The 281,741-nt window shown below is 36.5% G+C and overlaps 8 protein-coding genes and 1 long non-coding RNA gene across 23 annotated transcripts; 6 read left to right on the top strand and 3 right to left on the bottom strand.

Moving 5' to 3' along the window:
* The first annotated feature begins 11,910 nt into the window (after positions 1 to 11,910).
* poc1a (POC1 centriolar protein A) lies at positions 11,911 to 40,432 on the top strand. The gene is made up of 11 exons (XM_044122228.1): positions 11,911 to 12,332; positions 16,581 to 16,665; positions 16,761 to 16,932; positions 17,140 to 17,319; positions 17,459 to 17,566; positions 17,719 to 17,834; positions 19,447 to 19,580; positions 23,386 to 23,454; positions 23,598 to 23,750; positions 33,487 to 33,759; positions 39,289 to 40,432. The coding sequence occupies exons 1-11, from the start codon at positions 12,318 to 12,320 to the stop codon at positions 39,421 to 39,423; spliced, it is 1,440 nt and encodes a 479-aa protein (XP_043978163.1). The 5' UTR covers positions 11,911 to 12,317; the 3' UTR covers positions 39,424 to 40,432.
* On the bottom strand, positions 14,228 to 15,044 carry b9d2 (B9 domain containing 2). The gene has a single exon (XM_044122229.1). It carries the CDS (start codon positions 14,904 to 14,906, stop codon positions 14,379 to 14,381), a length of 528 nt encoding a protein of 175 aa, XP_043978164.1. The 5' UTR covers positions 14,907 to 15,044; the 3' UTR covers positions 14,228 to 14,378.
* An 11,493-nt stretch (positions 40,433 to 51,925) lies between the features above and the next one.
* dusp7 (dual specificity phosphatase 7) lies at positions 51,926 to 64,239 on the top strand. The gene is made up of 3 exons (XM_044122163.1): positions 51,926 to 52,886; positions 55,714 to 56,142; positions 59,827 to 64,239. Exons 1-3 carry the CDS (start codon positions 52,478 to 52,480, stop codon positions 60,141 to 60,143), a joined length of 1,155 nt encoding a protein of 384 aa, XP_043978098.1. The 5' UTR covers positions 51,926 to 52,477; the 3' UTR covers positions 60,144 to 64,239.
* Positions 64,240 to 82,584: 18,345 nt separating this feature from the next.
* LOC122834507 lies at positions 82,585 to 85,149 on the bottom strand. The gene is made up of 3 exons (XR_006371214.1): positions 84,091 to 85,149; positions 83,476 to 83,902; positions 82,585 to 82,752 (listed from the first exon to the last, which is right to left on the bottom strand). It is a non-coding gene; the product is annotated as an uncharacterized LOC122834507 (long non-coding RNA).
* A 2,120-nt stretch (positions 85,150 to 87,269) lies between these two features.
* Positions 87,270 to 88,204, bottom strand: pacrg (PARK2 co-regulated). The gene has a single exon (XM_044123009.1). The coding sequence runs from the start codon at positions 88,056 to 88,058 to the stop codon at positions 87,384 to 87,386; it is 675 nt and encodes a 224-aa protein (XP_043978944.1). The 5' UTR covers positions 88,059 to 88,204; the 3' UTR covers positions 87,270 to 87,383.
* A 13,584-nt stretch (positions 88,205 to 101,788) lies between these two features.
* Positions 101,789 to 104,022, top strand: rpl29 (ribosomal protein L29). The gene is made up of 4 exons (XM_044121169.1): positions 101,789 to 101,885; positions 102,321 to 102,373; positions 102,465 to 102,529; positions 103,852 to 104,022. The coding sequence occupies exons 2-4, from the start codon at positions 102,337 to 102,339 to the stop codon at positions 103,942 to 103,944; spliced, it is 195 nt and encodes a 64-aa protein (XP_043977104.1). The 5' UTR covers positions 101,789 to 101,885; positions 102,321 to 102,336; the 3' UTR covers positions 103,945 to 104,022.
* Positions 104,023 to 105,692: 1,670 nt separating this feature from the next.
* Positions 105,693 to 152,049, top strand: iars1 (isoleucyl-tRNA synthetase 1). The gene is made up of 34 exons (XM_044122410.1): positions 105,693 to 105,769; positions 106,784 to 106,907; positions 107,212 to 107,368; positions 107,458 to 107,577; positions 107,669 to 107,751; positions 108,591 to 108,708; positions 109,594 to 109,741; positions 113,181 to 113,268; positions 113,515 to 113,575; positions 114,587 to 114,682; positions 115,796 to 115,918; positions 122,868 to 122,959; positions 123,629 to 123,727; positions 127,049 to 127,175; positions 128,892 to 128,965; positions 129,586 to 129,780; positions 129,934 to 130,020; positions 130,981 to 131,064; positions 132,173 to 132,317; positions 133,905 to 134,025; positions 134,153 to 134,244; positions 134,520 to 134,597; positions 135,121 to 135,242; positions 138,100 to 138,202; positions 138,512 to 138,595; positions 140,863 to 141,037; positions 143,239 to 143,351; positions 145,281 to 145,376; positions 146,761 to 146,937; positions 147,208 to 147,328; positions 147,492 to 147,617; positions 148,696 to 148,842; positions 149,620 to 149,772; positions 151,013 to 152,049. Exons 2-34 carry the CDS (start codon positions 106,789 to 106,791, stop codon positions 151,093 to 151,095), a joined length of 3,807 nt encoding a protein of 1,268 aa, XP_043978345.1. The 5' UTR covers positions 105,693 to 105,769; positions 106,784 to 106,788; the 3' UTR covers positions 151,096 to 152,049.
* Positions 118,813 to 120,662, top strand: LOC122834211 (desmin-like). The gene has a single exon (XM_044122411.1). The coding sequence runs from the start codon at positions 118,848 to 118,850 to the stop codon at positions 119,982 to 119,984; it is 1,137 nt and encodes a 378-aa protein (XP_043978346.1). The 5' UTR covers positions 118,813 to 118,847; the 3' UTR covers positions 119,985 to 120,662.
* Positions 152,050 to 155,120: 3,071 nt separating the features above from the next.
* atp2b2 (ATPase plasma membrane Ca2+ transporting 2) lies at positions 155,121 to 274,148 on the top strand. Of its 15 annotated transcripts, none has more exons than XR_006370985.1 (27): positions 155,121 to 155,497; positions 155,818 to 156,006; positions 201,510 to 202,225; positions 228,181 to 228,381; positions 230,232 to 230,489; positions 230,792 to 230,917; positions 235,079 to 235,204; positions 235,560 to 235,592; positions 237,055 to 237,147; positions 240,699 to 240,740; positions 245,926 to 246,090; positions 249,069 to 249,283; positions 249,711 to 249,953; positions 257,339 to 257,580; positions 258,382 to 258,616; positions 262,601 to 262,780; positions 262,904 to 262,991; positions 263,173 to 263,279; positions 264,416 to 264,607; positions 264,862 to 265,075; positions 265,149 to 265,360; positions 265,487 to 265,594; positions 265,700 to 265,882; positions 267,386 to 267,478; positions 267,869 to 267,918; positions 270,208 to 270,358; positions 270,801 to 270,886. XR_006370985.1 is itself a non-coding variant. In XM_044120903.1 (26 exons), exons 3-25 carry the CDS (start codon positions 202,027 to 202,029, stop codon positions 267,908 to 267,910), a joined length of 3,597 nt encoding a protein of 1,198 aa, XP_043976838.1. In that variant the 5' UTR covers positions 155,121 to 155,497; positions 155,818 to 156,006; positions 201,510 to 202,026; the 3' UTR covers positions 267,911 to 267,918; positions 270,801 to 270,936. The 15 variants fall into 15 exon arrangements, 13 of the variants coding, with proteins under 13 accessions (XP_043976838.1, XP_043976839.1, XP_043976835.1 ...); XR_006370986.1 differs by having other exon boundaries at positions 267,869 to 267,921; XM_044120903.1 differs by lacking the exon at positions 270,208 to 270,358 and having other exon boundaries at positions 270,801 to 270,936.
* The last annotated feature ends 7,593 nt before the right edge of the window (positions 274,149 to 281,741 follow it).

The raw sequence follows: 281,741 nt of genomic DNA, 5'->3' as shown, positions 1-281,741 counted from the left end.
CTGATAAATGCAACACTCTTTCAAGAAGAATGATCTGTTCTAACTAATTTTTATTATGTAAACATATATGATCTATGACCTTGTGTGCTGTGCAAGCAGTTATCAATCTTGCAGCACACATAAGTTTCAAACTTGTTCTGGAATAACAATGGTGTAACCCCAAATGTACCCTGGGGGATGGATAAATTGATGTGAATGTATTTTTGAAATGCATCACCAAGATACAAGCAAAAGTATACTAACTGGAAGAATAATCTTATTAAAAGTCCAGATATTTATTGAGAATAAAACATATCTGTTTATGCTTTTGTCAAAACGTTGTACACTTAAGTACAATGGTAAAACACTAGAATACATCAAACTAAAAACTACAGTTTATTTCATGTTTTGTTTTTGAAACAATAGTTTAAAAGAACAAAAATGACAAGCTTTAAACTACACATCCTAATGCAGTAGTACCCAAACTTGGGGTGGGAGCCCCATTTAGGATGATAGAAATTAACCTAAATACTGAAACTGACTAAGGGAAAGCATGTGTATTTTAGAAATGTAAAACTATAGAAAAAACTTGGTCTTGGACAAAAAGCTGCATTAGCTTTATAATAAATGACTTGATAAAATATGCATAGCTATCAGTCAGGGTTGTGACCCTCCTACTTTTTCATTTTTTAGTTCGGAAATTGGAAAGTCACCGTCCAAACAGTGGTGTGTGGTAAAATATTTTTGATTAAATAACAACTTATCTTTATTATTTATGCTAAACAATAACACTATGTAGTAGTGGGATCAAACATAACAGTTTTGTCAGAGTGACATTTAACTGTGACTCTGCAAGGACTTTATTTTTCACTTGATGTGGCCCAACAGAGTGAATCCGATGCTTAGGGACAGTATCACTCTCATGTTTCAAGTTGGTGTGACTGAATTGTGATACGCATCACTGTTAGGAGCTGAATGTTTCGCCACACCTTGCTTCCTGAAGATTGCTAACAGGAAACAAAAGGCAACATCAGCATATGGTAATGTCAGGGTAGATTCAGACTCTTCTAACAGCACAGTACTCAACCTTTAATAATCTCCTCTTGACTCTTTCGACGCTGAAACAACAGCTAGATCCATTGCAGACCATTTGTCATGATCTTCCTACTGCTGTAGTATTCAAAATAGTAGTTGTTTTTTCTGTTTTTCATTTAATTCCTACATACATACAGTACTTTTTATTCTTGATTAAACGTTTAGTATTTATGATATCATCTTGTGTGTGTTCACATGCTAAACATGGTCTACATGGCTCAAATGGATGCCAGCTGTGGACAACAGTTTGTCTTATTCTAGTAGAGACACATTGTCTTGTCTTGAACTTATTGCATGCAAAAATGCTCTAATACCATTCCAGCTAATGAGATGGTACTTGGGGGTGTGTCAAACTGCACTACACATAAATTATGTGGAAAAAGTTAAAACTGAAAGAAAAAGAAACAGGTTTGACTGTGAAATGAGCCTCATTAAGGAGGTGTGTGAGCTTTAAGAGTTGAACTCCTTTTGCTGTTGATTTGTGGGACTTGAACCCTTGCATGACACACAGGGAGTGGTGGTCTGTTTTTACTATGTGGCATATTTACGGATTTTGGAGTTTGAAGCTTCTTAAGACAGTAAACTCTTCAGAATCACATCAGGGATCATCCCCATGACTTCAACCACACAGCCTAACTGATTGGAAGCTGTGATCTGATCGTATCTCCCAGTAGTTCACTTCTCCATTACTCAGGAAAGCACTGCAGTAAGCAAGACAGCTGGTTAAACAGGCTGCAGCACACCACAGATGTTCCTACAGATGGCCTTGTAACCAACACACGCACACGCACACACACATGCACTGATGTAACCTCATAATATTAAACAAAGTTTCTTATTAAATTTCTGTCAACATCCATGTCATCGTGTGTCTCTGTGGATGTCGGCCACAAAATGAATCTGGCTCAAACGGCATCAAGTTTCCAGATTTTGAACATTCCAGTCAGTTTTCAGGGAATGTCCAGAATTGCACCTGAGTTTTGAAAACAATACATCTCTTATGAGACGCTTTCTTTGAAATGTAATATGAGATCATTTTATGGAGATATTTTCTATCCTTGCTTGACAGAACTAAAAGAGAAAGATATTCAACACATTTCACATATTTCCAATTAGGCTGCTGAAAAACACAGTGAAAGTTCATTAAAAAAAAGAAAGCAACAACTTAAATGAAAGCATCTCTTAATTAGAGTTTATTATGATACTAATTTCTCCTTAACTTTGTGAAAACGGCTGTTGAATCCAGTCCTTTCTTGTTTATCCTTGACACCAACCCCTTTATCTATCTCACTGCTGTTGTCAGGGTCTTGATAACAGCTGGTCCTTGGGGCTTTCATGCATGTCTCAATCTGACTGCTTCACAGAGTCAGTAGAGGCCACCGCCTTCACGCATTGTCAGATTATACTCATAAAGCAAGATCTCTACATTATGCATCTACTGGCAGCTTCACACCCCTGTTAGATTCAAGCTACTAGATGGGGGGAAAATTACTTGCTGATGTTGAAACTAATCAGAAGTAAGAAGAAAGGAGATTTGTGTGCAGCAGCAACAAGCTTATTTGTTGGTACTGGCCTCTTTGAACAATATTCATCTGGCTCTATCAGAGCTCTTACAGCATCACACAGTTTGTCAAAAGTTCAGTTTGTCATTTGGAAACGTTGAACCATTGGAACCTGTCTTGTAGTATCACTGTCTGCTTTTCATGAGGTTTGATGGATGTCCTCTCTCTGGGAGTCAGCCAACTGTCTTCCTTCTTTCAGTTTAGGGTTGGAGCAGATCTGATCATAAGCCAGTTTGTGAAATGCAAACTCTGTAAGTGTTTCAGATCAGGACTCCTTCTAACATATGCTGCTTTCACAGAGTCCTCTTGCATATGTCAGGTGGTAATTTTTCAAATGTTTGCAATTTTTTATTGGCTTTTAATAGCTGTGTGTAATCTTGTCTCAGATCCCACAGAATCCATTTATCCCATTATTGACCTCAGATGATATTACCCTCTGCAGTAAGGTAACAGTCTGTAATAATCCTTCTAATTTACACAATGCATCCAACACAAAATGGTCAAAATGAAAACCAAAAAGGGTATAAAAGAGAAATAATTGAAATGTGGAATTTAAAATAAACAAGAAAATGGAAAAAGAATCTTGTCTCTCAACAACTGTAAATCAATTGTAAATATAGTTTAATTCACAACAACATCCTATTACCCCTACAGCATTAAGAAAGTATTCTTGAAATACATTTTAATTTAATTTAATTAGCATTAGGTATAAAAACATAGGAAAGAGTGCATCCTTCCTGTCTTCTGTCAATGGCTCAGACTGGTTGCAATTCAGTGGGAAGCTATTTTACAACCACCAATGAAGCATTCCAGTATTCTTAAGTATTGTTTCTGACCAGGTCCATTGTTTGGTGACCACGGTGCATTACTTCCAGCAGCACATAGCACAGTACCACAATGTTCTAATCTTTTTGTAACTTGATCATGGCAATGAGTTCACTGTACTCACTGTCCTCCATTGTCACCAGATCTCAATCCATCAGAGCACCTTGTTCTGATGGATTTTAATGGTTTGAGATGAAATGGGAGATTTACATCATGGAAGTGAACAAATCTGTAACAACTGCAGGGTGCTATCATGTCATTACAAACCACAATCTCAGAGAAATCTTTCTGATATATTTTAAAAACTATATAACAAATATTTATATAGCTTAATTGGTCCATATAGTGAAGACCAAATATGGTCCAACCCAGTCCCAGAAAAGGTGAGTGAATCTATATGTTTGATGTTAAACATTCGTTTGTTTTTGTTGTTCACCAGCCATTAAAATGTCAGGTAGGTCAATGTGTCATATCTTTCTAACAAAGGCATTGTGAGATCACAAATCCTTAATTATTTCATGCTGAGCCATGTTCATGGCAATGTGAAAATGAACAAAATAAAATTAATGCCCACTGGAAAGAGCGCAAGTCACCCTGTCATTTGATCTATTTATTTGGTCACTTACAGTAGTTTTATTTCTCTTTGATTTGTTTTTCTGTGTCATAATGCAATTCATGTGTAATATTTTCTAATGACCGATCCCAGTGACCAACTGGTGAGTAAAGAAGGAAAAACATGAACAAACTCATTCTTTAGAAATTTAAACATGATTGCACTCAATTTTACCAATGAATCACTGGACCAGGATGTTCGTAGTTGAGATACTGTGACTTATCAACATCTCACTGTTGGTGTTCTTGGACGAAAATAATGGTTGAGTGATGAATATCATCAGAAGAAAGTCATTGACGGAACTACATTTTTTTTTTTTGCATTTCCACGAAAATTGGGCATGGCAATGAAAAAAATTCTTGCATTGTTTTTGTTCCCAAAACATCTCATTCTTATAGAAATGTTTAAATGGCTTCAGATACTAATGGTTTTTACTGTGCCAAACTAATAGACATTTTAGGTCCCAGCTGTTGTGTTAAATATAGCATTTTATCTCAGTGTCGTTCAAAATGACTGACAATTAAAAATGCTTACTTGAGTTGCCTGAATTAGGACTCAGCTCTGAGAGACACCAAAGCCACAACATCTCAGCACAAACACCTGATACTAACCATAAATCTTGGTGGTGGGGGAGTGCTGTAGTTGCAGAAACAAGGACAGAGCTGACTGTTAACTACTCTGCGTATTCATGGACAGTCACACTAAAAATCCTGTTATTCAAAGTTCACTTGTGCAACAAAGCAGAGATACCAAACAGAAAGTCTAAAACTGAATGACTGACACACACACACACACACACATATATATATATATATATATATATATATATATATATATATATGAACATCAAGAGAACTGCACTGTAACTATATGGGCAAAGCTCACTTGAAAGTAAAAAAAAAGACAAGACAGAACAAGAGTTATTTTTCTGATACTGCTACAACCTGCTGAATCATGGGGTGTGTTATGTTTGCAGCACACTTTATGAGTTTGATTTTATTTGTCTGAAGCATCTAATATCTTGTATGTTGTTATTGTTGATTTGGACTCTTTTTATGGAATCTTTTTAAAACCTGAAAAGATTTTTTTCTTACATCTTGATAGACAATTTTTACATTAAAGGAGGTGTATTTTAGGATAATTGTATGCAATAGTATAGTCATTGCTTGGTAACTTTTTGAAGCCACTGCCTTTAAGCCTTTTTACAGGACCTGTACTCACCTTTGCTGCTTTGTGTTGACTAATTACCTGCTGGCCTGCCCATACTATTAATAGTTGACTGGAAACCACACAGACAGGGTTTGTTTATCCACTTCAACTTCTTTGAAAATATTGCCACCATTTCCTCTTATGCTTACTGGAATGTTAAAGCATATGATTGAAACTACAATCAGTGCAAAACACTAACTACAAAGCCTGCATAGCTCAAGGAAGGAGAGACAGTCATATCAACCTTTGGCTTTCTACACAACTTGGAGCATGGATAATTAGCTAAATGTAAGGATATTCTTACAATAATTAGAATACATTGATACACCCATTGAACTTTTTCACATTTTTTTCAAATTTAAACAACAGACTTTATGCTGCTTTATTCAGATTTTACCATATTGTTGGGAATTCACCACCCCGCCTGTAACAGAAGGTGATAGCAGCATCATTCTTTAAAATTGTGTTTCTTTAGCATTGACAGGGAAGCTGGTCGGAGTAAATAGAGCAAAACACATGTGAATGGGGTGAAGGACCAGCCATCAGCAGCAGCAATGAGGCAAAAGATAAAGCCAGAGTTTCAGATCCGAAATTCAACTGAGCAGCTATTGAAGACCTGACTTCCCTTGTTAAGTTTGAATGAATTTTAAGTATCTCAAATGTGCATCAATACATTATCTAAACAGATGAAAGGTCTAGTAATAAGAAAAAAATTATAAAATGTTGGTGGCAGCATCATGGTGTGGGGACTCTTTCCTTCAGCAGAAAGAAAGCTGGCCAGAACTGATGGGAATTTTGTTGGAAATAAATTAAATTCAATTTTGAAAGAAAATACATTGGACACTACTAATGATTTGAGACTGGGGTGAAGGATGTTTATATTTCCTAACAAGACAACACCCATAAATGTAAAACCTAAGCTGCAATTGTATGAGTTCCTACAAAAGCAAATTCATGTCATTGTCTAGATGTGTAAAGTTGGTGGAGATATAACCTAAAATACTGAAGATGATATAAGTTAAAATCTACAAAATATTAAATCAAGCAATTGACACAAAAAGTGCTTATAATGTGAAATTGTGATTCAATGCTTCATCTTGCAGGTTGGACTTTTATGCTTGCTTGACTATTATTTTCACATTCACTGTGCATCTCCTGGTTTCCCTTTGTCCTGAACTGAACTAAGAGTCTGATTTAATCCTATAAAGTAATTAGGGACTTATCAGGATGTCACTGAAAAATAAATGTAATTAGGTTTCAGTTAGACAGCCAAGAACCTTAGAAGTCTGATGGATGAAGATTGGGAGGATGAACAACAGACAAGAAACTTAATATTTGATGATGGACACAAACTAGCCCATATTCCCGGCTCCCCAGCTGGACATTCCTGCTCCTCCTTTGCCTTTCATGTCTCTTGTCTTCAGTTGAAAAAGATTTTGGGTGGAGAAAGCCACAATGTGCTACTATTATTATTATTATTTATTTATTTATTTATTTATTTATTTATTTATTTTTAAGGTTTTTTGATAGGGAAGGACATACATTAACATAGACAAACTGAATAAAACTGTTAGTATTTTTGGTGCTTTTCCTTGGAAAGGAGTTTTCTTAACTTCCACAGTTATTTGCAGTTGTTGCAATGTCTCACTCTCCAGCATGTGACTCAGAGTTTAATGTCATCTCAATAAGTCAGACGAGGAACAAGGATGTCTAAAAGAAACATGCCATAAAGGACATTCCTTCCTGAAGAGACTTTTGTTATCTTGGCAGCCGTTACTGTAATTTCCCTTACCATGTTGCAATGTCTTTATTTCCAAACTTGTTTATTTGTTGAGCCAAAATGGTAGCAACACCTTTTTTCATCTTTTTTCACATTTAGAGCTGAAAAGTTTCCCCGCTTTGTGTTTTAGGGACAAACAGAGCTCTGTTATATTCTCAGTACATACTGTATGTTTGTGTGCGTGACACCAAACTCTGATGAGCAGATAAGAGCTACTCTCTGGCCATCCAGGCGTTCCTTTTCCTCTCTTCAGGCCAACAGAAACAATCTTTTTCCTTTGAGATTGTAGACCTTCAGATTAAAAAACACTGCAACCAAAGACATCCTGCTAAAACCATTATATTGCACTTTATAAGTCATTTGTTAAGTTTGCAGGTGGTGAGACAATATAAATGAATAATATCATGACTTCACTTTGTTTCTGTCACTGTGCTGTTGTTCTTCTTGGAGATAAAAGGCTTTCCAGTAAACAATAGAAAGCCACAAAACCTTCAACCGAATGTTCCGGCGGTAAACATAAATGGGGCGGCCCCTGTTTATGGCTGTCTTCATTTTACTGGAATGAACTGCATATATGTCACTGAATAAATGATTCAGAAATTGGTTATCTGTGCTAGCAGTAATTTGAGTACTTTATGAGGCAAAGTGGTCACTCAGACAGTTCCCGAATGCATTTCCTGCACCTCTTTAAAGATGTGTTCACTGGGACAATTAAATTCTTCACTGAACTATTATTAAAAAAGGTTTAGCTTTTATAGCATGTGGCAAACTTCCAAAAACATGTCAAGATAGAGCCACATAGAGAGCAATAGAAAATGAACTATTTTCCTGTGATCACAGAGAGACATAAACCTCCACAAAAAAAAAAAATACATTAAAGTTAGCAATCACATATGAAGAACTACTATTTGGGTAGTTTCTCCAACCCAAATCTCAGTCAAATGTGATTGAACCAACCCTAGGTTGCTTTAACACAAGATGACTTGTGGGTTTGACTGCATACTGGATATATAAGATTTATTCCTACAGTGACACATTTCTGATTTAATCCTACAAAAATGTTTTGATGTCTGATCTAGTTGGTGTAGAAGAGAAAGAGCTAAGAAATTTTATGAAGTCACTTCTTCAACCTAAAAAACTTACAATTTCTGATATGCAAATATGATAATTTTGCACCAATATACATTTCAATAAATAAATATTTTTTCATGCACAGTTGTTTTTCTATGTAGATAAAGTTAGTGACCTAAATCTGATCTAGAAATAGCAAGCGTTTGAAACGCGTGGCATAAATAGTGGGGTTGAGAAAGAAAAGAGATTAAAGTGATGTTCTCTTTGAGGACTATTGGAACGCCCTTAGCTCCATGGAACCATCTTTGTCAGAAGAAATTGTACTTCAACTTTTTTAAGATGTTTTTGAAATTGATAAGGATGGGTTATGTGAAAATATGCTCTTTTTCTTTGGCTTTTGTAAGAACTCTGTGTCACATCAGTTGTAGCACTGGTGCAGTTTACTAACAAAAAACCAATGCACTCACCAACACGTTAAAAAATGTGATCTAATTTCAAGATGAGATGATATTTTTGTAAATTTGCTAATATTACACAGGGCAAAACTGAATAAACATTTTTCTTGCTTCCTGTAGTCTCTGATCACTTTCTGTTGATTAGATGTGGGAAAATCAACCTCCTTAATTTCAGACAAAACAGAAATTAACTCAGCAGAATACCAGTATGATTTTAGCTTGCATAGAGGAGAAGTTAAACAACCATATAGGACTGGACTACTTAGAAACCCCCTGTTCCGCTTGATGTTAACCAGCTGCAGCTAATTGGGTTTAATGGATTTGGAGTCTGTTTTTATGGTAGCTGGCTGTGGTTGCTTCTCTATACAGAGAAGCATTTTAGGTTGTAAAATGTGGCAATGAGTTAGCAGTTTTTTGTATTCTCCTTTCAGATCTCCAAAGACTGATCTGTTTGTGCAAACCAGCCAATCATAGCTGTGAATTTCAAGGGCACATGGAAAATATTCTAACAGCAGATTTCAACACAAAATGAATGTTTCTGGCATATTACAGCAAAACTCAATACAAACTGCACACATGGATTAATAATACTACCATAAGTTTGTTGACCTCGTCAAGACTAGTGGACAAAATCATAAGGGAAACATACACTTGTACACACAAGCACAGTCAGGAAAGTAAACCTTTCATTGTTCCCTGCTGTGAACTCTGACATTACATAAGAGTGTGACTGAGGGCACTCATGTCATAGGTGAGCGAGGAACAGGAGCCTTTGGCATTAAGCCCAATACACCAACCTGATCTCTGCTGAGTAGACACTTTGGACCTAAAATAAAGCTCATTATAGAAACCCACATTTATTTATTTTATAAAATATCCATCAATTTGCTACAGTTACTCAGTCAATAGAGGGACATGGGGGGACTGGTTTCTCTATTAATCATTAGGTAAGAGCCAGAATGCACTCTGTACAGGCAAACAGAGGCAAAAGACCACACAATCATAACTAAGGCCAATTTTGAGTGGCAAGTTTCCTTTACATGTCTTTGGATGGTGGGAGAAAACCCACACAGGCACAGAGTTAACATACCAAAGTTCACACAGAAAGGCTGCAGCTGGGATTTGAACCCAGGACCCAACTTGGAGGCAACCATCCTCACACATGACTCTTTGTTTGACTCGTCAATTAAATACCCTGAGCTTCAAGTAAAATTAAACCTCTGAAAATGTAGTTTTGACAGTCTTTATTTTTCAAGTATGTTGGTTCTTTCCAGTTAATGATAGAAAAGAAAACCACAAAGCAGTGCAGCAGATCATGTTCACAACCCTCTCCAGCTGAGCTCAGAGGTATTTGTAGTTCCTCATTCATGAAACGCATTGCTGTAACTAAATATAAACCACTGCTGCGATCCAGCATTGTTTTAACTGTAGGATTCAGGTCCTAAAACTGTGAAACAATGAAGCGTTTGAAGGCTTTTTGAAGATTGTACAGTTCAAACATGCATTTAAAAAACCCAGGAAAAAGGATATGGAAAGTTTTCCTCCTGTAACCAATGATAGAAAATAACAGCCCTTACTTTCAGCTAAAACGTTTATGTATGCTAACAGTTTTTGCATACTATAAATGTTCATTTTGCAGTAGGCTATAGAAAACAAAACAGCAATGCAGTGATGATTAAAATCATAGAGGCCCCAGAGAAAGTGAACTGGGAAGACAAGATTGGAGGTTTTTGGAAGCAGCAGCAATAAATGAGTCAAGAACATCTACTGATAAAACTTCCTGGAAATCCTCCCCTGCCTCAAACGGAAATGTGTTCATGAACACAGGCCAAAATAAGGATAGAGACAAACACTTCTTTACGGCTACTATGTGAGGAAGGATTCCAGTTCATTCGCTTCCAACTTCCTTCTCAGCAAAGTTTTATGTTAAGCATTCCAGAGATCTGATGGAAACTACTTAGCTGCAAAAGATTAACCTATAGGTGTGTCTCATACAGATTATCTGGAGCCTATCCACTTTGCTGTAATTGAACTAACATGACGTCGATTGTTGTATTAATATCTATGTTAATGTTAGAGGCATACATTTAGAGGGGTTTAGTAATCAAGAAATTTAATCACTGACCACATGTGATGTGGTCTGTAGGTGGAGTGGAAATAAGTAAGAGACTATGATGATCAATATTACAAAAATACCTTATTTCTGAGCAACTGCAATTATAAAAAATGTGTTTGAGTAAAATAATGTGTCATGTACCTTGCATGCAAGCTAATAATGGCCTGATGTTATGAGTTTGTAAAAATTATTTTGGGTAAAATAGCTCCTGGGTTAGCAGAAGGTATGTTGGTATTTTTGAGATGAGATTCTAAAAATAATAAATAAGGCAAAACCAACCTAATTACAGTCAGTAAATCCACATAAACACAGTTTAAAAAGTGTGACTTCTGAAAGTATTTGTGGCAAGTCTTATTTGCTATGTGACGAATCAACCTTATGGCTTTAAAAGACCACAAGAGGATCTAGGTAAAGTATATGTCGCAGTGAAAAATCCCATTTGACCTATCCACTGCGAGACATAACATCATACAGTTATATACTTTACATACTTTTTTGAAAAACTTCTTCCCAAATTAAAAATATTGTCTCAAATCTTTTGCAGCCTTTAACTGATTTTTTAAATTATTTTTCTGTCTTAGAAAAATATGAAAGTTACAAAACCTTTACACTTCCAAGTAACTTCACATATATTGACTAGTGTTACTAATGTGATTGCTTTGTGGCTTGTTGTTGTTATGGTTTCAGTTATATAAATATATATGTTATATTTGAAATTTGTAGGTGTGCAACACAATATATTTCTTTTAAGTAGAATAAGTCCACCACCTGAAGATTAAAAAAGTGTGTTTACTGTGATGTAAAAAGGTATATCCTTTATTTCATCTTCCAGTACCTCTGCTACCTAGTTTAACCTCACATTTATAAAACGTAAAAAAAAAAAAAAAACTGACTTGAATGATATGACAATTGTACATTTGCAAGTAGGATGTATCGTTATCAGTCTCCATTAAAAAGAACTCAAATAAATCTGAATTTCTTTTTTATTGAATAATACTGTTCAACTTTTTTTTTATGAAGTTGAACTGAGTTGCATATTTTCAAATGTGTCAATATTATGTTTTTGTTCTTCATTTTACAATACACAATCCATCCCACGTCTTCCTGCATGAAAACTGAATTGTGATCTCGGTCAAAGAAATGTCAAAATAAAATAAGTACATCAAGCTTCACAATAAGGGCCCAATTTCTTAAGAAACTTTTATGAGCTACTGATGACACCTGGTGGTCAGAAGTTGCTAGATGTTTCGGTGATAAAACTTACATTTATTATCTGGTTAAAGCTGTTTCAAATGGTGCGAAAATGTTTTATATTTTAATCTAATTTACGTTATTCTGCTTATTGATCACATTTTTGGACGTAAAAGTACCTCACTATAGGGCGTCTCCTTTAAGAGCACTGACCAACGGTCTCAGCGCCCAATCGCGGCGCGTAAACTGAAAGTGTTGTTGTTAGCAACTAGCGGCTAGCTTTCAGCTAATGTTAGCAAACTGAAGAGCTAACGGTGCGAGACATTTGATTATCTCAAGCGAATTAAAGTTGAGTTAACCTTTAGTCATTTAAGTAACAGGAACAAGTCTAATCCAGTTTGTGCCTTCAACAAAATCAAAAATGACTTCTGCGCTGGTGAGTTTGGCTTTTTTGCACTTTTTACTAGAGCAACGGAGGTGAAATGAGCTTCATATTTGTAGTATTATATAGTTTTTCGGGTAAAGTGAAAGGTTGTTTAAAATCGAACCTCTTGTTGAGTACACTTTACGGTATCATATTTAATTAAACATTAGTTGCTATTTTTAAATTGTCAGATTGTTTGTCCTACAATAGGTGTGAATGTCCCACACACTATCTTAAAAATATTCGACAAATATGTAACAATATATGAATATTACTCCTCCAACAAAACTGCATAAACTATGGGTTTTAAGAGTACAACTTACAGGCATGTAAGTCTATATTAATGTTGCACTAAATTGTGCAGTTGAGATACAATTTAGACTGGAAACTATTGCAATGTCTTTAAACGTAACTTAAAACACTTAAGATATATATATATATATATATATATATATATATATATATATATATATATATATCAGTGGTGTTCAAAGTAAGTTTTCAAGTACCCCTTTCTTCTTACCCAGTTCTTTCCTTAGTTCAAAACACCTCAAATGATGGCTCATTAGCAGGTCTGAACATACTAAGGAGGTAGTTGGACCATTTGAATTAAATGGTCCAACTACTTTAAATACATGGAAAACAAACTATAAACGTCACGATGAGCAAACCATCTTTTTGATGTGGTGACCCAAGGAAATTAGTTTGGTCATGTCATAAGAAATTATTTCTGAGTTAAGAATAATGTGCACAAGATGTTTCCAAGTTGTGCATACAGGTTAATATGTTGGTAAGTATGTTTCAGAAATGCTCAGATGATGTTAAATGACCACGTTTAGATCGCATTGCACTTCTGCGTATGCAGCTAACCTGTGGTGTAATCGCAGCAAATCCAACATCAAACAACCCCAGATGGCTTTTCAGGATGCACTTAGAAGCTTAAGCTTCCAAAATGGGCAGGTGAAAGTTAAACGAGCGCTTCCTGTAATGTTGCCACCGTTCATGATTTACTCAGCTAATTTTCTTAAGGAAACTGGACTATAATTTGTATGCAATAGCAGCATCTCTGTCCAATGTAATGTTTGCATCTACTGCCTTTTGGTTACTATGTTTATTTGTACATTTGCTCTGTTTTTACTCTCTGGATCAGTGTCTCTAAAATAGTCCAAATGTATTAACTGGTAGATCTTTATATCCACAGTATCTTTACAAAATCTGACTGAATCTTGGATGGGAAATAAAAAATTCAGGAGTTAAAGTTAAATTGTAAAGTTAAATGTTTGGGGAAAATACATATTGCATACTTTAAGGTCTTTTAAGACAGATTAAACATTTGCAGCTTTTAGATACACAGAATTGTTCCTGATTCCAACTGCAAGGATCAGTGTTGTGTATATATAACATTTTAGCAACAAGGGGATTTATTATTGTTTTTCTGTTCTTGTATAGCTGCATTTATTTACTCATGATAATTATACAGAGAAAAATCTTACACCTGGCCCACCCCTTTTTGACAACACTTCATCAGTTGCGGCTTGCCACTTATGAGTTTCTATTGGTTAATCAGTTCTTCACCTCAGATTAGTAAATGTTTGCATAATCTTATGTTACCTGTTGAATACATCGAAGGGCGTATAGGTATTATAATCCGTTTTATAAACTTCTTTTAATCAGTCAATATTGAAAAATTATTTACCTTGTGATAATTCGGTGTTATGTTAGAGTTAATGGGTGCCTCTCCCCAGGAGATTGTAAGTGCAAGATGCTCAGTAATATAATATTTCAAGAATAGGTTATGAAATACCACTTCAAAATTTGTGTAGAAAGTGGTAAGTAAACAAGAGATCAGTAGAGAAATATACTCTTTAAAAGTAAGTCTATGGACAAGATAACAGTATAAAACCATCTTTATCGACAATAGTTTATTATCGCGTGTAAAAACGTGAAGAGGATTTATGTAAAAAAGTGTACAAACTTCTTTTTGGGGTTTGTTTTATATGGCTCTTGCCTCAACAACATGCACTCTATGATAAATGTTCAGAAGTTTGTTCATGAGTCTCAGCTCTCGACGCCATATTTGTCAAAGTGTCTCATAATAATTCCCAGCTCCAGCTCCACAGTCCCCATTGTTTCGGTGTGCAGCCTGTATCTGTCCGCTCCGCTGTATATCAGGTCGGGGTTCCGGAGTTGGGGACCTCCCCCGACAAACATTTGGGCCAGCTGCTCTTGCCAGGAGCCGAGCGGCCTCCAGGTCACACAGCTTATCCGGTGATGTCCCGGGCTGGAAGGAACGTGGCAGTATCCGTACCCGTACAGCTGGCAGCGGCCGAACGAGTCCTGGTGCCATACCTGCAAATAAATCTTGGGCCAGCCTTGGAGACCTTTGGTCGCGTAGTGCAAATCAATCGGGTGACTCCAGTAGGCCATGTCTCCGGTTTGAGGAATGTCCACTTGAGTCTGTCCCTCCTTTAGCCCGGAGAGAAGACGCCATGCTCCTCCCGTATGAACTCCCCATTTGCAAAATAGACTATTTTGCGGGAAGCCACTGGCCCCAATGATCTGTCCTATAATGTGAAGTTCTGCCATTTTGTAACTGTCCGCTTTAACCAGAACATGCGTCTCTCCAATTCCTCTTTTCACTTATCGAGTAACGGCTAGCCTAACGGTTAGCGGTGGCTCTGGCTATTCGGCTAACCTGGAAGCTAGCGATACGTCTCCTTGGTAACCCGGGCTGCCTCCGTTCGACTATTAGAATTTTGCCCTGAGTAAAGACTGCCAGGCTCTTTAGATCTGAATTAAAGCATTTGTAACGGAATGGACACGTTATCTTTGTCTGGATTAGACAGATAATATTTTGTATTTCAGTAAAAGTGTTCTTAAAGTCATTGCTAAATTGACAGATGATGGCTGGTTGTGATTGCACAAATTAGATATTTCTACCTGACAGATTAAGCTCAGGACTCTTATTTGAAAAGTAAGTGTTTAATTTGGAGGTATATGTAAATAATTATTTATGGATGGTTGGAAAATAAATAATTTAAACATACAAAAACCCTCAAATCATTTTGACAAACATTCAAATTTTATTATTTATTTTTCTCTCTCTGAAATAAAGCTTTGGAAATGGAAGATCAGAGTGAAACAGCGCCACACAGTGGGTTTTGTCTTAGCATCAAATTCACCTAACTGACGATGAAGACAATTTCACTTATTAAACTTACAAGTAAACCATAATAAATTAATAACTATTTATATGACATGATAATAAAGTAATTGCTCACTTGAGAATTTTATTTGCATGTGTCATTTTACTCAGAGTAAAGTACCTTCACTTAAGTACATTTGCCTCCCCACTCATAATATCCATTTACAAAATGAATATCTGGCTTCACTTTTTTTTTTTTTTTTGGAAAGGGCTTTTTTAGAGTGATATGTTAAGTAGGACAGAAACAACAGCCCAGGTTCATGTATATCATTATTTTGATTTTATTTTTAGCTACACCAATATCCTCATTCATCATGCCCACTTTCTCTTTTAGATTATTATTTTAGCTTGTATATTTTCTTTGTGTCCAGGTATTGTTTGAGGTTTTCTTGTTGACAGATGCCGGTCAAATGGTTCTGTGTTTGATGAGGCATGTTCCTCCACTGGTTCTTCTCAAGATTATGTTCTCCTTCCTATATTGTATAATCCTGGACATTAATGATTGCAGGAATCACTATACACTTTTTGAAGTTTATGAATGGCAATTATTATTTTCCTTTCTCAGGAAATGCATAAAGCTATAACATTTTTAATATATTTAGATTAAATACACTAAAAGCTAAAAGCTCTTTTCTTTCTGTTTTTTATTTTCCTTTAAAAAGATCCATGTTCTGACTGTTAGTTTAAATCCTCATAAATTAAAGTTTCAAATGTTTCTGTGCAGTTTTGATATTGGCACTCTGCCTCCAACTAAGGGAAAGCTCTTTATCACTTTAATCAATCCATCAGATTTTGTGATCTGTTTAGAATTTGTTTCTTATGATATCAGAATTTATCTCTTTTCCTGTTATCTCTTAGTGTGTGTTTATAAATAATCATCTTCGTTTTTTTAGTTACAGATTTAATTTTATCAAACTTCTATCAAACTTGATGTCTTTTTCTTATTAGTGTATGTTATAAATAATCATTTTCTTTTTTTACTTTTTTTAGTTACAGATTTAATTTTGGTATTTTATTGTCACTTAATAGGTTTCTGTGTTTCTCTCTCCACATAGTCGGATCCAACCCTTGAGAGACATTTTAAGGGTCATCGGCACACTGTGACCAGTGTGGACTTCAGCTACAACTTGAAACAGATTGGTAACTGCTTTATTCATATTTGAGATCATTTTCATATGTATACTGTTCACTGCTCTCTTGAACAGTTCACTCAAGTGTGCTTCTCCTTCTTCCAGCTACGGGCTCTGTGGACTCTTGTGTGATGATCTGGAACATGAAGCCTCAGATGCGAGCTTATCGCTTTGATGGGCACAAAGAAGCTGTCACTTGTGTGCAGTTTTCTCCATCTGGCCACCTGGTAGCCTCCGCCTCTAGAGACAAAACTGTACGCCTTTGGGTGCCCAGCATGTAAGATTTTATGAAGCATTACTTTCTGTATTCTGCTACTCCTCTTTTTATTTAAATTCAACCTGAAACTGCAACAAAGGACAATGCTGCAGATTAACAAATGCATTTTAATAAAGATGCAATTCTAGTAATTGGGAATCTTCTGCTGTGAACACACGGCCCTGACGCAACCTGACTGCTTTACATTTGAGTGATGTGTGTGTGCAGGAAGGCAGATTCAACAGTTTTCAGGGCTCACACAGCGGGTGTGCGCTGTGTTAATTTCTCTGGTGATGGACAGACTATGCTGACGTCCTCTGATGACAAGACCATCAAACTGTGGACGGTCCACAGGCAGAAGTACCTCTTCTCTTTCAGCCAACACATGAACTGGGTCCGCTGTGCTAAGTATGACACACACATATACAATAGTTGGAGTTAAATATAATTTTCCATACAAAAAGTGTAATGAGTTATTTTTATCTATTTTTTAATCATCCAACTAGTTATCGAGGGACATTTCATAAGTGATTTTTTTTTCTTTCAGGTTTTCTCCAGATGATGGTTTGATTGTATCATGTAGTGACGATAAAACCATAAAACTGTGGGACAAGAAAAATAAAGAATGCATTCATACTTTTACTGAGCATGCTGGGTAAGGGCTTTGAATTAGAATGATGAATGTGTGAAGCTTTGAGAAAACATGTTGATGAACATATTTCTTACTTCTAAGAAGAAACTAAAAGTAGTAACTAAAACATTGTTTTGAACTGATGCTTTAATGTCTGCTTTCCTCTGTCTTTGAAGTTATGCAAGCTATGTAGACTTTCATCCCAGTGGGACATGCATTGCTGCAGCAAGTACTGATGCCTCTGTTAAGATTTGGGACATCAGAACCCACAAAATGCTTCAGCATTATCCAGGTAAAAACAGCCTCAGAACCCATCTTTTGTTTCAATGAAATAACAGTTTGCATTCAGCTGTGACATGTTTCTAACTTTATGAACAGTTTTAAAACATCCTAATATTTATGGAATCATTTTTGTGTTTTTTTTTCTCGCACTTAGTTTTTCATAGCTATTACGTTTGAATAAGTGTTTACATTTTTGTCCATGAAATACGATTTGTGTTTATGACATAAACTGAATTAACATAACAAATAGTTAAGATTAGCTCTGTACAGTAAACACTCCTGCATTCGTGGGGATTAGGAACCACAACCACCCTTGACTACTTGAGACCTCGTATAAAGTGCTTAGTGACTTTCTTTTTGATTTATTGAGTTACTTCTTTAGTTATTGAATTGTAAGTCTTGTTTTCTGTCCTTAAATGAACCTCTTCTTAAGGATACAGCCTCTCTCTCTTTCATTCTCACTTTGCAGCCATTTAATCTCAGCTTTCAGCTTCGTTTTTTTCCAGCTAGAAGTTTCTAAGTCTTAGCAACGTTCATCCAGCAGGGGGACCCAAAGCTTTTAAATGTTTTCTTCTTGCTTTTTGGGAGATGAAGACATTTAAAAAACAAGAGGTGATTTCAATTCAGAAGGATAACTGATTGTTTTCTGATGCAATAGTGTGTTTAAAATTGAGATATCAAGGTTTTCTGTCTAAACTGTAGCTGAAGCAGTGTGATGCGCCGCAGTCATGCACTTCCAAATGACTGATCTGCTGATGTGTGTTTGAGCGAAGTAAAGAAAAACTGTTGCTGTAAAATACCTGATTTTATCTTTAAAGATTGTATCGCTAGTTTAAGTCCACAGATGCACTGCTGCAATATGTAACTAGCACTAAGGACAAACCATACATGGTAATCTTTTGTATCTTTTTATAAAATACGTTTTAATTGGGTAAAGAAAAAAAAATTTATACTTTTCTGATTAGCTGATTTTTTTTAAATGTCTTTAAATGTAAATTATTCTCATTGAGATAGAGGTTTTGAGTGTTGTAATGACCCCCCATATTAATTCATCTCAGTATTTTGTACTTTCAGAAGTCTTGTTGCACTTCACTTATTTAGTCATTTTTGACATCTGTGTTCAGATTTGAACTGCAAATAACTATCCACTTCCTTCCCTTCAGTCATCCAGAACCTCAAAATAATGATGCATAGTTACTGAAAACTGTTCTGCTGGATTATTTGAGAAAATACAATAGATTTTCCTCTTAAAAAATTGTCAGTAAGACTAGTTTGTACACAGCATGAACTTTGTTCTTAAAGGTTTACCCTTCATTCTTGATTTCACACTAAGAAATGACTTTTGGGAGGAAATAAAAGTAGGAATATGCAAACTTCTTTAAACAGTGGAAATTATGGTTAACTTATGTTTTCTTTAAGTTTGAGAAAGTCCTTAAATTTGCACAATGATTTAACTACACATACTGAAGCCTGATAATATTTTAGAGACCATTGGGCTTTTTTATTATAGAAATTCCATAATTTAAAAAGATGAGCACATGCTTTAGGATGTATTTAACACTAAAGAAAATTAGTAAATGTGCATTTCCTGCTGTAAGTTCTGTGTGTTTTGTCTTTTCCAGTCCACGGTGGTGCTGTAAACAGTTTGTCTTTCCATCCTGGTGGTAATTTCCTAATCACTGCATCCAGCGACTCAACAATGAAAATACTGGACCTGGTGGAGGGAAAGCTATTGTATACACTACATGGACATCAGGTACACATGCACACACACACAGAAGCACACACACTCTCCACTGCTATCCTGTAGGCTTAGTTGTTTAGTATACCTTCAGGACAAGTTGAGTTTCTCTTTTTTTTTTTTGTCCTCTAGAGTTTTTGAAAAGAAACGCAGGGAGGGTTATGCTAGTCCGAACCGTTACGTGTGTTTGACATCTCCAATACGCATGTTTATCTCTACTTAGGTCTGTATGCATTTGAGTGTGTGCGTATGATGCCTTTTTTGTATTTGTTGTATTTTAGTACTTGCCTGGCAAGCAGGCAGCCCACTCAGGATGAGTCATCTCATGGTTTTTGGAAGGAAACAGAACTGTTTCTGCCCCCGTTTCTCCAGATCATGTCTTTCCTTCTCCTTCTCTGGTTTTGTTGTGTTGAGTTTTCAACTGGGACAACCCTCTTTCTCTCTTTTCCACCTTCGTAATGACCCTAGTTTTCCTTTTGGACCTTCTGCATCTTTCTGTCCCACATCTGATGCACTCACATTGGCTGCCTGGAGTAGCTGGCTGGGCGGCACGCTGACTGTGTCTGTTTGTTTGAACAGCTGATGGACTGACTTGCTGGCTGGTTGTGGAAATCGGTGGCTTGCCAGTACCACATGTGGTCCATCTGTTTATCTATCCCCTTGCACACTTTGCCAGTCTTTCATTCTACCTTTTTTTCTTGGCCCTTTTCACCTGTATTTCTCTGCAGTCACTTGCCAAGGTTCATCTTTTGTTGGGATGAAGAAGCTTTTTTTTGTTCTCTCTTCCCACCTCCAGATTTGTCATCTCCTGTACCTTGTCTCAGTTTCCGTTGTTCTATTTAACTCTGTGGTGACACCACCAATCTGTTGGTGCCGGGACCACTCAGAGCGCTAATTGTCTCTCCTGCTGCAGATCGAGAGATGGGAGAGAACCCCATCTGTTCTGCGTGGGTGTCTAGGTTGGTGTGTTTGTGTCTGGTTGCATGTGTTTGGCTGCATACATGTTGGCCTATGCTTCATATGAAACCATGCAAGCGATTTGCCGTTGGACCTGATCAACGTGTTGCTTACCCAGGCGCAGGGGGATTCTACCTGGCTGGAGATGAAGTGAGCTATTGAAGGTCTATTTTGTGTGTCTGCTTTAATATAAACCTAAATAACATTTTATAATAATTGTTTTATTTGCTTGTGAATTCATTGCCAATTATTTTTTGAAACATTTTAGTATGACATTCATTTACTTCTTTTGTGATGTAGTTCTGGGTAGGGATTTCAAGTGCCATTATGCTTTGAAAAAAAACAACTACAAGGCCCATAATGCAACGCTGCAAAACGCACTGAAAGATATCAGATATTCTCCTAATTTCCAAGCCCTAATTCTGGCCTTAAAACTTCTTATGATTGTTTCTATATGGAATAAGAATCAAAGTATTCTTGTAAGTTTAATATTGCTGTAGAAAAGGTTTCATTTTAACAAGGGTTGGCTTCAAAATAGGGATTTTATCAGTAGGTAGAAGCCTGCCATCAATAACCATGTTAAAGCTTAGTTTAAAAGGAGTTGAATTTACTTAATCTGGGAGAAGAAGGTCAGATCTAATTTCATAAAGTTATATTTAACTCACGGCTTTAAATATGAGGTTGTGTGCTTTTAAGCAGGACTAAAGAAAATTTTTTATGATGTAGTTGGTTATGCTGAGGTGAAAGTTATTATTATTTTAATATATCCAATACATTGCAACAATCTGATGTAGTTCTGCTAAGGCAACATAATGTATGTATGTATGATTCAGATTTCTAGGGTTTCATCTATTTCTTGGGAACTGGGAGCTTGAATCAGTAAAAACATACAGTTATTCTTTAAAATTGGCATTTCTAAGAGAAAATTCATAACTTTTACGTACTTAAATGAAACGTGAAATACTAGTCCCACTGTAAAGACACGGGTTCTTGGAGGCAGTGTGTGGAATTAATTACAATATGCAACACGCTGTGCTGACGGTTGTGTTACTCAGCATTTGTATCAGGTTTTCAGTTTACGATTAACCTATAGCCTATAGAACTCTGTAACTACCGCAAGCTTTTGAAAAATGACTATATAATATATATTTTTTTTTTATTCAATAAAAATGGAAATGTTTATATGATTTTTAGAGTAATAGAAACTATAAGGTTTTGGTTTTATTGTTTGTGTTTATTCCAGTTGCTTTGGAACATGAAGAGTATGTAATTGTTATGTGCATCATTCCTTTTTAGACGGGACCATATGGGTTCTGTCTGGTTGCTGTAATACTTGCTCTTGTATCACAAGACAAAATGGGCCATTTAGGTTCATTGTTGTGTGTGTGTGTGTCCATGGCAAGTGCCAGCCTGGCAGCACGCATTAGTCAGAGCAGAGACAGAACATGCTGTCTGTCAGACCGTCGCGTTGCCATAGCACTGCTCTCTGCTTCTCTCAGGTGCTTCTGGGAAACTATCCTCAGCCAGAACGACCTGTCTGGGTGCCAGCTGCAGGACATGGCTCCTCCTTTTTTTCCCCGCTAAATAGCCTCCATATTCTTTTCATTTTTCATGTCTTTTTTTCTTTTCTTTGAATACAAAACGGTTTATCAAGTGATGTGGGATGTTTTTTAGTTTTAGGACTGCTTTTTCAGTTTCTTGTAGCAAGCCTAAGTCCTGATATTTGAATGCAATTATTTATTTATACAATTTTTTTATTTGCTTGGACCATTTGTGACCCAATGTTTGCAGGAGTTTTATTAAGAGCTTAGCTGTAAGCCTTCATACTGACCCGTCCTCTAAACACCCACATTCACACATATGTACTCCCACTCTGAAGATTATGTTCTCATCTCTTTCCTTTTTTTGTTTGTTTTTGTTTTGCATGAAATAAAGTCAATTTGTGTTTGAAACAGTTCTTGGGTTTAAATTGGATTCAAGCTGCTCTTTTAATAGAATAGTGAATGAACTGGATGTAATGCGTCAATAAATAAAAAACATGTTGGATCTGTTGTGTTTTCTGTAATAAAGTAGATAGTTTATTGGTATGTTTATTACAGTTTAAACCAGAAGGTTACATACACCAAATAAAAGGCTTTTTATTCCTCACTGGCTGAAGTTAAATCAGTCCAAACTTCTCATGTTTTAGGTCAGTTAGAATTACCAAAATTATTTATATTTGCTAAATGCAACAATAATGAGATATATTTATTTATTAATATCTTAAAATAAGAATAAATTAGGTTTATTAGCTTAATAATTGAAAATGGTTTTATTTTAATAAAGAAAAATAGCTATCCAAACCAAACTGGCCCCATGTGGAAAAACTAATTGGCCCCTGAATGTTTATAGATGCTTTTGCCAGGCTATAATTATTTATTCAGTCCAGCCTTCATCTTGTAAAAGTGCTATAAAAATAGTGACTCAATTAATGACTGCCTTACTGAAGTTTTTATGTTGAGTATTTTTTTATGTTAATGTTAATATTGTACATTTTGTTCCTTGTTTTATTGCCTGGCAATACCGAAATTCCTCAATTATATATGTCAATGCCCAGACCTGCTCATTGTAGGTGGAGGTGTTGCATTGCTGTAGCTGATTCAGATCCCATGTTTTGCTGGAATGATGTCATATTGCTTAGTGATTTTTATCAAATCAATAAAAACATCAATTGTTTGATGTTCAGTTAGACAACCTTTATGTATTTTGTTAGAAACAAGAAAGGTGCTGATGTTAAAAGATCATGATTTTATTGTCTCATTTGTATTTTATTACCATGTTAACTGACTTTTCTGTTTTGTCTTGTGGGTTTTCTCTAATCCAGGGTGCAGTCACATGTGTGGCCTTCTCTAGAGCAGGGGATTACTTTTCATCTGGAGGTTCTGATGAACAGGTGAAGGTTTATTTGTCTGATTTTTAAGACTAGATTTCATACTGTTTGGCTAATAGAAAAAGGCATCAGAAACTATGCTTAACTAAATTCTAAAACTTTATTCTGGTTTATAAATCAATAAACAATAATTTACGTTTTTACAGGTTTTGGTGTGGAAGAGCAACTTTGATGAATGTATTGAAAGCAGTAATGGTGTCAAATCGCAATGTAAAAGTGCAGCGAGTTCAGAGTCTCGGCCAGTCAGTTCAATAGCTCATCTTCATTTTAACTCGCAACCACCTGTCCTCAACAACCAGGTAAGACAAAGAACAGCTTCTCTTCTCGTTTACAGTGTTGGTAGGAGAAAGGACATGTAAAGGTATATTCAGCCGTTAAAACGTCCAGCTTGGAATAAAACCCCAGCCTCTGCTGTAGAGTATGAGTTAGCTCCTTTATGTTTGTTCTTATCACTTGGCTGCTGGTTTTTGCCATCTGAACCCAATTTTATGCTTGTGTTATATTTAAAGCCACATCATCAGTAGCCTCAGCACCCAATGGTGTGGGGAATAAAGTAGTTTATTGCTTTTCAGCGGAGCATATATTAAATCAAGGACAGATCCACTGCTCATTGCTCATCCACTCATTATTTGTGGTGCCTTTAATTAGTCCACTTTGGTGAATGCTATTATAGGTTTAAAAAGCTAATAGTTACATTTAAAATTAAAATTTATCATAACTTAATTAGCTTTTATCCTTAACACAATGAACACATCAGAAACACTAATTTCACATTTCAGTTTTTATTTCTGAACATTTTAAGCAGGTGTGTAGTTGAGCATTTAACATTTAGGTTACTTTTCAAATGTTAGCACAACTTAATGTCTGTAACTTTATGATGGTCTGTTTGAGGTTAACCACATCTCTCTCTCCTAATCTTGATTTTTTTCTTTAATTCCAAGGTTAGGTTTTTACTATATTCATGTGTTTTTTATTATTGTCCATAAATGAGCAGAGATAAACTGCAAGTTCGACCATTTTGTAAGAGTCCTGGACAGCCAGCAACTGCGGGGGGCGCTAATACACTAGCTTGAGCACAAAAAACCAACAAAATTAAGGATAATTACAGCACTTGATTAAAATCTGAATCTGACCAACATGAACATAAAGGTCAGCATGAAGATTGAAATGGAGTTGGACTAAATTGAACGTGTTTGTCCTGTAAGGTAAACCGGTGCAATATAAACAAACTTGAGTTTAACTTAGTCAAATTGAATACTGCTTTGCATTTATGCCTTAGTTTCATAGAAACCTGCAGGTTCACTGCAAATGTTACTTTATCCCTAAAAAGAAGAATTGAACACAGACTCCAGTTTGTCTGAAAACCTCCCTGAAAAGACAGGATAATTTCCCTCATGCTGTTCATGAAGGAAAAATTGCTTTTGAGGCCATGTCATGTGTATCATAGCTTATGACACCTAAATACCCACTTGGACGCCATGTGATGTCTTCTTTCTTGTTCCTTGCCGCCTCTGCCTGTTGGCTGAAGAGTTTTGAAGGGGTGTGGGGCTCTTTAGTAACAGAAAGGCTGCATTATGCTGCTTCTGCCCAGATCTGGTGAAAAAGTGTCATGAAGCAGGCATTTGAAGATGATTTGTAATCAGAATTATGTGTACACTGACCGAAAATGGGCTTTGACAGTCTGAGTGTGAAGCTTTTAATGTCTTCTAAACCCTTTTTCTATCTAATATTTTTCGTGGAACCCTTGAGATACTTCTTGTTCTTCTCTATGGCTCTTTTTTTCGCTCACTGAGCTGTGAAAGCAAGGCTGTAAATGGATTTTAATAGTTCCTCAGGTTGGCAGTTAATATTACTGATGAGTCTGAAAGATAAGAAAATGGCCAGCTGGATCATGTGGATAAGGTGGAGTCACACAATATGTGAAGCATGTTCTTGAGGATTCACGTTCTTGTGCAAAAGAGCTGACCTTTTTTATCTGTGAAATGTTGTTTTCTAAATCCATCTGAAGCATCAGCACTAATGGAAAGGCAAGACTTGCTTCTGCTTTATAACAATAGGACTGATGTTGCTATTTGTTTTGAATTTTTCTTTGTCAGGAGACAAAAAGTAGAAGAAAAACAAATTTAAAACAGCTTCAGTTGTTCTATTGACAGTTTCAGATTTTAAATCTAAAACTGTGAGCTCTTCCCCAAAGGTAGAGGCCGTAATTTGTGGTGATAAAACAGGAGGTTAATGATTTATTGTTCCAACATATCAGCACTTGCTTCTAGAAATCTTTTGAAGGAACTAAGGCAACAGTAGGGACATTTTGTGGATCTGTTTGCAAAGTACATCTACTTTACTGCTGTTAACACAAAACACTTTTGCAGTTACATTTTTTTGTGCAAGTGTGTGATTGTAATGCTTCAGTAACTTTGTATCTTGTTCTGCAACTGCATTATCTTAATCGAGAATGCGTGCATGTCTCTGAGCGCTTGTATTTCACTGTGGTTCTTCTTGTTAGGTCTCACATTGTTTTCATTTGGTTTTGACTGAAATAAGAACCAGATTTTTTGTGGAGTTCTTTGTTTATGTGCTGATATGGAGGCATAAACCATTTACTCCTGCAGTTTGTGGCGTTTCATTTGTAATTGGAAGTTGGAAAGTCAGAGAACAACTGCCAACCGGCCAATTTATTATGGCTCCTGCACATATAAAATGTCCATTGTTGCAGAAATGCACTGCTTATGTATGCTTTTGATTTTTCTGTTGCGTTAAACCAATAGCACAGAATAGAATGGAATGTTTTTTTTTCATTTAAATTTCCATAACAATGAGATTGAAGTGCATCTTTTGACGTGTAAATAGAATAAACTAGAAAAGAAATATCCTTTATTGTCCCAAAATAAAGGATATGGAGAAACTTCTACGCAAAGCAGCAACGTGACAGGCATTTACAGCAAATAGACTCACACAAAGATATAAAAACAGAATAAGGAATAAAAATACTGTACACTAAAGGAAACATTTCCTTTAGACCTTAAACCTAAGAATCATTCAATACAAACAAAAGCTTCTAGTAAATGAGAATGTAAAAGTAGAGAAGAATGCACGCATTTGGACACACTTTCTGCACAATCCCCACTAAAATCAGATTTTTAATACTTATTAATAGAAATAACCACTTTTGTGTTAAAATCTATAATTAAACCTGTTTTTTTTATCTTATGTTTTCTACCTGAACATGTTCTATCACACAGTTCTGTTCAGCCTTTAGTTGTGAACTGGTTCCCTTAGTGTTTTAAGGGAAAAAAAGAGAGAAATATTTTGTTTATATTCTACATACTTGCTTGCACAATTACCAAATGCTACAGATTTTACACCTTCCAACTATGGGCTCCACTCAGCTGTGATGAAACTTCTAGATTTAAATTTCAACTTAAGTGGAAAATTGAGTGCAACATAAGATTCCTATTTATTAACCTGCTTTATGCTTTAATAAAACAGTCTTGTATCAGGACATTGTTTGCGTATCTGTAACCCTAAGTGCAACAGTAAAGTGCAACTACACTTGTCTTTCCTCAGAGGGATTTTTGAAACTTTTTCAGGAATCAAAAAAAAAAAAAGTTCAGTTGATCTTAGGTGCTCATAAACATCTGCGATTACAGAAATATTGATAACTGAAGCTCTAAAGAATGTTTGATGCCAATAAGGTCAGTGATTATACTAGAAGAGATGTTAATAAGGCAAAGGATCATGAAGACAGACTGTATTCTTTAAACTTAAATAGTTTAGAAAAGTGACATTTATTAAATTTTTCTTCATGGATTCAGTGACACCCCTTGGCTGAGTAGTTGTAGTAACAGAGTGAGCTCAGCCTAGAGGCCAAAAGCTGCCTACATTTGTCTTTTATGTATAATTTATTCATTCAGAATTTATCGTTAATGATGCTCCTTTTTCTCGAATATTGCCAGTCATTTCTTGGCTTAGAGGAAGAACAGAAAAGACTTCTATGACTGATGTGTCAACAAGTTTAAACATGAAGAAGAAATCTAGTATAACAAAGTCATGTTTTATAACTTTTTCTAATAAAACATTGTACAGACTGAAGATGTGTACAAGGGGCCTTTATTTTAACAATGGTGTGTGATCATCAGCTTGTAGGAGTATTTCAAACTTAAATTTTATGAAAAAGCTTTATTTCTTTAAATGTTTTAAATGTAAAAATGTAGAATGCAGAAGATTTATTTTAAGTCTTTCAATGAACTTGTAAGCCTCCTCCATTCACTTTTTCAGAAATTATAAATATTGCCAAAATAATTTTTAATACAGAACTGTGATCTTTTAGCAGTGTAAATATACTGTTTCTTCCTGAACAGTATGACTCTTGGACGTTTCCATGGTCTTCATAAAAACATCACTTTGTTTACCAGCATGCTTCTGAGCGTTGTACAAGGATGAACCAGACATGTTGAGGTCCACAGTTCTCTTGATGTCTTGGCTACTTTCTTTAGATTTTTCCATGACGTCACACAAGAGAGCATTAGGTGTAACGTACATCCACAGGTGTCCCTCCAATTAACATTAGTGTTGTGAAATAACCAGTCAGAAACATACAAACTGATTACTTCATCGTCTAGGCTTTCCAAAAATTGTTTAAAGGAATAGTATTTTTGGTGTACGGAAGCTTACTGAATTTCAAGAAAGTAAATAAAACAAATAAATCGAACTCCTCTAACTATTTTTTGGTAATTTGGAAAATTTAAGTTGATTAGTAGTTCTAATTGACCTAAAACAAGAAAATTTAGTCTGAGTTATTGTTAAGCAGTGAGGATGATGTCTTTAAATAATTGTGTACAGTAATTTGTCAAATTTTGTGAGATACTGAAGATTACACAAGACCAATAAAAAAAATCTTTAAATCAGAAATGTGGATATAGTGAAAAATATGTTTATACCTGCTTAAAGGTTATTTCCAAATAGTATTTGTATCTGACAAATGAGCCTCATTGGAACCCATAATCTATTGAACATAACGTCTTATACGACTTATTCATTTATTTTACTTTTTTGTTTGGTTGATACTCTAACTTAATAAAATACTTGTGCATTCAATAACTCATAGATGTTTTTATTCTGCAACTCCAGTGTTATCAGTATAATAAAAATGAAATCCCAGATTTTCCAGGAGTTGACAAATGACACAATAGACTTTTTAGTTCCCAAAAGAAGCTAACTTCATCTTCTGTTCTCTCTAAATGAAATTAAAAGGGTTTTATGTGCTCATACATCACTTTGATTGATGTAACATTGCAGGTACATGTGTAATTTATGGTCACTTTACCAGAAACACAAAAGTCCATTTGTTGAAAACAACAAACCAGATTCAAAACAAAGTCTGTTCAGCTACAGACTGAGAAAGCATTTGGCTGATTCTGGTCATCTTTCTCTCCTCGCTACAGCTGCAGCAAATCTTAATTTGTCTCAGCTTTTTTTCATGAGAACATGCATGCATTGATGTGTGCGAGTGCCAGCCATTGCTGACAGGCAGATCAGCTCCTTCTGATCACATTGGCTCCAGCCCTCCCTTCCTTTTTTCCCCTCCATCTCCAGCTCCACATCTGGGTCTTCCTCTCGCTCACGTGTGCTGACATACGAGCAGTGCTCTCTGAGCAGGCTTCTCTCCACGGCTCAACACACACACACACACATAAGAACCACCACAGCGTTCAGCTTTAGGACCTGGAATAGATAGAGTGGAAATTCGTCCACTTAACCCTTATTTTGTGTAGGGTTATTTTATTTTTTTCCCCTCAAAAGCATTGTGCAGCAGTATAATAGTACAGATATACTGATCAGTTCGGTGCAGTTTTTTTGTGCTGTGTAGCTTCAAGGTGCAGACACAGAAAAGGCAGGTGGTATGATTTTGACAGCAGGAGTCGAATGCATTTGACAGCAGGAGGTAAAGAGAGAGGCAGGATTTGTGATGAGGGACTGTTGAAGACAGGATAACAGTGGAGGTAAAATAATGGTCTGGTGAAGGGAAGGAGCAACAGTGTTGTTCTGGCAGAGGGGGAGTAGAGGTAAGCAGGGGGAGCATGTGAGCAGGTAGGTTTGTGCAACACTTTTTGTGTTGCATGAATAAGTCATGCAACATCATGAGAAACCAGAGCTGGCAATGGTTTATACATGTTAAAGGATGAACAGTCAAAGAGAAATTATAACAAAGAAGGAAGGAAATAACAGCAGGAAGAGTTTAAAGGAACAGGGAGAGAGAGATGTGAGATACTCCATCCCTTATTGAATCTTTTACCATCGTTAGTTCCTGAACCACAAGCAGCTTCATTAAATAAAGAAAGAGCCTCGCTGACAGTCTTTCATAAAATGTTTGCTCAGCTGTAATTAACTGAGTTGAGCAGCTGGTGAAAATGTTTGTCTTCATTCAGGGGTGATATTATGAAGTGCATTTATACTTGCGCACACGCCTACCAGCTTTTCCTGTTTGATCAAAAGAAAAATCTTGTCTAATAGGAGAAGATGGAAACTGACACTTTCCATAGTCATTAAACCAAAAAAAAAAAAAATACTTTATTTGGAACTCAAGTAGAATATAATAATATTCCCCTGGACTTTTAGCATGGATGTACAGTTGAACCCAATTTTTTTACTCCTACAGCATATTAGATTTATTATCAAAATATCTGAAAACATGTTCAGGTGTTTGCAATAGACAGATTGGAAAAGAACAACACTCCCAATGTACACTCCTTTCTGAGTGTACATGTTGAGCTAGGGTGTGTGGCCGGCAGCAGCTTATTTGAATTCAAAGTGACAAGAGGCCTTAAAACAGCTCATTCTGAAATGAGCTCAATATAGGCAGAGCTGACCAGACAAAGATCTCATTATCTAAGAACAAAAATGTAATGAATATGTTTTGCATAGTCTGTACACCTGTCCTAACCTTTTCAAGAAAGCATAAAAGCTCACATTTAAGGAAAAGGATTTTCAGAAATGAATGGTTGCCACTGAAGAGTCAGGTGGTTAAAAACCCTTGATGGACCGCAAAACCTACAGGAAGCTTTGGTGGCAGCTAACACTGAAGTTACAGTTTTCACAGTGAAGCACATACTGCATGCTGAAGGGCTCTGTGCTTGACCTAAAAGAACATTAAAAGTCCACTTCAATTTGTGCACAACTATATAAATAAAGCCAAGAGGTGTATTTATATCGTTTTGAGGGATTCTGTGCTGTGGAGCTATTAATTAACTCTGGAACTTTGTGAGCCTTTGGATCATTGGCAGGTCTTGAGGAGCCAGATTGGAGTGTACTCTGAAAAGAACGCCCTGCCTACAGTGAAGTGTGGTGGTGCCTCAGTGATGCTCTGGGGCTGCTTTGCTCTGTTAGTCACTGGAGACATGTTGAGGGCAAGATGCATTCAATTTACTGTCAGGAGAATGCGATGCTGTCTTTGAGGAAGCTGAATCTCGGGAGCTATTGACAACAAGCATATCTCGATTTCAGAAGACAACCCGACACTAGAGTTGTCACCATAAACGCGAATAAAAGTGTTGGGTAGTATTTGAAAAAAAAAAAAGGTAGTTATGGCACCAAACCCAAGAATATTAAATCCAGAAGCTGGTGTCTAACGCGGAGTAATGCAGGATGTTATTCTGTATCTTTCAATTCAAGAATTTGAAAAAATTTTAATGGTTTCTCTTGAAAAATGATCACATTAAGTAAAATTGTGGTGTTGGTAAGATATTACCTATTTTGATGAATAGCATTTTTTTACTTCCTAATAAACTTATAGGAAGTATATGTTTATAGGAAGTATATACATTTACTCAGTACTAGTTAGTACTAATACTAACTACTAACTAGTATTAGATCTCCAACTGAAAACTAATATTACTGCTGAATTAAATTTATCGAGAACATCCAGAAAGTGTGGTTCAGATTTAAATGATAACATAAATTGATTCATCCTCAAAACTTATCTGGAAAAATGATCACTAACAGCATTATCATTTAAAGAGGCAAAAGAAAGTGTTAAATGTAAATCTAAAAATATTTACAAGTGTAAAGGTTTATAATGTAGTGTTTACATGAAATGCTTTGAAAGTCACAGTTTGGGTCGAAAACTAATCTGCCATCAGTGTGAAGACACTGAGATTGTTATCTACTGCATGTTAGATATTAAGTGCTCAAGGTGTCGTGGAGTCCCACTTCAAATCTGTGATATATCTTTTTGATATAGGTTAGACTTGTGTGTTTGATTGTTAATGAAAGTGGAGGATGCAAAAAGAAGCACTGTAATATTTTATAAAAAAAATGTTTAAATTGACTTTAGGCGGTATTATAGTCCTGTTGAGACAGAAAGTGATGGTGGAAGCAGCTGCTGTTGCAGACAGCGAAGGTTTCGTTTTTACGCTTGGAACGAACAGTTAAGTAATCTACTCTGTGTGAACATGTCTGTGATGACTGGTTTTCTATGGGGTAGCGACAGCTGACTGTGTCAGGGTTTAATTTAGGTCTAAGGAAATGTTCTTTGTTGGTTTTTCCACTTCAAGTGATTCATTAGAAGAGTATTTACTGTTTGTGCATACATGCACAGACAAACAAACAGGCAAACTGTTGTAACATAGTTTCCCTAGAACTTACATTAGTTGGTTTGATTTAACATATCAAACTGGCTGAGTTTAGCTTGAATATGTTCAAATAAAATTAAATCACCCGTCGCTGGAAACAATTTTCTTACAATATATTTTATTATTTGAACTAATCCTTCATAGGAAAGTAAAATGTCTTGTTTTTTTTCCCTTAACGAAGCATTTTTAAGGATTTCATATTAGACTTAAAATTACTATTTATCTTACTGAAATGTGTTTTACAAAATGAAAGTCCAATTAAAAATAATTATTACTCACTTGATGTTTCTTCTCCATTGCATCATTGATTTTGAAACTTTTATAGCCTCTTTTTTCTTTGTTTATGTGATGAATTCTGTGTAACAGTTTATTAAATTTGTTTTATTAGCTATGAAGATATTGCTTCACATGGTAGCAGATTAACAAAAGATTCTTGTTAAGTTCTGCTGATTGTGTGTCTTTTTCAGATAGTATTAATGACACGACATTGAATTTTTATTGATTTGGAGAATTTTAAGGAGTCAGCTCCTGTGAAACAGATAACATGCTATTTCAAGAAAAATGCCTCCCCACTTTTCCTCTGGCAATGAGTATTTTTTCCTGCTAGTGATGAACCGAAAGGCGCCTGGCGGTTCTGTTCATCTGGATTCATTTAGAAGAAGCACAGTTTGACGTCGTGTTTCACTGAGCGAGAATAGGTTTCTTGCTGCGTGGGGATGAGTAACACAATTGTTGTCTCCCTTGCTGATATGTATGAGTGATACCCCAGCAGACAGACACCTACAGAAACAGAGACATATGAAGGAACATATAGATATAGTTTTAGTCGCGTAAACTTTAATCACAACATAGGAAATAAAAATTATTCACAACATAGGAGGACTGACTCTGTGTGTGTGTGTGTGTGTGTGTATATGCTGAAGCAAGAGTCAACAACTTCTGACTTTGGCCTCTATTTGAAATTTTCCATAATTTTATTCATATTTTTTTATACATTTTCTTTTACATCTTAAGTGTTAAAACATTAATACTCAATTAAGAGCACAGCACAATGAAGTCAGGCAAAATTTCTACATGAACAAAGGGGTTGGGACAATTCTGACTGGGTTTTTTCACCACTCTTTCTGGTTCATTTAAACTGGTTGGCAAATTTGTCATTATATACTTTTGTCATTATAACGTTTCATGGTAAAATCACATGTGATTGTAAGGGTTACCTGGCTTTACTAGCACAAATAGATATTTTATTTGTTGTGGATTCACTGACTGATGAGTGAAATTTTTGCTGTCAGAGTCAATTCCTGTCCCCAGCTGACTGTGTGGTAAATTCCCTGTTTATAGTTTTCCTGTCATGATCAAATCCAGTTAGATTTACTGTCCAACTTCTGTCCTGTTGCTTTCTTTCCAGACATTCGAAAGAGTAGAGCACCTTAACAGACCAAACACTCAAACTACGGCTCGCACTCTTAGTTTCGGCCATAGTGACGGCCACAGTCGAGGGACTCACTCCCATGCCCACAGAGACGCCGCCACCAGTTCACCCTCCACCCAGCAGACTCAGGGTTCACAACGACCTGCAGACCAGGATAAAGGCCTGTCTGATACTTCGGATGGAAGGGTTCCCTCCAGTTTAGCCAACACCCTGGAGCACATCATAGGTCAACTGGACGTTCTCACTCAGGTAAGCAGAAGATGTGCTGATCTGTACTGACAAACATGTGGTTGTGCCTCACACCAGCTGTAGCTGCCTTTTGGAAAACTAAGCAAGGAAAAAGAGAAAACAGAAATATACATTTCTACTTTTACTTTTTGCTCCACCCCAAGCTGGCGTTGTTAAGGTTTCTGTAATCGTCCCTTTATAATAGTCCCATAATTGCTAACTCACCTCACTTCACACAGAAATCTTTTTGTTTTTTTTCTGCACTGACTCACTGTGCCAGTGTGTCTAGTTAGCCTCCACTCTCAGTGTGAGCGTCTGGTGAAGGCAAGGCACAGTGTGAAGCCTGAGCCTGCAGCACTAAAAATAGATTATCGAACAAAACAGAAAAGGACAGCAACCACTTTAAGCCCTAAAAGCTCTGCTTCTTATCAATTTGTGTTCTTTTAAGCACCACACAGGTTTTTGTTACACCCATAAGTGGTTTTTAGTGATGTGCGATCACTAAAAACGACAAATAAGAGATGGAGGACATTTTAGACTCTTGCTTCAAACATCGAAGGACACGGCAGATTTTGACTTTTTGTCAACAGAATTTTAAAAAGTAATAGTTGAAGCTGGTTAATCAGATTAATGGTAATAAAGCTCTGCTCTTGCTTTGGCCTCACACCTCTTTGCATGTCCTGATTTTGATTAGATTTTTTCCTGCAGGTTTTTATTATTTTGCACTTCATGGTTCAATAATAACAGCTACCTACTGGCAAGGGACAGGCCTCCCACCAAAGTTAATCCTTAAATATCTTTTATTTAATGCACTCACCAGTGACTTTTCTTTTTCTAGACAGTGAATCCTCTGTATGTGGAGATTTTCCATCATAGGTCTTGGATTTAATTTAGTTCTGCCCTAAATGCGTGTGGTTGTTGATATTTTTCAAAGGAAGCCAATTTATGATGAATTTATCCACTTGGGTCTTTTTTCACAAACTTCTGAAAATACCTTATTTTTGGTTTTTAAAGGTATATTATGTATTTTCCAGTCACATAGTGGCATTTCCAAAAACGCTGTATCAAACATAGCTTAAAAGTGATTTGACTATGTAATTTGATGCCTTAAAATCCCTTCTGTCTCTTTAAGAAGCTCCTTCTCTTTCCAACGCTTTGCTTTCACCACTTCATCACAACAATGTTTCTCATTACGCCGCTGAGAACCAGTCTTAGAAACATTGAATTGGGCTGCCCGTGACTGTCTATTGCTTGAAAAATCAGTTACCTTAATGAGAAATATTGTAATGTTTTGATGTCACAAAACCTTGTACAATAGTTACACCCCTACTGTATACTTAGTAAAAGGTAAGTTAATTAATCTGTGTGTAAAGGCATCAGACCCTCACGTCAGAGCTGAGAAACACCACAATAATTTAACAAATATATTTAAGTTGTTTAAAGAAAAGTCAGTATAAGTTTTTAACAATACCATAATTCCGATTTAAATAATGCACACAGGTCAAAGATTCAACTCTTAACTATTAAAATGGACTTAAGCAGGATTAACAAACCGGTAATGAAGGAGGAAGTGCTCTGAAGTGGTAAACCATCTCAATAACAAAGTCTTAAATTTTACTCGCTGAAACTTTCAGATACTTCCATATCCTTGTCTTGACTTTGTAAACCTTTCTCTGACTCGGCAAATACAAATATAGTTTTCAACAAACTGGCATTTTTCTATTATAATGGGTTTTTTTCTAATTACCAAGCAGTTGCTGAAGTCCTAGTCTAATTTAGTTATGTTCAAGCAATGTTTTGAATTGAAACCTTGATAATTAGGTTTCAGTGGAGTTTGCAAAGAGAAATTAACGATAAAGTTTTTTTTGCTGCTTCATAAACATCACAAACTTCTTTGAGTTGATTGGCTGTGGTCTCTCAGACGGTGACAGATATCTGAGCAAAGTGCATAGAGGAGATCACATGAGAGCAACACACTTGGATCTGCAGCAGCCAATTCACAAATTAGTTTGGAAAACCCAGACTCTTTAGATCAGCAAAACTGCCCACTGACCTCAAAGTTTTGTTATTTTTAACAACTTCTCTAAACTATGTCCACCTAGCAGACTTGTTGACAAACTCATTTGGGGAATCTATGTTGCTGTGTTGTTGATATTAAGCGGCCATCAGGAGTTGAAATTTAGTCTGGTCATCTTAAAAATATAAATAAATAAAAGATTAGAACCCAAATTTGTTACCAAGTAATTACATCCTTGGTAAACCTGCATAACATTGTTTTTTCTTTTTTTATCAGTGAAGTCTTGATGGTCCTAATAGACTTATTTATTTGGATATAGACATGCATGTTTTGCTAATAAATGAACATTTCATAAAAAGGTGAGACACATGATCACTTCTTTTTCTTCAACACCGAGTTCCAGGCCAAAACTACTTAGTTCATTAAGAGCCTTCCTTTTTTCTTTGGTTGACCAGAAACAAAGTTTTTATATTTGTTTCTCGGTTTTGTTCTCTTTAGTTTTTTTGGTTTCTTTATCTCTTTGTTTTGACATGTAATGTTCTCATCTTGCCACACATAGATGAAAGGGTTGCTCTCCCCTCATGTATCACCATTACCAGATTTCTTTACTCTGACTTTCAGACTATTGTAACTTTCGTCATCCCAAAGTTATGCGACTTTCTACCAGAGGGCAGCAATGCTGAGGGCAACAGCTCATTCTATTTTTAGGAGCATAAAGATTTGGTTTCCACTCCAGATGAAAACCATAGGGCTGTATATTGTTGCTGGTGCCTCGGGGACACATGCAGATGCAGAGTCGCAGACACAGACACCAATCCCTGGCTGTGTTGGGGAATGGAGAGCTGCTGCAGGTCGAGCAGATGAACAAGCTGGTATTGATTCTGAAAATGGAGACAGGCAGAGTGACAGAAAGTTTTTTAAAAAAAAGGGTGAAATAACAGGAGATGTTATCTTTTTGAACAAACTGAATGAAAATTTATCTCGCCCACTCAAAGTTGAATCCATCGCTCTGTTGTGGTAATGTTGCATTGTTTGATCATATTTTGGTTTCAACAACATTTTCTGAGATCTTTATTACATGTTAATTCCATCTAGGGCTGCACATTGTATCAGCTTCTTATCACTGCTGTGATTTGCAATATTGCAATTACAAAGGAATGTAAAGATGCAATATTTGAAATATTGATTTCTATGTAAGCCTATGCCATAGACAATCAGTATCTGAACAATGTATTTGTTATTTAATGCAACTTAGTTGTACATTTCAGTAATGTTTCTGTTTTGAAACTTACTTTTGCAGCTAAATATAGAGATTACTGGAAGGTACACAAGACTAACTTGTTTGTAGATTTTTACCCAGACAATCTATAACGTATTTATAAAAACCAATGGATTTCTTGCACCAGAATGATGGAGCACTTTTAAATACTATTTCCAGCTATAATTATAAACACAAATCATTAGCTAATGTTGCTGTTTTCTCTTTTAAAGAGATTAAAATATTTCCTCTCTTGACCTACTCCTGTTTATGTAACTTATAAAAACAGATTGGAGGCTATAGAAAAGGACATTTCATGGTGATGAACTCTTCTTCTGCACTGTTATTTTTGACAGAAAGTTAGAATACAGAGGCCAGATCCCACTTTCACTGAAAGACATGTCTCGAGTTACATAATGACATGATAATGCCCTCTGGTTGTGGAAACAAAACCAATTCCTCACTAACTTTATGAAACCAGTTGAGAACCAGCTCTAACATCTGCTACTGGAATTGGTTTAGTGGAAAACCCCTATGTTGTTGTTTTTTTTTTTCCTGAAACCTACCTATAAATGAGTGTAATTATTATAGAAACCTGGAACGCCATCTCTAAAGAACAGAGAAGGAAAATTAGGCAAATTTAATAGCATGGGATTTAATCCAAAGCCATTAACATCGTGAAAAGGCGAGGATTACTACACTACGTCGTGGCTAAATATTTAGTCATGATACAAGATTTTTGTTGTTGTGTTTCTCCCCACTCGGCTGCTTGGTAATTGCATAGGAAGTGACTCATCTTTGCCGCTTTCCAGAAATGAGGAATGTCTAAATTACTCTTGCTGGCGCAGGAAATAACATATTGAAGATTTTCAGGTCAAGACATGCTGACATACTTGGATGTTTCTGTTGCCCCAAACCTGAACATCTTCATTTGTCTGGTTAAATTTACCACTGTGTTCACCAAAAGGCAACATTAGGTCAGAAAATAAGTTACTGTAGGTCAAAAATGGAAAAAGGATGATTGACACTTGTTTCTTAGAGAGAGTTAAGCTAACTGTATTCCCTTTTTACTACATTTTTATTAAATCGATACTCTAGCCAGTTTGTGTGGTGCACCAGTTCATTTGGCTGTTACCAGAAATAGCTCAGCCAAACAAATGACAGCAACTCAGGTTGATGGTGAAGACAGCTTACTGAAATACACTGGACCAAAATGTCTTGTTGAGTTTAGAGAACAATAGAGTGACTCGTTTGAGATATCAGGACAACAGATCTCAAATGACCTCTTCTTACAACTCAAGTATGCCGAATCCTCTCATAATGCACAACATTCAAACTGTAGTGTCTGAATTTTGCATAAACTAAAACAAAAGCATCCATCCATGGTCAGACTGAATTGACATGACGCCAAGTTAAGATCTCAGACAACTGGAGATTTGTCTGCATATCATAAAATCATGATCTGATTATATTAATTTGTACTGAGGAGCATTCCTCCCCTACGACCCAATCAGCTCCTCCAGACTAGCGACAGCAGCAAGTAGCAAACACCTGATAGAACGATGCCTTTGCTTAGATTATCATATGAACTATTACTCTTAAAGAGACGCAGGGCCAATTTCAAGGCATCAAATTGTGACGTCAAATTTTTTTAATGTCTTGTTTGATATGTACAGCATTTTTATATCAACTGAAGGTAAGATAGCTATTTAATTGAGCTACAAAATGGCGTTACGTGCCTGGAAAATACATAATACTGCCACTTTAAGGCTTTTAAAAACTGAAAAATATAAGTAAATGTTGAAAGGACTTAAAACTAGGACTTTGTTTCACTAGATGCTGTCTTCTCTGGAAATAGGACCTGGTGGTTCCTTTAATAAACATGTTCAGATAGCCCTGTGCTGAAACGCAGAAGCACAAACACACAACAAATGCTGTCAGTGTTGGATGATGCTGAGAAGGAAAAGTATGTTTTACTGTGATCTCACTACCCACACATGTCGGCCCTGGATCGGAAAACAACTTTCTTGTGTCGTCTGTGCGCAAAGCAAGACGAGCTGCATACCGACAACAGAGACTCTTGCATTGCCATCTAAAGCAGCAGATTTAAAAATAAATAAATAAAAAAACAGAAAGCTGATCTAGCAGGCAGAATCTCTGTTTCGAACACGTGTCTGCATTATCATTATAAAGTCATTACCCTCACTCTGATTCTGTGCGACCCCTCTCTAACACCCATCTGTACCCTCTCTGGTCCCCGCCTTTCTCCACCCAGACGGTTTCGATCCTCGAGCAGCGGCTGACACTGACGGAGGACAAGCTCAAGGAGTGTTTGGAGAACCAGATGGAGATTGGACTGCATCTCCAAAATCGAGACGAAGGAAGAAGGTGGCCAAATCAACACTGTTGATGATTACGAAAAAAAAAAAAAAAAGACTTAAGCTAATGCTGCAAAGGCAGCACACAAAAAAACGCCGGCATACAATTGCAGTCAAACAAGCTGCATAACCAAACAAATGCTTTCTGAGCTTTCCTGCTGATGCACAGGTTATTTCACACACAGATATCAGAGGTGAAAGAGTTGAATATTAGAGAAGTTCCCCCACAGCAGTGCTGAGTGTGCAGACTGTTTTCTGCTGACAAAGGCCTTGTCCCCATCTATACGTGCATATAATGCGTGTGTGTGGAGAACGACTGCCTGTAGTCAACCTTTATGATTCTCTTTAGCGTTTGCATTTCAAATTACCTAGCAAAGACTGAGATTAAATGCTCAAACTTCAGTCGCAACATGCATGCATAGAAAGAAATAAGCCATTATCGCAACTTAGTAAATAATTAAACGTAGCAACAATTAAAGAGACAATGCAGTGCCTTTCATTTTTCTGATAATGGTTTAGATTTTTCTTACCGTCGTAAAGAAAAAAACAAACCCACAATTACAAGATATTGGAGGCCTTAATGTATTTTTGGGAAGCTCCTTTAAACTTTTGTTTACATTTTAATTTTCTTAGTTTTGGGCTTAAGCATTACCGATGGGGCCGGAAAAATCCTGGAGAAATTAAAGAATTTGTTTATTTTCTGTTAAGAATTGTTGACGGTAAGAACATTTTCAATTCCTTTATAGTTCGACTTTTCTTCAGAAAATCTAATCTAATTTTGTTTTATTTTCTGTCTTTCTGTGCCTCAACCATTTATTCTCTGAAGTAATTGTTTTTGTTTCCTCTCAAAATAAATGTTTTACATTCTCAACCTAAATTAGGAGGTTCTGGGTCTTGTTTCGTAACAGTGAGGGCTGTTTGTGTGCTGAGTCAAAGAAAATGTGTCTTCTGAACCAGATTAATGAAGTCGGGTTACGTTTTACTGCTGCGGTCCTCTGAGCCGCAACAGTTACTGGACGGAGGTTGACTTTCCTGCTTTAATTGTCCCTAGAAGAGATGTTAAGATCATGAGCTGTGAACTGTGTCATCAGGTGATTCTAGCGAGTAATTTCCAACCCTTGCTTTGCCAGAATCTGTCAAATTATATTTTGCAAAGCACAAAAAGACACTAAAGGTGTTTTTGAATCCAAAAATCCTTATGTTTTAGACCCAGAGCAGTAATTTTATTATTAGAAGCCTCAAATGAGCCAAAGCTACAGTTTTGGTCATGAAGTAAAAGTGTTCTCTGAGTTAAGCTTGAACAATCCATCTTATTTTCATTTATTATTTTTTCAAGAGGTAATAATGTGCAGTTGGTTGGTGAGTCTGGATGACTAGAAGAGAGGCGGGCGGGGAATCAGATGTGAGAGAACGACATGAAGAAAACATTAACAACTGTTCCTTTAAGACCTGACGCTGCCTCTGCACTGATGGAAAAAGAAGAAAATAAAACCGGAATTCTGGAGCTGTGCTGCTGGGCCCACTCTCTTCCTTCCTGTCTGGGGCCCGCGGACTCACACACACATACACACACAAAATGCTCTCCAGCCAGAGAAAACAGCTCCCTTTGCTATGGGCCTCAACCAGACAGCCTGCCAGGAGCTCAAGCTGAAGGGGGCTGAAAGAGAAAGCTCAATAAACGTGTGCGTGGGTGTGTGTGTGTGTGTTTGAGTTCTCTCATATGGATCCCTCTATGAGGACCAGGATTCAGTTTAGATCATGAGAGTGAGGTGTTTATGGGTGAAGTGAGAAATGTTTTTCAAAGGTCGAGTTATTTCAGATCTTGGGACAAACTTTTCTGATTTCTCCTCCTGAGATTTTAGTTTATATTAGTTTTATTTGCTGACACAGAAACTCACGCAAATTATTGGGGCCTTCAGTAGAACTAAGTATTGATTCTTGTTCATTTTAAGCTGTAATGTCATAGTTTTTTCCATAATTAAAGCCAGATTGTCGCTCATTAACATCAACTCTGTGTCTTATTCATCTTCCAACACGCTTCCTTCTAAGATTTTAAACCATATCTGTCTAGTGCTATGAAGAAATTTGGATAATATTTAGTTTTTTAGTATTTAAGTCTCTACAAGATGCATTGTTTGATGTAGCTTTCTCACAAGTACCAATGTACCAACAAGTACCAATGTAGCGGCTTGGTTGTGTCTGTGGGTGAGAGAGAAAAAAATTGTGGGGAAGGCTGCTGCTTTATGTAGCCCATGTGTGGCCACATGCGTGTGTGTGTGTGTGTGTGTAGGAGGGGGTTGGTTATCCTATGAGGAGAACATCTGGATATATTTTCACTGGTGTGCTGTAGCTGAAGCTGCTTCTGGCCTCCTTGTGTGTGTGTTTTAGTGCTTTTCTAGTTCAGTGTGTCAGGTCTTTGCACTCTTTCTCTCCTTTTTATTGTTCTTGCTCGAACATTATGTTATACTCTGACCGTCTTATGCAATAGAGATAACACCCAGACTGCTGCTGGATGATTTATCAACAACCTATCCACATTATTCGGCCAGGGTGTATTCTTAGAATCACAAATAAAACCGGGTTTGGTCTGGGTAAAATAGAAAAGTGTAAATTTTGTAATCATTGTTAATAACAGAAAGGGAAGTTGTGGTTAAATCGATGTATGAAATAAGTGTTTCATGCTCTCTGCCTTCTGACTAATTTCTGAAGAAAGCAAGTGGAATAGGAACGAACAGTCCAGAATTAAAAGAAACAAAGAAATTTTTTTCTCCAGTACTTCAAATATTGAGTAAAAACATACCTGAATACATGTATCACATAAAACTAAATTCCATTTTATTATGAGACAAATAGTGTTGAATATAACATTTAGAAAATAGTTCAAGCTATCTCTTCGTAAAAATATAATGTAATCGTTTTATTAGTAGCTAACACTGAGTGACAGTTTCCTTTGTAGTTTTGTAAATGGACAATGATGCGCTTTAACCTTTATGACATTCTGTTCCATTACAACAACAAATTTTAACACTTTTGTGGGGAACTGAGGTCAAACTCTGACAAGACAAATAAGACAAATAGACATATCTGTGAAGTGAAATCCCAGCTTTATTTCTTCTGATAAAATCTAGCATGGCATGTGTTTGTGTTCAGATAACTTCCCTAAATAAAATCCAATGAATTATTCAAAGTTTCTTGTGATAATTTTTTTCCTGAGATTGGTGAAGTGAAGGTGTCAGAGGTTATTAGAGAAAGAGGAGCAACATGAAGACCAGCGGCCTTCAATTTTAAAACTGGATTATGTTTCCTTCCTATTATGATTAGTAGTAAATGTAACATTTAGACAGATGTTCTCAAATCTCATGGGAGCCCTCCATTCAATGCCTGTTTGACTTTAAAGCAGAACGTCGAGGATGATATTTAAAGAACAGTTTGCTCATGATTTCTTTGTCCTAAAACTGTTTCTTAAACTCTTTCTTTTAGAATTATGCTAACTTTCATAAATGTCAGAATAGTTTCACCTCTTTATGAACTAAACAGATAAGAAATATTATTAGTGGTGTTTTTTTTCTGGGAGGTTAAACATTTAATCCCTTTTTTCCCTCTGACATCTCTCCAGTATCATATTTCCTTGTGGGTGTTTACTCTTGGATCAGTTTAAAGGTTTGAGGGTTTTCGATCAACTTTGTGCAGTCCCACTAATGTCTTGTAGTAAATACTAGTTCCCTCTGTGCAGTGTTTGCCCTACACATTAACTTGTCTTCCAGTTAATGTGGAAGACAAGATGTTGATCTTTTCAAGATCAACATCTTGAAAAGACATGAAAGCAAAGCAGCTGTGTTACTGGTTCATAGTAACTTATAGAAACTGGAGCCTTTGTCCTCCTGTGATGAAACCTCCCCTTATCTTCGTCTCTTTCTCCACCCCTTTTCCTTCTTTTACTACCCCCATGCTTCTCCTACGTTCCCCCTCTCTGAAACCGGGTCCTGCTTGAAAGCTGAGGTTTGGCGCTCTGCTCTTCAAGCCCGAGCTGCAACTTCTGATTCAAAACCGTCTTTTAAGTCCAGCCCTAAAGGGGAAACGTTCTTTTTTTTTTTTTATTCTGCCTCATCTGACTAGAGCCACAGTTTCTAGCTACAATCGTAATAATAAGTAGTATCATGAATGCTCTAAGGTTACGTGTTGCCACTGCCAAAGTAACAAACACGAAAATAGGTTACACACACTTGAAGGTGTGTAAAGGTCTGCTAAGTGTTTAAAATAATGACCTGCTTCACAGCAACCAAGCCCATAAAGCAAACCTGGTGATAAGTCAGAAAGCACCTGCCCTCCTCTTAAAGCCTCGCCTCACCCAAACCTCACCTGGATCTCTAAACTTCCGACACACACCCATAATTTAAGACGACCAACAATGAACCGTGTCTGCAAAGTTCACTGGTTTTTGTGCCATGTGCACAATGAGCTCACTGTCTTATATAAACACAAATCTAACATTATGACTCTGGACATTAATGTTTGAGATACAAGAAAGTCATAAATTCAAAGCCCACTCTAAGGTCAGCCTTAATCAGGACAGAAGTTCACAAATTAACTAGATAAAAGGAAAAGTTTATTACTCATTTTCAGAGTCAGGGAGAGTAGAATGTTACGTGTTTCCAGGTAGAATGTTTTTCTAAAACCATACTCTGTTGATTTATTTTTACTGTCACAAAATAATTCATCTTTTTTGTTTGTACAAGTCGATATTTAAAATATTATACAGTAATAATCTGAACATTTGCTGAGGGAACACAGCAGCATGCAGAAAACTGAGGAATAGCTTGATGACTTTCATGTCAGAGGTTTTTTTATACATTTTGAGAGCTAAAAAGTGTCAATAAAATAAGATACATGTCTTTCTAAATACCTTTTTCTTTCACTACGTTCTTTAAAAGAAACTTTAATAAGAAACATCATCATCTTTACTCACTTAGCCTTGCAGGGTCAGAGAGGGCTGGTGTGTGTTTCCAGCTGTTGAATAAAAATATTTTTAAATCTAAATCTGTCAGCATATAAATAATGTTGGGCTTCTCTGTATGTTTTTCTGTGCTTCAAAATAATTTCAGGTCAGTCTCTGAAGACAGATTCCTTTTGGAATGATCTCTCCATCATTATTGAAAAGGCCTAAATGATGGCAGATGTCACCCACTGTAAATAATAACCAGAGGTGGGTAGTACTCAAAAATAGTATTACTTTAACATATCTTTACTCAAGTGAAATTAAAAATTAGCCTTCCAAGTGAGGAATATATAAATTGTGGACTAACATAAAAAACCTGAACATCTCAACTTGTTCCTTACTTTGTCTCTCTGCACTTTGTGCTTCTCATCCGATGGAGGAATTTCATTTCTCTACGATACTGAGGATGAGACCCCAATCTATCAATCCAATCCCTGATTTCCTGATAACATTCATGAATAAAAACAAAACCCAAAATAACCGAGACCAGTCCGTTTTTTTCTTTCGATTACCTTTATAAACTTGAATAAGTAGAAACACGTGTGCAGAAAATCGTCAAGACATTCAAGTCAAATACTGAAGCAAGAATTTAAATGTTTTTCATGTCTGTTTTAATGTTTTACTTTATAGCTGTGTTGTGTTACAGTTTCATAAATAACGTGAATATATAATAAACAGCGGACCAGAAAACGAAACCCATTAAACATTTGCAAGTTGTTTATTGTTCTTGGATGTATTGACCACTTATTGACGCCGGTTATAAACATCCAGCTCACAACAGCAGCCATGCAGCCCAAATAAACATGTCCATCTTTGAGAGCCAGGACTCTGCACGGCTTCTTTTCCGGCTTCCTTTCACTCCTAATTTTCACATCTTCCTCATCGCTGTTGTCTGGCTGTATTCAAATTTAGATTAAATCAAACTGAAAGTAATAGAAAAACCTTCTTCTTATTTGTTTTCAGCAGTAATGTGTCGATGGGCTGTTCCACCACATTTCTTGGTTGAGCTGAGCTTGGGCATCGGGAAGAAAAGTGAAAGACGGAGGTAGAACAGCTCGTTTAAGTGTGTTTTGGCCACCTTTGACCATCTGTCTTTATGGTCCTGACTTTGAGCTTTCACTGTGATATAATGGGGTGAGGTTTGCAGTTTATTTGCGAGAGTATGAAAGAGAAAGATGGGGAGGTGAAGACTGAGTTAACATACAATGAGTCATCCTCAGTGGGTTTACAACCCTGCCTATGTAGGTACATTGTGTTTGTTCTGCGTGGGGATTAGATACACTAGGCAGGGTTATGGTGTCTTAATACAAAAGACTTAAATGCCCAGTGTAGAGAGTCGTGTTTGTCGTGTTGGTGCTGTGATTGATTAATTACTCTTGCAAGCTGTGAACAAATACTTTAAATGTGTTTTTTGTAGATAGTCCAATCTGAGAGCAGCAGAGGGATTTTTAGGGCATGTTTGGTGAGTCATTTTTATGGTGGATTTCCTCGGTTAATGTTTCTGTTGACAGATTGGTTCATACACCTCATTCAAACCCAGCTTAAAGCCTGTGCTGTTCTTGGCCAATATATTTTATTTCACTGTTGCTGCTCTTTATTTTGATATTCAATTCTCTGTAATATCACTAAGCTTAGAATCTACTAATACGAGTGTACTTTTTTTTTTTACTTTGCAAAGTTTAGGCTTTTACCACAATAATATAGATTTTAAATTCTGTAAAATAGACTTTTTAAAGTTTTTATATCATGTCCCTGATTTGCTGAGAAGACCAGATCAGAGCTGACATTTCCTCCATCCAGGGCTTGTACAAGTTAAGGTTCAAGAATAGGGCAGCTAAAATCAGTGCAGACCCCACACATCCTGGACACAAACTGTTTAGGCTTCTACCTTCAGGTGAGCACTACAGAGACAGTTTGTTCCCCCAGGCTTTCTCTCTGACGAACACAATAAACACGTTACAGCCACAGCAGTCAGCTAGTCTCCTGTTAAACTAAATATTTGTACAACCACAAATTACCTTCTTTTTTTCTTTTTCTTTATTTATAAAACAAATGGATGTAAATACACATGCATGTACATATAGTTCCTTTTATTTATTTAAATATATATATACTAGAAGCTTCTTTAACTTTACTTAATTTAAATAAAATATGTTATTGGATACTGCATTACATTGATTTTTTTTTCAATATTAGGTAGAAATAATGCATTTTGATAAATGTTTAAACTTTGGGAAAGTGAGATATAATTAAAAGAACATTGAAATATATATTTGAAGCTTTTCAGGACACAAAAATGATATAAATGTATTTTAAAAGAATGAATCAAATATGTAGTTTTAGCACATGAAAAATAGATTTGCTTTAAATTTAAGGTAACTTGATTTCTACAGAGAATTAGTCACTAGATTGCATCTTCTGTTAAAGGTTAAGCAGTAATGTTTTTTTTATTATTATTCTGGTGTCAGTGGTTGTTTATGTCCGATTTATTAAAAGTTTAAAATTAAAGAGCAGATATGTGATGTGTTTCTAAGGGTGTTTTATGTGTTGACAACGTGATGTTTGAGGGTAAAGGAAACAGAGGAGGAAATGCCAGCGTTTGTGTGGGAGACCGGTGGCCCCTCGTTCTGTCACTAAGGTGAGTGGGTTTAGACCACAGTCTGCTGCTTTAAAGAGACCACAGACCAAAAGGAAATCTGGTCTGCAGAGAAGGTTAGAAGGAAGATGAATTATTTGATTAACTGCATTGATTTACACAGGATAAAGTCCTGTGAAACTAGGATGAATTACAGCTACATCTGCTGTTTTAATGAACAGGTACTTTTTATGTTCAGGACATAAAACTTAAATCCCTCTGGGCTGTCATGCTGACTTCCCTGAACTCTGACTGTAATTTTCCAGAGATTAGAGCTGCTTTAGAAATTGTCTGTTTAATATTGTTCAAGAGTGAAAAACTCCAGATGGACCAAAAACAATCTGATTAGCTGTACAGCCAGTACAAAGTTTCCTTTTATTGACATTTATTAAAACAGAGAATACAACTTTTATACATTGCACATGTGTTTCTGCTTTAAGAAATAGCGTCAGGTGTAGCAACCTGAGTGGTCTTTCAGGGGGTCTACCCCACCAAAGCAAATTAAGTGTGAGGGACTGATGGTGAGACATTAATTAAAAACATGTGTGGTGTGAAAGCTAAACTTGTCTGAGACAGAACAAGAAAAACAGAGAACCTCAACATAAAGAATAACACAAAATGTAACTGTTTGCTGTAATTAATAACAAACTGATTTATGTGACAGATATATCCACATTTTTAGATTATTTAAGATCATGTTTATGGATTTAAAACCTAATCAGAGGTCAGAAAACCTGGTCATTGTAAAGATCAGGGCTTTCTTAAACACCTCATGAAAAAAAATATTTTATTCGAATGAAATTTCCTGATACAGTATCAAACCATGTTTTTGATTACATTTAATTCAGTTTATGTAGCATTAGTTCACAGTAAATATTGGCTTAAGGCACTGAACAAACCAAAAGGACAAATTAATTAACGTCAAACATAATCCAATCGGGTCAGTTTAAATCAATCCAGTTAAATTAATTAATGATTGAATTATTTATTGCAATGTAAATATATATATTTATATATTTAACAGTTGAATCTGCTTGTAATGCAGTAATGTAAGTTTTAGTTTGAGTTTTCAAAGCCAGTTTGCTTAAAGTTATTTAGATAAAGTTAAAGAATATTTAATATTCCATCTGCCAGTGGATTATTTCACCATATGGTTGGCCGGGCTAGTAAATAATTTTTTAGACATATTTAGGATATTATTGACTTAACACAAAGTTCTTATATCTTGCTGAAAAGCTACTTGTAAATTAGATTTCTCTTATTTCGAGCATACCAAGATATTTGAACCAGAAATTAGACAAAAACACTTGGTTAGATTGAGTTTTGCAGTGTTCAGCTGAAGTAAAAAAGTGTTATTGTAAACCAAACTTTATTTATGAACTAGCTTTAAGTAAACAAAAGTGCTTAAAGCAACGACTGCTTGTGTTCATGTTTAGATGAATATGTATGAATACTGTCACCCACTGGGTTGTTGACATTACAGAACTCTGCTAAGCATTGCTTATTTTTCGCTAAATCAGTGATGATAATTTGGTTAAGTAATGGAGTGAAGTTGTGGAAAAAACAAAAACATGCACACTCTTCCTCAGAAAGCCTGTTATTGTCCAGGAAGGGAGTGGAAACACAAGAGCCCTAAAGTTTAAGCATGTGTCCGAGTGTGTGTTTGTGTTTGTGTGTAAGTCACTGGAGAGGATAAAGAGCCATTGTCTGCAGCTGGTGCATCCCCCTACTCCTCCTCTGTGCAGCTGTGAGGAAATCAAACGCTCTTCTTTTCCTCCTCTCTGCCTCTGTCACAACCTGCTGATGCCTTATTAGGTCATCCATGGTGATGTGTAGTGATGGTTTGTTTAGAGTAGTAGGCAAACCGCCAAGCTGTTACATATGGAGGAATATCCTACATGGCGCCATCGTGACGCCCAGTAAGAATGTGAAATAATATATTTTTCATGAGTAGCGGTGATGACGAGAACTGATGAGAAAGACTGCATTAAAGTAAAAAAAAATATAAACAATTGTTGAGATGATGAATAAATACATTACCGTATATTAGGAGTTTTTACTTAAAATGAACAGCATCACAATGTGAGCTGAAGCATTTGTATGCTGCCTTGGATATATTTTCTTTTTCTTTTGGAAGATACTGTCCAGTATCTTCCAAAAGATACTGGACAGTATCTTTTGGATACTGTCCAGTATCCAAAAGGACACTGCACAGTGTCCTTTTGGATACTAATTTTGATTCTTCTCTTCCAAGCCTTCCTGCGACATGCATTCATTAATATTTATAAGAGGAGAGGCCATGTCATCTTGCTTGTTTAGGAGAGCAGTTACTGTAAAACAGGGTCTTAATATCATTTTAATGAAAGACAAAAGTCATTAGATTTGTCTTATCCGATATTAGCGTGAGTAGCATTAATAAATCTACATTCTTCTTGGGTATAAAATAGATTCTTACTTTAACATTGAGATATTCTGTGACAGGATGAATTAAAAGCTAAAAAGTATAAAGCAGATCAGCTTTTCTGTAACACACTCAGCCTTCCTGTTATCTGCTAGAAACACTCTCTTGCTGTCTGAATGAACCATAGATATTTCTTGGAATAGTTTTTTTTTTTTAAATAGCCCCACATCTGTTTCTCTGGCTTTATTTTAAATCCTCTTCTTCCTCAGTCCCAGTTTTCACCTTGAAGAGCAATAATATTCTAATTAACACAGTATTATTGCTCTCGTACTATCAATACATTTATCTATCTATCTATATATATATATATATATCTATCTATCTATCTATATATATATATATATATATATATATATATATATATATATATATATATATATTTTGATTTTGGAGTTTCCAGTTGGTCTTAGACATCAGCAGGATGTTTTTGTTTGCACAATTTAGTCCAGACATATGGAACTAGAGGGTTTTCCTGATCATAAGGTACATCACACAGAATCTGAAGATATAACTCAAAAAGAGCAGAAAGCCATCATTTGATAATGTGATTTGTTCTGTAATTGTAGAGAATAAAAGCTGTCTCTCAGTGAGAAATGCTTCCAGTAATTTATCTAAGAGTGTAACATGTGGAGGTGTATGCAGTGGGTGGCCTGAGTGAGAGCGTTCAGAACACCAAAGAAAATTGATAATTGTGCTTTAGGAAGCACATTTAGTTTCTCTCTGTGAGATTGAAGAAGAAAACTAAACTCTCTATCGTTGTATATATATCCTACTCAAGTTTTAAATTTGTGAAACTAAACACAAAACATACAAGTATAGAAGTATCTCAGTTATTTTACAGTAAAACTAAACAAACATAAATTTAAATTTGAGGCCAGGGACATGTTTTATTGAAGCTGAATAAGGAGCAAAATTGGACTTACAGATATAAAAGTTCACATAAAGCATTTTCCCAGTGTTAAAGTAAAATATAAGAAACAAGATTAACAATTACAGAAATCAGGGCCAGATTTATGAGGATGTGAGCCCCCGGGCTGGAAGCCGTTTTGGTGCCCGATCCACTAAACAAAAATTATTTTGCTAATGGAGTTGGCAGAGTTTAGTAACTCCATGTCGTTCCCCAAAACATTATCATAATTTTAAAACACTTAAGAGTATATATTTCACCACTCAAGTTTTAAATTTGTGGTGGTGGACAAAGAATGCGCTTAAGGGCCGCAAGAGGAGGTGAAGTTATTTTACAGTAAAACTAAACAAACATAAATTTAAATTTGATGGATGGAGGTCCTTATCAGCTGAATAAGGAGCAAAATTGGACTTACAGATATAAAAGTTCACATAAAGCATTTTCCCAGTGATAAAGTAAAATATAAGAAACAAGATTAACAATTACAGAAATCAGGGCCAGATTTATGAGGATGTGAGCCCCTGGTATAGGTTGATGACTCTTATATCAAATACAATGTCAGCAAAACACGCATTAATTAAAAAAAAAATCTGTAGAGCCTGACACAAAGAATGGAGCCCTGGATTACTGCCTCTGCAAGCCCTTCTAAAGGCTGACCCAGACAGTACAGTAATAATAGTAACAAGACTATATTATAAAATAATATAGTTTTAAAGATTTTATTTCATAATATAGACTATATTATGAAATAAAATCTTTGAAATAGTAATATCAGACTCATAATCCAAGGGATGTGCAACTGAGTCAGATTTTTTTAAATTACATAATGTGTATGATTGAACTTTAAAAATATAGACTATTTTAAATATCAGTGCAGAAAAATAGATGTGCAATAAGAGCAGAAATGTTGAGTAACAACAGAGCAGATGATTGTGCTAATGCCAGTAGAGGCTGGTTGATGTTTAGGAGCTGTGATGGTTATGAAGTCTGACTGCTGCTGGGAGGAAGGATCTGCTGTAACACTCCTTTGGGCATTTAGGATGTAGCAATCTGTCACTGTTTTGGACGATTGCAAAAGATTGCAATAAAATATGTTGAAATGTTTAGTTGAAACATGAAACTGAAAGTTTGTCCTGTGTTTTTGCAGAAAAGTAAAGTTTTTTAAAACTATTCATGAATGCATGTTTGCGTATAAACACCGTGTGTTTAGTAGAAATAGCCACGTCATGTTGTACAGCTCAGTGGAAGTGTACTTCCACTATTACTATTTGGTAATAGTGGAAGTACACTTCATTTCAGCAAAATGTCATGACTAAATTTTCAGTCCTCTTTTCCAGTATTCTGTTCGTTTAAAACATAATATTAGCGTATCTATGTGAATTAGGACCTTCAGAAACATGAATCGGATTATAATTTCTGAGTGTGTTATTCAGAGTTAGACTATGAATGGATGCTGGGTGATTAAAGTCGCTTGAATGTGTGCACCTTTAAATTTCTCAGCTCCTCCCTCTTCTCAGAGACAAGCCCGCAGAGCTTCTTCTTTAATGCATCCAGAGGAAATGACAAACCAGAGGCGCTCTGTGGGCAGGCATGTCAAATATTAAAACTGATCCTGGGCTTTAGCCTCAGCCGTTCAGCCTTAACTCAAATGTGAATGCGCTAAGTGGACATCTGCGGTCCCGCTCGTTACTCTGCGGACGCCCCGGCGGTGAGGGGCTGGAGTGGACTCGCTGAATGGACGTCGATGGACTGGACTGACATCCACTTCAGTCGGACCGAGCGAGGGAGCGAAAGAGAGCTCTGCATGTTCAAGTTTCCTGCTCCAAACAGAGCGGCATCGCGGTGTGCGTGTTGGATGCGTGTGGAAGTGCGTGTTGGGTGCACAGCGCCCGCAGAAGCTGGAGCTGGAGCGGCGGCGGCGGCGGTGGTGGTGCTGGAGGTGGAGCGAAGTTTAACGCCGTGATTTTCTCTCTTATTTTTTTTTTTTGTTTGTTTGTTTGTTTTTTTTATTTTTCGCTCGATTCCCTCCGATTCTGTTGTGTCGCCATAATGTCCCGTAAGTGGACAGGTGGGCTAACGTTTCCCCGATGAAAACGGATCATCTGTGCAGAGGCTCAGTGATCGTGACTGTGATGATGATGTCGAGTAAGAGCGTGGAGTGGCTGCAGGACGAGCTGGAGTCCGGGGCCGGCGCGCTGCTGCTGCTGGACTGTAGACCCCATGAGCTGTACGAGTCGTCGCACATTGAGTCTGCTATCAACCTGGCCATCCCGGGCCTCATGCTGCGGAGGCTGAAGAAGGGCAACCTCCCCATCCGCTCCATCATCCCCAACAACGAGGACAAGGAGAAATTCGTCAAGCGGTGCAAGACGGACGTGGTTCTCCTGTACGACGAGGCGACGTCGGAGCGACATGAGTCCGGGCTGGGGAGCTCCGTGATGGGGCTGCTGCTGCAGAAGCTGCGGGACGACGGTTGCAAGGCTTTCTATCTGGAGGGTAAGAGGTTTATTTACATTTATTCGGTCAGATTTGAGGTTATAACTTGTCACTTTAAACACACATGGTACCAACAGTTCCTGAACCATCATATAACATTTGTTAGGTGTTAATCCGCAAACTAAAGCTATAATTAACTAGAAATGAGCCTGACTTTATGGCTTCTTCTCTTGGTTATTGAATACAGTATAACAAACCTGACCCTTCAACTTGAACTGCCTTCAAACTTTGATCTTCCTCGCGCATTTTATTCCTCTAAAAATACAAAAACTGAGTTTGTTACAAAAACTAAACTACTCGTGAATGCATGTTTGCGTATAAACACCGTGTGTTTAGTAGAAATAGCCCCGCCATGTTGTGCTCCTTCAGGAAAAGGCAACCTTTTTTTCATGAATGGAGAGAGGAACCAGGACGCAGAGGCGTCCTTTAGAGAGATTCCCCCAGCTCTACATGAAAGAAAATGCAGCTTTTAAACCCGACGGGTGTAACAGAGTGGACCTGAGTGTATGTGAGCCGTGGATAATGGATGTGTTTGACGGGGAGTCACAAGCTTGGCTGCCATTCACAAAAAGTCCACTGAGCTGTGAAGTGTTTCTGCCGAGCCTGGCTGTCCTGATTCTCCGCAGCGCTCAGCTTTTCTCAATGGAGCGCGTCGGCCGCCCTGTTTTCATGCTTCTGTTCAAGAAAATGACATGTTGTTACCCTTTATCTGCCTGATCACTGTGAAAGGACAATCTGCTGTTTAAAGGAGATCGAGAAGCACACCTGCGCTGTCAAGAACGTCAAGATATTTGATTCGGATTCACCTGCACACCCATATTATGATCTATGATTTGCTACACAAACTTGAAAAATATGGAAATTTCTTTCCTTGTTCCTGCCTGGATGAATATGACGGAAAAACGTTTATATTTAAATGATATCCTGTATTACAACCTGAATGTTTGTCAAAGACATGCTTTTCCAAGATTTTTCTCTATTTCTAACACACCAAATGTCCTTTAAATAATCTGTGCTTAGTAAAAATGATTACATCTTAAATCTGATAGGTTTCTAAGTGTTAGCTCCTCTGTTATCCAATCCAGTCAGGTCCCACATCAAAACCTAACTTCATAATTGCATTGGTAAGAATCTCAGAATGGTAAATATTTGTTCTTTGTTTTATAAAGGCTGGCAGACATTTTTTTATTATTATTATTCTGTCAGCCCATAAAAGTATTGAATTTGCTTTTATCCTTATTCAGGAATAAAAAAAATGGAAAATGTTTCTATATTCCTTTCTTCTAAAAGTTTTAAAGATAGATACAAGTCTTTGTACCCAAACCCTCACTGTGACATCGTTTATTTTTGTCATGAGCTTGTCTTTCAGGTCTGATCTGCCATTTTCCATTTTGAGAAATGTAATTTCTTTTTGTTCTATAATTTAGAAAAAAAACATTGCATGTTCCTTGATAGTTGTAGAAACTCTCAAAAACAAAATGTCCTTAAGTGTTATCTGATTACTCTTCAATGTACATGCTGGTAGTTGATGTGGGGGGAGTTGATTATCCTGATACATGAGTGAAATTTTAAGAAAGTAAGATTTTTTTTTTTAGTATTTAACCAGCTTACAACTGGGTGTAGGGAAACTGGTTTATTGTGATCTCTGGCCAATTGATTGGTGCATCAGTCTAATTATTCTGAGCGACTGAGATAAATAAATGTTTAGTCATTAAAAGAAAACAGCAGATTCACTGTGCTTTGGTTCTGAGGCCAAACACTGGACTGGTGTTTCTTTAACTGGCTCCAAATAAAACAAAAAGTAATGTAACATTTTTTACAAACAATAGTTATACAGACTATGTCGAAAGAAGCAGTGATTAGTGTTGGTTTATCCAGGTCCAATTTATTGGGTTGTTTTACAGATTTTGAATCCGATCCAGTTAAGAGCAGTTTTTTCCACACTTCCAAATCAGAAGCTAACTACAGTGTTGTGTTGTCTCATAGTGTATGAAGCATATAGATAATAAAATGCACCACAAATGTTTTGGAGTTCAATGCCAAGACTTTATGAGATCTGACAGAATATCAGCAAAAAAAACCATAAAAAAACGTTTCATCATCCAGGGTAACGTAATTAGCATTTATTTATTTTTTAGCTTTCACAATGTAAAAGCAAAAACAACAACAGCGAAAAATGCAATCAAAGGAAAAGGAAAAAACAAGATATAAAGCTGGATATAAAAGAAAATAAACATAAAAAAAACAACAAAGGGTGCTTAAAGCACCAGCATTTCAGCAAATGTATTTAATTTCAACAATTAAAATCATAAAATGAAACTTATCACCCATAATATTTCCATAGAAAAACAATTTCATTAGTTTTTATTGGACGTCCCAAACATGAGTGGTAGATCTAACAAAATAAGAAGTGTGAAGTTGAGAAAATGGTCATTTAAATGAAGGGCTGCTGCATTTTCAATCTTTATTTGGCTGAGATTCATCTGAGCTTTTAGCCTTCAGCAGGTTGAAACAGATCAAGTTAAAATAGATAGATTTAGAGGATGTGAGAGCCAAAAAGGTCAAAGGTTTTTTATAAACAATGAGGTCAAAGATTTCTTGAGGACTTGAAGTTGGCTTCAACGTTTTTAAAATAAACAAAGTTATCATCAAAAAGGATGCAAAATACAGCGGAAGAAAATAAAAAATTTGGGCAGATAAATTTTATTTTCCTCTTCAAGCAGATGTGTCGAACAGAATGATTAGACTGCCTTTGATGGTAGATCACATACAAATTTTTAAAATGACGTCTAAATTACATTTATCGTATTTTCTTAATCATCTTCAGGAGGATTCAACAAATTCCAGTCCGAGTATCCAGAACATTGTGAGACCAATCTGGACTGCTCGTGCCCCAGCAGCTCGCCGCCGACCTCGGTCCTGGGCCTGGGCGGACTCCGCATCAGCTCTGACTGTTCGGACGGAGAGTCCGACCGAGAGCCGAGCAGCGCCACGGAGTCGGAGGGCAGCCCGCTCCCCAACAACCAGCCCGCCTTCCCCGTCCAGATCCTGCCGTACCTTTACCTGGGCTGTGCCAAAGACTCTGCAAACCTGGATGTGCTCAGCAAGTACAACATCAAGTACATCCTGAACGTCACGCCCAACCTGCCCAACATGTTCGAGCACGAGGGAGACTTCAAGTACAAACAGATCCCCATCTCCGATCACTGGAGCCAGAACCTCTCGCAGTTTTTCCCCGAGGCCATTTCATTTATTGGTAAGTGGAGGCAGCATGTCCAAAATAGAGAAAGGTTGAGTTAAAATTGACCAGAGCAATTTCAATTTCTGTGCTTAAAATAGTTAATACTGACATGTGAAGTCACTACCAACTCAAAATGTCAGAACGAAAACAAGCTGTGAGTTTGTTTTTCAGCCTGTTTTGGTGTGACTTTGTCTGATTCAGAAGCCAGTTCTGATTTGCAGACTGTGAACTGCAGTCTGAGCTCAGAGAGGAATAAATCCAGACACCTCATCTTTATTTCTCTCCAGCTCTAATGTTACATCATGCCACTTTCAGGGGACTTTGAAAACAAAAGTCTTATCTCTTTTTTTAGATGCTCGTTTTTGCCTTGCTGCAGAGCAACCAGATACTCCCAATTTAATATTTATTTACTTATTCAGAGGGAAAATGTGGTATTAATGCTATGTTTTTTAAGAACACATTCATCTTCATTGTCCAAAATGAATCCACATAACCAAAAGTTTAAATGTTTCTCTCTGAAAAACATAAATAGAAGAAAAATGTAGCCACCATGGATTCTGAATTTAATTCTCTCAGCTGAAGAATCTACTTTGTGGTCGTTTTGTAAACTGTTAAAAGTATTGACTCGTGACAGTAAATTTTCACATACATGGATTAATACCAACCACTTATTGATGGATTACAGACCATAGAAATGCACTTTGTTGTGCTTAATTGTCCTTGTGGTATTTTGCATAAAGTGTGTCTGAAAATCTTCAACAATCAAATCCTAAAGTAAAAGTTTAGTGATGCAACATCTAACGGCAGCTGCGAAGACAAGTGTTTTACTGCATCACATCTCACTTCATTTGGACCGCATTACATGGAATTACATTTTGACGCATCATAATTTAAAAGGACAGAAAGTTGCTCTAATTCTTTTGCATTATTTGACTGCGTATCAATCGATCAAGCTGATTTGTTTAGCATATTTCAGCAACAAGGCAGTTCAAAGGGCATGTACAGTTTACTGTACACTTGAAGAAAAATAAGTGGAGTGTACAACATTAGAAAAATATGTAATTACTACAGCGTTACTAAACAATGTCATAATGTTATCAGTTATGATTAACCCACTTTTTCCTGGTTCTTTTCTATTTTTTCCCTCATCACAATGTCTCCACAACCTTTGGTCAGCTCAAGCATCTCAGCCTCTAAAATTACACTCCAACTTGCAGAGCTTTGATAAAATATATTACTGACATGCAGAATTTGCTTGCATGCATTTTCCTGAAAGACTATATCCTACAAAATCGTGGATCCAAATAGTGCTTTGCAACTGTGAAACTGCAAACATTGATGTTGCAGTGATAATTAAAATTCAATATATTGTGCAGCTCTAATTTTAAGGAATTTTTGCCAATAAACATTCTAAAATCCTAAGAAGTCTGAAAAAGCCTGGAATTTGATTCAAGCTTTTTCCAGGAAAAGCCTGGAACAAAAACCAATGGAGCATGGATAAATCTTTTTATTTTCACAGTTTGCTCCTAGTTTCTTCAATCTTTTAATTAATACCTTTATCTGGTCTGGTCTGGTCATCCATTTATCTACCCATCGTTCCATCGATTTATTCATCTAAGTCCATGCCTCTATCCCTGTCTACCCATCCATCCAGCCCTCTGTACATCTGTTTTTTTTACATGTTCTGAATTTAAAGCCTAACTTTTGTAAATTAGAGGCAAAATTCTTTATAGCTTGTGGTGTGTGTAGGAAAAAAAAAAGTTTTGTTGTTTTTGTTATCAAATTGCTTTCCATGAAAAGCTTTGACATCCATGAGGTCGTAAACAAAACATTGATTCTTTGAGAACAGAGTCATAATCGTGACTTTTTTGCTCATCTGGTTTGGTTTTCTGCATTTCCCTCCATTTTTTTTTACTTTATTCTCTGGGAATGAATGAATTCCCTCTGCAGACCAGGAGGTTGTGGCAGATTTGGGTCATACCGATGTTCGATGGAGCTGTCCGCCCAGCTGTAATATGCAGAGATTACATCAGAACCTCCTGGTTGTAGTAGGCTAATTAAGGGGACATGGATGTGTCACCAATCTACTGCCGGAAAGTTGAGAATTTGTTGAATAACTAAAACATGTTGTTGGATATTTATGCGACGACGTAGGAAGAGAAAGGAGTTTGTTATTCTGGTAGTTAAGCATCTTGATAAACGGAGGATTTTGGCGTTATGGTTCTAAAGCAGCAGCAATGCAGCTCAGCTCTCAGATCAGTTCCAGGAGATTAGCCACTGGTTATTTATTCCACTTCTGAGCCGTCTGGAGCTTGGATAAATTCTCCTGACAATGATTTTTACACCCATCTCCCTCCTTTTTTTTTTTTTTTTTCGGCGTTGTGGAATGTGAGCATACATCACATATAAATTTAATTTGGCACCAGCGCGGCTGCCTGAGTTCGCGAGCCAACTGACCTCAATCCTCCAACAAGGGAAGCAGTCAGAGAGAGCGAGAAGAGGCTGAAAGAAAGGAAGGAAAGAAGCACTTAACTCTCGCTCTAATGGCCTCTGGATGTGAGTGCAAAGGCTCGAAACTGATAGGTGGATGGGTGCAGCCGCTTAATAATGTAGGACGCTTTTTTATTCACAGTTTGCTTCAGACAGAGAGGTGGAAGAGAACTCGAGTTCTACAGTGTCATTGAGAAAACCAGTTGTGAGCTGTATCATTTAGACGTAACATAATAAATAATAATTATTATCCAAATTTTAAAAATGACATATTTTTGTTCTCAGTGCTTCCTCTAATGCGTCCAAAACAAAGACGTTTTTTATAAGGAGACGTGACAGTCGTACATTTACCCCAAAACCAAATATTTACCAAAAGTCCACAAATTGTGGACAGAAAAACATTACAAAGTCAGTCTGTAGTAAAATGTATTTGATCTAATGAATGCTGATAAAGAGGACGTTTTAAAGTAACAAAATAATCATTTTAAAGTCAAAAGTCATTTATAGGATAGCCAAAATAAATAAGGAGTAGAATGGATAATCATGTTGTTTATATTTATGAATACTTGTCATTATTGATTGATGAATTAACCTTTTGGTTTATTTAAGCTCATTTTAGAACTACCTCCAGATTATTAAGTAAGTCACCCAACTTTATAGAAATGATTAATGTCACAATCAAAATTAGCTTCCTGAAAGCAGATTCTACAAATATTTTAATTTAATCACTTAAGCCTTCTTATACAATGTAAAAAAATACATTAAAATATGCAAATAAATGTATTTTTATTAGAAAATAAACATCTTATTGTCTAAAAATCAAAAACAGCATCCTATGATTGTGCTCTTTGTCACATCTGCAGAAAAAAAAAAAAGTTAAAAATGTGAAACCTCGTCAATACAGTGTAGGCCTAATCTGTTGATTAACTGAATGATTGGATATCAAAAAGTGCTTAGTAGGAAATTCTTGTTTTCAGAATTTGAACAAAGGGAAGCTAAAACCTTTTCAAGTTTTTATATTAGTCATACTTTTTATTGCTCTTAAAATGTCATTTTAGTCAGTATACTCCAGTTATCGATTAATCATGATTAATTTGATTAATCATTCCGCCCTAATTGTTTGCATTTTAATGTATCAAAGTAAATCCCGAGTTTCAAGTTAATCTTATAATTTCTTTCTATTCTCCTTTATTCTCTCGCCCTCCCCAGACGAGGCTCGTTCCAAAAAGTGCGGCATCCTGGTCCACTGCTTGGCCGGGATTAGCCGTTCGGTCACCGTTACTGTGGCCTACCTGATGCAGAAGCTCAACCTGTCACTCAACGACGCCTACGACTTCGTCAAGCGGAAAAAGTCCAACATTTCCCCCAACTTCAACTTCATGGGCCAGCTCCTGGACTTTGAGCGGACGCTGGGCCTCAACAGCCCCTGCGACAACCGCGCCACTTCCCCGCAGCACGACCAGCTCTTCTTCACCACCCCGACCAATCACAACGTGTTTCAGCTGGACACACTGGAGTCCACTTGAGAGTATGACTTGAGACTGTCCCAACCCCCTCTCTTTTTTTAAGAGGTAGGAGGTAACGAGCGGCTGCAGTGGGAGGAGAGCAGCCGGTTTTATTGAAAGTTTTCGCCTCCTGAGGCTCCTGCTCCGAGAGCCTGGCCACAGAGCTGCTCTGGAGCGACCGGAGGGGTCACTGAAGCCAAGTTTAAGAAGATGTGAGAGGAGTTTCTTTAACCCAGAGCAGTGGACTGTGGGTTTACACCTGAGCTGTCAAGGCTCGACTAAGTTGACTGAACGACCACAGCAGAACTGACAGCTTAATACAAAGAAAGGAACATGGAGGATCCACAGAGACGACGGCATTGCCAGTGTCATGCTGAGCTTGTTGGCGTCTTGTGGAGAATCTGGGATTTACTTGCTCTACTAAATGTAGAGTTTTTTTAAAACCAAGGAATTAACACACACACACCCATACACGCACACTTAAAAAAGTATGTAAGTTTGTACTGTATGTAACGTACATAGCAGACCATGTATGAGAAGTCCTTAACAAATTCAATATGTCAATATGCATTTTTGTATATTTTTATGTACATTTACGCACAGATCTGTATGTTTATATAATTATATACTCTTTATCTTTGTCCAAAAACAAAGTGATTCAATCTGAAAATGGCTTAAGAGATTGTAAAACTAAAGAAAGGGAAGAGTTGTTGGAGTTTGTTCCCCCCCCCCAGACTCATTTTGAATTTTTTGCGACACAATGCAGTTTGCACAGTGGTGTAGCCGACGTAGACGTGCTGGCACTTGATAAAGAGACATTCAGAGAGGAGGAAGAGCAGACAGAGGAGAGGCCAGTCCCAGGCTGCGACGAGTCCGGACAGCTGCGCAGTTCAGTGGGGAGGGAACGGGGACCTGGAGTCCTAGACTGAGGTCGGGGGTCTGAGTGAAGGTTGGAAGTTGGCTTTGCCTCCTTCCCTCCCCATATCACTGCTCATTCGGCTGCCGGTGAGGAGCCACGGGGTTGTGTCCACCAGCTTAGTCGTTTCAGCGAGAAACCAAACTCTTTTGAACTTATTTCCGTTATTGCATCACAAGCTTGTTTTGCCAAAACTGGTCTCTGCCCGCTCAGACTCTCGTGTTTTTCTTTTTGGAAACTTCCCTGAGAGCAAAAGGAGGAAGTGATTAACGGTTCAGAGCAACTTTTTTGGGCACCTTATCTGAGCGGTCTCACTTTTGCCAAAAAGGACACCAAGAAGAGGGACAGCGGGGGCGTAATCTGGTGTTTGTGTTGTGGACTGGGACCGGCCTCAGAGACAGACTGCACTAACTGTCCCTTCACTGCATTAAGGGGCATCCAAGGAGAATAGTTCTTAGTAAGGATCACCCATTTCATTAAAGATAGTTTTAAGCTTTGGCTGTATCACCAGAGAGATATATTAATAGTGAAAAGGGAATTTATATATTACAGGTATTAAACAAATGGATCTTATTTTGTATACCTGAGCATGCTGTGGTGCTGTGTGCTCTCTAATAGTCTTTGTAACAAAGGGTTGGATGTTGCTTTAAAATGTGGAAGGACTTTTTGTTTTCAGAGTATAAATGGCTTTCTGGGACAACATGCACATCTGCTACGCTTAGAGGAAGTGCTAAAGTAAAAAAAAAACAACAACAACAACAACAACTGAGAATTAAGACAAATTCCCAACAAATGGCTCTATTCTGCTTGCAAATTATTTCCTTCATTCTTTGAGTCAATTTGGACACAGGATAACATCTTAGCATACACCATGCCATTCAACATAAGGTTCTAATCATCTTATCTTAAGATTTAGACCAAAAGAAGTGAAATAAAGCAGCTATTTCTGCTTTAGCTTTTAATCTACCAAATGCCACACAGCTAGGTTTATTTGACCAAGGGAAAAATAGTCTGTGTAATCATGGAGTCATTTTTAATCGCACGCAAAGCTGAAAGCCAAATAATCAGAGCTAAAACAAGGCAGTCATCAGATTTTAAAAGCTAAAAGTAGACAGGAAATGTTTAATTAACTAATCCTTCCTTTATTTCTGGAGATCCACCAATCACGTTTTTCTGACTTCTTTAAGGTCAAACTTCAGTGCCAATTGTGACCAATGAAGATTTTTTTTCTTTCTTTCTTGTTTCATCCCCACAGCATGATTCTCCCACCACCGGGTTTCACAAAATGCAAACATTTTCATACCAAATAATATACTATATTTTCTCTGACTAATTTATAGTCTAGCTTACAGATTCAAAGTCTTGTAAAACCACATGACCATTTAGAGTTGACATTTTCATTTTAGCTGTCTTGTAACTTCAGAGCTTGCAACTGAATGCAACATTTAGAAAATGATAACAGGTTGTATTATGTGGACACATTTAAAAAACAAAAACAGTACTCTATTGGCCATAATTCTTCAGTTTTTTTTTCTTTACTCTTTCCTTTCTTTCATCTGGGCTTTTATATTCCTTTGCGGAAAATGAATCACAACCAAAAATGAGGTTTCAAATTTCTGAGCAGAGCCATTCAAAGTAAAATTTACCCTCTTCAACTCTGGCCTGACCAATTGGTGCATCTCTTTTCACTTAGCTGATGATTTAAAGCAAATTTTCATAAAATAAAGTACAGGATGTTTAAATCCAAAGTGATTCTCTCATTTTTCCATGAAGCCCAGCGTCTATCAGTACCTGATTGTCAAAGAGCAGATGTGGACGGGGTCTCTGTGGGAAGCAGCATTTGGATCTCCTCGTTGGTTTAAAGCTGGCCTTATATAACCTTTCTAACGCTGACTGTTCAATACTCTTGTAATCGCACTTATTAAAAAACATTTCTCTGTTATTTTAATTTTTTTTATAGGAATACGGTAATGGTAGAGAGGCACGCTGCCTTCTTACCGTAACGGGTCACACGAGGTCCTCTTTGTTACTCTGCAGTATATCAGAACACCTTGTTTTTGCAGGATTTTGTACATCTACGACCTCAGTGTTTTTAAATTCCTCTCCTTTTGTACGATACCTGCTCTGTGTAACTGTTCAGGATCCAGCGGGGTCATGAGCTTTTGAACTGAAGCACCATTTCACCTGGTGCAAATGTGTCCATCATCAGAGGCCATTGCAAACACACACACACACACACACGCCTGCATACACACCCAAAGCTTTGCACAGCCAGAGCTGTGCTTCAGCATGCCAGTATTTGTCTCAACACCCAGCTTAAATAATTACAAATGTTTTCTTTTTCCTCATATTTTGATATAACATGCTATTCCGGTGGCCTTTCAATATGAATATACTGTATAATCTCAGTATATGTATACATTTTGAATTTATATGCAAAGTTGATCTCATATTACGAATACAATACGATCGAGGTTCCTTGTTTGGATTCGTATCCCATTTACTATAAAACGGTGAGCAGCAAGAACTTGATCATTTGCACCCGAGGACAGGAATATTTCAAGGCGCAGCTTTTCTATTTAAAGAGAACACGGTTTATTTCGAGCTGCTTTCTTCTGGATAGTGTTTGTGTGTGCGTGTGGGTGTGTGTGTGTGTGTGTGTGTCTTTCTAACATCAAAAGAGAAATAGAGTCATTTTCTCTGTTTCTAAATTTCCCAGATCATGGGAACGGACGTTTCTGTGTCCTTAAACTTGTAGCTACAGTACATGCGCTTGAGAGAGGAAGGTTGTGTAAAAAAATCGAGAGCGGATAGAGGAGCGGGAGGAGGCAGTGCCACGATAAAACAAAATGAAAGGAGGAGTGAATGACTTGATAAATGTTACCTCAGTGAGGAATTCTTCAGGGATATTGTTTTTTTGTTTTCTTTTTGGACAATGCATCTTGCATCGTGTTACAGCTTAAAAGTCACGTTGAATAGCTGTTTTATTTTGTGCTGTAAGCGTTTTTTTTTTTTAAATAAGGATTAAAAAAAAAGATGCAATCTGTCTCTGTATAAAAAGGACGGGCATGTTAACCAGGGCAGTTTCACCTTTCTGTCTACTGAGAGAAAAGTGATTGACCCTACGTATTGTACAGTGTATGGAAGCAACTCAAGACATGTTTATACAGCAAATAAATCTTGAAATATTTTTTTCTTTAACGCTTGTTCCTGTTATTTCTGACCACCATATTTCTGACCATATTTATGTTAAAATATTTAATCACTCATAAGTTTTTATATGGCCTTCCAAACTCTAGAAGAACACATAAAGAGAGCCTGTACAATAACAATTTTGTGCTTAAATATTATTTTAACAGTCAAAGCAGTTTTTATCTGCATGCTGCCAAATGAGATCAATATGAAAAGAGATTCAGTATAATTCAATATTAAAAAGTATTCATCAAATGCAGTGAGAGCTATTTATTCATATCTTAGCGGTGGGTTAATGGGTTTTTATCAATACATTTGGGCACAAATGGCCATTTAAGGACATTCATAATCTTGATATGGCCCAAAATAAAAATTAGTTTGACACCCTGGGTGTATGTGAACAGTAAATGATGGCAGTGAGGAAGAAAAGAGGAAAAAGAGCTTCCAGAGACGCCATCGTGAGATGAGCTGACTATAAATATCTCTGCTCTTCCCTCCTCGTCTCTTCCAGCGATGCCCTCTCGCTTCTTCTTCCCACTACAATTGCTCGGCTTCGCCTTGGCAAAGACTTCAGCTGTTGCACAACCAAGTGAGCCGTTTAATTCATAGTAAATGAGAGCGGATATTACGCTGACAGCGGAGGTGATATAAAGGAAATTAAAACTCCACCCTGTTTGAACAGAAATGACACTAAAAGCTGAAGGATCAGGCCTCCTGGTAGCATGATGTGAGGGTTTCCCATACGCTTATCGGCGTTGCGTAATCTGAAATAGTTTGAGTGCTGTTTCCTATGATACTATTTTCATAGTAACAATAAATCTGATGGCTCATAAACAGATTTCAGGCTGGCTGACGAAGAAAGACGCATGATTTACGATGGATTTCCTGCTCTACAAAGTAATCTAGTTGTGGATAATTGCAAAACACTTCAGATGCAACTCAGGTCGGTATGTAGTCGATTTAAAGAGTGTAATTATCCAACTTCTACACAAAAAGACGGCATGTCAAGACCTGTTGAGCTTAAAGGGCCTTATTATGAAAATAATTGGATCTAATCACCGGAGAGCACCTTTAGAGACTTGTGGGGACAATCTGTTTATAAGTGAAACATTAAAGGTTGTAGATAACTGGGAGTGCGTAAAGTTAAAACCAAATATTAACAAATACTGTATAAAAAAAGCACATACTCTTTTTCTAACTGTGTCAGAAAACACAATAAACTTCTGATGTTTATGATGACCAAAATGATTTTGTTTGCTACAGGTCAAGACAATAAATAAAATTATGTTTCAGACTTTTTGTTTTTATCAAGATATTTGCATACATTTCCCTTGTGTAGTAGAATTGCCTTTTAATCTATATAATTTTGATCAAATGTTTTGGGTTTTCTTCCACATCTTTTCACAGTTGTGACAAAACTGATGAAACTGAGTCGGGTTTATAATAACTTGCCTCAATCTCTTTAAACTTTTCCCTCTGACCACTTTGTGATGGTCACTCCCCATTTACAATCTACCAACACGTTTCTTTCTGAAATTGTCTCCCAAATTTTTCTCCGGCGAACCTTGGTATTTACTGATGATGAGGAGTGTGTGAAGCTCTTAGCTAGGTCCACTTAGAACTGAATCTCATGATATACATCTCCGAAAAAAGATTAAGAGCCCACTGCAGTGAACCCCATTGAAAACCTCCTAATTATTCCGCCAAATATTGATTCCTGAACTCTTCCGTAGTTAAAAAATTAATATTGTTGTTTTGAAATGAGTATCAACTACTTTTCCTTGTATTATTTGTGGTCTGAAACCACTGCATCCTTTTTGTTATTTTGACCATTTCTCATTTTCTGCAAATAAATACAAAATATTTGCTTGAAATTTCATTCTGACATTCTGTCAATAGTTCATAGAATATAAGAACAAAGTTCATTTTACTCAGACATATACCTATAAAACGTAAAATCAGAGAAAGTGATCATTTTAAGTGGCCTCTTAATTTCTTCCAGAGCTGCACTCGAGTGACATATTGTGCACCGTTTCATTTTGGATGTGCAAGAATGACTCACTTTAAGAGCCGCTGACATTTATTTGCAGCTGAAACTTGTTTTTTAGTTTGTGCTAATTAGATAGAGAAATGCACCAGCTGTTGTGTTAATGTTAAGACTGATGTGAAAGATGCACCAGAAAAAAAAGAAAAAAAAACTGAATAAGTTCATTTTTAATACCTTTTCTTAGTCCTGCCATTGCAAAAAAAAAAAAAAAAAAAAGTTTGATAAATTTGATAAAAAGTTTGATAAGTTTGAAAAAGTTCAAAGATATCATTTAAAGTTATTTTATTTTTTTATAAATATACTTTGGAGAGAAAAAAAACATCCAGTTTTGAAATACTGATTGTACAAAATATTAAAACTTATCTAATAAAGATTTAAAACACCGTCCCATTAATAGGACTGATGAGTGATACTCCTCTAGTTTTAACACCATGTCTGTGCATGTTTGCAATGACTGGAAATATTTCCAAACTGACATTTTCTCTGTGCTGTAACCATGGGAAAAGAGTAGCCGTCTTCCTCCAGCCAGTTACTGACGAGCAGGGTTAAGCAACACGTGGGGGAGGGTGTAGCTCACTGTTCTGGGATCCGTGAGAAAACTCCAGACAATGTCTCTAGAACTTCTCTATAAAATCTTTAAACCAGAACAGTCTTAACAATTTATTTTTTGCTATTTTTAACTTCTAAAAACCTCAGTTTAAGTCTTTTAAAGTAATATTTTATGTAAAGGAATGTTACTAATAGGGGAAATAAGCTAAGATACCAGATTTATTAAGCTTGAAAGCTTGATGGCACTTCTTAAGCTGTTTTTTCGAGACTCAAATGTCTCTGTTTGAAGCAGCTGTGAAGAGCAAACCTTGTTTCGTGCTACCTGTCAGCTGCTGAGCCACAGTGAGTTGTCTAGAAAGAAATGTTGAGGAAAAGAAATCACTGACATCTCATTGGCACGCAGCACCAGCTGCTGGAACATTAAAAGTGCCATGAAATCTCATTTCAGGAGTAAATGCATGTCTTGGTTGTGCAGAGCAGCTTTTCTGAGGTTAGACATAATCAAATTGGAAGGAAGATCAGTTTTCTTTCAGACTATGATCTCAGCTGCTAATGTGTACTGAAGGGTGTGTCTGACTGTGGGCACTGGATGTCTTTATATACGCAAGAGCAGCCATGTGAGAGTTTTTTTTACTTTGACCTTGTTCTTGAACAGCAAACAAATTCAGGTTTTCTATTTTTTTGTCCCATAAATCAGCAGAGGCCAGTGAGAATTTTTTTTTTGCTGTTTTTCTTGTTAATAAATTTAGACAAATGATCCTAATGCTAGAATTCAGGTGTCTAACAAGGCAAGATGATTTTAAATATATTAGTTTTCTTCATCCACTCTCTCAGCTTTAATCTTTCTAAACCGTCTCTGAAACCTCCTCCGTTTTCTTTAATTCATTTCTGCTTTGATGTCTCTTTCACTTAATCCTGATATTACCTCTTCCTCTCCTTCCTCTTCCTCCTTGCTGCTGTAAGCTGAGTTGGACAGGGCGAGGGTCAGGTGCTTACCGGCCCAAGAAAGTGCGTCACACATCCGCTCAGAAGTTAAAGGTTAACAGCAGCAACTGATTACCGCACTACGTGACCATCGACTCGCAAACATGCGGGTATGTCTCTGCGGAGTGATAATAAAGTCCAATAAATTTTGAGAGAAATTATAACATTTTGGTAAAAACACTCCAGAAAGTGACACTATTTAATCTTGAAAAAAATAGAAATAAACAGAACTGTACCTTTTTTAGCAATAAGGAAGAGATGATACAATCAAAACATGATATTATACCCTGTCTTCTTTTTAGAATAAGGGAAAAGAAAACCCATAGATATAGAATAAGAATAAGATAATATTTCATTATATGACTATTTAGTCAACTTATAGCACTTCTACCACAGAGCTCTGATCACCCCTTGCAAACTGATCAATCAAGGTCATTCAGGCTTTTAGTTGGCAAATGTGCCTAATTGATGTCACAAAGAGTTGAGTTTAAAAGTCCTTTTGCTTTCAAAAAGATCAGAGTGACGTCAATTAAAAGTATCAAAATCCTTGACAAGGCCTGAAGAAACTTTAACTATGGAAACTGCAAAACAACAACAAAGGAAAAACAAAACAACTAAATAGCTATAAATCAGCTTTAACATGCTTTAGTTCTAGAATGGCATTTGCATTTTGTTTGAGTTGAGGAAAGAAGTTAATAAGGGAAAGTGGAGTTATATGAGAATTTACTTCTATTTGCTCCGTTTTAGTCAGTGAACTGATAAATAACAGGCAGAGGAGATTGAAGATTTATTATTTTTTTTGTTATTTATTTTGCAGATTCTGCTTTGTTGTCTGAAATCAACCTAATCTAATTTGTTGTTTTTTTTAAATCACTGAATGAATTTAGCTCTTTGGGCGACTTATTTTTTAAACAGATATTGCAACATGGCTTGGCTTTAGTAAGTAAAATCTAAACTCAAGACCCCAGAGAGGTTTTTCATGATGCATGTTTGATGAAAACCAAATTGGATTTGTCATTTAATTTCCCTTTGGGATCAATACAGTTTTTTTTTATTAAGAATGGATGTGGAAGATAGTATTTAGGTCACAGATGTCAAACTCCGGTCCTCGAGGGCCGCTGTCCTGCAGTTTTTAGATGTGCCACAGGTACAAAACACTGGAATGAAATGGCTTAATTACCTCCTCCTTGTGTAGATCAGTTCTCCAGAGCCTTGGTAATCATCTAATTATTCTATTCAGGTGTGATGCAGCAGAGGCAGATCTAAAAGTTGCAGGGTAGTGGCCCTTAAAGACTGGAGTTTGATTCAGGTTAATTTTAGTTACCACAGATCAGTGATGTCCAAAGTCATGTCTCAAGATCAGATGTCCTTCATGTTTTAGATGTTGCCCTGATTCATCACACCTGAAGGAAATGATGGGTGATAAATAGACCTTGAAAGAGATAAGTTCCACCGCTGAAACTTGTCTAAATCAATGCCAATAAAACTAATTTCAGAACCTGTGCTACCAAATCAAACTTCAGACCTCATCCTAACTGATTCAGAATTAAAATAAGATTTATTACTGTTGTTTTTTCACAAATGAGTTGAAAAAAATCATTTTAGGAGGAGTAGATTAAAAGCTTGGAATTGCATGCTTTTTGTGCTCCTCAGTTTAACTTTATAAATGTCTCACATCTCCTTAAATGCATTTTTAACATTTTCCAGCTACACTATTCAGAGAAATAGAAATTGTCATCTATGAATCACACTTTAAGTCTGTCTGCGTAAAGATCCATCCATCTGCCCCCATAAGAAGCAGCTATTAGACTCATTCTCCTATCTGCTATTAATGGCTGATGAATGAAACATCTGGTTTGTCCCCTAGAGTCAGATTTGCAGCCTATTAGCACATAGACTCCTTTGAACTGCCCCATTCTGTCAAGGCCAGAGCATCTAAGTCCTCATATTTCACCTCTGCTGCCCCTTGGAGACAAATTGAAGTAGAAACGACTGCCAGATGTGAGACAGTCACCACGCAGTCACACACAACTCTACATCTGGATAATCTTGAAACTTGAACAGCACTGAGACGCAGCCTTTTAATCCTCAACATTAAAGAGTCAGAAACAACTGCACCGCAGTTTGAAGGAGAAATGATTGTTGATTTTTCTATAATGTGTGTTTATTGGATGTCTTTAACAAAAAGTTGTTTCTGAAAATGTTCCCGGTGTTTTCAATCTCATATAGTCATCATAACATAAATACTTTTCCAGGCCTTTTGCATTTTTATAGAGAATGTGTCAAATATATTTATTTTGAAGAGGTTAAGGTTTCAAAAATTGTTTACATCAATGATTATATGCTTAGCAATACATGCTCCTTCAGGAAAACAACTAAAACCTCTTTTCAGTATCAATTTGATAAATGTTAGGGATCTTGGTAACAGCAGTGTGTGTAAAATTAAAGGAAATATTATTGTTCTCTCTGGTCTGAATCCCAGCCTGTCATAGTTCTAGAGAACCTGACAGACAGAGGTAACGTTTGAATCTGCCTACCTTTTTACAGAAAAAAAACAACTCTGCACCACTTTAGCTCTCCTGTCCTGCACCTGACCTAGAAAACGCTGTGCAGGAGGTTCGCATGCATCGCTTTTTCTGCATGCGGGTCTGAATCGAAATGAGATGCAGAGTCGTCCTGACGTGGTGAAGAATCGTCTTTACCACAATATACATTTACACATATTTTTTGTTCTAATTAACCAAATGTTAAATTCAGATCAATTCAAAAATGGTTTTGATCCTCCAGGACATGTTCTTTGCAGAACTTGTGGTAAATGTTCTTCCTTTAGCTCTTTCTTGTAGAATGAACCGTAGGATTACTCATTAGTGAAGCAACTGAAGAGCGAAGCCATTCATCTAAATAAATGTTCTGTGCTCACTTCCTTCGCATACGCACTCTCTGTTACAGTCACCACTTTTCCACTGTGTTCATTTCTATCTGTTCTCGCAGATGAAGGCCCGAATGGACACTCAAACGTTTTTTGCGAGTAACAATCCACCGATTGTCCTTTTTCATTCCTTTATTTTCAGCTCCTCTCACACTCTTGAAAAACTTGCCGCACAAGCTGTAGCGTGAAACCCACGAGGACACTCAGTCCTCTGGCTGTGTGAGGCATAGAAATGAGGAAGTGGAGATAAAAATAATTTTTGCAGGCTGATCCGTCTGATGATAACAGAGTTCTCTCTGGCTGTTGCCATGGTAACTGGGAACCAAAAAAAAAAAAAGGGGAAGTTGAACTGTTGCAGAACTGAGCGGGCCCAACATTACCAGGATCACTGCCTTCAGGGGGCAAATTTGTGCATGTGGACCTGTTAAAGGAATAGTTCAAAATGTTTTTCAGCAGGGTTCAGTCAAGATTCTGTCTACTACATATTACCTGTAGTAGACAGAATCTGAAGTAAACAGTTTGGAAATAAAGGGAGAAATGGTAGCAGGTATTCAGTATAATACCTGCAAAAAGGTTTATTTTAAACCATTTTGCACAAGACTTTTCAAACCCACGTTGCCAATTTTCTCAAACAACCATGTGACCATTGCATCATAATAAAGAGATAAAGGCTCTCACCTTTTATAAAATCTGATTTGATTGATATTCAGAATAACAACTTGAGAAAAGCTAGTAAAAATTAGCTGTAGAAATATTTTTGGTTGATTCAAAGAAACTCCTTTTTAGGATATGAAGGTAAATATGTTTATGACTTCAAGTGACTCAATGCTTATGACATTAAACTGGACTATTAATGGTTGAAATATGTTAATAAAAGCCCAGAATTGTGACAACGTTCATGTTAAGGATGACAGTAGAGAAAGCCAAGCAGTCATGGCTTCTACTAGAACCTGGTAATTCTGTTTCTGACTTGTTTGCCAGATCTCTTCTTCCTTTCATCCATTGTTCTGCACATTTACACAAAGATGTCCCAATATGTTTTAGGCTGCAGCCAGAGAGTAAATCATTCACTCTAATTGTGCCCAGTATGCTGTGGGATGAAGGTTTAATCTTCTCAGCCCTCATATGTACCAGATTTTAGCATGTTGATCTCCTGTCTCTTCATGAAACTGAGAAATGATAATGATGATGATGTTTCATCTTCCTGAAGAAGTATTAACCACCAGGGATAGGCATGAGGGAAAACACTTAGATATGACTTGTGTGTTTCTAGGTTTGGTTCACTGAGCTCTGGACTCTAGCCAGAATCCTATCTGACCCCATTAGATTATTTGTATGCTTGCACAATCAAACCCTGCAAACTGCCACTGACCAGAACTGTAGTGAACTGAACCCGGATCAAATGAAGAGAGGCACAGCAGACCAGACTGTGCCTTGATTATTAAAGTAGCCAGCATGAGGGAGAACGAGTAATTCAGCCCTCTGTGCAGATAAATAATCCCTGCTGGATTCAGCGAGAAAATGACCATCCACTTGTTCCTTTGGTGAAGCAAATCAGGATCTCATGCTGTACTTTGACCTGACTTTGCACTGGACTAAAGAATCAATATTTTGATAACTGTATCACCAGAAAAAAAAAAAAGGTTTTCCAAAGTAAAAGTAGCAAAATTATGATGATAATCACACAATAAGTGGTTAATTTCTTAATTATTTAAAAGCAAACAAAACTTGCCCAAACTGCCCATGCAAGTGGTGTGATTTAAACTTGATGTTTGAGAAAAACCGTCATAAATAATTAAAAGTCCTCTTTTTTTACACTTCACAATAACACCAATACAAGACAAAGGGGCAGATTTCTCACAGGACTTCAATAGCTGTGAGGTTATTGTGAAAAATTTTCACCGGCAAACATAAAACAATTAAACTTGAGGTTTTTAGAGGAAAATGTATATCCCTTCATCCTCTACGAGATTGGGTAAAGGAGGAAAACCCAAATATCCTTCACTTTGACTGCATTGTCCAGCATGTTTTATAGGCCTGAATAAAACTTCAATGAATGTGTATTTCACTGATAAGCCCTTCTTTCTGGTGCTGCTAAAGCTTTTCCTGGCCTACATTTCAGAAAGCTTGTTCAGCACAGTGAATGCGGCCCTGTGTTACGTTGAGTTTCTTTAAAAATGCAGTAGGATTCCCTCTGAAGTATATTTAAGATACAGGAGGACATCATCGGCTACACATAATTTACAATTTCCATGTCTTTCATTTCTCTCTTCCTTAAATGCAGTACTAAAGGTGGCCTATTGTACTTCGTTGAAGACATTAGGATAGATCAATGGGCTTTCCAAAAGATGTTCATTACATTTTTAGCACAAAATAATTCTTAGATAACATTTTAGTATGCTCAGTTTTACCTATTTTTAGCCACTTTTCAGAATCAACTATTTTAGGCCTTTTGTCACCTTAAATCTAAATAAAATGCTGCTGGCCACGCCCCCTTTCTCAAGTTCACACTTACACATCAAAATGGTTGCAAAAACATGTGCAATTATGCAACAGTATGTTTTTGAAGAGCAGAACAAGAGTCTCCAGCAACAACCAACAAGAATGATGCAAGTGGTTTGGTTTCTAAATAGTATCACCTGCCTTTATACAGCGCATGCAGCGGTAAAACTACTTAACTTGCTTGGGCAGCGATTCTTGAATTGGCTGTGGTTGCTAAGTAACGACATAATCACAACAATCAAGAGGTTTTTGAAACAGCACAACCAAAAGACATTAACTTATTGCCAAAAAATAAGATTTTTACATTATGTTAAGTTTTTAGAAGTAGTTGACATCCAAATGGAAATATAAATTTTGCATAAAAGATCCCCTTTAACGTCCTCTGGGAATTTATTGATAGGATTTTACATAAAGCACACTGCGACACTGCCTTTGTGTGAGTGGCCATCTAACCTGAATAATTACTAATGTAAGTCAGATCAACATACAATTTTTCAGCTCAGTTGAATTGTTTTGCCTTTACCACTATGTATAAACTACCTCAGCTCTTTATATCATGGGAAAGTGGGTATTTGTTTAATCTGAGCAGAAACTGAAACCAAAAAACCCATTAAAGCGAACATACCCCCTCCAGTATAAGCTAATATGATCCAAACATCAGTGTAAACAATTTGCATCATAGTGCACCAAGGCCAGAGTTTAGAAACCTTTGGTCCTGAAGACATTTGTACTCTTTCTGCTCAGTTATTCAGTTATTCACTTGTTCAGCGTGAACAAGTTGTAGAGCGGATAGATATCATTTTAAATTCCTTTTCTGTCTTGTCAGGCCAGGCGGCGCTAACATGTGCAGGCTGCATGTCAAGTGCTTTATTATTGAGGAGTACACACGATTTAGGAATCAAAGCTCTCTGGCGGATTCAAAATAATCATAAATGTTCTTTCCACATTCTAATCTCATTACGGACTCACAGGGTGTTCTGGTTTTATTCAAACTATCTGTAGCTAACGCTTCCTGCTGCATTCTGCCTCCCTCCACTCATCCATTAAACCCCTGTCTCAACTCTGAAACCCCATGCATGTGTGTCTCAGCTAATTAGTGTCAGTTATCTGTGGGGAGAGCTGTAGATGCGGCGTTGAGAATGAGGATGTCAACAAGTCATTTCCTGCGGGAGGTACGAGACACTGTGTGTGTAAGTGTTGTGTGGAGGGAAATAATGAGCTACAAATGCCCTGGTCATGTTGTGGTCCAGGCTTCATGTCAGAGCTGCTTATTGGTGAATGCGAGCTTTACGACGCGGAAGCTGAGACATCTGCTACTGTGCGAATGAGAATGCTGGCTCGCACAGATTAGTTTCTATCATTCTGAGAGGAATCCCTTCAAGTGGGGGAGAGATTCCTGCAGTGCCAGTAAAAAAGTGCTAAATGTAGTCTGTTAAGAGAAGAGCCCCATAATGAGGTCTGATTTTTATATAGTTGAGATGTTATTAAAAACATAAGTGCCTTCAACACTTACTGGCACACTTGTTAAAGATGTGTTAATAAGTACAAATTTAAATAAATTCCTCTTTTAGTGCAGTACTGTGGAAAAAGAAACTGAGAAATCCATCCTTTAATTTGAGAAAATTTTTGTTTGACCTCCAAGTTATAATAATAATAATAATAATTACTATAACTTGTAATTGAAAATTAAATGTTACTTTTTTTAATTAACCAGGATTTAAAAACATTTAAATTAATAAACCCACATGTCCTTATTCTCTAGTATATAAATGTGTCATAAAGGTAAAAATGAAAAAGCAAACTATCTTACTAAAGGCCAATCCACTAATTTTATCTTGCCAAAATGCACATTTAAAAGGGACTAAGTATGAATTTGTGCATTGAAAACTCTTCAAGAACCACAGCAAAGAGTGACATCTTCACCAAGTCTTCATAAGACACAGTTTATTTGGAGACTTTGTGAACATCTTTAACAAGGATGTGTCAAAAACAATCTAAAACAAAAGACTGAACAGGAAAAGCAGCTTAAGAAAATTCAAAAGAACATGAAAAAAATTTTTTATTTTGGTGACAGATGCAGAAATCAGAATCAGGAGTCATTTCAATGCAGAAAGCAAGACCAACACAAACAATACAAGAAAATGTTTGAACCACATGGAAAGACCTGAGATTCAGAAATTTGTCATGGATTTAACATTCACTTCACTTGTTCCTGAACATTTTATGACTTTTTTTTGTTCCAATTGTCTTTTGTGGGGGCAGTTTCTGTTAAGCTGCAGGAGAAAGACTGAATCGCATTCAGAGTTGCCTCAAAGTTGAGTTCAAGCCAATAGCTGTGATGAGTAGCAGTGTATGATGGGGTCAAGTCAAATTAATTACAGGCAGCAGACACCCATACATGTCGAAAAAGACCCTCAGCATCGAAGAAAGATTTTCCACTGCAGAGTGACAGAGGTGCCTTTCCTGTTTGCTTACGCTCCTTTGTCTCTGATCTGTGATTATTTATTGATATTTTGTTTTGACTTTTTGTGTTTTCGTGATGGTTATCCACTACTCTGCAGCTGTTGTCTGCAGACTTTGTTCTTTTTTCTATTTACAGGGAAAAGGTGTTGGCCAACGAGGCAGATTAACAGAACAGTGTTAGATAATGCAATCAAGAGGGAAGTCAAATTATAAGTTTCACTAAGTTAATGAAGTTGGACTAAATAAGCAGCATTTTTATCAAGTATTCAGTAATGTTCGGTGTACTCTGGTGGCTATGGTCCTAAATCCCTGCAAATACAAGTGACCAGCTGTACCTAATATTTTAAACATCCATTTTTAGTTAACTTTAGTCAATTTTACACAAAAATAAAAACTGATCAGAATCAGAATTGTTGCAAATGTCTCTGCCAGGCTCATCTGGAAATTAGGAATATTTGTTCAGCATACTGAGAACTGGCGTTAATAATGACCTTCATTAGTAAAAATATTTGAAAAAGTTTGTATTTTATGTATGTATTCTAGAGACACTGGTTGAGCACAAAATATAGGACTGCACCAAATGAAACATGTTAAATCTACCAGCCAGTTGTAATTAAAAAATATGCGTTATTTCTTTGGAAAAGAAACATGCAGCATTGTGGCCTTCTGAAGTTAACGAAGGATTACAATGTCGGATTTTGAAGCATTTTCATCTGTTGTCCTCACCGTTTTTCTTCAGCAACACATCTCAGTTTTTAGAGGTTATTTTTGTTGCCTTGAGTCTCAATATAGAAGCAGCAGAGTCAGTATTTCTATTTGTTTTCATTTTCTGTCCAATATGACCACTCAAGGACTCAAGTCCTTGAATTTATGAAAGAAATAAAAATATCTTGATAGTGGTGTGAATCTAATCTGTTATCATTTTTGTGAATATTCCCACTGAAGAAGTTTGCTACAAAGGTACAATAATTCAATTTCACTTCAGATTGTCAGTATTTTATCAATCGGGCTTTATCCTTTTCCCATGTTTGTTTTTCTACATTGAGCCTTTATTCTGAGAAAAGTTTCATTTAGTCAAGCAGCCTGGTCATATCTAAATGTGTGTTTTATCAGAGATTGTTTGCTGAATATTCAGGGCTGAGTGTGCCTGTCTGCTTCACTCTGACTAATTCTCACTGTGGGAAAGTCTTGGCCTGTCCTTGGCCCGACGCAACAGATTCCACCATGTGACAGATTCTCCGCATATCAGACGACTCTGGTGTCCATGTCCACTTCCTGCCCTCTGGGGCACACGCCATGAGCGCGCTCCAACACACCAATGGACACCTAAACCCTGGCGTCCAATCTGTCTTCCTGTCTGAGTGCGTGCGATTCGCAGCCCAGCCCAGGTCCACACAGCTGCCAGTCGTCTCGGGTTGCAGCACTCAACCTGAAAATAGACCCTTAGGCCATTAATATCCAACATAACTTGATCCATAGAGCTTCCTGTTAAAGCAGTGAGGAGATACAGATGGTTCACCTGAAGTAAACTGGGTTTTACACATATTTAAAATGTCCTATTTTAATGCTGTATGTAACCTTTGTAAAAGAAAAATAAGATATTTACATTATTGCTACAACTATCACCACATAATTGCTACAGCTATCATGAATATTATGTCACAACATAATATACATGTTGTGACAGTATATTATGAAACAGATAATCTGTGAAGCTCCTTGTCATCTGAAGAAATACACTGTTTGTGGTTAAAAACAACCAATCAGAACCAGTTGGCGCGTCTTAGTGCTGTCAGTCAACCTTAGGGAAACCATTTATCCGCCATCATCAATGGCCATGGTAACTAGCCTTAGCTTTCACGACAGGCTCTGTTGATGGAGACGAGCTGTGTAATCACACAGAGCAAGGGGTGAGCAAGAGAGGTGAGCAAAATGCACAGAGGCATGATTGACAGTACTAAGACCTGCCTCCTGGCTCTGATTGGTTGTTTCTAATTAGCACTTGGAGCATTGGGAGTAGGCAGTGGTGCTTGATATTTGTCACAGATTATGTCTCATTCTGTACTTTCACAACATAATTTTGTCTTTCAAACTCTTATTATGATGTTGCTCTGTACAGACAGCTATATCTCAAAACATTTACAGTGGTGTGAAAAGGTGTTAGCTCCCTTCCTGATTTGCATGTTTGTCAGGAAGATGAGACCTAGACACAAGAGAAACCTTGTTACAATTGTCCAAAAAACATGTAAAATGGTCTTTGCATCAGTTTTTATTGAGCAATTATTCAACTCCAATTTCATGTTGCTAATATTTATTTTTAATATCCGCAGAAGAAAATATGTTTGAAGCATTTAAATAAATGCTAATGTAGGGTGTCCTCTTTTTTTTTTTTTCTAAATGTAATTACATAACTGCTTCACTCTCACAGGTTATTCTCTTCAAGCAAACTCTGAATACCCTCTTGTCCTTCCACCTTTACTGTATTTTAGTTTTCAAATTAAAGTTGGAAGATGGCATATAAAGTTTGTAGAGGTCTTCTCACCACCAGTCAGTGCTGGGGGGAAAAATGATTCATCTTTGAGTCAAAGCTGTCGGAAGCAGTTTTCAGTCTTGGGCTCAATGGAAAAGAGACTCTTATCTGGTGAGTAGGTGTTCTTCAGGCCTATTCCTGGTTGGAGTGCCGACAGCCATGCTCAAGTGTTTCCTCTGCTTTGTCACCGGGAAAACACACTCACAGACTGATCCAGACACACACACACACCTAGACACACGCAGTGCTGTGCCAAAGCACTCGTGAAACCCTCACAAATCAACACTGGCTCAGACTGGGGTGTGACAGGACGCACACACAAACAGAGGGCCTGATATTCTGTCGCCCTGTCACGATGGCAACTGCTCCCCAGAAATCACCAGTCTCCTCAAGTGCAAGACTGTTTATATGTGAAGATGAAAGGATATCTCCACATACACGCCTGTGTACATAAGCATGTAATAAAATTACTGTAAGTATAAATGTGTGACTAACCTTTACTCCTTCACGGTGAGAAGGTGTTCTCTTGAAGGAAAGGTTTCATTCCTTCTTAAAACTCAGACAAAAATTTTGAATTTACAGGACTTGTTATTCTTCACAAGTAGAAACTTCTTTAACAGCTAACTAAGCTAAGAACCTATCAGAAATATTTAATGGTTTAAATGGGACCTACTATACTAAATTCAGATTTTACACATTTTTGTGTGAGCAAAATTAAAGCACGCATTTTGGTAGAAACATTGATTTGCTTGATTCAAGCACTTTTAATCAATTTTTTGGAGAAAAGATTCTTTACACAAAGTCAAATGGTTATTTTCATTGTGTTTAAGCATGTCATCTGCAGAGAAAGATCATTCATCTTCACACAAACCGATTTGCCCAGTGTAATAAATATTTATTATTCCTAATGGCTCAATGAGTTATTGATCTGTGTAATTGAAATCAAGGAGGTCTTATTTATATCTTACAGTTATTGAAATTGGTGGATTATTATAAATATTTTATTAAATTAGTATTTTGTCCTTAGACTAATCAGATGTTTAGGCTGTGCAAGAAAATTTTCAAAACATATATTTTTTCATATTTTAGTTTACTTTGCCCCTGCTATGTAGAATACTATTATTAACAACAGCAATAAGCAACATGTTATAAAAGTGAATTTAAACTGTCTTCTTTAATTCATTTGGATTTTTTTTTCTCCGCATTGTGAAAAAGTTGAAATGCTTGACCAGCGCTTGAATTTCACTACAAAAAAATCTGTATAAGGGAGCAAATATTTTCACACATCACGAAATGTGTTTGTATCCGCCATGCTTTGACCATCTTTGACCTTCCCATCGTCTGTGGCAGAGAGAATGTGGATCCGTTTGGACGTGTTTGGTTCATCAAAGCCAAAGCTGCAGTCAGTGCTGAGTTACCAGGGGCTCTTCCTGCTTCATTAATACTTAATTAAGACCAATTCGCTGCCAGACAGGAGTACTAATTTCATATGCCTTCCTTTTTTTCATTCAGACTCTCACTTTCAGCCTGTCTGTCTGCTGGTGTCAGCTGAGCACGTACGCGTCGTCTACCTGCAGCACCTGAGCGTCTGCGCATACGTGAGATTGTTTTTAAATAAATGACCTCTAGACGAGATTGGATGTTTCCACTAGAGGTCAGCTGCAGGAGCTGAGAGATGTCTACTGTTTGTCATCTAATAGGTGTGTTAAGTCAATGTGTGATCCTTTGTGGTGTGTATGGGTGTGTGTGTGTCGAATGATTTCAGATATTTAGGACATTTAAAAACAAAGTAGTGATGAGGAATAAAAACTTTATTAACTCATTAAAATTTGTAACTACCAAGAGAAATAAACTCTCAACAACACACAAGAAATGGCCCAGTGTGGGTGGAAAATAGAGCTCAAATTGACATTTAAAAAAGTTTTTGTTTGAGTGTTTTTGTCATCCCTCCCACAAAACATCCCACAAATTTTTGCAGTTTTCATTTGATGAACAGGCACTAAGAGTACTTAACAGAAAATATCCCCTCTGAAAGTTACATCAGAAAACTGCTTTCTCTTTCTTTTATAATCAAATCTATGAAATTTATTTTACATTTGAAACGCTTAACATTATTTAGCTCATTTTGTTAATCAATAATTTTAAAGCTACAAATAGAGGCAAAAAGAGAAAGCAACTGAAATATAAAAACTATATGCAACAGCAAAAATAATAAGTAAATTAAAGCAAATAAGTAAGTAGCATTTTGTACATTTACAACGCAATGAATAAAATATTTTCTAGTGCAATTTGTTTAAAGAAAAAAATCTAAATTCAAAGTTTTAAAAAATTTTGTAAAATTTTGGTTTTTGAATTACTGGAATAATACAATATAAATCTGAAGTCAACTGCGAAAAAGGGTCAAAATATTAAATTTATTTCTTATCTTCTTCACACCTTCCTATTTTTTCTTCCTACTCAATAAAATATTATTTGGATTGTAAGTGCAAAATTTCCATTCTAATAATCCACAGCGTTTTTATGTTATAATCTTGTTAATATTACTATTATTGTCAATCTTGTTTTTTATATATCTTTTCAACCCTTTTGGAACTTTTTTGTGAACCCATATGTCTGATGCTGCTTTGCACCTGACTTTCCCCTCAGTGGGACAAAAAAATCTATTTCTATTCAATTCAGTTCCCTCCTAATGCACAACAACTCACTTCAATGTGAGCATTAAGCATCTGCCTGTGACCTGCAGTGTATGCATTATAGATCTTTACCATAGCAGAATTGGGATCCTTTGTTATTGTTGACAAACACACGGCTCAGCCTGAAGGTGCCCCGGCCTGTAACTTCAGACCGGACTCAGGCAGCGTAGAGGGATGGATGAGCGGATAACATTAATGATTCATGATGGAGGTCTGGTAGTTGTCGGTTACTGGCAGAGTGCCTGGTGTCCCTCCTGACCGGCTAAACGATGATGTCATGCTTTAGTGTATCGATTAAACTCTCCCGTCTAACACATCACTGCCTCTTTCTCCTTCTCTCATTGTTCCCTTGTTTTGTTTTTTTCCTTCTTTCTGACTCCCTCTCGCCTCCTCTTCCCTGCTCCTCTCCCCCTGCACTGACCTCATCAAGACCATCACCAGAAAACCAGATGTGGCCAACTAAAACAATAAAGCCTCCATCCACCAACTCATAAAGCACAATGTAATCAGATGGGCTGTGCCAAGATCAAGATCAATACTTTCCAGTTAGACCCAGTACCATGGAAGGCCAGTTTGGATGCTGCAGTGGGATGCAGATAGGGAGAGGAGGGGAGAGAAATGATTGATGACGAGGCAGGGAGTTGGGTTACAGCTAAAGTGCACCAGAGAATCGATAGTTTGTGGAAGCCCTGGCATACAGTCAGTTATGGACCGGTCTCTCATGGGATCGCCAGAGCTCAGGCCTGCTCTACAAGACAAAAACAACGGATTGTGTTTCACTTACGAAAACCATTAACCTCATCAATGTGAAAGGCAGCAGAAATGTTGGATGAATTGCAGACACCTACAAAAAAATATACAAAAAACCCCCAGATCTGACCAAATGGGGAACAGCAGAAGATATTCTCTTGAAACTGAAGGATTTTTTTTAATGAAACCTTTCTAATGACCAACATTTAATTGTAAGATGATCATGAATGTACATAACTTATCCACCAATGAATGTCAGCAGGGATCGACAATACTTTGTATTCTTTTTCATCTTCTGTGATTTCTGAAGACATCAAGTTAGCATTTGCTTAGGTGTCACATCTGATAATCTAATAGACTTGGTTTGATTGGGGAACAAAATTGCAACATTTGTTACTCTTTCAGCTGGTATTGTTCACTTTGAGGTATTGTTCATTCTACAAATCTGGCAGTAATCGGGCATTATTGTGACTGGTGAAATCGAACTTGCTATCTCAAAAAATGTGATTAATCACAGTTGACTTTTTTTTCAATTTTTCAAGGGAGTAATTACTTTTTAATTTGTAGGGCCAGGTTGGTTGGATATATATATATATATATATATACTGGAATATATAATTATATATATTTAAATAATATATATAATATATATATATATTATTTTTTTTTTCCTTACTAAAACCTATCCATGGATGTTTTGATGATTTAAAACATGCAAGTTTGAGAAAACTGAGGACTCAGTACTAAATCTAAATATTTCTCACCTTCGGCAACTTCTCTTATTTCCAAGACCTCTCCCCACTGCTCCATCCTCTCTGTCAGACTCTGTTTCAGTTGAATGACAGATCAAGCAGTAGCATCTGAATGAGATGGATTTGTTAACACCCCCTCTCCTCTGGGCTCCATATCTTATACACAAGCACTACCATATAACACTGAGTAATCCACAACAGGGGATCAAACGGAGAACTAATTCCACTGTTCTGGAAACACTCACACTCAGAGAATTTCATTCATTCAGCGAACGTCAGGTTCTCCTATTGGAGAGGAGTGAGTTGGGTCGTCTTCATGGACACTAGTGTACACAGACATGATTACAATGAATGCAAATGCAACTTTCTGATTCCTGCAAATGTAAAAGAACCAACTTTCTTTTAGACAAAGAAAGTTGGTTTGCTCTCATGTACAGAGGGATCTATTAGAGCTGCATGAACTGTACTCCATGCATTGTTGTTGGAATCTGCTGTCACATAGTCACTGTTTGGATAACCAGCCTGTATAGGAAAATGATCACATCTTCTCTGTCTAGCATTTTCCCCTAACCTTCTAAAAAACAATAAGCCATAATATTCAACATCTCTGGATCAAAATTATTTTCTTTAAAGGGATTTTTCCCATTGAAATTCAGTCTAACCTCATAGAAACCCTAAAAGAACTTTTTTTTTTTCAATACATTGTCCCACCTCTACTCTCTGCATCACTGGTATTCTTTTTCCTAAAAAATAGAGACCTTCATCTGTAATAGATTGTTCATGCTGCCGTGGGACCTAAATAGGCAAAAAAAAAATCTTAAGTGTTATGGATCAGGTCCCTGTTTCTCCAACAGTGTGTGCTGTTTCCCTTAGCAGCAGATACAAACCAGATGCTGGAATGCACAATTTCCGAGAATCACTGATAGTGTTACTGTTTACAGATCAGGTTTAGATAATGCATAGCAGACTTTTTTCTACATCATTTCATCATTATTGTTTACTTTCATTTAAATCACATAAACCCTGCTAACTAAAATCACACTCACCCAAAATCGCTTTGCTTACTGTGTCTGCATATCTTCTAGCAGCAAATAAAATGCTTCCATAAAGATGAAGGTCTGAACATCTGGTCAGGACACTGTTGTGAATCTGTTTGTGCCTTATTAATGTTAATTTGGGGGTTTGAGTCATTTTCTCTCATTACCTCATTACAATATAAAACAGTTTATCTTTGTCTCTCTGTATTATGAAGTGGTTTCAGTAATCTTCTTGGTGCTGTCCCCTGATTTGAGCTCTTTTATATTTGTTATAAATTTGATTTTATCTTGAGTCGTGCTCTTTTGTTTCAGGCAAACTCTGCTGTCCTTTTAGCAGCTTCCACTTTCGTAGCTGATCCCAATTGTGCATCACTTTGACCATGCAGGACCATGTTTAGAAGAACTGAGATATCCATCCATCTTGCTTTCTTTTCCCCTGTTAAAGCATAAATTAAAATGTTAATTTAAAATCTCATAGCCAGAAGCAGAAGACCTGAAAAGCACCTCTGAGCTAAAATCCTCAGTTAAATTCAAGACTTTTTTTCCACCCTCTTCAACAATGTGTTTAATCAACACCTCCAAATCACTGTTAACTGCATATGTGTGATTAAGAAGATGACAGACCTAGTTTTTCATCATCACGCTGACGACACTGGGGTGCCAGCTGTAAGCATCGGCATGCACAGGCCAACCAGCAATGGGCTTCCACTGTAATTACAGAGGCGCACACCAACGGCAGATTAATTCCTCAGCCAAAATAGTCTGGAGAAAGAAATGAGAAGAAGGTGGAGGAAATTAGGACAACAGGATGAAATTCCAGGAACAAGATTTATTTTTTGTTTATTTATTTTTTTATAGCTCTCAGAAGTTGCCGGCTCTAACTTGACATTTGCCACTTCACAAGCAGCCTCCTTTCCAGTACAAAAATAAAGATGTTGGTGAAAAGCAATGCAAATATCCAAATTTTTCCAACTTTAGCTTCTAAAAATTGAAAAACCAACAGAGAACTAAAGACCAGAGTTCACAGAGAGTATACGACAGGGGACTGTAACACGATTTTAACTCTACCTTTGCAGCTTACTGTTTCATTAATCTAACATAGGCCCACTCAAGGCATGAGTCACTGTGTGATTGTTCTCAGCAAGATCAGCTCCAAGCAAAATTGCAAAAGAGGGAAATGTAGGTGTCTGTGAACTAAACATTTAGTCAAGTTTCTTTTCTGACAATTTGGGCTGTGATTGCACCTGATTTACTGTGTTTCATAGGTTTTTGGGTGTAATTTCCTTCCAAATTTATGAAGTGTAAAGCTGCAGAACCAGTTTCTATATTAAAACGTTTCTGTTTCTTTGTGGTTGTGATGCAAAATCCTTCACAAAAGTATTAAGAGGCTCTTGCACCAATTATTTGCTAAACATTAGGCGGAAAACATGCATGTAGACACACAAACCATATCAAGATGATTACGATTGAGAAACATATGCAGAAACTAGAGGTTGATCCAAAATAGTTAGTAGCGATACTGGGTTGATAATATTGGATGATCAATACCAGCATGGCAAAATCAACACTTACAGTAACATATTCTCTCCTTAAATGTATGTATTTTTGTATTAGTTTTTTTTTTTTTTTTTTTTTTTTTATTCTACCTATTTTATTTGATTTTGAATACATAAGTTTGGTCGATATTTCAGATAGTTTCCTTTTGTTTATTATTTTTGACAGAAGTCCTCCCTGAAGATGCACCCATCGTTTTTGGTATAAAAACATGAAAAGGAAAAATAACCTATTCTAAGTAAATCATTGTAAAAGTGGTACAACTGGGTTGTGTGGCTCCATGACAGGAGCAATATTTAGAGAAATATCCAAGAGGAAGAAAGTAACTCTGGAGGAGCAACAATGTTAAGATAAAGAGTCAAAAATCAGTAAGCCAAATAACAAATCTGCCCTCAGTGGAAGAGTTGAAGAAATCCTTTGTTGAAAGAAATCCTGTTTTTTTTTTTGTTTTTTGCATTAATGTGCTTTAGCATAACACTTTTTTGGCCATTTTTGACTGCTGCCCTTTGGCTTAAATCCTGTCACTACTAAGTGAATTTTCCAGAATATGAATTACTGAATCTGCACCCATAATGTTTTGCTGAACTCGATAATGAAAATGGCTGTGTGAAGCAACATTTATCTTTACCCCTGAAGTAATTATTTGTGGTAGCCTGAGGAAACTAATTAGATAATGATTCTGTATCTGGGTCTGAAAATTATACATAAAGAACAAACCTCTGATACAGAATGGAGAGTGGGTTTGTCTCCAAAGAAAAGAAGTTGAATAATCACAGTCAATCTGGAGCTGAACAGCCCCATCAATAAGCATGACTCAGCGCCTGTCCTTGTTAGAAAAAGGGTTGTTTCTCGTCACAGATCCTCAGAAATTATATTGAAGGTCAAAATCACTCAATCAGGACCAATGTAAAGATGCCTTCATTCTGATTTTTAAAATGAACATTTAAAGCTGCAGCAGTGAGGACACTTTAATGCAGTTACATGTTTAAAATAAATATTTTCTTCATTTAAGATATGTATTCATTTTATCTATTTAAGTTGCTGTTTATAAACGAGAATACATAATTATTTTGGGTTGTCTCAGAAAACACAACTTTTTGTTTCTAAATAAACAAAACAACATTTCCACTGATATAATTTTAGGACACAATTATGCTAGCAGTCTGATTTTAATTAAGATTTCCAGTGTGGAGCTGAATGCTCAGCAGCATGAGAGCGGCAAGAGTGTTGACTCTCTCAGGAGGCTTGTAACTTTTCACACATTATTTACAGCATTATATAATCGATCATTTCTCACTAGGCTGCACAGATAAACAAATACATAACATTCAAGAAATACACCAAGACATCATATCTTCATTTAATTCTCACATCTAAATGTCTGAAAACATGAAATTATCATTTACATAATAGTTGAAGTATTGATGAACTGTACTGAGAGAAGACTTAACTTATGCAAGAGAGAAAAATCATTTCTGTAAAATTGTTTTAAATGTTTAATGGAATTCAGATCTTGTGCAAGGTGATTAATCACGTCTTCATGTATTAGATCAGGTGATCATAAATATATCAAAAACAATAAATATAAGGCTGTTTGATTGATGCAAAAAATATCCACTCCGCATGTAACTGCTGGATTGTGAGGATGGGGAAAATTGTATTTATTTATTGTTTATGATATGTTTGTAATACTTGTTTGCATAATACATTTTTTTAATTATAAGCTTTGCAAATTTCATCAAGTTATTATTATTATTATTATTATTATTATTATTATTATTATTATTATTATTATTATTACACGAACATACAAAAACATTCCACCTTAGAACAAAAAACCTGGCAATTACTGGTTTCTTCACAATAAGAGCAAATGCTCTTCTTCAGGTGATTTAAACATGGCTATGTCATAATAAAATTTTAGCAACAAATCTAAAAATGAATGAAAGTTATTCTGGGTATGTTTATTTTATATAGATTCAGGAAGTTGCATTCTGCAACAGCAAATAAAAAGTTATTTTTGAGGAGATGGTGCAGATATGGGTACCAAAACTAGCTGTAGCCCACATGCCCACATTCTCTTGGATCCGCCTCTGGTAAGGATAACCCAAATATATGGGATTCAGACTTAAAATTATCTAAAACTTTTTAAACTATGTAAAGCAAACTCACTATACCAATAATTTCCTTACAGCTATGAACAAATCACAAGTAAATTAAATGAATAAATGGATACAACACTAACATAATGTACTTTTTAGACAAGCTGGTATATTTAAAACAAGAGCTTTGGAACAAACTTCTTAAGGAACAAAATAAATGAATACAGTCAACAGTCCAAGAACTCTCACTCTGTCAAGTCTTTACACGGGACTATACGTGGGTACCATTGATTTAATCTGCTTAAATGCCTCCGGGCCACCGTAATGTTCCAGTATCTGCAGAGTCTCCTCAATCAAATCACCGATGCTCTCTTTTTCCCTCCGGCTCTCGATGGCATCTCCGATGTTTCTCTTCTTGTTCTTGAAAAGGTTGAAAACGGGCAAAATCTGTTTTAAGTACGGCACCAGAGCTACACCGACCCCCTCTGCGGACATCACCAGATGCTGTATGACTCTCAAGGTGGTGCACATCACGTCATGGTTTTTGGTGTTCATGGCGTTCCTGATGGGGATGATGAGTTTGGGCAGGACCGGGAGGATCCTGGGGCCTCCCCGGTTCAGCATATCTCGGATCCCCTCTCGGGCGAGGAACTGGTATGGGTACACAGTCTCACAAAGTCCGTGAAACAGCAGCGGCAGGTAGTACTGGTAGTCCAGTTTCTCGATGTCCACCTTCCACGCTATGGCATTGCCTCTGTTGTTATGGTCCACGGAGATCGGGAGCTCCCTGCGCTCGTAGTAAACCCGGAAGGTGGTGGGTTTGGGCGGACGCTTCTGAAACACCCCTGTAGGTGGAGGTGCCACAACCACGGAGTTCTTCATGAAGGCCTTGACAGTGAAACCGTCAGCCTTCAATTCATTCTTGGTTTTTGACATGTCACAGCTCCTTCCTCAGCTGAGCTGAACAGATAAAACTGTTGAAAAAAGGTGACGTTGTTCAGATAAAAATGTAGTGCCCGCAAAACTTAAGAGTCGTTTGTTTTTCCATGGTTGCTAAGGAGCTTGATTTCAAATAGGACTGGCATCTGGTTACCATAGTAACACTGTAAACTGAAAAAGAGACGGGGAAATTCCCTCGTCTCTGGGTATCACTCCGCCAAAAATATAGTTCCTAAAACGATTAATCAGCTTTTCATTATGCTGCTGACTGTTTCAATGCAATTTGAAAGTTGTTCTTGAAAGCAACGTCCATTTAATTTTATTAAACTATATAAGAAACACAGAAACAGAAGAAACCTTGAAATTAATCTTATATTGAATAAATAAAACCGAAAATAATAATAAACATCCATATGGTTTTATGAATAATTGTATCAAACGTAAGTTAACTGAAGATGAATTAAGTAATTAAAACTGAGCCAGGCACTTCTGTAGCAGGTCATTATTATTAAGTTATATATGAAGTAAAATACATAAAGTTTATCTGCATTGAAACATTGATTATATAAACACATGTATAAAAAACATCTCATTTTAAAGTTGAAAAATTTCCCTCTTAAAGATTAATGAGCAAAGTAGCTGATGTCTGAAGTCCTGGTTATAATAATCCATATTGGCAGCTGTTTGCAGGTAAAACAGATAAATCCAACACACCTTTAGATCAGATTTGAAAACTGTCCTACCAGCTGCATGACACATTTTCTTGCACTCTTTGCGTTTTTCACTCCAAAACCTTTTCAAGCCTCGTTTGCATCATTTGGAGGAGCAAATTTCCAACTCCCCAACAAAAAATGTGAGATATTGTCCAAAAATAAGCCATATGTTTTTCATTATTGTCTTAACTTAACCAGAACACTTTTCTAACATAACAAACTTCTGAGGCGTGCTGAGTATAATTGCTTTCACAGTTCTTGTAAAGTGCATCAAGTTGTTCATAAACTCAACCACCACCAATGGGATCTCATTTCAGCTTTTCCCCTTTTTATCACCTTTACAACCAGGAAAAAAGCTTTGATACTTGAAATGAGTATGATGAGAACACCCATTGTACCTTCATTCTTCTTTTTTTAATTGTTTTGGTATTAACTTTAAGAACTTTAATAAATGTTAATTTGACAGAAAAGAGAAGTAAAATGTGCATGAAGTGACTCCATATCAGGAATCAAACCCAGGACAACAACAATAAGGACTATAGCTACCCATCGCCACCCACATATATTTTTTTGAAAAGAAATGAACATTCAACACCAATGTATTGATTTTCTAATCTTTGATAAATTCTATTTTACTTTATTAATGATTTTTTTCTCCATTATATATCATGCATTTGCTAATTGATCTTGATTGTAGCTACTATTCTTACAAAACAGGAATGCTGAGGTTGTTGTAAGTCTGTTGTGCCTTTCTGTACTTAAAATATAAAGACTACTACTTAAATATTTAAATAACTGTCCCACATATGTGTTGGATTTCATGCATAGTGTGTGAATTAACTAAACTAAACAATATATAATGGAAATGCAAATAAACACAGCAGCTCCGCACTTCATAGTTGCATTGAAGTAACCATCAAATGTAGTAAATCAAAAGTAAAAAATAATCACTAAAGTAATAATTACTTTTACTAGGTTCAAAATTTGTTTGAATCTATTTAAAAAATGGTTTAAAAGAATTAAAAGAAAAATGTTGAAAAGATGAAGTTGCATGAAAATTGAGAAAATTATTTTTACTCTAGAGGGACATTGTTTCGATTGGCTGAACTGTGCTTTACATAATGAAAGAACATGACATAAATGAATGTGGTGAGTTATTGTAAAAATCTATTTTTATGGGAAAGAAAAAAAAATTATAAAAATTGTAAAGGAAAAATATTCCACTTCAAGGCTGATTTAAACTATTTTTTATCCTAATGTTTTCTGTTTGTTAATTCATCATAACATTTAATCCCATCATCATTCAGGCCTCAGCACACAATGTAATCAGTGACAGTTTTGCATCAAAAGTCTCTAATAAGAGTAAAATAATTCAGACCAGATTTGACTAATAAAAACAGTACTTAGTAGGAAATCTTGGATGCTGAAAATTTTGTTTAATTGTATTTTTGTGATTTAAAAGCTGAAAATTTTGGGAACCACTGGTCTAACCAGTGAACATTTACATTTAAATGTGTGAAATTTTGAGTTTAAGATAATTAACACATTTTATAACTCTAAATAATCACAGAAACATCCCTTTGATTAAAATGTGAGTGAGATCCTAATTTCAGTTTGAGCTTCCCCAGCCATCTGTTGTCTTGTTTTGCTTACAGGCAAAAAAAAATCATAAGATCCACCTAAAAAACAAAAAACACTGCAGCATATAATGCAGATTCTCAGTGATCGTCATTGCTGTCAGGAAGAGCAGAAGTGAGTGAGTCCTATCTGCTTATGCTGTGCTGCCTGTACTCACTGAGACAGAAAACAGGTCAGTGACACCGACTGTTTAAGAGGCTACCCACCAACACTGTGTACAGAAATACCCGTAGCCCAGCTTCAGAGTGTGTGTTTCTGTGTGTAGGCGTGTTGTGGAAAAAAAAAAAAAACGTGTGTGCAGAAAATGCAAATGCAGTGTGTGAATAAAGATGAATATGGCGGTGATACCAGTGAGTCATGAGAATATGATCGGTATAGTTTGCTCATCCCTCTTTGTATGTTGCATTATTTAAAGAAGGAATAATATACACCAAATTTGTGTCATCTGTAATAAGGAGGAATATCCATTTAAAACTTTGTTCTTAGTTGACAGAATTTGTTTTTTTGTGTATCTATATTGAAAAACAATTGGAATGGCTTGTTGTTAACAAACCTTCAACCTTAGTCCCTATGGTATCAAGATGAAAAAATAGGTACCAAACTAAAAATCTAAGCTAATTAATCACCGTAAGATGAACATTTTTGCCAAACTAATAAGTATTATACAGTTTAACCAAATTACAATTGAAACATCTGCTACTTGTAAGATGAGTACATTTAATTGAAAAGCATTTGAAGAATCCCACTGGACGCAAAGTTGTAGCTTAACATTCTTACCTTCATATCCACTACAATATAAAACTTTATAAATTTGGGTGTAATTGAAAAATTAAAATTAGTTTCACACAAATATTCAAAAAACACACTCTAATGCAGTTACAGTGGTTTCCTGTAAAATTAATGATTGCCTTTACAGGTGATGAAACCACAAAATTAATGTTTGTTAGATAAACTTAATATTATAGAAAAATAATAAAATTACAAATTGTTAACAGTCAACTAGCAGACAGTCACCTGCTCACTCCTCAAGGAGAACAAACTATAAAAGATTGTAGAGACTTTTTTTTCACTGAATGTATTTGAGAGAAATGCTTAATCACTTTACAGCAAGGATTTTTGTTTTGATTCATCTCACTGTTTACTTTAGTGGCACAAAACTGTCCAAATTTATTTTAGTTTGAAGAAAACAAGGATTTGACATCTGACAAGTGTTGAAATGACTGTCACTAAGACATTTTCATTTACTTGTGTGCAAAATGTAGTAAAACATCAATTTGTAATTATTTTTAAAGATTTTTTTGGCACTATTAATCTTTATTGACAGGAAATAGGCAGAGAGAGATGCAGCAGAGGTCACAAGGTCAGAAATTGAACTGGATGCGATGAGAACTGTGTCCTCCTCATATGGGAATGACGCTCCAACTATTATCAGTTTAATAGAAATGTATACATCTTCTATAAAGCAGAGCATTGCTTACAAAAACTGAACAAAATTGTCTTTTCCAGATGAGTTTGGATCTTATTTCCTTCCTGTGCACCTGGATGAAAGTAACAACAGAAGGAAAAAAGTGCTAATAGAGAGCAGAGAATCCTGATAAAACCAAAAATAAAAAGTTGTTGTAACCATTGAGTTTCAAATAATGACCCACTGTCTGTTTTTTATTGTCAGGAATATGCAGTCGGAGTAGACTCTCCTTTTAAAACAATGGTGAACAGAAATCCCTGGAGCCTGCTCCTAGTGCCAGATTTGTGTGTCATGATTCTTCGATTAGAGGCTCTGCATCTTAATCAATATGTGCATTTGAAACAAGCAAATCAAGTTGCAATGTTATTTTTTTCAAGTAAATGAGCACAGCCAGGATACCAAAACAAAGAAGAAAACATCCATTGTTGCTTAATGTTTGACCAAAACTGCATTTATTTTTGGATGTTATTGTAATATTTTCTCTGGTTACATCTTGTCTGCTGTAATATGGTTTCTCACGGTGCGCTGATATTTTATGCAACATCTTCTGCTGATGGACAAACAAATCAGTATGATGTTATGAGTCACTGTTCACTGAACAGTGTTGATGTTTTTTATGTGAACCAGAAGTAAATGGCTGACTTTGATCCAAGTATGTTGGATCAAAGTCAGACAACAAGACAGAGGGACAGAAAGTGCTCCTGTTATTCAAATTCTGCTTCATGTTGTTATTAATATTCAGAGACATCTGTTTTTATTCCTGAAGCCACCACAGAGAGAGTTAAAAGACACACATACACAGAGATTGGTTTAAAGTAAATGCTCAGCCTCACTGCTAATTTGGGGTAGAAACAAATTATACTGACTAGTAAGAACAAAACTGGAATATTTCTCTGAAGCAAGACAGAAGTTTACTGCATATATGCTAAAAATACAAAGCTATTTTTTCTCTTAAGCAGAGTGGAAGACCTGAGTCATATCTGTGGAGGTGGAACAATTACGCAAAACTGCATCACCTTTTATTGAGCAAGACGTCTTGAGTAATTGGAGAAATAACACTACTGCTACTTTAAAAGTTGTACCATTTAGAAAATACAGTCTATTTCTTTCAAATCAAAGGTTAAATCCACATTGGACTATTTTTTTAACATATCAGAGTTATTCTGTTTTCAGAAGGGAGTATAATTCATATGATTATGTCCTCATTTCTATTAATTCAGAAAATTTTTGTTAAAATCAAGTTAGAAACATCTGTTCTAGATACATCATGAAGACATTTATTTAACCACATATATCAGAAAAAACTCACACATGCCTTAAGAATGAAAAGGTTCTGGGAGCAGAATCATATAGGAGGATATCTTAATATCAGAACATAGATTGAAATAAAAGGAGAGCTGTTTTTTTCTGAAGGCACTAATGTTCTGACTTTTGAGAAAATACGCTATAGAGATTTCAATGTGAACCGCATAGTGGTGCAGTTGGTAGCACTGTTGCCTTGCAGTAGGAAGGTCTTGGGTTTGAATCCCTGCCTGAAGTTTAAATGCATCAAGTTTGCATGTTTTCTCCATGAATCTGTGAATTCTCTCGAGGTACTCTGACCTCAGTAGGTGTTTGGTTATTTTGAGCTGTATCTTCTGTGTTACAAACATCTAATTTATTACTTTAATATTTTCTATCCCCTAATACGATAAATACAATGCTGTGCAGGAAGCAACATTTCCTGCCCAACATTTGAAAAAGAAGAACTTTCCTTCTATTCTAACCATGTGACTGGATTGTCTGCAATATCAGTTCAATTAACCAGCAGGAACTTTACTAATTGAGTTTATCAGTAAAATACACACACACACATATATATATATATATATATATATATATATATATATATATATATATATATATATATATATATATATATATATATATGTACCGGTATATATATATATATGTACCGGTATATATATATATATGTGTGTGTGTGTATGTACAGTCTGTACTGTATATACATACGGCGGGATTCACCCTGGACAGGTCGCCAGTCTGTCACAGATGTCATGTTTAGCTTATTCTAAAATTAAATAAATAAATGTAGGTTGTCAGATTACTGTTCAGTAACTGTTCAGACACCAATGGTTCATGAGCTTGAAGATGATAAGATTGAGCAAAATCCTAAGGATGTTGAGTTTTTATTTTAAAAGACATGCACTTCAAAATCACTAAGTCTTGTGTTTCTGGACTAGTTTCCAGTACAAAAATCTTAATGCATTTGAAATAAGAAAAATAAGTAAGTACATGTTCAGCATCTTTTAAGTAAATAATTCCTCAATATTGAATTTAAAAAGTATTAGTTTCACTGGCAGATTATTTCACTTAAAACAAGAGGTTTCCCATTTTATAAGAGAAATAATCTGTCAATGGAACTAGCACTTTTTCATGGAGGAATTATTTATTTAAAATAAGCCCTTGTACCTTGCTGAAAAGCTACATCTAAGTTAGTTTTGTCTTATTTCAAGTGTACTAAGATATTTGCACTCAAAACTAGACAAATGCCCCCATCTCTCCACCTCTTATTAGACTCTATGGAGACCAGATGGGGCAATGGGGAAGCATTTCCACTTCCAGATTAGCAGGATGGGCTGCACAGTGAGATAGTTGTTAGCACTGTTGCCTTACAGCAAGAAGGTCAGAGATTTCTGAGTGCATGATTTTTGGGTTTTTGCAGGTTTTGTATTTCATGATGAAGTTTCATGAATTTGACTTGAAGCTGTACATGTAGTTTAAAGGCCAGCTGTGGCAACATTAATGGATCCAGCCACAAAAACAAGAGAACTACAAACACCTTCCAAAGCAAAAAGAGAACTAAAGCAAAAGCTTATAGTAAATGACCGTCTTTAACAGTTTTACAGTGTGATATTAAATGGCTGCAGCCTTCAGGTATTTATGGAAAAGGTAAGAGACGAACTGCAGCTGAAGGCTGATGGCTCACAGCGGGCGAAGGTTTGTTAATCAAGAAGAGAGCTGGAAAAAGAGGGTAAAAGAAGTAGGAGAGAACAAGCATGACTGACTGTAATTGGCAATACCAGCCAGGTTTAGACATGAAGTACTAATCTGTTCATAGCTGTGGACGACTGAGTATAAACGCATAACTTCAAGCTGATTAAGCCTTTTTTCTTTCCTTCAGATATGCTGCTAGAAGATCACTTCTAATCTAAACCAAAAATATTTATTACAGGTTGCCTATTTGCACATAAAAATTCATCACGCCTCTTCTGAGATCCAAACCATTCTGCCTTTGGTTCCTTCAGCTTCCAGAGACATTATGAGCCAAATCTTTCATGTACTGATGGGAAGTAACTCCCTGGGGGATTCACTTTGTGCAGCTCAAAGACGAGACTTCCTCTTGGAGATGAAAAGGAAATGAAAGTGGGTGTGAATCATTGCAAAAGGGAGACAGGAGGTCAGAGGTGAAACTGAGAAACAGAGACCGGAAGAGACAAAAATGAAAATCGACATTTTTTTTTTTTAGAGAAGCAATGGAGGTCGTGGATGAAAAAAGAATGAATGGGAAGTAAATAAAAGAAAAAGGAGAGATTATCTGGAACAATTAAAGTTTTTCCCTGACTGCTCAACAGAGAACTTCATCTTTCACAATTTTCTGATTCCTAAAACTGAGCTTTATTTCCTCATTTTCTTTCTATCCATAACCACATATATTAAGAAATTGTTCACTATAAATAAAAACAGGATTTAATCTGACCATAAATTTGAGTTAAGATCCTTTTAACTAAAGGATGACAAGAAAAGTGGAGCTGACTCTGTAATCTTACAGTTTTTTGTTGAGTAAATTCATTTATAAGTTCATTTTTGTATGTATTTCAGTTTTATGACAAAATGCACATTTCAAACAAACAAAACATGCCTTTCAGGTTTATGAAAAGTGATGTCACTTTTTTTTCTGTTGAGATTTGTTTAAAAACACATTTGACTTACAATTATCATTTGAGCAGAATGCTGCAGAATAAGTAGTTTGCTGGTATACAGCTTCAGGCAGCAGCCCTTTACTCTGCGTAACACAAACTCAGATTACTATGTCTTGGAAAGCCACAATAAACATTTCTTTATTTTACATGAAGGAGACGTACTCTGTGTCCTTGAGATGAACATATAACCCTGAAGTCTGTTCTGATTAGGGAAAAATTTAGCATGAGCAATTTCAAAGTTACCAACACACCAGACACATAAACGCCAGAAAATCTACAAAATATCGCTAACGTATTCGACATAACAGCAACTGCAAATAACTTTTAAACGATGCTCTCAAATAATTTGAGAGAAGAAATAAAAGAATAGAATGACAAAGAGTCACAATAAAGATGAAATTGGATATTACAGAGATGAAACGAGTTCAGCAGTGGGGAAAGCTGCATGTGTTCAGTTTAAATGTCTCACAGGGAAGCAATTAAATACCACAGCTTATTGTTGGTGGGAATTAAAGCCCCTCAGAAGATATTGTCTCTATACTATACATCTTCATAGTATAATTACTATAAGTAGGTCATGGTGAATGATATCCACTCCATTATTAGATATGCAAGTGTGGAAGACTTGGAATTTTTTTCATAATAAAAACGGATTTCTGAAGCAAAGATAATTAGTCTTTTATTTCTTCTGGCACTAAAATCAGTAATTCATATTAAAAATAATTAACACTTTTAGACGTGCAAGTTTGGAGATTTTTTTTCCTTCTCATCTAAAGATTCAGATGAGATTTAATATGTGATATAATTCAAGTCAACAGATGCGATTTTCATATCCTGTAACAGTAATGTTGAGTGTTTTTTTTTTTTTGTGTGTGCATGTGTGTGCACGTTTGCCTGCACTTGTACAAAACAGAGAAATGCACAGTTATACCTAGATTAGTTTATACGTGTGAGGAAGACAAGACATTAGGAGGGTCAAATACAACAATTGTATCTCTTTTATGTGTGTTTTTTTCCATAAAAATGTGTGTTGGAAGCACACATCTCAAAGCTTCTCGGCTTGATTTTCCAGTCTGCGATGGGAGTCCTTGGCCCGTGACAAGTCTCTTCAGTGAGAGGATGTTCCCCTTGGCTGTTCTATAAAAGCAGATGCACATGTACTTCCTTCCAGATGGTGGAAAGCCTGATTCAAAAGGCTAATACTGTGCAGGAAAGACTGCAAACTCAGCATTGTTGGCAACAGCTGTACTCTGCAAAGCAATCCCAGGCAAAAAGCAGAAATGACAGTCATAAAATGTATTCAAATAAATATTTCTAGATTCTAAATATGTAAAATGAAGGTTGTGTATCTCTATCACCTGAACAGATTGCACTCTTGAACTTTTACACATTTTGTCATACCACAATCAACTGCAGGGATTAACAGGTTATCTGGAATACATGTTAAAAAGGACAAGTATTAGGGATGCATGCCACAAATCTGACCTGTCTGGATGAGTGGCAAGAAGAAAAACATTAATAAAGTTGATGTTTGCTACAAACTTTGTAGCGGACTAAGCAAACTTTTGGAAGAAGAACCAAAATCATCCTTTCTGGCCTAGATGCAAAGCACCGTGAGTGATGGAAAACTAGTCCTCCAAATCACCCTGGATATGACGGGGTCCTTTGTCTTGAGCATGAAAAGGAAAGTTGATGCAGGGCAACTCTGGAAAACGATCTTTTTAAGCAAAAATCTATCAAGATAACTAAAGGTACTGCCAGAACCACAAGTTCAAAGGATATTTGTGTGTTAAGATGGCCCAACCAAAAGTTTAGACTCAAATGTAATGGAGTGTTTGTGGTAAGACTTGATGTTCACAGAGGCTCTCGGTCCAGTATTACTAAGCTTGAGCTATTGTCCAAGAAAGAATAGCCAAAAGTTCCAGCATCAAGATGTGCAAAGCTTTGTAGAGACTTGGAAAAAAAATGACTCTATGAAAGATAGACAAAGGTGAGTTGAATACAAAGACTTTTATTATTAAAAGTCATATAATTATTCACTATTTTGTACCAATCTATCGCTTAAAATTGCAATAAAACGTGTTTTAATTTTCACAAAAATGTAAATACTGCAGTGAATCAGTGCACTGATTCACGACCTTGATTTTATAAGAGGTTGTTCACCTTTTTTAGATCTGCTAATTGTAAATTACATGATTAGGATCACAGTTGGTGTGTTTCGCTCCTGGACCTTTGCATAACTTTTTGAACTACAGCAGTTTTAAATTAGTCAAACTGACTAATTAAATCCCAAATTAGCTGTTTTAGTTACAACTCCTGGAGTCTGAAACCAACAATTCCTTCAGATCAGGATCTCTGCCAACATTGTAATGTCAGATATAATTAGATGGCATATCTTTTTCATGTTTCAAGTGATTGCCTTTGTTTACTTTCTTTTCTCTTTTGAGGCAGTGGGTATTACTGTAAACAGCATCTTGAATGTTGTTGCAATTGGTCTGCTCGTTCAGATTTATTCTTACTTGCATTTGCAGTGTGTTTCACTTTGCCTTACCATTGATATTCCTTATAAATTACTGACTCTTGTCTTGGCATCCTGGGGTTTGTTGTTTTATATTCAGTTTACTTCCCAGCAACCAAAAAGTAACTTGTTTTCTTTCCTTAATTGCGCATTTTGCTTCATTTTTACCTGACATTGTGTGAATAACTGATGTGTAGCTCAACATACTGAACAGGCAAAGACCTGCAGACTGAGACAAAACATTTTACTACCATAAATCTTTTTAAAGGAGCACAATGAAAACTAGCCAAATTCTATTCCAAGCAATGTGGTTGGAAGTATTTTTAAAGCATTGTACTGTTATGCTTTGAGGTTTGATAATTTAGAGTTTCAGCGATGCAACTCGGCCAATGACTGCAGGACGATCAGATATAAACAGTGAAGGAAAAAAAAAGCTCACCCGAGCATGTTCATGTTGTTCAAAACTCACCACAAAACCAAAATCACCATGTGTGAAAGATATCAGAGAAAGTGGCAGCCAGCATGCTCTCCGCTGCTGTCAGATGAGGGAGAAAACAAGAAACAACACATGTATCCAAATCTGTAATTGACTGAGCAGAGCTAAGAGCTGCAGAGTGGAGCGAAGAGACTCTTCTGATCAAACCAGGGGCTAAATATAGGATCCTGCGGCACGATTTCTTCAGCTTGAGCAGGGATTCACCCAGTCTGAGAAAGGAAAGGAAAAGAAAGGGAAGGGAAGGAAAGGAAAGGAAAGGAAAGGAAAGGAAAGGAAAGGAAAGGAAAGGAAAGGAAAGGAAAGAAAAGAAAAGAAAAGAAAAGAAAAGAAAAGAAAAGAAAAGAAAAGAAAAGGAAAGGAAAGGAAAGGAAAGGAAAGGAAAGGAAAGGAAAGGAAAGGAAAGGAAAGGAAAGGAAAGGAAAGGAAAGGAAAGGAAAGGAAAGGAAAGGAAAGGAAAGGAAAGGAAAAGTGAGTATAGAACAGTCCCTTGGTGGATCCTTGGTGTGTGTGTGCTTGTAAGGGAGAACAAGATGTAAGCTCATTCACACAGCTCTGCATCCATTCACACCCTTCATCACACAGAGGAGGAACAACAGCACAGCAGTCCCTGTGGATCTGTCTGGCTGCTTTCTAATCTGTCCATCATCTCACCTCGCTGTGTGTCGTCGCTAAAGATATTCTTAGCAGATCTGTGAAATCAAAGTCCCACAGAATCTCAGCCTTGTTTCATTCAAGCTTCTGTCAAAAAAAATGCCTTCAAGTCATTATCTATAAGCTCCTAGTGAAGAGTTGTTATACACTGAGTGGCTTGGCGGAAAAATATTGTTAAAGCCTTAAAGTTGTGAAACAACTGCTGGAGATGGGATAAGAAATCAGCATTTAAGGGAGTAAAATATATCCTTTTAATCTGTTAGAAATAGGCAAACACAATCTCTCTAAATTTTATTATTATTATTATTATTATTATTATTATTATTATTATTATTATTATTATTATTATTATTATTATTATTATTATTTCTCTCTTTCTGTTCTTTATTGTGTTTTATATGTTTAAAAAAAGTCAGAGAAGTTATGTAAGTTATACAAAATGCATATAATATGAACGACTTTGTATAATTTCTTGATAATCAAATCAAATAAGGTGAAAGCCCATGTATGTAACCATTTCTATCTGACTGTGTGTTTCAGCTTGTCATCTTGTAAGTCAGGTTTTTTTTCAAGTTTTCCCTCTATCCGTCTTCCAGCTCAGGCCAGCTTCCACATCTCTACTCAGGAAAGCATCACCACAGTCTGATGCTGCCACCAGAATATATCAACATAGGAATGAATGGTATGTTCAGAGAGATGCATACTTATTTTTTCCACTTACAAACATTTTGTTTGTAGCTCACAAAGTTCCTGTTTGATCTCATCTTATCAGAACACTAGTGATGCACAGACAACTGTCAGATCCTTAAAGAGAACAAAGAGAGAAGAACACCAATGTTTAGAAACCATGACCAGACACGCCCCTCTCAGCATCAGCAACAGTGCGGTTGATGGAGTGGTTAGTGTTGTGTTCCTCTGTGTGCAGATCGCCGATTACCTCACAGTTGAAGAACAAGAAAGAGGGTGTGAAATGGACCCCGCAGAGACTGCGCTTTCTGAGGAAGTGAAACAAACATCACTCTCTACCAGTATTCTCAGAACACTGGAGAGCTTTAGTTGGGAAGATGTCAGCTTTCTGCATCTCAGTGCCATACGTTAGCTGCAGCAGTGCAGAGGATGTTGAAGGAAGCTGAAAGAAAAAGGTCGTTGAAGTGTCTCTACAATTTACAGGATCTTCATCACAGTTCCTGCAGGAGCAGGCTCTGAAACATAAGCAGAGATTCCTTACATTCTCTCCATGAACTTTTGAACTGCTGCCATTATGCAAATGACATCACAACATCAAAAGCAGAACCAAGAAGCAGCTACACACCTTTCTGCCTCAAGATATTAAATGTTGAACTACTGCGGAGATTGTGCACTCTCTATGATTGCAATTATATTCTGTGTTTTTCTTTTTAATTTGTCTATTCATCCATTAATTGTTCATACCTGCTTGTCTTCACTGATGTCTGTCTCCAACAGTCGTTGGATGAGAGGCCAGTTTATAACAGGGCAACACAGAGACACACAGAACAAGCAACTACACATGCATACAACTACACATGGACAATTTGGAAACTCATTAAGCTAGTATATAGTCATGTTAGCTTAGCAGCACGCTTAGGGAGAACATGAAGAAAGACCTCACACCAGGATTCAAACACAGGAGCTCCTTATTACAAAGCAACAGTGATAACTATTGCTTTACTGTACAGGTCTAGTTCATATTTGATAAGTTAAATATAATTATTTACACCAATCTGCTGAGTTACCTTTAGAAAATGAGTTCTCTGTTTGCTTTTGGCTAACAGTTAAATTACAATAAATGGATTTGGTCTGAAGGCCAACATCTCATCTCTAAGTAAGTGCGGAAACACAATCTGCTAATAATATTGTATTATTATCTTTATTTTCAATTAAAGATGAGGATGTGATCCGAAAGAAATGCTTAGAAACAATGACTATGTTGATCAGTGGACCAACACTAATGTCATATATTGTAATTTAAATCAATTTAATTTTTCTGTTGTCATTCTAATTATGAATTGAAAGGGGTATGTAGAAAAAAAGCTTAGTTACACTTTAGTCACGCATCGCACATTATTGACATCTAAGTAACAAATAAAGAGGAAAAGAACATTGTGATCTTTCAGGCAACGCTTTGCTTAACATAAAGTTGATGTGACTGTATTTGTTATTGTGGATTGAGCGACACCAGGCGGTCTTGTGTGAGCTCTTTGTTATACTATAACCCACCAACAGATGGCAGTGTGCAAAAACATGCGACTCTCACACAGCTCCGCTCTTGACTCAAGTCTTCTTCTCTTTGCCGCAGCGAACTTTCTTTCTCTTCCGGTTGTCGTCTGTTAGTGTGGCAGGTATTTATTTATCCCGGTTCTTTAAGCTTATTATAATCTTCATCCATCTGCTTTTGTTTTGTATACTGTTGACCAAATATCCGCGGACATTGATAACGCTTCTAGTTAATAATGTAGTCTTCACATTATGGATAGGATTCGACCCTTAAAAAGAGACAAATAAAACGTCTGAATAGTGCTAACATCTGTGTAGCTATTCAGTTGTTCTCTACAGCTACCGACATAATACCAACTAGTTCGTGATTTAGTTGACTATATTGTCCTCTTGCATTCGGTCTTTTTATGCAGCGTTTTTATTGTTTTTTTTTTTAGAATAAAAGGTTTTTTGGTGGCTAACAAGCCGAACTAAATGAACGTTTAATGGCAACAGACGCTAGCATCGCTTTTCGTGGCTTATGATGCGCTGGTTTTGTTTTTCTCTTGTCCGTTCTACAGATTTACCAGCGTTGAAATGGCAAAGTCTAAGAACCACACAACTCACAACCAGTGTAAGTCATTGCATCTGAATTTACTCGTTTATATTTATCTAGCTATGTGCAAAGGGCGATGTTAAAACGAATGACTGTCTTATTTCAACAGCTCGCAAATGGCACAGAAATGGCATCAAGAAGCCCAGATCTAATCGCTATGAGTCCTTGAAGGGGGTATGTATGTATGTTCACAACTCTGCTCTGTGTTACATGTATATGTTTTGTTAAAAATGTAAATGGAAACAAAGTTTCACCTGGAAGAAGATACACTTTTTAATGACACCAAATCAGTGTCTCTGAATTGACATTTATTCATTTGTCAAACAATTCAATTGGCTACATACATTCCAAATTTATTCCAGTTTTTAAACATTACAGTCAAGTTCAATGTATTATTCTAAGTGGCAGAAAACATTACTAAGCAGATCACGTTGAGTTACTGACATGCAGCATTCACTCCTCCTGGATGAGCATGTAGTGATAGTTGAGAATCACTTCCCGCACATTGAACATGCATATAGTGACAGTGGAGAGGAAAACTAACAAAAAGAAACCTTAAGCCAAACGTGGTTCATTACAAGCAGCCATCTACCGTGACTGACTAGGGATTTGAGTATGCTGTCTGTTAGTACTTCTGTGACTTCATCTAGGAGAAAGAAACGTAACAGATAAACTCTGAGCTGGTTTAAACGGCTAAAGGATGAAAAAGTTGCAGGAAAAATCTCAGCCAGCAGCTGTATCTAGGAGACAGAGAGAGACATGGATCGTCTAGAAGGAGAAATGGTTCAAATTTTATAAGTAAACCCAGCATATTGCACTGATGCAGCATTCCCTCTTGAACAAGCATGTTGTGATAATAGACCATCGCTTTCATTTAAAATCTTTAAAATGTTGAAAGATTAAAGAATGCTGTTTACAGGATTGTTTTTGTTGAGTTTAATACTATTTCATCTGATGCCTACAACTATAAAAAAAATTAATCGAGAACCTCTAAATGATAAAGTTTACTTCTTGATTATGACATTGTTTGTTTTGTAAGGGGCAGTTATATCGCAATACATTTTCTAGTATCATGCTGGTCTAAATGCTTTTAACTAAATATTTGCACAAATGTTGGATAAAAATGTTTTCTCATTCGGTTGACTATAAAATAGTTTACTTCCAGCTGCCAATAGAGCTTTGAAAGATTACATTAGGAAAATATGCTGTAGCTTCAAACACTTACAGCTTTGTTTTCAAAGGTCTAAGGATGTTAAAATGTTTTTAGATTAGTAAAATTTTCATATTGCATGTTTGTTTTGTGCATTTCTGGTGAAACTGGTGTAGTATTCTGTATTTGTGCTCAGAATTTTTGCACCATAGTTTTTCTTCAATCTAAGCTGCTTTACAGGATTTACTTTGATGAGCAAAATCTGTTTCCCCTGGATGTTTTAATGGTTTATGCTAGACTATTTAGTCCAACAGCTCACTCATTCTGTTAACCTTCCTGTTTGCAGGTGGATCCCAAATTCCTGAGGAATATGCGTTTTGCCAAGAAGCATAACAAGAAGGGCTTGAAGGCGGCACGGAAAGCAGTAGCTCAGAAATAAGCTGTCTGCTTAACTTCCATGTCTGTCATTGTTCCACATACACCAACATAATAAAGTAATGCTTTATTAACAAAACAATTTTGTTTTATACTTTGTATGTGTTGATTGTCCAGAAAAAGATTTATTTTAAGCCAGCTTTTGTGGCTTTTTGCACCCACACAAAATTTTGAAAAAGTTTGGAGGTTAGAATAAATTAAAATTGATCTTTCTGTTTTGGAAGTGTTCATACATGAGTAATTTTTTTGTCCACTACGTCGTTTTCTTTGAACCAGTTAGTAAATAATGGTTATGAGCAGCATCAGAAAAGGAGACTGAGGGTGACTGAAACACCTCTTTGCACCCAGTAGCATTCTTCATGGAAAAGGCTTTCTACTGGGGTTACATAAAAAAAAAAACATCTGTGAAATTGCATCGTTCCTCAGTGACGTAAGAACGCACATCTCAGCTGAATTGTTCTAAATGTACATTTTAGACTTCTTTTTTGTGTGAAAACTCTTAAATGTGTCCTGATGTAACTTACTGAAGGTTTGACAAAAAGTTGTTTCAATTGGAAACCTTTATACTAAATTCATGATGGTCTCAGCTATTTTCACTTAATGTAAGCAAGTCAGAATTGAGGATCGTCAGAGAGCTCATAGAATAATCAGTAGGATCTTGTGAAAAAAGTTTTCTAAATTATGCAAATGTACCTGTATGTTTCTCAGTTCAGTTCTCAGATAAATTATTCAAAAGTATAAAGACATCATGGCATTTATCCAATAATGTAGCCATAATGGAATATGTTGTACAACCTGGAGACTCCCAAATAAACACCGAAAGCAGTTGAAATATGATAGGTTCTAATATAAAGAGGGTAAATCTTTAATAGTAAAAGTTAGAAGGCTATTACTTTCTGTATCATGTTCTGCAACACTGGTTTTAAGCAGATTGCAACAATAAATACAAATAAAAGCTCAATTCTTGCTGAATGAGCTTTAGGTTGAACTCAGTATGTTTAATTCAGGTTCTTATGCTATAATCTTTCTAGTCCAGATTATATAATAAAAATGACTTAAATACTCTTGTACTTAAAAAAAAAATCTAAATTCAGTGAACTCAGCAATGTTTTTTTTTTTACATTTACCATTTTACTTACAGCATACATGTTATTTCTCCTGCTTAAATATTGGTTCAAGGACCCAAACGATTCAGGTGAAACCAAATTATCCCCTACACAGTGACACACTCCAGTTCAATGTGGAGGACCCAATGGTGTCAGTCTCAGAACAGATCCTCTTCAGATGCTCAAACCACCTTCACTGACACCCTTGGATATAGAGGAGCGACAACTTCACTTAAACCTTCCCCTGAATGATGGAGTTTGTCACACAATCTCTCTAAAACATAATTAAACTGCCTAATGGAGAAAGCTCACTTGATCTTACAGTTTCACAAACGCTGGGATCTATGTACAGAAGGTCTGGAGTTTTATAATGTATTGGGTAAACTTGAATTTGAAAACCAAAGAAAAGATTAAACGACCATTTTCAGCAACATTGTCACTTAAATTTCACCAAATGCCCGTGTGTTCTAACAGTCTATGACATCACATCATATTTCTATCAGTATAGTATCAATGTCAGTTTTTGCTCTCTTAACTGAGGAACATATTTTCCTCATCTCAAAGTTTAAGCTGTGTTGCATTTACGTTTGATGAATAACCCAACAAACATATACTGACCTTTTATTTTGAAGCAGCAAATTGGAACTCGTTTCGTCACCTCCGTCCATGCTCTGACTCCAGCTTGCATCATTTCTCGTGTCTCGGCAGCCGGTTGCAGTGCATGTGAGTGCCTCTCAAAGTTCTAAGAACGCTGTATTTAATCACACTTTTACGGAAAATCTGAGCACTTAAGAGCAACATTTAACAAAGTTTACTGTTTCTTTAACAACAAACTGATCAACTGAGCGACTACTTGCTAGATTAGCCTCCTAGCTGACAACAAGGATGTGTCATTCGTGTGAACCAGCTAGTCTAGCCTGTTTGGAAAGTGGTTTTGTGATTTATTTATAGACATAAATGTTGATATTCTTGTTAGGACTTTAAATTTGAGTTCTATTTAAAAGCCGTTTAGCTTGATATTGACTAAGGGAATCAACTGTGTAAATCAAAGTTTGTCTGGGCTATTGGTGTAAAATATGGCTCGAATTGCTCGGAAGGTGATACAAACATTAAACTTCGCACAAAAGTTCTTCATAGGGTACTTAGCAATTTTATTGGTATAGATAAAGGAAATTATAAAAACATAGCATTTTTACTTCTGAAGAAGCAACCTAAGTAGTTATTTACAAATTTTTATTAAGTTCCAATTTAACATCTTTGTGACCTTCAAAACTTCTTACAATTATCTATATTTATATGCTGTCTTTATGCATTCAAAAGTAAAAACTGATTTGATCATTCATTTTCAGTCATCATTGTACAGTAGATATTCAGTAAAATACTAAACATTTCAAAACAGAAAGTGTTTGAAATTTTATTTGTCCTTGTTGGCACACTTCCTCATTCATTCTTTGTCACAGTGGAGTGTTTGTTATATTTAACTTATGATTGTGGGACTTAACGCCATTTTGCATTTTGTTTGAGAAAGGTGGCTTCATTGTCATCTCCATGGTTTAATCTCCATGGTTTAAGCATGAGACGTCTGTTTTTATTGGCAACGCAAGAAGCTCATCAGATGAATCACAAATTTCTGTGTCTAACTTACACAAAAAACATTTTGTCCAGTGATTTTCCATTATGGAACAATATATATTTATAATATAATCATGAACTGTTTTTCTGTTTGTGTGTGGACAGACACCATGGTGGAGCCAGTTCCTGAATCCATCAGTTTTCCCTCTGAGGAGGAGAAGATCATGCAGTTTTGGCAAGACAAGAACTGTTTCCAGGAATGCCTCAAACAGTCCAAGAACCGACCCAGGTGGGACTCCTTATGATGGCATGGGTGATTTAATTCAGAATCATTTGACTTATTTTGTCCAAAGATTCCAGATTTAGGATTTACAGGAAGCTAAAACATCCTTTTTGTAAACCCATGGTTATAAAGTATGTTAAAATTCAAATATGTATTAGTATTTGTGTGAAAATGTTGCTTTTTTAATTAGAAAAAACATGTTCAACATGTTTCTTATCAGCACTCTTCATATTATTATGTAGGACCTCATTTTTTAATTTCTTTGTTTTATTGCTAAGTGAAATCCATGATATTACTAATACCTCACCAGGTACACCTTTTACGATGGCCCTCCCTTCGCCACGGGTCTGCCGCATTATGGTCACATCTTAGCTGGCACCATCAAGGACATAGTTACCCGTTTTGCCCACCAGAGTGGCTTCCATGTGGACCGGCGCTTTGGTTGGGACTGTCACGGTCTGCCTGTGGTGAGATTTTGCCCTGCAATTTCTCAGAATATTAGAAAGGTAATGTTCTATGTGATTTAATTGTTCTTATTTGTCATTCGTCATTATAGGAGTATGAAATTGATAAAACTTTGGGGATCACAGGACCTGAAGATGTGGCCAAGATGGGCATTGCTGAGTACAACAAGCAGTGCCGAAGTATTGTCATGAGATACTCTCATGAATGGGAGGTGTGTGAAATAAATATTTACATTTAGTCCAGTCTATAATCAATATGTTTATATCTGTTACATGGCAAATTATAATTTTTTTTTCCATCAGAGCTCAGTGAAAAGAATGGGCCGGTGGATCGACTTCAAGAATGACTACAAGACTCTTTACCCGTGGTTCATGGAGTCAGTCTGGTATGAATATCTCAAACTGTTGCATTTTTTTCTGTAGATGGTGTGAATTTAATACAAATTACACAAAATCTTCAATTATAGTTGTATTGAATTTCTTATTTCATCTTCTTAAGTATTTTACCACTTAAAAATAGTATATTTCAGGACTTTATTAGCATGTATTACTTAAAGGCAACATTGTCAGCATTCAGATTATAACCCACTGATCTGTGCTGTAAAAAGCTAGAAAACATTTCCCCTCTCGGAGCTCACTCCACTTTCATTTAAACATTGGGAACTAATTGTCTAATTACCAGCTTGACTTTAACTAAATATCCTGTTGCCTGTTGTTAAGAAAATAATGCAGTTGTAATGGCAGTGTTCAGTGTTGCATTAGTGATAATGCAACATTATTATCAGTGAGACTCCATAAAAATGTGTGAATATGTTATTGTCAAACAAAGTCTAAACTCACAAAACATAGAATATATTTTTCTACTTGAAAATTATTTGGATATTCCATGCAATACAAATATCTTGAAAAATTTGACCATGTGAGTAAATAAGCAAAGGAAAAGTTGTAGAAGTCTGTTATAATACACAGTATGTACCTAATTTGTTATTTTATGTTTTTTATCTGGAGTAGACATTTTAATCTTTTATATTTGACCTGGTATAAAACATAAAAGCAAATATATTTGCGTCAACTAAACATTTTATAGATGTATATTGTGAAGTGTCAAAATGTGTTTTAATCTATAACAAAACCAAATGCTGCATATGTTATGTTACAAGTTTTGTTGTCATTTCATGTTTAAAAACATTTTTGAAATCATTTTTATTTTGTCTTTTTCCTTCAGGTGGGTGTTTAAGCAGCTCTATGAAAAGGGTCTGGTGTATCGGGGAGTTAAAGTCATGCCTTTCTCCACTGCCTGCAACACACCCCTCTCCAACTTTGAGTCCCATCAGAACTACAAGGTTAGTTCAAGTCAGAAACTCTTTCAAACTCCTTCAGCCTGTTTTTTTCTGAAAGGAATATTGTTCTGGAATGTGGTCTATTTGGCAATAGAGAAGATTTTCACGGACAATAAACACTATCACTTGTTTTCTGTCTTGCTCAAAATCAAATGTTGTCTTGCAAGCAGAAATGTATAATACTTTATCTCAGTTAAAGATGCAGTCTGTTTAGCTTGGGAAAACAATAACTAGATTAAAAATGCTTTGAAATGTATCTCCAATTTATAGAATTTAGCTCATGAGCCCATTTTACAGTTTTTCTGCGTTTACACATGAATTTATGAGGTTATCTTTAATTTCTTTGTCAAAGCAGAAGATGGTCAAACCTGAACTCAAATATGCACTGATATGTTGTAAAAACACATACCGTATATGTTGTGTTTTTACAACATATATGTGTTGTAAAACACATATATTTGCAACATATGTGTTTGCAGATATGTTGTAAATATCACCATATTTGTTTATTTTGTTTTTATATTTTATTTCTTACACTGTTTGCACTGTCTTTGGAGCTGGGTCTCTTTGACTAAAATCTCACAGCATATAAGTATAATGACAATAAATTAATTAATTCATTCAAGTCCATATTTATTAGTTTGTAGTAAATGCTTGCAAAGGATGCAGCTGCAGAAACTCTCAATTGCAGATTACACTTGAAATGAAATAAATGAATAATTTTAAGGAAGTGTCTGCTTATTCTAGATAGATTCTTACATTATCTTTATATCATAAAATTATTCTATAGATTTTATGAAAAATATGTCTGGCATAACAGATTATGCACAGTCCCAAACTGAAAATAAAGAACAGAACCTCCTCATCCTCTTCTGTTTCTGTCTGCAGGATGTCCAGGATCCCTCTGTGATTGTGAGTTTTCCTCTGGTTGAGAGCGAAAACGTTTCTTTGATCGCTTGGACAACCACACCTTGGACCCTGCCGAGTAACCTGGCGCTCTGTGTCAACCCAGAGTTCTTGTATGTCCAGGTCAAAGGTGAGAAATTGTGTTAAAGAACGAAGAGCTACATAATTAAATATTTTTTTATCTGTATTTTCTTTTGAAGTATTGTAATAAGTGCAGGAACTAATGGCTTTTTGCTAATAAACAAATTGAGGTTGGAGATTTCTTGAATTATCCGGTCTGCTATTGTTTGCCTATTCCTTTGAACAACAACCTTAAATATACAGCCAGAGCTACAAGGGAACAGTTTAAGTTAAGGCATATTCACATATTCTTCACTGTTTGAGATTTTTTTTGGACATTCCAAAGTCCAGAAGAAAATGAGCTTTACAATTTTCCTTCCCCTTCACGATTACACACTAGTTTGTTTTGCTCCATAAGACAAAATGTAAGAAAAATGTGTTAAAGTCAGTGGTCGCATCATGACAAAATGTAAAAATATTCAACAGCTGTGAACAGTTCTTGAATGTGCTGCTGTATGTTCTTACATTTTGATTTCACAACTTAATTTATTTAAATGTTCCTTGGTCCAAATATTTTGGTAATATTATTCTTAGTAATTTATATAGAAAATTCTGATTTATTTATTTTTCTACATTTAGTAGGGCTGCAGCTTGTTCACTCACCGCTTCTGAATTAGCTCCTGTTCCTTTAAGCCTCCTGCAGAAATACCACTCTTCTCTGATTGGATACCTTATTGGTCTAAAATGGCAGAGTGCAGGCTGTTTATCTATTTTTTTTATTATTAATGGAGAGTCGGTGTGGCCACTTAGTATGCATCATGTGATGTTTTTTTTGCGTAGGTGTGATCATGTAAAGCAAGACCTCTTATAAAAATATAAAACTTTAACACACTACAGAGGGGAGAACATATTCTCATCCTCCGATTGCTGAGATGTTACATAATTTCTCTCACTGGATGAAAATCCTTTTTAAATTGAACATTGTGTACATCATGTCATTTATTTATTTGTGAATGCATAAATAAATAAATAAGCTTTCATCAGAAGTGTGTTTTAAGAAAAAAAAAAAAAGAAAAACAGCTTCTTGCCTCGCTTCCTGATATGAGACAGAATTGCCAGACCTTTACTCCTTGGACTGATTTTTAGCGCCTGGATCCAGGTCTGTGTACCTATTACCTGGAAATGTGGATGAACCTCAAATGAGGCCACTTAAAAAAAACATTGTCCTTGTTCAGATACAGAAAAAACCCCCAGAGATGTAGCTTCTGTTTTCTGCTACACTACTGCTGTATTTTTTTTCAGTTTCCTGTGAGATAACCGGTAGGTTTTTAAATGGATGACCTAGATTTCTTTCAGCTTGCCATAACCTGGCAGAAACTGCAGGGGGCACTATTGACGTGCAATGTTTAATCCTGTCTCCACTGGCTGTGCTGCATGAGAGACTGCTTTGGAATACCAATGACTGTTCTCGTTTGGCATCGGCACAGTCGCTTCTCTTTACTCCGTTTCCATCTTCACCCCAACATTTTTCCAAATTTTCTCTGATCGCTCTTCCCTCACATCCATCTGTTATTGTCTCTTGTTGTTGGCTCCTCGCTTTGCCGCATGTGTTTCCGATTGAATCGAGGGTTGCCAGCTGCGGCAGGTCTGAGCTGCGCTGTCATTTTTCACGCCACTGAGGGGAAGAAACATCTTTTATTGATTCTGCTACCCATTGTCCCCCTTTCTTGTCCCTCTGGCTCAGACCGTTTGGTTTTGCCCGCCACACAGCTGCCGCACTTGCTGTTCTCACTGCCTCCTCTTTTACATTTCCTCTCTGCCATTTTTTTCAACAAGCTTTAGTTTAATAAAGTGTCTGTCTCTTATCCTGTTCCTTGCAAAAGTATTCATACTGCAAACTTCAGTGTAATGTGTTTGAATGTTATGTAATATGTCAAATCAAAGGCATACACTACTGTGAAGTAGAAAGAAGATGATACATGACCTAATTTAAGATATTTGAAAGACTTTATTTATATGAATTTAATAATTTTTAAGTTTGCATGGACACCTTGAAACAAGACCTAAGCCTATTTGGGAAGCTTCAGCAAGACCTGAAAACAGTTTAATCCAATCTGGCTGGGACTGAGCTCTGTTGTAAAGAACAATAATTCTTAAATTCATATAAATAAAGTCTTTCAAATATCTTAAATTAGTTAAAAATAATTTAATTTGACCATAAATATGTTAATTGCAGGACTTACATTTTTGTTGTTGCATGACTATTTATTCTTGTATGTGTAGCTTTTTTATTCTTGTGGGACCTTTCTGTCTGGCAAAAGTTTGAGTGGTGCTCAACTTTACAGTTGAGGCTGCTGGTAACTAGCTGCCAACATAGCTTTGGTATGCTAACAAGCTAGCTTTTTTTGTGTCTATCATTGGTAATTGCACATTTATTGCTAGTTGACTGGACAATGTTTGTTTTGGACAATGTATGCTGCCAACCCACACGATGCTAGGTACATTGTGTGCAAAAAAACTTGTTTCTTTTTCAACCTTGGGACTAGTTTCAAGAAATACTACACTACTGCTGAAGAGATCTGAAGAATATTTGATGAGTTGCTGTTTATTGTAAATTAAGTTGATGTTAAAAAGCATTAATCACTCTGAAGAGGGCATTATGTTGACAGGGTATGAAAAATGACCAGAGCTGTTAGATGAATGAGCAGATATTCCTCTTTGATGGAAAGACTTATTGGATGCTAGGAATGTTGTGTTAGTATATGTCCACCACCGAGATGTTCAGATAAAGTGGAAATTTGATTTATGCATTTTCTCATCTGGATAAATGTGGAAAAGCTAAATGAGATTAAGAAAATATACCCGCATTTCTATATATTATGCTATTTATTCATTTTTCTGTATGCTTAAAAAACCTAAATTGGAAGTAGATTAGGCACATTTCTTTATATAACACATTAAGTGTTGAGCTTATCATAATTGATACAACTTTTCATTATTATTAATTAAAAAACATAATCCATCCTTATATCTGCCTCATTTATTGTCTTATTGTCTGTGGTCTTTGCAGGTTAAACACTGATCACTGTTAAAATACCTACCACAGTCCAATTTGCCATTTGTAATTTCTTCCTTAGAAATTCACCAGATACGAAATGTGTCTGTATAAATCCCTGGATGAACTATTTCAGAACTTCTGATCATTATTTGAAGGGTTGTTTGTTAAAATCTGGCACTTTTAATTGGGATCTGCTGCTCTGCATCAGTCTGTATTTGAATATCGGTTTTCCTTGGCTTTAAATTATTAATGACATCATGTCCATTAAATATTCACTATTGACTTCTAGTTTTTACTGTTTCTGGTCTGAAAAACGAAATGTCTGTGTTTAATGTTCACTTAAGATTGATAAAAGTACTATTATTGTGTAAAGATTGTTCTTCATATAAAACTTGCTATAACAAGTGGAAACCCATAAGTTGCAAATGACATTTTCACATTATTCCTTCAGATAATACCACAGAAAGGACCTACATCATGATGGAAGCCAGACTGGGAGCTCTTTTCAAGTCTGAGAGTGAATACACAATTTTGAACAAGTCAGTAAAAACTATATTACGTTTTTACAAGTTCAAATAAATAACACTGATGTATAATCTTTGCTCTTTGAGGAAACTCTACTATTAAGCTTGGTTTCTCCCCTAAATCCTATACCCTTGAAAAAGTAGAAATGGCAATAAAAATAGTTTAGAATGTCGTATTAAATCACCTTTTAATAAGCTTTCTGGTTTTTGAGGATTTTGAGCAGTGTTTTTTTTTTAAACATCCTCTGTTCTTCTTTCTAGATTTCCAGGCAAGGTCCTCAAAGGAAAAAAGTACAAACCACTTTTTCTCTACTTCAGTAAGGTAGGTAGGGTTTTCTATATAATTTCAGTCAAATTTGTGCGCAGTTTTACATAATATTTTTATAAAATAAAGAGAATATCTTTTAACTTTATTTTCTTATTTCAGAATAGAGTCCCAATTAAATTAAATTGAAATCTCTCCTGAGGGAAATTAGCAGTTTTTGTATCAGTGGGACAAAAATTTTATTTGTACCAGAACACAAATATCTCATGAGACTCTTTACATCTGACAGCATACATCAAAAATCTTTGTGCTAGTGTACAAACCATGCAACTGCATGGGACACTCAGTTCTAATATAACCAGGCTATTTATGAGTAAATAACTGTTTGTAAATAGAGTAAATGTGCTGAAAATGAGGACAGGAAGTGCAACTGAAATAATGAAAAAAAGAAAAAAACAATCTTTCTTTGTAAAGAGGGCTAGTCTAACTATTGAAAATAAAGCAACCAAAATACATCTAAACTAAGCTGGCCAACACAAAAATACACGTAGTAGAAGCACTATAACATTTGTACTCATTATAGTGCAATAACACCCATAACTTGCTGCGCTCTCATTGTTACTATGGGATTTTGCGACAAGTCAAATGGACTGGCAGCATCCATCTTTCAGTGATACAGCATATTGTGCTTGCAGAGAGTGATAATGTGTATGAACCTAAGAAACACTAATACAACACATAAAAAACATGGTTGCAAGTTGTTAGTCACATGTGCGAGCAGCTTGATTTGCACTGTGGCGCCCTGAAAAAGGTGATACAGAACTGAAAAACGGCACGGGTGCCAGCAGGTATACACACTGCTGTGCTTGACAGAAAATCTGTGTATTAGATACTTTGCAACAGTGTTTTAATAAAATATAATATGATTAAACATGCAAATGCTTACATAAATTACATAAAGTATGCAAAAATGCTAAATGCCTCTGTTGATCGTGATTGTTTTTTCTTCAGTTTCTTCACCTCTGTTTTTTTTTCCCATTGTGTGAAATTCTTCCTGTTTGACTCAAGTGTGCGGAGAGGGGAGCATTCCAGGTGGTGACGGATAACTACGTCAAGGAGGAAGAAGGCACAGGAGTTGTCCACCAGGCCCCTTACTTTGGAGCTGTAAGTAACACTCTTACATTTATCCCCAGTTGTTAAACAGCAGCAGTGTGTGACTGAGCACTCATAGCTTCTGTTCCCTGAAGGAGAGAAATTAATAAAAGTATACATATTATGACTTTTGAGAAAACGTTCATGCCTTGACTGACACCTATGAGCATTTAGGCAAATATTAAATGAGAGCACTGCTTGTATTCAAATGCCCACCATCCATTTGTAAAGTAGGCATCACAGATTTGGGTCTCATTCCTCTGCTTGAGGGAACAAAGGATAAAACTGAAACTAAGCGAGTTAGTGATTGAAGCATCATTAAGTGGGTGTGGGAGGATTTCCATCTATGGCAGCTATTAGGCTGTGAATTTCTTTAACAACTGGAAATGTTCAAAGACAACAAATCAGAGCATGACTGTTTGATCAAAATGTTTCTTAACTAAAGCTCTCTAGCGGACCTGTGTAGCCGTCTCAGAGCGACTGAATTGATACTAAGATTAAATTACACAGAAAGACTCCTGTAAGTAATTGACCTTAGAGTAAAAACGGGGAAGAACAGGACATCTTTTTTACTTCCACATATTTCGACTACTTTGTGTCGGTTTACCACTTAAAAGCTATGATTTGAATGACACTTGACATGTTTTTATGCTTTTCATTTGGACCTTATATTCAGTGGTGAGATTCGCCTGGACTTCTTTGAAGAGTCAAATCTGAAATATGAATGCATTTATTCTGAAGATATATGGTCGCGGAAAGGCACTGCCCAACTGCGTTTTTCAAAATTTATTTTGTTATGATTAGTTGTGAAATGACCCAGTGAGTCATCCGTCTTGGATCCTGACAGGGTGTTTGAATAGAAATTACATGTAGAGCTGGGCAGTGCTCATATCTTTCGTGCAAAGCTGCTACATGCCAGCAGAGCTTATTTCACTGCTGTAAAAGCTGTTCGCCTCACCAAGGAATATAATGTGCATTCACATGCTTAAACCAGGAACGTTTTTTTAAAAGAGAAATAATTATGATTAACCTTGACATTTTGTGTTAAGTATGAAGTGGGAAATAAATAAAAAAAAAGTTTAAATGTAATAAGAAAAGCTGTAAGTGATGTTACTGTTTCTGCAGGATGATTACAGGGTGTGCACTGAATACAACATCATCCAGCGGGACCAGGCTCCTATCTGCCCTGTGGATGCCTCTGGCTGCTTCACTTCAGAGGTCACTGACTTTGCAGGACAGTATGTCAAAGTGAGTGGCATGTCATGCATTTACACGCAGATTAAATTCAGGGAAGTTTCACATTTTCTGCTCTAGGAATAGCTAATGTAATGTTTAACATAATGGTGTTAACATTTTCTCTAATCGGTAAAGCTAATTGCAGCTGTGCAGGGTTCTCATCTGATTTTTATCAGAGCCTCACAGGGCCATTTGTTCCTTAAGGCGCATGCTGCAGTTCCATTGTAGCTGAAATATAAGATCGTATTCACATAATTTAAAGTTGCTGACTTCAGAACTTGATATAGAGCCAGACTTGCATTTAATTTTATTTAAAGTGATGTTGATCAGTTGATCTCCAAGCTTTTACATGCATCAGAAAGTTTTGAAATAAATGAAGAGTATTTAAGTGATAAAATAATTATCAAGCCTGAGAAAAAAAAACAACAACTTTGTGAACAATATCTGAAAAATGTCCCGTGGCATCTGATTGTGAATCATCTTCTAGGATCTTTTTTCCCTCAGCTAAGATTTGATTGGCCTGCAGGTGTGCTTGGTGTAGTGTTCAGGCTCCAAGATAGATTTATTTTCTATTGCCTGACTATCTGAACATGCTTATTAACATGCAAAGCATCTTTGATAAAATTTTGAGCTTTTATTCCGAGGCCTGGTATCCCTATGATACTCCCAAATAATTCTCTTTGAACATTTTCTTATTAGATGCAAGGCCTTTTAGATATGATTAAATCTCTTTCAGCTTTTGTGTAAGATTAATATTTCGCATCATTGCAGCTCACCTTGAATATCTTCATGGTGGGGTTTACAGTCTTGAACACCTTATGAATTATTCAGTTCACAAATCAACATCTAATCTTTTCATTATTTAGCTGGAAGAAATACTGACTTGATTTCAGATAGATACCAATAACCAGCTCTGTTTTACCTGGGAATCATCCACCAGTTTCTGACATTGTCCTGAGTCACCCCACAGCCTCTCAGTGAGATTAAGATATGAGCATGTATTTTATGTATTTTCTATAATATAAAATACAACAGGCAACGACAGCTCACAGGCGTTCCAGTGAAGATGTTTTGGGATTTTTAAGGTTTCTTTTAACATCTTGTGACCTGCTGTTGGTCAAACTTGCTTGGGATGGCCAAGCTAAGGCCATCCACTTGTCAACTTATTTTCCTGGTTGATAAAATTCTGCAATTGTTGTTCGGACAATCTCAGAATCTAGCAGGGCAAGCCTCCTCCAAAGTACTAAAGAACAACGTCTAATAACATGTATCTCATGTGATTTGCCTACATGTGATTTTTTTATTTTTGTTTGTTCTTTTTTCAGAATTAGGATCTGCAACCCAAATCAAGTGCCTCTGTCCTGCAACTTTTGCATGCAGGACAGTATGTCTGTATTTTATTAAGTTGTGTTGGAACAGGGATGCATCCAGAAGTTGCAGGACAGATGCACTCAAGGTCTTGGGTTTCAGACTATTTTTAAAATTTTTTTAAAATATATATTTTCATCCATTGTTGTCCTAATTTATTCCTGAGCAGAGATAATAATTTTTAAATCACAAAGTCATTTTTGTTATTTTTTATTTAGTTTTAATTGTTTTGTTTTACATTATGTGCGTAATTTATTAGAACTGTGAGTATTTTGACTAGATCAAGCTGGGTAAACTTGGATTCTTAATGGACTTAATCACAACGGGTGATTTGTAATGAGAGTGGCTGAAGCCTAAGGAAATTAACACCGTTGATCAAGATGTGCTTACTTACTTGGTAGATTCTTTTCTTTTAGCAAAATGGGTTAAAAAAAATCTAAAATGACTGAAAGTCTCTCGGAGGGATGCCGCACTCTTGAATTTGCTAAAACATTAGGGTGTGATCATGTAGAAATTCTTCTAAGAAAGCCAAAACCTCACTTTTATTTTTTTGGAACATTTGTGTTTGAAGTTTCTTTACATTTTGGAATAACCAAGAACACTAATTAAAACAATCCCCAAATGAAGCAAATGACGAACCACTGTGGAGTTCACAAAGCTTTTTTCACTTTCGGCTATAAAAGGAGGTTTAAAAACAACTGTAATATGCAGCAGAAAAATAATCTTTCGATAGAAATTGTAACAAAATCTACTGTTCTCATCAAATACTGCCTCAACACAAAAAATGGATGATGCAGTGTTTGTGCGATACAGGATCCTGCATATACTGTATCACTGAGGTGGTAAAGAAGTCAATCAAAGTCATGCTCGTTGGAAATGAAAACTACAGATATTCAAATGGTTTCTAATTATCACTCACAATTGTGACTACATTGTTGACTACAGCACAAGATGGTGTTTTGAACTAGGTTTTTTTTTACGTCAAATTATGTAATACAATTAATATGCCTTCTGCAATATTAACACGTTAAACTTTTTAGATTAATCGCATTTGTTAATGTTAACAGCCCTAATAAAAACAAGGGATGACTCTATATTTCAACTCTTCAACTGGGAGTAAAAGAAATCTTTATGAAAACAGACTGATACAGTCTTGAAGAAGATGCTTACAGTTCTTTGTCTACCAGCACATCAACACATACATACGTCTTTGCATTTGGTCACACCCAACTTTGTTTGCGTCCTGAATTGATAATGAGTTAAAAATAGCAGCTGTGAATGATGTGGTCACTATTTTACATGTTGGTGCAAAGCTCAGGGAGTGTACATCGTCACTAACAGAACAGCGACAGCTAATAAAGAGCATGGAGCAACAGCTCTCTGAAAGTCTGTCATAATCCACTTTTGAGATGTGTTAAAGCCTAGCGTAGTTTCATGGCTGTCTGAGACATTCTTTACCGCTGCATAAAAATGAAGAGGTGATCCAGGAGAGCTTCAGTATCATCCTAGGCGACACAAGAAAACCAGACCATAGTTTTCCAATTTCAGAAGGAACTCCGGAAACTTTCACATCATGCGGGCTTCATCTTATACCCAGAAGAGTTTGCAGGTCAGCAGCTCTGCTGGCAGAGTAAGAGTTCAGAGCCCGTCTCCATCCCGGTGCCGCGGATCATCGTACGACAGCCGTGGGCGCTCTGGTTACCATGGCACTGCGGTAGAGGTCGGGACAGAGATACACCAGCACCATGCCAACGAGAAGGAGGAGATGCAGGAGCTCAATGTCAAGTTTGCAGGATACATCTCAAAGGTTCAGGCCCTGGAGCAGAGAAACGGCGCTCTGCAGGCGGAGCTGGCCACTCTGCAGGACCGCTACAAGGGAAGTCCGAGTGGCATCAGCGAAGAATACGAGCTCAAGTTCAAAGAGGTGCGAGATCTGATTGAAGCCCTTACCAATGAGAAGGGAGCAGCTGACATTGAGCGAGGCTACATTGAGGAGGAGGTGGAAGTATGGCGACTAAAGCTGGAGGAGGAGCTGGCGCTCAAAGAAGAAGCAGAGATGATTCTGAGAGAGTTTCGTCAGGACGTTGACAGCGCCACGCTGCAAAAGGCCGACCTGGAGAAGCGCATAGAAGAACTAGTGGCAGAGATCGAGTTTCTCAAGAAGCTCCACGACGAAGAGGTGGCCGACCTCATGAAGCAGATCGAGGACTCAAAGATTACAGCCGAGATGGACGGAGACCGTCCTGACCTCGCTGCTTACCTGCGCAACATGCGCGCAGAAATAGAATCTGTTGCAGCCCGAAATGTCCAAGAAGCCGAGAAGTGGTACAAGAGCAAATTCGACACCCTGAAGGAGCACGCAGGCAAACACGAAGAGCAAATGAAAGACATGAAAGAAGAGATCACAACCTACCACAACCAGGTATCAGACCTGCAGAACCAGATCGACAGCCTGCGAGCTCGCAATGCCGCCTTGGAGCAGCAGCTGGAGGAGATGGAGGTCTCCCACATGGACAAGGTGGAAGGCCTGGAGAGCATCATCGCCCAGCTGGAAGCGCAGCTCTGTGAGACCAAGCTGGAGATGACCAAGTACCTTCAAGACTACCAGGAACTGCTGCACATCAAGCTCAAGCTGGATGCAGAGATCGCCACCTACAGGAAGCTACTGGAAGGAGAAGAGCAAAGGCTGGGAATTGCTAAGGATGCCTAATCCATATGGGGAGCTGTGAAGAGTTGGTGCACAACATGAGCAGAGATCTCCTTGTTTTAGAGACTTCAAAGGTCTTACGCAAAGGACCTGATATTGTTTAACATTTTAATAGCAGTGGTAGATGGCTTTCATTATCTAACTTAACACATAAAAGTCTGATTTACGGTTCCTGGTGGAAATTCAGTAACTGAAAAATAATACAAATACAAATGTAGCAGTGATGTGCATCTATGCATAGTTTTGGATGTATTCTGTGTTAAGACACAGCCCTTCTTCTCCTGTATAATTCACGTTTGACTCCATCATGCATTAGTTCGCAGCCATCGTTGCTGTCCTCCGTCTTTCCTGAACGTTTTCACATTATTTTCAAAACTCATTTTTACTGTCTCTCCTTGTCTCATTTCATATCTGGGTTTGGCAGACTTCATCTCTCCCTGCTCGTTCCCCCTCTCCTTTACTCCAGCTCCTGCTAAATTTACCTCCCCCTTTTTTCCTGCCAACTCAGCCCCGCTTGTCGTACCTCTGTCACTTCCCTATGCTACTGTCTCTCGCTCCGTGTCATCAGTCTGCTGCCTCCTGTCCAACTTTCCTTCACAGTAAAACTCTCGACTCGAAGCGAATGAAGAAGGCCACCCTTATTAATTCTGAATGTTTTGACAAGAAACAACTGTTAACCATTTACAGTAATGTTTACCAGCGTTTACTAAATAAAGACTGAACTGAGTGCATACAAAATCATGCTGTTGTCTCTTTCCTCTAGCTTCCCTCTTAACTCTTTTCTTTGGAAAAAAACCCAGAAACATTTCTTAGAATATCAGGCCTTTCAGTGTAACTAATACTGTTCTAACACTGTTTAAGTACCTTATTCCACATTGTTTGATTATCCATTTGACATATTGTTGAGTATGAGCTTCCTGTGAATTGAACTGCGGTCGTGGTTACAGGAAGCAGAGTGTGAGATTGGCTGATTGGATATATGACCAGAAACAGAATTGCATAACAAAATACACGCTACTTATTTTTACTGATCTGTTAAGGCTTGTGGTCATTTTAGTCATTTTTAAATATAAAATTACATCTCATTAACATTTAGTTAAGTTCACCTACTTAAAAATGCAAAAAGAAGAAAACTCAAAATATAAACCTGAAATAGTTTTGCTTTGGGTTATGTATGTTATTTAATTAGAACTTTATTGTTGAAGTGTTATTTACAGTAAACAAGATTATTTCTTTCTTTGAAATGCTTTCTTACAAAACGGGTCATTTCAAATGTCTGATATGCAGATTTATATTGCACCCCTTGTCAAAATAGACCCATACAATAAATCAGAAAATTATAGAAAAATTAATTTATTTCTTTAGCTGAAATCAACACATCATATGGGTCACTTACACACAGTTATGTTTTTAGCCTTTAGTTATGTTAATTATAATTTTTTTATGCAAGCAGCAAATGAAAACAGAACAATTATGGTTAACGTATTACATCAGACCAATAAAAAACATTTTAGGACAGAAATGTGGGCTTTAATGCTTAAAGGTGATTTTTCAAAAGGTAGTTTTAAGCTCATCAAAACCTCTATTGTAACAGATTGAATATAAATGTATGTGTATCAAGCTGTAAAACGAACCTTTAATTGTAATAGCATATGCTCTCATTGAACAAATGAGAAAATTCAAATCATTAATTGAATCACAGCTGCACATCTGCTGTGTCTCGGTGAACAAGTTGATTTATATCAGAAATGTAATTCCAAAAAAACAAGCTTACTAAAGTTGCTACAGACAGTAATTATTTTAAGTTTTATTCTTGTTAATGGTGGCTTACAGCTAATTAATACCTAAAATGGTTACTCAGCACATTAAAAGAATATGTAAAGCCAATAAAAATTACTTTTGTAATACAGGATTCTTTTAGCCTACACAAAAGTCTGCAGACTCAATAGTTCTCCAGATTACAGTCATTAATAAATATAACACATCTGCAAAAGGAGGATAAAGGGCTCTGCATGGTACACTCCCATAATCAGTTGTCATTGCTGTGACTGCATGACGAAAAGCTCCACCTCAGGTTGTCTGCCCCTTCTTGCTACAAGACCTCTTTTCTGAGTATCTGTGCAAAGTAGGACTGGTGGTCATGTAGCACAGATGGACAGAACACCGTTTTTTCAGTCAGAGAGGAAATGTTAATTGTTCAAGGCTGTGAGGAAGTATGTACTGATATGTTAAACTCCTCCTTCTCAGTTCTGGTCTGATGCAGTTGGAGAATGGCTTACCAACTTTCCCTCCCTCCGCCCCCTTTTTGATCGGTCTCTGGTTCGTTTTATATTCACATATACATTTGAACCGTGCCAGAGTTCACTTCAACCAAACACAGGTCTAGGTTTGTAGGTGGACCGGAGTTTGTTTTTTCGGTCTGCTTTAGAGTTCGATTGCGCCTTCACACCTCGCCAATCAAATCAGACTTTCTAAACAAACAAACTAGAGTTGAATTAAACTGGACTAAACAGGGCTTGTGTGAACGCACCATAACTTTTCAGTGACATTCTAGATGACTGCAATGTGTAAAGTATGTGGGATTTTATTTTGATGTTTACATTTGAAACTTTTACTGAAGTAAATTGCTTGCTACATATTTATGAAAACATATCTGTGCAAAAGTCTGTGCATTTTTCTTGATATATCCATACAGCCAATAGACTGAATTATACTTAACATGAAATCCAAATCTTTTGGTGGCTTGTGTGAATTTTAACTCAGCAAAGATCTGTTCATGCGTCCACCCATCAGACCTTTGTTGTTGCTACACTGCAGATGCATGGCAGCACCAGCACAGTGGAGTCTCTTATCTTAAAGGTATTGTTTTGTTTTGTTCTGTTGAAGGATGCTGACAAGAACATCATTAAATTGCTGAAGGAAAAGGGACGCCTGCTCAATGCCAGCACATTCAAACATAGCTACCCTTTCTGCTGGAGGTGAGACATCTTTACTGTAAACCTCACTACTGTTCTTTGTGCTTGTCACCCTTTGAAAATAAAAGTTTATTTTTCTTCATGCAGCTGAATCCACCATTCTAGGAAAGGTCACAAATGATTCCTCTTCCAATACCTACAGAAATATTCTTTATTTAAAGACATTAAGGTCATTGGTTTGCACAGGAAAGCTTGGTTGTGATGGCAGCTGGATAATTTGACAGTTAGCATGTTGCTAGTCTTATGGGCTCACCATTGATGACTTCTCAGTAAATTGTTCATTATTCATCACATTCTTAAGTGTTAAACTTTTGTGTTAATCCCTTAACTTAAAACTTGTCTGTGCTTCAAAATAATTTCTTCAGATGTTAATTAAAACCTAAAATCTTTTGTCAACAACCAACCACAGTGTGAAAACTACCGGTACCCACATGCAGAATCAAACACACTTTAAAATTGTAACAAAAAACGTTTATCAAGCTGTGGTAGCTAGAAATGTGTGCAGAGCGGAAGAAAAACTGAAAGCTAACAATTTCATTAAACTTTTATGAGCAGGGCCATTTTAGGCCCAAAGGTAAAACCGGTAACTGAATTTTAAAGGTGCCTCAAGTTTTTAAGTGAGTAGAAAAGTATAATAGTACTATTGTTTATGAAATGACTTACATTTTTCAGGTCTGACACCCCCCTGATCTACAAAGCTGTCCCCAGCTGGTTTGTGCGAGTGGAGCACATGGTGGACAAACTGCTGGACTGCAACGGGAAATGCTACTGGTAAGCTGCGACAAACCGATATCTATCTTGGAGTTAAGTGACCGTGAAGTGTCAACTATGGGCACTTCACCAAACAATTGCTCTTAAATGCTTTGAGCCAGGGCAAACGGCAAATGCAGTCTCAAAACAATTACATCTGCCGCTCAGCTGTGCTAGTTGTTGGTCCAGCTCTCCGGCTGCAGAGGTCTTTAAAGCATCCATGATGGATTTAAAATCCAAGTCTTTGCAGTGACTTTTCTGAATTTTCTGATATGAAAATAAAATTCCTCCTCAAGGCGTTTTTTTTTTTTTATGTAGAGAAAATTAGCATGTGGCTAAATCTGAAGCAGGATAAGCTTCAGCGTGATGGCTTTTCTAAGTGGTATTACCCATGGTGCTCCCAGTGCTCTTTTCTGAGCCACAGTAGCTGCCTCTGGTAATGGGACTGTCAAACCAAGATGAATGACTTACCACAAGGAAGGTTAAGATGCACACACACACACATGCAGAGATGGAGCCAAGCACACACACACACACATTCAAGTCTGTGGTTCTTATCTAAAGGGTGTTGGTACTGCATACACCAAGCTGCCGAATTATTAAGTAACTCTTACTAAATCATACAGGTACATCTCAGAAAAATAGAATAAAGTGAAACCCAAATGTTATATAATCATCTCACATAGTCATATATTCCAACCATTTGTTTCATGTAATTTTGATCCCTGTTTCTTACAAATAAAGAAAACCTAAAATTCACCACTTCAGAGAATTAGAATACTATGAAAAAGGTAATTTTTGGAAACTCATGGTGTCAAACCCTAATCAGCAAATTAACTCAGAACATCTTCATCTCCAGTAATTCATGCAAGAGGAGCCCAACCAAGTACTGACGGCAGAGTAATGTACTTACTTTTCTGAGGCCTGACGTTGGCACTTAAAACATTGATTTTTGATTGGTCTGATGTGATATTCTAATATTCTGAGGCACTGATTTTGGGTTTCCTTTACCTGTAAGCCATAATCATTAGAATTGCAAAAAAGAAAAAAGAAATATTTTACTCTGAGTAATAAACTAAAATGATTGGCAAGAAATGTTGCATTTTTGTGCAGTATTCTATTTTTTTATCTATACCAGTAGACAACCAGAAATCATTTTGGTATTTTGTTTGCTAAATAATTAGTGTTGGCAAAATGTTTGAATTTATTATTACAAATAAGCTACAAAAGAAATAGTTAATGATTAGGAATGTTTTACTCTCCCTTTAGACATCTTTTTGTGTCTTGAATTGCTTTGAATGAATCTTGATGTAAAATGCAATGCATGTTACTTGATGTAATAAAACATGCAATAAAAAAAAGTCATCTTTTAATATATATTTAATTTAGTTTTTACAGTTCCACAAAAACATAAATCCTCAGTGCAGCTAATTGTAGCCTACATTAGCTCATGAAAAACATCTGAACCACTTCAGAAAATTTATTACAAAAGACTAGTTGGAATGCTCTAAAATGGATTTGTTCCTTTTATCCGTTTACTCAGAAGTTTCATTCAATACTCAGGCTGAACCTCTCCAGGTACCTGCCTGTCAGAATAAATTAATGACTGAATTATTGAGGGCCTAAGGGGAGATAACATTTTCTGAGCCAGACGGTGAATTGAACATCTCATCTTTAAGTGATTTCTCCACATTTATAATACATAAAGTTAACAAAACACATAAAAGTGATAGTTTAGTAAGCATAAAAAAATACTGTTGAGAAAGTGTCTGTCTGGACGGATTTTGTACATGATTCTTATTGATTTTATATAACTATTAAACCTCGATCTCTTTTTCAGATACAGTATCAACCCAGATTTTCTTTTTTTTTCTGAATAAAAATGTTTATCCAGACAATAAGTATTTTATCATTATTTCAAGAAAAAGAAAACATAATGAATCCAGGTAGGAAACACAGACTCTAAAAGAATAAAATTTATTTTAAATATATTTTTTGTGGTAGATTATTAAAGGGTATAAAATTATTAATATTTTATTCCATTAAGCCAAGAACAGCCAGCAAGTACAGCACCTTTATTCCAAAGCTGATAAGGTTTTTCAGGTCCTAATGACACTCATCTAAACATAAGAAACCAGTTTATTTTAACATTTTTAACTGAGCACTGATCATTTTTTTTTACAACTTAGAAATCTGTTTAGCACTTTATTTTCTATTTTTGCTCTGCTTTTATTGTTTTGTTATTTTTTCCCCACCATCATTTAATTTTTTGTGTTTTTGGTCAAGAATTGAAATTCAGTAAATGTATCCCCCTGTTGAACAGAGTTATTTTGACAGAATGGCTGATGTCCAATATTTAATTTTACAGATAATATCATGCTGATACCGTGCTGATAATATCTTGCATCTCTATATCTCACGTAGTTTAAGTTTTTTTGGAACTTGAAACCACCAGTCTGCTCTTGCTTAGCAATCATAAATCAAATTTCTACCGACCAGCTCTGCTACCCTGCTGTGATAAATATTCATGACTGCAGTCAGATTCACCTTGCTCCTTTTTTGAAAAATTTAGTCATCGTAATTTTTTCCAACAAATCACTTTCAGTCCTTTTGAATGATAGAAGCCTCTAGGTCCTCAATAACCCTCCTTGTGTCTTGAACACGGGCCTGCATGTTTTAAGTTCTTGATTTAGCTAAAACTGGGAGAAGGGGGGGAAAAGGATGGAGGCACGGTGGTGAGCAGCACTGGCAGAAAAAAAAAATCATTAAATTGATATATTATGGGCCTAAATAGAAATGCCTTGTACAAATGGGAATTGATGAACTCTTTGCTTAGCGCGTGGATCCTGGCGACAATTTATACTCCCCGCTGCACTGTTCTCGTGAGCAGAACGCTCTGGCACAGCAAGAAAGGAAAGGGCGGCCAAAAAGGCGGAGGTGACGGGAAGATGGAAGATTAAAGCCAGAAATCAGCTCAAGTAAACAGGAAAAACAAAAAAAAGACTAACACAAAAAGAGGAGGATGCCTTGGAGGAATGTCCACCTTAACTGCTAAAGTTTGCAAAGAAAGCAAATGTAGTTTATTTCAAGACCAAAGAACAGTTCATTGTTTTTAGACGTAGGATGCTGATAACTTTTTATGTGTTGCAGATTAGCTACTGAATCCTAACTAAGCCACTGACTCCACATAAATAAAATATAAAGAAAAGATTTATCCTTTTTAGCACCACAGTATTTTTTTTCCTTTAGTCTTGTCCAGAGTTGATTGGATTCTGAATAAAATATATAATTTATTTTTATTCGTCTTCAACTGAATACATTATAATCTCTGTGTTTCTGCAGGGTCCCAGAGTTTGTGGGAGAGAAGCGTTTTGGGAACTGGCTCAGAGATGCACGCGACTGGGCAATTTCGAGAAACCGCTACTGGGGCACACCGATCCCTCTGTGGGTCAGTGATGACTTCGAGGAGGTCAGGAAAACAAAAAAACACCCACAGAAAATGCACTTTTTGTGCTTTAGTAGAGTCTTCATTGCTTCTAATGTTTCTTGGTGCAATTTGTCTTTCTTCACTAAATACCAAGATAGCTTTTCTTTTCAAAGGAGACTGATTGTAGTGTTTGCGGCACTCCAAGTTCAATCAAGGTTCAGCTTGAGAGGGCTCAATTGAAAAGTTGAACTTTGCTACTCTGAGTTTTATTTATCATCAAGAATGATTTTTGTGGGGGAAGAAAAAGCACAAGAACCCAGTTGTTTTCATAAATCTGCAATGTAAAAATTGATCCTTCTAACCCGTTTTTAATGATTTGAGCAGTTCTGGCTCCTTTCCGCTTGTGGATGCTGCTGTAGGAGAAACTTTCTGGCATGGCAGAATGAGGGTGAACACGGCGTTGAAACAGAAACATACAGCTTGACTCTGCTGCAGTCAGTCTCCTCCCTTCAGGCACCAACATCCAGTGCCTTCATAAACTAAATGCATGAATGATTCATTAATGTAAACAGGAAATAAATATGAATCAAATGTGTTTGGTTTCACTTGAGTTAATGCAGCTTCAAAGGTGTTCATAACAAACAGCTGTTGGGGGTTTTAATGGTGAGAAGATGGGAGAGCAGGAGGGGGCAGAATAAATTAACTAATTTAGAAAATGAGAAAAAGAAATGCATGTGGAGAGAAAATGGGGAGGAATGTAAAATGAGAAGGATGCCAAACTTTAATTGTTGCTTCTGTCGTGAATATTTGCTGCTAAACTTGGCTGACTGTGTGAATTAGACTGAACTGAATAGAGATGTCAGAACTGGGTTATTTGAGCATTTGAAAAATGAAGCGGCGGTCCCCTGGCTGAAAGAGGGACAGCAAGCGACCTGCTTGCTGGAAATAGCTTTCTAACTGTTTCCAGAACATTCACACTCCCTGGTGCCATCCTCACACACTCCTCAGCAGCAAACCACTCACTTTCATCCCAACCTGCAAGGATCTGCATGTCTGCGTTTTCTGATTGCTGTTGAATGTTTCCTCCTCTCAGCATCTTCCTTTTTGTCAGATTTCTCTCTGAGCTTTTGGTTTCTGAGTATTTTAATTTTTTTTAACTGTGTCTAATTTTTACATGGTGGGGCACCAGGCTGTATGTGGGCCACGTTACCTGGTGCTGTGGTAAAACTAGAGCAGAGCCTACAGGTTACCTCTCTGGAGAGACCAGATAACACACTTTGTCTTACTGTGTAAGGTGAAGTTATTCAGGAGAAGGCCTACTTTAAACTTATGTGTCTAAACACCATCACACACTGTCTGCTTTCTGAAATCAAGAAGGTTCTCTACAAGTCCAATTGTGTGCGCTTGATAGTACAACCTATTTCTCACTGTACAATACAAGAATGAGAGTCTAAAGGATGAAGAAAAAAAGTTGAGGAAGAGTTCATAGTTTCTTTATTTTTCTTCCTTTATTTCTTTACTCAGTGACTGGACCAGAAGTTGATAGGGCAACCAAAATTTATGCTGAAGTTTGAGTAGCATTAACTCAAGTTTAGTGGTAGAGCTCAATTAAAATTTTTTATATTTAATTGCAGGACCTGCATTCATAATTCACTAAGGTGAATTATGAATGAACAGCACTTTATAATTAAGTTCTGGTTAGTTTTGAATGGTTTTCAACATGCATAAATTTATTTAGTGCTTTTATGGATTTATCAGGTGGTCTGTGTAGGGTCCATGGCTGAACTGGAGGAGCTGACTGGAATCAAAGTTACAGATTTGCATCGGGAAACGTAAGTTGCATCTACAACTCATAGATAATCCATTAAGACAGGAGTCTGCAGCTCCCGTCCTCCAGTGCCGCTGGCCCGTAACTACAGGTTGCATCCCTTCTCCAACACACCTGAGTCAAATAAATTGTTAATGACTTGGCATTTGCAAAACTTACTGATTTGCCAAGGAGGTCATTCAACCCTTCGACTCAAGTGCTTCGAAAGATTGGAGTTGCAGATCGCAGCACTGTAATATCAGTTTAAACGTCTGTTAAAAATGCTAAAAAACATAAGACGCTGATAAATCATTTCAATGCAATGCTTATCTGGAGCAACAAGAGTAAATTGAAGAATCAGATTTCTTCTCATTGTGAATTCAGGATGATTCAATTTTAACATCCTGTGGCCTAAAACTAGTGAGCCATTTTTTTTTTTCATTTCCTTTAAGATAACAAGCCATCTTTTAATGTTCATCCAATTCTTTAGGGTAAGCCTAATCAAAAAAAATATCCTAATGAATAGTTTTAAAGGTTCTGATGTTTTTAAGACTGAATAAAAACAGAAGTCAAACTTTTGGAGCTTCAAGCTACTGAACTTTATCATTTTTTTCCCTTCCTTCTTTCTTAACTTTCTCTGTCCAGCATTGACAACCTGACAATCCCGTCACGGTGCGGTAAAGGCGTCCTGCGGAGGATTACAGAGGTGTTTGACTGCTGGTTTGAGAGTGGCAGCATGCCGTACGCCCAGGTTCACTACCCGTTCGAGAACAGGAAGGAGTTTGAGGACACCTTCCCAGCAGACTTCATCGCAGAGGGCATTGACCAGACCAGAGGATGGTATGCTGAGGACGAATGGAGCTTTTCAGTTGGGTTGGGCTGAGAGTGGGAGGGGAGACTGAGGATAGGTCTGAGGATAAATGAATGATTGACAGAGGAGAAGATCAGAACCAAATATCTCAGTCAGACTGACCTTGTTTTCTGTCTCTGTAGGTTCTACACCCTACTAGTGCTTTCCACAGCGCTGTTTGGGAAACCACCCTTCAAGAACGTCATTGTTAATGGACTCGTGCTCGCTAGGTCAGTCCGCTGACTCACAACACTTGAAACAGCCGGCCAATTATCTGTCAAATTATCTGAAAACATTAAAAACAAGAGTCACTAATTCCACAATATACTGTGTTTTACAGCGTATTCCTTGTACTTGTCAAGTTTTTATGATTCTGCCCATTTTTTCTACATCACAGGCATCAGTGAGCCCTAATTCTGAAGATGCAAATTAAATTTCAAACATCAAAAATGAAATAAAAAAAAAAGCTGAAATGACTTGTGCAGCAGCACTAATTGGCACAACTTGGCAAAAGGGAATCTTTCCCAAAGATTTATTACTACTGTTAGATGTTGTGTGTGAAAATATTCACAGTATTTCAAGAGAATGAAGGTTCTTTAAGAATAATTCTGTAAATTAACATGTCAAACTAGGAAGATGAAGGCATTCAGCATTAAGCTGTTCAGGATCATTGCCTCTATGTGTTACATAATCACTACACGTCATCATATAATTTTGAATATTTTCTTGGCTATATATGTATTGTTAAAAATTTAATATGGTTTTATGAGCACTTAATGTTAACTTTAAAGCTTAATTTTGTGGAAGAGGCTGATATGACAGTAAAATGGTTGTTTTTGGTTATTCTGTGCTGTTTTGAACTGCTGCCTTTTCAGCTAGTGATCACAGCCTCATCAGCACATTAAACCAACCAAAAGCGTATTTATTACCACTTTATTTTGTTTCTGTTCCTCTTTAGAGTTTGTTTATTTATAATGTTGGAGCTGCAGCATCTAGGCTCAAAGCTTCTCTGCATCCTGGATGCTTTGTTTTAGTCTTGAGGTTTACATGTAGCAGTGTGCGCACAGGCCCGCTGACCTGGAAGAACTTGATTAATTTGAATACCAACTTCATGGTTTCCAAGAGGCTCTGTTGTGCACGCGTACACGTGTGTGTATGTGCATTAATGCCTGCCTGTTTTCTTCCTGCAGCGATGGGCAGAAGATGAGCAAGCGTAAGAAGAACTACCCAGATCCAGGACTGATTGTGCAGAACTATGGAGCTGATGCCCTCAGGTCAGTTTGGTGCTTGAATATGAGCGCATTCAAGGTCTGAGGCTACCTTGTGTTGTTTGCAATAATGACTTCAGAATGTTAAAATCACTAAAAACACTCTTACTTGGATGTCTGCATGTCCGGGTGGAATATTTGCACAGTCATGCATGCTGTAGATGCGAATCCAAACATTTGTCCCCCTTTGTACATCCTCTCATTTGCCCTGAGCAGTAAGAGTGCTATGACCATATGGTGTTATGAATAAACCACACTGCAGTTGCACCATATGCTCACATATAGACCATAAATGAGCAACTAAATTAAAGAGAAGAAACCAGCAGTCTGGTTCTATTCCAGGCTTCACGTTTTTTTTATTTTTGATGAAAAACTACTTAAAGTACTACAAACCGTCGCACTTGAAGATGGTTTAACATGAAATATATTCACCGTTCTTGTCTCTTTAAACTATATGAAAATATTTATATTTTGTTTATATGTTCATTTTTAGTTATTCTGTCAGTTGATTATATGTATTTTGTATTTTTTTGTATATGGGTTTTATCTTCTTCCATTTTGTCATCCCTTATTTCCCCAGATGTATTAATTTCATTGTCTCCTATTTCACATCGTTTATGTTTTTGCATTCTAATTATTCGTCTTTCATAAACAATAAATGGCACAGTTTGAGTTAATTTGCTCAAAGTAGTCCTCCACTCTGCATCTGCTTCAGCTATTAGGCAAGCTGGTAAACCAAGGCCTGTGTTTGCTGTTTGTTACAATTACATTGTCAGTGAAAAGCATAATTATATCTTTACTGCCGGTATTATCTTCAGGATAAAACATGCTGTATTCCCTAGAATGATTTCTGTTTGCTTAATCAGCTTCAGCTCTGAAACACTTCTTTCCAAATCACTTCTGTGTATTTCATGGATTGTAATCTTCTGCTCAGTACGTTCAAAGTTACTAAGAAAAAGTAAAGGACTTGGAGACACCACATTTTACTGCGTTATTTGAACAACTCTAAGATATCACGGGTTATATTTTAGAATAATATCCAGTATTAATTTTTTTCCCTGCTTGCTCCATAAGTCTGAGCCCACAGAATCACTGATGTTCTATCTGTGTGCAGGCTGTACCTCATCAACTCCCCTGTGGTGAGAGCGGAGAACCTGCGATTCAAAGAGGAGGGCGTGCGAGACGTGCTGAAGGATGTCTTCTTGCCGTGGTACAACGCCTATCGCTTCCTGGTGCAAAACGTACAAAGATTACAAAAGGTATGTTATTTTTTTCTTATTTTTCCCTCTCGCATTGTTTTCGATTAATTGTCTCTCTGATTGTGTTGATGCATGCATTTTAAAAAAAAAAATGCGGAATTTAATTTTGTTAATTTGCTATTAAAATATTAATTGAAATTGTATTGAAAATCACTAAGATGAGAGAAATCAATCAGTGTGATCCCACAGTGAATATTAACAGCTGCTGCTTCTTAACCATATCAACACAACGTCACCAATAATGGTTAAATAAATCAAATTTCCAGAGTCAGCAAGTGGCTTCGAAAGGCTTACATCATGCTGTCAGGAATCAAATAAGCCTTCTCGGTAAATGCACTAATATTCCACTATAAATACCCAATAATGCACTGAGTCAATTAGAAAACATTTTTCATTCTACTTAATTTTTGATGAAAATTTGAGATAGAATGGGCTTATTATCACATGACCAGCATGGCGGTAACTTTTTGCAACTTGGGTCAGTAGATTAAAATCTTTGTATCTGTTGTTTTGGTTCCTATCGGCTGGAAAATTCCGCAAAAGTAAAGAATTTGATTTGGATGTTTTCTAGGTTGAGATGTAAAATATTATGATTCTCTGATTTTATTCTCGGACTTAATTTCCTTTTCTGTTGTCAAAAAGCTTCATCCCTCTTTCCATCCCTCAGTTTTCCAATTTTTCATCCATCCTTTTCCCAATCTCACACCTGTTTCCCAATCATCCATCCGTCTGCTTATTGTTCATTGGTCTATTCTTCCTTCCGTCTCTTTGCTTTATTTCTATCTGTCTTCAAACTCGTGGCAACCGCAGAAATATCTGTCACATATACATTTTGAGAATCCATCTCCTTGTATTTTAAATTGAGCTCATGAAGGACTGAAAATTTTTTGACATGAAACATTCTGCAGCCCTGTTATAACATTACAAAAAATTTAGTTGGAACATGATCTTCAGTTAGGTTGCACCATCCTAATTATAATAAGAATGCTAAGGAATTTCCAAATTCCAACATTGTTCTTATGATGGCGGGTTGAGATTTCCAAATGTTTACCTAACCAGCCTTGTCAGAAAGAAGCATAGCGTGAAGAAATCAACATTTCTTAATATGATGAAGCACAGACACATTCCCTCTATGTGGCACAGCAGATATAGACTAATGAAAAAGTTTCCTCAGACATACTTATTGCCGTTGGGACTCATGAGGTATCCATCCCCCAAATTAATATTTCAATATCTTTGTTGGATTACAAACCTGAATGTCTTTCATTAAACAACAAACCCTGTCCACTGTAGACAGAATACAACATGTAATAAAAATATTTACAGAGCCATATGTCCATCTTTACTTGTTTTCTTGTCAAATTTGCATACCTCTATCTTCACATGTGAAGCTTAAACTTTAAGCTGAGAATAGAAGAAATCTCTTTCAGTGCAGATACAGTGCTAGTCGATGGCATAACAGGAAAATTTGAGTTTTTTGACTTTGTCACTGTGGCTGATAAGTACATCGTTCAGAGTACAAACGTCCATCCAACTTGCATTGGTTATTGAAGGTCCAAACTGAAACTGTGTGTATTCATGCATTAGGAAGACGAGATTCAGTTCCTGTACAATGAAAACACAGTGAAGCAGAGTGATAACATCATGGACAAGTGGATCCAGTCGTTCACACAGTCTCTCATCCAATTCTTTAAAGCTGAGATGGATGGTGAGTCAGATTTTGTATCTTTATATCATTTTATTCTTGAATAAAAACATAGTTTTTGGGGAGTTGACAACTCGGGGTATTCCTCTGAAGTATAAATAAGTAAGCAAGCGGTTGCCTCTGGTTGCAGCGTACCGCTTGTACACGGTGGTCCCTCGCCTGGTCAAGTTTGTGGACATGCTCACCAACTGGTACGTCAGGACTAACAGGCGCCGCCTGAAGGTGAGAATCCAGCTCTAAAGTTAAAACATCTCAACTCAAAAACTAATGTGCTTGAAATACTTTGTACCTAATGATTCTGTAATTTAAGGACATCAATATTAACATGTTCCCCAGGGCTACAGTAAGATATGTTTGGCCAGTGGAAGAAAATAATCTTAAATCTCTTAGTTGTGATTGGGGGCATTTAATGTTGATTCTTGTGTGATAATCGTCATATTTCTGCTTCTCTAAGGGGGAGAAAAAAAAAATCACTGATGTGTTTGTGAACTTTGTAGGGCGAGAGTGGCACTGAGGACTGCCTGTGGGCGCTGGAAACACTCTTCAGTGTTCTGTTTTCCATGTGCAGGTTGATGGTGAGTCATTTGGTTTCTATATAAAAGCAACTCAGACCAAGAAAGAAAGATGATTGCAGGGAGAACTTTTAATGTTTGAAGGGTTTTCTTTTATGTTTGCTGGAAACCAAAAGGAAAGTCTGCAATGGATAAAGTGTGTGTGTCATTTTTGTATGGTTATGGAAAATGGATGAATAGTTGTTTTTAACACCAAGTGTTTGCATGTGGGCTATGAGGCAAGCTAAAAGCCAGTCAGCCTAACTCAAATCAATACAGATCAGCTCAGAGCTTACAAATTAATTAGCCGTGGTTTAAATGGAGGAGAATCACATTAGAGGATCGCTCACAATAGCTCAGTTCTGTTTGAACATTTGCTACAATGAATTGAAAAAAAAAAACGGACTGCAGAAAGAACTTGGTTCAGACTTTCAGACCTTTTATCTCAGCGAGTGTAAATTAACCACAGTGCAGACAATTTAATCATTTCTTCATCTATTCCTCCTCATGCTCGTGTCTGCTTGCTTTCATCCCTCTTCTTCCTCAGGCCCCCTTCACACCCTTCATCACAGAAATGATGTACCAAAATCTGCGTCACCTCATTGACCCTGCCGCTGTTGAAGAAAAGGACTCCAACAGCATCCACTATCTCATGCTGCCACAAGTCAGGTCAGCCAAATTCATTTACACGGCATCAGGCCAGAGTTTTCCCTGCAGGCAAGCTTTTCTTAGAACTATTGGTGAAACAAGATATCGTTGTAAGGAAAGAAGTTGATCTTGAGTTGATGTTTCATTCTTCTTAACCCAGTACTGGGTAACTTCTCATGAAAGGAATGCATTATTAATCTCCTACTTAGAATCTATTAAGGAGGTCAATCAGTATTTTAGTTCATTGTAATAATCAGAAAAAAAGATAGTTTCTTGCTTTAAGCAATAATAACTTGACAAAAATGTAATTGAAACATCAGAGTTTCTAAGAAACATTACTTTCTACTCTGTAATGGGTCAACAGTGGATTTCTCAAGAAGACGATGATCCAAAACATGAAACAACTCAGAAATAGTTTACCAGACGCAATCGTTTAGTTGTCAGCCATTCGGGGTGGCTAAATGCTGGCTCCCACAAAGCTTCTCCTTTGAGCTTCAGAGCATCCCTCCCCCTCAACCCTTCCACTCAGCTCCTTCAGACTAGTCAGCAGCAATTAGCAAGCAAACTGTGTGTTTGCTGAGCTTATCATACAAATTACTTTTCAGTGTAATGCTTCTAAAAATGATTGTAAATGGCATAACGAGAAGCACTGAAGGCGAATTGTTGTACAGAGAAGCTTCTTAAAGAGATGGGTGCCCAATTACAAGCCGGGGCAAAGTCAAATGTCTTATAAGTTATGTTTGATATATGCAGCATTTTTTGAATGACTGAATCCAACATAGTTACTTCAACGTGCTATAAAAAGGCTCTATGTGCCTGGAAAATACATAAATAAAAAGTCCTCCACCACACAACCCTGTACAGGAAACACACCACCTTTCTCCTGTGTGTGACCCTGTTCTCAGAGGACATATCCACTGCTTATTTATAGCCTAATCAGGTTCTGCCAGAGTCACCAGCCTTGCTTTTCTGCCATTAAATAACCGTTAAATATGCTGAATTATGGGCTTTTGAACCTTATGATGCTGTTACCTACCTTATTTCAAGGTTTAAGGTCTGAATCAGTGAAAATAACTTTCATATTTTATTTTTTTTGATTGATTTTTGCAACGTTCTTTGATCTGAGTGGTCCTTCACTGCTGCTGCCGTCAGTCAGGTCGTCTGTGTTCACCCACAGCAAAGAGCAAGAAACACCCGCACTAACCCACACTGACGTTGTCCTGATTGTTTGCTCTGCAGAATGGATCTTACTGATGAAATATGATTTTGTTCCCTTCACTTCATTTACTTTACTGAAGTGCATGTCTTGGCGGCAGATTCTTTCTGAAATGCCTGGGAGGAATTTCTAATCACCCAAATTTAATTACATCATCTGGAACTATAAAGTAAAAGTTCTGGCATGATTAAAAATCTATTTGATTTTGCATAAGGAAAGTAGTTTGTGTAATGGTTCATATAATCTCGTCTGTCACTTGGACAGCCTCAATGCTGCAGCTCTATTAAAGCCTCTTGTCCTTGGTTTTGCTAAATGGGTCCATTTTGACCCGCCTCTAAAGGCCCAGCCACCAATCAGGTGTTGGGAAACTATGACTCCTTAGTCATCTCATTAAATGATTGGCTTTTTTTTTTTTTTTTTTTTTACCCACCAGGGGGTCCTTTTTGTGGGCTCTAGTGGTCCCTTTTATCATAGTAGGCTGACAGGAAGGGGGGAAGGAGAGGGGGAAGACATGCGGCAAATGTCGTCGGGTCCGGGAATCGAACCCGCGACGGCCGCGTCGAGGACTGAAGGCCTCCAAACGTGGGGCGCGCTAACCTCTACGCCACCGGAGCACGCCCCATGATTGACTATTTTTAGCCATTCTGTTTTTTCTTTAATACTTTTTTTGTCCTCGCTTGAGGAAGATTACATGACTAGGTTATATTTTAATATTGTGTTATTATGTTTATTAATTACAGTTTGCTTTAATTGGAGCTAAGATGCACCATAAGAGGGCCTAGTTAGTTGGTGTTTGTGTTATAAGGACTGCTCATTGTAGTAACACTTCTGTTACATCCATTCTGATTTATTTTTGAAGTCTTTTGTTTATCGTTTTTTTGTTTTTTTTTTGTCAGTTGAGGCATTTTCTCCTTTGAACAATTATTACCCCTGATTTTGGATCCTGTGCAGATAGAAGGATATTTGCTCTTTTTTTACTTTTATAAAGTTGCTATGATGGGTGACGGTTGCAACAAGGTTTTGTTTTTACAGCTGATTAGCATCTCAAAAGCTCAAAAAATACCTGAACTCCAACCCAAAAATTCCAGAAGAATTGAAAAGGAGGTTTCCTGGGTCCACAACAGGACCGAAAAGCAGGGAGAAAACGAGGAAGTTCAAACCATGTCTTCATCTCTACCCAGCTTTCTAAACATTCATGGCAGACATTTAAAGACAAAAGTAATTGCTTAAGTAATTGCTTTAAAAGTAACTACTGATGATTTAATCCAGGACATTTTACTGTAAAATATCATCATAAGCTTGACAGTCATGAAACTGTCATCCAACAACAACCTTGAGTCAGAGGTATAAACCAGAGACGTTGCAAGACTGACTTCTGCTGGATATCCTTTCTGTCCACAGCATCACCATCCTCAACAACTCTTTGAAAATACTTGAATGATATCAATTATAATCATAATTAATTTCCCTTTGGGGTAAATTAAGCATTTTTACGTTACCGTTGGTTTGCTCTTAAAAAAAAAAAAGCATTACATTTTGTGAAATAATTTCAGTTATTTAATGCAGTCACTCATCGTTATTGCTAAGATTTGGTAGATATTGTATTTTTGTTTGTAATATGATGATAATCAGGATTTTCTTTACTGATGCCTCTGTTTTTAGGGATAATTTGATTGACAAGCGCATTGAGAGCGCCGTCTCTCAGATGCAGTCTGTGATTGAGCTGGGAAGAGTGATTAGAGATAGAAAGACCCTTCCTGTCAAGGTACAGCACCATTCACTTGCATTTTACACACCACTAATGGAGATGTAGTCAAGCTCCTATAATCACGTGGTTAAAGATAAAAGAACAATCTTGGTTCATTGTTTATGGGGTATGAATACAAATAAATGTCATAGTCAGATATTTATGTAAGTATAAATTACATGTATGTATAGTTCTGCTTCCACTTCATAATTAATCACCACTTTACATTAGTTTATCACATTAAATCCTAGTAAAATATATTTGGTAAAGCTGGTTCATCAGCCATTAATATACATACTTTATCTGTTTTTCCTTTGTGTGTTTCAGTATCCATTGAAGGAGGTGGTAGTTATCCACCAGGATCCAGAGGCTCTAAAAGACATCCAGTCTTTGGAGAAATACATCCTCGAAGTGAGTAAACACTGTAAACTTTGAGCACCTTGATGAATTACATCTCTTTCATCAGCACTCTTAAACATACAGTATGAAGAAAACATCCTGAGAACCATGTTCACTTTCCAGAAGCGGTGCAGTAATGATGAACATCAGAGGGAGCGTAACTTTACATGCTGTGTCTGCACTCTGCCATCACTGAAATTTGTAGTGTGTTGAGTGGAGAAGGGAGGACAAAGGGGATGTCTTGGAAAATAGTTATTTAAATACTTAGTGCTGACACACAGTGAGTAGTTTTTATTAAAACATTTGAGGTAATGTGACTGTCAAAGTGTTCACTGTATTCAGCAGCAACGCTAACTGTCTCATCTTTACTGTAGTACTTGTCACACATGCTGGTTGTAGAATCACTTTGTGTAGACTCTGGAGTAAACTGAATTTAATTAAAAGGCTTTTTATTTAGATGTCAGATAAGCTGACTCTAAAAACTGATACTCATCTATTTTATCAGGATTTTCCAAACCTGCACATCTGCATCACCCTTCAAAATAACTGCGGAAGACACTTTTAATGGCAAATATTTTTGGTTAAACTTTTAAAAATGTCGATAATTACAACCTTTAACAAAAAGACACAAGGGCAGCAACAGTGTCCATGACCATTATGTTGGTTGTGTTTGTTTATTAGGCCCGTCTACTCTAACTTGTTCGCACCTGTCATCTTCAAGCAAACTAAGTTGTTTGTGAGAAAATAGTGCATATTTTTAATAGTTTGGGTCAGAACTTTCTAAATTGCTTTGTGCTCTTTGAAGACGAACAAAGAAGCCATGTTGACTGTAGGTTTCCAGTGGTTTAAATTTTAAAATTGATTGCAAAAAAGCATTGCTGCAACAAAGCCAACTAGTGTTTTTGTGCTTTTTGCTCTAAGTTTAGATCCTTACCTGTATGTCCCATGACAGACAAAGGCAGAAACATTAAAAAGATGCAACAGAGCAACTTTGCTGAACAAAGTTCAGCCACTAGGTTTATCTGATGAAAGTCTTGCTTTTTAACAGCCTTAATGAACCGTAGATGTCCCAAAAATGCAAATGTCTTCAAAATTTTTTCTTTTTAAATAGATTTGTAATTTAATTTCCTATTTAATTTTCAAACCATTCATTGATGCTGAAAGTAGGTATATTTTAATCATCTTCACTCAGTATCAGTGTCCATACTGAAGAGTGTTGTTTTCAGCGACACCATTTGATGTCTCAATGCCTCTCCTTGCCGTATTTGTAGCTTCCTGACTTTGCACTCAGCAGATACATTTTGTTTTGAAACTGCACATTTTGGTGGCTGCAAAAGGCAAGACATAGTGTTGCTCTTTTTAGTTCTTCATGGCAATTATTGCATTTTCTTTTTATCCTCTGTCCAAAAACACATTTGTTGCAGTGTGCCAGCTTTGCAAAGCAAGAGGTCAGGCACAAAATGGCACTTGCTGTTCTTGCATCTGAATTTTAGCTTTGCTCAGCTTTTCTTCCCTGACATGCCTGTTGGTGTCTCAACTGATGGCTCCAGTCTCTAGTGAGCTGGAGATGCTCTTTCGAATATCAGATGAGTCACCATTTGTGCTGACAGAAGCCTCGGCTCATTGTGATGCACCAGTACACTGTAAACTGCCACCGTCTAAGTCATCACACACACAAATCCATATTTATCCCCTAAATAAAAATTAGTTATTTTTGTGAAATAGGCGCATGGACTGAATCCTGCCCAGATTTTTAAACCCACACTGCCTTTAACATTTCCACTCAGACAACTGCAATACTCTCTGTGCTCACTGTCAGAAAGTTAACAATGCCAGAGCTCAGGCTCAACCCGAACAGGGTGATTGACTGAAAGGAGGAGGGGATGAAGGCCTGTCAGTCTGGTTATATTTAGTATCTCTGTTGCGCCGCTGGATACAATTGGATCACAGATTTTTCTTCCTTTTGGCTAAAAGATAAAATATTGACTGAAGAGGATTGGCTTATTGGAGTTTTATGGCTCATTTACTGTTTGACTTAATGACCTGTCTTGATCAATTTTGGCTCAGGTTTTACTTTTGGGCCCAGGGTAAGATAGATTACTGAGATTTTCATCTTCAGTTCAGTTTTCTCTTGTTTTCTGTTAAATTTAGTTGCTTTTATTTGATATAAAAACATTTTTTCCTACAGTTTTCTATTTAGTTTTAATCATCTCTGCGGGCATCCAGGACACACCGACTGTACATTTTGGGAAAACATACTCTTTCTCTTATTCCCGCAGGAACTTAATGTGCGACAGTTGACACTTTCAACAGACAAGAACAAGTATGGGATCCGTCTGCGAGCCGAGCCTGACCACATGGTGTTGGGCAAGAAATTAAAGGGGGCCTTCAAGGCTGTGACTGCTTCCATCAAGGAGCTCCCCAGCAAACAGCTAGAGGCCTTCCAGAAAACAGGTACAACTGGGCAGAAGCGCCACTGACTTTTAACGGCATAAATATTTAAATCTTCATCATTCCGCCCGGAATGATGAAGATTTAATTGTTTTAAGCTTAAGCTTCCCCAGTTTTTTCAGATCTGAGTTATGTGAAAAGATTGTCTGTTCACATCGGACTCAAAGTAACAACAAAAATAAAGAAATAAAAAAACTAAGTCCCCAAAATACACGTCTTGGCTAAAATAACATAGCTAAAATAGTGAAACAAAAGAAAATGTCCAGGTACCCAATAGAGTTTTCCATCTTTTTCCAAACTACTACTATGCTATGTATATATATTTTTTAATTTAAACATTTTAGTGAAAACTTTAGTCTACATCACGTTGTCATCCATTAATAAAATGAATGTGGAAAAAACAAAAACAAATGAGGGCTGTCGTATCACATGTCAGGTACCTCAGTGGAAAAGCCCGTTTACTATTTTTATTAATGCAGATAATGAGTTAAAGCATATTGATAGAGATAGTTGCCAATGGAGAGGGGGACCTTATGGCCATTTTGTGGTTTCCAGGGATAACATTCCTCACTTTTACATTCGACTGGCTCTAAAAAGGATTTTTCTTGTTGATATTTTCGGACCAAAAACAGATGGGCAGATGCCAAATGTTCTTCTTAATCAATTGCTTATCAAATAACGAGTATTTTAATAGCAACACAGCAGTCAGTGGAAACAATAAATTCTTGCAGTAAACGTCTCTAACCTGCACACACGCGGACACACACAGCCGGTTTATCCGTAGAATGCAATCAGAACCCGAGTTGGGATCAAAGCAGGTCAAGGTATCTTGTCTCTCCAATTATAGAAAGACGAGGAGAGCCCCCAGAGTCTCTGGGGAGCGAAACAGCAGAGGTCAGCTGGGCTGTGGGAACTTCAGATTTTCAATCACTGACATGTTTGAAGTCAGGCCAATTGGAGGGAAAAAAGGAAGAGATGGACCTCATACGGCATGGAAGAAAATGTTGGCAGGAGGAAACCTAAAGATGGAAATATTTGTAGTTCCACCAAGTCAAAGCACAAGAAAGATTTTTTTTTTTCTTTAACTTTAAAGTTCATGAAGAAAAACTGAATAATAAAACTGGTGAAGGTAACTTGCGTTCAACTTTTTAAAAAACATTAATTTCACATTTCATGGCTCTAAAACTTGTTCCAGTCTGGATTTTAGGAGGACAGCAGTTTCACAGGAATAACTGTCGCTTGGTAGCTATTATTGCCTTACCTGTACTTTTGATCCCATTATGTCTGATAAGATAGAAGAAAAGGGGTCAGTGCAGAAGATTGAAAAGGCAAAGAAGCAGCGAGCGACACAGGAAACCAAAGTGTGGAAATCTCAGATTAGAGAGAAACAGGGAGACTGTTTCATGCAGCCTCCAGGGGTTAACAAGTAAAAAGGACAGAATTGTGGTCACGCTTTAAAGGGAGAACACAGACATGGCCAATTGTACCAATTGCTGCCATGGGCAAAATGGAGATGTTTTACAGGTAGACAGTTTTCTGCATTGTTTTAAAGCCCAGACTCATAAGTGAAAAGAATCCTACTGCTTTTCAGTTTTAAAATAGAAACACTGTGAATTCATCATCTAATGAAAATAAAATAAAAAATGATGTACTTACTGAAATTAATGAGCAGATCTAAAATTTTAAGATAGTGTTTATTGGAAAGGCATTGGAGAACAAGTGTCTCTATGGCAGGAATTTCACCAACATCTGCATTTGTGATTACTGCCAACGAGCCTCTGGGCCGTTCGGAGAGGCGTGGTTCCTCAAATTACGTAATTTGGCTGCACGGCACTGTGCAGATATCACAGATTAGTCAAGCATAAACCAAACTTAAGGCTATAAGAGACAATTATATTTTCATGTAGGATCACTTTAGGTTTTATGATTTTCTCTCTTTAAAAGAAATTAAAGCTGCATGCTGTATTTACTTGAGTTGGTTTTGTGTGATACTAAAGTTAGTTGAATCATTTTACCAATGTGGCAAAAAAACAAACAAAAGACTGAATGAATCTCAAAAAGGGGGAAATGCATCTTACAACACTTCATGCACATTTCATTCTTCATCTAACTAAAGATTTCTTTCAAACATAATTGATTCAGGACGGTGGTGTGTATATTATTGGCTTTTTTTCAGCGTTGATTTTGTCTGGTTGAATTTGAAGGGTCCATTGTGGTGGACGGCCATGAGCTCCATGAGGAGGACCTGCGGCTGATGTACACTTTTGATCAGACTTCTGGTTCAGCTGCACAGTATGAAGCTCACTCTGATGCTCAGGTAGGCTTCTGATTAAAACACGGTATTCATTTTCAGAGTTGATCAGTGTCATTTTTATACTCTTGCACTCCTGAAGTGTCGTCTTCTATCGTGACTCATAATGTAAATCATCTAAAAGGCGATGCTGCTTCTCTGCTGTTGCACCCATCTGCCGTTTCTGTAAACGGTTTCTTTGCCGCGTGCGATGTATGAAATCATTTCATGGCTAAATGGAGACATGCAGTGCGCCTTTTTCCACAGGGCCTTTCTAATCAGTACTCCTCCAGCCGAATACACAGCACACAGATGCACCTTAACACCAGTGTGCTGAACCGACTTTTTAATTCTCCTCTTTATTCACTCATTCACACAAACTATGTTGCTCTCATCTGTCTGTCTTTTTCTCTCCTATATTTCTCCTTCCTTCCTATGATAAGGACTTGACATGACTCATTGAACCATATAATCTCCAACATTTGCTTTCTTTGCTTTAATTTAGTTTCCATATTGAGACTGCTTGAATAACTCATAGATTAAAGCTTCCTCTTGTTGTGTCTCCTTTCTAACCTCCTGACATGAAAACCTTTCAGTCGCTGAATAAAAAGCAGCCTGGGGAGCTGTTACTAAAATAAACTCAAATCACAAGGTGAATAATATGTTTTTGCCACTTTTCCAACTAAAACGGTGAGTTCCTGCAGTTTGTGCGTGAACATAATTCAGAAACTTAAAATTTTAATTCCGCCTCTGCACCAATTTCTGCTTGTTACAGGAACAGCAAAAATTCATAACTCTTGAAGTCAGCATTTAAAGGTCAGCACAGTAGGTTTTGTGTCAGTGTCAAATAACCTTTCTTGAATCTTTAGGAGAAATTACAGATTGCAACAGATTAAAAAAATAGTTTAATTGATATCTCATTTGCATAAACATGTATTATTAAAACATTCTGAATGCAGAAACTAATTTGGGATGATGCAGCAAAAGAATGCTTGACTTATATCAACAAGTCCGGTACACACAATTAGAAAATCACTAGTCAGCATCTTAAAGGAAATTATTTCCCCTTTATAGAAGTAGTCAGGTTTCAAAGAAGTCTCAAACAAATTTTAAATCATTTTTTACTTTATGGAAAATGTGAAGATGGAGACCTGGAAGTTAGCCAGAGATGAGGTAGAAGAAGGCTGGTTGGTTTTCATATTGTTTGAGCAGATTGAGTCATTTACTTTTGAATGAAACAAGATCATTTGTGCTTAAATATGTATTTATAAGTAACTGAATATTTAATTGTGTCTTTGATTTCTTTACTTGACGTTGTAGTCAGCATTTGTCGACTAGATCAGAGGGAAATAAACTGTACTTATCATTTTCCCGGTGAAAATGATAAAAACCTTTCAGTTCATTTTGGTGCACAAGCAGCAATTATCTTCCCAAACATTTAAAGCCAGTATGTTGGAAAATAAAATAACTCCACAGCAGAAATGGCAGCAGAAGGTGTTGATTCATAGCTTTGCAAACTGATGCAACCAGATTTGCTCCAAAAACATTTGCATTTGATCACAGCTGCTGTATGAATGCTGCACTCTTTTCGTATTGGTATGTCTGTAAGGAACACAACGGTTCATTTTCAGGTGTCTACTAGGAACCATCATAGTAATGTCTATATACAAAGTTAATATGTTGATTTTAGATTTCACTTTCCATTGTAAAATGAAACTATTAGAAATTTAAACTGATTGAGTTGGCAATAAATTCTGTTTTTAGAGTGTATTTTTTGCTAATTATCAATTTAATTAAAGTTTAATTAATTAAAGTTTTTAATTAAAAAGCAGTGAAAGTGAGAAAAAAAAAATCATGAAGAGTGGTTTTTGTGTCCGGCATCTCTCTGTCATCAGTTGGGATTGCTTTAAAGTTTGTGATTGGTTGTGATCGTGTGTTTCTCTTCCTGCCTTTTAGGTGCTTGTGCTGTTGGACGTGACCCCAGACCAGTCCATGGTAGACGAGGGCGTTGCCAGAGAGGTCATCAACCGCATTCAGAAGCTACGCAAAAAGGTGAGGCGTTTATTTCAGGAGCTCCTCGAACCGGGCTGACACATAACAAACTAGTACTGAATTCTGCGATCCAGTGTTTGTTAGCTGGGGTTACAGTTGGAAGGGTCACTGTGTTTCTATGGAGGCTGAGTAAATCAAAGGACTCTGGAGGGTTTTTTTTTTTTTTTTCATTAGATCTTTACATAAAAATATTTATTCAGAACATGACATCCTGTTTTTCCAAAGAACTTGCCATTCTAATCCTTATTCCTTCATTTTATTCAGAGGTTATGCCTGCAGCTATACAGTAATAACATCGCTGAAACACTTTATCAAAGTTTTTCTCCACCTTTAATCACCCCTCCCTTCCTCTTTATGTCCCACTCTATTGTCAGGGCGGTTTGGAAATCTTTCCACTACAGCGTCACAGTTAGAGGTTTCTCCATCATAAGGCAGGCTTAATAGAAGCTTAATTACAGTCTGGCCCCTTTCAGATTCTCACATTGGGGCTTTTGAAGTGGTGTGGGGAGTAAAGACGGATTAGCCAACAGCGTTGCGTTGTCACAAGAAACAAGCAGTTTTTTCCATCCCCCTATAGTAGCATTGTGCGCTGGCGCCCGGCCAACCTAAATTCCTCCAGTTATTTCAAACAGAGACCTGTCAGGAATTTTCCACCCTGTGGATGGGAATTAATTTTTTAGCAGTTCTGGTACGTGTTGTAGTTTGTTGGTGCGTTGTGAAACAGGGGTCAACGTTTCCTTGATCTGACGCACTCCAAGTACGAACTTAATCAGATGGAGGACCTTGTCCAGGGAAAACCTATAAAACTTTTCCCCCATTGATTGACTGCTGCTTGGTATCTTGCTTCTCCTGCCCTTGAGCTGCACACTACAGCAGAGGTGTGTTTTCAAGCGCGTGCATTCGCTTCCGTCAGTCAGTGTGTACGCTGGCGTACAGATGTGCACAGCTGCATACTGTAGATTAGAATGGGATCAATGTGTTTGAATATGTCAAGGTTAGCGGGAGCCGGCAGCAAGTGATGCCAAAGCAGATGGGCTTTCATCCAGCAAAATGCCCCGGTGTTCCTTTCTGTCTTGATTTGTTCCTACATTGTTTTCTCCTTTGTATTCCCAAACCTTCGTTTATGTATCTTGTTGGCCGTCCATTTTGTTTACCCTTGCCTCCTTTCTTTCCAGGAAAATGTTTTCTGCATAAAAAATTATTTGTTTTTAGTACGATAAGTTGAAGTGTTGTTCAGACGGTGCTTTTAGCAGACATATGTTCTTATAATAGCCTTCCCTCATGTTTCTAAGCTCAGTGGTAACAAAATAAAAACTTAAACACACAGTGTTTAAGTGTGCTCTTACCTAAAAACTTTGTAATTTTCCTCACTGTCCTGCATTAGGCACATTTGGTGCCATCAGATGAGATATCGGTGTACTACCGCTGCCAGCCAGAGGGGGAGTACTTGGGATCTGTGATTGAGGCTCATACTGACTTCATTCTGGCGACCACCAAGGCTCCGCTCCTGCCCTTCCCTGTCCCAAAAACTGCCAGCGTCATCATTGAGGAGAAGACTCAGGTATGGATTCATACTTTAAACAGGACCTGTGCTGAAAATCCATAAGTAGGGCATCATTTTCCTGTTTAATCGCTGTTTTTTAAATGACTGACTTGATTCCTTTGATTTAGGAATCAAATCATTCATTTAATCTTGAATAAATAAAACCTTTTATTATGTTACACATCTTTCAACATTTTATTGCAATTTTGATATTGGTAATGAATTATAGTTAAAAACATTATATTGTTTTTGTTGCTTTAATTAAACTATTTTATTTGGATTTTGCAGCTGAAGGGCTCAGACTTGGAGTTCACAATAGTAAAAGGATCTTCGCTCTCACAAACGCCACCAAACGGACCAGCTTGTGCGTACGTTAACCTCAGAGTGAAAGTCAACAACAAAGAACAAGGTAATATAAAAGAAACCAAACGGCTGATGATTCCAAACAGCCTTCTCTTCGCTTTTGAATATTTAACATTCCTCTGATTTTCAGCGGCCTTGCATGTATGGCACAATTTCAGTGTAGTGCCTGCGTTTGATAATCCAGCGTGGCTGTGCTTTTTGTTCTTCAGAGGGCGTAGTGTTGCTGGAGAATCCCAAAGGGGATAACAGACTAGACTTGGACAAACTGAAGAAAGTGTGCAGCAGCATCTTTGGAATCAATAACACCCCGCTCAGATTCTTCAGCGATCAAAGCGGTGAGAAATGGTTCAGATATATAATCCTACCTGTATTTCCCATACCATACCTCTTTACTTATAAAGCACTTTGAAAAATAACAGGGCTGGCCACAATGCTGTACAATAAAATTTAACATGAAATAAACACTTGCCAGAGAATTAAAAGTACACAAACAGACAAGTTACAAACCTTGGTAAAAAAAAAATGTTGTATTTCTAAAAACAAGAAAATACAGCTATAACAAAGAATAAAAACATTATAAATTCAAACCATTAGGGTTATGAATAGCCTTTCTTCCATTGCCATCTCCTTTTGACACTCTCCTCATTTATCTTTATTCATTATCCATCAGAATTTATAGTGATCAAAGTCCAAATAAATTTAGAACCACATCTAAACCCAGGAATTGTTGGCTAAAGCCCTGAATAACTTAAAATACTGTAAAAAATTATACTAAAATTTCATAAAATGCCCAATGAACACAATGGATCAATGAATGTCAAGGAAAATGACACATTTCAGAATAGAAACTAAACTCAGATTAGGTGAGCAGATAACCCAAATTAAACCTCTGAGAAAATCAGATATTTGCTCAGCCCTCAATGTGGCTGCTGGAGGTTTGAGTCCCATCCTGGCTTTGCTTCATGTCTTCCCCCTTTCTCACAACCCACTTTGATGTATTACATCTGTCAAGTAGAGGCCACTAGAGCCGACAAAACCTTTTTTTAAAAGTCCTGCAAACGTGTGTTTTTTGAGATATGTTAGACCAACAGAAAATGGTTCCTACTTATTGAACACAGTTTTAAGTTATTCTTGTATGGCAACATAAAATGAAGTGCAACCAATTGTATTTTGAACTCAGTAATAGTAAAGCACTTCACAAACCTTATTACTGAGGTGGAGATACTTTATGAGGTGGTGTACAGGTACAGCTAATCTTCACCAACTACATTTATATTTATGTGTATAAGTAAACAAGAATGAGTATAAAAGCTGTAGATCGATTTGTTTTTTCCAATTCTGATAAAATCAGTCCGACTGGGAAATTCCTGTGAATTGGTGTTTGCTGATATTTCCTTTATTGTCTTTTTGCAGAATTGACCAGCAGAGCGGACCTCCAGGCCCACAGTGGCAAAACTTTGTTAGTGACTTCAGGACCCTCCTCTCCTGGCGCCGTGCCCACCGCTGACACCCTGCTGTGTCCCTATGTAAACCTGTTACTGTGCAACGCACAGCCGGCTGGTGAGAAACACGTTGGGTTTGCTTTTGTTGATGAATAAGGCATGCGTTTTGTAATTATAATCAACAAATCAGCAATTATTTGCTAAATGTGTTATTATAATCAGAAGCCATTAGAGCTTTTATTTATTTATTATATTACATAACTTATGGCTGAATAAGAGCTGATAGTTTCTTCCTGATTCATTTTTCCAGTGACTCAACACTGTAATGTAAGCTGTTCTTCTTTGGAAAACTTTGGCAAGATTGAAATGTTTTATCAAAGGTGCCACATTCATATTTGAAACGACTCCTGACTTTAAAATGATACTTTGACAGTTTTTGGTCTTCTGACTTGCCTTGGATCTCAGGAACTTTGGAAGATTGATGCTGTTTGATTTCAGTTGGAGAAGCAGCTAAAACAAATCTATATTTTATCCCTGCACAGTTCTGTCAGACTTGTTGGCAAAGTAACATTAGAAAGCTCAAACTGTATAAATACATCAATGGCATCTGTTCTGATTTATCATCCCAAAATCCTCCAGTAATTCATTTCAGTTCATTAATAAACTGTAACTATAGACAGGTTTTACGAAAGGAGTAAATGTCAAAGAAATGTGTCCAGTTACCTTTCGGGTAATAAAATACAATCTGTGAATGTAAAGCAAATTTTTATTATTTTCTTCAGGTTTAGTCCCTTTCACAGTTTCTCTTGGTCTTTCTTTACCATTCATTATGCGTCAAAATGACATTTGGTGGCAAAATTGTGACTATGGTCTATGTAACTCACATCTCTCTTAGAGTGCCAGGCTGGAGATGTTGGCACCCTCTTGCTGGTGAACCCAGTTGGCCAGAATGAGCTCGACCACTCCGGTCTGCTCTCTGAGGCTGCCAAGGTTTTCGGCCTCCGCAGCAGACGCCTCAAACTCTACCTGGACCAGGATCTTTCCAATGGTAAGATCCTGTTCAAAGCAAAATTAACAATAACCATAAAACAAAGCTCAACTATTTTAGGGAAACCAAGTCAACAATATTTGATGGTGACTCCAGCTGTTTTACGTGGAGTTAGCTATAGCAGCAGTTTCTTGGTGCATTTTCTGGATTGTAAATATTCCTCAGTAGAAGAGCAACACAGCTTGTAATGCTCTTGCACAAAATACTGAAATGCATATCGTGCATTTTGTTTTTCTTAGCTCTAAAATATCTCAAACAGTTGAGCAGCAGAATGCTCACAGTGCAGCGGGCACAGCCATTTTCAACAGCCTGTACTTTTAAACTTTAAGTTTTGCTCATATTCTGACTATGCTGCATTATTTTAGGCTGCAACAACATTTTTGTCTGTGAGCTTAAACTTCACTTCCAAATTAAAATCAGCAAAGGAAAAGGACCTGTGGCCATGCAGGACCATGAAGTCTGAATTATGTTTAGTGAACTAAAGTTCCAACATCTTCTGAATTATTAATGATAGTTGAATACATTTATTTAAAACATCGTATAAGGAGCTGCACATGTTTTACTAAGTAAAGATTGAAGGCAAGCACCTTTTTATAATCAACATTTACCTCACGTCAGTCACTAAATGGGACTTTTTAGACTTTTACCTGTCGGAGAAGCTCTACCCATCAAGGCGAATGTTATATTGCCAAGCAAAGTGTGTTTTCATTAAACTTGGAACATAATAGCCAATAAATTTAAGGCTTCCTTTCAACAAATGCTGATCATATTGTCCAAACGTATTGTGCAGCAGTACTCGCTCATGCATAAACTAGAGCTATTTTTCAATTTAAGCTTTGGAAATTGTAAAGCAACTTTAAGAGATGCATCATGTCTACTTACACTGTCTTAAAAATAGGGCTGAGTGATAAATCAGTTTTAATCAATTAATCCAATTTTCTGTTTGTAAAGAGTTTGCCTTTTTTTTTAAATCTGGATTTTTTATTTATCTTTTTCTCACTTATTCAAACTTTGAATTCAGGTCATTTGCCAGAAGGAATTACTGAAATATTTCACTTGTAAATTCTTTCTTTAGAAAAAAGAGAAGATTCTTTTTTATTAATATTGAAAATTGGATTTTGTATGAAAAAAAGATCTGAGATTTTATTTTTGACCCATATCACCAAGTCCTGCAAAAACAATAATGTTTCCAAGTATGAATGTAATATATGAATTTTTCTTTTTTTTTTTTTTTTTTCAGAACTGCCAGCTGAATCATCGGTAAAATCTCTCCATACCAAAACTCTCTACGTGAGAGTTTTTCCAACCACCGCTGAAGCATAGATCAACTCAAGCCACTTAAAGAACATTTGTCTTTGATGCAATCCCTTTAGCTGAGTTTTCTAACCCCCCAAATGATGCAAAAGAAGTAAATTACAGTTTAAAATGTGTAGATCCTTTTTTTTATTGCTTTGAAAAACCTGATTCAAACGAGGTTTATCTGTCTAATTCACTCAACAGCTTGACTTCAAAAACACGTCCATGTTTTAAAAGATGTTTAAATTAATTGTGTTAAACAGCGTCCCGTATATGTGTCAATGAACCATTCGGGTGTAGATTTTTATCCTTGACTATATCTTAGTAGACTCTCACATTCATCCGTCAGCTGAGTGATTCACAGTTGCTGGATCTGCTTCTGGTGGGCCAACAGTTTACACGCTTCACTTGAGTATCAACCCAGCACCACGTCTGCATGACTGTTCCTACTTACATGGGAATAAACTCTGGATAGATCCTCTGCTGCTGACAGAAGCTGTCATCACCAACTCCAGACTGGAAACAGTTTGGAGCAAAGTGAGAAACTCTGAAATTAATGTCAAAGGTTCATTCATGGCATATTAGAGTATTTTTTTCCCCAGTAACTCATTTGAGGAAAGGTTCCAGGAAATGGTCTAACTCGATTAACTGTCACTGTGGCTGATTTTCTTTATTATGGTAATGATGCAGGTTACTTTGCTTCATGGCTTATTTGCAGTGTGCTTAGTCCACAGTAATTATATTTTGGCACATAATTGCGAAAGGAATTTGGGCCATTGTGAATTTAACAGATAAACCTATTGTGCTCGTTACAGAGGGAGTTCTCAGACAATGGAGGAGGTATTTAAAGGGTGAAATGGATTTTGGGGGCTGCTGTACTTCAAGGACACAAAGGGTTCTGTCATTTAAAAAAAAGCCACAAATGGATAATGTAATATTTTAAGTGACGAGAAGAATAAATCAAAGGTGACTAAGAATCTACATGTTCTTTTCTTTCTGTTCTCAGACTTCCTAATGGCAGCGGGAGACACAATGTGTGTGGGACTCTGCAGTCTGACTTCATTGCAGTATTATAAAAATGGGCCTCACTTTTATTATTTAGGCTGAGATGTTTTGACCGACTTTGATTTAGTTTAGCAGCAAGGTCAGAGAACAAATACAATAAAGTGGATTATAGAAGCTCACAGCAGTACAGAAAATATGAATATGAAATTTTGGGAAGTACTTTGCTTTCTTGCCTTGAATTAAATGGGAAAATGCTCACATTTATTCATTAGTAATGAAACTACGGCTTGAAACCACATTGCTTAAAGTGAAGAATACTGCTAACGTGGCGCTGTATAAAGATACCAAGGCTTTCCAACCATCACATCATATCTAATGTTAATTTTGTAAGACAACTTCTTAGAGTAGCAAGTTAAAAATGTTCTTTTGATGTTTTTGTATTTTGCCAATCAGCCCAACAGGGGGTATGTTAGAAAAACATGTTTTTCTAACATACCAGGGGAGCCCAAATCCAGCCCTCAAGTTCTGCTGACCTGCAACTTTCAGTTGCATCTCTTTTCCAACACCTGAATTAAGGGACTGAATCATCTCATTTGCATAGCATTCACCTGTGCAGAGGCATGGTAGCAAGCCGTTCCTTTTATCCAGGTGGCTGGAGAAGAGGATGCATCTAAAAATTGTAAGACAGGCCTGGACTGGATCATCTCTGCAGTAGACAAATACAGAGTAGTAGTGCACAATTGGGAATGGAAGGCAAATAATGTATGGTTTAACATTCTACCCCCACAGAATCTGAAAAGTTTGCCTGATTCAATATTTTGTGAAACTGTTTTTTCACTGTATCTCTACCCTCCTTACAGATCTAGAGGATCTAGAGGAAATATTACATTTAATATAATATTCAATTAAAATTTTAGAAATCTGTATAGCTTTTCTGTGTGGGATGGTAATTTTGATGTATACTTATACATCCTGCAGGTTCTGTTTGCTACCGTGACTTTTTTTCTTTAGTTCACTTCCACCTTATCAAAAAGAGGAGTGTTAATTTCAGACATCCTTATGTTCTTCTAAATGGTTCTGCAAAAACAAATATACATGACCAGTAATTTAAAAAAAGAAAACAAATATTGGGATATTCATATTTGGTTTTTCACAGAATGCTAAAGTGGTTGTAGCTCCCACAGTAAGACCAGTCAGTGTCTTACTGGTGTTTTGCATATGTAGAGATGCAGCCTCTTTTATTTTGATTAACAGAGAAGAGGTTGAGGTAACTGCTGAGGGCACTGCTGCTTGTAATTATCTGTGCAATAGCTGACTACAAATTGATAATTAATTTACATCCAAATTAAAACTCAGTACAGTATTAATCGTCTATTCTGCTAAATCTCATAGCCATTAATCTCCTGCAGCCTGCATCACCACCAGCATTGTATTATAAACTGATGCAGTTCATGATGTATCACAGCATCCACAGTTGGACAGCAGAAACGTGCATTTTGTGTTTGCCATCTCTTTCTGACCCTTTAGTACGATCAGCATCCTTTAAGCGTTCCTTTACTAAACTTCCGTGAACACTGACTGCCAAAAAACAAAGTTTAGCTGTAGCTCACAAAAGCAGTGTTTTCTTAAAGATGTAGGCCAGTAAGGCATGTTTGCGGCTAATCTGTGTTGAAGAAATATGTGCTGCGTAATGGAAAACTAAATGAATTTTCAACTCCCTGCATGTTGCCTACTACAATATGACAGCTGAAAATGTACCTTAAAATAGGTGGATAAGCGGATCAAAGTAGACATATAGCAGTAATAATTTCAGATGCAAATAGTGTGAGCTCAGGGTTAATAAAAGAATGCAAAACCTATTTAAGCTACAAGCAACAGGCTTGCTGGATCATTGAAAACTGAAAAAAAAAAAAAAAAAACTATTTAATGGGTTAAACCCTGTCAGTATCTTAATTTTTTTTGGCTTGTATTCTGTGGATTCCTATGTTGATTTCTGGTACATACAACCTGTTTCTTTCCTAAATGTTATGACGCCGGAACATTTTTATAATTTTTATATGTGCATGTTGGAACAGATGATTGTGGTGCATTCAGCCATCAGGAAATTAAACCCAGTATAAGTAAGTTCACAACTCCCTCCATAAAATGTTGCTTGATTCTGCTAGATGTCACACATACAAAAAGTATGTCTGAACTGTTGCCTTAAAATACCATCACTTGTTCTGCCTATCAGAAACTTACAGAACATTATGTCATCATTATCTGAATTTTCTAAAATTATTAAAAGGCATCATAATCTTACGTAAACTTAAAAAATTATTGAAAGTAATGCACATTTGCTTAAAAATCTCGTAATTTAACGAATAAAAACTGACCTAAAACAGAAGTTTAGTGTGATGTAATAATTAATTTTTCTAAAAATAAAATTAATTTTTCCACGCATTTTATATTTATAAACCAATTATTTCTGAAGTTGTTTTTTGTTATTGGAGTTATTTTTGCACTTTTTAGCAAAGATATTGACCTTGGAGACATAACAAATGTGAAAGTTATGTCCCTTGCTGTTGATTTGCTGTTTGAACTCCTTAGTCGTTGGGAGGCTGAGTTTAATGGGTCAAGTTGACAATTTAAATAATTCATGATGTGCTTCAGCACAGGAATATATTTTTTATGAAACAACTGTATTTACTTTCAAAAATTAAATAATTTAATTGAGGAATATTTAATTATTCACTAATTCTTTATTTTCAGTTGTAAAAAAAACACTGATGTAATGACACTTAAATTTCATAAATATAATGTAATTTGGCATTCTTCACACTCCAAATTATGCTGGGACACTTACAGCTGGTGAAGTGTCATATTCACTTTGTTCCTCCAAATCAGGTCAGTTAGCGATAAATAAAATGTGTTTATATAATATTTAGCATTGCAAAATTTACTTGTCTATGATAACCGTTAGGTGTAGTTCGTTTCAACAAATTCCGTCTTGTTCCACTGTTGGCAGCCATCTTTAAAAATGTGAACCACCTGTGAAGTAATTTGTGTCTGGGTTGTCGGGTAGCACTGTCAGTGTAGTCGGAACACTGGGCAGCTTATGAGGAATATTTTCAAGCTGTGCTCCTCAAAAGTCAGGTCAATTTATAAACAATAGTACCATGTTTGTTCATTTAACGCGGTCAAATAATTTTGTTAGCTAAATCAAGTTGGAGGCGGCAGGGTTTATAAACGTAAACACGTCATAAGTAAATAAGAACGAACGACTATTTATTTTTGGAAGTTAGAAGTTGGGATTCAATTTCATTCGCAAAGAACAGAATACAACTCCTTAGGATGGGGTCAAACTATGAACCGTTGAATGCCAGTTACCGCAAACGACCCAAATTCACTCCATAAAGGCCAAGTCTGTGTAAAAACTGGCAAGGTAAGGAATCAAATGTTTTCGCATGGCATTAACGCTATTAAATGTATGTCTTGTTTAAAACGACCAAATCCATTAAGAAACAGTAGTGTTAACAAAACTAGCAAACAGGCTGAATTAAATAAACATCACGGTAACGGAGAATAGTACATCCGAAGTGCTATTGTTAAACCGCTTTTGAGTACTTAGTATAAAAATGTTGTTCAAATAACTTCTTAAAATTGTATTTTTCCTCTGTTAAACTTTGTAAAGACATAGCACATATGGTCCAGTAGGTTTTTCAAATAGGCTATAATGATACTGTGCTTGTCTTCCACATGTAGATGTAGAGAACATCTGTACATTAAAAGGAGCTGTAAAGTGGACAGACAGCTCGGCAACGCGCGTCGTGACTTCACAGGGGAGCTCCAATTCAGCCCTCCGTCTCGATTTCCGCTACGATTCATCCCCTGATCCTCCAAATGCATTCATCATGATCCACCTGCTTCTCTTCCGGTGCCCACAACAGAAAGGTATGAAACGCTTAAGATTTGCAGATCTCTCTCAAATATAATTGCTCCTTTTTTGCATATCCATGGCGGGCTTGGTAAGAGAGCTTGGACATATTTGGAGATATCCAGAGATTGGTAGTGAGATGCGGGAGTGACACGCTGTTGCTACCCTCTCCGTCTGCTATGGTTGTCACAGATACGTGTAATTTGCTGCAGGTATGCAGTTGAGATGAATTCGACTGTATTAGTTTCCCGTTTACACACACATTTTGTGTAGACATGATCCTTATTCTTGACCTTGTATTCAAAAAGAAGATAAAATTGACTTAAATTATAGAGAAAATAAATATGGATCTCATTATCTTATGAATACTGGTCAAAGAAATCATTACTAAAAGGGAGAGGAGTTGCTGTCCTCCTCACTGTTAATCAATAATAGGGGGAAACGAATATATATATATATATATATATATATATATATATATATATATATATATATATATATATATATATATAGCTTATGGATTTAGAAACTTTAGCTAGTTTGAAATTCATATTGCAACACATTTCTTTAGAGATGCTCCTTGTGGAAAATATTCTTAAGTTTCTCTTAAGTTAGGGGGAAGCTTACTTTTATCATGCATTATTTTTTGCTTAATCAGATTGCTTAAGATGTGGCTTGGAGTTGTTCTGGTCATACTTATGTATGCTATGTTTTTTCTAATCGCTTCTGATTAAGTATCTCCTCCTTATTCAGTAAATTTTGGTGTACCCTCAAGTTGTCTTTGGGGGCTTCTGTTAGTTCTATTGTATCTACTTCCCCTGTGGTCCATTCTGTTGAGCTATAACGAAGGACTGTCGATGTTAAGGGGTTAACGGATGCGATCAATCTGAAAAATGTAGTGCATTACTACATACTGCAGATTAATTGAATTAGTTTTTTGACATAGAATCCTTTCCCACATAGGGTTACTTGGTTCACACAGCAGCACGTTATGGGCTCGACACACAAGGAACAATGATCGACAGCGAAAGGCAACAGTTTTCCATTAGGGATCTGCTAATCCAAGATCAACTCTTAAATAGAAATAATTTGTAATGCATTATATTTTGGTCACTTCGTAAACCTTGTGGGTTTCCATTATTTTAGTTAAATGTGTCCAAAATACCCAGGATGTGCGAGGTCATAGAGCATTGTTACAATAAGGCAAACAAAAACTAGTGTAACCTTAAGTCTATCATAGTACGCATAATTTCTTTTCTTTTTATATTTTTTTTGGTGTTATTGGCTCTAGTGGCCTTTTTTTGATAGTTGATTGTGCTTAACCCCTGTGCCACTACAGCACATGCATAATTTCTGTCTGTAAATGTTGCAAGTGTTATGTGCCAGGTCTATAACACTAAAAAACTGAAAACAACCGGTAACCAATCATTTTATCCAGGTAAACTCTAGGGAAACCTAATTACCTTAGGATTGTTGCATAAAATAGTTTATGCAATTGTCTTTTTCTAATCAGAACCGTTAATTACCACTACACCCTTAATGCTTCCTCTGTCATTCTCATATCGTGGCAGTAATTTCACATGACCAATTCTCACTGCAACAATCAGAATCGACACCACGTGCATTATCCTCCTTACAGAATCCCTTGCCAGATGGATGAAAAGTCATGCAGTAATTACTTCTTGTGTGCTTTCTCTTTCTTGTTTTATTTCTCTCAGCTGCTTGAATAAAAGCATCATAAGTCCTATGGTGGCATGCTGTCACTGCCTAAGCCTATTTTTAAATATTTTTAATTTGATCTGAACTAAATTTTCAAGAAAATGGAAAAATAGAATATAAGACTATAATAAAAGTTTATTTTATGAAAACTCTCAGGTCGTACTAGTTTATGTCCGCTATATTGTTTACATCCACACCTGCTATGATAACTTTAAACATGCAGACTTTTTTTTTTTTTTTACATATTTGACATTTCCCTGCTGCCTTTAGCAATGCTGTGTTAACTCTGCTGATTTTATGAATTCTACTGAAAGTGGACTCTTTACACTTGTAGGATAAACAGACATTAATGGGCTTACAGTGAGCCGTTTGTATTTGGAGTATCCAGGTCAAACCTGGCTCTCAACAAAACCCTTGGTAAAACCAAAGGAGCTCTGAACATTATATTTTAGAGGAATTATATCCGGCAGTAATGTAAGTGACAAATCTTTTTGTTTTGTTTTGCACTTTCCTATGAATGTTTATTTAATGAATGTTATATATTTTTTAATGTTGGTTGGATTTACTTTCACAGCTTTAGGCTTAAAATTCCTGCCATGTATGAGACACAGCAGGTACTTAGTTCTCTCCTGCTGGCATGCTGTTTTTACCTTTTCTAAGAATTTGTTGTTTTTCTTTTGGATGTCAGAAGAGTGGGAGTTTTTGTAAGGTTTCATAGTGGAATGGCTGTCATGTTTTTGACGGTGATAGTTTACTGTTTTGTGACACAAACAAATTTAAATCTTTACATAGTGTTTGTGCCTATATTTTTTTCTTAAAAAATTATTATCAACTAAAATGTTTGAATTTGAATAAATGATCAATCAAAGCTAAAATGGATCAAATCATATCTTTATAGCTGTAATGGAAAGACAGGAGATTTCTATTAGTCACTGGTTTATTTTGAGAATGATTGTGATTGACTCATGTTTGTTTTGTTTATAGTAATTAATGATTTCTGTGGGAGTACATTTTTCTTCCTAGGATAGTTGTACTTAAGAAAACTTTAAAGGTTAGCATGTAAAAGAATAGGAATGCTACTAATTAGCATTGTGATGCCTGTATTATCAAAGAGTAATTCATAGACATAGAACAATTTTGAAGGGAAATATGTTTATGCAATCGGAAGCCACTTACACTATTAAACTCTTTCATATTATGTTTGATATTACACAAAACCCTACAAGGATTTAGTTTAGAGTATAAATGCTTTGCAAGGTCATATCACCATTCTAAAATCTATTTACGAATTATCTAGACTTTTTGTACCATCATCTGTTGTATCATTTTGGGTAGTATTTGAGTTGTAAAGGTGGTTGATCATGACCTTTTTGTCTGTTTTGGATCTGTCTTTAAAATACCTTTAAGATGAAGATGAACATGGGTATTACCTAGGAGATGAGAATCTAAGCCTTTTGGTGGCATTGACAAATATTTGTAGGTAATAATCTACATGGTAATAGTAAAGTCAGTGATTTGCTGCAGAGACACAATAGTGCTGTATTAAACTAAGTGTGGAAATGCAAAGAGACTGATGTGAGCAGGAAGTGTAGAGCCATCATACTGCAAATTTAGATCACAAAAGCTGCACATTTTTGGCTCCTAAAGCTAATTAGTAATGGAAACATTTGGATTAAATTGTAGTTACCTCAAAGATTGTCTTGAATTCTCTCTGATTTAATTTATTAAACATCTTTTAATTTTGTTATCTGTATTATTCTAATGGCAAGCTAATAATATTCTACTAAAAATTTTTCCTACAAACGGGCTATGGGACAACTGTTAAGAAAAATAAGGAAGATAAGGGGGCAATTAGTTGTAAAGTGCCAGATAAAAATGTAAGAATAAAACATTTCAATAGGGCACTAGATCTCCTGAACATGCTTCTGCCTTATTTCCGTTGCTCATTTCTACATAAATAATGAAGTAAGTATTTTAGCTCGCTATTTGCCTACAGGGATTCAATCATATGTCAAAGATTCCCATTTTCTATATGCATGGGTTTATGCATCTTTCCAAGCTATCTTAATGGTCACAGTCATTTTTAGATTTGTGATGGTGATGTTGAGCTATACATCTGATAAAGCATAGCATGTGAATGTCTATTCTGTTATGCTTTGAAAGCCAAAGGGAAGAAGTATGTTTTTTCATTTCTTTATTGAAGGAGTCAAACTGATGTGCCCCATTTCACTGTGGGAGGAAACAGTTTGAGGACATTGTGGCAAGCTGGAGTAGGCATCTAAGTATAGTTTTGTGTGTGTGCTTATGTTTACTTATGTTGTGTGGTTGCTTGTGTGTGTGTTTGTAGATTTTGGGGGTATTGTCTATTTACAGCTCCTACTGTGGGAGATGTCCAAGTCCAACAGAAAGGGCAGGGGAGCATGGGAAGACCTCAACTCTGTCTCATGTGTCATCGTATTCTATTAAGACTTTAAGCACTGTGTGTCTGTGCATGTTGTGTATTTGTTAGTGCACACATGCTGTGTTGTGTCAAGGTATTTAAGAATAGTCTCGGTGCAGAAGTAAAATAATGCGAGACTCATTAGTGTGTAGGCACACTTGGATCTGGGGAATTTGTTTAACAAGACTTAAATTTCCCTTGTAGTTCCTGCTTGTTTACAAGGCCAAATATTTTCTCTTCGTCTCATGGTGACTCATGGTTGTCAGTGATTGCAAAGGAAAACAGAAAAAATGGCTAAGATGCAAACTTTTATTCTTTTTTTACTTTTACTGAAGAATAACTGAGAAAGCATGAAATGTCAGTGTGGAAAAAAGTATTTGCCTCCCAACAGAGTTTTCTGTTCTTCCTGACTAACTTTATTTATTAAAGAAAAAATCTCCAAACCAACCAGGCCCTTTTTAAAAAGTGTCCCTCAATAAGTCATGATGTAATTGTGATTATTCAGATTTTTTAAACTACAGTCAAATAGCTATGTAAAGCACACCAATCAGTCCACTTATTGGTGGCTCAAATGGGGGTTTTGTAGCAGCCTCGTCATAGTCAAGATTCAGATCTGATTGAGATGCAGTGACTTTAGCTTAACAAGGCTGTTGTGCATAAAAACAGTCAATTGTGGATGGATTGAAACAACTCTGCAAAGTTGAATATAATATCTAAAATATTATTTCATGGCAAAAATAATTTCTTTCTCTAACATTTTTTAGCATATAGAGAACCTCTGAAGGAAGATTTGAACTCTGCACATCAAACTCTGTTAGATCTGCCTCGAGCAAAGATGGAGCAAATCTATTTTGTACTGAGGTTCACTGGAATCCCAAAGCTTCAGTTGGTTTACACTGCTTTTCCCTTAAAAACAAAATTATCATTTGGAAATTGCATTTACCCAAGTTTTCATATGATATTAAATTCAGTAGAGGATAATAATTTCTCCTAACGCTGTTCCTTATAGTCCAGAGATCCAAGGTTTAAATCTTGACAGCTTGTTTGTGGATTTTTCTGTGCTATTTTATATTGAGCAAGTGCAATTCAACATTGCTTTCAAGTAATGACTGTCTGAGACTGAATTATAAGTATTATCATAGATAGGCCTTTTAAGCAATATATCAAGCTTTGCATCAATTTTTTTTTTGTGTGTTTTGAGCAACAGTCAAAATATTTCACCAAAAGTCTTGCGGATCATAAGACTTGTAAGGAGTGTTTTTATTCTGCTTTTATGCAGAGGGGTTTTGGCCTTGGGATTCTCCCACAGCTGCCCATTTTGGCAGGTTTCTTTATTTTTTACACCTCTGAGATAATTTGTTTGATGGAATAGGTCCATCAGGCCAGCTATGCCTCAGAAGGTTTACCACTGTTTTCTCCATCTTAAGCATTTAGATACTGCTGAGGTTCACTGGAATCCCAAAGCTTCAAAAATCTCTAGCCTGATTGATATTGATTTTGTCACCCATCTTTTCTGGGACATGATGTATTGCTTTTTAAACTTCAACTGTCATATTGCCTGTTTATATCACTTAAACAGGCTCTGTTTAAGTGATATATTGAGTCTACAGGTGTGTCAATAACTAGACCTGAATGTGTCCCATGAATGTGATCTCACTTTAAAAAAAATAAAAATAAAAATAAAGGTTATTCAGTTGATTCGTGATTTTACAAAGATTAGTGTTTCACTCAAGGCCAAGTCAGTATATCGACATCCCTACAATAAATGACATTATCATTTGAAAACTGCCTTTTCTATTTACTAATGTTATCACTGTTTGATATTTGTTTAGTGTGTGTGACAAAATGCTAAATGTAATCTAAAAGGACTTTATTTATTGATGGCTTTGTTCCAGTGACTCAGTATTAACCATTTTCAGTATTTATAAAGATTCTTAAAGAATCTTTGATCCAATGTTGTGTACAAGAACTTGATTTTCATTGTGAAAAATAATCCTTTTTAGATGCACAGAATATGAGTCAGATTTTTTTTGTTCTATTTTTTATCATTATTATTATTTTTTAGATTTATTTTTTATTTTTTTACGTAGGTTCTGGTTATAATTACAAGTGAGTCGTAAATGCATAACGCCCATGTCTTCCTCCCTGCTCCCCTCTCTCTCTTCCTTCATCTCTCCTACTCTGCAGCTCTCCCTCCCTTCATTTGATTTTGAGACAGAGCTCAAATCTATTTTGTACTTTAATGGGCTTTACAACTTTTTAGCCTTTCAGAATGAGTTTGTTTATAGCAATTACAATGCCCATGCCTCGTGGAAAAACCTGGTTCAGCCTGCTATGTACGTCTGCTGCAAGCTCCCTTGATTATATTTAGTGTTGGACAGATAAACGTTCTGCTACAACTGCCATCAGCACCAAAAGGGATACTTTGGAAAATCACAAGTGCCACTAACTTATTTTTCTTCGTTTTCTCCTTCACTGTAAGTAAATCATTTTAAAATACTGCTGTTGCTTTTCAATTTTGATGATGGATTTTGCCATTGTAGCAAGAATAAAAATGAAAGACTTCACTTGACACAAGTTTACTTTGCTTTTGAGATGTTAAAGTTGAATTTATCTCAGTGTATGCCAGTGGAATAGGTTTAGAAGTCTGCACTTACCACAGAAAGGCACTACTTGGAGATAAAAGGAGTGGTTGATTTGTGAATTTGTGTTTTTCTGCTGCTGTTGCTCTTAAAACAGAATGTCTTTTAAGAGAATATGTGACAATATATGTGGAGCAATTTATGGTACCCCTTTTCTTTGTGGGACAATTTGTTTTAAGTTGTAAAGCAAATGTCAACAAAATTAATTTGCTCTAGTTTTGGTTTGTTTTTTTGTTTTTTTTGGGGGGGGGGTCTCAGCCAGGTTGGAATTTGGCACTTTTGCCTTTAAGTATTTTTGAAAAAAGAGAAAAAAATGCAACTTCTTTAAGTAGAAAAATTTTGAAATTAGGAATAACATTCAAAATATTCCTTCGTTAAGTGTGAGGACAGACTGGCGACCTGTCCAGGGTGAACCCCGCCTCTCGCCCGGAACATTAGCTGGGGATAGGCACCAGCAACCTTCCCGACCCCATTAGGGACAAAGGGTGATTAGAAAATGGATGGATGGATGGAAGTGAGAGGATGAGCAAGAGTTTGGAGAAAAATTAAAATGACAGTTGTCCTCGATTAGAAATCATCACAGGGTTTAGTAGTAGAAATAATTATTTTAATGGCATCAAGCATCTTGACATAGTTTATTTGAACTGATTGGACACAAATAGTTTGTATTGAAATTCTTTTTTTTTTTCATGGATGGATGTCATTTGGAGGGTGGTGCCAGTCTACACATTCTTACTTGTTGTACTGTGACCTTTATGGATGAATCATGGATTTTGTGTCTAAATTTGGCAATTCAGTGAAATTGTGTAGTTTGAGACAAAAATGTTTCTGATCCTGCTTAAATTTCCTGCTGGTTGCGGAGAGTGAAAATTGCACAAGACATCAGCAGGTTCTGAGTGCAACACTGAGTACTTCTTGGAGGAAGTGGGTGGAGGGTTGAGAGTGGGTGAAGTATGGGGTCTTGGAGTAAAGGAGCACTGCTACCTACTTGTGGACTGACAGGCAAGTTTTTTGACACCAATTATTTGCCGTGGAGTTGGTGTATATGGATTGACTTCACAATGATTGGGTAAATGTTGTCCCTTATTGCTGGTGAAAACAGTCCCTGATTGAGCTTTCTCTCCCTCTCATGAATTTTCTTTACCTTTTTCTCTCAATTCCCTCTTTAGCAACAAGTTCTCCTCATTTCAGAATTCTTTTGCTTTGCCCTTCCGGAGCTAAAAATTCTGTCAGCTTGAAAATAGATGTGAACATTGTGTAAATATGATTGTGTTGTGGCAAAAAAGAAGTCACAAACGATGTGTTTTTTCTTGAACATAGCTGCTTGATTTAATTTTATTTTATTACATTTGATATGTTGTGACTTCTGATGTGCAGGGGACATGTTCTGTCTTTTAATGTTAGCTAGAATGCTAACAACACATTTGAGAAGGCATGTTGTTCTTCAGTTCTGAAAAGGCTACAAGACAGAAATATCTACCTGTATCCAGTGACAGGAAAACATTTAAAACTGGACATACAATAGTTCTTTTAAGGTACAGTTAAAGCAACGTCTCGACCCCTGCATCACTACAAAGTGAATAGTGGAAAAACCCAGATTGCCACTTTCTTACACAAGTTTGAAGTAGTGAACGGAAAAATCCCTTATTGGTTAGTGGAAATAACCCCTGAGAGGAAATAACTTGACAATGCTAATGTCGAGTTCAGCTACAAGTGTACCTCAACCATTAAAGTGCCAGGGGAGAGATACAATCAATGAACCCACGCACTCAGTGCACCACTGCTGGACAGCCTAGTGAGGAGCTACCTAAGTGCTGGTGCTCACACAGAGCTGCTGCATATGCAGTGACATTGAAAGTTTAGCTTTTTTTGTACTAATGTTTTACTTCATTTGGATAAAACAGAAATCACTAACATGAGGTGAATACAACATTGACATTTAAATGGCAAATATTTGATGAGCAAAAAAACAAAGACAAAATGCATAAGCTGGGTGCAGAAAAACAAAATCTGCATTGCTTCCATAGCATTTAGGATTGTAAATGCCAGCCAATTGGTGCTACTCAAATGCACTTAGTTATGTGTTGTGTCTCCTTCAGTAACATTCACATTTTTGAGACTAAACAACTAAATTTGTGTATATTTTTTCTTTTTAGTGGGTGCAAACTTTGGTACTTTATGTACTTGACAGAAAAGATCTGCAAGATTTACACTCCTAGATGGGAACTTTGTGACTATTGTCTAGTTATGTGGATACTGGTGTGGTTCAGGTGTTATATACACACACACACACTTTGTGATTGGAGGAGCCTGATATTCATAATGTGTGCTGTTCCCTGCACAAATCTACTATTTTGCAAATTTTTTCTCTTCTTGTATTTTTGTGATCAGTCGGTAAATGTACTTGCAAGGAACATTGGGTGAAAAAGAGTGTTTGTGGGATGTAAACATTATTCTTTACTCACAACAATATATGTGATCTTGCCAGTCTTAATCGTGAACCCGTTATATTGCGAGTATGACTCAGCCTTTATAGTTGAATCCTGCCCAGTTCAATGCATCAACTATAAACTTGTTTTTTGCCTTTACTTGTGCATTAAAAAAAAACCTGTTTGAAATAAATAAACAAGCAATGGTTACCCTGGTGGGGATGGCAAATAAAGCCTGGTGGCCCACCATGGTTATAATACACTGGCAGAAACCTTTCTGAAAAACATATTTGAATTCATTTTCTTATGTCATCTAACAGTTTCTGCCAGTTTTTATTTTTTTCAGTGATTGCAGGTACAGTTAGAACGTGGGTTCCACTGATGACATGGTAAATAGTTGGGCTGGTGAAGAAAAAGCACAAGATCTGTTTCCAAAGCAAATTTTTGGTTTAAACTGCAGAAAACATCTTGTCAATAAGAGGCCTTGACATTTAGTAAGCTCTTTTTCAAAACCCTTTCTAAATACCTAAATATCAAAGTTGCTAGCAACTCCAATTAAGTGTGTCAGATATCATGAACAGTAGTCAATAAATGCCACAGTATAACACATAAAACTACTTTCCTATATCTTTGAAGATGTCATCTTCAATCTAGCAAAGTCTGCTTTGAGACCCATCTTTTCCTACTCAAGCCATTAATCAACTGAAATTCTTTGGTCTTGTCTTACAACAGGCAGCAGTCCAAGTAAGTCCACATTCATCAAATTTATGGTTGAAGCAGAAGGCTGTTCAAAACTAGACTTATAAAACGGTAAGGAAATGATTGATTGGGTTTCAGAAGGCAGATCCATAGAACTATATTTCTCTCTTTTCTCAATGCACTGTACAATTTCACACAGCAATGTAAAAGGTACTGTGGATTTTAGATTTTGAATTGGCAAATCAAATGTGATTTAAAGGTTTTCCTCATACTTCTAAATGAGATGGATGTAGAGGTGGAATGATCGAACACCTCAATTGTCTAAATGTGTTCACTGTTTAGCTTTAATGTTCAGAGTCAGTTTCTATAGAGATGGAGAGGTAGAGAGAAAAACAAACAGTACAGTTACTGCTGTATACTGTTACCTTCACCCCTTGCATGTGTGCTGAGACATGCAGGGGGTGAAGGTGAGGTGCAATGCTCCCAAAATAGAAAATGAATTTGGGACTCTTGAAAGTGTTAATACCAAACTAGTCTGGAGCAGTAATGTATCTTCCTGAAAACCTACTAGGAACAGTCCTAATGAATTAAAAATAACAATTTTCCTAAGGACAGTGTTATGTAAAATTGACCTTTTTGAACTTTACATCATGTTATGTTATTCCTGGAGTGTTGCTTTGATTAATTCACCCATGTTTGAGAAATCCTTTAATCTCCCCTGACCGACATTCTGGGTGTGGAGAAATGTAGTCATATCAAATGCGACTTTCTTTTCTTTTTTTTTTTTCCCCCCAAGTGGAGCTTCCTCCTTGGTCATGTTTACGTCATGCTATGATCTCATCCCAGCAGTAATGTCGTGCTAGTCTGGTGTAAGTATTATTACTTGAACATGTAATAATAATTTACACAATATCAGGAAAATATGTAATTGAGTAGTAATTCTTAAAAAAGTCGATGAAATTAAGACAAATTTTTTCTGTATTATAAAATCTCCTCACCACTGTGAGCAAGATTTGGTATGTCAGCCTCTAATAAATACACATCAGGTGTGGGTCTTAAAAGTTATTATTTCCTCCAACTGGCCACATACATTTTGAACTAATGTATGGGTGGGAATGGTTGACGTGAAATAAAATACCACATTTTGGATCTGATCTGCCCTTTCTGATAGCGATTGTTCACATATTAATAGTGTGACGATGGCAGAGATTTTATGTATTTTTCAATTTAAAAATATTTGTGTTTGGTGTGTTTTCTCTCCTGCTACAGTAATGATATAAATCTGTTAGTCTTTTCAGTCTCAAACAACTTTTAAAAGCTTTGAAATAATGGCTGCAGATGGTGTTGGGGTGGCAGCAAGAGGGAGGCCTTTTGAAAACACTGTTTTTGGAAGTGCAGCTGATTCAGTACAGTACTGTTTTGTGTGTGCAGCCAAAGGCCTTTTAGCAAACCTGAGCCCATATTCCCACAAGTCTCCTGCAATTAATTGGAACCTGACATGTTTTGAATATTGAACCTGAATTCATTGTGCAGGACTCCTGTGGACGTTTTCTTCTCCAGCAAAAAAAAAATTATATTGACTTTAAAACAAATCAATATTAAAATATTTTTCTTCTGAGTATGGTTCATGCTTTAATTTGCTTCTAAATTTAGTAATATCTAAATGATTTATTAAATGGGACTTTTTCAGTGCATTACTGTGACATCATATTACTTCAAAATGCCAACCAGTTGTGGTTACCTTGTGCTTGGACTGCACCTTTATTCCACGGTTCCAGTGACAGATAACTGTCTGCCATTCTACATGATTTCCATGCATTTCTGTAAAAACAGAAAGAGAAACAAATTTTAATGAACTGCATTGCATTATGCCTTTTGGTCCAAACATTTCTATGTACTACTTCCAACTTGTCTAGTTTGAACACGAGCTCTCAAAGCTTTCTGAAGCTAGGCTGTTTTTTTTTTCCTTTCTTTTTTTTCTTAGCAAACTTTAATGTCCTTGAGGGCATACATACATTTTATTGTCTTAGGGTCTTATTTCTAAAGGTAGCAATTTAGTATCAGACACAAAGCAGCATACATAAATGAATTTTACTGACACATGATTCAATGCACAAATTTAAACATCAGCGTTTTCTTTCAAATGATTGGCTTTCCTTTGGCAAAAACATTGTTGTACAATTAAATGCTTTCACAACAGGATTTTACACCACCAAGTGATTTAATGTTTTCCTAGTTTAACTCTTTGTAAGATGTTGAACAACACATCTTAAGCTTTAACACATTCATTGTAAATGCTAAAAAATAGGGATGCACCAATGTAAAAAAAAAAATCCAATATTAATATTGCTGTTATGGCTAAAAGCCAATCTTATGTACTTTATATATATTTTACTACTCTTTTGACACCTTGAAAAAATACCACCACACCACTCACTACTCAACTGCTTCTGTGCTTTATGCAAGTTCTCCATAAACTTGTTCTGCATCACTGTCTCTGTCACATGACCAAATGGTGAATGACCAATCCCCTCATCTTCAGAAACAAATGACAAAAAGATAAAAATAAATGTTAGTTGCAATTAGCTTCCCAGTAACATTGTTGGTGGCAGTACATTGTGCATCCTTACTAAAACACAAGGACATCGAAAGATACCCATTTCTGTGCATTATGAGTGGTCAACATGGACAAAGTATTATCATGCTAGTTTATGGAGCTATTGTGATAATGTTAAAACATGTGGCTTTTCACTTTGATGCCTTGAAGTAGTTTTTATTTCACTTTTAAGTTATGTTTTATATGTAAAGTATTTTTACCACACGTGAAGGTTACATAGTTACTTGATTGTGTTATATAATGGCACTATTATACCTAAGGAAAATGAAAAATTACAATAAATAAAGGCTTGAAATATTCAACTGTATATGAATCTGATTTACTTTCTAAAATGAGCAACAGAAAATATTTAACTTTAAAATGTACCTGTTTGCATTTTTAAGGATTCCTCAGAGACTTTAGTGTCACTTTAATTAAGTGCCTTGTTGCTGTATCGTCAGCTTCATCAAAGTTTAAGTCTTGTAAACCACCCTCTTCTTTTTAGTCCTTTTTTGCCATCTTTTCCTTTTCCTTATTCCAATCTTTCTTCTCTTTTCCTTGTCCTTTTACTCTCATCAGCATGTCTTCTAATGTCCTCTTCCACCTCCCTTCCTGTTACTTCATTTTCTCCATCTTCCTTCATTTTGCTGCAGTGCATCACTGGCAAACACATTAACATCTCATCTCCATTATCCAGCAACACTCCGGGTTCTATGCTCTCTTTTTTTTTTAACCTTTTATTGCCATTTGTGTCATCCATTCCTGTATTCCGTTTTCAACAATATCACACATTTCATACTTTCCCTGCTTACTTTACATATAAGTTCCCAACATCTCTTTTGAAGGGTAATTTTTTTTTCTGTGACTGTGATCATCGTCATTTAATGGGTCCTCTCTTCTTCTCTCCTTTCCTTTTCTCTCCTCTCCTCTGTGACAAGCTGTACTGTAGCGTTTCAAGAGTGGATGCCCTTGATGTGACCGTGAGGAAGATGGGCCAAAACTCTGCTGTAACAAGCCAGTGAGCTCTAACAAGTTTCTGTATCTGTGGCTTTTTGTGTGTGGAGGGTACTGTAAGAGGTAATCTTACTCGGTAAGCTCCTGGATGTGCATTTGCTCTCAGAATCAGTTGTTAGTATTAATATTAGTTTTATTTATTTTCACTAGGAAAATTATGGTTGGTTTCCCAACCATAATTCTAAATCTGTGTCCCAAATTTAGAAATAAGCCTAATTGCTCCTGGGTCACTTCCTGCTGGCTTCTCAGTAACCGGCCAGATGCTCATCAAAATCTTGTATGGCAGGAGACTTGCTGCTTAAATGCCTGCCTAATTGAAACAAACTTAATTAGCCAGTTAGCCAACATAACACCGTGTAGCAACCAATTATCTCATAATTAAATAAGAATTATTCATTCCATTGGCTGATTTTTATTTTTTCATTTATAGTAAAATTTGACCAAAGTTTGTTTCTGATACAACAGGAAACATGCATCTCTAAAAAGATGATAAAATAATATAATCTAAAAGTTTTATCTTAAAGTTTGTTTAAAGTTATCAAATGTCAGTGACATTGATCTATATTTCAAGATGAACTCCAAGTCTCTGAGGCTGGAAGGGCTCTTTGCCACCTTGCTGTCTTTGAACTAAACTAAATGTTACTACGCACTAGCACCAGCTTTGGTAAATGAATATACCTATAAATCGGCGCCTACATATTGCAGAAAACCTTTTCCAGTTGGAAATAATAAAGATTTAATGGGAAGAGTATTAAAAAAATTCCAAATTGTTGAAAGTAATTTTGATTTTCAAGTAACTTTCTTTCTTCTAGCATTTGGTTGTATCACAGTGGCAATAGTGTAGCTGATTTCTTTTCACTACTGGTTGTACTCCTTTTGTATACTATATTTGTTATCAAATGTGTTTAAGGGCCCAACTTTTACCTACAGAAGCATAACAGAGGCTTTTAGTATTTATAAAGGCCTTTTGTGTTAAAAGGGTAGTTAAAAATAAATTTGAATTTTGTATGCAAGCTGCAATTGACATTGTTTTCTATCTGAATTGCTATTTAAAGGTTTTGCTATTTTATTGCCACAATATAAATTTATTTTTAGAGCATCCAGAAGTGGAGGAAATGTGTCAAATATTTTATATTACCTCGATCCAGGGCAGATATAGATTACTTACTTATCTTTCCAATATCTTAGAAATAACAAATTATCTACTTGTGGTTCTGCATTTAAAAAATACAGAAGGGTGCACTGCTGTGATGGAGTTACATAGCTACTGCAGCATAGCACTATCAGGCAACTTTGCTTTGTTTTAACTTATTTTGCCTGAGAAAATTAGACTCTCTACACACAGTAGCATATCTGTACTATGCACTCCGTCCACAAAGTGCATTTAACCTGACAACGAGGGGGATGAAACATTTAGAGAAACTTTCTTTCTGACCAGCAATGAAAGTGTCAGCCAATAAATTTATCTGAAACTATTTAAATTGAGGCAAATGATAAGGTATTTTATCATTCCATTCAAATTTATATTTTTCCAATAACATTGAGACTGTGAGAAACAGATAAAATATTTCTGAGATTGTAACAGATAAGGGAGTAGGCAAGAAAGCTTAATCTTTAGTGTCCATTTCCAATAATTTAAACTTGCGTGCCATCATTTTCATTTTTACTAGTGGCAGACTTACGTCTATGTGAAAGAGTTCACACTTGAGTCCACATTAATTTAATGTTAAAATAATTCAACTTGTGGCTGTTTGGGCATCAAGAGGATGAAAAATATAAATGACTCTGATTGAGAGGAAAAATATATTTTCATGTTTCTAAATACTTGGCAATTGTTTTATTTTGTTCATTTGAAGAAAGAGCTGTGTCTATAATAAAACACACACCTGTCATTCACATCTCTGTCACTTTCTGTCAGAGTTCGAGTTGTGGTGAGGAGTGGTGTGTGCTCAGATATAATTAATACTTGTGTTTCTGTGGGTTATTTAAACTCAAATTGCTCCAAAAAAACCAACGGGGACCTTGTTTCTTTTTTGTTTTTTCTTCAATACATAGTATTTTCAAATGACACATGTTTAAATGCTCATTCTCAGTTTGTAATGATTACACTTAATTTTGTGTTCACTGTTTTCACTAATTTTGTGTTCAGTGATAGCATTACAAAAATTTGCCAATTTAATGCACAAAAGCAGATATTTTTCCTTACTAACAATAGCACTAACTTTCTTTAAAAGAAGAAAAATACAGAATGTAGGCTAAGAGCTACTTTGTCTGTGTATGTCTGTTTGTGATTGAGCTCTTTGTAGACCATGTGAGCTAGCATTACTTTCTGTGCAAAGCAGATCAGTTGCATAGCAACAAGAACTTTTTGAGGGCAGGAAATCTTTTACCAGTGGAATGCTTCTAGCACAATAACAAAAAAGTGGAAAGAGAGCAACACACACAGTTCTTTCCCTAAAATTCTCATTCCATCTTTAGATAATTACAAAACATAAAAGGAATTAACAGAATATACCAGCGTTGAAACACATTTATTAAAGATATCTGACACTTGAAAAGGCCTGTGAAATAAGAGGGTTTTGTTTTAGCAAAACTTTTGCTATATCAAAAGTCTCAAATTTGAATTATCAAATGCCTGTGTACATTTGATAATGTACACAGGCATTGAGATTCATTAATACTATTGTTAGACACAGATTTATCTTTTAACCAATGATAAGTTTTATAAAGCAGCCTTCATCCAAATTACATCCAAAAGTGGGCTATATCAATGTACAGGTCAACTGTTCCCTGTAGTGTTGTTCTTGTCTTCTACATTTCTCTTCAGCTCTGTTGATCTTTTATTGCCATGTCTACAGCAATGTATTTGAACAATGAAAATCGCAAGACATCAAACTGATGATGAAAAATGTAGATGATTGCATGATTATCCACTAAGGGGTTGCTCTAAAGCAATGTTTTAGAGTAAAGTTGCCAAAGTGGCTGCAGTAGGAAGTGGTATTAATGACCAGAGAAAACCCTTACTCAGCAGAAGTAAGGATCCATGTTTGTGTGTGTGCTGAATGATGCCAGAGGTTAAAGTCAAATCCTGTTAAACAACCTTGCTAAGTGCTTACATGCTCATCACCATATTTTTTCTGCTCATTTCTGGTGATTATTAGTTATTTGTATAACTGACAATCTGTATTATAATCTAATATCTGTAATGTATTATGTATGTGTAATTAATCCTCAACTATATTTAAGATGAAGACTTGTAAAATAAATGAATATGTTAGGAAAATAAACTTGGCATTTTTCCCCCCCATACATTTACTAGAGAAGACCTTTTTAGGTATGTGAACACATAGCTAATGGTATCTACTCCACCACACTGCACTCTGAAAGCTAATACATTACTATAGATCAGTGGTGGACAATTCTTTTCCCAAAGGGCCATTTGCGCAAATGTGACCGTTATTGAGAGCCCAACCAGACGTTGCCAATGAATACTAAAATGTGATCCACCATACTGTCTTAAAGAAACTTTGCTATTGATGTAATCTTTGGGTATTCCTACACTTCTTCATCTTTGGTTAGTTCAAATTAGGCCTGGACTAGTTTCAGGACTCAGTCTAAATGTTAAAACTTTTCAAATTTTCCATCATACCTGAGTTTTAAAGTCCCTTTAGCAAAATGACCTAAAGCCCTGGAATAGGCAGAATATGTGATTGAGTCCTCCTTTCCTATATTTGATGCCCTTCTGCATCCGTCACTTATTTCTTTCCGCAGATAAAAATATGGACCATTCATTGGGAAGTTATGTAGTAGAAACTAAAGGGTGCAACATTTCAGTCTTAAATGTCTAAATAATTCTTCAATACAGTGAAACCATGGGAATTTTTACTCAAGGCTATCATATCATGACAAAAAACATATTGGCATAATTAGAGATATATCAACTAATTCACAGAATAGTACAGTATTAATACACTATTGATCTGTTATGCTTCCCACTCCCAATCATTTTCCTCTAACAGTTTTGCCTATCCCCTTTTCCTATATCAGTATTGATCAGTTTCACTCTCAAACACTTATCATGAATTTAAATTGTTAGTATTACATTGTTGTTCTTGCCTATGTCTAGAGATTAGTCATCAAGATTTGTAGCATGAGCTTAAAAGGTTTTCTTCATCCTCAAGAGTTGAAGTTTACAGTAAAGGTCAAATAAAGTGATAAATTGTGTTTTGGATTTATGCAATGTTTTAAAATGCTGATTTAAGTTATTCACAACTTTAATGAAAAAATATTAAAAGATACGACTTTTCACCTGCTAAACGTAGCTATGAAGCATTGTCAAAAAAAAAGACCTATGGCTATCTGATGTTATTGTGAACAAACTGACTGCTAGCGTATCCGTCTCTGACAGTGAATCAGATTTTGCTACGGAGCTAAATATAACAACCGTCTCGCCATACCCATTTGAACTGGTCACAGAGAGTGAAAATCTGCTGTTCGGACAGAAAGCTCTGAAGAAGAAAATAACCACATCGTCTTTCACTGAAATGCTGAAAGGATAGGAAATTAAATATGGTTAATAGCTACATGCACAACTATCCCAGTTTGTTGGCATCTAGGATGCCAACGAACTAGGATGGGTATCCAACAAAACATTGTACCATTACTGGAGCCTGGCATTTTTGCAGAGGTTCAGTTGCTCCTTTATGCTTTGTAAATCTCTTGTTGTAATATTAATTTATTCATCAGACTCATTGTCCAGGTAGACATAAAAAAGAACAAAGACATGATACACTACAACATGTCGAATTATAAAACATTTTTATTATGTTGGTGGTTGTGCATTTGGGAAAATGAAGCAGCAGGTGGTGGTGTCCCCACTGCATGAAGGGTTGTGTTGTTTGGCCACAATGATGTCATGCATCTCTCCACCTCCTTCAAGAAGGGAAATTGGGTAGACTTTTATGTAACATAAACTAGCAAATTATACAGTTATTTGAAAAACTGAAGTGGTCTAAATATGACTTTAAATTAGAAGAGAAAGAATAGCCTAAAAGTTGTTTGTCCTGCCTAGTGCAGCAGTAATGCCATTGGGAATCTAAATGTTCTGTCTGTTCCAGGGCTCCAGACCGGTCTTGCTCACAGACATCAACCTTTGGGCAAGAAGGACATTGTACTGTAAAAACAGACATTTGTGGCTTGTGGCTGAGGTTCACAGCTTCTATGCATTTTGAATTGTATTGTTTTTGATTCTGTCATGCTTCACAGTTTTAATGTCCAATGGAATCTCTTTAAACCAAAGAGTAGAATTTAGGTGTTTGTGTTTTTATTATAGTTTTTTTTACATGGCTTTTAAACAAGACTCTTTCATGCAGTTTTATGTTTTATGTATATTTCCATTGCAAATGATTTATTTTACATGTGGGAGAGAGTCCTCTGTTTAAAGTGTCAGACATCTGTTGCCACACTAACGGATGACTGGTGCTTAACGTACACATATTCTCCCTTCTAATAAAAATCCGACAAAAATCAGTGAATACAAGTGATTGACAGTTGTGAACTCTATTTAGCAAGTTTTAGTTGATAATTTTTAATAAAATGAACAGTAGTTTTTTCCAAAGGCTTTTATGCCACATTTACTCTTACTCCATATTATTCCTGTAAAATTATTACACTTAAGCTGTGGAAACTGCAGCATTAGTGTCATCTAGTACTCTGTTAAACTAAGGTCTGTGTATTTTTTAGATACACAATAGTATTTTCAATAACTCTAATTGTATTTGCTTCTGAGCATATTTTGGTAACTAGTAAGCATAAATGACCAATTATAGTTTTTGATGAGGCCCAATCATCTAAACTAGAAATTAATTCTTTCTAACAAAAAAAAAGTTTATATGTATATATATATATAATGCAGGCAGGATATATAGCTATTTAGCAGGGATTGTGCCTCTGGAGGGTGATGAAAGGAGAGAGGGCTGTTAGAAAAGACGAGTGTCTTTGCTAGATTAATGACGGACATCTAGCTTGGTTGATTTTGTTAACAAATTTCTTTCAGACTGAACAAGTTCCAGATACAGGTCTGTGTCTGGAAAAAGAATACAAATAAACAAGGCATGTAGATTCTGTAGAATAAAAAAAGTGAACTGAAATCAGGCCTAAAATCATATTTAAAGTAAGTGATGGTTTTGAAAAGCCCTTCTCCATGTTACTGTGTTTGCTTACAGGGTGTGAAAAATAGAAGATATTATGTGATATCACAATGTGTGATGTTTTTTTTTTTGGTTGCTTGTTATGTGGCAAATATTAAAAGTTGTTTAAATAAGCAAATAAAATCATACTTTTCAAATTAGGCATGGCAAAGTATTTAAGTTTCTTTTGGATGGGGCTTAAGGGGGTAAACATTGATTGTTCTTTGGTATTTTTTCTGCAATATTTTTTGTCAATCTGTATCCCTTTTTCCTGGCTTAAATTCTTTTTGCCTTTCTGCTTTAACTTTCATGTTCTATCTATCCCGGTGTGGGTTTTCTTTGGCTTTTGTTCACTAAACAATTAGGCCTGTCATGATAACAAATTTTGCTGAGCGATTAATTGTCTCAAAAATTATTGTGATAAATGATTTACACTGATTTAATGAAAATGATGTAATAATGCATGCGATTTCCTGCCAAAGATAGATACACTTTATTTTCAAAAAAACACTTAACACTGGAACTGATCAACAAACAAAACAACCAAAGACAATAATAAAACATATTCTCAGTCTCCTTTAACAAAAAATGTACTTGAATTAAAAACTAAACAAAGTGTAAATAAATACTGCATTCAACCAAAAGAGTGCAAATTATAAAGTCTGTTATACTATATTGCCTTTCAGTAATCATTAGATTTAAATATAGAAGATGGCCACATCCTGATGCACTAGTTCACACTACACAATTTTTTTGCCCAGATTTTCCCCTTACAACAATCATAAAATGTTGGTTGTTCTAAGATTGTCGCTGGTGATTTTGTAACCGATCATTCTGTAGTGTGCGGTGTGTTATGGTAGATCGTCGTGGCCGCTCTGATCTCAATCAGGGGTTTTCTCTGACTGGGAGCATTAATGCAGCCTGTTGAATGTGACATATTGGTAAGATCACATTATCCCATGTTTTTTAAATACATAATCTAAATCGTATGGTTTTGTGATATTCCAAGAGATGCTTCATATCCAGAAAATAATGAAAACAACTCAAAGTATTTAACTCTGTACTGAACAATTCAGTTCAGCTATAAAATTCTTTATTAATCTCAGAGGAAATTTACATGTTTTTGTAATTCATATAAGTTTCATTAAAGAGTTGTTGATGGGGATGGATGTGAGCAGGAAAGATCTCCTGTGGTGACCAGTATTAGAGTGGACCTCTATAACTCAGGCTAATTAAGAGGCCTCTGTCCCACTTGAGGACTGGCTACATGCGCAAGATGGGGTGCTGAGTCTAGGTGTCGCACTTGAACCCACCACCATTAGCATGTAATTGTGTGTGGTTTTTTTTTGTTTTTTTTTATTGTATAATTACAAGGTATTTCAGTGCATTTATGCAGGCTACATTTGATATTTTCTGAGTCTCATGCATATGTCATACTTCATTCAAAATAATTAGGCTAATGGGATGCATTAAGTTGGGGGATAAAAACTAAATTATCATTATAATTTTAGACTTATTTTTATTGAATGATTTAAAAATAACCCTTAATATAAAAAAAAATGCATTTTGTGTTTATTATTGTTGTCTTTGGATAATATTTAATGATGTTTTGAAACAACAAAGTGTGACAGACTTAGGAAATCAGGAAGGGAACAAACTATTTTCCAGAAAACTGTGTGTGTATGTTTGTACATGTGAAATGTAGTTGAAGTTACTAGTTTTCCGCAATATAGTCAAAGCAAAATTGGGCAATCTTTTGTATTTCTCTATATATTCATTCTTAGTTTCATAAAATTAAAAAGCACAGTAGCTATTTGCAGCTGTTTTATGTCCTGTCAATGTCATTATATAATGTCCCACTCTCCAGTGTGTACCCTTGCCTCTGTGGGTTTGGCATGCAATGGGCTGCACTACAGTTCACCCCAAATGTCGGACAGTTTCTCCTGGCCTGCTGGCTTTCTGGAAGTATGTGTGTATGTGGAGGTGTCTTGGGCTTTTGCGCAGCTATCAGGTTTGAGTGTGTGTGGGTGTGTGTGTGTGTGTGTTCCCATTAGTCTTTTGCTCATGGCTGTCCTTGGGGAGAGGTATGAAGCTCTCCATCATTCTCAGAACAAGGACTGAGAAGAGAGCAAAGGAAACAATGTTGGAGAGAGAGGTACAAGAGAGGAAAATGGGACAGAATGATGGTCCCTCATATCATTGCATGTAATGCTGGTTATGACTGTATGAGTCACAGTATGCTTGTCCAACTAGGGGCTGTTACTCAGCTCACCCATGGATTTTAGGGAAATGGAGTTAACAAATCCCAACAGTTGAGCTTATCTTCCCTAAACCAAATTTATAATTTGCCATATTTCTATGCTTTTACAGACATTTGATAAACTAGGCTACTAATGGATTTGTTGAGAAAATAACTGGCAGAATAATAAATCAATTAATCATTCATTACATGCAGAGATGAAATTTATGACCTGGATCTGTATAGTGCTTGCAGCATCTTGCGACAGGTTTCCCCTCTTTAAAAAGTTCTCAATGAATAAGTTTAAAATGTAAAACCCTTGTTGATTTTATTTTTTGTACTACTTTTCCAGCTATCGTAACATACATTATGTGTGGGCAGAGAGTAAAAATGGAAGGAGACAGGATTGGTAATCAATGGAACATTCCCAAAGGACAATGGTGACATAACTAAAAGTATACATTTAGGTAGATTCGAGCATCATACTTTCATTAATTCAGCACAAAGCTTTATCATACTTATTACCTAATAATACATTTATTATCTAATAATAAATATGAACACTTGAAAATGGTGGTTAATGACTGAAGAAACAGATATTTTTGACATTTTTATGGTGCACAGCTGGCTTGATACAGTGGAAACTGGAATGTTGTTGCTTTGCTTCCAATCCATCTAGTGATTCATCCACCCATACAGCTCCAGATATGCTATTAAAACACTTACTACAAAAGTCAATTATGAAAATGACACTAATCTATTTATATAATATCACCTCATTATACATTTACTTGTCAATGGCTCAATCATATTTGTGTGGTAAGCAACCCCAGTCGCTGTGAGGGAGCCCCATTTTAACATCATAACTGGAAGTGGAAGCACTTTAGGCCTTGGCAAACTCTCACTCGCCCACTTTTGGCCTGATAGTGTAACAACAACTAGCGATGTTGACCTCATAAAGAGAAAGGTTACATACCTTTGGGAGTGAGCTCATTATCTGCATGCTTCTGTACATGCCTACACACAAGTACATTGCAGCCTCATTTTACCAACGCACTCAGGAACTAGGAGGCTTCTGCAATTAATGAGGCTAATGGTTGTTGGCTGGTGGCTACTAATGAGTTCATGGGATTGACCTGAGGTAACCATGGAATTGTATTGGTTATCAGATTCTCTTTGAAAGGAAATGATGGTATTGTTGAAGTTATGTGTCCCATAGCTTTATTTTAATTAAGCTGAATTATATAATTTTTCCTCTCAATCTAAATAAATGTGCTTATTTTAGTTTAAAGGCACCCCTGCAGTGCTTCCTTGAAAGTCATCCGCCTGAGGTACTTGATTGGGAAGCAGCACGTCCATCATGTTAATGAGGCATGTGCAAATTATAATTAAAAGGTGTGTTGGACAAGTTCACTGTTGCATGATTTCTCACTTACAAACCTTTTCTTTTTATAGTTAATCACAAGTAAACAATTTGACAAATGAATTCAAACAGAAAATCCAGAGAAGTGACTATGTATGGTGTACTGTAATTTATGAAAATTAGTCACAGGTCATCCTGGAGATGTATGTAAAACTGGTACTTGAGTTCCAGCTGCCTGTGATCCTACTCTGCTCTGTTTCCCAGGTTCCCTGTTTTTGGTGCACTGCAGCCCTGAATTCTCTTAGACATGGTGCATTGATATTCAGGGACTGTTTCTGATCCCCATCACTGCTTCCAGTTTCTCTCCTCCTCTCTCTATCCTTACTCCAACATATGCTTCTTGACTAAGCTAAATTACTATAGAGGAACCAAGACCTCAACCGAACTCAACAGTGAGTTACTGAGGCACTGCAATAATGGCTTCCAAGTATTCCATTCTATTATATTTTAATTCTAGCCCATTCTGCGTCTCTTTTGCTGTATTTTGTAAAACTACTGTTGCAATATCAACCTTTAGAAAAATAAAATTTTTCAACCTGATTAATTAATAAAAAATTAGACCATATTAAATTATACTGTACACTCAATGATTTAAACCCACAATATGCTTGTCACCGAACAAATGTTCACACAGAGATGAAGAAAAAGTACTATTTTAGGTATGCTTTCCTAAAAATCATATGAATGGCAGAAAAATGTACCTTGCTTTTCCTAACTTGATCTTCTGTAGTTCATTCCTCAGTTGAAGTGTTGAAAGGGAGACAATGGTGATGGTGAAGGGATGCTCGGCTATGGAGCCCCAGAAAAAAAATGTGGTGGGTGATGTGCTGAGAGGATGCTTTGAATCCGTTGTAGTTGTCATGCCACGCCACTCTATGGTGCTGTCATTCCCACTCATTCACAAATTCACACTCTGATTGTAGCCACAGCTTCCCTGGGGCAGTCCAACATAAACGAGGCTCTTGCATCGTGCCATCAGCTTTCCTGACCACCACCAGCAAGATGATGCTATTCACCGTTGTTTTTATCTGTCCGTGCCTGCACAAAACAAATCTTGCAGCCGTGGATTTTGCACATGTTCACTTTCACACATGCAGAGGTTTCACTTAAGATTGGTTCAATGTGTGCAAACTTGAAAAGTCTCCTAATACCTGGGAATTTGATTTGTGACCTGACATTGTCTTCAGACTCTTCCAAAACATTCTGATAGCATTCTGCTGATCCTCCATCATCTTTCTGTAGATGTTATTTCCATTTCTAAGCATCTTCCACAGTTCTTTCTTTACAGTTGTCAGATCAGACTTGTTTCCTAATATTAAGGCTCTCTACTTTTCCTTTATGAGGGCTTCAGGGTTTATCCACAGCTTGTTTTAGGAGAAACACTATACCTTCATGATGGGCACAATGTTGTTCACACAGAAGTTGGTGTAGTCTGTGATGCTGCCAATGTCTTGCCAAAGACGAGCCACTCAGTGGAGCTGAGTTCTCTGCTGAGTTCACAGCTAGTTCTCTGCTTACCGAGAGTTTAGATAGAGGCTGGAGATAAACCAGGTTGTGATCTGATCCTCCACAGGGGAGAGAAGGGCGATGAACTGTATGCCTGCTGTAAGGAGGCTCTAGCCATCAGAAACGGGCTGAACTATGCCAAGAAGATACCTCCAGTACTTTTGCAGCACCAGCAGCCTGGAATATAGAAGGCATGGATGTATACTTTTATGTTGTTTATAATAGATTACGCACCCTACCATCTAAATGTCACATTTGAATGAAGGTTTTCTCAATCTGTTATTGACTCTCTTTGAACATGTGTGAATTGTAGCGATTGGGTAAAGTTTAAACCTTCCAACATAGTCCACATCCTGTGCAAGCAATCTTTTTTCAGTATCTATAGTTCCAGACTCTCTGTCTGAAGCAAAGTGTAGGCTGGTTTTTACTAGGATACTTCACCACACGTAGAAGATTAAGAGCACCTAGTTTCTGCCATATGATTCTCTGCTTTGCAATTCATAGGAACAAATAAACAAATGTCTAAATAAGTGGCTGGTAATAAGTTCAGTAGATATTTAAGAATCAACCTACATCCAGCAAATCCCATCAGTAAATTAGATTTTACACATCATAACATAATTCTCAATTTTAATTATTAAGCTAACCTTTAATTTTCTTAAATTGTTTCTATTTCGTAAAAGGACTGACAATAGATTAGGTAAATTAGTATTCAGAATATTTGCAACTGTTTAGGCTTCCAAATCAAGCATCATGACAGCCATCATAGCAGAATCTATTATTTCTTAGAGAAAGCATCTGCCTTTTCACCATTCTCTAGTGAAAATATTATGCTGAACAGTACTTTCCTTTTATTTATTTATTTTTATTCAAAACCTGTCATGTAACCAGGCAGGCAATTCTTTTTAACAGGAAAGATTGTGCAAGTGCATGACTGACAAACAAATGTGAGAGCTCTGCATTGCTCTGTCCTGTCCTCTGTAGCACAAGCCGCTGTATGCCAAGCTAAGCCCTGTTTAACGTGCATTTATTCTAGTGGGAACACCCTGACATGGCAAGAAGGTGTTTATGATTCTGGTGATGTCCACCATTTGATATTTACATAATACATATGTGATACCAAAGGAGAGAAGAATGGAGGTGAGAGGGGGCAGGGAGGATAAATGAATAATTAGAAAAATGTAGGCACAGTTTAGAAAGGGAACATTTTGAGACAGTGAGACTCTCGCTCCTCTCCTCCTATCTTTCTTTTCCTGGAAGTGACGCAATGCAATGTGTGATAGTGACATGACACCAACACATAGGCACTCTGTGAGGAAAGAGGGGTTATGTTTTTATTTTTAATCTAGGATATTTTATTCTTTTCAAAATTGGGGACTAAGTTGGGAATGTAGTTCAAGACAACAACTCGATCCACCTGCCCTTTGATTGACATAAAAAGAAAATAGGAAGAAATCAGGCAAGACATCTGGAAGAGAAATCCGACATCTGGAAGTCTGATTCACCGTTGGACAATTTCCAGATGCCTGACAGAACTGTACTCATCTTTTCAAACAAATAGTATATAAGGAGCATGGAAATGTCAGGCCATCCTACTGCACATGAACCAAACAGGTTCTATGCCCCAGGGATGCATGTGTCTTGGTATGAAATCTTTCCATCCACCCTAAAATAAAAATAAAATACTTTCTAAGTAGCTGACTGGATCTAATTAGTGAGAGGATTTCTGTGGACCTATAGTCTACTCATCAAAGAACTCAAAAGACAAAATATAAAAAGCTGATTCCATTTTGCTAATATTTGACAGAGCTATACTTTTGGAGACATGTCTTGCAGTCTAATAACACTTAGTTGGATGTTTTCCATAATGAATATCGTTACAGTTGGTGGAAAAGTAGGATTTATCAAACACAATTTAAACTGTGAAGTTTTTTGCCTCAGGAGGGACTGGTGGACTTCATAAAATAGATGGCATCACGAGGAAAGAGCATCATGTGAAAATAATAAAATAGCATCTAAAGACTTTAACCAGGTAGTTAAAATTATAATTAGGGCAATGTAAAGTGAAGGTTTACAAATGCAGCCATATTATTTCCATGTACCACCACCACCAGGAGTGGGTCAAAATTCCAACAAACTATTCATGTGGAAGGATGCCCAAAAGAGGAACGAAGTGAATAATAAAAAAAACCCAAAATGTTTATGACATTTGGAAAACAAAAATAGTTTGTTATTCTGACTGATCTAAAACGGAAAAAGTTCAGTCTGATTTAATATCAGACAGCAAAATAAAAAGTCTTGTGTTTTTTTTTTTTCTACAGTCTAGTTTTAAACTCTGGAGAATCGGATTTGTGATTGTTTTCCTGTCTTTGCTTCTCTGTGCTGTTGATCCTCCTTTCTTCCATACTAACCAACGTATCAATCAATTTATCCTTCCATCTGTCAATCTTTATTCCTTTATCCAGTCAGTAAAAAGCTTTGTCACATACTAAACAGCCTCTCTCTGCTATGCAGTCTTATTCACTCACACGCACGCACCCACACGCACCTCTACTGATACTCATGCCCACCCCTGCTGGCTGCCGACATGGTACAGGCTGTGCATTGAGACAGCCCCAGCTGAGGCAGTAGCAGTGAGAGTGCAGCTTAGCTTGTCTCCCCACACACACGCACACCTACACCCATTCACACACACACACTCATACACATAAAGCACGCTGTTGTGGTGGCCAGTGCCCCACCGCATGTGCCATTGCAACATCATTTTAAGGTGGGAGGATTTTCACATCACAGTGCTGGTGGCGGTAACCTTTCAGCTGTGTGAGTATGCCTATTCTTTTGTATGTAAAATCTCAATCAGCAGCTTGTGTGCGTCTGCTGGTGTCATTTGTTGCTGTTGATTCTGCTGGCATAAATCACCTGGCTGTCGGAAGAGTCTGAATTGTACAGATTGTTCCCTCTGTTTGTGTGATGGTAGGTAAAACACCGATAACAGCGTAGTTGGGTAAATGCACCTTATATGGTAGAGGAGCAGGTGATATGAAGCCAACGCAGTGGAGGGATGAGAAATCCTGTTGGGCAACATGTTTGATCTGTGTGCATGACCTGTCTGGATATGCATGACAGTACAGAGCAGGAGCAGATGAGTGTATAACACCTCTTCCTTATATCCTCTCTTGAGGACAAACCTAATTTATGTTTTCACATAAAAAAAAAAAAAATCAAATGCCCTTGTCTCTTCATTCCTCTAGATGGAGATGTTTTATTCAGGCCATCTGTTGGCAGCATGAAGGGTGCAGTATCTGCTCTGTGTCACACTTACTGACTGGTTCTGACACAGCACCAGGTTTCACTGCCATAGCTTATCATGTATGTTCATTGCCTCCTCTGCATTAATCTGGCATGGTGACTGAATCAATTGGGAACATTATCACCTCTCCTTCCTGATGTGCTTGCTGTCCGATTTTCTTGTCTGGCTCCCCTTCTCTGTGGCCAATGAACTGGTCATGTCCTTGACTGGTTAGCTGTTTTTGCACTTGACTGATGGATTTACACATGGTCATAGTACCTAGCTAAGCATTTTACTAATTGTCTTATTGATATTTGTGGAATCTACTGAGGCAAAAATAGGCATTTCAAATGTAGTAAAGTTTGTTTGTCAGACAGCTATTCTGTCTTCTAGATCCCCACCAAGTTGTACCCTCATTCAGACAGTTAAGCGGTCAGTCATCCTGCCACACTTTAGACAAACTGTCAGAAGAAATTTATTGCCTATTGGGAATAGAGACGTGTGACCTCCAACATCAGCTCCTCTGCACCACAATGGTGGGATGGTCCAGAAGTAGTGTCATTTCTTGAGGGGAATGAATAAAAAAAAAAATTTTTTTTTTTTTTGCAGAAGTAAGAAAAGATAGCCGTCTAAAGATTTTACTGTTCTGTAACTGTCCTTGTGAGAACAAAGTTATTCCATTATATGAAATTCTTGTTCAATAAGAATAAACCTTATATATTGACATAAAGTGCAATTAACTTTATCCTTAACTGAGCTCTTCTTTAATTTTAAATGAAAGCTTTCATTTCTCTTGTGAAGACACAGAAATGTTTTATTGTATTAGTTTCCAATATTATATATTATTTAGGTGTTAAGATAATCGGATATTCGTTAACACATACTACTCGAAGAGAAAATCTGCCGTTCTCTGCTCCCTTATATCTTTGTGCATAGTGGTGCACAGCAAATTTTTGCTGTGTCATCACTGCCTCTGTGCGGCATATTGACAGACAAAGAAGACTTTTATCATAAGGAAGAACTCTTTATGAGGCTACATATGTCAAGGACAAGCACTGACAGCTTTTGTCTGCTCCTTTTCTTCTAGTTTGAAGTGAACACAGATTGATGGAGGATGATTGGTGACATTTACTATTTTAGTTTTGCGAGGTAGTGACTCAAGAAGGAGTAGAGGTCATCTATAAATTTGAAACTTGTTAGTTGATCTCTGATATTTTCAGCCGACAGGTCAGGGTGTCTAAGGTACTAAACTGCTCAAATGTCAGAGATTGGTTTTGTGATTTGTGAATGTCTGCTTGACGGAGAAATCTGCTTCACCATGACCAGCTTTTCAAAAATAGTTGAATGGCAAACTGTGACTTGTCTAACCCTTAACCAGTATTTGTCCCATCATATCTATTAAAGATGCATAATGAAATAAAATTGTGTTTTCCTTGTGTGGACTGGTTAAATTAATGTCCTTGCAATGCAAGACATTAAATTGTACTTGGAATAGGAATACCACCTGACACATCTTTTGACGTACAAGGAGTAAGGAGAGTTTCCTTAGCAATCAGAGTGACTCTTTGATCAAATATGTCTCCTCAACACCATATGTCCAAAGTGTTCATTATAACCTTAGGCTACTAGCTGATGTAGCATCAGTCACAACAACTTATGTTAATGCTGTAGGGGTTTGGCTATGAGAAGCACCACAGGTTCAGGATGTAGGACTGCAGAATTGTAAACAAAAATGGTTAAATGTTGTAGTAGTTGAAAATCAATATGACAGTATTGATTGTGAGTATCCCACATTTTTCTTACTATTCTCTTGGTTTTCCATTGACCCAGTTTCTAAGATTAAAAACGTTATTGGACAAAATCCATACCAAATTTATGCACTGAAAATTCGTCCAACTCGCCAAATATGTCACTTGCATCAGCCTTATTTCAGGTTCTTTGAAAAATTATGAACTAGGACTGGCCAATATGACCGAAAAACATTTTGTGATAAAAGCATTTCATGTCACCATCAATAAGTGACTACTTTTATGTCCTAAATATTTGGAATACTGCCATACTGGTGATATGACCTTTCCTGTTTTATCCTCAATTTCCTCTCAAGCCGTTTTCTTCTTTCAATCAATGTCATTGTTTTTTTTAAGTGGTTATGAGGCATGGTACCAAAATCTGAAACCTGCACATGTTTTTCAGTTGTTGCTTAGGCAACTCACTCAGCTGAGTGAGTGAGTTGATGCCACCAATCTTGTTTGGTTGGCTGTGAAAAATTGATCAACCAAAGCCTTTCCTCTGCCTACATCCTCTGCCTACATTCTGGGAAATGTAAGCAGAGGATCAGAGTTTTTTTTTTTTTCAGGACATCAGAGTTCAGTGATATTATGGAGAATTGTGACGCATTTTTGATTGAATTCTAATTTATGATACAAATCTACTTCACATTCAAGTAGTAGGAAATCTTTTAATATATATCTGTAACATGTAAATTAATTTAAACTTGGCTAGAAGTCATCACATGTATGACTCTATTAGCATCTTCTGGTACACTAAAATGTTCTAAAACTCTTTTTGTTTTTTGTTTTTCTTGTCTGTGGTCTCCCTCTTGAACACTTGACTTGACTTTTGAATTTAATTAGAGCAACAACTCCCTCATGATTTCTCTGGGCTAATCTGGAGCAGGGAGAGGGCCACAGTACTTTTTTATTCACCTTTCCCTGACCTTGCAGTATGGGTTGTGTGTGTGTGTGTGTGTGTGGGCGTGTGTGTTTGTGTGTGTGGCTTAGGACTTTCACATCATTCATCTAATTTATTAACCAATCAGTCAGTCATTAATCAAATCTATCAGTCCATTGATACAGTCACCTTTCTGCATCACAAGACTGAGATGAGAAGGATTCTAGTTTGCTGAAATTATGAGAGATAATCTGAAAGAAAATCAAGCTTCTCTGCCTCCTTCTTGTGGTCCTATCGCCATGTGCAGAAATAAACTTCTCCCTGTCGGAAACAACTGATCAGAGCCAGGAGGAATGTTTTGGATTACTTGAGCTGTTGCCTACATTTGTGGCACATTTAATATCGGTCACCCCATTAAAAATATTTAAACAAAGAAAAACGTTTGTGAGTTTGGTTATTTTACCTGCTGTAGGTGAAAGATGTTTCTGTTTAGTGCATAAAGGAGATCCCAAAGGGGATTTTCCTACAAAAATCCTCTTCAGGTCATCTTAGAATATTGTCTGTCTTGCAGTTTTAGAAAAATCAGAAACTTTAATTGATTTTACATTGCATCCAAGGCAAACCTCAAAGGGTGTAGTTACATCTGAGACTTGAACACACTCACTCGCCTACATTCCCTTGCTCAATCTTACAATTTGCTTGCTGCTTGCTGAATCTTACAATTTATGAGAAAATTCTCATAAGTTGTCAGTTCTGATGACTTCTAACAGCGGCTTCCCATTTTTATTGTTTAATATAAAGCAAAGAAAAAAAAATCATACCTTCCTTGAGGGGATACATTGTTGACTGTCTCTTGTAGAAACCACTTTCAACAGTCTCTGTTCATGGCAGTCGCTCATTCTTGAAAAGAGCTTTGCTCAATGTTCCAAGATTAAGCAGCACTCAGTTCATGTTCTTAAATTAAAAAACACCTTGTCCTCTTTAGAGCTTGCAAAAATGTGAATTCTTTCAAAAGAATTCTTCTACAGCACTGGAAGCTGTCCTAGTATTTTTACAAAGGGTAAAGTGGTTCCCTGTGCTCACATGGAACTCTGCTGCTTTGTATTTATGGTCGAGACAATAAACTGGCCTCTGAAGTATATTTCAGCTACGCATGGCAGCTTTTGTGTTTTACAACTAAATGCTTGTTTAATCTTCAAAAACAAAGCTGACTTTGCGACTTCGACTCTTATCAACCCAGAATAAAGATAGTGGCCCAGATTGGCTACTCGAAGAGTAAAAAGTGGTTCTTACCATTTCTGAATTCCACTTTCACAACTATGTAGAGCATGTGTTGTGTGCTCCAGAGCAATGGTCTCAAATTGCATTCCTCGAGGGCGAGAGTAATGCAACTTTTAAATGGGTCTCTTGAAATAAATGTTGAATCTGCCTCAGTAGCCTGGAGTCAAGCTCTACAGAATTCTGTCAATTAGCTAATATTGGAGCCAGGTGCATTGAAGCACAGAGACATCTAAAAGTTGCAGGACTGTGGCCCTCGAAAATGAATTTTGAGACTCTTGCCCTAGAGCAGGGGTCTCAAACAACAGTCTTCGAGGGCCGCTGTCCTGCAGTTTTTAGATGCGCCACAGGTACAAAACACTGGAATGAACTGGCTTAATTACCTCCTAGACAAGTTCTCCAATGCTGTCCAACTTGCTAATGACCTAATTATTCTATTCAGGTGTGGTGCAGCAGAGGCACATCTAAAAGTTGCAGGAAACAGGCCCTCAAGGACTGGAGTTTGAGGCCCCCGTGCCCTAGAGTGACACATAAATGGATCCTTCTAGTTCTTTTTTTCGTCCTTTTATCTGTCCGTTTTTCACAGTACATCCTGTCACCTCTTACTTGTTATTAATTTGTCGCCAGTTCTTAAAGCTGCCGTATGTAATTTTTACAAAATTATATTTTTTGGGACAGTATGTAATGAGACAGTTTGAAAAGATCAACCTCCTCCCACTCAAAATAACCAATCAGACCATGGAGGAGTGACTCAGTACTGTCAACCATGCTTGTCTCCTTGTCACTCAATGGGCTAGTGGAAGAGAAACAACTATCTGTTGTTGGATAACCATTTATCTGCCATCATCAATGACTTTCTTGGCTACCCTGAGCATTCATGTCAGGCTACCTGTTGTGAAGGAGCTATAGTGTAGCAGAGAGCAAAGGGTGGCTTGGAAAGCCTTAGTAATGTTGCGTTATGTTATAATGACACAATATGTGATAATGTAATAAAGTTGGGCTTCAAAATGTAGTAAAACACCACTGAAACCACATTATGTAATAAACAGTGCAAAATATAATAAAATATTTGAACACAATTTATAATACTTTTGGCTGCATTATTACATTTTGTGCCAGTTGTTATACAATTTGGATGAAGCTCTTTTTTTAGAAATGACAATGTAATAATGTGGCACATTATGTAATAATCAATCACAAACAACTGTTTGTGTACATATTATTTATTATACCTTTAATAACTTAGGTTGTTGATTCCATACACATTTAAATCTTTGAAATTTTTGGACAATAAATGCCAGCGTCACTCTCCTTATCCCTGTCATATACTACCAATTATTCCTTTTTATAGCTCACTCACAGAAAACATCTATAAGTCTTATTTTTATGAAACATGTGAAACGTACAGGTGAGGGTGCGGCTCACGGCTCTGACAGGACATTAACTGACAGGACATTAATATCCATAGTTTGTAATATGGATATTACAACACATCCATATTGTAATAGATGTTTTGGGGTGCAAGAGACATACCTTTTTCTAATGCCACTCTTCATTAATGAAATGCCCCCTGCTGTTCATCATTTATTGACCCTGTGTAGCATTTTAATTGTGGGCAAGTTCATATCTGTCATCATAATAGAGAAATTGGTTCAATGTTATTCATAGTGTTGATGATCACTTTAATATAGCAGAATTTTATTTCTTGAATATAGGATATGTTTTTAAAAAGCACACTGGAATTCTTTCTAAAGAAAAGCTACCTCAGCATTTTGTAATAATTGGCACATTATGTAATATTACATAAGGTGTGAACATGTTACGAAATGTGTTGCAGGATTTTATTTCCTTTTGTGTCAATTATTACGTAATGTGGTTTTAATACTGTTTTTATTACATTTTGAAGCTCAATTTTATTACATTATTACATATTGCGGTGTTACAGGGTGATTTAAAACACTAAGACCCTCCACCTGGTTCTAATTGGTTGAATCAGACAGAGCACTTCATTTGTTCATATGACAGCTGGATGATAGAAGGAAGGCAGAGGAGGTTGCTTTTTATTCACAGGTTATCACATCATGATAATTTTAACAAATATGCAAAAAACTGCTTTGTTAAAAGTTACATATTGGAGCTTTAAATATTAATTTGATCTTGCTTCTTTTGTTTGCTGCCAAATTATTTTGGTGTATTTGTCCTGATACTTGCTTTCTTCCTTTCCTTATAATCAATGGACTCATGTTGACTTTGATTGTTGACTTTGCTTTTATGCTTAGCAGCACTTCTGCTTAGTGTTTTAATCAGATGAATTCTGCTGTTTTTGTATATTGTCCTTTTCAACCTCAAAGGTTTTTTTTTTTGCCCAAGTTTTTTTTTTGGTGAAAACTATTATAATGTACTCATTTTTACAAGGAGCAGTTTTAAAATTTAATCTCCAAGAGACAGCTGACTATGGGCTAACAAAGACAAAATTCTTACTCATTACCTTTCAGCCAGAAGTTTTTTTTATATTTATACCATAGTTAAAGGGTAATAATTCAACTATTGTAATTTTTCTTTCCTATTATTACCTAAAGACTCACTACATCACATTTTTTAATGAAGTACTCAGTTTTTGTGTGTGCTGTCAATGCTGTCCAACTTGTGAAATCCAAGAATGCCATCCAATGTTTCCTGCAAAGGTTGCTCTGGTCTTCTTGGAATAGGTGTTCTCATTTATCTTTACTGGCTGGACGCCTAAAGAGGGCATCATGTTTTCTTAGTTAAAAAGTCAAAAAAGATCTTGAAATGACGTCGGAGCACTCCTCCCTGACATAATTTAAAGTTGGGAAGATGTAAACTGGTGGGAAAGAACATTTTTCAGAGAATTCAAAATTATATAGTTTTGTTTGTGGATAATTCTGAAAACTTTTTGTGTTACAAAAACATGTACATTTTTAGGAATTGATGGAAACTCAGACTACATTTCTGTGACCTGAACTGTGGCTGGTGTGAAAGTGCAGTTTTTCTTTTCTGTGACATTTGCTTTCCTCAAGTTTTCTCTTTGATAAGTTCATACTGTTGGTAACCTCTTTGGAAAGTAGTGAACTTTTGCTAAAGATGCAAAAGCTATAACTGAATACAACTTTTCTGTTTGATCATTGATCTTTTAATAAAAATATTTAAAGAGAAATATTTTTCTTTTTAATCAAACCTATCTGAAAGTTTATTACCTCAACTTTTACTGTAACATAGCATAACATATAGAAAATGTTTTTATATTAACAACGTAGTTAGAACAACGTAATAACTATGTTGTTAAAATGTAGTTGTATCAACTACGTAGTTATAACAACTATGTTTTTATATTTATTTAAAAATGTAGGTCTATTTTTATTCTTTGAGCAGCAATGTGTGTCTCATTGTCCTGATTTTAAAGTTAAGGCATTTTAAATTAACCAATGAATTATTAACACCCAGAATCTGCAGCCAGATTAGCAGCTTCTTTTATTTACTGTCATGCTGGTGTTGATATTACATCAGCAGTGTGACGTGTTTTGTTAAACTGCTGGAAGGACCTTATATGCTTGTATTTGTTCTTCTGGCCTTTTTTGTGCTGCTTAACTCAATTCACTTTCTACAAAGAGTCTTGGCATAGCAACTGCATTTGTTGATATCCATAAACATAGTCTGTATTTGTTTCCAAACATCCTATGCACAATTGCTCTGTCAGGACTGAACAAAAAACCCCCCATGTATTTAAAACTTGTCTCTTTTTATTTTAATCTAAAACATTTCACAAACTTTTGGCAGGTGTTTGGAATATGAGTTATTTTATGTGTAGAGATATTTTAACTGGACAGTCTTACCATTGTATCCTAATGTAAACATATAACATAGTAACTCAGAGTAGCAGTGATATTTATAACATGCTTCAAAACTCTTTGCTTTCTGACTACAACCCTAACAGTAATGGGATAAGAACGATTGTCTGTTACCACTTCTTATGACGGGATTAAACAAAGTGACCATAAACAAATTTACTCAAACACAGCTGTTAGCAAAGCCAGTTCAGAACACAGCACCGCTTTTACTGGATAGAGGGTAAAATTGGATGCGTCCTCAGTTTTTAGATTTCTTCTGGTTTCTTTTGTATCCTCCTGAAAAGTTGCCAGTGTACTCTTTTTAAATAAGTTTAGTAGGTCAGCCATTCCTGGGAAGGTATCTAAAGTTGAAGTTCCTAAGTTTTAGAAATGCCTTTGTACTCCTTTTCAGCCTATTCTTGATTTTCTTTTGGTTTATGGCATCATATTTGGCTTTTTGAGCTCTTTTATCTACTCCATGTTATCAGATGAATCTTATTTATTTAATACTGAGAGTTGAATCTGTTAAACAATACCTGGTTTATGTCACTCAGTGATGTCAACCAACCTGGGTCCTGTGTTTAACTGGTGCCGGTACTTAGTAAACATCAGTTCTTTGTGTTTCCACAGAAAAAAAACACTCATTCTACCACAACAAGGTGACTGTCTGTGCTCTTCAGCCAAAACATCTTCCAATAGTTTGGCTGATCATTTTACCACTTGCGGCTACTCACACAGGCACTTATTTTTCAGTGAATCCAAAAGCAATATTTCAAACATAGTTCTTTAACACTCAGATAGTTTTAATAAATATTGCTGTGTTTTACAACTGTTTCCTGCTGCTGGTACAGATAAAAGTTCAGCTGATTGGTTCACAAGTACCACTGATAGTTTAAAACAGCAATAATAACGTAATGTAGGGATGATATTATATCGACTGAAGGGACACAGTGGTATATATTGTGTTTTTATTTAAACTGAATCCATGCACTATAATCTTTCTCAGAAAGAGAATACAACAGGAGAAGCCTCAAACTATAGATGAATGAGACGTTGAGATTATCAAACGACATCCCATTTCTTTCACAAATCCAGTTAAATGAAGGCACTAGCATGACTCTAAGTTTAAGAACCCAGGATCTTTGATAGAATAGAAAAGACCTATTTGTACCCTGGTCTCTGTCCAACAATCTAGCAACCCATCATTCAGTCAATCATTGAACATTTAGTTATATAGTACTGTCAAAGGGTGACCATCTTGCTTTTCTGTGGAAAACATAACAAAAAACAATTAGAATACAGAAGTCAAAAGCCTTACAAGTCAGAACATGTAAGCTGTATCAGAACACCAAAGTGGTACTAAATATTAAAAGCCAATCAGCCACCTATGGCAAATCTTTATCAGATCTCACTTAAGCTTCTCAGTTCCCCCTTTCCTCTGACACAGAACGAGCCTTGAAACCGGGTAGGCTGCTTTGTCCAATTTATCAGAAGCCTTTGAAAACACAAACAGAGGGATAAATGTTTGTGTGAATATTTATCTGACCGACTTCTCCATCTTTCTTGTTTTGCAGAGCTGAGCTGTAAAATAAACCTTCTCCTCACCAATGTCCATGCTACTCTTAGTTAACTTGACAGCTTGTTTAAGCCCAAATAGATAGCATCGATGGTGGCTGAGAGAAGACTCTCCATGTGGTTGTTATGTAACGGCTTACCTCAGTTAACATCGTTCTCTTTTTTTTCAGTACTGTACTGCATTGCAGCTGCTATCTAACCTACTACGTATCAGGGAATTCCCTTAATATGGTGCAAGTGTTTCTTTTCCCTTCCACTGTTTTATTTCTCAACACATTTTAACATTTTCCTGTTGATACTGCATGTGTAACCCTGGTTGTAAAATTCTTATGTAACATTTCCAGAGATCATGGGCATTTTTTATATTTCTCCTTCACATAGTTAAAATTAAAATTGTTACATTCTTTAAACATGTACAAATCATGGACATGAAGAAAAAACTGACTTTAAAGTAGTACACAAGGAGTCACTGCTACCATGTTTTAATATATATTACAGTCTCATTAAAAAGCTTTGCAGCATACTATACACTGAACGCTTATGAAAGTAAGATGTTGAATTAGTATTTATATGGAATCAGAACTATAGCATCATAAATTGTGCCTACTTTAAAATATGTTCACTGCTTCTAGATTCACATTGAAATTAAATTTGTCATGTTATACCCTCAAATGTCAGACTGTGAAATCAAAACCATATAAAAAAAGGTGAGATAAGCATGCAGCTGTGCAGACAAATCTGCACTGTTCATTGCCACAAGCAGAGGGAGCTGTGTGCCTGTATGCTGTGGTAGTGTTGGCACAGTTTATTCCTGAGCCCTCTCTCACTGTGTTCAAGGACATTAAGAGACAGGTACAGTGAGACTGTTAAAGACTACATGAGGCTTATTTAGGACAGCAAACTTGGACTGTACATAAAACACAAGGGAAGCAATGCAGTGACAGTGTTGTGATTACATCATATGTCTAGGTTTGGCGTACAGGTATATCTAAAAAAAAAAGAGAGAGAATATTGGAGTAAAGTATAATATTTTGATTAGTCATTTCAGAAAGTGAAACCCATATTGATTTATCATGCAGAGTGAAATATTCCAAGTGTATCTTGTAATTTAGCTGATTTTGGCTTATAAATAATGACAATGCATTGTCTCAGAAAAGTAGAATTTTGAGTAAAAGTTGGACCCTGGAAACTCATGGTGTCGCACCCTAATCAGGTAATTGAGTTGAAACACCTACAAAGGTTTCTTGAGCATTTAAACGGCTTCTCAGTCTGGTAGGCTACAAAATCATGGGGAAGACTGCTGGCTGGACAGATGTCCAGAAGATAATCATTGATGCCCTTCAAAAGGAGAGTGAGCCACACAGGGTCAGTGCTAAAAAAAAACAAAAACAGGTTGTTCATTTTGCGTTTAGTCATATTCATAGAAAATTGAGTGGAAGGAAATAGTGCAACAACAGGGAGACCCAAAGCCTTGAAAGTCATCAAGCAGAATTTATTGAATTTATTCAAGAATTAGCAGGAGCTTCAGAAGGAGCAGACTTACGCTGGACACAGACAAAGCCAACACATGGGCTACAAACACACTTGCTTGTTTGTAGCCCAACACATGGGCTATAAAGGTCAGATTGCTCATGTCAAAACACTCCAGAAGTAGAGATGAAGTCAAATGTGTCTTATTTGGGTGGAAGAGTGAAAGAACTGACCTGTTGCTAAAGTTTGCATTTAATTTGGAAACCAAGTGCCAGAGTTTGGAGTAAGAGTGTAAAGGAACAGAATCAATGTTGCTTGAAGTCCAGTGTGAAGGCTCTAGTTATCTACTGGTGTTGGTCCACTATGTTGTCTGAAGTCTGCAGTCAACACAATCGTCTGTCAGAACATTTTAGAGCACTTTTGCTTTCTACTGCTGATGATCTTTACAGACATGCTGACAGGCCTTTGAACCTGCCCATACTTCCAAAGCTGCCAAAGTTTTTCTTTAAAAACAAAAACGTTTCTTCAGCATAAATTTGCATTTTCAGTTACAACCTTGCACAAAATATTGCAGAAATGATGAGGAGTTAAGTATTGTTTGTATTAATCCAAGAAGTTTATTAATTCGTAAGCAACAAAAGTAAAACCAGGATTGGTACTTAAAAAAATCTCCGTCTTTGATATTACTTCCATGTACGTACAAGTAGTGACATATGGCTCATCTCGTTGAAGGCAGGGTAAACAGAGATGGTGAGATCAGTTTATTCCACTACTTTCCTTTTATGCTTGTCAATCTTGGCTAAAACAGATATACATTGTTGTTTAGTTTGACAAGTCCTAATAAATACAGTATGTATCGCTTTTTGGATGAAAAGCTGTTAATTATTTCAAAATGTGTACTTTGTCCTTGAATGTTTGCTCATGTGTTGCTTATTACTCACTGTCAAATGATGGGGATGATGCCAACAATTATGGAGATCAACTGGCATATATGCAGGTAGGCAGACAGAAGGGTAGCACAGCATGTGAAATTTTAGTTAGATACTGACAAGAAAACAATATTAAAAATATCATGTACAAGATCAAAGGATGAACTTATAAGAACACCAAAACAGTAGGTTTCTGTTGCATCCTATTTTAATTTATAAAATTATCATAATACACTGTAGCACCCTGTTTTTCTAAGGTGACCCTTTGTTGCTACATAAATCTATTTATATCAATCTTTGAATATATAATTAGATGTAGATAATAGACATCATGTCATCAGAGGAAGCACACAAAACATCACCAATAACTTTCCTTACAAATACCTAAACTGTGTGTGTAAACGTTCATGATGATATCTTCACTCCAAAGACATACAAAGCAGTATTTTCTCCACTCGTTTTTTTGTTTTTTGTCATTTAGGCTGTACGTCCCCATGAATTTGCTGTCTTAGGAGGCTAAAAATAATACATTTTTAAGCCGTTCTAGAGTGGAACAGAACGCCGGTTTCATGTTTTGGTGTGTACATTTGAGCAAAATCTTTTTTGTTTCTTAAATAATGATATCAAAGCTCCATCTGTCTCAATTCCGCATATGTCTCACTTTCACAAATAAGAAACACGGCGTCACCAAGAGGCCCGGCATAACAAGTACATTTTTTTCTGTGGTGTGGACAATATTTTTTAATCATTTACAGAAAATATACTGTCTCTGTTTAGACAGGACCTACATTCAGGAACTAACACTGCACCTTTTCTTGAGTTCCTTTCTTTTATAATTCTATATCTCTTTTTCAATATTTTGTGACTGGCATATATCCAGTCACCTTATTACTTATCATGGTGGATGGGGTTGAATTACAGAAACAGTTGTAGGAGCTACATTGTCAAGAGAAATTCACCGTGTCACAAGGCAAACCTTTAGTTATTGAAATGACTGGGCTAGTTATCAAAGCTAGCTAGAAATTGTGGTTCCAACCCGATGTACAATATTGGTTATAGAGCAAAAATGTAATGAAAAAGTTAAATTCTAGAGACCGCTGACTCAGAACATTCTTTAGTGAGAGTTTTAAGGATATGATATCTTTCTATGGGCTTATCCATTCCTATACAAGCGTTTTTTGATCTGGTGATCGCTGCCTAAATGACCACTTTCACAACATGGTTTTGGATTACCACAGAAGACTGATGGATTTTAACTTGTAAAATGTGAAAATTTTAAATCATTCTTCTCTGCTTTTAGATTTTACTGAGCAGATGTTGTGGCATAACCTTCCACATTCTTCTTATATTCAATCTGAAAATAACTCATTCAACAGATTTCTGAAGATTAATATTAAAATAAAGGCTCTTGTCATCCTTCTGTTCTGTATTTTTTGTGGTTTAAGCCTGGTCTGTTTTCAGGTAATCTGTCAATGCAATCATATTTTTAGCAGCCGCACATATGTGAACATATCCTGCATCTACAGAAAACATGGCACTGTACTTGCTGTTGAGTCAGTTTTTCTAATGGCCTGGAATGATATTCTTGCCATTTGTCACTAATCACAGAAGATTTGGTTGGCATAAGGGTCAGACCTGTTATCCAGAATTACCCTCTACCTTGACTGAAGCTGTTTAGATACACCAAAAATTCAACAACAATCTCAGCAGTACAGTTCTGTACTGTCTTACTTCTCCAAAAATAAATGAATAAGTCATTCTTAACCATTTTGCTCATGCGCGTATGATACATTATTATTTGCAATTATTATTTTTTATATGGGAATTGTACTGTTTTTCTTCACTATAAATCTTCCATTTAAGATATACACAAGTCCTCAGTTCGGTTCAGGTCAGCTGAGGAAAGGGACAATGTCACACGTTTTTCATCTTTTAACACTTTTACTGGCTAGCCATGCAGAGGAGTAGTTGGATCCATGTAATGGAGCAATGTCCCGCAAAAAAAAAAAAAAAAAAATGTTTTTATGAAAGATGCAGACATCTTGTATCACTGCTTGAAGAAAGCAGCTTCATAAAACTGGCAGTAGGTTTGATTTTAAACTCATTTTCAACCCAAAGAGATCCATCTAGGATCTCTTTGATCACGCCAGTCCATACCAGTACCTCACCTCCCCTTGCTGGCGGCTGACTCCAAGTGGAGCTCTGTGACTATTACTGATCCAGCCACAAGTCTATTCATCTGGTCTGTTAAGTCACTCTCATTTCATCAGTTCATTAAACCTTTTTTTAAAAAATCTGTTTTCAGATATTTCTTGGCCCAGTCTTGGCACTTCACCTTATGTGTCTTGTTTGTTGGAGGTCGGGTTTCAGCCTTCCTTACCTTGGCGGTAAGGAAAAATGTCTCTGAACCTTGAACATCTTGTACTTTTAGATACTACCAGGTAAATTGGAGGAATTGAATATAACAGAAATGGAAGATGACGGGTAGCTTCACACTTGATTCTTCTCAAATCCTTTGCAGATAATTAACATCTTTTTCCCTCAAAATGTCCCTTGTGATCCCCTTGACGTTTTTGCAACAAAATATTTGAAAATTCAAAAACTACTGATTCAGCACTCTTGAACTTGCTAAGATATTAGGGCATGACCACAAAACCATCAGAATCAGCAAAATTGTTTTTGGCCCATCTTGCCTAAGGTAAAGAAGCTACTTACTAATTATCCACATCTCAATATAGGGTCTTGACACCATCCCTCATTATACATGTAGACACATACTATGCTTAAATCCACAAAACATTCTGCTTTATCTAGCTTGGAGTTAGAATATATGACTAAAATTATAATATGATGAAAAAGTAATGAGGACATGTGCTAAATATTAGCTTTCGTCTTTACAAAATGCTGATTTGGCTTATTATTATTGTCAGTCTGACATTTTGACTTTAAAATGGGTCAGACATTAATGGGCAATAATGCATCTTGTGCATCTGTGCCTTCGTTGCACAGATGTTTATCCACATGCTGGCAAACTCTGTCCTACTGTGTCAAGGTCATATATTGCTGCAGTTCTCTGCTATCTGTTTTATAACATAACCTGGAGGTCTTTGAGCTGCTGTCAAAAGTTGAAGATGGTTTCACTCTCATCAGATTACACTGAGATCTGTAGTGTTTTATTGGTTTTAAAGGAATGCATATTCAATATTAAACAGAAAAATTTAAAGCTTTTGAATATTATGTTAATTGTTATAAACTAGTGGGGACTTGGCTGAGACTGGAGTTTAAACTAGAGAAACTTTAAATAGAAATAGAGGTATCCTTTATTGTCCCACAATGGGGGGAAAAAACTGTACCAAAACATAAAAAACTGGGGAACATTAAGATGGATGAAATCAAAGCTTTATCAGAGCTTTTTATGCCTTTTTCAACACCTGTGTGATACATAGCTCGCTCTGGATTCTGCTGAATACTCATCCTGAAACAAAGTCAAGCTGAATGTAAACATCCAGAGGGGATTTTCCAATAGCTGTGCTTTTATGGTGTATTCATGTAAAAATGCTTCAATGGACTAAGTATGAAAACATTGTGTTTTTTTTTTATTCTCAAATATCAGCACAGTTTTATTGAAAACATATTAGACTCCACATTAACCATTTGTAGTTTTTAAATGTTGCATAATACGTCCTTCCGTTCAGATAGTGGCTGTATCTACTCATTGTTTAATAATAAAAAATAAAATAAAACCAAATCTGCAGTGCGTTCTAGAGTGGTCACTTTTTGTTTCCATTGATTGATATTTTATATTTGCGAGCTCACACTAATCAGCCTGTGTTTGGTTTCTCTGCTCTGTTGTCGGATCTGTTATCTAAAAAGGTCAAGTGCATGTTGGTGTTGCAACACTGTGGCTTCTAGAGAACCTCAAAGCAAAGTTATTTACAGATGATGGAGAGACACTCCAGTCACTGCAGGGTTCTGCAGAATACAAAACTGGAAGCTTTGATTCCAGGTCCCCCTCTGTGTGGGTGGGTGGTGATAAAGGGCAACGGTGAGGTAAAGGTTCACTTTGAATAATATTACTAATGATGAACCTTTAAATAATCTGGTGAAGACTTGATTAGTGTGGCAAATGCTGAGTCACTGTTGCCATTCTTGCAAACTGTACATAAAAACACACACTGATCAGTTTTTGTGGCTGATCACAAATTTTATTAAGCACTGACCTGCAATACAGATGTTACTCAGTTGTTATTTTTAATAACAATATCTTTAGTAACTATCAATGACTAGCTTAACATGTTGCTCTAAATATGTTGTATTTTCTGTTAACATAAAAGTTGTTTTTTTTGTGATAATTTTAAACTCATAAATTCAAAAATAGTATATTTTTATACAATTTTTGCCATGAGATTCAAGGATTTCTCACATGCATGAATAAATCAAAATCACTTCTCCAGGTATGTTTTTGATGAGACAGTGACATTATTAAAGTCAAACTCTTCTAAAAGATAGAATAACAGAATAACCTTTCTGTTATTCAATTAACTTCCTGAATCTTTTGTTGTCTAATTCCAGTTGTGGCAAACTACCTGAAATGACTTGATAGGTTATTAATTTTCTTTCTAGTAGCTTCTATGACCTTTTTGGGTTCCTTTTTTAAAACTCCAGTGATACTAAACATGGCTAACTATGAATCCAAAAACAATCAGATATTTGGTTACATAGCTGATCACAACATGGGTAAGAGAAGCTTAAAATCCTACAATTATGGTCACAAGATAACGTCTTGTTGAATCTCTACTATTAGAGTATTGTAGCTTTATTGTGAACAGGTAGATTTAATTTTAATCTACAAATATTTAAAATTATTCTGTTTTTTTTAGATAAATCTATTTCATAGATCGTTCTATAAATATATCTAAACTGCTTATGGCTTTGAGCTAACCTTTTCAGTTAAATACATTCTGCCTCCTTAGCTTTCTAATAGCATTGTAGTTGCAAGACAGTATAACTGGGCTAGATTGATTATTGCCAATAATTACTAGACGACAATCTTGGAATGTATCATTGAGAGAGTGACTGCACAGAAGAGGTCAGTCACTGCAGAGTGCAGTAGCAGTTTACTTACTGGTGAGACAGCAGCAGCGGGTTCATGGCTCAGCCCATCCTCCCTGTGACAGCGCAGCGTTACGTTCTGCATCCCTGCTCTGTCGTCAGAGAAGCCCCAGCCTCCCACCCGCGCACAACTCCTCTCCTCTCTGCACCAGAAAGGAGCAATCTCTCCTTGTCTTTTATGTCCTCGCTCACTCTCTGTCAGTTAGTGTGTGTACTCAGAATGAGGTTAGCAGCACCAGCAGCAGCAGTAGATAGAGACAGCAGAGGCACAGTTACTGCAGCAGCCAGGAGAGGCTGTCCTTCAGCTGTGCACCATCTACTGCTGCATTCACCCCTGCCCTGAGAACACAACGCTCATTCCTCTGCTCTCTCTCTCTTTCTTCCTGTTCCTTCTCTCACCTCTCTGAATTCATTTCTGGAATTCGACACCCTCCCTTTTCTTCCTCTTTCTCTGTAGCAGTGATGGGGAGGACCACCACGTAGAAACCGAGAGGCAACAAAGGCAAAAGCAGAAGAGCAGTAATGGGAAGCCACACATGGAGCGGGTCTGGACTGCAGCCGTGGTGAGCCTGAGAGCTACGGGACCTGAGACCATCATCATTGCCCTCCTCAGGACCTAACCACTTGGGCTGTCCAGCACCTGGATGCTCCGCATTTGTGATTTGCCACCCCCTTACCTTCCCCTGTACCGTTGCTCTCTTTCCTGGACTTTAGTTTTCTTTTTTTTAGTGTCATTTTTTTGTCTGTTAAAATTTGTTTAACCTGAAACAGAGGCGTCTCTCCTTGGATTCTTTTTCTTTTTGTAATAATCTTTATCCCCAAGAATTACTTGCATTTTCTTCTTTTTTTTGTCATCATTGCCTGCTTGAAATTATTTTTAGATTTTTTTTAAAAATCAGACTGAGCTCTGTTGTGCAATTTTTCTTCAATAAGCAATAACAAACACTAATCCAACTGACTTGAAAGCTGACACCATGGGGGACATGTCCAATAGCGATTTTTATGCCAAGAACCAAAGAAATGAGGGCAACCATGAGGCTGGCTTTGGCTGCTCTGTTATGGAGCTGCGATCGTTGATGGAGCTTCGTGGCACAGAGGCAGTGGTTAAGCTCCAAGAGGACTATGGGGCAGTGGAAGGACTGTGCAAGCGATTGAAAACCTCACCCACTGAAGGTAAATCTATATTTTCTACTCTTGCACATGAAATGAGTAGTGGTGGTGGTGTGTTAAATTAAACATCTTATGTTTAGAGAGAATACTGTACAACATTATTGTGTTGTATGTGGGAGTGCAAATTAATTCCTTGCATTAGTATACACTTGTCTTTTAAAAATGCAACCTGTGATAGAGGTACATAGCTTCAAAAATGTTCATGAAGCATTTGGAGAATACGTAAGCACAGCATCAGAATAACACATGAGGTTAGGGGATCCCATTTTAGGTGCATATAAAGAATTTGGGCTGAGCAGAGAGTGAGAAATCTCTTTAGTATGCACATAAATATCTCTGGACAGTTTAGCCCACATTGCTCCCCTCCCCACCAGAAGCATCCCACCATCTCTTGTCATCTTCCTTTTCAGCCAATCAGGTGCAGATTTATTAAAGTAAAGGTACTGCTCCACGTGGGGTGGGCTGGAGGGTTTGCCAATGTAAAACTGAATGTGATTGGAATCAAAAGAGCAAGAAACATATTTTTTATTTTTTATTTAATGTTCTGCAAAAATGTTTAATATTTATTTTATGTGATGTATAAATGTATTTTGGCATAGGGAGGTTATAAATCCCATATGGTTGGTCACCTCTAGCTAAATTCTCTTTACTGTTAATTTTCTTATGTAATCACCATAACTGTGTGATATTTGAACTACTCATCTTACTTTGAAGTCTAACTTTCTAACTCCAGTCATGCAACATTGTCATATAGACACAACAGAGGAGACCAAATATATTCAGAAATAATTAACTAATTAAAATATTGTTTTAATTAGTTGGTCATTTATTCCCCATTCAGGTCTCCATTTTAATTAATACTAATAATTTTTTTTAGCATTTTTACACATCCATTTAGTTTTGAAATATGCTGCTATGAAATGTAAAAAAAACTGTTCTAGTTACAAAAGATTCATTACATAAATAACCAAAATTTAACTGAAAAGGAAAAAATGGCTTTGAACTTTGACTCAGGTAAATGGTCAATTCTTAATCTTGAACTTACACAGCAGTCTGGTTTCTTGTAATGGATATGCAGAATATTTATGGATGGGTTTCTTTGAAGGTAATGCTGATAACCGCACAAGGCCATCTGGTGATTCCTATTAATCATTTAGAGGTTGGATGGGTTGTCGGACTACTGCTCGGTTTTCTAAGAATGGAGACATTGGGATCCTTGGTTAGAAATCTGCTTATTTTTAGAGACTGGTGAAAACATTGTTGTTCTGTGCTGTTCTAAAAGGAAAAAAAGCTTGGGATCCAATTGAGCTTAAGGATCAAAAGAATGCAGAGAAGTTCAGGGCCATCTTTGCAAAAGTTAAAAAGCAAAGAACCAAAGTGTTTTTCATCAGAATCTCTAGGGACACAATCATTGGTGACCAAAAGCCGTTAACAGCAATTTAATTAAAGACATTTTACAAAAATAGTGCATATGAACTTCTAATTAGGTCATATAAACTAGAAACAAATTATCCTTTTGTTTAGCTGGAATATAAATATGTATGTAATACACAGATTCATTTTTTAGGCCATGAACCATTTGGTCTGATGAGGCGTGTCAATGTTCTACCATAGACAGTGATAAATGGTTATAATAGTGGAAAAATCTCCAAAACGCTGTGTTGGAAATCTACAGCAAAGACTGTGATCTGTTTCTTGTGTGAGTCTCCACAATGATCATTTGACAAATATAGATGCCAACCAAGAGTGATGCCAGAAGAATAGTTTTCAATTACAGTCACACTTATAAATGTGTGACATTCACCATTATTTACTAAGATTAAGATATCTGTAACACAAACACTTCAGTTTGGTCTGCTGTGAAGTGAAAGGATGATTATTTGCTGAAGATCATAATACCCAGTATTAAGTAAGGTGGGGAATATGTGATGCTTGATAGAGTGCATGGTATAGGTTCTTTGAAATACCTTGGAGATTTTTAGTATAACTTTTACAATAAGGTAATGATACAACATATGTGACCAAATCAACACAAAAATATTTTGCTTTGATCAAAAATAATTACCCCAATCATAATTCCCAGACCCAAATTTCCCCCACTGTATTTTCTGGACTACAAGTCACACTATCTTTCACAGTTCTGCTGGTTCTAGGACTTGTGGTCAGGTGACTTAAATATGTTTCTTCTCTTCATGATGCATTTTTTGACTGATTTGTTAAATGTTAACTCAATTGACCTAGACCTAAGAGTGAACATTAGTATCTGCAACCAGGTATCTGCTACCAATAGGCTTAAAGCAAGATGGTGGAAGACGAAGGAACAAATCCATAGTTGGGTACCTAAAGAATGTGCTGGCAGGAGAGGCTTGTGAACAAGAGGGCCCTCTTGGTGTTGCCTGCATTGTGCAGGTGAGACCATATTTGCCAACTTAACGTTTCATAACTGAGCTGAACAGCACATCAGTATTAAAACCTTTGTACATTTTGTTTATCTCTCTGGAAGACTAGGTCAACTTCCTGATCAGTTTTTTGAGATGTCCAACTCAATGTGTTGCACGTAGACCAAAACAAAGACAATAAATTTTAGTCGGTCTTCAGGAAGCTTATTGTTGAGCTCAATACAAGGGGAGCAACAAGCAACAGCAACAAGCGAACGTTTTCCGCCGCTCTGGGTGAACGCAGCACAGGAGACGCAAACGGTGACAAAAGTTGAACATGTGGGTACACGAGCAGTATAGACCCTCCATTGAATGGGCAAAAGAAACAAAGAAGACAATGACAGAAATGGCAGAACTTCTCCATTCATATTCTGTGATGTATTTAATTGACGCACAGACTTTCTCTTCTGTGGTACCTTCTTAATATCTCTTTCTGATATCATACATTATCAAGATGGGATGCATTTTTGCCATGTTTGATTTTTGTCTGAAAACATTCCCAGTTTTCCAAATATGAACTGTCCTCTATAACGCTTTATACTTACTCTGCAGAACATATATTACCCCTGAAATCCGATCATTATAATGCTTCGGATTTGTAGTTGACGCTATATAAAATGCCCTCACTGAGGTTAATTTATTATTCTATGAGGCATGAAGACATAAAGCATCTCAACTGACAAAAATGGTAAACTTACCATACCTTTGTCACAACAAGAGGTTAAATGTATCTCGAGCTGCTGAAGAGAAAATGTGGAATGGACAATGGTTTCTCTGGCTGTGATTCTTTGCTCTTCTTAGTATTCCCCTTCCTTGTACCATATACCTGCAGGCAGGATGTAGTTACGAATGTGTCACCTTGTAGGTAATGGTGAGATGATGCCTTGGCTTTGCTGTCAGACAGCCAACAGGCTAATGGCATGATTCTGTCTTAGGTTGGAAGCTAAGCTGTCGACCTAGATTTTAGTTTCCAAGAACGTGTTGTGAATGTGACCCGATTCTTTGATAAGAGTGAACTGCTTGGTCCCAACAGTACATCTATTTCATCAAGCGAATGTTTGACGCAGTAATACATTGGAAGGTTTCTTTGGGTAGGGCACCTTAAATTTATAATGGATATAAAAGCACTTCTATTTTTGCTGAACCAGGATGAAGAAGAAGCACTTAAGTCATCAATACTATTTGATGTTGTGGTAGAGACTAAGAACATTCTCATCAAGATCTTTGCCAAAAAGGAATAGAAGGAATATGTGTACATGCAAAAATCTTTTCTTGAAACGAGCAAAAAAAGAAAATCTGCATACAGGGCAAAAACACCTTTGTCACACAATTCACCACATAGTTTTACAAGTTTGTGCCAAATACTTTTATGTGTAGCTTTGTAATTTTGTAATATTTGTTCTGTTTGGGAACCCTACTGCATTTTGTGAACAGAATAAGGTTTGGATCAAACACTTCAAGATGTTTTTTTTTTTTTTTTTCCATCTGGAAAAAAAACAGTTTTATTCCAATCACAAGATATGCAACAAAATAGATCTGTACCCTAACCTATTATTTTTCAATATTTTACATAGCCCTTCTTACACTGCAAAAACACAAATATTTCTGGTTTACTTCCTAGTGGAGAAAAATAAAAGTTCTTGGCAGATTATTTCACTTATGACAAGACTTTCTAAGTGAAATAATCTTGCTTAAAGTCTTAAAACAGGTTCTAATTCAGAACACTGTGGTGGTTGAAATGTTTGGTTTGTGATTTACATCATTGCAATCAACAAATGCAGACATAACGCCTGTCAGAGAGCGACACAGCGTAGAGGAACGTAATTGTGAGTTTAATAATGAGCAGTACCAGGAACACATGCCGACTTTCGGAACGGAATGGCGGGGAATTTGCTGTATTGCAAGCAGCATAGTTCTCTGAAGAACAGCCACGCAGTTAAGAAATGAGAAACGGTGCAGCTCTGGACAACGTTCTGTTGGAACAATGGCTTTGTGCTGCCCGGCATAAAAATCTGTAACTACATATTAGTTTGACATGATGTGCTTTTTTTTTCTTTGTTTGAAATTTTCTTTGAAATAAAGTTAATGTATGGATATTGGTTTACAACATTTGACTGCATTACCTAAATTAAAAGGGTTTCAAGGCATAAAATTCTACAATATAATTATTTCTATAAATAGCAACGCAATCAGCTAATTTGAAGTGTTATGTTTGGGCCAGCAAAGGATTTACAGAAGACAAACGGAAATATTGAATCAATTAAAACCACAACCTAAAGGTTCTCTATTGCTGAGTGTCGCTGCTAACATCATTGGAGAGCAAACCACAACTCCTGCTCACGGCCCACCCACATTACCGCCCATATTCACGTCCGTGATAATGAGGAACAGGCCATAATGGAGATGCTGTAAACTGAGGTAGAACCGAACCAGACATTAACCAGTTAGTGTTTGGCAAAGATTATATGGGAGTTTTGTAGTTGTCAATTCCAATCCCTGGTTTGAAGAAATAAAACATACTGAAGTTTGTTGTTTTATTGTGATAAATTTCAAACAAGTTTAAGGGATGTGAATATTTTTGTACACTGCTCATCCATGTACACTGCTCATCCAAAGCAGAGATTAATATTTACATTTCTGTGCTTACATTAGATTAATGTAGATTTCGCCATATTTATCCGTTTCCTTTTCTTTGCTTCAGAAGGCTTGTCTTCCACTGTCCTTTTGCATCTGTCAGCCAGTCAGTCCCATAATAATGGCCGCCGATTTGGACACTGAGCTTCTGTGACATTTTGCTGTGGTTGAAATAGGTTCCTCCTCACAATGCAGTGACTACAGCAAAGTAGTTAGTGAAGTACTGAACAGGCATTTAAAGGCTTGTCTGAACAATAGCCGTTCTGATCACAAGGACTCCCTGCGTGGGTACTGACGGTGTTGTTTATTTCAATATGCTATTTTAACCTTTGTGACGTAATCTGTCAAAATGGCAAATTCTTTAACAAAATTTCTCACAACTCATTTATCTTAGGGACATACAAAGTTTTACTCTTTTGGGATTAGTTGCTTAGAAAGAACCTAGTAATTATTGGAATAGATAAATGATTTAGAGGACTGAAGATATGTGAAATATAATCTACCACTGTCCCCTGGTGGCAATATGTTTTGGTATCAGATTACGACCCAGATTTTCTTTTCTGGATCTGACAAATCTATTGTTTTCACTCCATATAGGAATTTATCAGTACCAACAGTCACAATTGATCATGTCAGATTTTAGACAGGTCAATCAGAACTGGCTTTTAGATTAATAAAAACCTGGTCCTTCAGAATATGTCACAGTATGTCTCGTTTAGAAAAGCAACACATTTTTCTCATTAGAATATTCTAGTATTCATATCTACTCACCTTTGTACTTCCCAACCTCTCCCTTTGGTTCCCCCAGGCCTTCTCCCCATCAACATTTAGACTTGCCCTTTATATGCTTCTACCTCCCATAACTCTAAACTTGCAACACCTTACGTTTCTTTCCTTTCCTTTTCTCCTTCGTTCCCATTTCTATTTCCGTGAGCTGGTCGGTCGCTGGTATCCCAATGGGCCAGTGTGCAGTGTAGCCTAAATAGACTTGCTCTACATCAATAACCTTCATCATATCTCCCTTCTACTCTCACATCTTTCACAGAGTTAGTTGCAATGTGAAGAAATGCTGGGAAAGTAGCACATGGAGCTGAAAAAGTAGCACATTGTTTTCATGTGACCTTGACTGTTGACTGATGTTAATTTGTGTTTAGTGAAATAAAGACTGCACCAAATTTAGATTGAATCTGAAGTATTCCTTTGTCATTTATCTAGCAAGTGACAAGAAGGGAATTGCTAATGCCCTGCATTTTGTATTAGTAATGACAGTAATCATTGATCCCTAGAACACTTGTTAGTTTATAAATCACTGAATGGCTTTGCACCAAAATACATTAAACCCCTGTTGTTGTTGTGTCTACCTTCCAAACCACTCTGGTCTTCTGTTTCTAGTCTGCTCTACATCCCTGGAGTCAGAACCAAACATAGAGAAACGGCATTCAGCTTTTATTCAACACAAATCTGCAACAAGCTTCTAGAAAACTGCAAAACAGCTGAAACACTGAGTTCCTTTAATAAATCGAGGCATTAGAATTACCTTTGATTAGTAGGAAGTTGAACATTTATCAACATATCAAAATGTGATGTTTTAATTATTTTACATGGTGACTATTTGATGTTTTATGATGTAAAGTACTTTGAATTGCCTTGCTGCTTAAATGTGCAACACAAATAAATGTGATGTGACTAGTATAATACTGAATACCTCTTTTTTAAAAAGAAAAAAAAACTAAAGATTTTTGATGATTCCTGCAATAATGCTTCAGAAATCTTGTTTGACAACACTTAATTTAACACACCAGAGATGCTTTTACCCAGGGTTTTTAGGTTCCATCTCCAGGCAGGACCTTATTAATATGTTTAAATCTAGAGCATTATTATATTTTCTGTTGATTTTTGCTATGATATTTTATAAGCTAATATGAATAAACCACTCTGACCAATTTTGTGCACACACCCTCAAATAAACCAGTTAAACGGTACACCTCAAATTGTTTGTCTTTTTTAGTATTATGTTATATAATTGTAAAATATGCATGCAGAGTGCTTAGATGATGTACTGTTGAGAGGTTCACAACAGACTTCAGAATGTAATGACATAATTTGCTACTGGGGGTATTTTGTGACACATGGGTGGCACAGGCCCCATTTACAGATGCTAGGATTCCCGGGCTACATTCAGCAGGAAAATACAATTCAAATAGTTTGCTTTTCGTCCATATCTGACCTATATCTGACTTTTTCATGGGAGTTTGAATGTCCCTATTCATTTTTTTTCCCCAACAAAAAACCCCAACAAATGCTGTTTGTGCCTACTCTATGTGTCCTGCTAATTTGTATACATATCCAAAAGTTTTCAAAGAGTCTACAAACTAAGTTGTTGCATTTTATCTGACTTTTATGTCATTGACGTGGAACATGAATTATGATTCTGCATAATTATTTTTGTAGACTTTTTTTTCTAACGCTTTGAGACATTGACATGGGTGAATAGGATTTTATCAGCAGACGTCAAAACTTGATTTCCAATTTAAAACAAGCATGAGGAACAATATTTAATGATTCCATCTGGAGGCCAAATTAAAATGGCTCATCTAAAGCACCACTGTAAACTGAGCACCATTGAGCTATCTATGGCAAAGGTTTCTATAACTCAGAGGGCAAAGCTAATTACAAAGTTCACAACCTAATTTTTTGCAAAGGATCAAGAGCCATTGGAAATTTGTGGCTAGATAGCTCTAACTTGTGATGCATGCCACAGAGTTCTTATGCCACCGTAACTAAGTTTTCTGATGCGTGCTAAACGAGGCCAGCGAAAGACAAACATTTAACCCTCTGATGTGAGTGACTGACTATACAGTCTTCCGTGAGTGGGTCTCTTTTGACCCAAGTTACAATCAATCTGTTTTTATGCTACTTTTGTCATTTTGATTCAAAATAATGTTTTGTATAATACTTTCTACTGTGATTTATTTTACCCAAGAATTATTTCATGTTTGTAGAACATTTTTAAAACAAAACGACAACAGCAATTTTACAACAGCAATGATGAAATGTCAATAATGGACAATGTCAACATCCATTATGTGTGTGTGTGTGTGGAGGTGTTTAGGGGGTTGCGAAAGAGCATGTTTCTTGAAACTAGCTAACCAAGCTAGTTAACATTACTGCCTGCATTCTATTATGTGTGCATTTATTTATCCATCCATCCATACATCTATCCATTCATCCATCTTCTTCCGTTTATCCGGGGTGAGGTCATGGGGGTAGCAGTCTAAGTAGGGAGGCCCACACTTCCCTCTTCCCAGCCACTTGTTCCAGCTCTTCCTTGGGAATTCCAAGGCATTCCCAGGCCAGCTGAGAAACACAGTCCCTCCAGTGTGTAATGGGTCTTCGCCAGGGCCTCCTCCTGGTGGGACGTGCCCGGAACACCTCACCAGAGAGGCGTCTAGGAGGCATCCTGACCAGATGCCCGAGCCACCTCAACTAGTTCCTCTCGACGGGAAGGAGCAGCGGCTCTAATCTGAGTCCCTTCTGGATGACTGAGCATCTCTCTGTAAGGGAGAGCCCAAACACCTTACGGGGAAAACAAATTTTGGCCTCTTGTATCCGTGACCTCCTTCTTTCGGACATGACCCTCATCTCTGGTCATTTTGGACATGACCAGAGATGAGGGTAGGAACTTTGATCAACTGGCAAATCAAGAGCTTTGCTTTTAACTTCACTCTCTCTTCACCACGACAGACCGGTACAGTGCCCGATATCAATAACATATTTTTTGAGGAATGCCTGGAGTATGAAGTGATGAAAACTTTTCATTACAAAGATATTGCAAAAAGATTACCTTACCGGGTCAAAAGGGACCCACTTACGCATCAGCGTTAAATGGGCTTTTTAAATGTACCAGAGAAATGGCTGATTGCTAAGTAAGATTTAGTTTCAGTTGCTGGTGAAGTGAGAGATCTTGGCCTCATCAACTTATTTTAACAGGGTCAGCTATGTGTTGGTTCAGAACGTATCAATCAATGTCTGATTTACAAATGCATCGTAGCTTTCTGTGTGACTGATTCCTACACCATGTGGTCGTGTTGTTTTTATCTTTATAAAACTTTATTTTCCCTGGCTTTATTTTTCCTGTGGGAATAAAATGTTGTATTATTTTGGTCATGTTCTCGATGAAGCTGCTGAGTCTGAAGTCTTGCACAAAAGATAGTGATTGGGGTTTTACACTTGTTTTCAATTGGTTGTATTTTTCCAACGTCAATCCCATAGACTGGAAGCATTTGCAGGTCAGTTTGAGCATTTACAAATAAATTGGATATCAAAGAATAAGAAAGGGTTTTCTTGCAGAGTTGGGAATAAAAGGATGTTTAATAATTCAGAAGATTGGACATGCATTCTGTTATTTCCTTTTGTATTATCGTGCTAGTGCTATGCTGCTGTGATGACACAGACTTCACTACACAGTGGTTAAATGGTGTTTTTATTTTTTATTTTTTCCCTTCATGTTTTGCATCTGAATTATGTACACAGCTCAGGAAACTATTTGTCCCTTTCCTTTGCCACCTTCTCTCCTTCCTTTTTATCGTCACACCCCTCCTTCCTGTCAATGTTTCACACACATTTAGTAAGTAAATAGCTATACTTCATTGTATTCTGTTTTTCCCTTGTCCATTCTTATCCATTTTTATCCCACTTTTCTGTCTTTGTCTCTTTTTATCCCCTCTCATCCATCCTCATCCGTCGTTCCCCAATAATCATACTAATCGCATCCTCCAGTTGTGGCACCTTACGCATGTTCCCTTCTGACGCAGTCTATTTAATCTCTGTCCCACAAGGGATCTCTCACATGGAACTGCAGTCTCCTTAATAAGGACAATTTCTCCCGCTCTTCAACTCCTCTGCTTCTCCTTTCCTTTCCTCTCCTCTCCTCTCTGGTGTCTGCCCTTCCTTTTGCTTCTTTCCCCTTGTGACTCTGTAAAGGGGCTGGAAGAAGTTAAAAAAAAAAAAACCCTGTAGAGTGAAATAGGATGCAGTGAGAAAAGGAGAAAGAAATGACTCTCAGAGGACAATTATAAATGATACACAGCCATTTTCCTCTGAGCCAAACCACTGTCGACACAGAGGGTGCGTACACACATAAATAAATCACACAGGTGATCTCTGCAGTGTAAAAGCAATGACCTTGAGGGAAACTTGCAGTATTTTGGCACAGCAGTTAACACTGCAATACAAAATGTATCACTGTAAGAAATGAGATGAGATGTCTTAAAGATCCTTTAAAATCGAACTGAATTTCAATGTCTTCCTATGCAACTATGAACAACCCCAAACATTAATCTCTGGCAATGTCATGATTTTCAGTTATCATTATATTCCTACATAAAATGTCAATTTTAAAGAACAAAGAACAATTCATGTTTCCAAATATTTCACAAGCACAGCAGACATTTTATAAATACACAGCAAAGAAATTAAATATATTTTGTCCCAGAGTGTTACTTCAGAAAAAAATTATAACAACTACTTTTAAAGTAATTTTTTATTCTGTTACATGTAATTTTGACATGATTACTATGTAAAATAGAGTCACAGTTAGGATATGTGAAATTTACTCGCAAAAGTAGTGTTCAACATACTGTTATTCCCATCATCCAGTATTTTTTGGTGGGAATTAAATTGCAATTCCCATCAGTGTGTAGGTGAGCACTACTCACTGTTAATTTTAGCTTTATTTCTGTAATTATAAAATTTAATGTATGAAAGCCCAAGCTCTAGCTTAAGTCAATAAAAATGAATATTTTGGTTTTCATGGTATTTTTAAAATTTTGTATTACATGGAACAAATAAGTCAAGGTTTTCTGAAATGTTTTATTTAATATGTTTTATCATATTAAACAATGCTCGTTGCAAATACGGATGAGCTTTAGAAATATTTGCTCAGTTAAGAAATTTATTACATACCAATAAAATAGCTTAATAGTTATTACACAATATTGTGTTGTCAGTTGGTTTAAAAAATCTTAAATCATTTTGATAAACACTTTGATGTGTAGAGCTTGTACTTGCGCAGCGTGAAGTTAAAATTCATGACACACCTGGCTGGGAGCTAGTTCTCAATAAATTAATAAACAAATACTTGTGTTTTTGACAGACTATATTTGTATGTTGATTATAAAGTCTGCAAGAAAATCTCAAATTGTATTTGGTGCTGGCTGAATGTAATATGGCCAGCTGGATTGGCCCTTTAGAGTTATTTCAAGTTCATTCTCTGTTAAAGATTGACATGAAACTTTTGCTCACCCCATCTTTCTTTCTATGAAGTCATCGGAGAAGTGATGATGTTACCATAATACGGACTTCACTGACTACTAGGAGCCCTTGAACTGTTTGTTTTGGTGCCACTTTAAAAAGACAGCCAGAAGACTGTCGGTTCTGCACTTTTTATATGCAACTTTCTGCACAAAGTTGGTTTCACTTCATGATAACTTTTGCATGTTTAAGAGTTTAGGTATGAATTCATACATAAACACTGAATTAAAATTAAGTATTTAAGACTTTCTTTTGTAAATACCCCTTTTGCTCATTTCCCAGATGTGACTAAATAAAACCTCTTATCCAGTTTGAGTATAATAACTAAATTTTTCAATGGTCTCATAATGGAAAAAGTTGAATCACTTGCAACTGCGTATCCGTCCTTATCTGTTAGGTAGGTCACACTTAGCCTACCGAAGATTGAATGGATTCAAATATGAATCACATTGCCTGCAGTTTATTTAATATTTATTTTGTGCATTCATTGTGACACATTTCAGTAAAATTTAAAACAGGATTCCAGCACGGTTTCACTTTAGGAAAAATAATCTCTTTAATAATGAATAAGTTACTTCATAGCTTATAGCAAATGGGAGAACTGTATTTGCCAATTACATTTGTTGTCTAAAGTCTAGTCATTGGAATCAGTGGGTGTTTCTAATTCACTAAGCAAAAATACTTTACTAAAGTTGTTGCTGACAGTTGACTATCATTGCCATGCCTTATTTAATAGTGGCAAATATTTTTTTCCCCAAATGCTGAATACACCCAGTTAAAAAGAAATAATGATTTTCAGAATGTTTCCTCTGAGAAGGGTTATGATGTGCAATAAATCTGGACTTCCATATAAGGGTTTGATGATGGTCTCTTGGGAACTACATTGGGGGCTAGTTTAGCTGACAGTGATTAAGCATAATGTTAGACAAAGACATTTATTACCCACAGATATGTACTAAGCATCATGTCTGGTTTAAATCAAGGCAGAATATGCAGACAAACATATTTTTAGAGACAGATGAGTATAAACAGTCACACTGAGATGTCAGCCATCAGTGAAGTCAGCCCCCCCATAGATCATTGACAGAGGTAAAGCCTAATTTCACTAGCCTGTACTTATAGTGCCTGGTCTCTGAATTACAACAATCTGATTGTATGGTCTTTGTGGCTGTAAAGTTTATTACTTAATTTATTAAATATAACAAAAATTTTTGAAATTACATGTTGCATAAATAGATTCCACTTTTTGCCATCCTCAATCTGATCTGCAACTGTGCAAAACAAAGGAGTTAGAAATTAGTAGCATTGCTCACGTTTCAGCTGGATCTGCAGATTTGAGAGTGAAGACTATATTTTGTTGTTTTCCCACTCCGTTTTTTTGAACAAAACATTTTTTTCCACTTGTGGTGCAGAACAACCAAGATACAATTTTATCCTAAACAAATGGTCACAATTTCTTAAACAGAAACAGTGTTACACCAGATGTGGTGCTCATTTGCTTAAGCATAGCAAATACTACTTTGAGTTTGTTGGGGAAAAAAAATCAGTCAAAATAGCAATCAAGTATGCTTTGTGTTGTGCCGTGACGAGTGGCATAATGCCATCTAAAAGAGTTACTTTTAGACTTTATAATAGTATACTTATATAATAATATTACTTTATAATAATTTTACCAGATCAGTTTATGAAAGAATAATTGTTTTGTTTGGTGTTAGTTAAAGCCCATTAGTCAAAAATATTTGGAAAGATAAACAATTAAAATTCTACTTAAAAATTTATTCTCACTGCGAAAGTCCCTTGGTCAAGTTTTTTTTTTTTTTTTTTTTTTTTTTTTTGTTGTTGTTAGTTGGTTCGAGTTGAGGCAAAGATTCCAGAACACAGACCTGAGCTTGTTTGAAAACCAACTGAGACAACCTCAATAAGTTGGTCTTGGTCAGTTGTTTGGTCCACACCACAGAGTGTATTCATACCTGCCCAACAGGTCTGTCTGAGGGGAACAAACTCTGATCTGTTTAAAGCAGACCAATGTGTCACTCATGAATACACCCTAAGTTTATTTTGTTTGTTTCTTTTATTTAATATCCAATATTCCCAACCAGTCTTAGAGAGTATGGGATCTGAATTGAGCTACTTCCAGGTCTGTCATCATGAAGCAGGTGCCAAATGATCAAATGGTTATTTAAGCTGAACTTTCATTGTGGAGACAGAGGAACCACCCAGAGGGTCAAACATTACTAGTGCGTTCAACCAATTTAGCACTTCATATGACTGGGCGATATGGCTTAAAAATAAAATCCCGAATTTTGATTTTAATCTTCTTCTCTCTCTCTTTCTAATTTTTTTTCCTAAATACAAATACAAAATGTTTTAAAAAATTAAAACCAATTATTATGTCAATTATCCCTTCTGAAAGTTGGCCTGAAGTCAAAGTCCAACTAAATACAAGCTATAAAACATGTTTTAAAAACAATGTGGTTGGCCGTGGGCAGGCTGACATCAGGTGAAAGAAAAGCAAGGTTTTCCAAAACTTAAATTTTTATATGCTATTGATTTATTGCCCAATCCTACTACCAGACGGACATGACAGTCAGCTTGAATTGAATCAAACTCTCCTTAGTGATTGTAAGATCAAGAGAACTCATATTCTCTGATCTGATGAAACCAAATGTAAATCTTTGGTTTAAAATCCAAGTGTCATGTCTAAAAAAAAAAGCATACTTTGCTAATCACCTGGCCAACACCATCCCTTCTCTCAAGCTTGGTGGTGGCAGCATCATGCTGTGGACATTTATATTTTGACAGAAAGTGGGATACTAGTCTTCATAAGAGGTAGGATGAAAGCAGCCAAACATGGAGAAAGTTTTGATTAATTCTTCCGTCAGAGTCCTCTAAACCTGAGACTATGTAAACAATGTATGCTTCAGCATGACAGTAACCAGAAATGTTTCAGGACAGTCTATGAAGGTCCCTGATTTTCCCAGCTAGAGTTCAGACTTCAATCCAATTGAACATTCCTGGAAAGACTTGAAAAGAATCTGTACCAATGTTGCCCAACCTGAGCTTAGAAGAGCTGCAGACAAAAGAAGTGAAAAAGGCAAAGGCAGAGGTGCCAAGCATGTAGAGATATAGCCAGGAAAACTTGAGACTGTCATTTCTACCAAAGGTCCTTGAACAATGTATTAGGTCATAGATGTGAAAACATATTGTCTTTTATTTTTAAAACATAAATTTTTTTGTAATGTATACAGTATATAATTTTGCATTTTGTCATTATTGGCTACTTTGTGCAAACCTTTTACAAAGCAAACAATGCTCAGTCCATCTTTAGAATTTTTCATAAGAAAATCTGAAAAAAATAAATAAAAAAATAAAAAAATCAAGCCATTTTAATTCCTTCCAGTGGCCTTGTTGAGGAATTAACTGTGATTTAGCTCATCTGAGTCTGGTGAAATTAGGATTTTTTTTTTTCTTTCTTGTATTTTGGTTTGGAAAATGTATTACCCTGAGAATGTAATATAGTTCTGAGCCAATAGCTGTGGGAATATTTTCAATTTTCAATTGTCTATTAATTATCAACCAAGGAGGTATTATTATTGTTGTCGTCCATTTTGGATGTTTTTTAAAAATTTTTAGATTTCCTTTTGTTTTCCTTGTTCTCAGGACAAACACAAACATTTTATTTTTACTACTTCTGCTACTCTACTGGCCACACATATAAGGTGTGCATCTCAGAGTGTGTTGATTTCCCTTACCTGTCATGACTATTTCATTACTCTCTCTGGTAGTTTGAATTTTAATAGCTGTCCCTATTGTGTTGTGCTTATCTGAGCCCCTGGGCGAAACCAGAGACTGACACCCAGATGGGAGACCGCAGATAGACCACTGCCACTCTCCCTTTCAGCCTTTTGGCCTCTGTTGCTCTCTCTTTTCACTCCCTGGGGGAAGGCTTGCTGATATGTGCCTGTGTTTGTATGAAATGTATTTGTGTGCAGACAGGGGCGCTGCCGGGAGTCCTGGCCTCCCCTGACAAAAAGTTAAATTGGGCCCCCCTGCGCAGCTGTTGTTACAATTTTTTTGAGTCTATTTGACCCATAAAAAGCATCACAATTTCAAAGTCTTGCAACTTGCTTTCTTTGGTTCAATACTGATACTAGCACAATATTTACTGCTCATGAATTTAACATCCAACAGGCCGCATACAGTATGCAAGTAGGTTGCTTAAATTTTTTCTATTAGTTTTAGCTTACTGAAATATTTCTCCCCACGAGTAACAGACAAAAACAATGTGCAAAATACACATATAGCAATGCAGACTTCTCAAAAAATGGTATGTAGTTGCAGTATATAACTTTGATAAAAAATATGTTTACTCCATATTTGTTAAAGCTGTCACCATGTCGTGACAGTTTATGAGACAGATAATCTGTGAAAAGATCAATCTCCTCCCCCTCCTCCCTGAGCTACTATTACTGGCTAAAGTAATGCACCATTCTGACCAAAAACAACCAATCAGAACCAGTAGGAGGGTCTTAGTGATGTCAATCAAGCTCATTCACTCACTACTAAATGTGCTAAAGCTAGAGAAACAACATATCACTATAGGAAACAGTTTATCTGCCATCATTGGTAGCTATGCTAACTAGACTAAGCACTCACAACAGGCTTATGCTAGCTGCAGCATAGGACAGAGCGAGGAGGAGGGAGGATGAGCAGCCACATGACGAGACTAAAACTCTCCTGCCACTGACTGGTTGTTTCTAGCACTGAGAGAAGGCAGAGGAAATTTATTTTTCACAGATTATCTCTTATGCCATACTGTCACAACATAATGACAGTTTTAACAAATATATGAAACAAAAAATTATATAGAAGTGACATACTGTAGCTTTAATTTCACTTAGGAGAGGGCAGGTCAGGAGGAACGTGGGCTAGATCTGCTGCTGACTAACTCATCTGTTAAGTGGTAAAAGCTGCTACAAGGGACAAGTGAAATATATCAATATGTTGGTAATTATTTTTTCCTTAATTCATTAAATGCTAGTGAAAAGGAGGCAAACAGTTTTCTGTAACTAAGCTAACTATTCTAAATGGTTGATAATCTCACACAGTCTGCCCACCTCTCACAGAAAAACTGGGTTACAAATTGACACTCTTACCATTTTCTCTCTCTCCCTCTCTCCATTTTTTTATTTTTTATTTTTTGCAAACCTGATTTTATAATTTTTCTTAGCAGCATAGTAACTACCACAGTTGGTCTTGTCTTCCACTGACTGATCCTGCAGAATACCGTCGCCATCGAGCAGGAACAAACCATTTCATGCAGATCCAGGGGGGGTTCAGTGAAAATATGGATGTGTTTTTTGGTCTAACATAAATTTTTTACTGCTGAAAACAATCTTTAAAAACACAATATAATTAATTTTGTAATTGACAGAGCCCCAATTTTTTATTTTTTTTTTATTTCCATGAACAAAAAATAAATAAATTGTGGAGGGCCCCCTGGCATCCTTAAATTGTCATAACTTTCGCCCCTACACAGCGGCCCTGTGTGCAGACGAAACATTTGGTTTGTGCTTTCTATGAAATGGCTGAAGCCATGGAGCCAAAATTAGTTGGTGTTTGATCACTTTTCAGCACAGTTGTTTATTTTTTATTTAGATATTATTTACAAAAGAAAATAAGCCATTAAAGTCTTTGTAGTTTGCTAAAAGAAATTATTTAAAATTACAATGACTCTTGCAGCTTTATGCTTGATAAATACTGATGTACTCAGTAATACAGAGCTGTGCAATGCCTGAGGACTTTTTCTACTCAGATTGAGAATTTAGCTGAATAACATGGACGAATAAATGAATGAAAGAGTGATAATGGATGGATGAAAACTAAGGAGTGATCCTTGGATAGCCTATGCTGACTACATGGTTGACCAGTCTGGAATTACAGGATGATTACACTTTATCCCATTACACTTTGTCTTTATCACCAAGCAGTCGTGTCCAAACAAACCCTGACTATCTCTTTTCTTTTCTTTACCACGCACAAACACACCTCTGGTGCCCTCAGACTGGCAGTAAACAGATGTCTCATTAAAGTTTTGTCCACATGTAAGGCAGTCAGTCTGGTTAGAGTAACAGTGTTTGAAGCTCAGATGGGGGAAAAAAAAGAAACAAATGACTAATAAAGTCAATAAGCAGGCAGTAAGAAGAATTTTATTACTCTTTGTATTTTGATCACAGAGGCTTGAATAAAAACATTTACAGTTGATACTTGCAAATAAATACAAACTGCAAAAAAATGCATTACCTTTTTTGTGTGATGGACATGAAATCAGGCTAAACTGAACTTCTTTTTGGTCGGTAAAGGCAACCAAAATTATTTTTGCTAAATACCAGAACAATTAAGACTTTTTTTTTTCCCAAAGATTTTCTTTTTTTTTTAACTTCCTTTAAACTATCAGGGGGAGCTGCAATGATGTTGTCATGCCCTTACATGATTGTCATTGGTTACAATATCTTCACAATATCTGGGATATTTGGAAGCAACATTTCTCAAACTGCTTCCTTTACCATATAATGGAAAATTTAAAAGAAATTACGCAAGGTATCAGGACCTTCATAAATATTGGTATTTTGGTTCAAAACAGAATGTGATAAGGACACTGGTGTCTTTCTTGTATCCATTTTGGTGGTGACAAGTAAGGGTCAACATGGTAATAGATGAATAAAGGAAAAAGGGGGGACCTGCAAGCCTGATAATACCATAATGCACAATATAGATACCATGATAAAGAAAGAACATTTTGGAAATATTAAAGTTACATCTTAAGACATCAGCCATAAAGTTTAATCCTTGGCACAGATGGGTCTTTCTAATGGACGGTGACCCTAAGCATAACACAAAATTACTTACAAAGTGGCTTAAAGACAACAAGTTCAATGTTTTTAAATGGCCTTCAGAAGCCCTGATTTCAGTCCTATAATTTTTGCAGGCAGAGATGAAAATGTGTGTGTGAGCAAGGAGGCCTGCTAACCTGAATTAGTCGCACCTGTTCTGTCCAGAGAAATGGGCCAAAATTGTAACAAACTGAGAAGCCTGTGGAAGTACGCCCATTATTGTGATTGTTTAAATAACGATGTGTGATGTGATGGGAAGCATCTGACTAATTGTAAATTAAATTTTAATTTTCATTGACAAAATTTATTCTTATTAAAAAAATTTTTCCTGAGTCATACAGTTTAAGGGCAATTCTATTAAATACTAAAAAATGTATGTAAACTTTGGATTTGAAGTAAGCATATTGATTTTCCCCAGTAAAGATGTATAATAATTTTCAAAAAAGAGCATATGCACTGACATCTTCATGCTGTCTGAGCGATACTCAGTTTCAGTTTTTTCTTTCTCTGTTGCTCTTGAGATTTAATTGAAAGGGTTTCCCAAGAAGTGCAAATGACTTCTTTCAGCAATCAAATTCCCAGACTTACACAGTGAATTAATTACACATGTTGCTGTCCTACAAATAATTAGTTGAACTATGTAGTTCAGTTAATAACTTTAAAATGAATATGGAGTGAAATATTAATCTTCAGTTACTTACCTATAGGTTTCCCCCAATAATAATGCTCATATACCTGTTAATAAGTATATCTTGTTGAAATACCTGTGGGCGTGTGTGTGTGTGCGTGTGTGTGTGTGAGAGAGAGAGAGAGAGAGATGGCCATATATTTGGTCTTTTCAGTCTACTCTACCATTTCTCACATGAGTCAGGCTCTTGGACCACAGTACCTGACAGCAAAACTCACCCACTTGTGCAGCTGCCCCCACAGGCTCAAATACACACGCACAGGCTCACTTTATTTTCTGGATTGCAACGTACATTTTATTTGGTTTTTGGAAGACAGATGAAGACTGTCCTTATTTGTGTTCTCTTGCAGAAAAAGCAAAGAAGGAAAGTTTTATTTAGTTGGTTCAGTATTTGGTTCAAATGTTCAAATGCAGCTGTTAATTGGTCTATTATTCCAAAGTCTTATAGGTCAGTTGATGGTTGTCAGAATATGTGATTTCAGTTTTTGAGGTTCAGATCAGTGCACATTTATAGTGAAATTAACCCCGAAATCAACATTGTCTAAGGAAGTTATTTAGGGTTCTATTTTTATGTTCTGTGCAAATCTTGATATTTTCTGACTATTGGTGAAGGTATGGTATTGAACGGATGACTGTGTCAGACTTCCTGCAGTACAGAGGAAGCAGGAGAGGCTAAAGGCAACTCTTGGAGCTGAACTGAAGAGCATTGTTGCCATAAAAGTTTCCAACAACACAGAAAAAGAGTCGGTAGATATATCAATATTTGTTGTTTTGAAAACAAGTCACTAGAGGAATCTGGAAAAATCAATAAATATAGCGAAAAAGTAGATAAGTTGACAAAAGTACTTCTTTTGTCCTGATTATACCGCCACTCATCTCATCCACTTATCCCCACTCTCATTTATGTCTCTTGGCTAAGTTTAGATTCGGAAATTCTCTTCCGAATTTTTTTTCTTAATTTGCCGGGGTCTGGGTTTAGTTTCCCACTTTCACATTTGTTTGTCCTCTATTTAAAAAAGAAATACTATAGCAAAGCCTAAGTGTTACCACCCAGAGTACATTTATAATGTGACTTTGTGTCACAAACCACAATGTCACTATGCTCTCCATTAACGTTCAAAAAGTGCTGTCCTCTGGCAGAGAAATGATTTATTCACGTATGTTGTGTTCATCTGAGTTCATGTATTCAAGTGACCCAGTGACTCATCATGACATTACTTGTTTGTTTTCATACAATACAGTATATTTGCTTGAATCTTTGGCCTTTGTGACTGTGACTGTTCAATGCCCAGCGGCCAAATACCGCATGAGTTAGTGTGGTGACAACAACTGACATCAACTCCTCCCAAAGAGAAATGGTCTTATACCGGAGTGGAGGATTGTCCTGAAGTTTATTCTTAATCATTAAAACAAAGCAAAAATTGGCAAGAAAATTCTTTACATAAATGCCTATGCATAGTCCTCAAAAACAGAGAAATTAGTTATCTTTCTTATACGTTGCCAGAACTTAAGGTTGTCATTTTACTAGGATTCCTTGTTTGGGGGTTCTTGCAGGTTCTTCTTGACACACATTCTATATAGAAGTTTTTCCTGTGTGGTCCCAACTACAGATTTTATTGTGGGAGGGCTTTCTGAAAGTTCTGCACTGGAGTTCTTGAGAACTGTGAACTTATATGGCAAAACACAAAACCTTTGTCTTGTTCTTTCCACCCTGAGTACAGGAACTATTGACTCTTTTCTTGTGAAGTATGTAGTGGTGGGCATTTATTATCATGACAAGACTTTTCATTGTCACAGTAAATAGTTTGACTATTTTCCTCCACTGTTTGTTCAATTAAACCATCAGTATTCATCTGAAAACACAGTTAAATTGTGCACCTTAGTGGTCACATATTCAGACAACCACCAACTGCAACACCACACATTGATGTGTAGGACCTTGCAGGCATGGTGGAGCACCATGCAGGTACCCTTCATGATCTGGTCATTTGGGGTCCTGCTGCTGTTGTGGGCTGGTACCTGACCAATGTGCTGGGGGCTTTTTTGTGGGGTTTTTTCCCTGCTTTGTGTTCTGCTGCCTTGTTGCCAGAGGTCCTGGGCCCCTGGAGGGACTGGGTCCAAAGTTTGACCTGCACAGTGGGAGATAGTGGTGTGGCTGCTCTTGGGTTGATACCTTGTCTGTCTGCCTGAGGCTGCTGTTACCTTTAGAGCCAGATTTATCTGTCCTTTATGCCTTGTGGGTGCTGAGTCTTGTAGGCCTTCCACCATTCTCACTATTGTGCACCTCCAGGTGACAAACTGGCTCACATACACCCACACAACACAAACACTTATTTTTACACATGCACTCATTCACCCACGCCTACACACCCATGCACTGTCTCACAAATAGTCCAAGTGGTCGAAGGTCATACAAGCACATGTTTCTATTACATCAGTCTGGCCTGCTGGAGCCATACTTGATATAATAGTCAATCATGCAATTTGAATTATGTCTTGAAATATCCTGGCACATCTAAACTAGCTTTTTAAAATGGGATGCCTGAAATTCAAAATACAGGAAATGCAAAAACTTAATTTAAAAATGCTAGACAGACGAGGTAAGAGAAGATATAAACCTTAATCAAATTTAAATGAAAATTTTTTAACAAATATTCATGAAGTAATCAAATCAGAAATAAAATTTTAATCAAGAGAATCAAACATACACTAAACTTGGCCTGAAAAATAACAATACAAAAACAAACACCATTCCCAAATCTGAAAAATTTGGGGAGTGAGAATTTGTTGATGTATTTTGGAGTTAACAAGACATTAAAGAAATATTTATGAGCAGTTTCTAATTTGTATTTTTTTTTTAGCAAAATTAAATATTTTGTATATTTTTACTGTTGATGGATATTGAAATATCACCACATCACTTTAGTCTTTTCTGTGTTTTTCTGCATGTGCACATGTGCCCACACATTCCCTTTCACCAAAAATGGACACACAAAACCAGCACTTACTTACATATTCACACATTCTCCAAGGTTCAGAGTCGTGGGTATTTCTGTTCTCTGAGTGGGATGCATAGTGTTTCCATGGAGATCTATTTTTAGCCCCTGACAAAAAAAGGGCAACTGTTAAAATATGCCATCATATTCCCTCTGAATTAAAAAGATCCCATTTTGCCTCATGCAAGCATGAAGGCATAAAGTTTTGTCTGAAAATGGGACACTAGCGAGGCTGCTTTTGTCAAAGCAGATATAGATAATACTCTGCTGGGCTCCCAAGAACAGTTTTGTAGCTAATCAGAAATCTTACAAAAATGGAGGGGAATAAAGACCAATAAGTGTTTTGTGAGAACATTTTTTTAAAGGTTTTAAGTGTACTCTTCTCCGTTACATGATGTTAGGCCATATTTTATACAACACTGGAACAAAAAGTCAATACTGATCAAAAATAATTATTGAAAAAAATAATAATAATAAAAAGTATTTTAGAAATGCAATATTTGTGATGAAAACCTTGGAGGCATGTTTCAGGCATCTTGTTGAAAATCTATACAGAATGAAGGCAGTTCTAAAAGTAACAGGGTACTACGTCCTACAATATGTTACATATTAGTTAGCATCATATGTATTTTGGAGTTACTGTTTGCAGCTTTTATGCATCTGAATTATAGTTGTATTTTCTTTCTTCTACCAGTTTTAGGGTACATCAGTAAAACATCATGTTTTAAACTAAGCATTACTGAGCAATATTTCAGAGTCAAACATCACACAGTAGTAATTACAGGAAAAGTAGAAAACTGAATTAAAAATCAATTGCTTGTGGAATTAGATTTTCTTAAAATATGCTTAAATCCAAGCCTACAAGTGTACTCAAATATGGAGAAATGCATTGCTGATTGAAGAAAGTTAGACAAGCACAGCACTTGTATTTTATTATTCATTGCTATTGTTTTACAGCATTTTTTTTTCTTTGTTCTCCTGTATATGGTTTGAATATAGGTAAGAAACTCCAAACTGCAACACAGTGAAGCATAATATATGATGAGTATTAATTACAATATAGAATGCCTTAGTAAGAGAATCAACTATGTAGTTCAGGATATATGTATTTTAATTGAAAGTTACCCTTCAATTGATACTGTTCTTGATTACTAAAGGTTTAGTTAAATACTGATATTTCTATCGGTTGTTTTTACCACTACAGAGTGAATGTTTGTGAATGTGGCAGAAAAGGAAAGAAATCTAACTAGAAGTTGTATTTGATGTCTTCTAGACAGAACTAAATAAATGGCAGGGACTTTGAAAAAATTGCACCTTAATATATGTAATCATTATATGTGCCTGCGCACAGATATTCACAAACATTACTTGTCTGTCATCTATGCGTTTCTGTGCATGCACTGTGAATGCACGCACTATGTGTGTGTATCTGACCAATGGTAATTGGCAAATATAAGAGCTCAGATGTTATCATGTGATGGTGTAAGCAACCACAGGCATGCTGGCGCAGCTCTCTTACACACAAAACAGCTCAAGTAGCTAGTCACGACTCAGACCCGGCCATACACGCACATGCTTTCACACATGGATGTTTACATGTTATGTAAAGGAGGCTTCTGTGGAGATCAATGGAAGAGCATGCCAGGCCATCTCATAGAAATAATTAAAAGTGAATAGCTAATGATCCTATTTATAGACTAATCTATTTGTAACCAGCACAACATAGGAGGAAATATCCTTCCTACTGTCTACTTTGAGCCATGTTAACATTTCTTTCTTTAATGTTCCTGTTCTTTTTCAACATCCTTTTTCACGTTTGATTTGCTGAAGCACCGGTTATTTTCTGCACCGGTTATTTTCTCACCTGTCGTATGCATTTAGATGTGAGCGTTGTCAAGCAGCAGCGATGTTATCAGGTGCAATCCCGGGCCAATCCTGGGAGACCCTGTGACGCACTATGCATGACATAAGGCAGCCGTAACATGCATTGTTGTGTGGGAGAAAGAGAGAGAGAACTCCCGTGAATACTTGCCATGCTTTTGTGTGCAGTCAGCAGCAAGACAATGATTTAGCACTGAAAAGCACATTAGTTATGTTAGCTGCAATACAACTTGGTATTGTAACTTAATATAATTAAGATTTCTTAAAATGTGATGTAAATATAGTTTGCAGTGATGCACTGTACAATATGTACAATATTTTTACTTGTACTCTGTAAGGGCAGAATGTCCAATTGTAAAATAAAATAGCTCTCATATCTGATTATTTATTATGTGTTTTAATAACTAACTGAACAAAGTCGTGGGCGTTTCTGTCATCATTTGATCATTTTGTATCAACCAATATATCCTTTATGTTATCTTGTTAATGTTAGCATAGCACTGCTCAGTCATCTGCTCAAACCCCATCTGTCTTATTTGCTTACTGAACAATTTGAACTCTTCAGTGTTTGTAGGAGCTGACAGATGTAGTCATCTGCCCAAATATGAGTGAGACAATGTACACCGTGTAACGATTGCATTTGCTTTAGAGTTTTAGAACCAAAGCAATTGTTCTAGTGCAATTATTGTGTTCACACACAGAAATGGACCACACCAAGTGGGACAATGGGCCAGAATTTATTTTAAACAGACTAAACAACCCAAGTTCGAAAACCATTTTCTAACTATAAAGCCATCAAACTAAAGGCATGGTGTGCTGTGAATTGTTTTTTACAACTGACATATATTCAAGAAATCATTTGAATAGAAAGAATTCAAAAGCAATATGCTATACCCTTATCTAAAGGACTCTAGGGTATCATCAATTAGAGCCTTTATCCATAAATGGAGAAAATGTTCCACATTTCTCCATTTGTTCCATATTTCCTCCATTTGGAGTGTGAGTTCTACACTCCATTTCAGGAGTGTAGAACTCATTTGCCTCAGTTAAGGCCAGAGTTCATTATTCAGCAATATGAAAGATTATATCTTTAGAAAAGTTCCCAGGCAAAAACTAATGATCAAACAGGACACAGCAGTCAGTCTTGTATTTGCCTAAAACCAGCTTTATTTTCTCAGATTACTGTTGGGTTCCTTCTTGAATGCTGTTGCAGTGGACATTCGTAAGTCTGTTATTACTGGTTAAAGTTTGTTGGTAAAGGTGTGCACCCTCTGGATTATTTTTCCAGTGTTAAATTTGCATCACAAATCTACTCCTTTACAGGTTAAAGAAATGAATAACATTTCTTTAATGTTATCCACTAACATTAAAGAAAGACTGCACTTCAAGATTAATGGCAACTAATTAAAGACATGCTCAACTAGGATATTCAGAAGGAGAATGTCAATTATGTCTACCAGTAGATCACTATTATAAAATTACTCCAAATAACTGGTAACTGTCCAGATTATATTAAAGGCAGATATAATTTCTTATTAAAACAGTGTTTGATTATATTAACTCGTCCATGAATTCTCAACTGTAAAAACTAGTTACTGGTCCTGCCAAACTATTCTTTTAATTCAATGCTGAGTTCATATGAAAAGAAAATCCCTGAACTGCTTTCTAAAAGTAAATTGTGCCTTAAGCCAGCATGAAGCGCTTCACATTAATGTACTAAAGATATTTATGCACAATAGATCACAGTGTATGAGGAGGTGGATAAGGTCAAAGCATAAAGGCCCTTATCGCTTGAGCTGAATTATATAAGGAATGCAGAAATCCGTGGCCCACCATGACTCAATCTGGTAATTAGAGTTGGTGTGTTTGTGGTAGGGGAGAGGTTGGAAAGGGGTAAAAGTGTGCAAAAAAATAATGCCTGCAAATTAAAATCAAGAGAAATGATTGAGAGTACATTTGTCTGGGATCAACATGTTTACCAGTGACAGTATCAGGAAATTCATTTATAGCTAAGCACTTAAATATTTCTTATGGTTTTTTTTGTTTGTTTGTTTGTTTTTTTTTTATGAAATGAATGTCCCCACCTATGCTCACAGCCACTGTGTTCCCTTTTCAGGTCTTGCAGGTGTTCAAACGGACCTGGACAAAAGAAGAGAACTATTTGGTAAAAACCTGATACCTCCAAAAAAGCCAAAAACATTTCTACAGCTGGTATGGGAAGCGCTGCAGGATGTCACCCTCATCATCCTGGAGATCGCTGCTCTAATATCCCTGGGCCTCTCCTTCTACCACCCTCCCGGGCAGACCAATGGGGATGGTGAGTTACCCAGCTGCTGTGGCATCTCCTCCTGTGAGGCTTGCTCCCAGTTGGTTTAAAATTAGAGAAACACACCTCATTAGTTCCGATGCTCTCAGTGTTGCAGGGAATTTAACCGATGACTCACTACCAGTAATCATGACTGATACACTCTCAACCACATTTGTGTAAACCCTCTTTTTAACAGGCAAGGCAGGTCCTAGTTTGTTTGTCACCTGTCTTTAGAGGTCAAGTGACTCATCAAGCACATATCTAATTTTTCTGCCCACAAGTGTGAGCATTTGTGCACATTGTGACTGTATTAAATGCATGTTAGAAAGGTACTGGAAAGGTTAATGAAGTTTTGAGTGGAGAAATAACCTTGAGCTCCCAGGACCCATACATCAGCTCTGTGAGCCATGAAACAGGAAATGAAGACAGAGACAGTAAAGAGTTGCTGAGTCAGCTGCATCAGTCATCACCTCTTTCGTTATCACAGTAATGGACTTCATTTCCCTGCCCAGGGGTTCTGTCATCATTTTAAGGGATTTACAAGCTTAGATGAAGCTGAAAATGCTAAAGAGAAGATATGTTATTACCTCAGCCTTTGTGGTAGGTCTTAAGTTCATGACAAATATTTCTGTTTATTGAATCACTAGTTTGATTAAGAACTTGTATGAAGACAGGACTGCATAAGCCATTTCTTTTTCCTGCTCCCTTTGGAAACACCTCGATTTGCAGAATATTTTGCTCTGTTGTTGCAGATGTTTTTCCATCTGTATTGGTTTTGTACAAATTTTTTCAAATTATCTGAAGTAATTTGAATAATTTATGGGAGGGTGCTGTTTAGTTTCTTTGTAATTGTGCGTATCAAGTAAAAGATGGCAAAATAGCACTTTTAAATCCCATTAAATACCTAAAAAAGAAAACTGAAGAAAATATCTTGGTTTAGTACATTGAACTGTGTATTGCTTCACTGCTCCACAGAGAACTGCTGCAGACGTCACCTTTCTAATATTTCTACCTTTCTAGGTATTACGTATAGTTATAATAGTAGAACAGAAACGTTGTGAAGGATGCTGAACAAACTAATTAAAAACATCACAATAAACCGGCAAACCATCAACAAATTACATAAGTTGGGCTGATCATATCCTTAGTCTCCATCTAAATGGTTTCTTGCTTATTTGTGTTTCTGTTGACCTTTTTTTAAAAAAACAAAACAAAAAAAACTGTTCAAAATATTTTAAAAAGCTAGTGTTGAGTGTTTAATTTTATTTGAAGGCATATAGAGCAGCATTAACCAGAAATGGTAATGTCCATAATGATCTTCAGTATGCTAACTTTTGATTTCTATATTCAGGACTGTTCTGCTGACTGTAGTGCAATGATCAAGCAAGACAGAATTCACTCATCTAGTTTGAAGAAAGGCAAAAGAAATAATTCTAGCAGAGTCTTAAGGGATTTATTTGGGGTTTTTTTTTGTTTCTTTTGGTCCAGAGTACAATGGCTCCAGGAGTATTACATGAACAAGCACAAAGAGTACTGGGAATAGGCCTTTTTTCATTCCCCTCGTCTACCAGTGTGCAGCCAGCAGAATGCCGAGCCTCATTTGAAGTAGGGCATATGAGTCAATGAGATGATGATTCTCATGGGGCTATTTAAGCCAGAGTTTGTTTTAATTTTATACTTGCCTATTGTGTAGCACAATTTGTAAATGTAGTATTTGCACACATAGATAGGTAACAGAAATAATCAATATCAACCCTTTCAGCTATAGTAACAATCTGAACAAAAGGGTCAAATCTGATTGTTAATGAGTGCCCAAGATGAATATGTTATTTATGTCATGCTTCTTTTTTGTTTTTCAGCATGCGGTGCAGCAGCCGGTGGAGTGGAGGATGAGGGTGAGGCAGATGCAGGCTGGATCGAGGGTGCTGCCATCCTCTTGTCCGTAGTGTGTGTAGTTCTGGTGACAGCCTTCAACGACTGGTCGAAGGAGAAGCAGTTCCGTGGACTGCAGAGCCGCATCGAGCAGGAGCAGAAGTTTCAGGTGGTCCGTGGAAGCCAGGTCATACAGCTCCCTGTTTCCGACATTGTAGTTGGGGACATTGCACAGATTAAATATGGTAAGTGTGAGATGGTCCTCAGCTTTAGCCATTTAACACCTTAAATATGTTTAAAAATTATCTAATTTTTCTACCAGCTGCCTCTTGTTTTAAAAGCTAAGATAGAGTTTATCTCATTTCTAGAACAAGATTAAAGCCATAAAGTGCTTTTGACACTGATACATTTACAGATTTAGGCTTGAATTGAATGATGACTTAATAGCAGATAGATTTATAGAAAAAGCAAAAATAATATTTCTTCATCTCTAGTTCTATTGTATACAAACTATATTTAATACTTTAAAATTTGTTTTGCTTTGCAGGTGATCTGCTTCCTGCTGATGGAGTGTTGATCCAGGGCAATGACTTAAAAATTGATGAGTCATCGCTGACTGGAGAGTCCGATCACGTCAAGAAGTCCGCAGACAAGGACCCCATGTTGTTATCTGGTATGTTAGTAACTTACACTAGATAGTATCAGGCAGAACATACACTACACTTGACAAATATTTATTCTGAAACATGTACAATGGTTTTGTAATTTTCAGTCAGTAGGCCTGTGTAAATTTGCCACTCATCACAGGAGCCAATCATGTACAAAAAATAGATTGGATTACAGACTAATCTCACAACACTGAGAAATTACGCTCTAAAAAAATGAGACACATCTTGATCCTTTGAAAAGTGTCTTTTCAAAGGATCTTTGTTGGAGGGTTTTTTTAGTACCTCCATGTTTCCAGCTGTCAAAAAGAGTTTATTTAAGGGGAATTGATCTACAATGTGATGTCATATGAAGTCAGTTACTTCAGTAAATCTAAGAGACTGATCAAGAAACCTAATGCTGTGAGGAAGAATGTCACACCTTAATAAAAGGTATAGGCCAAGCTGCTGTGAAATTAGTTTGTGGTTTAATATTACCTTCAAACAAAGCAAAAACAAATAACTAAACTTGATCTTTCCAGACTAAATCAAAAGATAAGGATTGTGTTTTAGCATTTTCTTCTGTTTGTAGGAACCCTTTTTATATGTGCATCATAGATTTATTGGAGGAATAATTATATGATCACCTGCAGGCTTTCTTAGTTTCAAGAAAGTGAGCATTCACTAATATTTTATCTGTTTGCATGTCATTGAATGACATTTTTATTTTATCCCAAAAGCCAAACATTTCTTAACACTTAGTGGAGGAATCTATACTATATTGGAATGATGATATGCAGTGTGATATATTCCTGTTTTCTTCTTTTCTCTTTTTCTCGTCTCTTCTTTCATCACTGAGTGACCTTTAGCATTTTGGGCGATGCCTTTGTGTCTGGCATGAAGATCTGCTGCTGTGAGACTTTGCCAAACTGGCTCAGTACTATTTACATCAGTGTGTAAAATCCAAGTGTCTAACACTTGGAATATAGACATACTTTGAATATTGGACATGCTTGATGATATAGTTGCTTGATGATATAGTCATTGTGCAGCCCTACTGAGTACTGCTGTAAAATGTTTCTAGTTGTTGCTCTCTTGGTTTATAAGAATTTTGTTCCTCTCCTCTGAAGGAATTCTCCAAAGTTATTTTGGTTACCTCGCTATTGCTTGGCAGCTTAAAGCTCCATGTTTATCCAAAGTTATTTATGTAGAACAGAACTCTAAAAGCTGCCCAGGTTACCCAGAGACCTTGATTTATTGTTCATTCTGGAGTTTTCATTTAGTTGCATTGATGGTGTGTTTTAGGTCAGTGTCATATTTCACAATAAATTAATTTCTAATCAGCTTAAATCAGAAAGTTTCCATCCCCAGACTTTACTCTGTTGATGTCAGTCTGAGGAAAGCACTACTTTTAATCAATCAGATACTGAAAATGAGTCTTAAAACAGATCTGGACATGTGGCTCCTGAAGTTTTTTACCAGTGATTTACTTGGTGAGGTTTAGATCAACCTGTCTTTGTATGATTGACATGCTCCTCTTGTATAGTTGATGTTTAAAATAGGATTTTAAACCATATAACAGGATTTTACAAGGAGCTCCATTCTGTGGCAAATCATGGTCATTTAAATGTTTTTTCTATTGTCTTGAAAAACTACCAAGAAGCATCACTGTTTCACTAATCTTCTTGCTTAACCCAATAGCCCTTTGCAGTCTTGTGGTGATTTGTCTGTCTTGCCGCTAACATCTCTTTGCAGCTCTTTGCTCTTTCTCATGGTGGTGGAGATCCAGAAATAGAAATAGATACAATCAGTATTTTCTGGATATGTTGTAAGTCTTATTTCACTCAAAGACGTGCAATCAAATTTGTGATTTTGATATTTTGATAAATAGTTGTATTCTGGGTTATGTACGGCCTCTCTCCTTTTTAATTAAACTTCTATAACATTTGGGACGGTTTTATTTCTTTTTATGTGAAAGAACTGACAATTCATCAGATGACCAAATAATGATTTCCCTTCTCTAATACTACTTTCAAGTATTTATTGGGTTTAAAATTATGTAAATTTTTTTCTAATGTGAAAGTTAATTTAAATCACTGTCAGGCCTGATCCATTAAGTTTCTTTATGGATTAGTAGGTAATTCATGTTTTTGTTTTTATTTTTTGTTCACTCTAAAATAAAAATCCATAGAAGATGATTGTAGAATATATTGTTTGGTTATTCTTTACCTCCAACTTATTATTATAATACTTCAAACAGCCCTCACCATAATTCACGGATGTATGTTTCATTTTACAGTTCATTAGCCTTAAATATTACTGAATAGAAGATGTGTAACGGCATTGGTAACTTTCTCGTTGGTACATAAGTATTCTAAATAATAAGAAAATTAGATAAATTATATGAAACCAGAAATATCACGGACAACAAAAATGTGGGCTGATCTGGTATCACGTTAAACTTTTTTTTTTTCTTTGGATAATTAGCTGTGTGCCTTTTTGCTGGCTGCTTTAATTAGCCTCAGACTCACCCACATCAACTTCGTCTCACGAAGGTTAATGGATTTGTGTGTGTCTGTACAGTGTGTGTAAAGGTGCCACCACGCCACGGAAGCTAATGTAGTTTGCAGTCGACACATATCTGTATCTGGCACATTAATTCACTCTTGCTTTGAAGTATTTAATGTAGATTAGGTTCTTTAGTAAGGACATTTAACATTTTTCTGATTCATATCTTTCTGTAAAACAGAAAGATATGAATTTAATATCTTTCTGCTTCACAGATTTTAATAATTTACTGTAACAGCACTGATTAAATATTAGTAAAAAAACAAATCTGTATAAGGTGTTTTTTATTTCCAAGAAGCTTTTAATACACATTCACTTTGTAGTGATGTCAAAAAGGCATATTTCAAAACCTTTAAATGTTCAATTATTGGTAGTGCTGTTTGGCCTTAAACTGTAGGATTTTTCACTGATTTGAGTATGTTTTTTTTATTTTGTAGTTTGAAGTTTTAAATATATCCTGAAGCTTAAGGGATTCAAAGTTTAAGAACATGATGTGAATAAGTGTATCCTCCCTTAAATATTTCCTGTTTTTATTTATGTTTTGTCAAACCTAAATGTTTTAGATCATCATACAAATTAGAATTTTGAACAAAACCCAGTTTTTTCAGAAAAAAAGCTTTCCAAACCAATTTTGGCCTGTATGGAAAAAAATTTTTAATAACTGGTTATTCCATCTTTAATCACAACAACTGCCATTAATCATTTGCAATAACTAGAAATTAGTTGTTAGGCTGCTGGGATGAATTTCAGTCCCCTCTTTTTAGCATAATTATTTTAACTTTGTGACATCAGTGGGTTTTTGAGCATGATTGACCTGTTTAAGGTTAAGCAAAAGTATCTCATTCAGATTTAATATGAACTTTAAGTATGCCACTCCAAATCCTTCATTATCTTCTTTTATTGCTGGAAATTCTCTTTTAAGATTTTCTGCTAGAGACGAGTAATCATGATAACACCAGCTGTCTGTGTCCTGAAGTAATAAAGCAGCTGGAGACCGTCACACTTCCACCACCCCATATTTCACTGTCTATATGGGGTCCTTTAAAAAAACAAACAAAAAAACTGCACTTTGCACCAAGTTTACTTGTATTTGTACAATGACCAGAAGCAATAAACATGAGTTATTTCATACAAAATAATAGGAGTGTGTTCTTTTTTGTTGTTCTTGCCCTTCAGCAATGTCTTTGTAATCCTTTCCAGACTAGTTGTTTATTTAATGTTTCAATCAAAGCACGATGTAATTTTTCCGCTTGCTTTATATGAAGTAGGTTATATCTAAATGATTTCTTAAATCTACAACTCTGGAAGTAATTAGACCTGGGTATGGTTGGTGAGATAGAATTTAATTACATTTTACAATTTAACATCAACAATGCAATTACCTATAGGGCTTTAAATTAGGTTAGGTTTAATAATTTAAATATTTTTTAGAAAAAACTTTAATTTTCTGTTTATTCAGGTGATCTTTGTTTAAAAAAATTTGAGATAAAACACTAAAGTAAGACAAAAGTAATAATAGAAGAAGCCTGTAAGGGAGCAAATATTTTCCACAGCACTGTAGATAATCACTGAATTTTAGATGTATGTGCTGTGTTTTTATTACCACGCTGTCCTTCTTTCAGGGACCCATGTTATGGAGGGGTCAGGACGTATGGTGGTGACTGCAGTTGGTGTCAACTCGCAGACTGGAATCATCTTTACCCTTCTTGGGGCTGGTGTTGAGGAAGAGGAGAAGAAAGAGAAGAAAGGTAAAATCATTACATCCCCAAATTTGAATCATTCTGAGGCTTTGTTTGTGTTTTTCATTTCTAACAGTGTTACTCTGCAGCATATCCTTCAAATCAGCTTTTGTCATTTCATTACCTTATGTATGGAAAGTCTGTGTAGTCCATTGTGTTATATAAGTGTTTTCAAGTATCTCGTACATTTTAAACACTAAGGTATAACCCGAGGTATTTGTGTGATGCACTGCATTACAGTCAGATGAATGTGTACTCGTACTGTATGAGATGAGTATTGGTGGTACTGATTCAGTAGCCAGGTTCTGTGGGTTCAGGTGCATCATTGTCCTTACTCTCTTATTGTTCCAAATTTTCCTCGAAGGAGAGGCAGTGGAAGATGGACATCAGAACACAGGTAGAGTATCGCCTTTCTCTGACCCCCGGGAGTTGTATCTAGTTATTTTGACATGTGATTCCTGATAAATCCCACTGATTATTCACTCCTTTCCTGGAGCAAAGTGCCACTCCTCCAGTTTAAAAAGAGATATTTTATAATCACAACACTGCATCTTTTTAAGTGCTGACAGTTAACATATTTCATAGTTCATAACCCTTTGCTGCTATATAACAAGCTTTGCACTCGTCAAACTAACTAGCTCACATCGGTCCTCTTTGAACAGACTGTCAGACTCATCTCAGTGCTTTGTTATAGAACAACGACATGAGTGTGACAGCCTTGGAGGTGTACAGAACATTTACCGGCAGCAGAAGCAGATTTAAACATTGTCGCCTCTGTTCTTGTTTAGCACAAGCCATTAAGACTGTCTGCTTTCCAGCTTTTTTTGCTTTCTAAAGCTAAATGTAGTCAGTAAATTTAAAATCTAATATTTCTGGAGATTTTCTCGGATCTGAAGAGAACAAACTCTGTGTCTTTGTTTCACTTGAAGTTTAATTAAAATTAATTGGCAACATTTTATTTTAATATAGACAGTCTTCTAGCTTTCATTCCTTGTTAATTTGTTTTAGACTGAACGATCCCAGTAGTCTTAAAAATTGTTACTTTTGATTATAAACAAACTCAGACCAAAAAATATTTTAGTTCAGCATTTTTCTGTCAACGGTGCAGTGTTGACATAAATTATAGAATGCATTTAGAAAAGCACAGTTACTTATGAGTTACTGAATGGCCATTCTTCTTTTTTTTTTTTTTTAACCAGGAGAAATTATAGTTCATTCTTTATTGCCAAATAAAGCATTGTCTGTTAATTGGTTGGTTATGCTATTTTTCCTTGTTTTATTTACTTTACATTGAAGATTTTAATTTTTAATCTGGTAATTTGTTGGTTATGCAACAAATGGAAATATGATTTGTGATGCTTATAGACATTACATGAATAACATGGTTTGAAAAAGCTTATCTTATCTAAAACCTAAAAAAATGACTATGTAATCATTTAAACCTAATTGGACACATTTGGTATAATAATATTATTTACTACAACAACCAGTGTTAACTTTTACAATTAATGTTGCGATATATATATTTTTTATCTTAGTGGATATAGTTATCGACATATTTAGATCTCATGCTTCACGTCTGTTTACTGTTGTTACTGTTTAGATACCTAAAAATAATTCCTGTACAAGATCATAAGCTGTTGGATAAAAACAATTAAATAATGCATTTACAAATAAATGTTTATGCTTCACACTAATCACTAAGTCTGCATATTATGCTGAATCTCTGTATCCTGCTATAACCATGTTATTTCTGTTCACTGTCTTGTGTGTGCACATGGTTGGGCGTGTTTGTGGGGGCGTGTGTGTATTTGTTTGTTTTGGTTCATTCACGTTGAAATTTCATTGTTACTGGCTAGACTGCTCCCATCCCCCAAACCACCCCATTGCAACTATAGCCACGGATGGGGCTGCAGGCATTAATGCCCCTGGCACTGCCAGCCTAATTAATGGTAGGTTGACACAATGTCTGATCTCTGACCTCTCTCTGTTGTGACCTTTGACTTGTCCTCTGTCCTTCTTCATTCTCCGACTGCCTCCTATCATGGATGCCTACCTTCTGCTGATTTCTGCCTTTAGTTATTTGGGATCTTTTTGTGTCCATGCATGCCTGATTTAGTTGTAGAATTTAGTGTTGTGTTCTTGTTATTGTCCCCGTGTGCCTTCAGTTTCTATGTATGACACTAGTAACAGATTGCCTCATCTGTCACAATGTATTTTTACAAGTAATGAAAGCATTTTAGGCCTTCAATGCTGACAATTCATAACGAGACTGAGATACAAATAAATACATTCATTTAGATATCAGGATGACAAGGCAATAAGCAGTTTCAAAGTTCTTTGGAAGGGTCATATCATTTTGTTTGATGAACTTGGGGGTCAGGTAGCGCCCATCCTCTATTTTCACCAGGATAAGATGCAGAAGCATTATTGTCATTTAGTGTTGCGTTGATGTTTCTCCTTTCTGGGTTCTTTGAGTGGTTCTCCAGGATGTTTATGGAAAATATGGGAGGGGTGACCGTGTTCTGTCCTGGGATGAAATGCAGCATTTTTTTATTTTCAACTTTATTTTTACTTTAGGAAGCTGGCTTAATGTGCAAGTTTTGACCATAATGGGGTTGCCATGGTATTCTAACCTTCAGTACTACATTACATTATCTAATTCGACATTTGCGTTGAAAGACATTGTAAAATAGATGTAGTTAGACCTTTGATTGTCTTCCTATAAAAAATGTAAACATTATAGACTAAAATTAGTTGTCATATCTTTGCATCTTTGGTTTTTAATTGAACTGTAATTAAATTCGCTTCTATCTGTAGACTCCAAAGGCATGATAAACTCGTGTCCCCAAACGTAGCTTCTGAAATGCCCCCAGTTGTTGTTGCATAACTTCATCATGTGGGAGGCTTTTACTTCAGGCTCTTTTTCTCTCTTTGTTGTGTTCACATTTCCAGTTTGCCTTCCTCTGAATGTGATTTGCATGTGTTTTCTGAACTTTCCTTTGCATGCTGTCTGCTGTTTGTATATGGTGTACTTATGTTTGTGCTGTACATTCCCTCACCGTCTTCAGTGCAATGCTCTTTCTACTGGTTGTCGTAAACATCATGTAATATATATTTTGACTCATATGGTTTATAATGTTTAAAACGATTTATATTAAAACTCAGTTTTTTTACTATTCCATTTGCTACATTTAATATGCAAGTATCTCTCAATAATATAGAATATACCACAAAAGAATATTATTTCAGTAATTCAATTAAAAAAAGTGAAACACCTATTCTTTAGATTCATTACACACAGAATAATATAATTTTAGTATTTTGTCTATTAATTTAAGTGAATGTGTCTTAGAGCTGATTAAACCCCAAAGTTTAAGTTCTTAGAGAATTGCAATATTGCATAAAAAGGATATTTTAAAACACAAATGTACTATTATGACCCATCACTTGATTTTGCAGTGATCCATAATCAGGGTAATACTATGTTAGCTTGTTGCTAAAGAAAATGGATGTTTACAGAGTCCTGTGCCCAAACATATTAATGGAAAGTTGAGCAGAAGGAAAAAAGTTGTACAGACTACAGAAAGCTACAGCTTTGAGATTATTGTTACATAAAGTGCATTTATGAGAATTTAGGAAAGATTTACAAGGTGTGCACAGCATCTTGAGTTTTTCAAAAGGCCTCCATATAGATGTAGCATGGAAATATGCTACAAGTGTTGCATTACTTGAGGTAAGAAACTCCTGAACTACATTTTATGGAGATTTAGAAAAATGACTGGTTTTCTGATCAAAAGTCCAAAGTTCTCTTGCTGATTTAAGTTTTGGATTTTATTTGTATAAATGCATTGCCCTCCATAAGGAAATCTTGAAGCGATGCATTCATCTTGATTGGCCAGAAAACCAAACCAAATAACATAATCCAACAATGTAGCTTCAAGTCATAATCATGAAAAATACCACATATTTGTGACTTAGTGTGGTGTGAATCAAAGTTGAATTTAGTATAAAAATACACAGGTACATTTTTAAGAACTTTCTGACATTTAGTCAGATTTCTGCTTTTACATCTGTTATGATTCTGGAATTATTTTTTATTTGCTGAAAGCTAAAATTAGAGGGGTTTTTTTAAATTAATTTTTTTCAAATTTAGAAATTTACAAGAGTTCTTTTCCTCTAAACAATTTACCAATCCCCAGATGACGGTCCTCTGTATTTGCAACGTTGTAGTTTGTAGTTGCCCTGTTGCTGTGTTCATTTTTGACTCTGATAAAGACATAGACTGTGTTGAAACATTAGTTTCCATCTAACACAATGAAACTGATAACTGATCAGTGAAGCCCTTTCGCTTGATGTAATTTTATATATTTCATCTGTAAAGCACCTGATTGAGCCAGTCTTTGCTGGAAGATGTGTTGTTCTTCAAACATTTTTTTTCTAATAGCTTAATTCACAGCATTTGAGGAACACCTGTAGATGTATGTGAAGGTGTCATCTCAAACACATTGGCTCATTGTGTGACATGGTGGAAGAATAAAAAAGGAGAGAATTTGCTTAAGAGCATGATTCTGAGTGTTAAGTACAGTGTGTGGCCGCATCATTTGGTGTAGTTGTTTAGAAAAGAGAATTGTATAAAAATATTGGCACATCTCCTCAAGACATCAGCCAAGAAATTAATACTTGGCTGCAAGTGGGTCGTCCTAAAGAACAATGACCCAAAATATACGCATAAATTGTTGAAAAGGAGGATAAGGACAAAAAGTAATTGTATTAGAGTTGCATAGAAAGTTAGTGTGAAAAAGTTTCTGAATTTTAGAGTGGTTTATAAACATCATTCTGTTACATCCGTTCTAGAGGAATGGGTCAAAATTTCAGCAACTACCGTAAAAAGCACATGCCAAGCAAATGTGTAAGTAAAATACTAAGAAAATGTATTTAGACATCTGACTCAGGGAAAAAGTAAAAAAATATATATATCTTATTGGAATAAGGTTTATAATAAAACTGACTGAAAAAACAAGAATAATGTAATCTGGTGTGATGTTAAGAAAATAATTTGATATGTATTCTTAATATATTCTGAATATCTGGTTTTAACGTAATGAGTTTCACTTTTTTATTTGAATTACCGAGATAAAAATAAATTCAATAGTATTCTAATAATAGTCTAGTATTTTTCCCCAAATTAGACAAATTGACCCTTTGAGTAGCCAAAGAAACTTTTGTTCTTAATTAATTTCTAATTTATTGATGGATAGGGTATTTTGCAGCTCTTACTGATTTCTTTTTTTTTTTCTTACTGACCTACTTCTGAGACGCTGTAGCAAACTGTTACATAACATCACTTATGTATCACAAGCTTTTTTATGTGACTGTCACAAAGATGTTATTAAAAGTCATTATCCTGTCTCACTGTTTGTTTCATCTCTGTGGTGACGGTTTGTTGACCTGTCTGTCTTGGTTATTTTTGTTGTTGTTGTTCTGTATGTCTTCATCATAGGTAAAATGCAAGATGGCAATGTGGAGAGCAACCAGATTAAAGGTAACTAAATCATATGTTTAACCCTCTCCTTCTTCCTTCTACTTCTTTCCACTCATATGTTGTCCTTGTTTATGGTGTGTGGTGTAAGCCCTGGGTCAAAGCAGGTGGAAATCTTTGCGTTTCTGCGTTTATTTTCACACACGTTCTTCTTAGAAATAGATTTAGGCCGTTCTAATTCAGTATATAATCAGAAGACATTGGAGTCTATCACTGGTTGTGCCCAGTTTTAGACTCTGAGGTGAGATCAGTAACATTATTTGACCAAGGATTATTACCCACAATCACTTTAGGTTACAGAATACCCTTCTTTTAACTCCCTCATTACCTGTCACTGATGTGTTGTCTGTGGTCTAATGTTCCCTCGTTCTCATTTTGTTGTCGGCTCGTCTTGTTCTTTCCGGTAGAATAGCAGCCTTGTATCACTGCCTTGCAATTCTGTGTCATGTTCACTCAAACTACTTTATTTTACCCTGAAAACATTAAAAAAACTTTAACTTGGCATCAATTTTGGAATAAATACTCTTTTAACTGCTTTATATCAGTTTATATATAATTTGACATAGTTTGGTTTGGCATTAAAGAAAATCATCCTCCATTTTGTTGTTATGGGATTTTATTTATTTATTTTTCTTGCAATGTAAGATGAAATTAAAAATACGTCATTATTTCCATGAAAGAAAAAACTCTCATTTTAAATCCTGTAACCAGATGTACACACATTGATTTAGGGTTTTTTGTGCAATCTCCTGGATATAGATTTAAAACTAGTTATTTGGATTGTGTAGAAACCCATTTCTTTTCACTGTCTGTCTGAATCAGATTAAACCTTTCCTGTTTTAGGTCAGCTAGGATTAGTATTTGCTTAATGCCAGAATGAGATTTTTTTACTTGGTTTTTTACTTCAATGAAAGTTGTTGCCTAAAATGATTATGCCTTTAAACAATTCTGAAGGCCTACATGATGATGATGTGGCTTTGTAAGGTTCTTTTGTAGAAGCACACTCCTGCATGTACTGTAATTCTTGGACTATAAGCTGCACTATTTCACACACTTTGAACACTGCAATGCAGCAAAATTATTTTCAGGCGCAATCAATAGTCTGGAAATTATGTTAAAAAAGCAGCATTTCAAATGCACCGTTTCCTGGTGTGACATCATGGAAAAGTAATAATAAATCAGTCTGCTTTATAATTGGGTGAAATTTTCATATACCAGAAGGTATTTCATCTATTAAATAGTACTATACAAGAATAAACTTAATGACAATGTCCAGCCATCATACTGTGCAGGAAGGACACTAGTTCTGTGACTCACAGATTTGCCTGTTTTGGTGCATAAACTCTAGAAGAAAGTAAAAGACTTACTTTGTTCTAGATACTGTCCTATTAACCTGTACTGATACAAGTTGAAATGCTGCACAGTGAAGTTGAAGTAGTTGTTCTGAAAGTAACATATAATAAAATACTGTTTGGAAATGCACTCAAATACAAATATCTTTTTTTTTAAAGAAACATGTCCTGTGGTTTTATAGAAGTAGAACTAAACTATATGGGCATACATTGGTTCCCAACCCTGGTCCTCAGTCCCCCCATTCCTACGTGTTTGTGTCTCTTTTCTAGCACACCGGATTAAAATGATGACCTAGCCAGCGAGTCCTGCTGAAGCCTCTTATTCACCCTGTTACTTAAGTCAGGTGTGTGACATAGGAGACACCTACAACATGCAGGGGGGCTTGAGTCCCACTGTTAGGAACCACTACCCTAAGCATTAGTTAAAAATTGGTTTAAAACCAATATAGTTCATGTTTTTTTACAAAACAAAAATCTGTCTTCTCCAACAGCCTTAAAATTTTGAGAATCCTTACCTAAAAGGGGAAAAGTTTAGTCTGATTTAACGTCGTACAGTGTGGAGAAAATGCTGTGTATCTTTTTACATAGTCTCTGTGCATATCTGGTTTCAATTATACAGCATCTTTAAAAAGTACTACTCCAGCAGTACTAGTAACTTCAATATGTTCAACCTGTAAGTGTGTTATAATACATTCTTATAGGTTTAGGGAGTCTCTCATTTTTTTAATCAAAGTTAGATAAAGAGAATCACGTATGCAGAAAAATTAAATGCACAACCACTGACTGAGCCAAATGTGCTACATTAAATTTGTGTTTTTATGACCATCAATGCATGCCTCATTGGGGTAGAAGAATTAAGCTGTAATGATTCTTGGTAATAGATTGCATTAACAGAGAAGGAGAGGATGTGTGTGTCAGAGGGAAATGGAGATGAAAACAGGGTAATGGCAGAATTCTGTTACTTCGTCTCCACCTTCTTTTACTATCAGAGCAATATGTTTTTTACCATTCATAATTTCCTTTTCAGAGAGCACCTCATCCTTGCCACACCATTAAATATTTTATATGGCTTAAGGTTGATAAAAAATCAATTGCTTTTAGCTGACAGCAGAGATGACATATTCTACTTGTAATGTACAGCTATATTCAGTAAGTTAGAATAGCAATTGTATTTTCAGATGTTAAGATGAGGCCCGTTTGTACCATTTTGAAAATAACTTTTAAACAGGTGTGAAACATATGTTTCACTAAGCCCATATTTCTGTTTTTAAAAATAGTTTTTTTTGGTCTGATGTAATATTTCAATTTTAAATGTAACATTTTTATTACATGTAAGTGGAAAATCATCAAAGCTAACTAATAAATGTTTTTAAACATCCATCTGTGTGTAGTTAATCTATATGAGGTTTCACCTGGTGATAAAGCTCCTAAAGTAAATTATTCTAATTTGTTGAATGGGTCTGTAAATGTATCATTATGTGTTTCAGAATATGGTTTTTGATGCCAAGGTGATCTGGAAATTCTTTCTATGGCTATTAGTTTCCAGCATATTCCCTTTGTTAAAAAGCTTCAATTTATTAAAGCAGGTGATGATATTCCTATATTGACGTTATACAATTTGAAAAGAGAATCTTTTAAGCATCTCTACCAACAAATGCAATTCTGCACATAGATCAGTGATGATATTGCTGTGGAAGGTGATTTGATTTCTGTTCATTTAATGACCTGATTTGTAAAAGCCATCGTTATATCCAGACATGTGTATCTCGTGGTCAAAGATCTAAGGCAAAGACATGTTTTGTATGATTTTGAAGTGGTTTCCAAAAGTATTCATTTTCCTTGAATCTTTTCAAATCAAAATCTGCTTTTTTGGCCAAGATCGTGTGCACTAACAAGCAATTTGACTTTGGTATTCATATGGTCACGACATACAGACATTAAGTATGAGTATATATATATATATATATATATATATATATATATATATTGCTGGTTCTCTGTGGCACTGACCTGAAGGTAACAGTTTAAATAGTTTGGGCCTGAGATATGTGGGGTCTTCAGAGCTGTCAGCTGCCCTTTTCCTGACCATAGACCTGTGCATGTGCTGGATGGAGGATTGGTCAGCCCTGATGATCCTCTCTGCAGACATAATTGTTGGTTGCAGTCTGGACCTTTCTGTTCAATGGATGAGACAAACCATACGAAGACTGCATATTGGTGGTGTAGAAGATGACCATGTGAATTTTGTCAAGTTACAATAATGTGTTAGTATTGTACATATATGATAGATCAACACAAAGAAGTGCATTTATTCTTCGAAGGTCTCAGAGGTTTGTTAGAAAATGTTAGTGAACAAACAGCATTACAAATACCAAGGAATGTGTGGAGAAGTTTAAAGCCTGTTGAGGTTATGGAAATCCAAAGCTTTGGACATCTCACAGATCACATTTAGTCCATCATCTAAAAATGCAAAATAGAAGACAGCCACAAAACTAAAACGTTATTGCTGTCCAACTAAACAGATATCCTGGGTAAGGATGGCATTAATCAAAGTAGCATCCAAGAGCCCTATGGAGAAGCTGTAAAGATTCTCATCTCAGGTAGAAGAATCACTTGACAGGATTACAGCCATAAACTACAACAATCTGTCCTGAAGAAAGTGGTAAGACGAAAGCTTGTTTGCTGGATGCCACAAGTTAGCAAAGACATGAAAGAAGGTGCTAAACTAAAGACCAGGACAGTATTTAGTTTAAGCCTGATGCAATATGATTTGCACAGTAAAAAAGTACAAGTAAAACTGCCTGTCATGCATCACACAATGTCTATGGTATAACAAGAGAGTGACAGCAGTGGGAATGCTTTCTTCTGAAAGGACAGGAAAAGTAGGGGTGGAGGTACAACCTAAATATACAACCAGAACTACAATGGATTTGTATATATCAGAGCATAATAATGTGTTAAAATGACCCAGTTTAAGTCTAGACCTGTGGTAGGACTTGAAAACTCCTGTTCATATTCATAGGCACTCTCCATTCAGTTTGAGCTCAAACTGGTCTGCAAAGAAGAAAAGGCAAAAAATGCAGCCATTGCACAGCTAGCTAAGTTGGAATTGCACCAAAACGTAGATGTAAATATAAACTCGTTGTGGTTGAATTCAATTGCACTCCACACATCTGAGAGGTTCATTTGTAATGTTGAAAACCATGTTTAAGTATTTTTCCACTTCTCAGTTATGCACTATGTTATGTTGGCCTTTTACATAAATGAGATGGACCACTAAAAAATCCCCGAAGTGTGTGGGGGTAATGTTGGAAATCTGATAAAGTCTTGAGGGCATGAATAGTTTTAGTAGTAATCCTTTCCTTAAATATAAATAAATAAATAAATAAAATAATGACTTGCAGAAATGTACACAGCAAGAAGAAAACATGAATGAATACAAGTTCTGTTACAATTAAAATCATGACCATATTTCTTTTTTTTTCTTTCTTTTTGAGTGTATTCCTGTTTAACTTCTTATTTTTGGGGGTTAATTGGCATTTCTGTGTAAAATACATCTTTCTGTGCATATTACTAATTATGTAAAATATGTTCTTTTAAATGATCCTCCTTCACTATTTAACAAGCCTCTAGATGCTGTGTGGATTTCACACTCCTGTCTTGGACTATTCTATTCTTTGATGGTTTGAATTACAAATTTCATGTCAGTACTGACTGTTCCAGAGAAAGTATCACACTTAAGTGTAAATCCTTCTAATCGTGTCATTTTTCTTTATTCAGTCACTAACAATGGATTTCTTTTTTTTTTTTTTTTTTTTTTCTTACGCTGTTTACAGTGAAGAAGCCGGACGGAGCAGCTGCCATGGAAATGCAACCTCTGAAGAGTGCTGAAGGTGGGGAGGCCGACGAGAAGGAGCGGAAAAAGGTGTCAGCGCCAAAGAAAGAGAAGTCTGTGCTCCAGGGGAAGCTGACCAAACTAGCTGTCCAGATCGGCAAAGCAGGTACAGCAAATTGCACCCAGACATATCCATCAGTCATTCAGGCACAAAATCAGTCACAACAAGGTGCACAACCATCATCCTGTCTGTCAAGCAAATATGTTGTGCAAAATGGGTGTAGTTTGCAGTTGCTTGAAGGAATTAAGGCTCTGCAGAGGAAGACTAAAGTGTCTACATTATTGAACTCTGAAAGCCTATTTGTTACTTTTTTGAGAGAGTTAACCTTACTGAACTTGATTTTTAACAGTGACTGTTTAGGTCTGATTTTCTTTTATTCTCATCTGTTGTTTTTTGTGTAATTTAACAGTGATGTGGAGATGTTGATGCCAAGTAAAAGTTTACAACTGCAAGTATTCCTAATGTATCTTGACTTGGTGTGGTCTTTGAAGTAGCAACGCAGTAGGATTATAGCTGAACAATGTCCCAAAAAATGTCATGATTTATTTAATTTTTTTAGAGAGTTCCTTAAAGTAGGGCTTGCTTTTAGAATATCTTGTGATATTAGTGTTTGCCTGACTGATAGAATGGGGACATGGTGTCAGCACAATGAAATACCATGAATGGATTAGCATAGAAATTATGCTTTTGCCTCATACAGGGTTTCTACTGAATATTTGGACATAACAGCTTTACCTCACCACATTGAAGTTATTTTAACCTTTTGTTTTTTGACCAGAAAATAACATAAAACCAAAAAAACTTCAGAATACTGCAAAGACTTTTGTAAATACTGACAAAGAACGATTCAGAGGGTGGTGCTGTTGTCTGGGCACATGAGGACATTCCAGTGAGTCTGAGCTGACTGAGCAGGCGATTAAACAACTGCCTCCTGATTATTGGTCTTCTGCCATTTATTGTAATTTCTGCTGTCATGTGAGATGAGATGAGGATTTTGTTGATATTTAGCTGAGAAATACTTTTCTTCTTTGATATCTTTGTGATTATTTTAGTCCTCTGTATTATTGCCACATGTTAAAGTAAATAAACATAATACAGTCATCTGGGTCAATAATGTAGGATCTTAAACTGTTTTCTTTCTAAGTACAAATACAGGAGTAGACTGCGAATGATTATTGTCTGTCAGTGTTTCTCTGGACTGAATGAAGTGATACTAAAGAATTCACTCATGTACATGACCGATAGCTGGCCAATTAAGAGCACAGCACTGCTTTTCTTCTGGCTCTGTGTCAACTTGCTCCTTTGTCTCCTCTTGCCTAATGTTCATTTGGAGGATAACACAGTGGATTATTTACATCTGCTGGTGTGCTCACTGGTCATTTACAGCTTATCTTGCATTAGTGGGGCATCGCCAAGGTAAAACCACAATTGTCACAGGAGGTAGAGGAATGTGTCAACTTTAGGAGATGGGACATATTCTTGTTGGTTCATGTATATTTACACTACTCTTTTTAGCACAACATTTTAGCATGTTTCTGCAATTGAAACCCTTTTGTACACCTCTGTGTTAGGAAAACAGGTCTTACCCTCCTGCAACATAATTGTCCATATATGGTCACATTGATGGTTTTAGACTGGCTTGCTTCCACATGGGTCTGGGCAACTTGACGTAATTGATAGAAACATGAATGTCCAGCCATCGGGTTCTGACCTTCAGTTCAATCACAGCTGGTTATGCAGCAGGTGATAAAAAAAAAAAACACCTCCAAGTCCACTTCTAAATGGCTAACAAATGAAGGTTCTGGAGTGGTCTAGTCAAAGTTCAGACTTCAGTAGATTTAAGATGACATGGCCTGACCTTAAACTGGCTGTTCATGTTTTAAAACATTCCACTATTGCTCAATTAAAACAATTGTGCAAAGAATTTGATAAAATTCCTAAAAAGTGGGGGCGTACCGTGGTGGTGTAGGGGACAGCGCGACCCATGTTTGGAGGCCTTGAGTCCTCGACGCGGCCGTCACGGGTTTGACTTCCTGACCCGACGATATTTGCCACATGTATTCCCCCCTCACAATCCCCCTTTCCTGTCAGCCTTTTATATAAGGGACACTAGAGCCCACAAAAGACCCCCTGGAGGGGTAAAAAATAAAATTCCTAAGCAGTGATGTAAAAGACTGTGTTGACAAAAAACAAAGCATAAGGAAATCAATAAGGGGACAAATACTTTGAATACTTTGTTACTACAGTTACCACACACCTACAATGGGACACAGTGTTTTGGCTTGAGCTGCAGAATTATATAAGTCCATGGCTTATTATTTCCTCATCAAAACAGGCTGCAGGGATCTCTTATATTTAAACCAGTGAGAAGATCTTGGTTGACTGAAATTACCAAAGTTCGCCTCATTAATTGGTCATTGTTACAGAAAGGATGTAAAAGTCTGACGACACCCAGATGGGATTGTATTCTGTATGGTTGTAATTTGGTGCATGTCCAGACCAGCAATAAGAAAATGGTTCCTTTTTAAATAGTTTACCATAAATGATTGGCGCAAATGACAGTTACTATCCTGCAGCTTTTAAGTTCATCCCTCTTCAAACACGAAAGAATGGATGGTTTAATATCAGGCCTCTTTAATACTTGATGACGTTGTGAGGAAGTAATTTAAGTGCATTGAAAAACAGGTGGATTATCAGGATTATCTCAGCAGAGCTATGCATCTAGATCTAACATTCAATTAAAACAATCACTGAAGGTTACCAGACACTAAAGGTTTATGTACTAGACCTCATTACTAATGCTCCACAGAAGTTGATAGAGGCCTAATCTGGATTTCTTATGATGCTGGGTGGTTGTATTCTTCAATGTGGCATAATGTGTACAGATGTTACAATGGCCCAATGTTTCAACCAGTGCAAACACAAAGGCATCAACTTCCATAGTTATAAATCGTTTGCCTTACAAATAATTGCACAGAACAAACAACTAGCCTCATCACCTGGATTATTAATTAAGGGGCTTTACAATCTTCTATGTCTTTATTATGCCTTTTCTCATTGGACCCCTTATTTACGTTTTTCAGGTTTGCTCATGTCAGCCATTACTGTAATCATCTTGGTCCTGTATTTTGCCATCAACAACTTTGTGATGGAAAAGCGTCCTTGGATGACAGAGTGTACTCCCATCTACATCCAGTATTTTGTGAAGTTTTTCATCATTGGTGTGACTGTGTTGGTGGTGGCTGTTCCAGAGGGCCTGCCACTGGCTGTGACCATATCTTTGGCATACTCAGTCAAGGTAAGGAAAAACAAACCCAGAGTATTGCATGCAATTGACTATTAAAATAATTTATAGTTCAGACAGTTTGAATTTTTGTTTTCTAAATTTCTTTTTTTGGTTGTACAAATTTTAATTATCTTGTTAAAAATTGTATACATGTCCCATGATTATTTTTACGTGTGGAAATTTCATCATGTTAATTTTTGCATTCTGATACTAAAACACCACTTTACAGCTTCAAAATACTTTAAATATTGTGATAATTTTTTAATTTATTTTACTGTGCAATTACTTGTCTGAATATATGTTGAAATACAGACGTGATCATCTTACAACTGCAACCAATGAATATCAAGTAGTGCATGTGCTAGATGGGTTATTTTAAGCAACAATTTGGTTTGTGTTTTCAACTGTTTTGAGATGCATCTATTTATCTTGCCAACAGAAAATGATGAAAGACAACAACCTTGTGCGTCACCTGGATGCTTGTGAAACAATGGGCAATGCAACCGCCATCTGCTCCGACAAGACAGGCACGCTAACCACCAACCGCATGACAGCCGTGCAGTGTTATGTAGGAGATGTGCTCTACAAAGAAATTCCAGACCCTGGTGTAATCCCACCCAGATCCCTGGATTTACTGATCAACTCCATTTCTATCAACAGCGCCTATACCACAAAGATACTGGTAAGCTTATATATTAATAATTTCTGTTACCCAGTTATCAGGTTGGCCCATAATTCAAATATTTGTTATAAACACAAGTGATTGATATTCTACTGTTCTGATGTGTAAGAATTGAATGTCCTGGGAAAAGTGCTCCAGTCTCAGCTCTAAGACCTTAAGATGAGACCAGGTCTGCAGTGTTCTCATCTTGGAAAAGTATGCAGTCATTGTCCTTGGCTGCTGCTTTAGATTCACCAGGCATTCACTCAACTTGTCACCTTCAGAACAGTTGTGTAAATTTGTCTTATCTGATATTCAGAGCGTAGCAGACTGTAATTGAATCCAATCTGTCTAAGTGCTCAAGATGGTCTCTTGTTTACAGTGAGAGCAGTAGGCAGAGATTTTGTTTAAGCTCACTGGACCTGCATGTAAGAAGAACGAGACTCTAAATAATAACTCTAAATAATCTCAACAATGTTAAACAATTAAGGTAATGATTAAAACTCTTATGTGCTTCAAAATCTACCGAGTAATCAAAACAAAGACTCGGTGAACAAAAATCTTTAGACAGACAACTCTCATAGTTAGCTTAAGGAAAGGCTGTTTATGCTTTAAGGGATTTGTTCGGTTCAGAATCTGAAATATCTTGACTGCCAAAGCTGAAATAAATTAGCGTGAAAAGAATAGATTAGAAATATTCCTTATTGTCCCACAGTGAGGAAATTCAGGTGTAACAGCAGCAAAGTTACATGGCATGGAAGCACATGTACTCACACCAAGTGCATAAGTTTTAAAAAAACAAAATCAGTTGAAAGATTCTGTTATCTTATTCTATTATTCTATAATCTTTATGTTATGTTTCAAGATTATGACATAATCTTTCACATTTAAAATAACAGGTTGACAGATCACGGATTGTTTGAGTGCAGAATCATTGAATGGAAAATCTATAGTTTGGTAAACAACAGTTTGTAGTGAGTCATTTGTGATGAGATGCTGTCAACAGATATTCTTTAAATAAGAAAATGAGAGTCAAATGAAATACTTTGTGTACAGAATGTTTGAAAATACTGAATAATTTTCTGATCCCTTATAAGAGTTCCCTTAGACTCTTATTTTTTAAATCTTGTGTAAGACAACACATATGACCACACATATATGATTCTTTGAGAAACCTGTCAATATTCTTTTCAGCATTACATCAAACCTTTTTAGCTACATTGCAGCGCTGCACAATTAGACTGAAAAGAGTTTTATTTTAATCCCTTCATTCTTGAAAAAGCTTACCTTTAACAAAGCAAAGGACAACCTTAGGGTAACCTTAAAACCCATGGAGTTAGCAAGAAAGAGTCTTTGTTACAGATCTTATTAATCCAACTTAAACCATAAGCAGTCAAGCCTAGCTTTTATGTGAGTCTGAAATTAGCATTAGTGCCCAGAAGCTGATCAATCAGCTGTTTGTCTGTGAGAGTTAGTGGAATTCATTTGCAAGGTCAGATAATAAATTGCCTGCATATGCAGCTTCTTTAGCTACTTTCCTTGTCCTCGCCCTCCAGTTCGATCCCTAAACGTTGTCAGGCCTAATCAGTTTCATGTCTATCATAGAAGTAGCTCTGATTTGTACACTAAGAAGTCTTTGCTGCCGTCTACCCGGCCTTAGGCATTACACAGCTACGCATGGAAGTGTGGAGAGGTCCCAGAGCAGAGCGATGCTGTGAAGCAAGAATTACCAAAAACTTATGTTATGTGAAACATGGAGTTATAATAAACTATGAGGAATGCTATTGCTATTTTGTTACCTGTATTTCATTATTAGTATAATCAAAGTGAACAGCCTGTTAAGTTTTGTGATTTTGCTGCTTTGCATTTAGTGGGGGTTTTTAGGGTTTTTCCTGTCCTCTACAGAATTACAAAAGTAACAAATAGAAATGATTTGTGAGTTAAATCTGAGTCAGACAAATGTTTTAAGTCAGTGGTATTGGATCTCAAAACTGCCTTTATTTCTGCAATTCTATCACAGTAATGTCTGGTAAATTGCTTTTGACGCTGAGGAAGATAATTTTGCACCAATAATAATTTCATTTACACAGTGACTTGACAAAACAACATAAAAATACAAAAATGGCCTGTATAATTATTTCCAGGTGTATGCTATGCCTGTTTGTTTTTGAAGGAATTACTGCCAGGAATTGACTGTAGTAGGCAGCTATCACTCTGTCCTTTAGGATCCATCATATTACTTTACTTAAAGTATAGTGAAGCATAGGAGCAAAAGAAAAGTATGATGGGAAATGATTAGGGGGGAAACAGACAAAAAGTAAGATTCATAAGAGAGATTTCTGAATAAAATGCAGGTTGTTCCTCTTTCCCTCCATCAACCGCCTCCACTCCCTCAGTGCCACTCCAGCTCTGCAGTATGCTTGCTGGTGTGTTCTTATATAAGAGGCCAGTCCTGTGGGATGCAAGAATGGCTATGGGAGCCTTTGATGGCCACCACATGAAGGCACAAAGGCAAAAGAGGCAGGCTTTGATACCATATCAATGTCTCCAGTTCTCTATGGCATCATAATACAGCTCCTCCTATATCACTGTCCCTTCAATCGGCACATGCATGGTGCAATAATAACCGGAGAAGGCCTTGTTGTCTGAGGAAAAATGTACACATAAAAAAGCTTCACATGCACAAAATACTATAGTGACGAAAACATTTTGTAACAGATATTGTTTATTTTGAAGTTTACCCTTATCTATCCAATCTGAATAGGTGATCACATTCTACAGTCACTCTAGGAACACACATTTCCCCACAGTATTTCATTCATTCAAGGTACACAAACATAAACAGCTTTCAGTGGAATCAGTTAATTTCACATAGTAACACACCACATCCAGTGATTAGGAAATTAAAATAGTTTGTGAAAAACAGAGTGTATTTTGCAGTAATATGGGCCGATCATCCATACACACATCTGTCATATCTCTGCTGTAAGCACTCAGACCACAGGTGTGTGTTCCTACAGCACAGTGGTATGTTTAGCACGGCTGTGTGAATGTCCTCCGAGCTCAGTTTCACGTAGATTTAACCACCTGCTCGGGTCATTTTTTTTGGTCACAGAAGAGAGGTGGAAACGCTATCCATACATTCCCATTGTGTTGTTTTTATAAAGAAATAACTTAGTGTTTTGTAAAAAAAAAAAATAATAATAATAATAAAATGTTGTGTCATGTAGATAGAATTAGAACTATTATAAAACAATTGATAAGGTCTTTCTTCAAATACCAATTTAAAGTCCATCCATCCATCCATTTTCTGTTCATGCTTGTCCCTTAGTGGGGTCGGGAAGGTTGCTGGTGTTTATCTCCAGCTACATTCCAGGCGAGAGGTGGGGTCACCCTGGACAGGTCACCAGTCTGTCGCAGGCAATTTAAAGTTTGTAATTAAAATAGGCTCCAGCTTGTTGTTTGGCTATTAGTAGTGTAGCATATGTCATTAAAACAAATGTTAAAAGCCCATAAACAAAAGTAAATAGTACACATTGATATAAAAGATTCAGTACTCTGTCATTCTACAATTGGGTTGCAGCCTGGTCAGAGTTTTGGTACAGGCACTGCAAAAGCTTGATCACCTCTATAATTCAGCTCAAATTTTGGAGCAGCTAAGAGAAACTGGTTGGTTGACTGTAGTGCTCTGACTAAGTGTAACTTCTAAGTAGGCCACATTAATATGAGGATGCAAGGCCATGTAAAACTTTAAAATCAAATCAGCCTAACTTTGACTATAAAATGGAGTGGGATCCACAAGAATGAAGCACCTCTCACCCTCAGGTCTGGATTCAAACACGACTTCCTTGCAACAATTCTACCACCTTCACCACCGTGACGCTCCAGTTTTAATAGCAGCATAACTGTGATGGACTTTCTCTCTCTTTTTCTACATCTTAATTTTCTTGCTACAATTGATCCACATTCATTGACCTTGGTAACTATTACCATTTAGTCATCACAGAGCAGTGTAAGTATGCAGTGTTAGACTTTGCAATATGATAGCAAAAATTTATCCAATTTCAGCACGAAGGCTGACAGGTGATTTAGTTAAATGTCTGCAGAATTTCTATGGTGAATTTTGTAGAGCAGTAGAAACATAGGATGTTCAGACAGACTGAAGCACAGTATGAATATTGTCTTTAGTAACTCTAATTTTGTTATTAGTGATAGAGTACAACAAATTACTATTTGGAAATACAAATGTAGTGAGTGTAAATGTGTGTTTTTTTTCTTACCAGAAATTGTTTTTAATAAAATTTATCTGAAGTTTTATATTTTAGTTGTAGAGTGAGTAAAGTTAAGACACATAAAATAAATTGTAATAAATGGAAATGGAAACACATTAAAAAAGAAAGTAATGTGATGATGCATTGGGAAGCACAGCAAGATTTAGATACAAAAAAAAAAACAGAAAAGAGGGGAACTGCATGACAAGCATTCTTATAATAGACTGTTAGGCTTTATTTCTGCTTCCAGCACGCCCATGGCTTTAGCCTGGTTGGCTGGTCTAACTGTATGGAAAGCTACAATGTATTCTGGTCCTTCATGCAATACAAAACTAATATAGAAGTGGAGGCTAAGGGATTGGGGGACCCTGTAAAACAGGCGAAATTGATAAGGTTGAGGAGAAAGTCACCCAAAGCAAGAGAAGAGGAATGAGATGTTGTGAAAGAATGAGAAAGAGGACGAAATGTACATTGAGGCACAAGGAAGGCAGTGAATCGCCGGGTGGTCTGTGAAGAAAATGACAAGAGAGAAGGAAGGAACATGAAGTATGGATTAAGGAGAGCCCTGGGTGGAATAGGAAGTAAAGTTGCCAGCTCTCCCTCTGGCATATGTCCTTGCCTGCAGGATCACCCGAGGACCAGGGAGAGGGCAGCTGGTCCTAAGCCACATCCAGGCCAGGACATGCCAGCAGTAGCTCTGTCATGCCAACACTTGGCATTTCCTGCCAGCTACTATCCTCGTGCATAAAACTAGTATAAAGAAAAAAATCTCAACGAGGTCTTTGGAAACCTAAACCAGTGTTTGTTTGTGTCCCATATTTATTATCGCTATTTGAATATGTTTTACTTTCCTCAGTCGTCCCGCAGCAATGACTAGATTCTCTGTATCTGTATCAACTATATTTCTCTAGCTTGTTTAAAGCTTCAAGATAGACTGTGTGATTATTTGTGGTTTAGTTGTTTAACTGGATGTTTCAGAAGAGAGCTGATTCCTCGAAACCCCACCAGACAATGTTGATGAGGGCATTTATTCCATCCTGTCATTATCCAATGACAGGCATTGTCTTCCTGATGTAATCACTGGTCATTAGGAAGAGGCATTAATTCTGTTATTTAACACAAACTCAGTATAAAATATTTATTTTCTTGTCTATGTTTATGACACGCAGGTAGAAACTAACTAGATACATTCAATTTGTTGATGTTTGGTGTTTAGGTTTTAATGATTAATGCGATTTGAGAGGACTTTGTAACTCTTCGCTTGTACATGCAGGTTCTCAGTTGAAGAAATGGAAACACTGTGACTAGTTTTGTTGTTTTTCCATAGTTTCATTCCTCCAGACTATTTCAACAGCTATGTCTTTGTGATACCGATTTGCACCAAATTTTCTGTGCATCATCAATGGTGACTGCTCAACATACCGGTGAGGTAGTTTGATGACATCGCTTTAGCCCTGCCCACTTATAGTCCTTGGTCATATGTTCTTTTGGTGACTCCTCCAGCTTCATCCTGTGTTTAAGATTAAAACTGCAGTCACTCACAGTCAATATCAATACATCACATGTCCCTAAACCTATAGGAAGTCCTCACCAATCCTTCTCCATAAAACAGGAAGAGACGATTCCTTTCTGGAAGGTTGGATTTTCGTCAGATTTTCAATATGCTACTGTACACTTTGTGACATAAGCCTCAAGGTGATTTGAAATGTTCACTAAATATGCCACCTAAGATTTTAAATAGTAAAAGTAAAAAGATGAATGAAACTGAAAAAAATATACATCTTTTGCAATGAAATACATTAAAATGGAAACCTCACAGTGCACACTGTGTTAATAATATAAATAAAAACCATTAAAAAAACTAATTCCGTCTAAACTTGCCTAATTATTTGTGTTGACAAGGAACAGTAAGGCTGTGATTTAAATCAGCTTCAGAATGTGGGATTGTGTGTAGAAGTGTTATGAAAAACGACAGAGTGACTTGCATGCTCATCAGTGTGTCCTGTGAGCCCAGACGTGTGAGCATCAGTGTCACTAAAGCTCAAGTTTGTCTGAAATATTGATAATACATTTAGTTTTCTGTCACAGCAGCAGATATTTGGAACCAGATAGCTTCCAAATAGAGTAAGGCTCAGGAAACTCTAATAAAGGAAAGCTGGAAAAACATAAAGAGCAAAGCAGAAAAGATTTGAGGACATGTGTGAAGTGCAATGAAAGAGAATGTTTTAAGAGAATCAGAGCCAGCGAGTAAGAATCCCCAAGTGGTGATAATCTCAGTCGCTCTATTCTCAAGTCTCAACTGCCAAGTGTTCTTTGCCCAGCGTTACCATAGGAACGCTGTGCCTCACACAAGCTGACCACACTCACTCGCTTGCACATACAGTGAGCACACAGCAGTCCGCCATGTACTGTAAAACATCACAGGCCACATGCACACATGATTTGAACTGGTCAGTGAAACATCATGCATCGTTTACTGTAAAACTATGGACAAAGTCCTCTTCCAGCTTTAGAGCTGAAAAAATCACATCAAAGTCCCCTTCCAGCTTTAGAGCTGAAAAAAATCACATCACAGCATCAAGTTTCTTCACGTTTCTATTTTTTATATATGCACAAATTGAAAGAACCAAAAATCATTAAGAAATAAAGCAACAATTATTGTTTTTGTATTAGAATGTTGTTTTTGAAATTGAATGTTTATGAAAGTGAATGGTGTTGAATCTAGGATGTTGCACAGCAATAAGCAGAAAAAGCAAAAGAAGAAGATGGGTAGTATGCTGCTTTATTTTGTTTGTTATACATTTGAATGTTTACTGAGCCTTATACAGTAATTGTATGTTTCCAACCATGTAATTACATGAAGGGTTGAGCTGCTCGCCTGAAATAAGAATGTCCAAATTTGATTCTCATCTCATCACTTGCGCTCCCACACACTAAGCCTGTCACCTGCTTGCTAGTCAGTTATCACCGGCAGCTATTTCAAGTGTTGCATTGGCCATGTCTCATTTCACTGAAGGAAAGAGAATCTCAATGAACTGAATGAAATTGAACAAAACGGTTCTTGTGCCCTGTCTGGGATTTTGATTTAGTTCACTTAAAGAGAGTTGCATGTGTTTTACTTCTTGTTTTCTTCAGCCCCCAGATAAGGAAGGTGGTCTACCCAAGCAAGTTGGAAACAAGACAGAATGCGGACTTTTGGGATTGGTCCTGGACCTGAAACGGGACTACCAGCCAATAAGAAACCAGATCCCAGAGGAGAAGCTTTATAAAGTCTACACCTTCAACTCCGTCAGAAAATCAATGAGCACTGTAATCAAACTTCCTGAAGGGAGCTTCCGAATGTACAGCAAGGGAGCCTCTGAAATTGTTCTCAAGAAGTGAGTCCAGTATTCTGGGTACTTGGTGCAAAAATTAAGCCTGTTGAAAAGGCCTGTTTGTTTCTCTTTAAACGGTGGACATTTCTAAAAAAAGTTTAGTTTTTTTTTCATGGGTGCAGCACATATAGTCAACTGCTGTGCAAGCCACATCACAGTTTAAGTGGAAATAAACATGTTTGTTACAACAAATAAATAATTGACTGAACAACTATGTTCTTAATATATTGGATATAGTAAGGCACTGCTGATATCTTAGTTATAGTGTAGTTGTTTGGTACTGTTTATTTAGACTAACTGAGTTTAAAGAAGACATGCTGCTAAAACTTTAGGTAAAATTTTTAGACTTTTTATGTAGGCTGAGTTTTCAATGGAATTTCGAAATTGTGTTTTTACTGTGTACTATATGATATTACTTGATGGGGAGGGAGAATATTTGTCCCCTTTAATAGCTCATTTACACTTAATATTAATCAAAAATAATAGCAATATGATGTGTGATGATATTTAACCTATACAAAGTTTAACCCAGGTACTATCTTGGGTTATTTTTACTCTTTATGTTTATACTTTATTGGTTACATTTCTTCATTACACTGCATCTATTATTTTGCATTGCTTGCTGATTAATTTTGGTTATTTTTCTTGTGGCTTTTCACTGAATCAAAATACTTTTTATATGGATGGATGTTGTGTTTATCAAGGCTTAGTGAAGATCTTTACACTATAGTTCTGTCATTTTACAATGACAATTTCATTTTTTACAATTTCAGGCTTTTATCAGGCTTTACTGTTTTGTTTCAGATGCAGTCACATTCTGAATGAAGTTGGTGAGCCCAGAGTTTTCCGGCCTAGAGACAAGGATGAGATGGTGAAGAAGGTGATTGAGCCCATGGCCTGTGACGGTCTGAGGACCATCTGTGTGGCGTACCGTGACTTTGCCAGTGATCCTGAGCCCAAATGGGATGATGAGAACAACATCCTCACTGACCTTACAGCCATCTGCGTTGTGGGAATCGAGGATCCTGTCAGACCAGAGGTAGGAGCATATCACATATATTGGTGGAGGAGATGTTGGAAAATGTGTTTATCCAATCACAAATTAGCAGGTTTATCCCAGATGTGCCACCTATTATGAGGGTTTAAATTGTTTATGTGAAACAGTGGTTAAAGGTAAGGTCTTAGGTGCACATTGTACTTTTTAATACTTTCTCTAGGCCAGGTCTACTTTATTTAAGAACTCTAAAAACAGAGCAACTGACCAAATGACTTAATAGATATTGAAGAAAAGCATTAAACATAAGCACAAGAATATAAATTATGTCATAAAATAACTCAAACAAATAAATTGACTTCTTTCATGCTGGTTCAAAAGCCAATGATAAAGACTTGAAGCATTCAGCTAAAGCTATACCAAAATGATTTGAAGACAGCAAGTTGTATGTTCTGGAGTGGCCCAGTCAAAGCCTCGACCTTAATTCCGTAGAAAATTTGTGACAGAATTTGAAAAGTGTCTTTTATAGCTGAGCCCCACAAAAGCCGAGCTCTTAGTGTTTTTCAAGAAAGAATGGAGTAAAACCTCTCCATCCAGATGTGCAGGTCTGATTGAGACCCATCCACACAAACGCCATGCTGATTGCACCTAAAGGTGCATTTAGTAAATATTGCCTTGAAAGGAGTAAATATTTATGCAGTCACATATCTTATGTTATCTTGTTGTATTTGTTATTATTTTGTAGAAATCAGTTGTCCCTTGGTAATACGAAAAAAGCTTTCTTTTGTCATTTGTTTTATTTTGTTCATTATGATTAATTTGTAAAAGCAATAAATAAGTAAAACATCCAAAAGAATGAATAAATATTAATAGGCACAATATGGAAATAAAGCTATTTGTTCAGCTACTGATTATATCTTAATCAGTAAAGTCTGTCTGTGAAGCCTATTTTTAAAAAAGTGAGGGGCATTGATGAAAAATATGTGATTGGTTTTGGTTTTCATCTACAATGTTAGACACTAAGCTAAATGGTCTTTCACTTTCCACACTGCTAGATGGAGCTGAGAAGTACCTCGGGAATATTTTAGCCAAAGTGGGGAATCGCAATTTATTAACCCCTCCAAGTACTGCAGTGGGTTGGAGGGTTGTCTTTCTCAACAACTGTAGTCTCCTAACCCTCTCTGACTGATTGGCAGCAAACACACAGTTCAGACTGCTGCTAACTTGTATCTTGCGAGACTTTATGGGTGGATGGACTTTATTGTTTTCCGACTTTTACTGTGTGGAGGGACTATGTTTATATCACTATGTTTATATCACTCTTAAAGTATTCAGATTATGGTTGTCACTTAAATATTTTTCTGATAGGCTTTTGTTAAAGAAAATGTGTAATGTTTTATTAGAGGGCTATATTTTTGTGTAATTGATTAGCTGACCTTCCTTTACAGAGCTCCAGTGATAGTACAAACGTAGGACACTAGCTGACTACTGCATTATTAAGCCCTTTCCTTTTATCTCTTTTTCCACCCTCGTCACTCAGAAGCAACGGCTCTTACTCAACCTCGCCCCACCATGTTTTCTTCTCTCCACCTTCCATTATTTTCTGAATTTCACCATCTTCTGATTGCTCTTGGTCTTTTTCATCTGATTGTGCCCTTTGTCTTTATCATTATCCTTTCTTTTTTATTTATGTAAGTATCTGACTCAATTTAGTACTAAAGAGAAAAAAATCTGTAATAATACAGACAAATCTACACGCTTTGTGAAAAATAAACAACTTTTATGCATCAACCTAGTTGTTTTGCAGGGATTTGTATATTTGTATGTTTGTGTAATTGAAGCAGAAAATGCACAGAAAGGAAAGCAATTATTTCTTATCAAGAAGGAGAATTGCTTGGCTGCAATTGTTCTTATTCTTCCTTTTGGGTTATCAAAGTAATAAGTCCTCAACATTTGTGCAATTTTACTAGTTTTGAAGTTGTACATTATATGACATTTAAAAAAAAAAGCAGTACAAAGAAATGCTGCACTACAGTACACTTTTTCTGTCTAGTCTTTTCAAGATTCAATCCTCCTGAATAAAAGGTAAAACAACTTTGTAAACATTATTATTTCTCTATTAGCAACAAATCTCTTCCTTCTGAATTTCAAGTTTTGTTGTTATAATCCCTGGCTTTTGTATATGGGTGCTCCTGGGAGGAAGCAGTTCGAGAGAAACAGGAATATAAAGAGAAACAGAGACTGAGACAGATAAATAGATTAGAAATAAGATTGATGTAAGAGTAATGGAGGTGGAGGAAGATGGGTAAAGAGAAATGGAGGAGAACGAGACTGTAACCAGATCCATATCAGGTACTCAAGAGGCTTGTTTTTCCGTATAACATCTAGACTCCTGCCTTCCTCCTTTGTCGGGTCAGACTGCGTTTTCCTCTTTTCTTTCTCTCCTCCCTCAGATGCCAAGTCAAATAGAGCTGTAGGAAAAAAACTTCAAGAGTAATAAAATGACAAACACCAGCCTAACGCCTTGACAACAATTGCACATTCATAATATTAAAAAAAGAACTTCAACTGGAATACTTATGCTATTTTATTTGTAAATAATGTACTTGCCACAAGCAGAATTAATTTGTATTTTAAAATAAAAGTACTTGTCATCCATTTTGTATTTTATGTTTATTAACACTTAAGATGGCAAGAAAATTAACATTTTCCCTATTTGCAATAATAAAAACGATGATCTGCAATGGTTATATTTTCTACCAAATATAAATAATAACCACAATAATAATAATAATAATAATAATTATTATTATAATAATATTATTATAATTATTATTATTATATGTTGTAATAATAATAATAATAATAATAATAATAATAATAATAATAATAATAACTATTATTATTATTACTATAATTATTATTATATATTGTCCTTTTAAGGGAATTTGTCTAGTTTTGAGTAGCTTAGTTTAACTACATTTATTCAATAGAGCCAAAGCTGCTTAAAAATTAGAAAAAGGGCCTTCAACCTTGAGAGAAGTGGGTAAGCAGTGAGACGCACTAAACCCTCCATTTTTGTTTCTGAAAGACGAAATGGACAATGAATGCATCATTGAATGCAGCAGGATCTTCTTCAAATTTTCCAATCTTGTAGGTTTTATTATTTAGGATGTTTTTTTATTTATTTGCTGCACATTACTCAAAACAGAAATATGTTGTTGTTTGGTCAACCTCCTTATTGTGGATAACCTTCCTCACTCCACTGTACATGTAATCTTTTCACTGTGTGTTGTGTCACATTTCGGTATGTGTGTAGTAGTGCCTAAAACAGAAAAAAAACAACATAGAAATAGAGTCTTCCATGTTTGTAAAAATCAATGTGGGCTCTCATTACTTTATGTGCACGCATTTGTTTATGTGTGGGTTTGGAGAGCAGCACTCTCCCACACTGACCTTTGCCAAGAAGAAGATGTATTTCTGAATTAATACTGTTTTGCAAGCTGTTGATAACAGATTTTTCTCTGTGCCCCGTGTGCACAATATCTTATAACATTTAACCATTTAAACCCCTGTTTACAGAAAACCATAAACTTCACTGCACATAGTTCTAATAAAAAAAATAGTTGAAGAAAATAGTTCTAGTCTGACATAATTGAATACATCAGGTATGTTTACATACCTTTATTCATATTTTAATTTTCAGAAAATAGTTTGTAGTTTCCCTTGGGTCCACATTGTATGTTTTCCTCACCAGCTTGCAGCTTTACTATTTTGCAGTGCGCTCATTTTAGGAATGAAGCTGTAAGACCAACTGTACCCACACCACCAAATGGTAGAAAGGCAGAGTCAACATATCCTTCTGGATATAGCTACACTATAGCATAATAAAAATAAAAAAAATTGTCAGAAGCACAACTACGAAAATGTTTTGTGACTGAAATAAAACAATAATTTTGATGCTTTAATAAAATGGCAATTTTTAACAATTGGTGCATGCATCACAAACTACATATCTCTGCCGTTTAGGTTCCCGATGCTATTAAGAAGTGTCAGCGTGCAGGCATCACTGTACGCATGGTGACCGGTGACAACATAAACACGGCCAGAGCCATAGCCATCAAGTGTGGGATCATCCATCCAGGAGAAGATTTCCTCTGCATTGATGGCAAAGAGTTCAACCGGAGGATCCGTAATGAGAAAGGCGAGGTACAGAGGATGTCGCCAAAATAACATGGAGGAAAAAAAATGAGAGCCTCAAAAATGATCTAAACTGCAACCACTTTCTCTCTTCATTTTCAAATGTTTGTGTGTATTATGAAACTTGTGTAGGTGGAACAGGAGCGTATTGACAAGGTGTGGCCTAAACTCCGAGTCCTGGCCAGATCATCCCCAACAGATAAACACACACTTGTCAAAGGTACGTTTGTGACATAGTTTTTGGGAAATTGAATTGTGTTTGAATTTACTTCAAACATACATTTTGTGACATTGGTTGTGTCTTTTCCCTCTTTTCTGCTGAATAAGACCCAAGAACTAATAATCTGATTGACTGTATCATATGAACTATTCTGCATGCTCTGCTCTGCGTATTTTGACAGGAATTATTGACAGCACTTTGGCAGATCAGAGGCAGGTGGTTGCTGTGACAGGAGATGGCACCAATGATGGACCGGCCTTAAAGAAAGCTGATGTCGGGTTTGCAATGGTAATAAAACTAGCATGGAAATGTTTTCTCTTGAGTGTTTTCTCTTTAATTATATGTATTAATTTGATCCTGATTTGCAGTGAACATCTCCCAATGTCTTTTCCACTGCTGCATTATTTAGAGTTTTCTCAAGAACTATGCCTCTATATTTGCTGCTTTAGTGTGCCCCCTAGCTGTTGGTTACACACAGCTTAAATTTTGTTAGTTTCTTCCATCATATCCTCCAGGTGCATCAAATGAATTAAAATGTTTTTCTGCAATTCAATTCAAAAAGAAAATCTAATTTATGTAGCACTATTAAACACAGAATAATCTGTTTCTTGTGTGTGTTTCTGTTGATGAAAACCAAAAATTCAATTCAATTTCTTAGAAGGTTTGAATATGACATAAAGCTAATGACGAAAAGGGACTTCTTAAATGGCAATGTCAGCCTACTAAAAGTACGTCTATGCACAGGACAGTATCTGCACATGGGGTTTGGTTGTGGCTTGCTTTGCATAAATTACTGTATCAGTGTGGCATAGCATTATAGCCAGGTGAGATTGGCTGGTCAGCCATACACATGAAATTCTTCTGCCACAGTTTTTCTTTCCATTCAATTTTCTTTCAAAATGCTTGGCTAAAGCTCTCTGTGAACAGCCTATTTATTTTATAATTGAAATACATAGAATTAAAAAAAATTCTTAAAACACACGTGTTTCTGGTTCATTTTTGCTGTCCCTTAAACTGAGTATTTAGTTTTTTTACTTTGCTACTTTTAAGGCTTGTGACGATTACTCTGTGTCCCATTAATTACTTCTTAATAAGAATTTAGGCTTTTAATAATAATTCTTAGGAACTGTTTTTCATTTTGCCACACTTGGTATTTAATGAAAATGAGCTCAAAGAAGACACATGCATTTCTGGATTTTACTACTTACCCTTTTCGATCTTTTAATTACAAAATAAATCCTAAACTTCAAAATATTTTTTTTAAATCAGCATTTGTAAAATAAAAAAAAATTGATGTGAACTATTACCTATTATTTACATATTGTTCATCAAATTTCTTCCTAAAACCAATCCATGTTCCCAGAACAAGAAAAGGAAACATTAAAAATGGTTTTCTTCATTGTTGATCATTTTTGCTCTTTCAGGGTATCGCTGGTACAGATGTGGCTAAAGAAGCTTCAGACATTATTCTCACCGATGATAACTTTAGCAGCATCGTCAAGGCAGTGATGTGGGGCAGGAATGTGTATGACAGCATTTCCAAGTTTCTTCAGTTCCAGCTTACTGTCAATGTTGTGGCCGTCATCGTTGCTTTCACTGGAGCCTGCATCACACAGGTAAGAGGCATTAATTGGGTATCAATCTCCTTTTCTGGCAATAGTGTAGCAAGTGTTGGCATTCTCCTGGTTGGGCTAGAATTGTTTTAGGTAAGGTGACTAGAGTAGTCAAATGTCCCACAAAATGAGCAAAATTATGTTTTTGTGTTAGAATGATGACCTTTGTGTTTGTAAAGGTTCAGTTTCCACTGTATGTTTCCAGTTGTATTGGAGTTTTTGTTTTCTCAGTGGGAGTTTGTGTTTGTTTTCCACAGGACTCTCCACTTAAAGCAGTGCAGATGTTGTGGGTTAACCTGATTATGGATACTTTTGCATCTCTGGCCTTGGCGACGGAGCCCCCCACAGAGGCCCTGTTGAGGAGAAAACCGTATGGTCGCAATAAGCCTCTTATCTCCAGCACAATGACCAAGAATATCCTGGGACATGCCGTCTATCAGCTCATTCTCATCTTTACACTGCTGTTTGCTGGTATGCACAGTTCACATACAGCGTGCTACAATACTTGTTCAGAATTAAATAAGTTATTCTCTGTTTCCACCAGGTGAGAAAATCTTTGACATCGACAGTGGTCGTAACGCTCCTCTCCATTCTCCTCCATCCGAGCACTACACCATCATATTCAACACGTTTGTAATGATGCAGCTGTTTAATGAGATAAATGCTCGGAAAATACACGGAGAGAGGAATGTCTTTGAAGGAATCTTCAGAAACCCAATTTTCTGCTCCATCGTTTTTGGCACATTTGCCATACAGGTAAACACTTGCAATGTATTTTTATTCTATTGGTGAATGTGTTTTATTTATCAACTAAGAATATTTCACATATTGAGGTGTCGGGAAAGTAATTTTTATTTTTGTACTGTGCACTGTTTTGTGCAGATTGTGATTGTGCAGTTTGGAGGGAAGCCATTCAGCTGTCATCCTCTGAGCCTGGAAAAGTGGTTGTGGTGTGTTTTTCTAGGGCTGGGAGAACTGGTCTGGGGACAGGTAACGCAAATGAATTATTGCCTTTTGTTCATGCACTGCTTATTCTTTGGCTTTTGCTTTAGTTTTTGGATTTGGCTAAAAATGCTCTCTTATTTTGTTTTGTAGGTGATTGCCACCATACCCAACAACCACCTGCGTTTCCTGCGTCGGGCGGGCCAGTTGACTCGCAAAGATGAGCTACCAGAGGAAGACGTAAACGAAGAGAACGAGGAGATTGACCATGCAGAGAGGGAGTTACGGCGAGGTCAAATACTTTGGTTCAGAGGTTTAAACCGCATTCAAACTCAGGTAAGATTTTTATTTCATTTCATTGTTTCGTGTGACCAATACCTGAAAAGACAAAATAAATTTGCTTCCTTTTACTTCATTCATCCTTCCCCTTGACACTTATTTTCAGAAACAAATGTGCCAATAGTATTTGTTTTCAAGGGGCTAATAGCAGAATAGCATGATTCTAGATGCTTTATTGCTCAGCGTCAAAGATCCAGTTTCTTTCATATTTTTGCATAATATTTAAGACATAAATGGCACAACATTAAAGTCATTTTGTCTCAAGATAACAAATTTAGGAACATGAAGATCCAACTTTTCCTGGGTGGATGGAAGCACTGACCATCGGAGGAACAGAAAATAATCATTGAACTGTTGTCATTGTGATGCGCTCTAACACCGGTTTCACTGTGATAGTTGACTCTATTCTGCTTTTGTGTTGCACTTGATTTCATCTCACTGATGTTTCACTAGTGGTCCTGTGTGAAGTTATCCCATAGCATCTACACTTGAGGCAAACTTTTGTTTACACAAAAATCTATAGATCAAATTGCACTTGACTTGTCTAAATTTTATTTGATCAAAATCAATAGTTCATGCTGTTTTTATGTTGTTCTTTCACAGTTGTTTTAGACTTGACTGCTTTTTCACTTATTTTGTTCTCAGCCTTTGTACGTGTTCATAACCAACAAAGTGGGCAAGCGAAAGACAAAAGACATATCAGGCTTTTAAAAAGGATCTACAGCTAATGTCCAGTATCTGGAATCTTAAATCTGAAATTAAAGTAAACATTCGGACACAGGAGCTACGGTATGCATAATTCTTCAATTGATCATCTACTTTAATCAAAGTTTCTTTTTCATAGCTGTTCTGAAATCACCTTTTTAGTGCAAAAAACTACTTTTTATTTTATTATATTTCACAACTGAGTTATTTTTTATATCTTTCATGGATTCAGCTAAAGAACTGGGAACAAAGTTAGAACAACATTAGTTCAGCTACTTTTCACAAAGTCCTTTAACTTCCCACCTAAAATCTTTACTAAATTGATCAAAATGTCTAGACACAATACAGGTTCATAGCTTTGGAGGCTTATTCTGTCTCAGTGATTAATAGATCACTGTTAGGTGAAAGAATAAACAAATTAAAATGTTACAAAGACTGAAAAATGGGTGAAAAAGCAACTTAAGTCTTCAGAGAGAATGGGGAACTGTTAATCCAGACCATTTTAAAGGTCATAACAGTCTGGCTCTGGCAGCAGATGTTGGATGAATCACAACTTCCTGTATGTCCATGACCACCATGACAGGTACATGTGTTCTCTCTGTAAGATGGCCTTTTATTCCTATTCACCACTTGGTTGTGGGGATACTCCACCCTGACCTTTACCTCCGCCCACCCTTATGTGTCATGACTGCGAAGTTGTACTCCCTTTACCCAACCAGCCAGCATGTGTTACCATTTAGTTCGTGTCACTCTGAGCAGCCATTTGTCCTCTCCTGTCCCGCTCTTCTTCCACAGATTGAAGTAGTCAACACCTTCAAGAGCGGCACCTCCTTTCAGGGGGCTGGGGCTCTGAGACGCCAGTCATCCACCACCAGCCAGAACCAGGATGTAACCAATGTTTCTAGTCCTAGTCACGTGTCCTTGTCCAATGCCCTTTCCTCTCCTACAAGCACTACTGCTGCTACTGCTCCTTCCACTACTGGCCGTGAGTCAGAACTCTGTCAGTCTGCTTGTCTGCTCTCTTTGCTTCAGGGGTGCCATCCAGTCCTCATCAAGCTCTTATTTTTAAACTTAAATTACTAGACATTATGCCACCAATGCCTCCATTGTGACGTTGGCATCTCTGAAGATTTGTCCTTTTCCCTCTTGCTGCTTTTTTTCATTTTTTCTCTTATTCTGTCTTTTTGATGTTCACTGGATTTCAAATTCATCTTGATATCTCCTCCCATGGTTGGCTGTACTGTCCTCTCATTGGTCAATGTGTGTTTGTTTCCCCAGAGTGCTAGGAGCACAGGACTAAGAGTGATACCCACGGCGTGACATTTCAGGTTGTGAGTTTGTCTCCCTCTGCTCATCCTCCATACATCATCACATCTGTCACTCCTCTCGTTTTTATGTCTCGACGGATGTTAATATTAACTAATTCCAATCAACTCTCAAAAGGGACTGGGAGAACATTCAAGTATAAGCGGCAATGTTGTTATTATCTGCCACATAAGTGGCAGAGAATAATGGCTTGAGACAAATCAAAATTTTATTGTATATTATATATTTTATTAACTCAATAAACGCTGAGGAAGCGGCTGTATGTGTGGTTAAGGATGTCCTTTTTATTACCCTGAATGCTTTCAGAAAAATGTTTCTTCTTAGCTCAAGATATAAGATCCTAAGATCTGTGATCATCTCTATTTTCAGCTTTGAGCCATGTCTGAGCGTAGTTGACACCTTATATATATATATATATATATATATATATATATATATATATATAAAACAAAGGTTTAACTTAAAACCACCAGAATGAGAAAATATTCCAATATTTATTCCTCATTTGCTGGATAAAACAGAGATTGTCTGTAAGCCAGTTTGTTCTTCTCCTTCGGTCGCTTGATAATGCTGCTGTGGTTGATTATTGTGTTGCCAAATTATCAGACAGGTTCCCAGCAGAAGCATCAAAATAGATAAACCTTCAACCCTCCATTTTTGTCAGATCTTGTCTTGTCACAAACTTATTCGAAAAGATCCCTCTTATTATTACTTTTTATTTCAGTTTTTGCATCTTCTTGCACCCACTAAGCCATAATTACAGCAGTGCTTTGTATATTACATGTAATAGCTCTAATTTCCAGAACCCATATCACCCACGGCGTGACATTTCACGCCGTGGGTGATATCAGTCTCAGATATCAGTCTCAGACTTCAAGACAAGAAGTTACTATCACTTTGTGGTAATTTGCAGGTCTAATATGCTAAAGGAGAAATGGCACAAACCTGAATTCTCTTTCCAATTTTGTATTTAAAGGTTGCAACACATTTGCTGCATATTATGTCTTCTGCATTTCATGTTAAAAATATTTAAAATTTCTCAGTGAAGTTAGTTTTTCCTTTGGACCACAACTTAAATTCACATAAAGAACCCTATACTTATTGTTATCCCTGGTATGGATGTATAGAATTATTTTCTTTGTCACTTTGAAAATCTCTGAAAACAAAAAGACTTTGGTCACACCTACTGGTACAGCTAAGGGTTTTTATAATCCACTTTTTAGATGGAACAAGTTTTGTTTGAGTAACACTCAGTCAAAATTTAAAATAGAACATGCAGTGTAGGTAGTAACCAGAAAACATGTAAGAAAACAACTGCTTTAGTAAACTCCATGATATTCAGAGGAACATTTAAAAAAAACTTTAAAATAACTGTGAAAGTGCCAAAAACAAATCTTGACACCTCCAGAGCTCATCGCAAAAGTGCAGCAAATAGGTTCAACTCTGCCTAGTGGCAACTTGGCACCGTTGGATGATATTAAAGTTTGAGTCTAGCAATGCAGCAGAAAGGCTTTCTGCCCTTCCAGCAAACACCTCCGTGTTTCTGTTTTATTCTAAATCCTGCTGGGACTTTACCTGCAACCATATGTCAGATCAGCCTAAATTTGACAAAAGATAAATTGGTTAAAAAGCACATAATATTCAGCTTTTCAGGTGGAAGGGGATTTTAAATTTCAACATAAGAAACTTTTAAAATTTAGGAAATGTAATACTGATCTGTGTTTACTTATCAATAATAATTTAGCCAGTTATTCCGTTTGGCTTATACCAACGCAAAAATGCCTGATCTAAGTGGACATGTTACCTTTTCTGATTCTTCAAACCTCAGTTTCTATATGGTTTCAAGGTCGCCATGTTGTAAGTTGTTTCTCGAAAACAAGAACATGTGATTCACTAAACACTCATATGGGCTTATACTTGAGTGTTTGCTCAGATATGCATGGAGTGAGAAACATGCTTCAACCGTCAGACATCTGACAATGAAACTTATTTTCATTATTCACCTCCTTTCGTTTGATGTCGGCTTTTCTTGTGCCAGTGTCCAGTTTGTCAATGTTGCATGTACTTTGTGTTTACATCTTGTGTGTGTGTTCATAATATTTTAACCTACGGTGTTTGCTTGTTGTCTAAATGCCACTATTTTATTTCTGGGATGTGTTTTGTTGGTGTGAGTTTTATTTTCACTGCAATGCTTAGGTTGAGCCAACCTCATGCAGATTTGACTCACTCCATTTGGGACAATGCCTCTGCTACACTGTGCTTTATTTGAGTGTTTTGTGTGTCTCATTCAGAGTCTGTGTGGATATTCAGCCAGACGGCGGTCTGGTGCCCCCTACCCCCTACCCCTCAAGAAGTTTTTAAACCGCCTCATTGGATTTTTCTGATATAACCAACTTCTTTCTTACTGACCTCGTCCACCAGATTTCTTCAAAACTGCATGTGGTATTGTCCTTCAATTTTTTCTGTAAGCATTCCATTTATTAATGTGGCTTGTTTCTAGGTATACAGCACATTGGACTAAAGCGTATACTTACAACGAGCGTTTGTGTTGCTTTTGTTTTTCTGGAAATGTCTGATTTCCTTGTGTTCTTTATGATTATGTTCCTCACAGTTTTTCTTAGTGCACGCCAAAATTAAGTGACTTGTGACCTGTAGTCATCTTGTGCAAGCAGAAAACAGACTCCAGTTACCTTCTCTCTTGTTTCTTTCACTTTTTCTCTTCCACCTTATATTCTTAAAAATAAATATTTTGTTGTTCTTCTATGTCTGTTCTTTTTTCACCTATTCTCTCATTACGAGGTTCCCTGCAGCTCTTTTTATTTGATCTGTAGCATCACCGCTCATGGTTTTTCCCCTTCCTTTTTTTGATCTTCTCACACAACAGATTCGAGTTGTGAATGCATTCCGTAGCTCCCTCTATGAAGGCCTGGAAAAACCCGACTCCAGAACATCCATACACAACTTCATGACACACCCTGAATTTAGGATAGACGACTCCACGCCTAGCATCCCCCTCATCGACGACACAGATGATGATTCGGCCCGAAGGAAGACGAAGTACTCCAGCCAGCCTTCATCTCCTAACAAGAACAACAACGCCATTGATAGTGGCATCAACCTTACCATCGACATCAGTAAATCTGCCGCCTCCTCCAGCCCCGCCAGCCCTCTCCACAGCCTGGAGACCAGCCTCTAACCCCTGTCCTGATCGCCGCAGTGACCAGTGACGTTGTTCCCTCATGGTCCGGGAGCGCCTCGTCCAGCTCTCTCATACCGTAATTTGTTACTTTTACCACTACTTGACTCATGGCCACTCAGTTCTCGCCTTCCCCTCCACCCAGCGCACCATGTTTCACCACCGACACAGATCTGGTCCATCTCCCTCTTGTAAGCTAAAGCCAATAATGCTCTCGCTTCCGTTCAACATCGAGCGAACCTTTGTGAAATGACAAGAATAAAAAGAAAAACACAATCCAAAAAGCTCCGCAAAGCTACACGACCTACACAGCCATCCTGCTTTTGTGGTTGCATGTGTATGGTGGCAGCCTTGATGGTGTGTATGACACTATGCTTGTACCGGTTAGCATGTACTGTATAAACGTGCAGCTGACTGCACGTTGCGTATGAACTGTGTCCGCAGCGACACCTGGAGGAGGACGAGGAGGAGGGAGACTGCCGAGGAGTGCAAATAGACTTCATACTCTCCTTAAACTCCTTCTCTTCAATAATAACATTAACAGAGATACAGTAATAGTTTAAATTAAATTAAAACCCGTTGTTATTATTCTGAGTCTGATTATTCTTATTATTCTTATTGATCCTGCATGAATGTACATTACCCAAGTTTTATTTAAAAAAGGTTTTAATTTTATTGGAGTTGTTTGGTTCTGATGGGCTGAGCATCGCAGCGGACTACACATGTAAAGAAAGCTTCTCTGAGTCCTCCCTCCCTCCTCTGTGTGGCATGAACATGTACCGGACTCTTAAATAATTTTTTAAAAAATGACACAATCCATAAGCAGAAATGTGTATCGAGGTGGTAGGGCTGAACTTGCACAGTAGTTTTGCACCTGATGAAAAAGAGAAATGCAAAATATTAATAATAATAATAATGATGATGATGATGATGATGATGATAGCATTTATGGAATATATTCTATACATATAAATTCATAAAATCTATTTAGAGAGAGTTTATCTTTGTTTGTTGGCATGTTGCCTTGTTTCCGCTTCAATGGCTTAAATTACTTTGACTTATTTATGTCTTAAACAGAATGTAATTGTTTACAACTTTGTAGAGATGAATTTCCTGGTTTCTTAGAGGAGGTGAGCTCAGAATTTTGTTGCTGTGTTATTACGGGAAAAACCATGTGCTGAAACTTGCCTGCTATATTGTCAAATAATGTAGATATTTTTAGAGGATAAACAACGAGAAGAAACCAAAATATAATGGGATGCATAGTACAGTACATGTGGAATCTTAGTATTACTCTTTATGATTGTTGGGATCAAATAAGAGCGGCTTGCCTTTGGTTTTTCCTAACGAAGGCCTCCTTTTTATGACAGAGGAGGATATTTGATTTGATTTGATTTTTTTTTTATTAATTATGGTTTATTTTTGCTTTGCTTTAATGCTGACCTGGAGTCAGTGCTTGTATAAAAGGTTGATATCAGGACCTTTTTATTTAACTGTCATCTAGGTAAACCTGCTTGTTCAAAGGACTTGATGTTTTAAAGGTGTATGTGACCATCAAAAGGCTGAAATCCAGTCATTTTTAGAAATTTGTTTCAAACTTGCAATATATTGTGCTGATATTTTCTAATTTATTTTAGATTTTTTTTTAAGTTTCTTTTCATCTAGACACAAGCAGCCCCTAAATGCTGTTGACATTTTTAACATCTAAAGAAAAAGGAAAAACTGACAAAAAAACAAAATTAATAACAACAAAAATGGAATGTTGCTTTGACTCTTTTTCTATATATATACATAAAAGATTTCCTGCACTATCTGGTTATGAATGAAAACTTCTGTGGTGTAACTCTAGATGTGCTTTTGTGTGTTTTAACCAAGCTTGTCTTCCTGCCGTCACAGAATATACAGTACTCTTAGCATCTCAACTGTACTCACTAGTTGTAAACTATTTATTGTACTTTGACCAATCAGACATTATCAGAAGTCGCATACAGAAGGCACATTTATCCATTTTTTTGCACTCAGAAGGACAAGGCCACTTTACTAGCCTCTAGTATTATTACTCTACCTAACCGAAGTTAGTGGCAAGCATGATGTCATAAAGTAGGCTCATTATGCAACTTGAAGAATTATTTTTTTTTTTTGGTTTTTAAAATAAATTAAAAACTTTTCTGTAGACAATGTAAACAATCATTTCTCTGAGCAGCTTTATCTTTTTTTTTTTTTTTTTTTTTGTTTTTGCATCCTCCTCCTCTGTCATTGTTCAGCCAATCCGTTTATCTGAAGAGGGTGCACAAGCTTTACTGGTCAGCTCAGGCATGTCGAAAAACATCTGAATAAAATCTGTCTTATTTAATTTGAAAGAAAACAGTCTGGGTTCTGATATTTACCTTAGAGGTTCTTAATTTATTTTGCTATTTTTTCTGGTGTTTGCCTTTTTTTTTTGGTCTGTAAAAATTAAAAACGATAAATGAAACAAGCAAATAAAAAGAAAACACATAGATATGGTATTTTACGTATATAAAAAAAGACTTAAGCCAACATTCTCGAACCATTTTTACATCGAGGAGGACTTTCAGCTTTAAGAAACTGAAGTTAAGCTGATTCTTGTAAATAGAGTTATGGGTCCACTGAGGACGGAAATGTTGAAAACATGAACTCCTCCTGATTACATCATGCAACTCAATGAGTCATACTGATGACGCGGCACTTTGGCTGTTTGTAATCAATCACTGCTCCTGTCAGAGACACATCCAAATCATAATGTGTTGTAACGACCTGTCATTATGTTTATGATGACACCCATCATGATGATGATATCAATGATACTTTTTTTGCAATATACTCACCTGCCTCGATGTACTGTATTTAGCAGCATGCAGTTTGTGGAACACAGAAAAAGAGAAATGCCACAGATAGCTTTTTGGCATACTTAGCCATTCATGGGTAAGTGAATTAAGTGTTCATCTTGTTTTTATGATATTTTTTTTATCTATACAATAATTGTAAATAAAGAACTCAATGTCTTTGTTCATTTAATACTATGCAAAAGGTCATGCTTTTCTGATTGTTAATCTCCTCAGTTGTAGAGTGTGTTGCTGGAATGTTTGTGGTTTCAAAAATCAGTAAAAACTATGTGATGTAAATTATTTTTTAGCCTGACGAAAAGTAAAAATGCTGCCGAGAATTCTTAGAATACGGTGAAAAGGATTTTATAGTGGTGATGACTATGATGATGGACTGTGACTCCTGCTGCTTGACTGACCCATATATCACTCTACTTACAGGAGCACTAGTGAAAACATAATCATCGTATTACTAATAACGGTAATAAAAAGAAAAAGAAAACTCATTTAATAAATTTCCCAGAGCAGCATGACTAGCATGGTGTGTCCTCGCCCCGTGTCACATGTCCTGTTCTGATTTTGTCGTGCCTCATTTTGACTTTTTTTTTTTTTTTTGCTGTTTGATTTAATTTAAAAACATCTCAGATGTTTTGCGGTTGCAAGTTAATAATTTGTGAAGCTCTAATCACGATGAGGCAGCATAACAGCATCTGAAGGAACAAAAAAGTGTCATCTGAAATGTTATTTGTTCTTCTTGCCTCCCCTTCTTGTGTTACTTTGCAGATCACACATAGTTTAAATGCTCAGAATGGACAAGATTAGAAATTAGTACATCAGACGTGCACCTTAGGTTGAAATTAGAGAGGTGTGATGAATTTATATCTGTATTAGATTATATTAGGATTCCTATAAATTCAGTCATTACATCATATTTAATCTGAAAATTTAATGCTTTTCCTTTCCTGGGAACTGCATACATTTTACTGAGAACAAGGAGATTTATGTTTGTTTCTCAACATATTGAATTTTACATTAGAAACAAATCTGATAAAACAGTAAGATCAAGATTTGTTTTTTATTACCAGGCAAATATCTGTTCAATATTAACAAAACAAAATACACATAAAAGAAACACTAACAGAAACTAATTAAAACAATACTAATTGTAATCCACACTATGGATAAAAAAACCAACTATAAAACATGCACCTGAAGCAATAATTATAACTAATTAAAAACATGATTACCAAGATCTAATCGTTTTCTGAGAGGCCAACGAAAGAATTTTATGCCTTGATTTAGAATGAAACCTAACTTTGAACATAAGGGAGAAAGGTGGAAATGTGAAAGTCGACAGTTCTTGAATTACTTTTGTCTCCAGTTGACTTTGCCAGCAATAGACAACTGCCACAATCCAGAGAAAAACTTAAGGTCCAACTCATTGCAGCTTTAACTTTTGCAGAAACACTGTTCCCTCTTAGCAGCATATATGTACAGTTAATACACTCACATTCTTCAACAAGTCAGCCACGTTTAGATGAGCCATCAGTTAAGCATTTTGATGTGTTTAATGATCTCAGAGGTAAACTGTTGATAAAAATAAATGAATAAAATTCTGATTCTGACAAATGGATTACATAAAACATCTGAACTTGGTAAAGTGTGTAATCAACTCTTTCCCTGGATCCAGTGTGAGAGCTTTCCTGGGAGTTGTTCACTGACTCCATCTCAGTCCATGGAAATAGAAGAGTCCATTTCCAGGAAGAACATGTCAGAAATTGGCCAGCCAGTCAAACACAAACTGGAACACCAGGTGTGTTTCCAATACAAATGTTACTTTGTAGATATTCCGCTAATAAAATGCTTTATGTGGGTGCTTCATTACAGAAGCAGAACTTAAATTGTTTAAAAAGGACAGTGGAGGGATTTATTAAGAGAGAGACAAAAAATAAGAGCTTTAAAAAGGAAGATTACATAAGGTTCATGGACAGTGAAGGAAATTATTTTGTGTGACAGAGGAGTCTTTGTACTGTACAGTTCAGGGACATCCCTTTAAACTTTTCACTAGGCTGACATTTTTTGTACTAAAAATCCATTTCCATAAGTGCATTCTTATTTGCTGTGAAAACACTTGGAAATACTACTTTTGTGTAATTAATGGACATGACATAAGTTTCACTCTTTATTCAAATTCAGTAAAAAAAAAAAAAAATATATATATATATATATATATATATATATATATATATATGTTTTTTTAACCTTTTGGCTATATTCGTATTCACTTAGCCTCGTGTTAATGTGACTAAAGAAAATATAGTTTCACACATTGTACCAAAGGAAGCCCTTGTACTTGAAATCCGTTAATGACGCCTATGTCACTATATGTCCACTGGGGGGCAGCACTTCCTCAGCCATATTTAATACAGTCCTGCATTATACTTGAAGTTGTTCCACTTTGTGAATTCCTGTTCACTATGATTGACAGAGACGTTGAATTAACCTTAAACTGAACTGATTCCATGCTGATTTAATGTTTGGTTTACCTTAAAAGCATATGACCAATCAGCATTTATTTCATTGACAGCAGGATATAGTTTTAGTATCGAGTTCCTAAAATACACACAGTAGCAAAAAGATTGCCATGTCCTGTAGAAAAATTAAATCAGCTAAAACCTGATCAGCGAAGGATTATAGAAACTTCACAGTGAACCTCAAGCAGTTTAAGTTATATTCAAAATCAAATACAACATTTACTTTCATCTTGAAAGATGTCTCTGGACCACTGAGTAACAGTCAAGTTCTTTGTCTTTGTACCAAAGTAGACAATTCTGTCATTGTCTCTGGTTTCGGAATGGTTTGAATTGGAACACTTTTAGTCCTTGGCTTGAAACATCTGGGTGTGCTGATTCTAAAAGCTCAGACTCCAACTGCAGTCCACATCTTGTGGCTCTCTCCCAAACTTTTAAATGTATTTTGGCGGATAATCTTCCAAAGATTGTAGTTTTTCCTGTTCTGCTGCACCTTTTCACCCATAGTTTTTTCTTCCGCTCAACCTCCTGATATTATAATTGGATACATTGCTATGTGAACAACCAGCTCTTTTAGCAATCATCTTTTGTGGGTTGCTACACCATAGCACATTTCTTTACTAAGAATCCTTTTTTCTCCTGTTGTTTTAATGTAAAATTTTTAATTCAAAGAAACTGAATTTTGTTTTGATTAGCTGTAAACAGAAATTGCAAAAGAAACAGAAATAAATGTTTGAAATACATCAGTCTGAATGTAAGCTAAACAACTTTTTCAGTGGAATCAGTTAAATTTTCAATTGAACTTACACTTGAACTTCTTGACAAGAAATAATTTAAAGAAACCGATCAAAACTTCCCTCGGTTACCTGTATCCAGTTATTAGGATTTAAATTTGTGTTTTTAAAATAAATTTTCAAATAAACCTGTTTTCCTTTCTCCTAAAACGTTGAGGGTTTTTGTACTCTGACATTAACCCTGTGCTCCTCTGAGCACCAGCTTCACAGCGGGTGTAGCTGTATCAGCATGCGTGGCAGTCCCTGCTGGGGTGGCACAGTCTGTGAATATAGAGTGGGCTCCCACAGCTCAGAAGATTAGCGACACAGTGTATTCAGGTCCATGTGCGAGGGCCGATTTCCAGGAAGAAAAGCCCTTCGTTGGGCCCCCAGTTGAATCCTGCTGCTTCCCTTTGGCCTAATAGAAGGCTGCAGTAACTGACAGTCCTTTACAATCCGCCAACACTGGTGGAGGTTTTGGAGGCTCTCGTTTCTTCTTCTTCTTTTTTTTTTTTTCTTTTTACTCTGTTTTTCTCCGAAAGGGCTGATTTTGAAATTACTCATGTGCTGCTGCCCGGTGTGTGTATGGGTTGGTATAGTTGTGTGCATTGGTCCATATGTGTGTGCTTTCATGCACACACGCAGACACACACAAGGACACACACGTGCACATGTTTGAATGCCAGTGCTGGCAATTGTCTTAATGGGATAAGGGGAGACTATGGTTCCTGTTGAAGGGAACAGGACTGTGGGATTGACATGGGAAAACACACACACGTTGCATTCATCGCACCAGTGGCTATGTTGTTGGTCGATTCACAAAAAAGGTGATATGTGGTGACTTGGTGTCTTCAAAACAGGCCTCAGGGCTGCAAATATTCTCAAATCTTTCCAAACATCCAATCATGACTGAACCTTAAACATCAAAAATTTAAAACAAATTCAACTGTAAGTTGTATTTGTAAACTTATATTATTTATGATCATTGATTCATATAACCAAACATAATGTACCATTTGAGGGAACAAAGTTTTACCATAGGTCAGTTGAATCTGCAGTGGGTTGCAATAAAGAGTCTTGGCCAGTAGGGGTCGTCTGTGGCAATGTATTGAGCCAACTTTCGTATTCTCTGTGAATTGAAAAACGTTTGTGTCAAACAAGTTGTAGGAGCATATTAAGTAAAGCTGTCAGTTGTGATACAATGTAGAGAGAGGAAGAAAGAGAGAGAGAGAGAAATTATCTTACTCTGACACTAAACCAGAAGAAAAAAAATCCTTTATTTCTGCTAAAGTATATATTTTTATTCCTAATGTTGGTACACTGTGAGCACTTGAAATCAAAGTCAAAATTTTTATTTTATTATGCGATCTTGCCATACAAATTTGAGTCCGAAGAAACGCATAGTGTCCAACCTCGTGACACTAGAAAGTTGTTTTGGAGTCATTCTTTTGTGAATATTTAGAGTAATTATTCCATCTGAAAAATCTGAAGAACTTCTAAAATATTTGTTTTTCAAATCTTTATTTTAATGCATTAATTGTTTTTTTTTTGTTTTTGTTGTTTTGTGACAAAATTATTAAAACTGTGGAAGGTCCAAAGGTCCACATGTTGCATACCCTGCCCTAAACCACTTTTAGCGTGCTAGTAGTTTTTTAAAATAGTGTTTATAATGTTACTACATTGCTCCATGATCTGATAAATTCAGTCTTCTGACCAGATCATGATACCGTAGTTTAAATACTGACAAATGAATTTGGTTGGAATATAAACCTCCTGGGCTACAATCACAGACTATTAATGATGTTTGGTAAATCACTTTTTGTTATATTTTCAAAGTTTACAGGTCATATTTGTCTATAACACAAGTTGCCTGGGCTGGTGATGTTAACACACAAATCCTGACACAACCTGATGACAGACGACGTCATCTTCCTTTCTCTCAGACCCATAATCTTACTCAGCTCCTCAATGACAGCAGCTGGACAGGCCTGTGATTGCTACCCCACCTCCAGACCTAATAGAATACCTCACTGGTATAATTGCTCCATTCTCCTGTTTATTCTGTCAATACCGAGATGTCAGGGGGCGATAAGTGAAATGGCAAATTCACACAATGACGGGGGAAACTGATCAACATCTCATCTTGAGGTAAGAATGAGTTGAAGAGGAGGAAGAGGAGAGTGATAGATGAAAGAGAAAACCAGAACAGAAAGAAAGAGACCACCAGCTGCCATTATTGATTTGATATGTGCAGTTTGTCTTCATTACCCATGGTCCACTGCTGTCAGAGATGTGCTAACTGCTTCATGCATCACAGGTCCCCTGGCAGGTGAGCGGAGAGGCAGACAGAAACAGGGATGGCTGAATATATAATTGCACATCTGGTTTATTACCATCCATCACTCAGGAATGTGCAGAATCAAACTGAAATAATTGCCTTGATGCTGATCAGACTTTGGAATATGGGGATACATTTATTCTGCATTGGAGGAGCTTTACTAGTGCAAAATGTATCAATAAGGCACAACATACACTACAGAAAAAAACTTTCACACAAATATGTGGTGTGTAGTGTTAGAGTATCCAATGGGGGTCTGAAGTGAGAGATGGGAGTATCGAACAGAGCGATTACCATTGTTTTCCCAAGTTGTTTTTTTCAGTATAGCCACAGGTTCTTCTTATTCAAGTAAAGATAATTTATCTGTAGAAGTAGCACACCTGGTTGGGGCTCAAAGAAAACCTTCTGTGACAAACAAGTAGACTCTATCTGCAAAAGTTGGAGTAAGTTAGCTTAGAAACCGACCCATACTTTCTCCCTCCTGATGTTTGTTGATTTGTTCAAATCACCAACCTCATCTGAATTCACACTACGTGATTTATACCACAATATCATAACAGGAATTCCCCCTGCATCGGAGAAGATTTAAGTGCGTCCATAGGTCTAGTTGCAACATGGTAGGCTACAATATAGTAGGCCATTTTCTTGCATCATTGTCTGTTTGTGCAGCTGACTGCACAACACTTTATTACCATTTTTACTGTGAAATCAACTAAGTAAAAGCAATTTTAGGCTACCAACTGTATGTTTTTGTGACAAGCTTTACAAAGTTGACGCGTACAGTCGTTTTGACCTCCATCATAGCAATGTCTGCTACTTTCTGAAGAGTGTGAAGTCACATGCAAAGGGTCAATAGAAGCTTCTCTGACCTCTTATTTTCTGAGTTTTGATAGAAAATAGTTCACAGTAATCTCTGTTTAAATCTTTTTTACCTGTTGGTACCCAAAGCTGGCCCATGTCTGGCAACAAATGGGTTAAAATGGCTCCAGAAAAAAACACTTGGCTTAGAAGTGCACAATACTTTTAAGGAATCAAAACTTATTTTCCAAGCTTACAGTGGGCTGTTACTAGAATTTCTTGTTCCACAGCTAAAGCCAGGCAAAGTGGGCGTCTGAAGTGCTTTGCTTTGTCAGATTCTGTTCTTGTACAAAGTATGAGGCTGCTTTATTAAACTGCACATGTTGCCAACACTTTTAATATTCAGCATAGTAAAATGATCCCCCTCAGCTCCGTTGGCGTGTGGCCGGGTGTTCTGCTAATAAGACTCGCTCACTACTGGGTGGCCTGGTTGGTCACCGCTCAACACTCTTTTGTTGCCAAGCAAAGACTCTCACAGAGAGGGTCTGCTGCTATGTTTTTAACTTTTGCTAAATTATGGTTATTGCTTTAAACTCTTCCTGTTGTCCCTCTACTGCTTCTGTGGGACTCATAAGTTTTGTTGCACACCGTCACGTGCAAATGAAAGAGACGGGGAGGTGAATGGTTGCAGTGGATTGGCTGCAGGCAGTTTGTTGAACCTGAGTTTGGGATCTTTTGCAGTGAGCTCTTTGTCTGGTATTTCCCCTCGTTCCTTTTCTCCTCACTTTCCCTCACTGAATCTTTTTGTTCGCTAAAACTTTGTACTAATGCAGTCCAAAACCTTCTCAGTGAAGTGACCCATGTTGAAATGCTCTGGGGGCGTCCAGTTGAATTGCTCAAACAAATTGCTGTTGATATGAAGATGTGGGGGTGTTTCTGTTGAGACTGAGGTTCATACACTTGGCAGCAGAAGGTTGGCGTCACAGCATGTTAAATGGCTGCGTTTTTGACTTTGTCTTTTATCAGTCAGCTTGTCTTTTTCTGTAGAAGTGACTTCACTTTTAAACAACTACACCAAATGGAAATTTACCAAGCTATTCGGTTCACTGTTGTCCAAAAGAATGATGTTCAGTGAAAAGTGATTCTACATGTTGAATTTGAACATTTTTCTACATTGCTCCATTGTACAGACCTGACCAGGTCTTGTCAATCTGCTTGTTCTTGCTGTTGTTTCTGTGGTTTTCACCCCAGTGGAATCCATGATCTCAGAGCCGTCACTGACCAAGTGTTGGAAGGAAACAGAGAGGAACTCACTGAAGTTATTGTGCACTCCATTGGCTGGTATA

The sequence above is a fragment of the Gambusia affinis genome, linkage group LG07 (assembly GCF_019740435.1).
Source record: "Gambusia affinis linkage group LG07, SWU_Gaff_1.0, whole genome shotgun sequence".
Lineage (NCBI taxonomy): Eukaryota > Metazoa > Chordata > Actinopteri > Cyprinodontiformes > Poeciliidae > Gambusia > Gambusia affinis.
This window is presented reverse-complemented; position numbering and strand designations above follow the sequence as displayed.

Coding starts and splice junctions, on each gene's coding strand:
- poc1a (XM_044122228.1), top strand. Junction 16,666..16,760: donor CTACAACTTGAAACAGATTG/GTAACTGCTTTA, acceptor TCCTTCTTCCAG/CTACGGGCTCTGTGGACTCT. Junction 16,933..17,139: donor CGCCTTTGGGTGCCCAGCAT/GTAAGATTTTAT, acceptor GTGTGTGTGCAG/GAAGGCAGATTCAACAGTTT.
- b9d2 (XM_044122229.1), bottom strand. CDS start 14,906: ATGGCAGAACTTCACATTATAGGACAGATCATTGGGGCCAGTGGCTTC.
- dusp7 (XM_044122163.1), top strand. CDS start 52,478: ATGAAAACGGATCATCTGTGCAGAGGCTCAGTGATCGTGACTGTGATG. Junction 52,887..55,713: donor CAAGGCTTTCTATCTGGAGG/GTAAGAGGTTTA, acceptor AATCATCTTCAG/GAGGATTCAACAAATTCCAG. Junction 56,143..59,826: donor CGAGGCCATTTCATTTATTG/GTAAGTGGAGGC, acceptor CGCCCTCCCCAG/ACGAGGCTCGTTCCAAAAAG.
- pacrg (XM_044123009.1), bottom strand. CDS start 88,058: ATGTCAAAAACCAAGAATGAATTGAAGGCTGACGGTTTCACTGTCAAG.
- rpl29 (XM_044121169.1), top strand. CDS start 102,337: ATGGCAAAGTCTAAGAACCACACAACTCACAACCAGT. Junction 102,374..102,464: donor CCACACAACTCACAACCAGT/GTAAGTCATTGC, acceptor TTATTTCAACAG/CTCGCAAATGGCACAGAAAT. Junction 102,530..103,851: donor GCTATGAGTCCTTGAAGGGG/GTATGTATGTAT, acceptor TCCTGTTTGCAG/GTGGATCCCAAATTCCTGAG.
- iars1 (XM_044122410.1), top strand. CDS start 106,789: ATGGTGGAGCCAGTTCCTGAATCCATCAGTTTTCCCTCTGAGGAGGAG. Junction 122,960..123,628: donor AGCTACCCTTTCTGCTGGAG/GTGAGACATCTT, acceptor TACATTTTTCAG/GTCTGACACCCCCCTGATCT. Junction 134,026..134,152: donor CTTTAAAGCTGAGATGGATG/GTGAGTCAGATT, acceptor CTCTGGTTGCAG/CGTACCGCTTGTACACGGTG.
- LOC122834211 (XM_044122411.1), top strand. CDS start 118,848: ATGCGGGCTTCATCTTATACCCAGAAGAGTTTGCAGGTCAGCAGCTCT.
- atp2b2 (XM_044120904.1), top strand. CDS start 202,027: ATGGGGGACATGTCCAATAGCGATTTTTATGCCAAGAACCAAAGAAAT. Junction 230,918..235,078: donor GGACCCCATGTTGTTATCTG/GTATGTTAGTAA, acceptor TCCTTCTTTCAG/GGACCCATGTTATGGAGGGG. Junction 240,741..245,925: donor GGAGAGCAACCAGATTAAAG/GTAACTAAATCA, acceptor CGCTGTTTACAG/TGAAGAAGCCGGACGGAGCA.